Genomic DNA, 288,358 nt, shown 5'->3' with positions numbered 1-288,358 from the left:
CCAAAGAGAATTAGATAATTGCTTAGTATGGGAAAAAACCCATATGCATTTGGTGACAGAAAGTGAAATATCGAGTGGAGAGTGTTGAGAGTAAAGCAGAAAAAAATGAAACTTTTTCCTTTCAGGGATGGTTAAATAAATTATGGTATATCATTTGATAAAATCTTAAGCAGACATTAAAATTCATGTTAAAGTTCTAGTTAATTATTTGTTGAAATATTCACAATATAATTACAATTATATATAGAAAATAAAAATAATTGAGGATGACCTTATAAATTTAATTTTTAAAAGACTAGATAGAACTATACCAACATGATCACAGTAATGATCTCCAAGTGATTTTTCAGTGATTTACATTTTCTCAGGTATATTTTTCTGTGGGTTCTAATTTTTATATAATGAATATGTATTACTTTTTATTTTGAAAAATCTTTAAGTATAAAATAATTAAATGTGGGCCTGCTAGATTCTTTTTGGAGAGAGAGAGATAGAAAAAAGAGAGAGAGAACAGGCATGTGCAAGAGGTGGGGAGGGGCAGAGGAGAGGAAGAGAATCCTAATCCCATTTAAAATTGCACCAAAAAGTAAATAAGTAAATAAAATTGCACCAAAAAGAATGAAATATCTGGGAATTGGTTTAAACAAGGAGGTAAAAGACCTGTACCCAGAAAACTATAAAACACTGATCAAGGAAATGAAGCTGACACAACAAATGGGAAGATATACCATGCTCATGGATTGGACGCATTCATATTGTTAAAATGTCCATACTACTCAAAGCAATCTACAGATTCAATGCAATCTCTATTAAAATGTCAATAGTATTTTCCATAGAACTAGAACAAGCAATCCAAAAATGTATATGGAACCACAAAAGACCCCGGATAACCAAGCCACCTTGAGAAAGAAAACAAAGATGGAGGTACTACAATTCCAGATTTCAAGATATGCTATAAAGCTTTTATAAGCAAAACAGTATGGCACTGGCACACAGACACATAAATCAAGAGAACAGAATAGTGAGCCCAGAAATGAACCCATGTATACATGGTCAATTAATCTATGGCAAAGGAGGCAAGAATATACAACAGGAAAAAGACAATCTCATGATACACAAAAATAAACTTTAAATGGACTGAAGACCTAACTGTGAAGCCTGAAACCATAAAACTCCTAAAAGAAAATACAGGCAGTAATCTCTTGGACATTGGCCTAAGCAACCTATTTATGCATCTGTCTCCTTAGGCAAGGGAAACAAAGGCAAAAATAAACTATTGGGACACACCAAAAAAAAAAGCTTTTGCACAGTGAAGGAAACCATGAACACAACAAAAAGGCAACCTAGTGAATGGGAAAAGATAATTTGCAAATATCAGATATATCCAATAAGGAGTTATTATTCAAAGTATATTTTACAACACCAAAAAAATATTTGTTAAAGATAAGCGGAGCACCTGAGTGGACATTTTTCCAATGAAGACATACAGATGGCCAACAAACACATGAGAAGACACCCAACATCACTAACCATCAGGAAACCGCAAATCAAAACCATAGTAAGATACAACTACACACCAGTCAGAATGGCTACATCAAAAAGACAAAAAGTAACAAGTGTTGGTAAGAATGTGGAGAAAAAGGAACCCTTGTGCACTATCTGTGGGAATGTAAATTGGTGCAATCAGTGTGGAAACAGTATGGAGGCCCTCAAAAAATTAAAAATAGAAACATCATATGATCCGGTAATTTCACTACTGTGTATTTTGCCACGGAAATTGAAAACATTGATTTAAAAAGATATGTGTACCCCGATGTTTATTGCAGCATTAATGTACAATGGCCAAGATAAGGAAGCAACCCAAGTGTCCATTCATAGATGAGTGGATAAAGAAGAGGTAGTATGTGTGTGTATATATATGTATATGTATATATATGAATATTACTCAGCCATAAAAAAGAATGAACTCTTGCCATTTGCAACGACATGTATCAACCTAGAAAGTATTAAACTAGGTGAAATAAAAATAAATAAGACAGAGTAAGACAAATATAGTATGATTTCACTTATATGTGGAATCTAAAAAACAAAACAAGTGAACAAACAAAAAAATAGACACTTAAATACAGAGAAGGAACTGCTGGTTGCCAGAAAGGAAGGGAGTGGGGGGATGGGCATATAGGTGAAGGGAATTAAGAGGTATAAGCTTCTAGTCATAAAGTAAGTAAGGCACTAAGATAAAAAGTACAGCATAAGGGATATAGTCCATAACCTTGTAATAATGTTGTATGGTGACAGATGGTAATTAAACTTATCAAGGTGAACAGTGAGTAATGTACAGAATTGTCCAATCACTATGTTGTGTATCTGAAACTAATATAACATTGCATACTTCAATATGCAATACTTCAATAGTAAATGTTTTCAACTATATAAATCTCAAAAAAGGTAATGAGGATTGACTCTTTGCACAGAGTATCATTTTACTTTAGGAAATCAAGATTTAAGCTTACATAAAAATCCAAGATGAGGGCAGCCCGGGTGGCTCAGCAGTTTAGCGCCGCCTTCAGCCCAGGGCGTGATCCTGGAGAGGGAGGATCGAGTCCCACGTCCGGCTCCCTGCATGGAGCCTGCTTCTCCCTCTGCCTATGTCTCTGCCTCTGTGTGTGTGTGTGTGTGTGTGTGTCTCTATGAATAAATAAATAAATAAATAAATAAATAAGTAAATAAATAAATAAATCTTTTTAAAAAATCCAAGTTGCACTTATTTAGGTCAGAATCTTTTAACCCAGGGTCCATGAACATCTGAGGCTCACAAATGTATTTCGAGTTGCAATTCATGATATTGTATGCAAGATATCAAGTGTATGTGGATATTCCTAAAGAAAGAGTTCACAGTTAAATTAGGTTCCCATTTGGGTCTGTAATTAGGGTGACAACCATTCTGGCTCACCCAGTACTGTTCTTTTTAGCACAGAAAGCCCTGAGTCCTGGGAACTCCTCCATCCCAAAAAACTGGGATATGTGCTCACCCTTTCTTCAATCCAAGAAAGATCAATGAAAAATAATTCAAAAATTTAATTGAAACTCAATTGAAGGTATTGTCGCACGCGTTGGGGGCGACAACCGTCCAGGGATGAGGGCAAGGGAATGAGGAAAGAAAAAAGACATAGACAGAATGGGAGCAGGAGGGACATATGGCCGGATTCAGCCACAATGCCAACTTTATTTGTATTATTCACTCTTTTATAAAGCAGGGTTGTATAACAAGCAGGATATTTTAAGCTTAGTTCTCCAGACATGTCCTTTCACAATAGATAGCAATAGTATGCGCCCTTGAATAGATAGCAATAGTATGCGTCCTTGAGCCACAAGCCTTTAACAACAAGGGTGGGACAGGTGGGCCACGGTTGGAAGAGTCAACAGAGAGCCATTGCTCGATCCATTAACCCCTTCCTGGCACGTGGCCCCCAACAAGGTATAAGTAAAAATTAGAAGATTACCTCTTAAGTCGTAAGATGCTGCTATTTCTTCTTATTTAACCTATGTCTTGAGAATTATTTTCTATATAAACCAAAAACTAATGGTATCTTTCCTAGTGTCTCGGCTAACTGCAATTTGTAAATGATTCTCTCGTTACAGTGAACGTTTACCTTTTGTCATGTGTATTTGGTGGCTGTTGCATTACTAGACTGAGATGTGACCACCCCAGCAAGATGACTCCTCATATCAGTCCAACAGGGAGGACACATGTCACCCCGTAAGAATCCTGATTTGTGGCATGATAGGGAACTCAGGTGGTCTCACTTGGCTTTGGTGTCAGCGAGGGGACTTCCAAATGGTGTGCATTGAACTAATTTCTGCCCTCACTAGAGCAGGCTAGAAGTTAGAACAGCTGCAGGAGAGGCCTCTCCATTTTCCCAACATTCTGTGTGGAGAAGAATGAGGCCTGTACACTCCCGGGAGAAGCCCTATCTCCTAAGGCAAGCTCGAATTATGGTATGTCGTTTGATTTCTATTTTTTAATCCCCTGGCCTTTGGTAAGGACTTGAAAAGCCTGCTTTGTCTCAGTGGTGTCACAGAGCCTCGCAGGAGGACATTTAGGCCACCACTGGTGAGCAGTCCTCGTGCTGGGTGTGGTGGTGGCAGCAAGAATTCATGAGGCTCCAAGGCAAAAAGTGCATCTCAGGGGAACAGAGAGGAAGGAAAAGGGGAAACATCGAGACATATTCAATATACTAATAGAAGATCATAGTTCTATTCCAGCAGACATAACAACCAGATTCCCTTCCCAAAATGTTTACCCTTTTTAGCTCAGATATTATGTTTTAGCTTTTAAGATGTTGTTTTGGGGTTACCTGGGTGGCTCAGTGGTTGAGCATCTGCCTTTGGCTCAGGTTGTAATCCTGGAGTCCTGGGATCGAGTCCCATGTTGGGCGTCCTGCTCAGTGGGGAGCTTGCTTCTCCTTCTGCCCATCCCTGCTCATGCTCTCTCTCTCTCTCTCTCTAAAATAAAACAATAAAATCTAAAAAAAAAAAAAAAAAAAAGATGTCTTGAATTTTACAATTTTATTCTGGTGGATGTGGAAGAGAATTAGTAATTTAAATTAAAATGTAAAGTGAAGACACCAGACTTTGAAACAAAGATTACCAGTCATTAAGTAACTTCTTCATAAACATATGTTGTGTGTATTTGGAAAAGAAAGGAGAGAGAGAGAGAGAGAGAGAGAGAGAGGACCAATTGTAATGCTGCTCATCTATATGGCAGGGTTGGGGTTTGTGTTGTACTGTGGTAGGAGTCAGATTGTAGAAGACAGAAAGACAGATTGACAGCAGGGAAGCATTCCTGATTCCTCTGACGCCTGTGCTGCCAGCGGAGCCCTGTCCCACCTGCACAGCCCTCAGCCCTCGCTTCCTTCGCTCTGACTCCGTGTGGACTCAATACCAGGCCCCATGTCAGGTGACACACCTGTGCAGGGATTGTTGACGCTGCTTGAGACAGATATATTTTCTCATAACTTTAGACATCACCATGAGAAGCGTGGAATTTAAGGAGCCATGGGAACGAAGAAAAGATATGGTGACAAGGAAAGAAGAATGGGGGGCACCTGAGGGGCTCAATAAGTTAGGCATCTGCCTTCGGCTCAGGTCATGATCCTGGCATTCTGAGATGGAGCCCCATGTTTGGCTCAGTGGGGAGTCTGCTTCTCCCTCTCTCCTCCTGCCTGCTGCTCCCCGTGCTTGTGCTCTCTCTCTCTCTCTCTCTGTGTGTGTCAAATAAATAAAATCTTTAAAAGAGAGAGAAAAGAAGAGTGGTTGGCATTAGTGATCATTGATGGTACTGGGATTTATTTCCATCATAGAAATGGCATGACCTTCCACCTTTGTCATCTTTCCCCCATCTTCTCCTTCTGGATCCTGTTTAATTAATTCACAAATTCAATAAAAATTGCATTGAGGAGCACTTACCAAACACTGGGATCCAAAGGTCATGAAGACATGGTCTTTGCTACCACAAATGTTGGTCTAGCTGGGGACAGCCAAGTAAATCATGATTAGTGCTGAGAGGAGGGTACAGAAGCTAGAAGGACCCGAAAACAGCCACTTGAATCAGGATGAAGGCTTAGGGAAGGAATGTGTGTCAGAGAAGATTACCCAGAAAAGACAATGCTTGGGGTGAATTTTGAAGGATGAACAGCAGTTGAGTGGGCAAAAAGTGTGTGGGTGTGAGTGTGGGTGTGTATGTTTGTGGGGGGGGGGTGAGCAGGAGGTGGGGAGTTGGACAGAAGCCACGTAAGCAAACAGCTGAAAAAGAAGGTGAGAGAAAGCTAGATGTGTGCTGGGGTGGGGGGTGCAGGTGGATCATAGGGCTGGGTGGCAGATGTGTGGAGGGGTGGGGAGACCCTGGAAAGCAGGCCAGAGAGGTGAGTGGGGTCAGGCTGCTAGAGCCCTTAGGTAGCAGCTGCAGGAACAGAAACAGGTAAGGAACCACTTTGCACCCCAAGGGCTGTAGAGCACCACAGGAGGACTGTAAGCAGAGGAGGAGCCAAGTCACACTGATGTATGGGGATGTGGCTTGGGTGGCAGGGAAGTCACTGGCCCAGCACAGGGCCAGGCTGGAGGCAGGGTAAAAAGCTGAGAGTTCTTGATGGAATCTGGGTGAGGGCTGACAAGTGGTGTTGTAGACAGGAGGGGACTGGCAGGGCTAAGTAAAAATGTTTAAGGATTTCTCTCCACCCTCTTCACAGAGCCACCTCCAGCCCAACCAGGAGCTCTGGCCCTCTTGGAGTCTGAGAAACACACTCTGCAAACGGAGCGGAGCCAGGTTCCCTAAACCCTTGAGTGTGACTTCAACTCCTGACTGTTTTTGTTGGTTTGCTGCTTTTTTTTTTTTTTTTTTTTTAATGATCAACATTAAATTCAGGTTTCCGACCCTCCCCCTCCACCTCTCCACTAATCTCAAGAGGTTGGTCATCTTTCCTGGCATAAGAGCCAGGAGGACCTAGTCTGAGTTTGTTTGGTTTTTTTAAAAGATTTTATTTATTTATTCATGAGAGACCCAGAGAGAGAGGCAGAGACACAGGCAGAGAGAGAAGCAGACTCCCTGCGGGGAGCCCGATGTGGGACTCGATCCCAGGACCCTGGGGTCACGCCCTGAGCCCAAGGCAGGCGCTCAACTGCTGAGCCCCCCAGGCACCCCACCTGGTCTGAGTTTTGATGCTCTGAGTACCCCCTGGGAGTGTCAGCAGTACGCTGCAAGAGACAGGTCCCAGCCCTTTATGCTGTATATGATTTTGGAAGCTATTTCCTCTTAGCCAGGCCTGGACACAATAGGTAATCCTTACAGATAAATGTCAAAATTTTATTTTATTTTATTTAAGATTTTATTTATTTATTCATGAGAGACAAAGAGAGAGAGAGAGTCAGAGGGAGAAGCAGGGAGAAGCAGGCTCCATGCAGGGAGCCTGACGGAGGACTCGATCCTGGGTCTCCAGGATCAGGCCCTGGGCTGAAGACACTGCTAAACCGCTGAGCCACCCAGGTTGCCTAATACAATCCTTTTTTTTTTTTTTTTTTTTTTTTTAAAAAAGGGTGCCAAGATGTGAGTTTGAAGCTAATGCTGCCTCTTATTGACTGAATTATTTGGGGCAAGTGATTTAACCTCGCTGAGTCTCAGCTGCGTTATCTGTAAAATGGAGATGCCTACCTCCCAGAATTATGAAATTTAAAGGATGAAGCATGTAACTTGGCACAAGTTCTGGTGCACGCTAAGTGTTCCACCTCAATATTAGTTCCCTCTCCCCTTCTGCTATTCTTTTTTCCACTGGCGAGTAAAAAGGAAATCAACTTCAGGATTGTTCCAGTTCCTACTTGTCAGGCATGAAACATCTTAACCACAAGGCACGCGAAGCAGATAACTGCACAGTACAGGCCCGCTGCTTGTACTGGGCCTACAGAGCCCACTAGATAACACGTCATTGAATTGGTAGTAAATATTTGGTGCTTATCTGCTGTGATGATTTGAAAAAAAAAAAAAATTGGTGCTTTTGTTACTGTTTTGCTGCATTTCCAAACAGAGTTAGTGTTATTTTTTTTTTTAAGATTTTATTTATTTATTCATGAGAGACCCAGAGAGAGAGGCAGAGACACAGGCACAGGGAGAAGCAGGCTCCATGCAGGGAGCCCAACGTGGGACTTGATCCTGGGTCCCCAGGATCACATCCTGAGCCAAAGGCGGTGCTAAACCACTGAGCCATCCGGGCTGCCCAAACAGAGTTAGAGTTTTGTATATTTTTCTATTTTATCCTTATGCAAATTGTTTACCAACTCTGCTCTCGGCTTCCCCATCAGAAAAAGAATAAGGATAATACCTGTCCTATCTTTTTGTGTAATGAAAGCATTTCTTGCAAACTGTCAAGCGTTTTCCTCACAGACTAGCTACCTACGTACTGAGCAACATATAGCGAGAATTAGCCACACATGTCAGAGAGACATGGAAGGGAAGAGAAAGGAGAAACTAGCCTTTACCCAAAGCCTCTATTTTACACACATTAATTACACACACACACGTGCACACCCAATCGTGAGAGGTGCTTCACAGGTACTCAGATTTTACAGACAGGGAGACAAATTCAGCAAGCCTCAGCAGCTTCGTCCAGTTGCCAAGACACAACACGAAACCATATCCTGAAATGGAGAAGGACACTCTTCTGTTTTATTGGCTTAGTCATTATTAGCACTGCTGGGGAGTTGAACAATTAATTGTTTTACTAACTTGCACTCTGTTGCTTAGAGAGAAAAGCACAAGGTAATTTTCATCTAGGAAATTTATTTTATTAGTTCTGCTCAAAGGATCTCATTAAAGGATGCTGCATTGAGGGTGCCTGGGCGGCTCAGTCGGTTGAGTGTCTGCCCTCAGTTCAGGTTATGATCCCAGGGTCCTAGAATCGAGTCCTGCAACCTGCTTCCTGAACAGTGGGGAGTCTGCTCCTCTCCCTGTTCCTCTACACCTCCCCCCTACTCGTTTTCTCTCTCTTTTTTTCAAATAAATACAATCTTAAAAAAAAAAGGAAGTTGCATTGATAACTACCACAAATCAGTGAACCCAGAAGAAATTGTGGTATGTGTGTGGTGAGGGGCAGGAAGAGTTAAAGAGATTTCATGATCCCTTAGTTCCATTTGTTTTCAGATTATAAAATATCTGAGCAAACTCCATTGGAAAACAGGTCAATGAATATGCTAAGGGTTGAGTATGATCTCTGGGCAGGCAACATGTGCCTGTGACCGTGTGTAGCCAACACGAATCTCCTGCTGAGATGATGGTCGTGTGCAATTCTTGGACAGGAGAGGCACAGAAGGTAAAGGCTTCTTGTGTCACCGAGAGCTCCCTTGCAGAAATATTCTTATGACCAGTCAGAATGATCTCCCCACTCCACTCCCCAAAAGGAATAAAGATGCAGGCAAAAAATCGGCCAAGAGTGTAAACTAAAAAACTACTCTTTCTGTTAGGTGAACTACAGGAAACTGCAGTTTTGTAGGCCCGAATCAGCCAAATATCATTTTCATTCATTTCAACCAATATGTGCGACATGGTTCCCAAGTCGAGAGAGCTGTTTCTGGGAACTGACTTCTAAAGTGCCCCTTGGTAGTTAGGGTTTTGGTGAGCTAGTGCCTTTAAATTATAGCCATCACTTTTTAAATGGAACTTGGAAATATTTTGACAGATATTTCAAACTCTGCAAAAGAAAAGTAACTTAAGGGCAGGGCAGCCCCGGTGGCCTAGCAGTTTAGCACCGCCTTTGGCCAGGGGTGTGATCCTGAAGACCCGGGATCGAGTCCCATGTGGGGCTCCCTGCATGGAGCCTGCTTCTCCCTCTGCCTGTGTCTCTGCCTCTCTCTCTCTCTCTCTCTCTCTCTCATGAATAAATAAATAAAATCTTAAAAAAAAAAGAAAAGTAACTTAATTACAACTGAATCTGTCTTCCAAGTCCCATGCCTCTTTCATGTCCCCACCTAAAAAAAATGACATGTATAATAGGTAGAGGGGCTCTGCGTCTATTTTGGTGGCCAAATCTGTAATCCTGTATAGGAATATCTTCCTTACTCCAGCTATGGGAGGGAGCATTAACAGAAGGGCTGGAAGCCCTGCAGCCTACTGATCATGTGCAAAGCTTGGGCAAAGCTGCTCACCCTATCTGGACTTCACTTTACATCTACCTAAAACAAAGATAATAACTTGCCTCATGGGGTAATTTGTGAGCATGACAGGAAATGTAATAAAGTGAGAGACCTTTATAATTATGAAGTGTTACAAAATTGTAAACGGTGACTGTATGTCAATAAAGAATAATGCTGGGGAAAAAAAAAAGAATAATGCTGGGATCCCTGGATGGCGCAGTGGTTTGGTGCCTGCCTTTGGTCCAGGGTGCGATCCTGGAGACCCGTAATCGAATCCCACGTCAGGCTCCCGGTGCATGGAGCCTGCTTCTCCCTCTGCCTGTGTCTCTGCCTCTCTCTCTCTCTCTGTGACTATCATAAAAAAAAATAATAATAATGCTGCGGATCACTGAGCATTATATCTCTGGTTCGAAAGAAGCTTAGATTGTTTTCAGTTGCCTTTTGCAGGGTAAGGGGAGAGCCACCTACAAAGAAAGGCTTCTCTTGATCCCCAACACCACCCCAAGGGCGATGAGTCTGTGCTCCTGTTGACCAATGTGGTTGCTGTCACAGGCTATCTCCCAGCTGGGGCCCTGTAAGATTATTCTGTGGGCCTAAATGATGCAAATAGGCTTCACACAGGGATCGGACTGATCGGGTGATTACGAAGTGCGCATTTTAGGATTCCAGTTGAGGGGACAAACAGCTGAAAATCGACTGGTTTCCTAGATTTTACCTATTTGCACATTCGGTGCAGTCTGGCAATGCCACTTGAGCAAGTAGGAAGCAATCTCAGATGATGTGCCTGCGCACAGCCCCAGGCCAAAGACGTGGCCACTGCCTTCTGGGGCCTGCCCCCCTGCACCTGGGCACTAGCCAGGTGACTTACAATGCCGTGGTAGACAGCAGAGAAGACTAGAAAGGCTGCAGGGAAAGGGTGAGGGTTGGGAGAGACCAACCCCAGCAGAGGCAGTTTATCAGGAAGCTTTGTTGAGAAGGAGGAACTAAGTAAAACTGGATGGCTAGGAAGGAAAAATGTTCAGGTAGATGGACTGGTTGATGCAAGAAACCAGGAGTCCAGGTAGCAGTTCCGTGGAAGCTAAAGGGGGAAAGTGACTGGAGAAAGGGAGGAGTGAGAGAGCTCTGAAAGCCAGCCAGGAACTGGGGCTGCGGAGTTTATTCTGCAGGAAGCAGGGAGACACCCTAAAGGCTGCCAGGCGGAAGCAACACAAACCTGGGAGGTCAGCTCTCTAATGCAAGGGCAGGTGGGGAGACTGAGGAACTTTCACTTCGCAGTGACACTGAAGGCCGAAAGGCTGACATCCCTCAAAGGAGACAACGTAACCCAAACTGTAAGTTCTTTGAAGGGAGGAAGGGCCTCAGTCACATTTCCTTTTTTTTTTTTTTTTGAAATATTTATTTATTTATTTATTTATTTATTTATTTATTTATTCATTCATGAGAGACAGAGAGAGAGGCAGAGACACAGGCAGAGGGAGAAGCAGGCTCCATGCAGGGATCCTGATGTGGGAATGGATCCCAGGACCCCAGGATCATGACCTGAACCTGAGCCAGGGGCAGATGCTCAACCACTGAGCCACCCAGGGGCCCACCTTAGTTTCTTTGCTGTCAAGCACTATGCCTGGTGATTAGAAAAGACAGGGAGGAGGGAGGGCAAGAGGAAGAAAATGTGTTGAATGAATGAATTCTCCCAGAGGTAGGAGTGGTGGCGCTTTTAAAAGCTGCTCTCCTGAGTGGGCTGAGGCTGCCCCAGCTGGGAGAAGTCAGACCCAGCCAGGGCCTCCTACCAACCCCAAGAAGGTCCTCTCAAAATACAGGGTGACATGGTGGGATGGGCACTGGGTATTATACTATATGTTGGCAAATTGAATTTAAATAAAATATTGTTTAAAATAAAATCTTTAAAAAACAATAAAAAAAAAATAGGGGTGGGAGAAGACCTGGGTCCTACGGGGAGGTAGGAATGAAGGGGCGAGGAGGAGGCCCGGTTGGCATCCCAGGGAAGCAGGACCAGACCCCCAGACCCCCCAGACCCCCACACCCCCAACCCCTCAGGGCCCCCCAACCCCCACGACCCCCAGCCCCCCAACCCCCCAGGGCTCCCAGGCCCCCAACCCCAGCCCCCCAGGGCTCCCGATCCCCCAGCCCTCCCAGTCCTCCAGCCACCCCAGGGCTCCCAGGCCCCCAGCACCCCCAGGGCTCCCAGCCCCCGAGGCCCCTCCAGACCCCCCAGCTCCCCAGGTCCCCCAAGGGCTCCCAGCCCCCCAGCCCCCTCAGCCCCCCCAGTCCTCCAGCCCCACCCCCCCCCCCGCATCCCCCAGCGCTCCCAGCCCTCCAGCCCCCAGGCCCCTCCAGCCCCCCCAGCTCCCCAGGTCCCCCAAGGGCTCCCAGCCCCCCAGCCCCCTCAGGTCCCCCAGCCCCCCCAGGGGTCCCAGCCCTCCAGCGCCCCCCCCCCCGCATCCCCCAGGGCTCCCAGCCCTCCAGGTCCCCCAGCCCCCCAGCCCCCTCAGGCCCCCCAGCCCCCCAGATCCCCCAGCCCCCAGCCCCCCCAGGCCCCCCCAGCCCCCCAGGCCCCCCAGCCCCCCAGCCCCCCCAGGCCCCCCAGCCCCCCAGGCTCCCCAGCCCCCCAAGCCCCCCCAGCCGGCCCCAGCGCACCCCGCGCCCTGCTCCCGGGTTCCTGCGGCGGCGGGAAGGGGGGCGCGGCCGACAAGGGGCGCCGAGGCTGCGGAGCGCGGCGGTCCGAGCCCCCCCCCGCCCCTGCTCACTCCGGCGGCCGCGGCCTCGCCTCTGTCCCCGCAGCCCCCCTTCGCGGCCCGGGGGAGGCGCGTCCCTCTCGAGCCCCGAGCCCCGGGCGCAGCAGGCCCTCCCCACGGCGCCTCTCCGGGACCCGCGGGGACAGCCGGGGGCACCCACCCCAGCCGCACCCCGGGCGCCGCTGCCACCCCAGGGCCCGAGCTGCCCCCGGAGGCGGGGGGGGGGGGGGGCGGAGTGCGAGCCCGGGCGGCAGGCGCGGGGATCCGTGGCGCAGCGCGGTCGGTGGCCCGGGTTGGAGACTGCGCCCGAGGCCCCTCCCTACGCCCGGAGGCGGGGGTCCCCTGAACCCCAGGAATGGGCCTCGCTGGAGAAGGTAACTGCAAGAAAGGAATGAATCTGAAGGTTGCTCCATTCTTGTTCCTTCTGTATTAGCAGATCATCCCGCTGCGCTCCGGGTGAATCAGAAAACAACCAAGATTCACGGCGTTAGGCGGCAGGTCCTGCTTCCAACACCCTAGAACCTGCCTCCCCGGGCGTTTGCTCAGAACAGCCGCTCCCACAGTTGTACCTGTGCACCCCGCTACGCAGCCTCTCGGGGAAGTTGGAGTCCTCGAGCAGGTCTCCTTACCAGGGCGTTCCACCAGCTTTCCGTGTTCTTTGCATTTCCACATCAACCTTAGAATCAGTTTGTCAATTCCTAGCCACCACCACCCCCGCCCCAAAAGAACTTGCAGAGATTTTGGACAGGGTTGCATTGAATCTATTTTGTCAAATTTGTTCCTAAGTGTTTCATATTTTTGATGCTATTGTAAAAGCAATTTCTCTCTCTCTTTTTTTTTTTTTAAAGATTTTATTTATTTAATTTAGACAGACTCCCAGATTTCCAGACTGAGCTGGAGCAGGACCATGAGATCAGGACCTGAGGGGCGTCGAGAGGCTGTCCTTTAACCAGTGAGCCACCCAGGTGCCCCGTAAGCGTTATTTCTTAATTCAATTTCCCAGTGTTTAATAATAGTATTTAGAAATACAATTGATTTTTTTTAAATTTTTTTTTTTTTAATTTTTACTTATTTATGATAGTCACACAGAGAGAGAGAGAGAGAGAGGCAGAGACACAGGCAGAGGGAGAAGCAGGCTCCATGCCCCGGGAGCCCGACGTGGGATTCGATCCCGGGTCTCCAGGATCGCGCCCTGGGCCAAAGGCAGGCGCCAAACCACTGCGCCACCCAGGGATCCCACAATTGATTTTTTGTACATTGATCTCTTATTCTACTAAATCTTGACATTGGATTTCTAGCTCCCAGAACTGGGAGAGAATAAAGTTTGGCCCTGTTAAACCACACATTTTGTGGAAATTTGTTGCAGCAGCCCTTAGGAAATGAATACAAAGACACTGCAATCCCTAACTGTAATTGTGGATTTGTCTCTTTCTCCTGGCAATTATGTCAAATTTTTGCATCATGTATCTTAGAGCTCTGTTTTTAGATGAATAAACATATAGGATTGCCATGTCCTCTTGAGAAACAACTCCTTTCTCTTTATGAAATGCCCTTCTTCACCCCTAATAACATTGTTAGAGCTTTTTTTTTTAGTTTTTTTTTTTTTTTTTTTTTTTTTAGAGCTTTTTCTATCTTTTTACTTTTAACCTATATGTGTCCTTTGTTTAAAGAGCATTTCTGGTGGCAGGCATGTCTTGCTTTCATATGACAGTCACTGCTTTGACTTCATTATTTTTGTCTAGTATTTTGAGGCTTCACTTGTATGTCTTTTTAAAAGTAAGGGGCTTTTTTTCCCCCTTAGTTTCATATCCTACTGACAGGTTTTTAGTAAAAATCAGATACCCAGCATAGCTACATATGATCTCCCTCTAGTGGCCACGGTGAAGAATATTACGAAACTCAATTCCTCTAGAGCACAGCTTCTCCGTGGCAAACTATGCCTACTGGACAGTTGTGTCAACCTCTTATTAATTTGGCTTTAGTGTTGCCGGCAGCAGTGAATAAACTCCTCATGGTCCCAAGAGATGCCCAGTGCTTAAACAGGCCAAGAAGAAAACTTGGCAATTTTGAAAACTGATAGTATTATAGCCACCCAAAATAATTAATTAATAGCCATTATGATGTTATTAACACCTTAACAAGTAATCAGAAAATATATAATGGTTGACATCGGGTAGTCATGGAAAATAAGGAATGAAAATGATGACTTTCAAAAACAGAAGGCAAATGGAAAGCATAAAATGAAGGGACAGAAATCAACATTTTAAATATATGTAGTAATTCCTTTGTAATTTCCTTTGAGTCTACAACTATTTCCACATAAAATTTAAAACATATCAGTGATCACAATAAGTGGAAATGGATTCAAACTCTCTAGCTAAAAGAATAAAAGCATCAACTTTTTAAAAAAAAGAAAACATAAAATATAGAAGTTTACAGGGAGCATACATAAAACATAGAGAATGGTTAAAAGTAGAAAGTTATAAAAAGATAAATAGGAGAATACAGACCAAGTGATGGTAGGTATTGCTCTGTTTCTTTAGGGGAAAAGACTTTAAGGTGAAAGCATTACTGCAGATTAAGAAGACCACGACTTAAGAATTAAAAGTCAGGGGCACCTGGGTGGCTTAGTGGTTGAGAATCTGCCTTTGGCTCAGGTCGTGATCCGAGGTCCTGGGATCGAGTCCCACATCAGAGTCTGTGTCTCTGCCTCTCTCCGTGTCTCTTGTGAATAAATAAATAAAATCTTTTTAAAAAATAATTAAAAGTTAAAATTACCAAGAAGGCATAACCATTCAAATCATATATTCCTTTAAAATTAAAGCCCTAAAACATGTAAAGGAAAAGTTGACAGAGCTGCAAGTAGAGATTGAGAAACCAACCATTAACGTGGCTACAATTCTATTGCTGCTAGTATAATTACTCCTACTTTATGTGATGAAATTCCAGATTTCATCCTGCTCCACCAAACCTATGCTGGGTTACCTGCGCTCCACTATTGGAAAGAGCTGAGAACTATCACACTAGAAATCGAAGCACGTTATTTCCTATTGATTCAGCAGCATTTACTACTGACTATTATGTTTAAGATATCATGGTATCTTTTATATGCTAAAAGATGAAGTTGCTGTACTTATTTATTTTAGCCATTTAAAAAATGCCTAAGCTCGGGGTTCCTGGGCGGCAGAGTGGGTTAAAGCAATTAAGCATCCATCTCTTGATTTTGGCTCAGGTGGTGCAGCTCCGTGCTGAGGGGGGAGTCTGCTTAGGGTTCTGGCTCCCTCTGGTCTGCCCCCCGCCCCCACCCCTCCACCTCCTGCTCTCTTTCTCTCTCTCTCTCTCTCTCTCTCTCTCCAACAACAACAAAACAAAACAAAACAAAACAAAACAAAACAAAACAAAACAAAACAAAACAAAAAGACAAACCATAAGCTGAAACTTCATAGAGCACTATAGGGAAAATGATAGTTTTCTGTAACTTTACTTATAGCCCTGAAGTCCCTCCCTCCTCCATCTCTCATTGCCAAGTAAGTCTGTGTCTCCTTCTTAAATAAATAAATGTGCTTGATGGAACAAGCAACAGCAAAGAATTTCCAAAATTATGATATGTCTTTGGCATATATATATTTTAAGACTAAGAAATTCTATAGCAAGTACAGATATTGGCCCAGAAACTACTGGGCAAGGCAACTTAATTTCCATTGAGAGACTTCCTTCTGCCACGTGGTGAAGACAATTTGGGTCCCTTTTCTTCTTTCCTTTTGGCAATGGTTTACGTATAAATTCCAGGGATTTCTATAGTACTATGGATGGGAAGGGGCCTATGGTCTGGATCTTCACCTATCCATGCTGGCATCAGCTTGAGGTCCTAACTGTACCCTTCTGGTCTCCATTAAGGTCATTCTGGACATTTGCCTCATTTCCAACCATGAGGCTCCTCAGGTCTGGCTTGTTTTCAGCTAACTTGGTTGTCCTTGGATACAAAATTCTCTTCTGCTGCTCCTACGCCATGCTGGGGGCCTGAGAAGCTAATGGGGGCTCCCCAGGGTCCTTCACACCAGTGGACTAACCTACAGGTACTGGACTTTGTCCTCCTGCTCCCTTATTAGACTGGGGTGGGCTCTGGAAGACTATCTCTGACCTGTGCACTACAACATCACCTAGTCACTGGCCTCTTGGGTTAAGATAGCAAAATATTGTTATCTAACAGTATAGAGGAGCAAAGATGGTCTCACTGGTAACATTTATTAAACATTGATTTTAATAGTTAACAGGGATTATCCTGTTGATGAAATGAAAGCAGAGGAGCCCCTGAATCATAAAAAAGGTGGTGTGGGGTTTTAGTATACAGGTCAGAGACAGATTTACAGCATTCATTGAAGTGTTTTTGAAAATGACTGGTAGGGGCACCTGGGTGGCCCAGTGGTTGACCGTTTTCCTTTGGCTCAGGTCATGATCCCAGGGTCCTGGGATGGATTCCCCCATCAGGCTCCTCACATGGAGCCTGCTTCTCCCTCTGCCTATGTCTTTGCCTCTCTCTTTGTGTCTCTCATAAATAAATAAATAAATAAATAAATAAATAAATAAATAAATAAATTTTTTTAAAAATAAAAATGATTGATGGGGGGGGGGTACCTGGCTGGCTCAGTTGAAAGAGCAGGTGACTTAATCCTGGGTCATGAGTTCAAGCCCCACATTGGGTGTAGAAATTACTTAAATAGAACTTAAAAAAATTTACTGGTAAGTTGTATGACGCACTAAATACTAGCGAAGTCAGTTCAAAAGATACTTAAAAATCAATCAAGTCAACTCCAGGTGATTAATGGCTTCATTCACAGAGAATGCAAGTCAGAGACCAGAAGTGTCAACATGGAAGGTAGATAGTTCAAAAAAAAAAAAAAAAAAAAAAAAGGAAGGTAGATAGTTCTAGTCGGAGGCATTCTTACTACCCATAAAATTAAACTTAATTGTGCAATAAAATACTGAATATGCTTGTTGAAGTCTTGGATAAAGTAAAGAGGAGATGCTAATATTATGAATGACAGAGAAGTTATGAACTCTCTTCAGCAAGAGGGGGTCTACCTGGGTTAATTGGGGGCAGGCTGTAGGGGCTGGAGAGTACCCTGGCTACCCTGCTCCAGCCACCACTGAGCCAATGTCTCCAGGGATCAGAGCCTTTCAGAAGTCTCTCTGACTTTCTTTCTTTCTTTCTCTTTCTTTCTTTCTTTTTCTTTCTTTCTTTCTTTCTTTCTTTCTTTCTTTCTTTCTTTCTTCTTTCTCTTTCTTTCTTTCTTCTTTCTTTCTTTCTTCTTTCTCTTTCTTTCTTTCTTTCTTTCTTTCTTTCTTTCTTTCTTTCTTCTTTCTTCTTTCTTTCTCTCTTCTTTTTTTTCTTTCTATGATTCAGGGGCTCCTTGGCCCCCAGAAATCACAGCCTTTAAATAAGTGACTAAAATCTTTCCAACAAAACTTTGTTTCGTAAGCATGCATAAAATGTTAAAAATACAAACTCTGACTGACATAACACACCTAAAGCCATTCACCTGGGAGTACAACCGGAGCCCCAGTTGGACCCTGTCACACACACTGCACCAGGATAGCCATGTAGACACCAGAAGTAGGTGTGTTCCTACATAAGCGTCTCTAGGATGATAATCTTACCTTCCTGATCTTCCTATCACCAGTACCCTATGAAGTTTTCAGTGTCTAAACTGTGGATCCAATAATACTTGTTGAAAGATGAAAAAGAAAAAAGTGAATGAATGAATGAATGAATGAATGAATTTGGTATTAGTGGTTCAGATAATTTCTGTTTCAGTATGGAAAAGTAGGAGGAAAATGCATACCCAAAGTAGTAGATCACTAAAGGTGAGAAGGGTCTAAAATGAACAATGGGTTTTTTTTTTAAAAGACACATTTTGTAGTTTCATAGTTTTGCCTGGAATTAGCTAAAATAGGAACCAGTAGTTGGAGCATTTTGAAGGAATACTCCTGACTTCTGAAGGTATGTGGTGTGGATGTGCACTTTTCTATATATCATGGCACCTGATTATAAAGAATTTGTTATTAAGGTATTGTTCTTATTAGTAAGCTACTCTGAGCAAGGACTACGGAGAAGAGAAATACTGCATTTATTTTGTTTCACTGTTTTGAAAGCAATGCATCAATGTGAGTGTGTCTATTAAATACCTTTGAATGAAATTCAGAAATTCATATGTGGTCTTGCGTGATCAAAAAATTTATGAAATTTTCAACCACTGGATGGCTCAGGGGTTAAGCATTTGCCTTCAGCTCAGGGCATGATCCCAGGTTCCAGCTTCTCCCTCTGCCTATGTCTCTGCTTCTTTCTCTCTCTCTCTCTCTCTCTCTTTCTCTCTGTGTGTCTCTCATGAAAAAATAAATAAAATCTTGAAAAAAATAAATTTTCAGAATTTATTCCTCTTCACTTAATGATGAAATTTAACCATGTGAACAAATAGTAATGGTATGTTCTAATTAGGAACAGTTTTAGGTCTATACCTATACACGTTATCACCACTTTCAACAAATCCTTAAGTGTTTTTTTTTTTTTTTTTATTTCTTGTGCCTTTTACTCTTTTGCAGATCCCATTTTCTATTCTCAACTTGGTAAGAGATTTAGTTTGTGTAAAAGTTTCTACTAAAAATAAAAAAGATTAGCTCAATACCCTCCTCTCATTTCTAGATAGCCCTCAGCCCCCCCACCCGACCCCCCAGCCTGCAGGATGCGATGCCACATCTGAAAGCAGAGTTTTCTCTCTGGGTTCCCAGATGCCTTGTCCATTCTCATGCTGGCAGGATGCCACTGAGTGCTGGGCACATGTAGACACTGTTCTGCTGAGCGCCATTCTCTCCCCTGCCTGTGTAATTGATACCTGGATCTTGTGATCACAGGCAGCTCATGCTCTGGAGGGCATCTGAGGTCTCTTTTCTGAGAAAGTCCTTGGAGGGAGACGACTATGTATAGATTTCCGTGGAAAACCTCTTGTCAAGGATTCCAGCTATAGGGTGCCCTACGTGACAGGATAATTGGACAGAAGCCAAGGAGAAATACGATATCATCCATTTAGAAAATTTAAAAAAAATTGTGATTAGTAAAATCAAGTGCAACAAAGATGATAACACTTCCTGGATTAATATGTTGATATTTAGTTTAATTTTAATATCTGTTCGAAAATCTGTTAGTGACATTTAACTAATTGGGCAACTTGATAGTAAAAACAAATCCAGACGTTGAAGCAGACAAAACTTCTTGTTTTTTAAAGTAATTATAGAATCACATGTAAGTTATCCTTTTTTTAAAGATCAATGATCAAATAAATGAGTCATGGCATGGTGATTTCATTAATTAAAGCTATTATAAGAACTTAAAAATGACAAACTGGAATTAGTAATCCAAGACAAATAGCAGAGAAAAGAAAATATCTACTTAAGAATTAGAGTTGGGGGGTGTCTGCGTGGCTCGGTAGGTTAAGCATCCAACTCTTGGTTTTGGCTCAGATCATGAGTTTGGGGTGATGAAACTGAGCCCTGCATTGGGCTCAGCACAAAGTCTATTTCAGATTCTCTCTCCCCCTACTCTGGTCCTCCCCCAATTCAAGCATGTGCGGGCACACTCTCTCTCTTAAATAAATAAATAAATAAATAAATAAATAAATAAATAAATAAAAACTAAAAAAAAAAAAAGAATTAGTGTTAGGATACCTGAGAATGGTGTGGTATGAAATTAGATCAAAAGAAGTAGAAGGAAATAGGCTAGTAGGGCAAATGGACCATTATATCTACAAAAGGGATACATTTACATCAGAACATGGAGTATATCATCATATGGATCTGTTCATATGTAAATAAGTTACACTGTTAGAACAATGTAAGAACAGTATCAAAAGAAAAATAACAAAATGACTGTATCCTTTGCTGTGCAAAAGCTTCTTATCTTGATGATAAGATAGTTCATTTTTGCTTTTGTTTCTCTTGCCTCTATGGATGTATGTTGCAAGAAGTTACTGTGGCTGAGTTCAAAAAGGGTGTTGCCTGTGTTCTCCTCTAGGATTTTGATGGAATCTTGTCTCACATTTAGGTCTTTCATCCATTTTGAATTTATCTTTGTGTATGGTGTAAGAGAATGGTCCAGTTTCATTCTTCTGCATGTGGATGTCCAATTTTCCCAGCACCATTTATTGAAGAGACTGTCTTTCTTCCAATGGATAGTCTTTCCTCCTTTATCGAATATTAGTTGACCATAAAGTTCAGAGTCCACTTCTGGGTTCTCTATTCTGTTCCATTGATCTATGTGTCTGTTTTTGTGCCAGTACCACAGTGTTTTGATGACCACAGCTTTGTAGTACAACCTGAAATCTGGCATTGTGATGCCCCCAGCTGTGGTTTTCTTTTTTAAAATTCCCCTGGCTATTCGGGGTCTTTTCTGATTCCACGCAAATCTTAAAATAATTTGTTCTAACTCTCTGAAGAAAGTCCATGGTATTTTGATAGGGATTGCATTGAACGTGTAAATTGCCCTGGGTAACATTGACATTTTCACAATATTAATTCTGCCAATCCTTGAGCATGAAATATTTTTCCATCTCTTTGTGTCTTCCTCAATTTCTTTCAGGAAGACACAAAAACTAAAAAAAAAAAAAAAAAAAAGGAAGACACAAAAACTGTGTGGAGGTTCCTCAAAGAGTTAAAAATAGACCTGCCCTACGACCCAGCAATTGCACTGCTGGGGATTTACCCCATAGATACAGATGCAATGAAACGCCGGGACACCTGCACCCCGATGTTTCTAGCAGCAATGTCCACAATAGCCAAACTGTGGAAGGAGCCTCGGTGTCCATCGAAAGATGATGGATAAAGAAGATGTGGTTTATGTATACAATGGAATATTACTCAGCCATTAGAAACGACAAATACCCACCATTTGCTTCAACGTGGATGGAACTGGAGGCTATTACGCTGAGTGAAATCAGAGTCATCGGAGTCAATCGGAGAACAAACATTATATGGTCCCATTCATTTGGGGAATATAAATAATAGTGAAAGGGAAGAGAAGGGAAGGGAGAAGAAATGGGTAGGAAATATCAGAAAGGGAGACAGAACATGAAGACTCCTAACTCTGGGAAACGAACTAGGGGTGGTGGAAGGGGAGGAGGGCGGGGGGTGGGGATGAATGGGTGACAGGCACTGAGGGGGGCACTTGACGGGATGAGCACTGGGTGTTATTCTGTATGTTGGCAAATTGAACACCAATAAAAAATAAATTTATTATTTAAAAAAAAAGAAATCTTACCCCCCCAAAAAAGAAAAATAACAAAATGAAAGTGCTTAACACCTACTTATTGCTCTAAACATATACAGAATTATAAATACTCTGCTTTCACAGCATAGGTAGTCAAGGAAGATTAAAAATTTATAACAAAAGAAAACCCTGACAAACTAAATTGAATTGCATGAGATACGTGCAGTTTGATAGCAATGAGAGGTGCAAATTAGAATTCATAAAATGGCACAAATAACTAAAATATGCTTTTTTTTTTTAAGGCAGTGTTGGAGGAGGATCTATAGCCCATTTTACTGCTGGTGGGCTGCGTTATTTCTGAAGAGCAACTTCTCAGTGTGTAGCAAGAGCTAAAACATCTTTAAAACATTTAATCTACCCTTTCCACTTTACAAAAGAGAAAAGAGAAGGAAACGTCAAAAAAGGGAAAAATGAAATTTATGCAAAGTATGTAGCAGCATTATTTTTTTGCAGTAGAAGTATGAAACATCTCTAATGCACAAAAGAGAACGGCTTAGGGAACTGCTCAATATTAACAGAATGGAATACAGCGCACAATTATGTGGATTAGGTTAACCCATGGAAATCTATATGTGAAGCTGTAATAAATAAAGCTGAATAAGTGATGCATATGTCCACCGCTAAACTGAGTTTCTTGGGAGACTGAACCATCTTTTATTCATACTGAATCTGCAGGGCCAAACTTTGTTCCTGGTACACAACAAATGCTCAGAGTCCTTGTTCAGTGAAAGCACAAATGGCTTTTCTTTTCTTTCTTTCTTTCTTTTTTTTTTTTTTTTAAAGATTTTATTTATCTACTCATGAGAGACACACAGAGAGAGGCTGAGACACAGAGGGAGAAGCAGGCTCCATGCAGGGAGCCTGACTCTCGGGACTGGATCCAGGGTCCCCAGGATCACACCCTGGGCCGAAGGTGGCGCCAAACCGCTGAGCCACCCAGGCTGCCCACAAATGGCTTTGCTATTCATGCTGAATTCCTGACCTCCTGCCTGCTCTGACCTTGGTAAACTTGCATTTGCTAGCTTTCACACTGCTCACCTAGATTTCTGGACTCTGGCCTGCCCAACCTCAGATAAACGCATACCATTTGTGGTCCTGGCACCCGACTGACTAGTGACCTCTACTCTACTGAAGTCTCCATTCCCAGGGCGGCAGACGGCTGCAGTTCAATCAACACCTAACACGAAGTCTGCATTCATCGGCAGGCTTGTGAATAAGATGCATAAACTGTCAAACGTACAAAATTGGGAAGAAACTTGAGTGAAGGGTTTGGAGTTAAAAACTACTTGCAGTCATTCTAGGGCATGGAACAGCTGTATTTGAAAACCTGCATGACTGTGTGAACTGCCTACAAAAAAAAAAAAGGTAAGGAAAAGCAAAGTTCATAGGAATGCATAAAACAAAAACAAAACCAATGCAGAGTTGCAATCACTTCCCTAAGAGTAGAGAGCATTTGTCACCCCCATGCCCAGTGCCTATTAAAAAGAGGCAAATACAGACAAGGATTTGACCTTCCCTTGCTTGTAATCCCCGTCGCCCAGCTCCTCTGATGGGAAAGCTAACAGCACTGACCCTCCAGAAGCCGCCAGCTGCCAGAGAACATTCTGCCCAGAATATGCCCTGAGATTGCGCGGACGACAGAGTAGCACATGAAGCCCTTAAGGGGTTTGCAAAAGAAGTGTCCTAGGGACACCTGGGTGGCTCAGTGGGTTGAGCTGGTGACTTCAGCTCAGGTGCTAAGCCCGGGGTCCTGGGATGCAGCCTCCATTAGGCTCCCTGCTCAGCCGAGAGCCTGCTTCTCCGTCTCCCTCTGCCACTTTCCTGCTTGCAGGCGTGCTCTCTCTTCCTAAAATTAAAAAAAAAAAATGTGTCCTGTAAGGCCCCTATTGTTAGAGTCCCCTCTGCCCTCGAGCTCCCCCCCTTTCCCGGTTGCACCGAATGCCAGCCACAGAGGTATCTCACGGTAGAATAACGATTGAATGGAGGGAAGAGGAGGGGGTGGGGGTGGGGGGATTCGGCAGGTTGCCAGATGATGACGTAACCACAGCATCCAGTGACGTTAGCATTTATTTTGGAGGATCTTCGTTTGTTTGCGGAGAGCGCACAACTCCGAAGAGGCCCCAGTCAATCCCAGCAGTGAGCGCGGTGAGGGACGCCGTTACACGGAGGGCGATGGGGGAAAAAAAAAAAATCCCCAAACCCAAACGGAACCCCACGCACGGCCTGGGGCGGGCCCGGCGGGCCCGAGGGTGAAGCCAGCCCCGCTCGAGGCGTCGGCCCCGGGTCGGCCCCGGCCTCACCCTGCTTGTGCTATAAATACCGCGGCCCACATGCCGCGGAGACACGGTGTTCCCTCCGCTCGCCCGGACCGATAACACGCATTTGCCCTTTAAACGTCCCAAGGCGCGGGCACAGCCCCCGGCCCACCCCGGCCTCCCGGAAGCGCCCTCGCCCCGGGTGCCCTCTGCCGCGGAGGGGGCGGGGCGGCGACGGGGAAGGGGGCGGGCCCCCGGCCCAGCCAATGCGCGCGGCGCGCGCGGCCCCGGGGCCCCGCCCCCTCTCGCGAGAGGCCGCGCGGGGCATATAAGGAGGGCTGCGGGGCGAGCCGAGCGGCCCCTTCGCGTCGCGCAGGGACGGAGAGCGGGTGGGCGAGCCTGGCCGCGCGGAGGCTGTGTGCGCCCGGCTGTCACCATGAGCGATCACGCCTTGAGCTTCCTGAAGGATTTCCTGGCCGGCGGCGTCGCCGCTGCCGTGTCCAAGACCGCGGTCGCCCCCATCGAGAGGGTGAAACTGCTGCTGCAGGTGAGGGCGGGGCGCGGGCGGCGGGGGCGCGGGCGCGGGCGGCGGGGGCGCGCGGGGGCGCGGGCGGGGCGCGCGGGGGCGACCCGGGCCGCGGCGGCTCCGTGCTGCGGGCCACAGGCCCCGGGCGGCCTGCGCGAGCGGGAAGGTGCCCTCTGCGGAGAGGCAGGTCGAGCGTCAGTAGCGGATTCCTGGTGTCGGGTGGCGCCCTGCGTGCGGGTGTCTATATATGGAAACCCACCCCGAGTGGGGCGCAGCCAGCCAGATCCTGCTCCCGGGACGCCTCCGAGGTCGGCCTCACCTTCCGGCCGTCGGGCCCCCGCGCCCCGCGCCCCCCGCGCCCCGCGCCCCCCTGCCCCGGTGCACCTCCGGAGTCCCGCCGGCCGGGTGTCGCGCGCCGGGCAGTGGCCCACCTGCATTTGCCTCCGCACAGCCTCTAAGATACAGGCGTTATTCCCCCAGTTTGACAGCCGATCAACGCCGGTTTTGAGAGATTAAGACACCGTTCTCGGAATAGAGTCCGACGGTCTTGCCGCGTGTGTCCCCCGCATCTTTAACCCTGCAGTCTGGTCTCTGGTTTATCATCATCATCATCATGGGCGTCCCGTTTTTTCCTCTACTTGCTCCCAAAAGGCAAGGTCCCCTCAGTGAGAAACGGGGCCTCCTCACTTTGGGAGTCAAGATTATCATAAAGGAAAACCCCAACATATTGCTCGCTCACAGCAACAAACCCCCAATAATCAATTACTTGGATAATCTACTTGAACATTTTCAGGCCCTAATACCTAGTGGATTTATTCTCCTCCTCCTGTGAGAGTATCTACTCCGCAGAGATCCTGGTCTCCAGAAATCGCGATCTCCTGCCTGCCCATCGGGTCTGTTAAATCAGAGCAGGTGCTTTAGGACAGGCCTCTCCCAACATTTCTACCTCCCGCTAAGCCCCTAGTGTAGTTCTGGCACCTACGGAAAAGGCAATGCATAAATGCCTCTTTGCAATGCAGTCTTTTCAGTTTATCTTTGGAAGAACCTTTTTTCTCAAGTGCCCTGATAATTGAGGCAAAGTGGAAGGTTTTTTTGGCTTTGTTATCCAAGTAGCCAACATACTTATTCAGATTTAGTTAATATATCTGCTTGATATCCCATATAAATATATATACATTTTTTTTTTTTTTAAGAAAGAAAACGAAGGAGTTGTAGACTGCATTTGCTCCCGTCCTCTTTCGTCCTCTTTCCTTCTCCCTCTGCTGCGGCCATCCTCACCAATTCCTCCCCCCTCCCCCCACAGGTCCAGCATGCCAGCAAACAGATCAGTGCCGAGAAGCAGTACAAAGGGATCATTGATTGTGTGGTGAGAATCCCCAAGGAGCAGGGCTTTCTCTCCTTCTGGAGGGGTAACCTGGCCAACGTGATCCGTTACTTCCCCACCCAAGCTCTCAACTTCGCCTTCAAGGACAAATACAAGCAGATCTTCCTGGGGGGCGTGGACCGGCATAAGCAATTCTGGCGTTACTTTGCCGGTAACCTGGCTTCCGGTGGGGCAGCTGGGGCCACCTCTCTCTGCTTTGTCTACCCGCTGGACTTTGCTAGGACCAGGTTGGCCGCCGACGTGGGCAAGGGTGCCGCCCAGCGTGAGTTCAGTGGTCTGGGTGACTGTCTCACCAAGATCTTCAAGTCTGATGGCCTGAGGGGTCTCTACCAGGGATTCAGCGTCTCTGTCCAGGGCATCATTATCTACAGAGCTGCTTACTTTGGAGTCTATGATACTGCCAAGGGTGAGAGGGGCCTCAGGGGGTGCGGAGTGGGGAGGAGGAAGGTCCCCAGGGGTCTGTAACTCACCAAGGACCTTCTCTTTATTAATCTTGGTTTTGTTCCTAGTCCCTGGGCTAACCTGATGCTTCGGAATGAGGAGGTGGTATGATGTAGATAAATAGCTACAGGGCCCTCCTTGCCCCCTACTGAAATAAGCTCTGGCCTTGAATTACTGAGAGAGGAGGAAGGGGAGCCCCTCCCACCCCCCATTGCCACAGCTCTGGCAAGGACTGAGCTGAACTTGGAGCCACTCCAACAGGCCCTGTGTCCTGGGCACAGCTCTGGCTTCCCTGGATCTAGACAGCAGCGCCCAGCCTTGGTTGGTTGCCTGGTTATTTGTGAGGCACCCACAGGGGGCAGGTCCTTTGGGGGCGGGGGGAGAAGGGCAGGGCCTGGAGTTGCAGGGATGGTAGCCTCTTCGCCATGCCTACTTTAGCTCCCGGCTGAGCTGCTGGGAGAAATCACTTCACAGCCACTTGGCTTCTTGCCTCTGCTCACAGGGATGTTGCCTGACCCCAAGAATGTGCACATTATTGTGAGCTGGATGATTGCCCAAAGCGTGACAGCGGTTGCAGGGCTGGTGTCCTACCCTTTTGACACTGTCCGCCGTAGGATGATGATGCAGTCTGGCCGGAAAGGGGGTAAGCCTGACACCTGCTGATCTCAGATCCCTCTGCCCAAGGAGAACACTGTTCAGCGCTCTTTCTAGTCTTCACTGTTAAAATTATGTGATAAGAACTTAGGAAAGACTTTACGGTCAGCCCCCCAACACTATCAGCTGTTCCTTTAGAGAAAGGAATGTTTCTATCAGAGATAAGAATGTCAAAAATGAGATCTTTAGAGGTGAACTTAATATAGAGGCTGTAGGTCCTTTTCCCCTAGAGTCTAGGTACAGAAATACAGCAAATTAGCTAATTTACTTAAAAATAATTCTTGCTTTTGTTATCTAGCTCTTACTACAAGTGTTAGTGGGAGAGGGTGCTTTTGTTGGGTGACATGGCCCGAAACTGTCTTGGTTTCTGTAGGTTGAAACATGAAATTGCCATTTTTTACCATCAAAAAGTCAAATATTAGTTCTGTATGTTTAAACCTAATAGTTGTATCTCTTTTAACTGTGTTATCTTGGGCAGTATAATTTGAGACTCTGCCCATAAATTTTTTTCTTCTCTAGAAAAAGGGGGACTAACCCAGCTTATTAGTACTTCCGCTCCACCCCATCCCCTCCTGTTTCACAGTTTGACCATGTGTGTGAGAGTTAGCTGGTTAACTGCCCAAGTTCTTCACCTGATCTTGGGTGGAAGGAGTAGGATTGACAAGAGACGCTGCCTGACAGTTATGCAAGGAAGGTTTGTGTCTAGGTGGATCCCACATAGAGGTTGGGCTCAGAGCTCAAGTGACTGATTTTCTAACAGTGTGGAGAGGTCTTTCAGAGGAAAAGCCTCTCCTCCAGAATTACAGAGCCCTTAACCAACATTTGTTTCCACAGCTGATATTATGTACACGGGGACGGTGGACTGCTGGAGGAAGATTGCAAAAGATGAAGGAGCCAAGGCTTTCTTCAAAGGTGCCTGGTCCAATGTGTTGAGAGGCATGGGTGGAGCTTTTGTACTGGTGTTGTATGATGAGATCAAAAAATACGTCTAATGTAGTTAAAACTCAAGATCATTGGTTCCAGATCCATTGTGTGGTTTAATAGACTTTTCCTATGGGAAGTAAAAAGAAAGATCTGGGATAAAACCAGACTGAAAGGAATACCTCAGAAAAAAAAAGCTTCACTGAGTGTTCATTAAACCACAAATGTATTTTGTATTTATTTTACATTTAAATTCCCACGTCAGACATAAAATAACTTATCATACTTGTACAATTAACTGAAGAACTGATAATGAAGATAACCGAATGTGAAATCTCAATAAAGACCACTTAATGCACCATGTTTTTTTGAATTCTTACTGCTATGTGGATTTAAACGTAAGACCAGAAATGCACGTTTTCTAGCAGGACTCATTTATAACTCACTGGCCCAGCTTCTGAATGTCATAGTCTACTTTATATCATAGGAGTACCTACAATGCTTAAAGTCTTGGTTTTCAAACTCTGCAGCGTTTACCCATTTGTTTTTATCTTACCTCATGCCCTGGTGCTGGGGGCTCCAAAGTGGTGGCTTAGATCAATGCTTTCATAATCCCACCTGATCTTATGCACTTTCATGCAATCTTGAGGAACTCTGAGATTCCACTAAAGATTCAGGAGTTTTGTGAGATTAGGAAATGTTTTGTTTTAGTGCCTGTAGAGAATTGATACTTAGAATTTTATGACAAGTGGGCAGTATTCATTGACAATCGGCCAGTAAGCTAGTATTTGGTACCTGTTAGGCTCTGTGGAAGTTACAGACAGACAGGAACCCATTCTGAAAGCTTGCATGTGGTTAGGAGAGAGGACTGAAATGGCCATTATTATATAATGTAATGTCTAATATAATCTTGGTTGAGTAGGACTAGAAGGGGGACATGAAACGTAGGCAGTGGTAGGAGGTAGACCTCAAAGAAAATAGCTAAAGTTAGACACATAGGCATAGAAAGTATCTGCCAGCACTTCTTTTTAGTAACAATTTATCCAAACCTAGAGGCAAAGTCAGTTTGGGATTTAACTCTTCATAAATTAGTAAGAGAAGAGTAATTAGTTTCTAGTTGGAAACTACTTTTGGTCCAGAAGATCAAACAGTTCATGTAGCACAAGCCTGTTACGTGATTTGGAGGAAACCAGTCCCTAGACCCCAGGCAAAGCTTAAAAGGCAGGCACATGTGTGTTACGTTTTTCCTGACGGGTGGTTTGAGGGGCACAGTGCCTCCGTGCCTCCTGTTCTTTATCCTCCTTCCCAAGCTCTTTCACTGACTCACTCTTACCTTCCCAGTAAAAAGATGGGCTGCCTTTGTTTTACCACAATAACCAGAGTTCCCTCTGTCCTGGTGTAGAGGAGGTCTATGCCAATGGAAAAGGTTAAGGCGCTAAAAGTTTCTGCATCCCGCGGCAAGGCCAGGTCCCAAACATGTCCTGTAAGGGGCTTCCTGGATACATCATCCTCATGCTGCTTTCCATCCCCAGGATGATGTGGATGGTCCAAATTCTGTTGCTGGTGGGGAGGAAAGACAAGCAGGGCAGACCAGTAGGGCAGATAATTCCGTGGAGCGGATCTTGAAGGCCAGCAGCCCGGTCAGGGTTTTGAAACCTAAGAGGTGAGGGAGGAGCCATGCAAAGCAGCTGGGAACTGAAAGCATGAATGGACCGTGGGTTCTTCCAGCCCAACCAAGAACCAGAACTGTCTTCCAGTCTTTGACTGGGTCCTCCGTGACTGGAACAGGAAATGGAGACGTCAACACTCATTAAATAGCACACATTATCTGCCTTGTGTGCATGACCCAGAGGTCAGCCTCCCCGCTCTGCTAGGGTTACCTCGACCACACTGGGGAAAGGGCCCCACTGACTCAGCTCCTCGCCACCTACTTCACCAGCAGCTCCGACACCTAAGCCTCTGTCAGGGAGCCGTCATCTGGCCAGGGACATCCTATCTTTACATCCTATCTTTCACGCGGGTGAGAGGCCATACACGTGTGACATCTGCCACAAGGCCTTCCAGAGGCAAGGTCATCTGCAGGATCACAGGCATACCCATTCCAAAGAAGAACCTCTCGAATGTCAGGAGTGTGGGAAAGGATTTTGTCCGTCTAGAACTCTAGCGGTTCACAAAACTTTCCAAATGCAGACATTGAGCCCTATAGCCGGCAGTGTGGCAAAGTGTTCAGGCCAAACTGGGACCTGCGGCAGCACAGCCTGACTCCCTTCTAGAGAAGCCCAGGATGCGTCCTGTGCCGCCCCTGGTTCCCTCCCCAGACGCCGCTCCATGCCTCCCACCCAGGGTCGCACCCCCAACACCTTACTGACCACAGCCTCCCTGCTGCAGCCACACCTGCAGCTCCAGGGAGTTAACTCTTCTTGAGAACTGAGAACTGTAGAAGGACACACAAGTATATCCCTTCACAAAGAGCTTACGTATGCTGATGTAGATACGGTAGATATCTATCTACCTATAGATAGGTAGATATTCACAGCTCATTTTAGAGCTCTACATAATGTCGTGGGTCTTTGTTTTGTTGTTTTTGTATCTTGTTGGATGCACCTTAGGGAAAATGGAAGCCAAATTTATCTTTAAAGAGTATTTTCAAAATAAAACTTTTTGTTTCGAAAAAAAAAAAAAAGCTGTCACATTTGAAGGTCTGGGAAGATGGAAAAAGTTTACATAAAAACAACTGAGGACTGAGCAAGCATTCTGCCCTCAGGAATCTCTTACCAGCCCCCTCTCCTGGAAAGCTCTCTCCCTAAGTGCAGCCCTCCTCTTACCATGTCAATCCCCTACCCCCCCAAAAAAAGTCCTTTTTCATTTTTTATGTGTTTCTCCCTTAAAGCCTCACCTAGAAGTTTCTTCTTTTTTACCCATCTTATTTTATATTTTGAGTCTATGAGGAAAACCACTGAGAATGAGAGGTTAGCCCAGAATGGGAACTGAGGATTAAAACTGGTTTCAACTGTTTGTGTTTAAATCTCAACTATTTCCTTTCTATTTTACTTTGTGTACAATACATGATATGGCTTGTGTGGAGGCAAAATTACAAACATCTACAAAGTGCAAGGCTGTGAAGTAAGGGAAGCTCTCGAGGGCAGTGGTTCTTATTTGTCACTGCCGTGTGCCTGGAGCCCAGAACGGTGCTTAGGACACAGGCAGGGTTTAATGTTTACTGAATCAAGAATAAGTGGGGGAAAAAAACGTTCACTCACAACCCAGAGACAGAACCAGGAGGATATTTGGGGAAAGGCAAGTCCTCTAGTTTGGTGGAATCTTGAACATACAAAGGGTATTGAGTACTGAGGGGACAAGCATGTTGGGGCACAGAATGTAATGGATGAAAATTTTTGGCTGCTTTACATTCAAGTCTTTAAAAAGACAATTTTACAAAATCTATCATGCCATGAATTCCTTCTAGTTTTCTGCTTCTCTTGAATTACCAATTTTTCATCAATCCATGATGAAGTGGACCCTCACTGGCAGATTGCATATTTGCAAACTGGGCTCCTCTTTAAGATTTTATTTCTAACCCCTTTGTATTCATTCTTGAGTATGTGCAGAGTGGTGAAAAAAGTTGCCTGATATACTACCTGAGGTCAAGCAAGGCCAAGCAGGATCTGCCCCCTTGTATCAGCTGTCATACTCTAAAAAAGAGGCCTTCAACTTTTTGTTGGTGGTTTCAGGGTTTACAATGGCACCCCCCCAGCACAGTGCTGAAGTGATGTCTAGGGTGCCTAAATGCAAGAAGGCAAGAAGGTGCCTAAATGCAAGAAGGCAATGATTTCTCCCTACGGAGAAAATATGTGTTAGATAAGCTTCCTTCAAGCATGAGATGCATACAACAACCTATATAAAGAGCTGCTGAAGGGGGGTACCTGGTGGCTCCATGGGTAGAGCATGTGACTCAACCTCAGGGTTGTAAGTTCAGGCCCCATGTTGGCCGTGGAGCCTACTTAGAGAGTCACTGAACTTTTTAAGCAGGGAAATGACATGATCAAATTCCCATTTTAGCACTTTGGCAGCAGTGTGGAGAATGGACTGGGGGCAAGGAGATAAGAGTGGAAACAGCAGTAGCATTAGGACCACTTGAGAACTAAGGGACTTGGAGTGGGGTTAAAAGGGGCAGGAGACCAGGCTTACTCTCAGGCTTCTGTCTTTGGTGTGAAAAGACAAACGGATCACATTAATCACCATCCCCAACCCTGGTAAGGACACAGTGGGGAAGAGAAAATTGGGTGGCTCCACTTGACAGCTGCCCAAACATGTACAGGTTCAAGACGAGCACAACTCATTTGGCAGTTTCATTGTAAGATCTAGGAATTCTCTTCAAAAACAAAGTGTATTTGTGGTTTATAAAGCATTTCCATATTGGCAGACTAGGTAATGCAAACCAATGCTCCCCCTGAAAACAGCTAAGAAAGGGGTTCAAACTATTTAAAAAGAAATCTGCTTGAAGGCACTGGGAAGCTAATAAGGCATGTGAAATTAAGGGGCCAAGGCTACGATTTGGAGGAAGACAACTCTGAGAAGTAAGCCTAGTATTTGAGGGTCAGTTTTCCCCATGAGGTATCTTCAATATGTGGAAAATACAGCTGCACAGCTGAGAAACTAGAAACAGTGTGAAAACCTCTTGGGGAAGACTTGACAACAAAACAGAATCCAGGGCCTTTCAAGGAAGGGGAGCCCTGGTAAACATCCGTGTGTGGACTGGAACCCCAAAGGGCAACCCAAGGGTAACAATAAGAGAGAAGTGGAAATATAGTCCTTGTGGTCACTGATGCCCACTCAATCTGTTTTCATACAATTTGAGACTCCAAGCACCCTCACTGCCTGCTAGAAGCAAAAGTAAATCCTTTCTGGAAGAAAACACTATCCACGGCAGGGGTGAACAAACTCCTTCTCCGAAGGACAAGACGGTAAATATTTTAGGCTTTGTTGGCCAGATGGTCTTTGACACAACACAGCTTTGCCATATTGCAAAAGCAGCCTTGGACAAGAAAAATGAAGGAGGCATGGCTGTTTTTGTAAAACATGTACAAACACTGAAATGCGAATTTCGTACTATAGTCACATGTCACAAATATTTCTTCTGATTTTAAAAAAACCATTTAAAGAGATAAAAGCCACAAAACAGACACTAGCTCACGGGCTGTAAACTCCTAATCTAGAGTTTTAAGTTTTTTCCTGCAATTTTTCATATAAACCAAAACACAATCATAATTTTAAAACATTCTTTTTTTAAGATTTTATTTATTCATAGAGATACACAGAGAGAGAGAGAGAGAGGCAGAGACAGAAGCAGGCTCCATGCAGGGAGCCCGACGTGGGACTCGATCCCAGGTCTCCAGGATCACACCTCAGGCTGCAGGCGGTGCTAAACTGCTGCGCCACAGGGGCTGCCCACTTTAAAACATTCTATTAACAATATATTCTAGGAGCGCCTGGCTGGCTCAGTCAGTTACACATCTAACTCAATTTCAGCTCAGGTCATGATTTTAGGGTTGTGTGATTGAGCCTCCTGTTGGGCTCCACACTGAGCATGATGGAACCTTAAAATTCTCCCTCTCCTTGTCCCCACCTCCACCCATCTCCACCATGCTCGCGGGCATGCTCTCTCTTAAGTATATATATTTTAAAGAGTCCAAAGAGTCCATGGGTTAAAAGTAGAAATCATGGTGGAAACTTGAAAATATTTTGCACTTAATGAAAATAAAAATACCATGCTATTCAAACTGTGGGAAACAGCTAAAGCTATGCTCAGAAGAAATTTACAGCCTTCAATGCATCTACTGGAAAAGGAGAAAGGTTGGGGTCTGGGTGACGGGAGAGCATGCAACTCTCAATCTTGGGGTTGTGAGCTTGAGCCTCACATTGGGCACAGAGTTTACTTTAAAAAAAGCTCAAAATCAGTAAACTGCACATCTATTTCAAGGAATTAGAAAAGTAATGGCAAATTAAGTCCGAAGAATAAAGCTGGAAGCCAGTAATTTAGGTAATGGCATCATTCATGAAAAAGAGACAATCAATAATGCCAAGTAAATGGCCTAACTAAATGTGAAAGACAAAACTTCTGGAAAATAGAATAGAATACCATCATGCACTTTGTAAATGAAAATTTCATAAAATCCAATATTAGGGCAGCCCTGGTGGCTCAGCGATTTAGTGCCGCCTTCAGCCCAGGGCGTGATCCTGGAGACCCAGGATCGAGTCCCATGTTGGGTTACCTGCATGGAGCCTGCTTCTCCCTCTGCCTGTGTCTCTGCCTCTCTCTGTGTGTGTCTCTTGTGAATAAATAAATAAAATCTTAAAAAAAAGTACTATAAGATTGATAAAGTAGACTAGAGTAAAATTAAGCATTTCTGTTCACAGACATCATTTATAGTGAAAAAGCAAGCCAGACTGGGAGAAAATATTTCTAACATAACTCACACTGGGATTGTACTATATCCATAACATGTACATGTTCCCACAAATCAATAAGAAAAGGACAGTCAACCCATAGGAAAATAGGCAAAAAGCTCGCAAAGGCACTTCCACAAAAGATATCCCAATGGCCACTAAACATGAAAAGGTGTTCAATCTCATTATTCATCAGAGGAGTGTGACTAAATCACAAGATAACACGGTACACCCACCCAAATGGTTAACCTGAAACGACCAACACTGTTAATAAGGACATGGAGCAACAGGAACTAGTTAGTACACTTCTGTTGGGAGAGTACTCGTACACTTGTGCTGGAAAACTCTAACTACATGAACTCTATAACCCAACAATTCCATTCCTAAGTACATGCCAACCAAATGCATGTACACGTAATTAAGACACATCTACAGAAAATCTTTATGTTAGCATTACTTGTAATAACCAAAAACCTGGAAACCGCCTCAAAGGCCCATCAACCATAGAATGGATAAATAAATACTGGTATAGTCATACGCTAGAATATTATACAGAAATGAGAGCAAATGAATTACAGCTACATGCAACACTTGAAAGAATGTCAGAAACAAGTATGTTCAGCAAAAGCAAGCAGACACAAATAATTCTATTTGTATGACAATAAAAAACAGGCAAAACTACACAAGGGTATTAGAAGTTTAGATAGTAGTTACCTTTTGGCAGACAAAAAGCGTTATGAGGAGGGAGCCCCCAGGTATCTTGTGAGTCCTGGCAATATTCCAACTCTGGATCTGGTTAGTGGTGACGTAGATGTTTGCTTTGTAACAATATATGAAGTGTACATTTATCTTTGGAAGGCCATTCTCATTTCCCTCTCACATTCCCCAAAATAAATCTTCTCAAGTTAATGGTGGATTTAGGTTTTTCTAGTCAGTATACATAACTACATGCAAAGAAGATATATTTACTTAGTACTAGGTATTTACCTCATGAAATAAAACATTCTCAGAATGAAATAAAGAAAAAAACCCCACAAAGCATACTTTAAACTTGGGAGTTCAGTTATAATTTCCAACACATGAAATAAATGTGATTTTTGGTGAGGACCATCATTGTAATAATATAAATTAGTGGAAGAATTTGGAACCATGGTTTTCAATAGTTTTTTGGGGACTATCTTAATTTTTTTTAATAGCAGATGTGAAACTAGGTTCCTAGAAAAAAAAACCCATGTCTCGTTAAAGTAAACTAATGACATGTTACCTCTTAAGTTTTACTTTGTAAAATAGTAAATAAAACCTTAAAAACATCATCTAGAACAAATAGTGCAACTTACCCGAACTTACAAAGCAAACTTTGAAAGAAACTCAGAATATGAAGACTGTATCATCCCAGAAATATCTCCCAGTGTCTTAAAAAATAGTCACCAGAATTTTAAAATTGAATAAAACTTTCTGCTATGATGTAATCTTATTTGCTATAAGCATCCTTGAAGTTCGAAGTTGGGAGTTCAATATACTACTGCTGGAACTACTCAGTGATTTACTTCAATGGCATCATTATTAAACCCTCATCAAAAAATTTTCTAAACTGATGTTTAGCACAGAGTTTTAAAAAGGGTATTTCTTATCACTCATGATGCATATGAAATGCTCATGTGGACACTTGGAAAAAAAAAAAAAAACATTCCAGGGATCATTCCAGGGATCCCTGGGTGGCGCAGCGGTTTGGCGCCTGCCTTTGGCCCAGGGCGCGATCCTGGAGACCCGGGATCGAATCCCACATCGGGCTCCCGGTGCATGGAGCCTGCTTCTCCCTCTGCCTGTGTCTCTGCCTCTCTCTCTCTCTCTTTGACTATCATAAATAAATAAAAATTAAAAAAAACAACAACAACAACAAAAAACATTCCATGAGGCTTTAAGAGTATCCAACGCACCATCAAAGCAGGTTTACAGAACAAATTAGATGGATATGGTTTGAAGAGATGATGACTAACAATGTAATTATAAGCAAACTCTTTCCCATATAAATGTCATACTTTCAAAGATATAAATAGCTAATACCCTCCTTCCAACTTAATTCAAATTCTTAGGCTTGTGAGGCACATAAAATTATTATTCTAATTTTTAAAATGGGAAAAAGAAAATGCATTTGACAGTTACGGGATAATAAAGGAAAATTCATTTGAGAGATGGGGTATAGTATCAAAACTAAGTTATCTTTAATTCTTTTATTTCTTTCTTCACTATGTCAAGCTAATTCTTCAGGCCTAAAATACGTAACATATTGGGAAATTTAAAAAAAAGATGTGGATTTTTAAGTTTATTACTAATTTTATTCATGGAAATAAAGTAGCCATTACCATTATAAACATTTTTTAGGATGGTATACAATAAGGCATAGCTTAAGATTTTTGGCATTTAAAATAGTAAACATTTAATGAATTTAATTAAAATATAATAAATTCAACTTGTATCTCCAACTTTATATTGTTCATACTTTTCATAGTGTGCAGTATTTGAATCTGAAGATGAGAAGCACACAGCATCACAATGACCTCTATTTAAAGTTGTCTAGATATCCACTTTTTGGACATTGGGGTTAATGGTTTGAAAACAACTGCATTACACTACATTTAAAAGCAGACCAGAAAAATTTTATTTGTAGTAGCCAAGAATGCAGTTTTTTAATGGAGATTGAAAAAAGTAGGGAAAGTGTGAGATAACAGTTATCCCTTAGGAAATAACAGTTCAAAATCCTTCATAAAATCTTACTAAAATGGAGGCAACATTAGTTTAGCATTTGACAGATACGAAAATAATTCTCAATAAGAATCTTGCCTAATAATTTTAGATCTTGGATTAGTATAATTTCTAGTTGCAGACGTAAATCTTCAAAGTATATCCATTAGGTCCAAGTGAACTAAATATATAGTAGTGCTAGATGATCCTTTACCTTTTTAAAGTTCTTGAAAATGAAAACAGTATACTTATGATTCCTTCATAAAAGCATCCCTTAAACCGTAACAACTTCCAAGTACCTTGACTTAATCAGAGAATAGCATATTCAACTCCTATTCTTCTATTTTTACTTATCATATAGAGTAATAATTACAACAGAATTGTAAATTTTGCTTTGAAAAGAGTATTGTTGTTCTTCCCAATGCTTACTTCAAGTTGAATCCCTGCTATCAGCAATACTTAGATGAAACCCCCACCTCCCCCTGGTCAAAGCAGTAAAAACTAAAGGCATTAAATTAGTATCTAAAATCAAAGTATAGCTTTATCTATAAAATTATGTGTTATACACTGACATAGGACAGCAAAGGCTGTATAAAATGTATTAAGAGACTAATGTCATTATGAACATAAAAGGTTCTCAAGTTTTCATACATATATCATATATATATTTCCCTAACTTAAAACTCAATTTTTAAAAACTGGCTCGGGAGTGGGATGGTATCAGGCAGGTGTCCAAATGCCGAGTTTTAAATTCAGCATTATCTTATCTCTTCTTAAAGATAAGCTATATTATACAAACATCAAAAGTGCAGTAAGCTAAAAACACAACCAAACAAAATACCCTTGGGTTTAGTATAACTAATGTTAATAAATAAAGCAGAGCACTAAAAGATCTAAGAACTTGGTCACAAGAACAGAGCATCAAATAACAATGAATGAACATCACAGCATAAAGAAAGCAGCAAAAAAAAAAAAAAAAAAAACCCTCACAGCCAGGCTGTGTTCACATGAGTTTCCTTTAACAGCACTGTTCCCACACTTTACAGGCCCTATCCTAGACAAAAATCTATCAATATCAACTTAAGACCAAGAAATTCTGAACTGATAGTTAGCAAAATGCAGTTTGGTTTACTTCCCAAGGTGGTGAGAAAGGTAAGTTCAGCAAACATGCAATAAAGCTTGAGCTAACCTGGAAAAATAAACAACAAATATTGTGGCTACAGATCAAGAATTCCTATTAAAAAAAGATTCAGCATTTAATATGGAAACTTTCTGATACATTCTAAAGGTACAATGAAAAGGCCGTAATGAACAAGTGATGACTAAGACAACAGAAGCAATCACAACTGAGATAGACTTTGTTGTACGAAATGAGAGCCCAGAGAGCCCAAGTATTTTTCTGCTGACAGAAAAATACTCTAATTTCAGAAGTCAACTCTGACACCCTATTCACCATTACTAATCCCATGAAGATTAATTACTAGGATTTCAAAAATGGGATTGGCAAAAATGGTACTTCCAAGATTCAACCCAAAACCCCAAACCAAACAATAAAATTAGATGACATTTAAAGTAGCCTCAACAAATGTGTAATATTTCTCCCTTTACCATTCATATTTTAGCTTTCTTCCTCAGCCCTTAGTCTTGGGAAGACTAAAGCTGGAATTGGAATTTCTAAAGCTTCAAGACGATTTCTTTCTTATTTATCTTCTTTCTTAATACAGTAAACACTAAACATAACACAACTGTTAACAGTATCACTTAAAACACTGTTCTGACATAAATCAGGATTTGCTTCTTGGCTTTTCAAACTGGTGATGCTATTTTGCTCAACAAATATTTGCTTTTGCTTAAGGTGATCTGGTCCTTGGCCAACCTATTAATAACGTAGTGGACTATAGCTCCAAAGTCTACCTCATTTCTCAGAACCATTAGTGGTATTTTACCTGAATGTGTAAGAATATGAAAGAGGGTCTTCCCAGTTGAACTTTCTAATACTCACAGTCTGAAATGGTCTGGAATGGCTGATCCCATTTTTAAGATCTAACTCAGCACACTTATACAGAGGTAGTACATGCCTTTGGTGAATCACAAGGACTGCCCTAGTACAAGCTTCTTTCAATCTGCTCAACAAATCTAAATCAGTTCCACCAATGAAAACAAATTTCAAGTTTTGTTTCATAATAAGAAAGTGTATGATCAAGTCTTACAATCAAATTATGAGTTATACCACCTAAATTCTAGAGCAAAGTGAAAACAAAGTCAAATTTAGGAGCTATGCTCATGGTTTAAAGCTTATAAAAAAACACATAAAACAAGAATATAGTTAACTTCTTGGGTCCAAAGTGCAGTGATATTATCACAACTGTTTTGTCAGTATAAGAGCTGAGTCCATTTCTATGCTGAGAAAATATACATGTATACTACCATTTCTCTATCAAATACATATATACCTCCCAGAAATACATCCTCATAGGAAACACTGATTTTACATTAAATTGCCTTTTTGAAAACAATTTTGCACTGAATTACAATGAAATTACAACTCGATGTAGATCTTAAATTAGAGATGTTTACACAGAGAATTATAGTAATATACAAGAGCACTTCAATAAGAACTGGATGAACAATGCGTAAAGTAAAAAGGTTTTATAACCAAGCCGTACGAACATTAGGGGGCTTAGGTCTTAGCAACAGGCCACTGGATGTGTCAAAAACTGGTCGCTCACTCTTACAACTGAGACCACTGGTAGCACTGGATGTTCTAGAAGCTCCTCCTGAAAAGATATGAAGAAATAACTTTATTTAAACTAAATACATACATCATCACCTGATAAACGTCCTCTCCTAATTTAAAGTCCAGGATAAAATTTTCTTCCCTATCTCACATGCATTTTTACTAGTCTAATGTAATTCTCAACCAGGAATGCACCTCAGAATTCCTTGTGGAAATTAAAAATATTTTAATAAACATGCCCAGACCCTATAGTAGGGGATTTTGATTCAACAGGTTTGGGATGAGAATAAAGGTTTTAAAAAGCTGTTCAAATGATTCAAGTGAAAAAACAAAAAAGAAAACTCTATAAATTTATAAATTTATTATACATTTATAAATTTATTATACATTTATAAATTTATTCAACAAATAATTTACCACATTCAAAGCATAGTGCTAATAAGTATGAATTACTGGAACAAGACCATATCTTAGCCACTAACTATACCAAGGAAGTGATGCTTGAAGAATGAAATGAATGAATGGAATTACCAGTCACATGAGCATGTAAGACTCACATGAGCACTGGGAAGTTGGGACATTTTAAGTGGCTCCAACTTTCCTCTAATATTGGCTTCTCTTTTTTGTAGTTTAGAATGCACACATGAAGTAACAGCACAGACTTCTGTACATGAGAATGTCTCGCCTTTCTGTGTGTCCCATACCCTAGCACTTAGGGGCCACTGCATATTACATTCTTTGGGATACATCACCAGCTGGGTGTGTGCTGATCAGAGATCAAATGTTAAGAGGGATTATATCTGAGAACTCAACAGATGAATTCCTGTTTTAGTTATCCAGTGAGGAAGACAAAGTACATATAAGGGCTGGAAGATACTACCAATAATCTTAATTGGTTGGGGGAATGTTTCAACAACTTTTAAACAGCATTATCTACTCATTTCTTCCTTTAATAAATGTAATGAAATTCTCTCCATTATTGAAGATACTACTGATATTTTCAATAGTTTTATCTCCTTCTTTCCTAAGCGGCCATTATAAGCTGTAAGTGAAGACTGAAATTAAGTGAACAAGACAAAGCATGCCAATGAAAAATAACAGAATGCATTCCAGAAGTCATCTATTTTAAACTGTCTAAAACACAAACATAAGTACAAAATAATTCTGAATATGCTTACTCAAGGGGCTATACTGGCCAAGAGTTGATCTCACTCTTCTTGAGGACGGTAATGAACTCAGATAACCCATATTGCGATGATAGTCCATTAGCTGTTCAGAGCGTTTCATACCAACTGTTGGTTTCACAGCTTCAAGCCTTTTCAATAAAGCCTTCATTTAAAGACAATCAATTTGAAAGTCAATGTTAGGTAAGTATCAATAAACAATAAGTTATAGTAATAACTTAGTAAAATAGCAGCAGTAAGTTTTTAAAAAGGCAAATACTTTTTAAAAAAATTTATTAATTCCTGTATAGTTAATACAGTGTTCTATTAGTTTCAGGTGTACAATATAGTGATTCATCAATTTTATACGTTATTCATGTGCTCATCGTGATAAATGTACTCTTAATCTCCTCTTCACCTATTTCATTCATCTCCCCACCTCCCTTCTGGTAGCCATCTGTTTTTTTGGTTCTTTTTTTTTTTTTTTTTTTTTTTTTTTAAGATTTTATTTATATATTCAGGAGAGAGAGAGAGAGAGAGAGAGGCAGAGACACAGGCAGAGCAAGAAGCAGGCTCCATGCAAGGAGCCTGATGTGGGACTCGATCCCCGGACTCGAGGATCACTCCCTGAGCCGAAGGCAGGCACCAAACCACTGAGCCACCCAGGGATCCCGCCATCTGTTTTTTTTTTTTTTCTTGTCTTTTTTCCTTTGTTTATTTTCTTTCTTAGATTCCACATATGATTGAAATCATATAGTATTTGTCTTTCTGACTTCACTTAGCAATATACTCTCTAGATCCATCTACATTGTTGCAAATGGCAAGATTTCATTCCTTTTAATGGCTGAATAATATTCCATTATATATACACCACATCTTTTTTATCCATTCAACTAACAGTGGACATTTGGGCTGCTTCTATAGTTTAGTTACTATAAACAATGCTGTGATAAACATAAGAGTGCATACAGATATCCCTCCAAATTAGTGTTAAATAGGCAAATACTTTATATAATATGAAATTTATGAAATAAGGATTTTAAATCACTTTAATACCACATGAAAACATATAAAGTAATTATGATCAAAATCACTTTTCAAATAATGTGACAATAAGGCAAACAATAAACCCATTCTGTTGTCCTGATATGTCAGTCCCCAAGTTTACATACAGAAACTTGGAAATAAGAGAGGTATCAATGCTACCCAAACCACATGAAACATATCATGTTATGTATCAGTTTGTGTGTCTCCTAGGACTGTAACAAGCTAAGCAAAAGCTAAGAGATGATGTCAAGTAGAAATAGCTCTTGCTTATAGACTATCAAAATATGAAGTACTGATTATAGTATAAATCTTAAAATAAATCAACATTTTCAGGATGCCTGGGTGGCTCAGTGGTTGAGCATCTGCCTTTAGCCCAAGGTGTGATCCTGGAGTCCCGGGATAGAGTCCCACATTGGTTCCTTGCATGGGGCCTGCTTCTCTCTGCCTATGTCTCTGCCTCTCTCTCTCTCTGTCTCTCATGAATAAATAGATAGAATCTTAAAGAAAAAAAACAACATTTAAATTGAGTCAATAGTTAAGAACTTCTAGGTAAAATTTAAAAATGACAGTTCAAATATTTTAACACTTGTACTAGAGTGACCAAAAATGTAAGTTATCTGGTCAGAAAGACCTGGATTTAAACCTTGGCTCTGCCAGTGATTAGAGACAACATGACTTGATATGGATATTAACAACGAAATAATCTTCAAGCGTTATTTTTAAGCAGTGAGATAATACATATAGATTGTTCACAGCAGTATCTGGCACACGGTTATTAAATACTGATGCTATCATTAAAACTGTTTTATAAAAAAAAAAAACTGTTTTGTATATTTTCCAGTTGACATGCAATAGAATTACCTTCCTAGCTAATTTATAAATTATATGACAGAGCAATATTTTATATATATTTTTATATTCCTTCCAGCATCTTACATAGTTTATAGTAGACATTAAACAAATATCTCATCAATTGAGAAATGGTAAGAATGGTTACTTATATTCCAATTTGTGGCTTACAAAATCTTAGAACTGCTACTCAAATAAGATTCTAACAATGAATCCCCAAATAGTTTATCCGAATATTTCCTTTCTATTTGAGAAGTATTCTTTTTGGAAAGAAAGCTAACACAGCTTAAATCTTGTCCTCTTTGGAAATAGAAAAGTTAAGGCAAATGAATAAACAATATGTTAATTATTTCTGCAGTGGTCAACAGAGGAGAGGTGCTTTATTGTTTCTGAAGTGATAAAGCAAAGACCCTGAAGGACATTAAAGAGTAACAAGCCTTCTACAGTCAGGGAAAACCAGGACTGTTCTTATTTTTCTACAACTAAAGTCCTACTTAGTTATCATTAGCTTTTCCTCTATGAAAGGAGACACAGACAATAACCAGAGAAGGTGGAAAACCAGACTGAGTGAACTAGAAATGATTTCAAGATCTTAGAGCTAAAGTACTGATTAATGAACACACACACTTGAATCCTTACAATAGAGATGGGATATACTATAAATTTTCATCTTTTTGTGACAACATATCACTCTCCCTTTAAATTGCTTTCTATTTAAGAAGTCTCAAGTTCCTCTTCTGGACTAGCAAAGAACAAAAGATGGAAGGGGGATTTTTTCATTTAATGTTTTTAAGAATGGTCTGAATTGGGCAGCCCTGGTGGCTCAGCGGTTTAGTGCCACCTTGGGCCCAGGGTATGATCCTGGAGACCCAGGATCGAGTCCCATGTCAGGCTCCCTGCATGGAGCCTGCTTCTCCCTCTGCCTGTGTCTCTGTCTCTCTCTCCTGTCTCTCATGAATAAATAAATAAAATCTTAAAAAAAAAAAAAAAGAAAAAAAATTGGTCTGATTCTTCTCAATTTATATATGCATTACTTTTATTTATATTTATTTATAAGGCAGGTGCCAAACCGCTGAGCCACCCAGGGATCCCCCATTACTTTTATTTTAAAAATACTTTAAAAAAATAAAAATATTTTAACAGAGCAACTCCTGAGTGGAAAGATTATGTTCTACTTTATTGTCTACATATTTTTATTTCTCTGAATTTAAAATTGACAAATTACATACATGTAATATGTGTATATGCATATATATTTTCAGAAAGTAAAAAAAAAAATTAAAACGTTAGCTCCATTTGAACTCTAGACTCTAAACAGATTCCTTCAGGAATCTTAAGTCTCTTCCTGATCTTGCTTCAATTACTCTTCACTCTCTTCTTTCACAGCTCAGGAAACTGATGTACATTTAAAATAATTGAAATAATCTCATTTCTTTTAGACAGTAAAGTGAAATATAAACTAACTACCCTCACTGACCTGACCCCCTTGCCTTCTGCGAAGATTATTCTGGTGCTCTTTCATGAAAATAAGATTCATATTATATTGAAGTGAAGATACGGAAGTATGCTTTAACAAGAATATTTCAAAATTCATGAATTAAAGAATGAGTCCTCCTTTTGGAAATTAACAAGTTCTGAGTCTTTATTTTTTTTTTTTTAGTTCTGAGTCTTTATGTAGCAAGCACGCCCTCTATTGGATAAAACTTTTTCTTTATTTCTTATTTATTTCCCTTGTGAATGAGAAGGAAAGGTAATTATTTGCCTCTTGAAACATATAATGAAGATTGTGAACCTTGGGCAGCCCCGGTGGCTCAGTGGTTTAGCGCCACCTTCAGCCGAGGGCCTGGTCCTGGAGACCCAGGATGGAGTCCCACATCAGGCTCCCTGCATGGAGCCTGCTACTCTCTCTGCCTCTCTCTCTCTCTGTATCTATCATGAATAAATAAAATTAAAAAATTTAAAAAAAAAAAAAGATTGTGAACCTTACCAGAAAGAGCACAGCACATTCACTTCTTTACAGTATCTCTGCCCTCCTTTTCTACCTACCAATCATAGAACTATTTCTTTGTCTTGAGTTGTCATCTAAACAGCCCCTGGATAGCTTGTTAGCTATGGTTAGTACTGAAACAGAACTGCTTTAGTCATCATGCCTGTCAGCCATCTGCACTGGTCTCTATCACTAGAGATGGAGTAAATGAAGGAATACAAATCATAAACATTTAAAGGAATGGACCCTGCTTGTACAGCACACCTGACACATAAAAAAATGCTTGTGTGTGTGTACGTGTGTGTGCATGCATGGGTAAGTTTATGAACAGGTCAGTACACATTAAAAGGAGTATCAGGGATGCCTGGGTGGCTCAGCAGTTGAGTATCTGCCTTTGGCTCAGGTCGTGATCCTGGGATCTGGGATCGAATCCCACATCAGGCTACCTGCATGGAGCCTGCTTCTCCCTCTGCCTACATCTCTGCTTCTCTCTGTCTCTCATGAATAAATAAATAAAATCTTAAAAAAAATAAAGAGTATCAGCTCATACAGAGGAACTATTAGAGTTAATGTGGATCTAAATAAGGATTTGGTAGGTTGACCTTCTTAATATGACTACCAGAAAATTATAAATCACACACGTGGGCTCACATTATATTTCTACTGGTCTCAAGTACACCAATTAAGATCTTACTATCAAATGGGAAAAATTATTGCTCACACATACAAACTACTAAGCATGCAAAGTAAAAAGAATAAAACAGTAGTAATTTTCCACTGTTTATTTAAAGAGCTGAAACGTACACCTGATTTGAGGGATGACAGAAGCTGCTAACAGGTTTCATTCTAGTCATATAGGATAGCCACTATATATTAATGGTTTCAACTGTTCAAAAATAAACCCAGTTTCCTCAAAGAGACAAACACTAGAATTACCATATGATCTGCCAATTTCACTCTTAGGTATGCACTCACAGGAACTGAAAGCAGGGACTTGAACAGATACTTAGACATCAGTGTTCACTACAAAATTACTCACAAGTAGCCAAAAGGTGGAAATCACTCAAGTGTCCATCGACAGATGAATGCATGTTCAAAATGTGGTGCATACATATAATGGAATATTATTCAGCCAGAAAAAGGAATGAAGCTCGGATACGGGCTACAACATGAATGAACTGTGAAAACATTATGCTATGTGAAATAAGCCCAACATAAAACAACAAATATTGTTATTATTCCATTTATATGAAACCTAGAATAGGCAAATTCATAGACACAGAAAGCAGAGGTTACTTGAGGGGAAGGGGGGAAAAGAGAGTTATTATTAATAGGTACAGGGTTTCTATATGGGTGATGAAAAGAGTTTTGGAAATACTGATGGTGCTACTGAACTACTTACATCAGTTAAAATAGCAAATTTTACAAGTTTTACAATTTTTATACGTTTTACTATAACTTAAGATTACACCAGAACCCACTGAATTTTATACCTTCCGTGGTTACAGTATGTGTATTAGATCTCAAAAAGCTGTTAAATAACAACAACAAAATAACCCCAAAGCTAGGTTACTTGCATATGCTTCTGCTACCTGCTAGTTGTCTGACCTTGAACAAGACCCTGTGTCCCACTCAGTGTCTCATTTTCTCCTCCATTACAACAATAACTATGTTATCAGGTTGCTATGAGGATTAAATGACCTAAAATTTGTAAACTAGTATATACTATATAATTGCTTATTAAATAAAATAGGCTTCAGAGTCCTGTGGAAGAGTAAAAGTAGACAAGGTAAACCCAAATGTTTATGACATAATTTCAAATTTTCAAAAATCATGAATTTAAAAAAAAACTGCTATAGTCACAACACAGGCAGAGGGAGAAGCAAACTCCATGCAGGAAGCCCGATGTGGGACTCGATCCCAGGTCTCCAGTCTCCAGGATCATGCCCTGGGCCGCAGGCAGCACTAAACCGCTGAGCCACTGGTGCTGCCCACAGGGTCTGATTTTAATCTAAGGCACTACCACCTGTGTTTAAAGTCTTGGCTCAGCCCTTTACTCATGAGCTCTGTGTCCCTGGGCTCATTACCTGTCCCCTTCAGTCTGTTACTCCCTCAGGAAGACAGGGAAGAACAGCACCCATCAGAAAGAAGTAATGTCAGGATTCAATAAGCTAATATTTGGAGATGCTCAGGACAATGGCATTTAGTTTAGAGCCCAGTAAACACCAGCAATTATTCTGAATGCAATTTTATGAAGAAAATGATATACTATGAAGAATAGTTCTTAATGTAAAGATTTTCAACAGTCCATATATATGTGTGTGTATATATATACATATATCCCTTATAAAACTGAAGAGTAGCTTTATGATTTTTAATAATCAATGTCTTTCATACATTCGAGTAGCAGACCAACAAGGATACAATACAGTGAAACAGATTAGCTAGTGACTGAATACCCTACAGAAGATACACATACCCGACCCTTGGCATTTCCTATACTATTGTCTGACTTAACACACCTAGCCAAATAAGAGAGTTTTCAGTGTCTTTATAAAATAGTTTGAGCTCATAGCTCATTATGTATTTATTCCATACCATACATATCTATACTTACTTTTAAATAATTAAATTTGAAAAAATGACTGTATCTGGTTTCCTAGAAGTTGGCCTTACAAATCATTACAGTTCATTTTTTTTGATGACTAAAAAATTTTAGTTACTTACCAAATTTTCTCTTTCAATCCTTTGTTGTTCCCTCTGTCTGTTGAGGGCACTATGATATAACTTAGGGGGATGAACAATAGATCTTCTAGGAATCGTACTTTTGCTTCCTGATTTTTCAGCCTGTCTTGAGAGTTCTTTCAAAAGCCTCTGATTTTCCCTATCAATCTGTCTCACCTCCTCTCTTGTGAAAGAGTAGTTTTTCCTTGGTGCTACTGAAGGCTGATCAAAGTGATGTTTTTGTGGTCCTTTTTTATCTAATTGCAGAAAAGCTAAGAAGAGAACAAGAAAAGGAAAAATGACTAAATAAGAAACACAGCAAAATGATGCTATGTGCTGACACTTAACTCTTAAAAACAGTATTAGTTCATGAAAAGGTATATATGAAATAGTGTTAATGACATCCAGACTACAACTATGTAAAGAGAAAATCAGAGGCAGCTTAGAGTTTTATGTTCTGTCAGCTTCTTTGGGAAAAAAAGCTATATACTAAACAGTGAAAATATTTTAATAACAGATGTAGATGATACAAGTTCTAAAACAGGTATAATTTGTGGAAAATGTCCTTGTCACGTCCATTTTGTTTCCGTGAGGCAGCTTAGTAGTTGGGGAGGTTAGAAACCTCTGGTTGAGTGCATAAATACATTAATTCTTCAATTTAGATAGTTTTTGTTAGTTGGAAGGCATACCTAAAATATAAAACGTCCTCAACAATGACTGATGGAAACAAGGGTTAAAAACTGGCAAAAATAAATCTGGAATATTCTGAAACTTTCAACCTAATCTGAAAATAATTTATGGTCTTAGTATTAACATGAAAACAAATACTTCTACAGTAAAGGTAAAATATTTTATTCCTAATTAAACATAAGCCAAAATGAATACATCATATAAAAATTTAAAAAACAATATTTTGCACATGATTATCAAATGAAATTTCATTAACATGCTTAATTTTTAAAGTTCTGTAATAATTTTTAGTAAGTCACAATTATTACTAACCATTTGCTAAAAGTTTCTATAAATATTAATTAAGCCTGCTCAATGTTTCAGCTTAACTCTGTACTAAAGATGAGTACATAATATCAGATTAACTGACTAGAACATTTGTTTTTGACATATTTTTTAAAGTAACTGTTACTTGTTTTTACTTGAGCATCTTTAATTCTTTTACTTGTTTAGTGTTTTATGCTGTTAAAAGCACAGTGGCATAAGGGGAAGAGACATTTTTAACCACAATTTTAAAATGTAACTGGTGTAGAAAAGTTAAATCATTTGAACAAGGTTTAAAAGACTATCAAAGATAACAGAAACTTAAAAAAAAAAAAAGATTAAAAGAGTTGCTGATAGGAAAAGTGAGGGAATTAATGGCTAGTAATTTGTTGAAAATTATACCAGTTAATGGTGAAACCTGAAGAACACCATTTAGAAAGATAGAGGTGTCCTGTACAAAATTATCTTGCTTCCAAGAAATGCACATTTTATAGACTTTAGTAAAGTTTCTAGATTAAATTTAGTCGCAAATGAAAGCCTTTATTTTTTTTTATTTTTTTTAAATGTCCATTTTTTTCTTTTTTAATTTTTATTTATTTATGATAGTCACACACAGAGAGAGAGAGAGAGAGGCAGAGACACAGGCAGAGGGAGAAGCAGGCTCCATGCACCGGGAGCCCGACATGGGACTCGATCCCGGGTCTCCAGGATCGCGCCCTGGGCCAAAGGCAGGCGCCAAACCGCTGCGCCACCCAGGGATCCCAAATGAAAGCCTTTAAAAGTAAATTTTAAAGGGAATTAAAAACTATTTTCCTAATGGTATTTTTAACAAAGTTTTTATAAGTAAAATAAGGTAACATCAAAGAAATAAAGGAAGTTCAATCTAATTCATTTAAAAAAAATAGGATTCTCCAAATCGAACTCCCAATAGAAAAATATACCATAAAAAAAAAAAAAAAAAAAAAGCTCTCTAACTTTCCATGACGTAAAAAGTATATGGAGGGCTTATATACTGATACCAAACATTGCTTTGCTTTGCTTCTAAAGTATGCTTTAGGGCAGCCTGGGTGGCTCAGCGGTTTAAGCACCTGCCTTCTGCCCAGGGCGAGATCCTAGAGTCTCAAGATGGAGTCTCTCGTCAGACTCCCTGCATGGAGCCTGCTCCTCCCTCTGCCTGTGTCTCTGACTCTCTATCATGAATAAATAGATAAAATCTTAAAAAAAAAAAAAAAAAGTATGCTTTAAGATGAGGCAACCTCAAATACTTGATCTATTATTTTTTTCAATTAAGATTTAAAAAAATTTTTAACTTGAGAAAACTTTCAGGAATACAAACATTTATATAAATACATACGTATACATTTAAATTCACATATTTAAGAAACATTGTTTTTCCTAATTTTCTTTAATGAAACAATTTTGTCCCAATTCTTTACAGTATTTCCGAGTCATGCCCATCATCACTAGAGCCACTTACTGAATCAGTCATCTAACACAAATCATTAGAGGTATCAGCCTTACTTTCACCTAGGCTAGTGAGACAGACAGTATTTTAAACATTTACATGTTATGTTATCACAGGAAATTTTATTCCAGACCATATTATGTCCTTATATTACGTCTCATATAATATTAGTTCTTTTAATAAAATCCATCCTGTAGGCATATTCATGATCCCTGCATATTAAAAAAACAAACAAAAAATCAATGGGATCAGTTATTTTTTAAAGGTTTAAAGAAAAAAATCCAACATTTGTAGTTGAGAGGCTACAATTCAAGGAAGAACAATCAAATTTACTAGATTTCTTTTCCTTCTTTATAAACAACCTATCAGATGAGAAATTCTGTGCCATTGTTCTGGACCCCTTTCTTTGCATCTGGGCAGGTTTGTGACTGTGTGGACGAAAAGGACACAGCCAGAAGTGTGATTTTCTAGGCTGGGCAAAGGAGGAGATGCAGCCGCCCCCCACCGTCCCACCTGGTTTGCTGGAGGACTTGTGCTTGGGGCCCTGAGCCATCCTCTGTATTGGACTAGCTAGAGGCTGCCACGCCGTGAGGAGATCAAACCACATACATGCCACGCCGTGAGGAGATCAAACCACATAAAAGGGCCATGTGTAGTAGGCATTACGATCCTAGTCTTCTGAGTAATCCTAGGTTGCTGCTTTACACATTTAAGTTTTGTATTTTGTTATCAGAGCAATAGTAACTAATACAAAATCTGGTACCAGGAGTTAGGGTACTACTGTAAAAAAATCTAAAATACATGGTACTAGCTTTGAGACCAGGTGGCAGCAGAACTGGAAGGGTCTGGAGGAGACTATTAATATAGAGGATGAAATGGCAGCATTTGAACAAAACTGTTAGCTGTGGTGACAAGTAAAGTGGGAAAAACACCTGCCACCGGTAGATTTGGCTAAATAGATACCCATGCAGAATGCTGAAAGGATCAATGGCTTATTTTATCTATAATAATGAAAGAGGAGAGCAATAAGCTTTAAAAAAAAGGGAACTGATCAGTCAAAATATAGAGAACATAAAAGAACTAGGGCTTACATGGCTCAAAAATATATTACTCCTTCCTAATCTCTCCTTGCAGAAAACCATCCAAACACTCAAAGAGGTATGACTGAGAATGAGGAGGTCCAGCTGCACCTGGACCTGGTTTAGACCCTGGACAGCAAGGTTGGGTGGGGCAGGGCCAGGCTGGCAATGGGATCTTTGGAAAGGGGGACTGTTTTTGCCCCTGAAGGAATGTAAATCAATGCGTGGTCACAGGTTGAAGAGGTTGTGAAACCTATCCATAAACTACGTGACAGTCCTTCCATTAGGATGGAGGATATGTGTCCCTCCTTCTTAAATCTGGGAAGGTTTATTAACTGTTTAAACTAATATACAATGGAAGAAATGATGCTATGTGACTGACATGTCACATTCTGAGGCTAGGTCATAAAAGGTGATGAGGTTTCTACCTTGTTTCCTTGAACACTGTACTTGGAGCCCTGAGCCATCCTGTTAAGAAATGTGGCTAAGGCAGCCATATGTGAAGAAGCCACAACACATGGAGAAGCCACACATGGGCCCTCTGCTCAGCAGTCCTGGTCTTTAAGTCGCAATCCCAGACATCTGACATGTCAATAAACCAGCACTCAGGCGACTCCAGTCCGTGCTGTCAAGTCAGCCCTGTCTGAGTCTCTCCATACTCCAAATGTTGGGGTAATTTGTTTTGGAGGAACAGTAACTGGCATTTCATCACTAAAAAAAATATTGTGTTAACAGACAAAATACCTATGGACCATACATAGGCAGTTAATTTTGGTCTGTTTGATGTAATTATTGATCAGTTTTCTAGTGATTATGGCTTTACCCATTTCATGATCTAGTTCTGTTTTGCTTTTTATCACACATTTCAAATCAATGGCTGTTCAATCATTTTGATAGATTTGGTCAGCTTATTAAAGTAAAACAATTCTTTGTTCCTTTTGTGTTTTTCACATGTTGAATTCTACTTTGATACTTCTATTTTCTCCTTGTTATTACCTGCTTTGCTTATCTTTTTTCACGCCTTTATTTTTGTTCTTCCTATACTATTTAAAATGTCTTTTAAATTGATTTGATTTACATTCTTAAAGATGCTCTGATAATATCTTCTAATAGGTTAAAACCATCTACTTATACTGTTTGACCTCTTTCTACAATTTTCCTTTTTAAAAATTTTTTGTTATTTTTTCCCCATTTTTACTCCTTTAGAAACACTGATGTTATTAAACTTTTTATTTCTAATACACTGCAAATGAAATATTCTAATTCTACTCTCCTAGAAGTTCTTACATTTCTTGGTCTCAGGACCCTTTTTGTACATACCTAAAGATTACTGAGGACCCCAAAGAATGTTTATGTGAGTTACATTTATCAGTATTTACCACATTAGAAATTAAAAGTAAAAAAATTTTAAAGATATTGGGCAGCCCTGGTGGCTCAGCGGTTTAGCGCCGCCTTTGGCCCAGGACATGATCCTGGAGACCCGGGATCAAATCCCACATCAGATTCCCTGCATGGAACCTGCTTCTCCCTCTACCTGGGTCTCTGCCTCTCTCTTTCTCTGTATCTCTCATGAATAAATAAATAAAATCTTTTTAAAAAAAATTTAAAGAGGGATCCCTGGGTGGCGCAGTGGTTTGGCGCTTGCCTTTGGCCCAGGGCGCGATCCTGGAGACCCGGGATCGAATCCCACATCAGGGTCCCAGTGCATGGAGCCTGCTTCTCCCTCTGCCTATGTCTCTGCCTCTCTCTCTCTCTCTCTCTGTGACTATCATAAATAAATAAATAAATAAATTTAAAAAAAAATTTAAAGACATTAATTCGTCTGAAAATAATAGACCGATATGTTAACATCATTTTTTTATTAAAAAAAAAAACCAAAAAATTAGAACAATGGCAGAGTTTAGTACTTTTTCAAGTATTTAATGCCTGGCTTAATAGAAGACTGCTGGATCCTCACATCTGCTTCTGAATTCACTGTAGCGTGCTGTCATTGTAGTGCAGCCTCTGGAAAATCCACTATGCACATGTGACAGGAGAATGTAAGAGGCAAATCATGCCTTAGTTTTATCAGTGAAAATAATGTTGTCTTTGCAGCTCCTCTCTAAAATCACTGAGCTCTATTTCAAGATTATGTTCTTTATCTGTAAGTCTGGTGCCTCTGTTGATTTTAGCTTTTCTCAAAAGTCGAGTAACACTTAGTAGTGAGTTGAGGATATCTGAGATTTCCTACTCACCTAATCGAATCCTGTTTGCTGTAGCCTGCCAGTAAAAGGATAGGATGTGCTGTTAGGAAGGATAGGGTAGGAGCCAATCTCAGGAAGGCAGCCTCTATTTTATGGAGTGGAACAGGGTCCATACCCTCCCCTCGAATTAGGCACTTCGCTTCATGCCCTCCTCCTGTATTGGTGGCGTCAGGTTAGTAGTTAAGTTTAATCACTTTCTTTACTCATCAGTGCTTCCTTAATCTCATTTCTTTCTCTTATATTAGTTTTTCTTCTCAGAATATGTCTCTAATGATGTGTCTATTTCATACAGGATCAAGGTTGTAAGGGGGTACATTTCTAAAATGCATCTATTTTGCCCTCTAGATTCTTCCTAAACTGACCTAATCGTACCTATACAATGAATGAGACATACCTTCAAATCTAGTCATGTCAATTTATTTCTCCAAATATAAGACTCATGACATAACCCAAGTAAAGTTTTGTTTATCCACTACTCCATTTTTAAAACGTCCTCTCTGTTTGCCTATTCAGTGCTTTACAGCCCAAGGCTAAAGCACTAATTCTAACCACATCTTTTCAACATTTATATAGCAAAGGCAGGCTTGGGGTGGGGGTGGGAAGTCCCCCAAATCAGCCATCTTATTGAGCTAAAAGAGGCTACAATAATTAGAAATTCTACTAAACTTTCAAGATCTACTTGAAAGTCGGATATCAGATAAAGTTAAATACCTAATAATGCTAGTTTACACTAATCTTCAGACAATTTTCACAGAAGCCCAGAACTCTGAGTTTAGAATATTCTTTAGCAACCTATATCAGCTGCCTCATCCTACAGATGAAGAAACTGGGGCACAAAAGAGTTACTGTTTGTCTACAGTCACATGGATAGCAACCAGAAGCCAAAAGTCTTCTGATTCCACTTCTTGAATTTTCTTCAACTTACTATGTAAGTAACCAAGTTCAATACTCTGGCCTATAATTGGGATACCTGATTTTACATTCTTTGATTAACCTTTGTTTCAAAGGCTTAATGTTTTATAGTTCAAATTTACAAACTTGTTAACAAGTTATCTTAAACTGATAAATAACATTAACATTGTTAGCTGTACAACCATCCCTCACCATCTGAATTCTGGCCCAATACTTGCTCTAATAACTAAATTTTTTTACTCAAAACAATAAACTGTTCTTAATGTATCTTTGCACTTAATCTGGTAACAGTGTTTAAGCTGAGAGGGTGTAGAGTATGCTGTATTCCTACCTTAGCTGTTTTCTGATAGGATCACATCTCCTGCTTATAATTTTTAAGATGTGTTATGCATTATCACCACTGTCTTCTTCACGTTGTGGAAAAGGTTGTGAAGAGACTAGCTGAGCCAAAGAGGCCTACAACGGCCCATAGAGAAGAAGTTGAAAGTGATAAAGTGTATTGAGAAATGAATGCAAAAAAGGAATGGCTTGGCCAAGCACCCATCTCCCTCTCACCAGGTCCAGTGGTTTAATTTTTGGGGGAAAACAATGAAAACTTACGAAAATATTCTTTGATTTGAAAAACAGTGGGTCAATCAAGCAAGAACAATTTTGAAAAACTAAACAAAGAAATGCTTTATGCAATAAACCAGTAGCTATAATTAGTGTTTAAAATCATTTGCTGTTATAAAGAAACTTTTATGGATTGTTATATTAAGGACTCCAGTAACAGATGAACCAAGTAGCAAAATGCCACCTTTGTTCCTATGCCTTTAAAAGCGCTGAGCAAAACAAAAACAAAAACAAAAACAAAAACAAAAACCAAGCTCTGAGCAGTACTTACAATCAGGTCACTCAGATCAGATCAGGGCTCCCTAGTGTGCAGCAATACGAATAAATTTTCCTTCTATATTTGGCTTGGTTTGTGTTGAAACAGTATTTCAGTGCTTCAATTAGGCTTGGACAAACTGTTTAGGGATTTTTGGATGGGAAAAATATTTAGGCTTTCCATATCCAACTAATTTTCAAAAATGAATTAGGATAATGAGGGATACCTGTATTTATTTTCAAACAAAATAGATATTTAGTGTCTTGAAACTCAACACTATGGTTCTTGAATCAGCATTAGTATCACCACCGGGCTGACTAGAAATGTAGCTCCTAGAGCTCTGGATTTAATGAACTAGAATCTGCATTTTCAGAGGCTAAGCGACTTGTATGCAATTTTTTTTTTTTTTTTGAAAGAGAGGGTAATGGACATAGAGTATCTTAAGCAGGCTCCTTGCTCAGCACAGAGCTAGATGTGGGTGATGACACGACCGAGATCCTGACCTGACCCAAAATTGAGTCTTATGCTTAACAACCAACTGAGCCACCCAGGTGTTCCTATATGCAATGCAGTTTGAGAAACTCTGGCCTAGTAGACAAAGTTGATTGCTCAATTAACATACATTTCTACTTTCTTCCTTCCTATTTCTTAACAAATCTCCCCACTCTCTTTTAAAAACACCTACTTATCTCTTTCCCATGAAGCCCTGTCCTTAAGGGGAAGCTGACCTCCCTTCTCCTGATTTCCACCTCTAACTTCAGGGTGAGTCTGGCCCATAATAATCCTGTTCTTCTTGCACTGAGCATCATACAAGTAGGAATATAACTCAATTCTGGGCAATGAGACATATGGGAGTCAGTTGAGAGTGCTTTTTCAAAGTTTCCTCCATTCTGAGAGAGCCAAGGGAAGAGATGGTTTCCCTTTCTCTGGACATTCTCATGTCTGGATGTGAATACTAAAAATTGCTGCAGCCATCTCCTACTGGCATAAGAATGACGTCAACACCACAGCTGGGGGAACACAGTGGTAGAACCTGGGTCCCTGAGGATATTTTTGAGCCATTGAAGTGGTCAGCCCTCAAGCCTGGTCTACCTCTGGAATTCTTGTTAGGTGAGAAACATTGTTTCATTAGGAATGCATCCAAAATCATCCTAATCCAAAGAGATGATCATTAATAGTCCTAAACAAAAAACTCAGATATCACAAACTATTTTCCATTAGATGGCTTTTTAAAATCTGACAATTCCAAGAGTCAGGTGTTCTCTTCCTAAAAGAAGCTTTTTATTGGATGTGTCCCCTCACACTCTCATTCCTAGGATAGAGTGGCCCTTATAATGGAATCAAAAAGTACTTAAAAAATAAAAAACGGAGGGTGGACCCTTAAATGCAAATTATAATTTAGTCAAATAGTATTAAAAAAACACAAAACTTGCAAGTCTTACGCATTTTCATTAATTTTCTGTATATTTTTCAATATCCATTTGTACTTGCTTTCAACCTAATTTTGAAGAAAAAAATTTTTAAAGATTTTAATTTATTTATTTGAGAGAGAGAGCTCACGTGCACATGTGGGGGTGGGGTGGGTAGGAGCAGAGAAAAGGACAAGCAGACTCCACACTGAGGGCTCCAAATCATTCATAACCTTGAGATGGTACCTGGAACCAAAATCAAGAAGCTAATGCTTAATAAACTGAGCCACCTAGGTGCACCCTTAAAGAAAATCTTATGATATTTAATATGTCAAATGTTAGGCTGCAACTTTTATTTTTTGTTTTTTGTTTTTTATTTTTTAAAGATTTTATTTATTTATTCATGAGACACAGGGGGAGAGAGAGGCAGAGACACAGGCAGAGGGAGAAACAGGCTCTATGCAGGGAGCCCAACGTGGGACTTGATCCTGGGTCGAAGGCGGCGTTAAACCACTGAGCCACCCAGGCTGCCCAGGCTGCTACTTTTAAACACGTATAAATCATATTAGAAATTAAGAACAATGAAGCACTAGAAATAACACAGAAGGAAAAAAGCAAATATATTAAGATGTACATTATTAATATAAAGCATTAGTCTGCACTATCTCATCAGATAAATTTTCATGATTTAATTTCAAATACTTTGCAATTTTATATTACAAATATAATTTTTAAAAACAATTCTGTCAGGGTGTCTGGCTGGCTCTGTTTATAGAGCTGTGACTCTTGATCTCAGGGTTGTGAGTTCAAGTTCCACATTGGGTACAGAGAGATTCCTTTAAAAATTAAAAAAATAAAATTAAATAAATCATTTCTGTCAATTTCAAGGAAAACAACTGACAGTATTTTTGGTGATAATAAAATCTGAGTGTTTTAGTAAAAATTTTAAGTTTTGGTAAACTTGAGTTTGAAAGCTCAAAAGTCTTCTGATGAGACTGGTAATGATATTAACAACTATAATTTCTATATAATGTATTATGAAATACGTCATTTGTAAGCTCAATGGACCAGTATTTTCCAAATAACCTACACATCCTGTTACAAAACCATACAAGAGTAAAAGACACATTCAAAATGTAAGATTAGGGACACCTGGGTGTGCAGCGGTTGAGAATCCACCTTTGGCTCCCGGCATGATCCCGGGGTCTGAGATCGAGTCCCACATCAGGCTCCTGGCAGGTAGCCTGCTTCTCCCTCTGCCTGTGTCTCTACCTCTCTCTCAATCTGTCTCTCTCATGAATAAATAAATAAAATCTTTTAAAAAAATCAGTTATAAAATAAATCAGGTTATAAAATAATAGACTATGAATCAATTAGTCTCAAATTTCACATTGTAACTAACATTTAAGAAACTAATACCTGTGGAATCTTGGTGTGGCATCAAAGAATATCTAAAGTTAACTGAAAAGGGCATAAAATACTCCTCCATTTTCTAAACATATCTGTGTGAGGCCGGTTTTTCTTCATGCACTTTAACCAAAATAACAAATCACAACAGTTGTATGCAGAAGCTGATATAAGAATCCAGCTATCTTCTAGTGCCAGGCATTACCCCGGGATGCCTGGGTGACCCAGTGGTTGAGTGTCTGCCTTCAGCTCAGGGCATGATCCCAAGATCCGGGATCAAGTCCCACATTGGGCTCCTTGCAGGAAGCCTGCTTCTCCCTCTGCCTATGTCTCTGCCATTCTCTCTCTTGAATAAATAAAATCTTAAAAAAAAAAAAAAAAAAAAAAAAGGAAAAACTACCTCTCAGGAGGTGATATATAAACCAAGACTTGAGAAACAGAAGCTGCCTATGAAAAGAAAAAGAGCAGAGCAAATGGAAATGCACGGTCACTGGAGCAAGGTAATAAGAGATTAAAAAAAATGGAGATGCAGGCAATATCCACATGATGTAGAGTAATGGTTTTCATCAACTTTATAGCCTATTAAATTAACTGTACCAATATTCTTGTGCAGCCCAGGCATCAATATTTGTTTTGTATTTAATAATTTAATAGTCTTCCAGGTGACACTAATATACTGCCTTATATGGCATCATTGATTGAGTTTGTTAGACTACAATAAGGAATTTGGTTTTTATTTTTAACATAAGAGTAAACTCACTGAAGAGTTAAGAAGGCAACTAGTAAGGTTGATTTTTTTTTAAAAGATCACTCTGGTTGTTATGAGAAGCAACAAAGGGGCAAGAATAAAAAAACTCAATCCTATAAGTTTTAAGAGACTGAATGGAAGGTTAACAACCAGATGGTGATGGCCAATTCCAAGAACCTGATTTTTCAGACACACTAAACAATCAATGGGTACAATTAGAGCAAAGAAAAAATCTACAATAAGGGGACAAGTGCAAACTCCTCCAAAATATTTTATCCATCTGTGAATCATCTGATTACACAAGGGATTTGTCCTTACTCCTACATTACCATCATATGTAAATTATGTACCTAAAGACTTATTCTTTCAATTGCATTTCATACAAAGAATACTACTTACAGTCTAAAAATGTTATCTTCAACTGCCCTAACCTGCAAACCTAGCATTTACAATTATATTAACTAGTGTAAAGATAAAGTTTCAAGTTGTTTTTATTTCATCTGGAAAAATAGTTTCTTTCTCACTAAATAATAAATTGATATGTCAAAAATAGTAAGTTGATATGGAAATACAGCAATAAAGATTTTTTCTAATTAAAAAAATTATATGACAAGATATGTGATGTTCATGGATTAGAAGATTAATATTCTTAAAATGTCATACCACCCAAAATAATCTATAGATTCAGTGCACTCCCCATCAAAATACCAATGACATTTTTCACAGAGCTGGAACAAAGCATCCTAAAATTTGTATGAAATAACAAAAGGCTCCAAATAGCAAAAACAATATTGAGAAAGAATTTTAAAAATGAGGTATGACACTTCCCCATTTCAAACTATATTACAAAGCTATAGTAATTAAAACAGTATGGACTGGCACAAAAACAGACACACAGATCAAGGGAATAGAACAGAGAGCCCAGAAATAAGCACATACCTACGACAAAGAACACAAGATTATACAATGGGGTAAAGACAGTCTCTTCAATAAATAGTGTTAGAAAAACTGGACAGCTACATGCAAAAAAATGAAACTGGACCATCTCAAACCACATCCAAAAATAAACTCAAAATGGATTAAAGATTTGAATGTAAGATCTGAAACCATAAACTCCTAGAAGAAAACATAGGAATAAGCTCTCTGACATCAGTCTTTGCAATAGTTTTTGGACAAGTCACCTCAGGGAAGGGTAATAAAAGCTAAAATAAACAAATAGGATTATATCAAACTAAGAAGCTTTTGCAGTGGAGAAAATCATCAACAAAATGAAAAGGCAATCTACTGAATGGGAGAAGATATTTGAATCGTACATCTGATAAGGAGTTAATATCCAAAATACATAAAGAACTTATACTCTCAAAAACTAACAAAAAATAACCTGATTAATAAATGGGCAGCGGACCTAAGCAGATCACAATGAAATATTATACCTCATACCTGTCAGAATGGCAAAAATAAAAAAGACAAGAAATAACAAGTGTTGGTGAGGACGTGGAGAAAAAGAATCCCTCATGCAGTGTTGACAGGGATGCAAACTGGTGTAGCCAAAGTAGGAAACAGTAGGAGGTTCCTCAAAAAATTAAAAACAGAAATAGCATATAATAATCTAGTAATTCCACTACTAAGTATTTATCAAAGAAATAAAAAACACGAATTCATGGGGCGCCTGGGTGGCTCAGTCAGTTAAACTTCCAAATCTTGATCTCAGCTCAGGTCTTTTTTTTTTTTTTTTTTTAAAGATTTTATTTATTTATTATTCCCACGGGTAGCCTGATCCTGGACCTGATCCAAGGACCCTGGGATCACAACCTGAGCCAAGGGCAGACACTCAACCACTGAGCCATCCAAGTGCCCCTCAGCTCAGGTCTTGATCTCAGTCAGGGTCATGAGTTCAAGCCCAGCATTGGGCTCCATGCTGGGTGTGGAATCTACTTAAAAACAAACACACACTAATTTGAAAAGATACATGCACCCCTATGTTTACTGATTATTTACAGCAACCCAAGTGCCCATACATAGATGAATAAAGATGTGCCATATATGTACAATGGAATATTACTCGGCCATAAAAACAAATGAGATCTTGTCATTTGCAACAACTTGGATGGACCTAGAGGGTATAATGATAAGAAATAAGTCAGAGAAAGACAAACGTTGTATGGTTTCTAAAATTCCACGTGAGTGAAATCAAAGACAAAAAGAGACCAGTAACAACAAAAAAAGGACTTTTAAATACAGAGAACAAACTGGTGGTTGCCAGAGGGGAGGTGGGTAAGGGGATGAGTGAAATAACTAAATGGGATTAAGAATACTCTTGTCATGAAGAGCACTGAGTACTGTATAGAATTGCTGAATCATGGGCAGCCTGGGTGGCTCAGCGGTTTAGCACCTGCCTTCGGCCCAGGACCTGATCCTGGGGATCCAGGATCGAGTCCCACGTTGGGCTCCCTGTGGGGGGCCTGCTTCTCCCTCTGCCTGTGTCTTTGCCCCCCCCTCTATCTCATGAATAAATAAATAAAATCTTAAAAAAAAGAATTGTTGAATCATTACATTGTACACTTGACACTAGTAACAGTTATTAGTACTTTAATTAAAAACAAAGGCAGAGACCTGAATAGACATTTTTCTGAAGTTGACCAAACAAAGATGACCAACAGGTACATTAAAAGATGCTTAACATAATCCTCAGGGAAACACAAATCAAAACACAAAGAAGTATCACCTCACACCTATCTGAATGGCTAATATCAACAACACAAAAAAACAGCAGGTATTGGTGAGGATATAGAAAAAAAGGGAATCTTCTTATACTGTTGGGAATGTAAATGGTGCAGCCACTACAAAAAACAGAATGAAAGTTCCTCAAAAAATTAAAACCAGGAATGCCATATGATCCAGCAATCTACTTTTGGGTATTTATCCAAAGAAAATGAAAACACCAATTTGAAGAGATACATGCACCCCTATGTTCACTGCAGCATTATTTACCATAACCAAGATATGGAAGCAATCTAAGTATCCATCAACAGATGAATGCATAAAGATGTGGTGTATATATACAATGGAATATTATTCAGTCATCAAAAAGATCTTATCATTTGTGGCAACATGGACCTAGAGGGTATGATGTTAAGTGAAATAAGTAAGATGCAGACAAACATACCATATTTGTCTTTCCCTCATATCTGGAACCTAAAAATCAAAACAAATGAACAAACAAAACAGACTCACAGATACAGGAAACAAACTGCTGTTGACCAGAGCGGGGGGAAGGGTGATGAAATAGGTGTAGGGGATTAAGAGGTACAAAGTTCGAGTTATAAAATAAATTAAGTCACAGGGATGTAATGTACAGCACAAGGAATACAGTCAATATTGTAATAATTTTGTATGGTGACAGATGGTAACTAGCCTTATCATGGGGATCTTTTAATTATATATAAAAGTATCAAATCACTGTTATATATACCTGAAACCAACAGAATACTCTGTCAATTACACTTCAAAAACAACTGTATCTTGAAGAAACTGAGACTTGAATTCTATTATTTCATAGCTTGGTAATTATTTTCAAGTAATCCTCTTTAACCTTTAACTTTCCCTAGAATTTATTCTGAAATTTCATTTGCCAGCATTCTTGCCACTTTCTCTAATATGAAGACAACAGTTCAGGTTATTTTTAACTTTAGTCTGTTGCCTTTCTTAAAGAAGTAAGTAAAATATATCTTATGCCCACATCTCTCATATGTGAAAAACATCTGGCTCTACTTCTCTCATTTATGTTATCTGGTCCCTCTATACTTTATGACTTTATAAGACACTAAAATAAAATTATGGTGAAGTAGTTTCTAGTCCTAGTTAATTAGCTTTTCAATATTATAAGTAACGATATTCCAGATATTTTTAAGGTAAAATAGGGTATCTGGTAAAGTTACTACATCAATTATCTCAAACAATAAAATACAGCTAATAGAAAAATCAATCCAAACTCATAGCATTTGATATTTAAGCTCAATATACCATAAAGTTGAATATTTAAGTTCAAATATATACAGCTTTTAAAAAGAAAAGAAAATTACCTTTCAAAAGATGATTGAGGTCCATTGTGTCATGTAAGGCTTTTTGTGTATATCTGTGGTCTAAATTGGAATCTAACACTGAAGATTTTGAAGTGAGATCAGGCCCATGTTTTTCTTGGCCTTTTCTGGTTGATTTCAAAGATTTTGAATTATTTTTTAAATCCTCAACATTTCCATATACTTCTTGACTCACGTTTTCTTGCCTTTTAACTTTTACTTTTTGATCATTTGATGTTCCCAGTTCAAAAGACTGAACCGGGCTGATGTCTGGAGTTGACAGAGGAGTGACATCTGTCACAGTATCTTCAGATTCCTCAGGGTAGTCACTGACTTTTGGTTTAGTACTTGAAGGCTGTGTTCCTGTCGATTTCATTCCTGTTTTATATTTCTGTTTTGGTGACAAGTGGGTTACACCGGAGAGATGTTTCTTTATTGATGGAGATGAATCAGAAATACAGATATCAGACCCTGCATCTGAACAATCTGTACCTGAACTTGAAGATGAGGAGGACAAAGAGGAAGAGGAGGATGATGAATTACTTTTGGAATACTTTTTACCAATGTTTTTTTTAAAGTTATTAGATGGTTTAGCAGACTTGGATCTGATGTGATTTTTCCCATCATCACTGCTTTCCTCTCCATCTGTATAATAATCATCTTCACCTTCTTTTATAATTTTGGGAATTCTACTTGGAGTGGGCAAGTGTATTTTATGCCCTATTGTAGCATCCCACAATTTTTTTGATCTTGAAGTGGTCAACGATAAAGAATTTCTGGTTCGCGTATTATCATCTTCTATAGGGTGTTCTTCTGGGAGAATTTTCTCCTTTATTTCGTTTTCCTTTCTTTGTATTCCAAATTTCAAGTTTTCATTTTCTTTAGCTTTATCTATTCTCTCTTGTTGCTCATCGTTTTGCTTATCAAAAACTGACTTACTTTCACATTTCTTTGTTTCTTCAAAGTCACTATCAAAGAAGGAATGGTCCACTTCACCTTCTGATATATCTCCAAACCGATCCATGATGGTAAAAATATATCTGAAAAAGAGGCCAGTGTTACCGTCAAACTAAAGAATAATTTTCCAATACTTCTCACTTTATACAGTAATTGCATATCCCAAACTGAGAAGTTTGATTATAGAGAAACATGTAATAATAAATTGTATCAGTGATTTGAAACATACCTAAATAGTTCAGCTCACAAGAGTACTCAAGGCAAGCATACCACAAATGTGTATCTAATTAAACATGCATACACCTGGGTGAACCCTAAGGAAAATCTGCCTTCTATAAGTACAATTAGGATTTAGAATAAGAAGAGATAATGTTAAAACATCCCCAAATCAGTTAAGCCATCCTGAATTTAGAATTTGACCTTTAATACTATTCCCCACAAAGGAAAAAACAACAACAATCAAAAAAACATAATGACTTGGAAGGCAGCTGATTCTATTTCTGGAGGTAAAGAAAAACAAGGGCCTAAGGTATCTTACTGTTACCAGAAGGCACAATATTCAAATATGCTTGATATAGTGGTAATAAAACAAAGGCCCCAATTTAAAGGGGCTTCCACCATACAAGTCAGACAATTTAGTCCTGGAAAACAAAACACACAAAATATACTTAAAAACGAAAAAGTACTTCTGTGGAAAGCTATTAGTCCACAATGATAGTCAAGAGGGCAAATAATATGAGATACGTTAAAGGAATTTCTAATAATATATAGTCAACAATCCAATTATGCACTCAGTACATTCAAATTATGATTAATTCTATTATATCAAACCAAACAATAAAAGATTATGTAATCTGTACTCTAAATCAATCATGATACTCTGGAGCCTTTAATTGATAAAGTGATCCTGCAACCTATAAAAACAAGTACAAACGTGATTTAAAAACCAACCAAACTTATACTATTAACACTAATGCAACAGATTAATAAAATGGATTAGAGATAAGGGTGGTAATACATTTTATTATCACTGGGTAGCTTTTTTTGCCTTTAAAGAATTTAAGAGATTCTGACATATTAAACATAAAAATTTAACTATTCACAATCAACTTTTAAATGCTTAAGGGAGGGCAGCCCAGGTGGCTGGGCGGTTTAGTGCTGCCTTCAGTCCAGGGCGTGATCCTGGAGACCCGGGATCAGGTCCCATGTCAGGCTCCCTGCATGGAGCCTGCTTCTTCCTCTGCCTGTGTCTCTGCCTCTCTTTCTCTGTCTCTCATGAATAAATAAATAAAATCTTTAAAAAACAAAAAAATAAATGCTTAAGGGAATCTGGTTAATGAAATTAGTAAGTTAAGACTAGATTTATTAAAAATGTCTAAGTGCTAAGTTAGACTTCTTTTATTAGATACGTGTATTCCTTGTCAGGTATTCAAGGCATTTAAGAAAATAAAATATGCTAAAATTGTAATTGTGCTGTTAATTACAAATTACATTTGCAAGTCTGCAAATGGTATACAATATTCAGGGAAATTTAAGCTAAGTGAAGATTAATCAAAGAACAAATGGGGGCAGCCCCAGTGGCTTACTGGCTTAGTGCTGCCTTCAGCCCGGGTGTGATCCTGGAGACCCAGGATCTAGTCCCACATCGGGCTCCCTACATGGAGCGTGCTTCTCCCTCTGCCTGTGTCTCTGCCCCTCTCTCTCTCTCTCTCTCTCTCTCATGAATAAATAAATAAAATCTTAAAAAAAAAAAAAAAGAACAAATGGGTTTCAAAATTCAAACACTTTTTTTTAAAGAATGTATTTATTTATTTATTTATTTGACACACACAGAGAGAGGCAGAGACACAGGCAGAGGGAGAAGCAGGCTCCATGCAGGGAGCCCGACGTGGGACTCGATCCTGGGTCTCCAGGATCACGCTCTGGGCTGAAGGCAGGCACTAAACCACTGAGCCACCCGGGCTGGGCTGAAAAAACTTTTTAACAGAAGAATATTATGAGTCTATTAAAATAATTATTTATATCAGGGGTTACCAAACTACTGTGCATGAGCCAAATTTGGCTACCATTTATTCTTATAAATAAAGTTTTACTGGAACATAGCCACAGGTTTAGGTATCGTCACTGACAGCTATTACACTGTAGCTGCAGAATTGAGTAGCTGTGACAGGGATCATACTGCCCACAGAGCCTAAAACATTTAACCACTGACCCTTTACTGAAAAAGTCTGTGGACCCCGATTCAGGTGCTATGTCAGCATGAAAACTGCACAGTACAAAACTGTTATCCATACTGGATTAATAATACAATGTACACATTTAAACAAAAACTATGGGGGAAAAGAGCAAAATTAAGTTGACCTGTTAGAAGAAAACCAATGGTCCCACTGCATTTTTTAATATTTCCATTACTGTTCCATTTCCATTACTGTTATTATAATAGCTTCCTGCAAATAAAGTAAGTGATAACTGGGAGGATGCACAATGGAAAAGAATGAACAGAGTCCGATACACTCAGGCTCAAACTCGGTTCTACCATTTCCCAATTATGTTTCTGGGCACATACACAGGGATGTTCATAACAGCACTACTGTTTGTAACAGCAATGAGTTAGGAAAAAATTCAACACCTAGCAAGAGGAAAATGGATAAGCAAAATGTTGCATAGGCTACATCAAAAAGGATAAGCTGAGATCTACAAAAATGTTTACTGAAAGAGCAGAATTAAGTGAACAATTACATGAAACTTAAAATACAAGCTACTGAATTCCTCATGGGCACAGAGTTAACATAGCATGGACTGGAAGGACACCATTAAACAACTAAGAGGGATCCCTGGGTGGCGCAGCGGTTTGGCGCCTGCCTTTGGCCCAGGGCGCGATCCTGGAGACCCGGGATCGAGTCCCACGTCGGGCTCCCGGCGCATGGAGCCTGCTTCTCCCTCCGCCTGTGTCTCTGCCTCTCTCTCTCTCTCTGTGACTATCATAAATAAATTAAAAAAAAATTAAAAAAAAAAATTTAAACAACTAAGAGTACAAGTCTGTGAGGGGAGAGGAGGAATGAGGCTGAGGAAGCCCACAAGGGGGCAAAAAAGCTGAATATCTAGAGGGCAGAGGCCTGTGATTAGGGGTCATCACAGACTTAAAGTATGACTGAGGGGCACCTGGTTGGCTCAACATGTAGGGCATGTGACTCTTGATCTCAGGGTTGTCGAGTTGGAGCCCCACATTGGACCTAGTTTCTTCAAATTTTAAAAACAAATGGTTTCACGGCATAGCCCAGAGCATAAATTTCCCTAGTCGGTTTAAAAAATAACTCTTTCAGAGATGCCTGGGGGCTCAGCGGTTGAGCATCTGCCTGTGGCTCAGGGCGTGATCCTGGAGTCCCGGGATAGAGTCCCCCATCAGGCTCCCTTCATGGAACCTGCCTCTCCCTCTGCCTATGTCTCCTGCCTCTTTCTGTGTCCCTCATGAATAAATAAAATCTTAAAAACAAAACACCTCTTTCAAAACATCCTAATCACGTTATTAATCACTGCTTCAAAGTAAAGTCCTTAACTAACATCTGGTTTTTTTGAAGTCGCTGCTGTGATATACATACATTGTTGTGATATCTATAATTTATCTGATAGTAAACTGTCAGCAAGACAACAAGATCTCATCATTGGGATTTTTAAAGGAGAATGGGACCTGTTTAGCAGTATGTTTAGCAGAACTGTTTTAGGAACAGGTCTTTGCAAAAAGATGCTCTCAACAGTTAAAATTAGATAGAAACGCTAGTGAATGCCAAATATGCTGGGATTTATCTACTATGTAGCAGTTTTTCTCTAACAAATTAATTTGGAAGAAACCTCACTGGCATCACAAATTAAATAAAAGAGGGGCCCTTAGTAAATTAAAAAGTATTAACCTAGATAGCAAGAATTTGGAACTTTTTTTTTTTATTTTTTTTAAATTTATTTATGATAGACACAGAGACAGAGAGAGAGGCAGAGACACAGGCAGAGGGAGAAGCAGGCTCCATGCTGGGAGCCCGAAACGGGACTTGATCCGGGGACCCCAGGATCACGCCCTGGGCCAAAGGTAGGCGGGAAACCGCTGAGCCACCCAGGGATCCCCAAGAATTCTGAACTTTGAATTAACTTACGACCTTCTCCATCCTAAGCTGTGTCTGTGACCAAAACCCCTTTCCAAAGGGAGCAGTGAATTCCAAAGGTATTTCTGACACGGAGAATAACAACCCTGGAAGTCACTAAACTTGAAATGTTTCCAGCATGACTCATCTTTATTTGGCATATCAAGGCAAATTTTGTGATCCCTGATAACCTTGAATGAGATCTATGTAAAGTTCCCTATGATAGTGCAGGCAAAATAATGCAAGTGAGAGCTAATACCCTTCCCATACCATCACAATTCCCCAACAATCCTCAAAGGAAAAATCTTACACCCTTACATTAGGGTTAAGACCAGCAATTTAATGGCTTGACAAAGTAGTTTATATCAAGTATGCCCCTTATGACTTCAAGCTTTAACAAATTTGTGAATTAAAAAAAAAAAAAAAAAGATGGACAGTTTAAAATAAGAATTCAAAAGGTTCTGGATAAATGGAAAAGCAGCTAACATTCATATAGATTTTATTATGTGCCAAGCACTTTTCTAAGCACTTTTACACTGATCAACTCATTTACTGGTAACAACTTTGAAGTTAGAGACAAAGAAACTGAAGCAGAGGTTAACTATGTTCACGACCACATGGCTAGAAAGCAGTAGTCAGGATTTGAATCCAGTCAGCAAGCAGTCTGATTACCCTATATTGAAACAAGCAGAGGAAGATATGCCAAGAACCTAAATGGGGAGGTATACTGTGAAAAAGCTAAATAATAATACAATAATAGTGCAGACATGGAATGAGGGAAAGTGAGAAGGGAAGGTGCACTGAGGATCCCCACTTAAAAGAAGGTTCACTGAAAAAAGACTCAGGGCTTACCCAGTAGCAAAAGCATGACTTAAAAATCAAAAGATTAAAATGCTCTTAAGTCACACCAGGATAGCAATATGCTGTCTTAAGGTAACATCAGCTTAGTCAAACTACTTCTTGAATGAAGCATTTAGTTCTAGGTGTTATGGTGAAGAGTCTAGAATCTAAGTCATGACCAATGGTTTGCAGAACAAGGGATTCATTTATAGAACAAGAGATTCGAAGCATTCATAGCAAAAGTAATGGCTAAAAAAAAAAAAAAGGGTGTACTCAGATATTCAAAGGATTGTGATAAAAAAAAATTTTTAGAACTGTTATTTGTAGTTCCAGAGGTAGAACTTGCATCAACAGATACAACATATATGAAGGCTGTTCTTAAATTAACATGAGAATTGAACAAAACGGAATGGGGCTACTTTCTCATGAGCCATGAGTCACTAGATAATGTTGGGGCAAAAACTGAATGTCCACTTGCTGGGATGCTAGAGAGGGAGTTCACACATTAGGAGGATAAGATTTCCCAAGCATAACATTTTACAAACTAGGTCTAAATCCCTGTTGGGATTTGACTATTTGTAAACCAAATGATTTCACATCATTTCTTTGAAATCCATTTTTCAGAGTTAATGGTTTTGTGCCTAATTTCACCAACTGGAACTCCTGGGATCTTGCTCATCTTCATATCCCCAGTGCCTAAAGTAGGATCTGACAAATACTAGACACTCAAAGAATGTTTACCTGATGCAGGAGTTTGGAGTTCAGAGACTGAACTCTAGTTCTACTCTTTACGCCATGTAAGCAGAAAAATCACTGCTTTTTCCTGAGCTAGTTTCTTTGACGGCTTCCCACAATTGTCCCCCACCGACCCCCCCACTCCCACCCTCACCAGAATTAGCTATCCCCTTATCTGCATTTACATGGTTTGTGTAGTTCTCAACAGTTGTTAAGGACCCACTTCTCCTGTGGTGCCTAACACCTGGGAGAAGTTTCAGGCATACTATCCAACAGATAGGGTTATTCTAAATATTTATGCACCCCAGTGCTTTAACCCAACTTAGGAAAAAATTATCCAACGATCCCATCCACTAAAGCAACCCTTCTGATAATTATTTCAAAGTCAGTGAGATCCAATTCACACTGGAAAATAAAAACAGGGACTTAATAAGAGTGTAAAGATTCTCTTCACAACCTATGGGGAAAGGGTAAACATTAAGCGGCAGTTCCTTTAAGAACCCTTCTGGGGGCTCAACGAAAACGGGTATTTGTCAAAGCTGCCCCGGCGGCCCTTGGACACTCACCGTTTGGAGAGCTCCGGCACAGCCAGCAACAGAAATACTAACGCTTTTTTATGATACACCGGGGGAAACACACAAATAAGACTCTGGCATTTTTTTTTTTTTATAAACTGTCAGTCCATTACAGTGACACTGCATCACTTCTGTAATCAGGCGCATAATACGGTTCGAACAAGGTAACTGGTTGGGTGCCCGGAAATCTCGGCCCAAAATACATGTTTTCTCAGGAACTTGAGTCAAGGGGTCGGTCCACCACCTCGTCCTGTCCTCGCCCCCTTCCTCGTCCCCATCACCACCCCCAGCTACACACACAGAGTCGAGGGTCCATCCACCACCTCGTCCTGTCCTCTTCCCCATCTCCACACACACACACACACACACACACACACACACACACGAGAGGAGGGTCCGTCCACCACCTCGTCCCGTCCTCATCCCCATCTCCACACACACACACACACACACACACACACACACACACACACCCGAGGTCACGAGTCAAGTCCGCGGACGCGGCGGCGCCACCACCTCCGAACCCCGGCCCGACCCCGGCCGCAGGCCCTGCGGGAACGCATCCCGGGGGTAGGCCGGGCGGGTCCCGCGGCGGCCGGCAGGGGCTGCGGGCGGCCCCACGGCCCGGGACCCCACCCTCGGCCGCGGGCTCCGCCGCCTCCGGGGGTCACACCCGCCCCCACTCCCCGCCGCCCGCGACGCGCTGACGGGGCCTCACAGCGGGCGGAGCCGGGGGCTGGGGTCCCGCCCGCCTCCCTCACCTCCCGCGCGGGCTTCCTCATACCGACCCCGAGTGCCCGCCGCCGCTGGGCTCCGGAGAAGGGGAAACGGATCCCGAAGCAAGGCGAGGGTGGCGGCGGGCGCGGCGCGGGCGGGCCCCGGGGGGTTGCTCGCGCGCCGCTTACCTGGGTGCAGCGGCCGCCGCCGCCGCCTCGCGCGCAGCCCGCAGCGTTCCAGGCGCACGCGCAGGCGCAGGCGCAGGCGCACTCAGTCTCTGCACGCGACTCCCAGCGGCGCCGGGGGCGGGCTTCCGGGGGCGGGGAGAGCGGAGCGGGAGAGCCGGGCGCAGAGGGCGCGGGGGCCTGGCGCGCCGGCTCGGTGCGGCTCCGGGCGGCTCCGCGGGCTCCGCGGGCTCCGCGCGGCGGGCGTCATAGAGCGCGGCGGGGCTGCCGGCGGCCTGGAGAGCCTGCGGCGGGCCGGGGGCGGAAGGCGGAGGCCCGCGACGCCGGGGCGGGTGGGGTCGCGCGGAGAAGCGGGCCCCCGGGCCCTCGGGTGCCCAGGGCACCGTCCGCGCCTTCCTGCGACGGTCCCCGCCGCTAGGGCAGTGACGGGGGCCCGGGACACTGGCGTTCAGTAGCTGGTGATTCCTTCCCCCAAACCACGACAGTAGTGGGCGGGGCGGCTGTGACTGTGGTTCTGTCAGCCAAGATCGGATCCACGAGCCGGTCACACCCTAGTCCTCCGACCCCTGGCGAAGGAGGTGGGTGGTTAAGGCAAGAAAGTGAACGTTAATACTGGAGATGTGATAAGGCTCTGGGCGGGGGGGCGGGGGGGGGCGGCGCCTGGGTGGCTCGGCCGGTTAAGCACCCCCCCCCCCCCCCCCCCCACTCAGGACTTGGTCTCAGATCAGGATCCCAGGGTCATGAGACGGAGCCCCGGGGAGGCTCTGTGCGCCGAGAGTGGAAGCCTCCACGTAGGATTCTCTCTTCCTCCTCCTCCCACTGCCCCTCTCTCACTCTTTCTCTCTCTTTCAAAATAAACCCCCCCAAACCAGGGGGAAAAATGTGACTGTAAGGTGATGGACGTTCGTTAGACTTACTGTGGTGTACATGTTATGTTTACATAGATCATGTACATCCTAAATTTATATGCTGTTATATAGAAATCAATAAAGCTGTAGATTTTTAAATTTTTTTTTTTTTTTATTAAAAAAAGCAAGAGGTCAGAGTGATACAAGACGCCTTGAGCCAAGGACAGCAGGTGCCTTTGAAAGCCGACAAAGGTGAGAAAAGGTATTCTCCCTTGAAGCCTCCAGGAGAAAGGGCAGCCCTGTCCATACCTTAATTTTAGACTTCTGACCTCCAGAACAGAGAATAAGTTTGTGTTGTTTTAAACCACTGAGTTTGTAGTAATCTGTTATAGCAGCAATGGAAAACTAATACAATGCGTACTCAATACAGTTTTTACATGAAAGTACAAAGAAAGATAGGAACTAAGGGTTATCCATATCCTAGGGAGTGTCACTAAGGAATTGACTTTTTTGTTCTTGACAATATATTGTGTACTTTTTGCTTGTAACTAACAGGTACTCAGAATCATTTTGTTCTTTTTGTAGGCTAAAAGGATTTTACTAGATTCTGCTTAACTGCTGGCACCGTTTCCCAGGGATGATTGTCTACTCTGTGGTCAAAAGTTTGTTGTATGGGGACTCCCTGGGTGGCTCAGCAGTTCAGCATCTGCCTTTGGCCCAGGGCATGATCCTGGAGACCCGGGATGGAGTCCCACATCAGGCTCCCTGCATGGAGCCTGCTTCTTCCTCTGCCTGTGTCTCTGCCTCTCTCTCCTCTGGGTCTTTCATGAATAAATAAGTAAAATCTTAAAAAAAAAAAAAAAAAAGTTGGTTATGTGAAGGGTCTCAATAGACATTTCTCCAAAGAATATATGCAAATAGCCAAGAAGTGTATGAAAAGATGCTCAACATTACTAATCATTAGGGAGATGCAAACAAATGAGACCACTTTAAACACCTATTAAGATGGCTATAATAAAAAGACAGAAAATAAAAAAAGATTGGTAAAAATGTGGGGAGATTGGAAACCTTGTGTATTGCTCATGGGAATGTGAAATGGTACTGCTTCTGTGGAAAACTATAGCAGTTCCTCAGATTGAACACAGAACTACCATATGACCCAGCAATTTCACTTCTGGGTATGTACCCAAAAGAATTGAAAGCAAAGTGTCAAACGGGTATTTGTACACTCATGTTACTAGTAGCATTATTTGCCAAAGCCAAAAGATGGAAACAACTCAAATGTCTATCAACAGATGGACAAAGAAAATGTATATTCATACAGGAATATTATTTAGCCATAAACAGGAATGAAGTTCTGATACATCATGCTACAACATGGATGAATCTTGAAAACATTATGCTAAGTGAAAAAAGCCAGACAAAAAAGGACAAATATGAGTTGATAAATAAGAAGTACCTAAAATAGACAAGTCATAGTAACAGAAGCTAAAAGTGTGGTGCCAGACTAGGTCAGCTGGAGGAATATGCAACTTTGATTTCAGGGTTGTGAGTTTGAGCCCCGCCTTGGGTGTAGAGAAGCCTTGAGCTTAAAAGTAAAATCCTTAAAAAAAAAAAAAAAAAAGAACAGGTTACCATGGGCTGGGGGATGGAGAAAAAAGGGGGAGTTCTTGTTTAATGCATACAGAGTTTTGGTATAGGTTGATGAAAACGATCTGGATATGGATATTGGTGATGGATATACACAATGTGAATGTACCTAATGCCACTGAACTGTACACTTAATTTTTCTTAAAGATTTTATTTATTTATTCGTAGAGAGAGAGAGGCAGGCTCCATGCAGGGAGCCCGACATGGGATTCGATCCTGGGTATCCAGGATCACACCCCAGGCTGCAGGTGGCGCTAAACCGCTGCACCACCGGGGCTGCCCTGAACTGTACACTTAAAATGCTTAAAATACTAAATTTTGTGTATGTTTTATGATAAAATAAAATAATCTTATATTTTAAACTTTAATTTTGTTTTTTTCCTGGACTATGAATATGTGAAAATTTGCCTTTTCCCAGACTTTCTTTTCCTGCAGAGAACACATCCTCAGTAGTCTATATTGAATAAATGAATCAATGAACATATGAAATGGATTGTAAATAAGCTTCTTCAGATCAGAGATTTAGAGATTTTATTTGCTTTTTGCCTCTTCATAATTCTAGTCATAGAGGGTCATCAAAAGTGAAAAAAAGCTTTTTCCCAAATTCATTGAATATGGACTCTTTTATCAGAAAAGATGAAAATAATATCCCCTGGGTCCTTTTTAAAAATTGTTTCTCGCTTATCATAAACCTCTTGAAACAGAACGTAGGCTTGACTATTTCTGCAGAGAGCTATTAAAGACCTTTGCATAATAGCTGGAGGTTTTTTCATCTATGCTAAACTATGTTATGAGCAAATGGATTTTTCTTTTAATTTAGGAATTAAGTTTTGAAGGATGAAATCTTGACTGGGTTGAAGTTTATAAAACCAAATTTAAGTGTAGTTAGATTTCATATTTTTTTAAGTACCGAATTGGGGGGGGTGTGTGCTTCAAAATACCTAAATGCTGTTAGTGGAAATTGAGAAAGCAAATGACTTAGACTCACATTTGAATTTCCTGAACTTCCATCAAGCAGGATTGGTAGCTCTCTTCTTGTTACCATTGAGCTTTGTAATACCTTACTAACATATATTACATTGCTTTATGCTTCCCCCACACCCCAGTTAGAATATGAGCTCTTCAAGGACAGAGACCATATATATTTTTTAAAGATAGGTTTATTTGTTTGAGAGAGACAGAAGGGGCAGAGGGAAAGAGAATCTCAAGCAGATCTCGCTGAAGGGGCAGCCTGACGTGGGGCTCATTCCCACACCCCTGAGATCATGACATGAGCTGAAATCACAAGTCAGAGGCTTAACTGACTGAGCCACCCAGGTGCCCCCAGAGACTATATTTTATATTGTTTTCTAACAAAGTACCTAACTAACATTTTTGGACTGAATGAAAGAATGAAGTCACACAATATCTTCCAGAAGATTATATCTATTTAAAAGCTGAATGGATGCTATTATAGTTGTATTAGTTTTGTAAGGACATTATTTGTATAATACAGCAGTTTGTTCTTTGACATTACTTTTAACTATTGTTTTTGAAAGATGGTATCATGGAGGCGGATCCTAGAATTTAGTTCCGCCACCTACTAGCTGTGTGATTTTGAGCAAGTCATTTAACTTCACTGAGACTGTTTCTGGAAATGGGATTGTAATCTGGAAAATGGGATTGTAATACTTACCTTATGTTCTTTATAGCGTTATAATGAGGAACTATGTTTTTAAAAGGATTTCCAGAAATTGAAGTTTCCATTAAATTATGAGATTATTTTTATTACTTTTTTTGGTCAATTCAGTTATTCTAGATATAGTATCATGGAAGACTATCAGATTTATTATTCAAAAGTATTTATTAAGGACCTACTCTGTGCAACCCTGTTCAGGACTCATTAATACTCTATTACTAATTTTTACTTTCCATAGGTATGGTCTCTTTCTTAGAGCGAATAAATGTCAAATGAGAAACATTGGCTTTTTTTTTTTTTAAGATTTTATTTATTCATGAGAGAGAGAGAGAGAGAGAAGCAGGCTCCATGCAGGGAGCCCAACATGGGAATCAATTCCGGGTCCCCAGGATCATGTCCTGGGCCAAAGGCTGCGCTAAACCACTGACCCACCCAGGCTGCCCAAAACACTGGTTTTGGGTAGTATATAAAAGCTCTATATAACACTAAACATGTAATGTTAATCTGAAAATATTCAAGATCCTTTCCTAATTTATGCAAGTACGTTTAATCAGTATTGTGCCCTGCCTACTTTATATTTTACTCTGCTCATAATATATATCGTGAAACAATAGCACATAGAGCAGTTCAAAAAGTTTTTTGGCCCATGTGCATCTTGGAGAAATTAGATAAGAAGTAAACACAATTTATCTTCTTTATAATCTGCTGCCCAATAATAACTGGATATCAAATCTAAGAGAGTATAGAATTTTTTCACTGTTTCATAACTTGAAAATAAAGTTAGATGATACAGCTTTATCACCAAACTCCTTACTGACAAACATAGCTGTGTACTGTCTTCCTTCCCTCATCCTTCCCTAGGTCCTTTTGTTCATTTTATAGATAAATAGGATTAGATCATGAAGAACTATCAATTCTAGGAACAACAAATAGGAACTTGAACATCTTTGCAGTGAGAAGTCATTGGATACCACTGATTTGGGTGAGCTGTCAGATGATCCACAAAAAACTGATTAGTGTACTCTGTCAAAGCAAATTGTGGTAGGTTGTTGAAATAACACAACCAATGAAGTATACCTCCCTCTATTTAAGCCCATTCTAGACTCCTCCCTGTTTAATTACCCCTTGGGCCACATGATTTGCCTTAGCCAGTGGGACATTAGCGAATGTAATGTAAGCAAAAGCGTAGAAAGAACTTGCACATGGCATCCCTGAGACTGTCATGTGAAGAAGGCCAAGCTGACCTTTTGGAGTATGAGTACACAGGGAGCAGAGACAAGCCATCTCAACAGAGACTCCATAGATCAAACAGCCCCAGCCTATGCATCAGGAGACCATAGTTTCATTAGTGACCCCAGGCAAGAAGAGCAAAATTGCCCAACTGACCCCAGTCCAAATTGCTGACCCACAAAAGCATAAGCAAATAAAATGGTTATGACTTGGTGGTAGCTTGTTATGCAACAATAGGTAATTGACACATCATATTTCCAGTATGTCTTCTTTTGGATAATAACCTTTTGGCTAATACTTCACTGGTTTTTTTGTTGTTGATTTTTAAGATTTTATTTATTTGAGAGAGAGCACAAGTAGGGTGGAAGGGCAGAGGCAGAGGGAGAAGCAGACGCCCCACTGAGCAGAGACCCCAATGAGGTTGGATCCCAGGACCCCGAGATCATGACCCCAGCGGAAGGCAGAGGCTCAACCAACTGGGCCATCCAGGCACCCCAATACTTAAGTTTTAAAAGAATAACTAACTGGAATTTAAATAAAAACTTGAAACAAGCAAAAATAAGTATCTGTCAGATAAAAAATCAAATTGCAAGGCTCATTGTATGTAAATCATTCTTCATGAAACAACAATTACAGAAAAGAGAATTAAAAATAATAAAAATCAAGAAAATATCCAAAAAATATTTTACCTCACGTTGTATTTTTTTGTTGTTGAAATAATGACACAGATGATTTCCTCTAGAAAAACAGTATAGTCATAGTAATTTGAAAATACATTTTAATGCTTACTTTTCTTCACCATGCTCCCTGGGAAGCAGAACATAACTCATTTTATTGGACAACAGTGCTGTTAAACTGTTGAAATTCCTCAGGATTGCTACGCAAAGAGAGTTCTGAGACTTTCCTTTTGCTTCCCCCAGTATCCTTTACTTCTGTTTCTCTCATCTACTCACTTCTTCCCTTTCTTCTTTCTATTCCGGGCTGGCCCTATCACCCAGCCTTTTTAAATCAATCTCTTTAGAATTCCTTCATTTCCGTTTACAATTCTTTTCATCTATTAGAGATACAGCTGCTGCTTTATTGGTGTTGGTAGTAATTACTAGTACTTAGCATATTAGCATCCTTTCAGTGAACAGTATCTGTATATTAATGATAGGGTCATGATAGAACAGGAAAATACGTCCTCTGAAAACTATTCGGACCACTTTCCCTTGCGTAGGTGATAACATCTGTACTGATAACAACAATACAGGGACTTGGAGCCCCAGTGATGGTGGCAGCTGTGGACACCCGCTGGCACTAGGCCGACTCTTGGGGCCTTTCCCTAACTAGCAACCGCAGGCTTCGTTACACTTCCACGTCGGTCGGATTCCTTCCCCGAGGCGTCTGGCTGGGGGAAAAAGGAAGGTTATTGCGGGGAAACTGTAGGAAAAGTGAGGATCGGGAAGGGTTTGCCTATTGTACCTAAACAGCAGGTGACAGCAAAGCTGAAATTTGGGGAGCCCTAAGCGCGGGAGGCGGTGGCTCATCCGCGAAGAGCCGAGGGCGAGGATTAAGGGATCACCTGAGCCGGAGAATTACAAACGCTTGACACCTGCGGCAAAATTTTCCACCCAGGGACGGTCCCCCGGGGGCGGGGGGGCGGAGCGCAGGACCCAGCTGCGTCCCGGCGATTGGTGGCGCCCCCTCCCCGTGGGTCCCCGCCCCCGCGGGTGGGCGCCTCCCACCTGCCACTCAGCGGGCCGCCCCCGCCCCGCCCCGCCCCGCCCCGCCCCGCCCCGCCCCGCCCCGCCCCGCCCCGCCCGGGGCTTCCGCGGCTTAAGTCACCGCAGGGTCCGGCCACCTGGGCGCGCCGGGCCGGCCGGCTGCGGGGCGGGCGCCGGGTGGCGGCGCTCGGGGCTCGCTCGGAGGAGCTCGGCGGCGTCTGTTGGAGCCGTTCCTCGGGGGCCGCCGGCGAGGGCATGAGCGTCGGCTGCCCGTGCCTCCGGGGCGGCGGCGGCGGCGGCGGGAGCGGCGAGGGGAGGAGGCGCCGCGCGGAGGCCGCCGTCCAGGGCAGCGCCGGGGGGCAGCAGGGCGGGAGATGTGCGTGTCCTTAGCGGCGCAGCGAGCAGCATGCACCCCGATGCCACCGACAGCAGCGGCGCCGGCCTCCACCGCGCGCCGGCCGCGGCCACTGGCGGCCGCTCCGCCCCGGGCGCCCCGGGCCAGCGGCGGCCGGACCCCCGGGAGGACGCGGCGGCGGCGGCGGCGGCGGGGGCCCCCGGCGGCGGGGGCTGGCGAGTGCCGGGGGCCGTGGCCGCCCTCGCCGCCGTGTGCCTCTCCTGCCTGGGGCCCGGCTGCTGGCTGGCGGCGGGAGGCGCGGGGCCGTGCACCGTCCTGCTCGGGCTCAGCCTGCACCTGGGCTGCGCCGCGGCCGCCTTCCTCCTGGGGACCCTGTTCTCTCTGCTCTGCCGGAGCCGGCGAGCCCCGCCGCCCGACTTCGTCGCCGCCTGGAGTCGGCTGGCCGCCCGCCGCGGGCCGGGGGTGAGTACGGGGCTCCCCGCCGCCTCGCACGCCTGGGGCCTCGGCCCGCCCCGCTTCCGGGGCCCGCCGCCAGCTCTCGGAGCCCGGCTGGCGGCGGCGTGGCCCGTCCTCTCCGCCGCGGCTGCCCGGGAGGAAGGGGCTGCGGTCGGCCGGCCCGGCGGGTGGCTGCGAGCGGTCCCCGGGCGTCCCCGGCGGGGGGGGAGGGGAAGTGGGGGGGGGCGGCGGGCGGGCGGGCTCCGGGCTCCTCCGGGCTTGCGAGGTGCTCGCCGAGATGCACGTTTGGGGGGGGGGCTGTGTGGTTGCTCCCCGGGCGCCCCGGGGGGAGGTGGGGTGGCGGGCGGGCTCCTCCGGGCTTGCGAGGTGCTCGCCGAGATGCACGTTTCGGGGGGCTGCGTGCTTGCTCCCCGGGCACCCCGGGCACCCCCTTGATGGCTGAATAATCCTTGCGGATCGTGGATGTTGCTCCGCAGTCGGCGAGGGGAGCGCTCCCTGCACGCACGCGCTGCGCCCTGTATCGGTCATTGTATTTCTAACCGTTCTCTGGGGGAGGTAACTTCGTGACCTTTTACCTCTTACATGACCTTTTACAGACCTTTACGGGCGGAAACTTGCCCGGAGAGGCTCACTTGGCTGGGCTCAGCCTGCCAGCACCTCTTCCTTCCCCCACGCTGGGTTCGCTGCTTCACCGCACCGTCCTGCCCATCCACCGCGTGGATCAGTAACGCAGCCTCAGCTGGTTTCTGTGATTTAGGAAAGGGATGTCAGAAATCACTTCGGTTTGCAACAGAAGGAAAAAGGAACCCTGCCTGGGGGTGTGGGACAGCAGGGAGGTGGTTAGGGCAGGTAGGAAATGAGAGTATTGTAAATGAGCTCCTCGCTTCCTTAATGCCAAACCGCTACTTGCTCAACACCCCCCCTCCCCCCCAGCTTCCTCTCGTGGCCCTCTAAGTGACACTTGAGTCTTTTGTAGCTTGTGAGCTTGTTTTGTTCGGAGCATGTTATGCTGAGGCTGAGATTAGTTTCTGCCAGTAATTTATTTAACACGGGTTTACTAAGGGAATGGTGATTTATATTTATAAGCCGGTAGGATACAAGGTAGTAATGTCTCTGCACAAGCTAGTTAAGAAATAACATCCTCCACGAACCAGTGACAGATGGATATACACCGTTGTTCCAGTCAATGGGGAATGGGGAAATAAAGTCAAGATTTATTTAAGGAGTACCTTGCTAGGAATGGATTCTTGGCAGAGTCCGCTTTCAACCAAAAGCTGGGTACTAGCTGCTGGGACCCACAGCTCGTGGACGATGGCACTGCTGTTGGCAGGCAAGACGAGCTGCTTTGAAGGGTAGTACTTTAGGGACAGTTACAGAGCTTGCCCCACTGCCTGTGAGAAATAGCCTCCCCAAGGCCGGAACACATGCCCCTTCCTCTTCTGAGACTGCTGCCCAAGTTTAACACCCTGCTGATCAAGAGTTATCTGACCACAGCAGGAGCAAATGTCTCAAGATCTACAGAGAGCTCAGATCAGCAATGAGCTGATGAGCAATGAGCTTTGCCCAGACTGAACACTCTGGGTAAGTCCACACAAATTACTAGTATTTAAAGTTTGTCCATTACATCATACTTATTTTTGCATATATTCAGATGGATAAGCTACTCAAGAGCAGAACAGTTCTGCAGATCTCATCTTGACTTGGCCTCTCAAATTCCCCCTCCGATCAAAACACTTAATTCAAAAACATGTGGATTTGAAATCATAGCCAATACACGGCATAATTTGGCACTCACTGCTTGACTGCATGATATTGTTGTTAAACCGAAATTGCCTAATAAGCACTTTAGGGTAAGGGGACTGGCAGTGGTTTGACTTCATAAAAATATTTGTTAGAGGGACCATTGCCCCCTGGGTTTTGTATTTGCTTATGATATGATCTGCTTACTCTTTTGTAAAAATCATCACACTCTTCACCAAAATTACCCCGTCTTGAGTCTGTTGCTTCTGAATGCAGCCCTGACCTGAGATAATGGCTGGAGGGTTGTAGGTAAGAGAGTCAGTCATCCTCGCTCTGTAAATTAAGATTTCAGTATATTAAGGAATAGGACCTTCTGTTGTCCTAGGTAGTCTAAAAAATTAGTAATGTTCATTTCTTTTAAAAGCCTTTATGTGACAGTCCATTTTATTTCATATCTAGTTTAGCAAGAGTTGGTGGACAGGTGTATTTTTCCTCTTGATTTTTCTTTACAATGTAGAAAATACAGACCCTGATTTTACTAGCTGGCTTATTGATTTATAAATGATGTTCCAATTCTTTTTTTTTTTTTTTTTTAAGATTTTATTTATGAGAGACAGAGAAAGAGAGGCAGAGACATAGGCAGAGGGAGAAGCAGGCTCCCTGCAGGGAGCCTGATGCAGTACTTAATCCCGGGACCCTGGGATCATGACCTGAGCCAAATGTAGCACTCAAGCTCTGAGCCACCCAGGCATCGCTGATATTCCAATTCTTCAGAGTATTGTTAAAAATTACAATTCAGTCAGTATGTGTTTATCAAGTGTTTTATATGAACAAGGTATTATTCTGGAAGCTGGGGTTGAATCAGTGAGACACACAAGAGCCGTACTCTCTGGAGATTATATTCTTATGGGAGATCAGGCGATAAACAAATGAGATATTTTAGATAGTGATAAGTGCTTATGAAACAAAAAATAAGAGTTAAATGATTAAGAGTGCCTAGTAAGTGGGAGTAGGAGGTTTAGATGATGTCAGGGTCAAAACGCTGAATATTATGTTTTGCCTCTGAAGGCCTAGAAGCCTCATGCTGTAGATCACCACCCTATTTCCTGGAAAATACATTTCTCCTATTCACTCCCCCCAGCTTCATTTATACCTCTAGGCAGATAGAACTTGGATTAGCATCCAGAAAGATGGTGCCAGAAGTAGCATATGTAATCCTTCAAATATTCCACTGGAAGATTTCAGGATATAGAAGAAGTGAAGTATAATCTTGAGGAAAGTAGATTATTGGTAGTTTTTTGGAGCTTGGATTCTTATAATAGTCTTAAATGAGAAAATAACATAACGAAAATGTAGTTTCTAAGCTCTATATTGTAATTGAGATGCATATTTTTCATACAAAAGTTTTTTTTAACAGTACTGGTGTTATTTACTCAAGCTTTTAGTTGTGCTGCATTGTTTATTTTACCCTTTCCTCTGCTTGTGCTGTGTTTCTAATTTGTACTTAAGGTGGTTTTTTTTTTTAATGTTCTATTCTTTATGAATGGAAGCATAAGCATGTGGTATAGTATAAAATATGTCAGTTCTGTGGGGGTAGGAGCTGGACCACACAGGTCACCTAACATATGTGGAGGGGGAGGCTGTTTAGTAGTGAACCAAATGGTGCCTCTTGAGATATGGTTACTACTTCACTACAGAAATTTTGATTCAGCACGAAGAAAAGAATCCTCATTGGCTCTTAACACGTTTTGGATTCTTCTAGTGTCAACTAGACTAGTCAGATGCTGAGATCTATCCTTGTAACTGTCCATCCTTCCTCTTTTTGTTTTTTTTTCTTGGTCTCCTTCCATAGAGAAAAAAAAAATGTATATACTGTTAAAAGTAAACAACCTCAAAGAAGCCTACACTAAAAGTGAAAAGGGGTTTTTGCATCTAGGAGTGTTTAAAATGCTTCTGCATGCATCACAGTGTCTTATTGGCTGTAAATTCCATGTGATTAGGACCCATGATTGACACTTTTTGTTATGCCATGTACCTAGCAGAAACTCAAGGAGTGTTTGCAGATGATGATAAATAAGATTGTTCTCTCATGCTTTCCCTCTCTTATTAATCCAGTATTAGTATTTATTGGGCATCTCCTCTGTACAGGGATTTTTATTTGGGTGGGAATTACTATTTTTTTTTAAGATTTTTTTATTTATTTGAGAGAGAGGGAGAGAGCACATGAGCTTAGGCAGGTGAGGGCCTGGGGAAGAGGCAGAGGAAGAAGCAGACTGCCCCCTGAGCAGGGAGCCCAATATGGGACTTGATCCTGGGATCATGACTTGAGCTGAAGGGAGACACTTAACTGATGGAGCCACCCAGGTGCCCTGGGTGGGATTACTAATGATGAAAGTAGTAAAAGTAATTTTCAACTCAAATAGAAATAATACCCAGTGGTATTAATATAAGTGGAAAGCTTTTCTGTAAGGTCAGGGAAGTCTTAACAGTTGATATTTGAGTCCCACTTCAGAAAAACTTGGACTTTATTACAGGCCAGCAGATTGGAGCTGTGATACTCTGGGGCTGCCCTGCCCCTGGAGTAAGAGTTGTTAGTCTAACTTTGCTGAGCAGGCTGTCATAGTAGTACAGTCTTGTGCCAGGCCAGTTAACTTACTTGGTCCAAGAGCCTCAGATTCACTGGCCATGCTTACTTGACCCTAGCACATCATCTAACCAAGGCAACAGAAAGAGAAATACGGCAAAAATGAATCAATAGTTTAGAAAACATATTTTCATTATTAGACCAGCAATACAAAGTACATCTTCATGTAATGGAAAAAAGGAAAATAATTTTCACATTTTGATGGTAGGAAGGTAAGAGAATAGTTTTTCTTTGCCTGTCAGTTATTCATCTAGTCTATGGATTGATTTTTCTCTTTTATGTTGTAACTTATTAGATGTTTCTTGACTTATGGTCCATAAATTCAAAAATAAATCATGATGATCAGAAGTCTGATACAAGAAAAGCTACAAGAGTGAAGTGCTTAGTAGCATATGGGAAACCATAGTCCACTGCTCTATGAAGGATACATTAACAAAAGACTTTTCAAAGTTCAAGCAGATAGGAAAGTTCAAGTGGTTTATCAAATCCAATAAGCAAGCATTTACTGAATATCTGCTACATATCTGCTATTATGATCTTACTAGACCACTTTTTGCCTGGTTAGTGGCTGGGTGCCTGTGCCCAGCACATAGTAGGCCCCAGCACATAGTAGGCTCTCACTAGATCAACTTTGCCTGAGTAAATGGATTATTGTTTGAGACCTGAGACAAGAACAAACTTAAGTCTCCTGCTGATATCTTTTTTTTTTTTTTTTAAGATTTTATTTATTCATGAGAGAGACAGAGAGAAGCAGAGACACAGGCAGAGGGAGAAACAGATTCCATGTTTTAGAGCCTGATGTGGGACTCGATCCAGGGACTTCAGGATCATACCCTGGACCAAAGGCAGGCATTAAACTGCTGAGCCACCCAGGGATCCCTCCTGCTGTCATCTTTAATTGGAATTTTAACCCCAGCATCCTAGAGGAGGGTCAGAGCATTGCAGTAGGTGTCACCAAGAGCTTGGGAAATCGTTCTCTGGAAATGCAGGGCAATGTTCTTAGTGTTGGGGAGGATTCAAAGATGAACAAGAATCTCCCTGTCCATGCCCTCTCAGGCTGAGTAGATGGGAATGATAGAGAAGACTGGATGGGAGGCCAGATGTTTATAGAGACAGTAAAATATTCACACAGCCATCCATGGTGCCAGTTGGCTTGGGTAGGACTTCTAGAATTCCTAAATGAGTTCTTTTATGAATACAAAAGTTCTTTGAGTAAAACAAACTTAATTTAGTTACTTGAGGGGGGAAAAAGAAAGAAACAGGGATTAGGGAGACTATATACAACCTCTTTGTGACTTTCCTTTATTATGCTAATGTGATAAACTAATCCTCAATAATTTGATAATGGTCAATAGCATAATATACTTATTGTCTTCAGAATATTTGTTTGCATTTTAACTAGGATTTAAGTCATGGTGGCTAGTGGGGAAAAAAACGTACTTGAGGAAGATGGCTTTTTGAGAACCCCTTAAATCACAGGATCCTCCCTAGGTCCCTTTGTGGTCTAAAGGTTGTTTTCCTTTAAATTCACACTACTCATAATTTTTAAATATTTTTACATATAATTTTTTATGCAGATTATAAGTTTATATGTTTTTTTTTAAAGCATATAAAGGAGTATACAGTGAAATTCTCTTCCCTATAGGTAATTATCATTGATGGTTTATTTTTCCAGATATGTTATACAAGCAAATACAAATATGTATTCAAAGGGAGAAGTTTTTGATACTTGTAATTTCTTGATATAAAAACAAAGATTACACATAAAGGACAGTTATTTTTTATATCTTCATTATGCAAGACATAATTCCTTAAGTTTAAAAAACACAAGAAATTATGTATGAATGACTTTAAAGTAGTAAGATACATGGTTATACCTGGAACATAAAAAAAAAAGTGCTCATCAAAAACAGGACATGGGAGATCCCTGGGTGGCGCAGCGGTTTGGCGCCTGCCTTTGACCCAGGGCGCGATCCTGGAGACCCGGGATCGAGTCCCACATCAGGCTCCCGGTGCATGGAGCCTGCTTCTCCCTCTGCCTGTGTCTCTGCCTCTCTCTCTCTCTCTGTGACTATCATAAATAAATAAAAAATTAAAAAAAACCAAAAAACAAAAAACAAAAACAGGACATGTATGCTAAGAAATACAGAAAGTGTGATTTGAATTTAGCAGAACTGTCTATAAAGGAAGCAATATTTATTTTCATAATTTGTACAAAAAATAAGCAAACTGCTGACAGAGCACACATACCATTTAGGATTGGAGTTGTCACTGAGTATATGAGATGAATCACAGGAGCTAGGATTGGAGGGTAGTTTGGGCTGCATCGTGAACGTCTTCAGTAGAGAGAAGAGAATTGGATTTTAGTGTGTAGGCTTGGCAGCTACTGACTAAGGAGGAGAAATACCAAGTTAAGTGTAGTGATAAAAAGTGAGAGTTAATGAAGCTGTGTGAATAGAGACAAGAGACAATCAATTCAGGAGTGAGATTTTTCCCTGATGTTTAAATGTCATTAGTTATCATTACAGATAGGTTTAAGAATCTTTTCTGGAGAGTGTTCCAACATTCTCTTTAAACAATAAATTGAGCCCCAAAACAAAGGGTCCTCCTGTTCACAAAATGAAGAGCACAGTTTCCGAGCTTGAATGTTTGTTCTATTTGAGCCCAAATTTTGGTCATTTCCCAGGGGGTTTATTTCTCTCTTAAATCGCAAACTGTTTTGTTTTTGATGTCACCTTTGTAATTGAATGGTACCTTTTTGGAATTATCTTAGGTTTCATTTCCCAACCTTATTTTGGGGGTGGGGAGTACCCACAAGTTCCTGAAAATGTGAGTTCTTGTAGTCAGAATTGTACTAAAAAGGTGACTCAGCAAGTTTGGTGTGGAAGCCTTAGGCTTTAGAAAATGAATATTGCCTGTGGAAGCCTTTAAGTATTAAAATGATAGCATACAAACTAGTGTTTTTTTTTTTTTTTTTTAAAGATTTATTTATTCATGAGAGACAGACAGGCAGAGATACAGGCAGAGGGAGAAGCAAGCTCCTCACAGGGAGCCTGAAGCGGGACTCGATCCTGGATTCCGGGATCATGACCTGAGCCACAGGCAGGCACCCAACCGCTGAGCCACCCAGGCATCCCCAAACTTGTGGTTTAAAAAAAAAAAAAATGTACCTTTGCTTTCAGAAGAAAAAAATTGCAAACTTTGAAACTTACGTTTTAGTTTTCCAAACCAGGGTTGGATAGGTGGGTGGGAATGATAGGAGTGATGATCATCAGCCCTTCTGAAAGGTGCTCCTGGATACCCTGAGCCCAGGACCAGGGCCTGCGTCCAGTTACTCATTTCTACGTCTGTGTTAGTCCTGGGGTGTGTGCTTATATAGTTTCTCCATACACAGTGGAGCTTTCCAGAAAGCCCAGTGGGTTTGGTTGTATTTTGATGGGTTTCCCAGCTCAGGTCCTGCTTTGGGAGAATGCACTTAGGTGTGTTAGAAAGTGTGCTTGCTCTGTCCCTGGGGCTGATCTGTGCTGGTCAGCCACTGCAGGCACTGGCCAGTCCTGGTGCATTTGTCACCCAGCCTGCAGTTTCCACTGTTTGAATAGCCACGAGCCGGATGTGAAGAAAAATGTCTATTATAATTCCAGATAAAATGTTCCTGGGGCCCAGGAGGAAAAAGAATGAATTGTGCATTTTTAGGATAAGAAGCATGAACTTGTTTGGGCCCCTAGGATCTCTTGAATAAGCTTTCAGTTTCAGTGTAGACTACTCTTGGAAAAGTAGGTGCGTTTTTACAAATACTTATTTCTAAAGTAAGCTGCATTTCTGTAGTTTCAACCATGTGTTTGTGTGAGTGACTTTACATTGATGATAGTACCTAAAATTTTATAGGCATTTGCTCCTGTCTGCTCGTGCAGAACCGTGGTCTGCAGTGACCCTCACCGCCCCTCCCCGGTATTTCTGAGTCTGTAGGCAGTGTCTTCTGTATTTGTGAATAAGCTCATTTTATGTTCTTCCATTCCTGGTGCCTGCAAAGCATTTGAGAGTGGCTCTTCTGCCATTGCTGCTGGCAGCGTGTGAAAAGGCACATTTCTTCTTGGCCTACTAGTGTCTCAATCCCCCCCGAAGCTGCATATCCAGGTGTATTTAGTCCTTTTTTCTTTTTTTCTTTTTTTTCCTGAGCAAAACTACATTACGTACTTTATAACATCTGAGGATGTAGGTCTGTTTCTTTCCGATATGCCTTTAAATTTTTTTTCACCTTCCTAGAAGCTGGGGAGCTTATGCCCCTGTTTGCATTTCTTGTGAAGATAGCCCCTTCCCCTTTGTCCACCTGACCAGGAGCAGCCCTGGAGTCCAGCTAGAGCTTTCTCTCTCTCCACTCTGGAACCCATACAAACAAGCCATCTCCCAAAAGACCTCTTTACCCTGTGCACATCAGCTCTTACAAATACCTGAGGGCTGCACGCAGCCTTTGCCAATTTGTTAGATGTGAAATTGACATCTTAACTATTCCAGAAATTTCATTGTGGGTTTTTTTTTCCCTGAGGCAGTTAATATTTTTCCTTCTGATTTTTTTCCCCCCGTTTCACTAAACCTTTCTGAGATTACAATCTCTAGATAAACTCAGGAAGTTGCTTTGTTTACCAGATTTGAATTATGGTTGTTCTTGAAGTCTCTTTATTTTCTCACTCTTAGTCTTATCCTTGAACCTCCTGTCATAACCATCTTTACAGTCAGGATTAGAGATCTATTCCTCCTTTTGGGCCTCAGTCTCATTTATTCAACTGCTTGACTTGACATTTCTACTTGGCATTTGCAGTGGTGCCTGAAATTCAACTAGTCCATCCCTCTTCCGGAACCTCTTCCGTTGTCTTTTATGTCCATGACTAGCACCTCCTAAAGTCCAATGCCACAGCCAGAAGCCTTTGAGTTCCCTGGACATCTCCTTCTCACTCTTCATATGCCATCTATCATCAAGTCCTGCTTTCTTACCTCTTGAGTATCTTCAACCCATCCACTTCTTTCCACCTCTCCTGCTTTGTCCCACCTGCCATCATGTCCCACTTAGATGACCGCAATAGCCTCTAAACTGGTCTGTCTCCTTGTTGGCATTTTAAAATGCAAATATAATCCAGTCTATCTTCAGCAACATGTTTGATTGAAATCCACCAGTAGCTTCCTGTTCTTCCCAGCTCTTCTAGCCTCCTCTGTCTTCACTACTTCATCCTCACGTTCCATCCTTAGTCCTCAAATGGCTGTGTTCCCTCTATCACTGGCGACTTTGTATACTGCTTCTTCTGCCTGGAGCAGCCCACTACTACCTTACCTGGTTAAACTTCTTTCCCCCAGACCTCAGCCATCACTTCTGCAGAGAAGGTCTCTCTATCTCCTGTGTATATTCTCATGGCACCACATACCTTTTCTTTGTTGTACCTACCACAATTGCAATTTTATACTCACTCAGATGATTCCTTATCTTTCTTGATCTCCATAAAGGCAGAAACTCCCTTGTATCTTTAACATTTAGCATAATTTAATAGGTAAGCAGTAAATCTTTCTTGACTGAGTCACTGGGACTTAACAGAGCATTGGCAATAAGATAATGGTTTTGGAACAAGTCATCTGAATTTGAATCATGGCTCTGCCCTAATAACTGTAACTATGGGCAACCAGCTTAAGATTTCTAGACCCCAGTCTTTTCATCTGAGAAATGAGATAATAAATAATTTCAAGGGTTTGTTGGGAATAATGTTATAGTATTTTACAAATACTAGAATTTGTATTTTTTAACTGATTTTTATTTTTAAGATTTTATTCATGAGAGACACCCACAGAGAGAGAGAGAGGCAGAGACACAGGCAGAGGGAGAAGCAGGCTCCATGCAGGGAGCCTAACGTGGGACTCGATCCTGGGTCTCCAGGATCATGCTCTGGGCCAAAGGCGGTGCTAAACCGCTGGGCCACCGGGGCTGCCCTAGAATTTGTATTTTCAAGGTGCCTTGAATATAGGAAGTGTTAAATAGTAGACTTTACACAATTACTTTTGAAAAGAACTTTTTATTATAAAAAGTGCAGATCCCAAAAATCATGCAAAATAAATGTATAGTTGGATGAATGATCATAAAGAGAATATCCCTTGTAACCTCCAAAAACTCCAAAAGCCCCTCTGTATCTCCATCTCCTGTCATCCTGTTTTCTTGCACAAAAGTAACTCTCTTGACTTTATAGGGATCACTTCCTTACATGTCATTGTAGTTTTATCTCAAATGTACATCAGTGAACATTATAGTTTTTTCTTGCTCATTTAAAAAAATTAGTTTCCCCTCTATCCTTTTCTTTCATTTACAATTTATCTGTGAAGAACCTGGTGCATCTGTCCTATGGTATGTCCTATAGTCTGAGTTTTGCTGATTGTTATGAATAACGCAGGGTAGCATGTTCCTGTCCTTTGTATGTCCTGCAAGTTGACAGCTGGATCCAGAGGCTTCATCAAACTTGTGTTCGAAAAAAAAAAAAACCAAACAAACAAACAAACAAAAAACTTGTGTTTGATCTCTATGGCAGACTAGGTGGCAGGGTGACCTTTCATCAGGAGACACATAACCTGTCTTTCTTTTTGTTATATTAGTAGCTGTTGATGCCGGATACCTAGATCCACTAATTTGTAGGGGGTGACAAAATGGTAATGTTTTAATTCTGTCATGGAGCCTGTCTACAGTAGAAGCTACTGGAACCTCTTCTACTTCTGAGCATGGAGGAGCAATTTTCCTGGGTGGCTATCCAAGTCCAAGGGAAGGGTGGTGATCATGTGGCTTAGATTTACGCAATCCGCCAGCCCATTTCCAAATCCCTGGTGACCTATTATCAGAAATATGTGGATGAGGCTTCCAAGAAAATCATTTTCATTTTCATTTCATCCTTTAGTTTTCATTTATTGGTTTGAACACTTTTTTAAAAGAAACCTGTTTCCCTCATCTATTTGGTTACACAGTAGTACATCCACAAAGAAAAGCAAGGTAAATGCTAGATATTTCCCCCCTATTATTAGTTTCTGAAATAATGAGTTGATTCTCCATCATCCTCTGAAGGTCATCAATTTAGTTTTGTGTTTTTAAAAAAAAATTACACACTTTCGGATTTGAACATAAAAGGTAGGTTTCAATCAGTTGTAATTAATCTTTTTTGAAGCTTATATAACTCCATCTTTGGCTAGTGGGAGCTTTTTGAAATTGGTTCCTGAGACCTTTCAATAGGACCCTACCTTTTGATATGACGCTAATTAGTTTTTGAGAGTTTTCTTACTATCTGGTATAAAGGGGTATTTCAGGTTCATCTTGAGCATTTTTTGCTCACACCTAGTCATTTCTCCAAAAAAAGCCCTGATTTCTTTTAGTGGGGAATGGTATTTCAAGAACGCATTCTGGCTCAGCTCTGAGCAGCACAGCCAGACCCAGATCTAGCTGTTGAGACTTCATTTATTTGTTTATAGGGTGACCAATGGACCTGATTTGCTTAGAACTGTCTTGATTTTAGCACTGAAAGTTCTGTGCCCTAGGAGAAAAAAATAAAGCCAAAAAACTCATTCTAGGAGTTAGGGAAGCTCATTGCTATTGGTTTCATCATTTCTTGGCTTTTTCTATGGAAAGATCTTGAAAAATATGTGAGGTTTGTCTTTTGCAGGAAATTCACCCCGTTGTTAGATTTATATATTCTGTATGTCTTGTTAAAGGCAGATAATACTTATTTTGAACAGTGCTTTGTAATTTTTGCTATTTGCTTATCGTAGCCTATATTGGCATTGTTCATGGGTTCAGGGAAATAGTTTCTATGGTCTCCATTTAATTCATTGCACTCCAATCCATGGTTGTGAATACATTTATTGCACTTACTGTATGCAGGTGGATGTATGTATTACCACATTTAATTTTTATACCTATAATGTGAGGTAGGACTGTTAATCTCATTTTGCAAATGGGAAAACAGGTTTAGGGTAGCTGACTAATGTATTCAAGCTATGTAGCAAGTGGAGAAACTGAGTTAAACCCAGGTCTCTCTTACTCTGGAGTCTATACACTTAATTACTTTATTGCTCTTTTAACTATTAAGGATTTGTGTCACCTAATTCAGATTTTTAAAAAAACTTAACTCTTTGGGATGGTTCTAGCATCTGTTTAAGAATAAGTGTCATTTTAGAGGTCTCAAGATGAATAGGATAAAGTCCCAACTTCCCCTTCTATGCTCATGACGATCATTACTAATCAAGTAAGACCCTTTTTTTTTTTTCTGTTGGATCTGGATAAGGTCTCAGAATCCCTTTTAATATAGTATTCCAGACAGCCACTAAATATTTACTAGAGTTGGCACATAATGTGAAACCCATCTGCCATTCTGAGAACTTCTTAGAAGGGGGGTGACTCCTTTGCATTCCCATAGCACATTTCTGTGTCTATTACTGTCATCACTGTACTATATCAGAACGGTCAGTCATACAGTCTTCTCATCTGCTCTGGTAAAAGCCAGTTCTCTAAACTATGATCCATAAATACTTAATTCTGGGAGATGCTTTTAGGTACATTGCAAAAACAAGAGGCAGGATGAGAGGCTTTTTTTGGTTACATAAGTTTGAAAACCTAAGTTCTCAAAGCTCTATGACTTGCATTTATTGTGTTAACCTTCTCAGAAATCCTATCGTAAAGGAATCTGTTAAACTGTTCTTAATCCTGTGTTTTCTACACGTGATGGATCCCTCTATCCCCCTCTTGTTTTTTTTTTTTTTTTAACAATAAAAAGATATATTAAGAAATAATACATAATCTAGAGGCAGGGCAGGCCCCTTATGGGGACTGGCAAGCCTCCAGCACCATTTCTTTTTATTTTTCTGCCCTCCTTTGAGGCATAAACTCTAAGACTAGTGGCCAGATGACTCTTACAGGCTCACGTACCACAGCCATACAAGATGATATCCAGAGGAAGAAAGTCCCTTTTTAGAACAAAGAAAAAATTATTAGAAATGAATCTGGCAATGTTCCTTCACATCTTGTTGGCTGGATTTGGGCAGGTATTCATTCCTAATGAATTGTTGGCAAGGGGGACAGGATTTCTGTGCATGACCTGAGTGGATCCTTTAGGAAGGAAAGAAGTAATAGAGTCAAAACAATGAGCACTTTGCCTCACAGGTCTTCATGACTAGGGCTACCCTCTCTATGTAGCCTTTCTTCCACTCATTCTTTAGTTAAAGACACTTGCTCCTGAATTTACCTTTGTGTGGTGTATGTGTGAGCACCCACATGCCGCTGGGAAAGCCACTGCCCCTATTTCTACGTGTTCACTTCTGTTTTTGTTAAAGGTCCACCTTAATTGCCCTTCCCTTAATTGCTTTCCCTGCCCTTTGGATCTACTCAGTAAACATTTATTGCAGGAAGGAGAGGGAAAAGTCTAGGTTAATTCCAGGGTCTGGCATGGGAGGATGAATGGCTTCAAGGGGCCGTTTGTACAGGTTTGGAGTAGTGGAGGGTAATGCGTTTTTGCCATGTAGATCTTGAGAGGCCCATAGATACGTTGAGTCTGTGGTTGGGTATGCAGGCCTGCAATTCGAGGGAGAGGCCAGGATGAAGCAAGTAGTTTTAGCTACAAGGTTGTTGGTCAAGGTAGCCTGTTTTGGTTGAAACAAGGGAGCCAAAGTGTGGGCGGTAGAGCTGATTACTGAGGTGTGAGAGGAAATATTCTGGGACAGTGAGCAGAAGAGAAAAGCCCAGAGAAGCAGAGAATCAATGGCAAAAAGCATCAGGTGTAACAGAGAAGTCCAGAAGGAAGACCAAGAGGTGTCCACTGGCTTTGGCAACTGAGAGGTCTTTGGAGACTTATGTCAGTGACGTTTGGGGGAGCAAAGGTGGATAGGGCAGAAATGATATTCTTGTGGGTGAAGAGTGAGCAGGAAGTGAGAAAGGAGAGACCGTATGTGGACAGTGCTCTCTATAAGCTTGGTTGGGTAGGAAAGGAGAAGGCAGCATTTATAGGATAGTGTATGTGTGTTTGGGGAATTTTTTGTTGAGTGGAGAGACGTAAACACTTTTCAGGTTAAAGAGGAATCTGGAAAAGTAGAGACGAAGGGCCTGAAAGTCTCAGAGCTAGAGGAGGATGGATAGGATGATGTCCAGGCAGACTGGGACCAGAGCACAGGTGATGGGTAAGAGGGTGACACATGGAGAGGGTAATTTTAAGGGAGGTGGTAAAGGTTTGGGTGGGAAAAAAACCTATTGGAGAAAATAACAGCAAAAACATGCGTTGAGCCCTTACTGTTGTACCAGGCCCAATACTATGTATATTCTCATTCAGCCCTCACTGTGGCCCCATGAGATACTTACTGTCATGGCCATGTTATGGATCAGGAAACCGTTTTTAAAGAGATTACATGACTTGCCGAAGGTGTCAGGTTATGAACCAGGGATCCAGGCTTTCTGTTACTGGAGCCAGCCTCTTAATTTTATGCTACACAGGGGACAGGAAGCCTAGCAAAAATAAGTGGGCATATTGTTTTAGAATTAAGGGCAAGATGTGGGTTGGAGGCCAGGAGAATGTGGTGACATCCATTGGCATGGTTGTGATACTTTTGTAGGAGGACCGCTCAGCTCCTGCGGTGGAGCCAAGGAGCCAGGCGGCAGGACAGGCCAGGGTATGGGATTCCTTGGTGAGAGTTCCTCAAGTGTCAGCTAAGCCAACGAAGGAACTGGGGTCAGGAGGGAGCTTAGAGAAAGGGGAAGAGTCGGAGAGATTGTAAGTGTCCAAAGGGTCATGCCAGAACCTTCCGTGTGGCCACAAGGGAGGGGGAGTGGAGAGGAGGGTCCTGGAGCTGAGAAGTCAAGGTACCGTTGTGGATGTGATGTGCCTGGATGTTTCACTTTGTTCATCTTCCTGTTTCTTGTGACTGAAGGAATTGCCTTCAGAAGCTCTCTGAAATGTTGTCTGAGAAGAAACATACATTATGAAGTCAGAGACAACGGGGGAGCCTAAGGGTGGGGAGAGGGAATTGCTGTCTCTTGATTGTTTTTCCCCCAAGTCCAGCTTTGACAATACCAGTGTCCTTGATGGCATTTGCTTGGAGCTATATTTTGGCGATTTTACCAATTACATGCAATAGAAGTTAAGTATTAATAGAATTGTTGTTTGTTTTTTTTTTTGTTTTTTTTTTAGAGGGATATATTTTAGCCAAGTTAAATTTCCAAGAATGGTTTCATTCAGTGCCTCTACTCCGTGTAGGCCATTCTAGGAATACAAATAATTTTTGAGGGATCCCTGGGTGGCGCAGCGGTTTAGTGCCTGCCTTTGGCCCAGGGCGCGATCCTGGAGACCCGGGATCAAATCCCACGTCGGGCTCCCGGTGCATGGAGCCTCCTTCTCCCTCTGCCTATGTCTCTGCCTCTCTCTCTCTCTCTCTGTGTGACTATCATAAATAAATAAAAATTAAAAAAAAAAAGAAAGAAAATAATTTTTGATTCAAGCAGTGCATTTAAAACTACCTCTTGGGGATCCCTGGGTTGCTCAGTGGTTTAGCACCTGCCTTCGGCTCTGATCCTGGAGTCCCGGGATCAAGTCCCTTGTCAGGCTTCTGCATGGAGCCTGCTTCTCCCTCTGTCTGTGTCTCTGCCTCTCTCTCATGAATAAACATACAAAACCCAAAAAACAACAATTTCTTATTAATTTAACTGATTTTTCTTGTCTCAAAGTGATTAATGGTTTATTAATATTGTGGAAGAAATTCTTTGGAGAAAGAATTCTTTATGAGAATGCAAATTAAATATTATAATATTTAAATTAACTGAGCAAAATTGAAGGTAGGAGTAAATCTTTTGTGATTCTGCCCCCAGTTAATGTAAAGTCATTGCTAAACTCCTACATTAAAATCATTTGAATAGTAAAACATGTCTCAGTTTTTTTTCAGGGGTCATAACTTCTGTTCTCACGATCATTTAGCCTTTCTCAAAGTGTGGTTGAAGGGTCCATAAGTAATTTAGGATTTTTTGTTAAAAATATTGTACTTATTTCAAGGACACACACTTTCTGAATTAAGAATCTTAGGGAATGGGATCTAGAAATCTGCATTTGAGCAAATTCCCCAAGTGAAAACTGAGTTGGTATGTTTTTAAGCAATGGATAGCGGCTTCTGGGTGTCACCAGGAGCAAAGGAAACTCAGAGCTACATCTGGTATTCATATATGTTGGTGTAGCCACATGCACTGGCATGTCCCTCTTCTGAGAGATGGAATGGCTGCTGCACAAAGGCCTGTCTTTAATATTATCTTTCCTTTCAGAAGAAGTTTTATTCTCTGAATTTCAACATTTTAGATAGAAATGGAAGAAATAATTTGTATGATGTAGATCTAGGCTGGGACAGTTAACTTTTTACTCATCCATTAGAAGGGATGTAAAGTCAGCCTCTGAGCAGTTTCCATTTAATTGTGTTTTTAATTTTATACAGCCAGTATTTTTTATGGCAATAATTCATCTCCTACCTTTCAATATCTTGTATATGTGTGTTATCTCGGCTACTCAACATGGAGCTTAGCCTTTTGCTTTAAGGCAACTTTGGAAATAGAGCTCCTACTGAATCAAATTACCAGTGTGGTATTTTTCTAACTAGGTATGTACTAAATATTTAATCATCGGTTTTTATTTAAAAGCTAGTCAACAAATTAATAATGGTATTATGGCATTTCAGGGCAGTAATGGAATATTTAAAAAAACTGATTGCTTTCATTACTAAAGGTCTCTGTGAAAAAAGCAATTCTATGTGACTCATGTATTTGTTGAGTTACATGAAAGCCTTGAAGCAGAGGTAACCACTCTGGCTCCTTTGTCATTTGTACTGAAAGAGAGCTCTGATGAGATGAGAGTAATTCTTGTAATATACTTCAATATGTATGAACTTCAAAATTCTTATGAAATGATCTTCTAGGTTGATTATATGTTCAGTAACTTTTCTTCCATGACCTGGGCTAGAGAGCAAAATGTAGAGAAGATAGATACCAGCCTAGGAAGAATATTAGAATATTAGAATTCCTCAGCACAGCCTTCCTCTTTAAAAACAGTTTCCTGATCTATAAAACGGGGATACCAGTAACTATATCATGGGGTTACTGTGAAGCCTGATGAGGATATACTTAGTATAGGGCCCAGAGAACAACAGTAAGGGCCCAGTAAGTGTTTTTGCTGTTATTTTCTCTAATAGTTTTTCCCTCCATATGTTTTGCCATTTCTCTTATTTGATTATGAACTTGCACCAAGAATAGATTAAGGCCCATGAGCCCAGAGAATGTAATTTTTTTTACCTGTGTCTCTGCAGTACTCAACTAAGTGGCAGCAGACACATAGAATCCTCAGTAAATGTTAGATGATTGAGTGAATGGCTGGAAATGTGATTCATATCATGGAACCCGGTGATTTCCCTCATGAACTCTAAATCACAATGGAAGCCAACGATAAAATGGTTACAGAAATTTTATTACACGAACCTTTTCAGGAATGCACAAAACTAATGTCAGTTTTCAATTACCCTTCCTAAGCCAATTTGCTTTTCCTCATTCTCCTTCCAGCCCTAGTATCTGTTCTACACTTGCCGTTTTAGGCAAACTGTTGTGTGTGTGTGTGTGTGTGTGTGTGTGTACTTTCAAGTGCATGTTAGGATTTCAGTTTCCAAATCTGTATCTGATTTGAAATATGCTTACATTTCTCTTAAAATCAAATGAAGTGTGTTTTCTAAGGATCTTCAGATTTGAGTCCTTGACATTAGAAATGAAACACATTTTTCTTCCCATTAGTCTAATTCTTCCAACTGAGTGGAAAAACAATCCTAAGTATATTAACCTACCTCATAATCTACCTCTGTTCATCAGTTAGAGAAATACTCATTTCTTTCCTGGAAAGCAGATTATTAACCAAGAAATCTGGTTGGGATAGTAGATGTGAAAGCATGAAAAGTAGTAATACTAATGATGTGTACCAGAACTCATAATTATTTTTGGGAGAAGGAAATTAACATAGTAAAAATATTAGACCGTGACTCTTAGAACCATAATAACCTGTATTTGTAAACTGCTTGATGATTGTTAAAGCACTTTCATATGCATTATCCTTCTTGAAATACAGACTAGTCCTTCAATAGAAGTAGAGCAGAAATTATTTAAATTGAAGTGAATCTCAGGTGGATATGTTCACTATAACTCAGCAAGAAAATGGCAAAGAACCAACTACGGCCTCCATTTTCTGGATCTTAATTTAGTGCTCTTGCCACTATAATGTAATGTCATATACTTTTGCCATAGTAGTAATAGGGGGATTGTGCCCCAGCATACAACACACTTGAATTTCATATTTGTTCAGGGAAAAGACCTGATTTTGTATGCCTTCGTTGGATCTAGTCTCAGTTCTATCCTAACTGAAGATCTTTGATTATAGAAATATAGACAGAACCCCTATTCCTACATTTGATGCATGCAGGCAGGATTGGCCTTTGGCCTGACACCATAATATTTTGACAAATGATGTAATAAGCTACAGAAGCTACTGGTAATCTAATCTACCATTCATCTCTTGCCAAGTTCATTTTAGGTAAAATCATGATAGAAATTTACATTTCTGGAGGCCAAGTTGGCTTTACTGCCCAAGTATTCCTCAGGCTGGAGAAGCCCCTGACCTGCTTCTGTCTCTGTGTCTGTTACTCATTTCCCTGTCTGGAAGTGCCCTGCAGCATTGGGCTTTCAAGGTACATTGTTTAGGGTTGGCTGAAGAGGCTGGAAAGGGATATTTCCAGTTTGCCTTTGCATACTTTGTGCTTCAGAACATCCCCTACACCCTCCCACTGTGCCTTGTTGTTTGTTCAGTGATAAAAGGCTCTCCCTGAAGCACAAAATCAGTGTCCAAATCCAATTATATATTTAATAGACACTTAGTATTTTTTTAGAATGTTTTTCGTGGTACTAAGATCAATAGTGTAGAAATGAAAATATTTTTTTCATGTAAAATAGGAAGAAAATGAGGACAAAGTAAGTAAATAAGAGTAGTTACATTGTAGTATGTCATTGAAAACAATATATTCCAAATCTTTTATTTCATCAAAGATGCTCATAATATAATATTGAGTAGGAAAAGCTAGTTGCCGAGCTGTGTGAATACTACGATCCTAATTTCTTTTAAAAAGTATGAGTGAAAAAAGTACCAATAATAATGTGTAATTATTATTGTTACCAGGCACTGTTGTGCTTCATGTGTGTATTAACTCGTTTAATGCTCTCATCAACCCAAAGAGTACTCTTGTTATCTTTATTTTAGAGATGAAGAAATTGAGGTACAGAAAAGTAAGTTGCCCAATGTTACATATGAAGTTTGGGAGTCACCCACTAAGTGAAAATACACCAGCACATCATTAATGATTATCTCTGGATTAATGTTGTTATAGGTTGACTTAATTCTTTATATCTCCAATGCATGTCTCTGCTCTTTATATTATTGGAAATGGCACTTAAAAAAGAAATGAAAGTATGTTTGGGATCTAGAAAAACAGTGAGAACATTTGTAGGTTTGAATTTCAAGGATGCTTTTTTCCCCCCTTATATCTGAAATAGAAATTATACTTTATTAAGAGGGGGAAAAGACACAAATACCACCACTTTCTATCAGTACACTCTCCCTGAATGATAACCTAGGAAGAATATGTGTTTAACAATTTTCTTTTATCAATAAAGAAAATGAGACTTTTTTAGTTAATAATTAAACACAACAAAGCCCAATCCAGGAAACTGGCTTCTGATCAGACCCGGTTTTGTTTGAATACTCAAATCCTTCACTGGTAATAGAGAGTGTAAAGGCACATACACAGTAGAACATCTCCAGGAGATGTACACTTTCCTCCCTGGCAAATAGAGCCTCAAAGGCAAAAATATTTCAAGAACAATATATTTTATTATGTTGTATATTATTTTCTGGTTACTTAGCTTTTCAGCCTTTCTTTCTTGCTTTCATTTCTGCTCTATCTTTCCCTTCAAAAAATAACCAACCAGCCATGCAACCAACCCACTGATTAGCTTCAATTTGTTGAAAGTTGGTAACATTTTTAGTTTTATTAGTGATAATAGCTCTACTTTGGCTCCTAGGTGCCAGGCACTCTGCTAAGTGCTTTCTGTGAGCCAGCGATTACAGAGCAGAGACCCATGGTCCGCATGTGGCTCATGGTTTGGTCGAAACAGTGTAAGCCCACAGTGTTTGGAATAAGATTGAATTACTTGGAGATAAGATCAGAAAATTTTGATTTCCGTTTTTTTTGTGTTGTTGTTGAAAAGAATTGGAATACGTCACAGCACAGCACTGGTAACCCCCTTAATTATATTCCTTACCAGGCTCCTGTTGTCTTTTTTCATTATGGACCTCTGATATTAGTTATGTAATCTTCTGAGGTATTGAAAGCCCACTTAGGGGCACCTGGGTGGCTCAGTGGTTGAGTGTCTGCCTTTGGCTCAGGTCATGATCCAGGGGTCCTGGGATCGAGTCCTGCAAAGGGCTCTCCATGGGGAGCCAACTTCTCCCTCTGCCTGTGTCTCTGCCTCTCTCTCTCTCTCTCTCTCTCTCTCTCTCTTTTTTTTTAAATTGTTTTTTTAAAAATTTATTTATGATAGTCACACAGAGAGAGAGAGAGAGGTAGAGACACAGGCAGAGGGAGAAGGGCTCCGTGCACCAGGAGCCCGACGTGGGATTCGATCCCGGGTCTCCAGGATCGCGCCCTGGGCCAAAGGCAGGCGCCAAACCGCTGCACCACCCAGGGATCCCCTCTCTCTCTATCTCTATCTCTATCTCTGTGTCTCTCATGAATAAATAAATAAAATCTTAAAAAAAAAAAAAGTCTGCTTAAGCAAGAGAGAGAAGTGGCTGGGTCAGAGATCTACCATTAGTAAAAAGCACTGTTGGATGGACATCAGCATCGCTGTTAGGCACAAATTTTATTGTTCATGCCATGATCTTTTGTCAGCATCTTAGCCAAATGAGATGGATTTTTAAGTTTTTTACTCCCTTATCTTCTGAGGAAGGCTCTGTCTGGTACCTGCATTTCTTTGGAAATTTGGAGAAATTACTGCCTCTTGAGGCTGAGGCAGAAAATGGCTTGAAAGGAGCCATGGTTTTGAGAATAACATAGTTTGAGAGTGAGAATATCAGTTATGGGATCCCAGTGGTTGTCAGATGCTGAGAATACTTGGGAAGTCTCAGCCATGTTACTGTTCCATGTGGTTAATGGTATGGTAATGAGCAGGGATCTGTGTTTGTCCTCCTAAGATAAGTCACTATTTCAGGACTTTTAGAAGTAAGAAATTCTACCCATTACTCTTTCTGTGCAACTGTTTTTCTTTTTAAAATAGACCAAAATACATTAATTTTTCCCCCCACTGTATAAACATATACTAAAAAACAAGGAGGGTGGCCCTTGTTTATTTGAGCAGCCCAGGTAGTGGGCATGAAAGCATTTCCGAGTCATGGGCTGGCAAGGCCTGGCCTCATTTGTGCTCCCACGGGAAGCAACACAGTAAGCAGTGTTGTGCTTATAAACAACAGACAGTGAGGTACACGTCTTGGCTGGATTCCAGGTGGTTTCTGGTTGTTTAGTTGCTAATGATGTCAGAGTACCTAGGTCTCTCCACATGCATGCATCCTCTCTGGATGTTGCTTCCTCAGGAGAGGGTGTGTCTTGTAGCTCTGACACAAAGACAATTTGAGTGTATTTTGGCTATAGACCAAAAGCTGATATTCAGAAGTGAACAAAAAGCCAATATGTACTCAACAAAGGGTTTATTGATATGGTATCTGCTCCTTGATGCTTAAAGATTTAGTTACATATACTAGAGAAAAGCTTTCTGGTTTTTCCCTGTCTTTGGAAAACATTTTCAAAATGAGCAATTATGTTGGGACCTCATTTTTCTCTCCATAGAACTCACCAAGTGATTAAAAATGATCTCCAGTTGGTTTTAAACTAAAAATAAGGTATATTTTTTCCCTTTTTTTTTTTTTAACATGACAGGGATACTGGTTAACCAAAAGCTTTTATGAGTTGGTAGTGTCATAGGGATACAGAAGACTTTAATGAGAATTGAGTGGTCAGACTACATTCAAAGTCCTAATTTCTGGATTTAAAATCTTACTGAAGATTTCTAGTACTTACCCTTTGTTACAGTGGGAAATGCATAGATGTTTTAAATTTTCTTTTTCCTAATATTGGCATTTTAGGCAAGTGGCTGTTAGGAAGAGGTAGGCTTTCCTTGAGGAAGAAGGCCTGTGCCAGAGCAGATAGGGCAAGTTAGGATTTGCCTTAATAAGTCTTTTGGGGAACGTCTCTGTCATGTGGAGTTTGTTTTTTCAGACCTATAAATAGAAGGGAAACGAAGACAATTTTGGCTCAACTGTCCTCTGAGCCACAGGAATTTATTCAAATTTTGTGTTTGTTGCAGCTAGCTAGCTTTCTCTCTTCCCCTTCCCTTTCTGTCTTTTATTGGCTTCCTTTCTTTTTTCCACCTTGGGATAAGGATGAGTAAATTCCATCTTTGTGATCTAAAAGAGAGTATATGTGATAGTGTGACTCACTTGTGTAGTAATATAAAGATGAGATTCTGGCTCCATAAATATTAAATACTTAAAGAATTTTCATGCATGGTTCCCCAGTTATTTTGAGTCCATGATGGCTTTTTTGTTTTGTTTTTAAATCTTCTTGTTCCTCTTACTTAGAGATTCTCCATCAGGCTGCAGGATGGCATAGGGATGAAGAAATTTTTTCTTTCCAGTAAGGGGCAGTGACCCCTGGAGGATGGGGTGTGGGGAAATCCAGAATCCCAGATTGGAAAAAATAGATTGAAAAAATAATAGAGCTTTTACCCAAAGAGACAAAGTAGAGAACATTATTCTCATAAGCTTTTTAAATTAAAGAAAGTAAAGGACTTTCTCAGATTACAGTCAGTAGTGACCAACATCTTTATATACGTATTACATCTAAGTATGAAGCAGAGAGAGAAGAGTATGTGGACAGATGGCAGGAAGTAGTAAAGCCATAATTACGGACAAAAGAGAGTAAAGGGAAGAAAGAAAAAAAATTAAGTTTTGGAGGAATTTGTAAAGCTAGACACATAGCACAGAATATGCTTAAATATGTGTGTGCTGCCTCACTCATGTTCATACCTGCTTCTCTCCCAGCTCTTAAAGATCGCTTCTGTTTTAAGAACCTAGATTTAGAAAAAACAAAACCCAGATTTAGGAACGTCTGAAATAAGCTTGGCTTTGGTTTTATCATCCAACTAGTATTATGTACTAAAACTACCACACCTATACTTGGGAAGCCAAAGGTTTGAGAAATTAGGATTAAAATGATTTATTAGAATAGTGCTCTAAAAGTGTTAACTCAAAAACGCTGTCCCAAGAAATGTGTAAGTTCTTAAATATCTGTCTGATGTTTTAAGAATTGCTAGAATATAAAAATTCCTTTTGTTTCCTCATTTTTTCCCACAAACTGAAATAAATTTAAAAATTACAATAAAGTATACTTACATTTAATTTTATAGCAAGCTACTGAGAGACTAAAAAATAGTTTTAAGTGAATATATTTCTTTTGTACAATAATGGCTTCTGTTTATAAAATTATTTAAGGTTTTGTTGTTTTAAATTTCTTGGAGTATTGAATGTTATGTAAATTTGTAGCACAAAACGATTCTTCTTTCATCAGTGTAACACATGCATATTTTTTTTAAGGTTTTTTTTTTTTTTATTATTTCAGAGAGGGAAGGAGGGAGGAAGGGAGAAAGTGAGAGCAGAGGGAGAGGCAGAGCAAGAAGAAGAAAAGCAGCCTCGCCACTGAGCACATAGCCTCATCTCTTGACCTAGACAGCAGGACCTGAGGCAAAACCAGAAGTCAGACACTCACCTGACTGAGCCACCTAGGCCCCCCTCATGAGTGCAACACATACATCTTAAGGCTTTTAAAATAGTGCCACTAAGGAATCTTAAAACTGTGGCTCTTTGTTTTAATAACAACAAAAATGGATGACACTCTTGGCACTTGACCCCAGATAGTGTGAAATTAAGCCAAGGACTAGAAGTTCTCTACTTTCAGGTTGAGTGGCCTAGGGCCATGGTGTTGATTGTAGTCGTGTTGGGGTGGCCTGCCTTGAGAACAAAGTGGTTTCCTCACGCTTGTTTGTTGGTTGAGCTTGATAGTTGCTCTTAGCCACTTGGATCTCCTTGGGATCTTCTTGGTGATGTGGTGATGCTCGTCAAGCACTTGTAATATTTCCCATGCATAGAGAAGTATTTTGCATTTTACTAAACTTTTTTTTAATCCTCCAAAACCAGTAAGTGGTCCTAATCACATATACATGTTTTCGATCACTTTGATATGTGACCAGTTAAAAAAAATTTCCTCTTTAATAAAGTCTTACTAGCCAGATAGTAGGAATTTAATTCTTTACATTGTTACCCCTCTCCCCCTTTTTTGGCTACGTAGTTTCTTTGTACAGTGAAAAATTTTCAAGCTTACATTAAAATCTTATGCCTCTCCCTAGAGGAAACTACTTTTAAAAGTTTGATGTATATGCTCCCAAGCATTTCCCATCATGGAAGACTTTCCATGAAGGTACATGCATTCCTAATTCTTTTTTTTTTTAATAGAATGCTTTACAGATTTGCCAGTCATTCTTGTACAGGGGCCATGCTAATCTTTTCTGTATCATTTCAGCTAATTCATTGTTTTTCATGGCTATATTATTATTCTAAAATATGGCTGTACCATAATTGAATTCTGACTATTGATATTTGGGTTTTTTTCTATTTTTTTGCCCTTAAAGTCAATAGAGCAGTCAGATTCTTTGTATATATAGTTTTTGGTATATGTGCAAGTATTTCCATTTGGTTGGATTCCTAGGAGTAGAATTGCTAAATGAAATTGTAGCTCATAGAAGTAGACATTTCCCCCAAGGATGTATGAAAATGAGCATTTTTCTATGTATCTTTGCCAATATTAGACGTATGCATCTTTTCCCCTGGTTTGGCTGTTTGATGATACCTCATTGCTCTAATTGGTATATATCTCCAACTAAAGTGGAGGTTGCATATTTTTTCATATATTTATTGGTATTTTTTTTTTATCTTTTATGATTGCCCTTTTAGTATCTTTTCTAATGGCTTTTAGTTACTTTTCTGAGGAGCTCTGTATATGTTAAGTAATAGTCCTTTGTTATATATGTTGCAGATATTATCTCCTACTCTATCATTTATATTTCTTGGTATCTTTTGCCAGACAGTTTTCTATTTTATATAGTCATATTTGTTTTTTTTCTTTAAAACTTTTGAATTTGGTGTCTTCTTTTAGGGACGCCTTCTCCATTCCAAGATTATACACAGTTTCTCCCTTATTTCCTTTGAACACTTTTTTTAGTCCAAAAAAATAACTTGCTCTTTATCAATTTGGAATTATTTATGTATTAAATAGGAGGCAGAACTCTAACCTTTTTTTAGACATGAACAAGTTATTCCAACACCATTTATTCAATAGTCAGATTTTCTTATATTCTTAATTCTCATATGTAGATGCATTTGTTTTTGTACTTCTTATCATTCTGTCGATGAGTTTATTCCTATTCTGGCATCATGTTTTGATATCTGGTAGGGAAAGTCCTTCCCTTCTTCTTTTTTGAAAATTTCTTAACCAACCTCAAGCATTTATTTTTCCAGAAGAACTTTATAATCTATTAAGCAAAATCTTAATGCTTATTTAAATGGTATTTCATGCTTTGATTTTGTTTTAATATATGATTTATTCATTCAGTAATCTGTATCTTTTTTTTCTTCCTTTTTTTTTTTAATTTTTTTTTTTTTTTTTACATTTCAGAGTCCTGTGTATGGAAACTCACATGAGTCAGTTCAGTCTAGAAGGGTAGTAATTTCTCATAATATGGACAAAGCTCTGAAAGAAGGTAAGGATTAAATGAGAGCATGTAATTACCATGTAAAACAATTCATTATGTTCTAATGGGAAAATTGTAATCTCTAACAAATTTATATATCCTTCTTGTCTGTGTGTAGCATTAGGAATTTTTACGATGACTGAATAAATACATCTATGTTTTAGTTGAGTAGATGGGATTAAAATATTTAAGTAGAATTTCCAGAATTTTATTTTTTCAATGTTATCATTGAGCAGAAATTTTTAATTTTGATGACATTTAATTTACTAATTGTTTTTACTTTCTGTTCTCTAGATAGGATACTTCTTATTTATCAAGTTCACTGACTGTTTTTCTGTCATTTTAAATCTGTAGTTAAGTGTATCCAGGTAATTTTCTAAGTTCAAAATATTGTATATCTTCTGTCTAGAATTTCTATTTGGCTCTCTGCTGAGATTTCTCCATTTGTCATTTATTATGGCCATCTTTATCTTTAATTTCTTGAACATATTTAATATAGTTGCTTTAAAGTCTCTGTATGCAAAGTCCAAAATCTAGGCCATCTTGGAGTTGGTTTCTCTCCATTGATTTTTCTCTTAAGTATGAGTTATTTTTGTTTGTTTGTTTCTTCTCAGGTCTTCCTGTTTTTGAGTGTATCCTGAACAATGTGGATGCTACTTTCTAGACATTCTAGTTTCTGTTACATTCCTCTGAAAAGTGTTGATTTTTGGTCTAGTATGCAGCTTAATTTTTGACTGTTCACCTTGAGGGTACTTGGTTTTCGAGATAATTTTCAGGCAGGTCTGCTTGGATTTTTGTCCTTAGTCTAAGGTGAATCCTTCAATCCTGGGACATTGGCTTAAGTCATCTGGTTCCCTTACACAATTTCAATGGGAAGTCCATAGTTAACACCTCTAAGTGGACAAGACTCCAGCTCCAGACTCTGGCTCTCCGTGTTGGACAGCAATCAAAGTATCTGCACAGCTCTTTTAGTTTTCTAGCTGTTGTTCTGAACTGGTCTCCTTGCAGTCTTACCTCCATACATGTGTAGGGCAGAGTCAGCAATGGGTTTGAAAGTTTGTAATCCGGGTGTTTTGGCTCCATCTTTTTTTGTATTTCCTGCCTTTATTTTCAGCTGCTTTGGTAGTTCCTAACTCTGTTTTCTGACATCTTAGGTTAAAAAAAGCAACAGATGTTCAGTCTAAGTTTGAACTGCCTTGTGCATCTAGGACTGTTGAGAGCTTCTGGGGAAAGTTAAATAAACATTTATACCAGCAATAGTCCCTTCTATCAAGGGTGGATTTTCTCTAACTTTGCTCTCCAGTGCCTTTAAATAGTTAATTAATATTTTTTTTCTAGAATTCCTAATGGTTTTATGTAGGAAGGTTAGTCTGATATAAGCTACTCCACCATCCCTGGAATTGGAACCCTTTCTTTTAGTTGTGGTAAAATACACATAATGTAAAATTTACTATCTTAACCATTTTTAAGTATATCATTCAGTAGTTTAAGTACATTTATGTTGCTGTGTAAAGTCTTTAGAACTCTTTACATCTTACAAGACTGAAACTCTACCTATTAAGCTACAATACCCTCTCCACTCTTCCCCAGATCCTGGTAATCACCATTCTACTTCCTGTCTCCATGAATTTGACTGTAGGTGCTACATATAGGTTAAGTCCTATAGTATTTGTCCTTCTGTGTTTAGCATATTTACTTAGCATAGTATTCTCAAGGTTAATCCATGTTTACAGGATATGTTAGAGTTTCCTTCCTTTTTAAGGTTGAATAACATTCCATTTTGTGTATAGAACTACATCTAAAAAAATATTTTTATTTTTTTAAGTAATCTCTCCATCCAACATGGGGCTTCAACTTAAGACTGTAATCAAGAGTCCCATGCTCTGACTGAGCCAGCCAGGCCCCCTCATAACCACATTTTCTTTATCCATGCATTCATCAACGGATATCCGGGTTGCTTCCATCTTTTGGCTATAGTGAATGTGTTGCCATGAACATGGGTATCTTTTAATTTTTTAAGACTGTGAAGTTTCTCTGCAATTGAGATAGCATGTTTATCTTCCATAGACCAATTTGTTTCAGAAATTGGGGGGGAAAAAAAAGACAAGAGTTGAGGTCTGGTTGACAAAAACCAAAACAGAACAAAACCAAAAAACCTCCAAGTACGTTATCCTCAGGCTAATACCTGTGCAATATTTTATTTTGAAAGAATAGTATTAGCCAAAGCCTTTGGGTAAGAAGAGCTTTGGTTAATTATACTTTGGTACAATTATTTTTTATTTATTTTTTCCCCTGCTATATTCTTAATGTTTACAATTTCCTCTCCTTTTGTTTTAAGCAAAATGATTTTCAGTGAAGTTGAACATTATATCATCTACCAAAAGAAGAGCTAAAGGCTGCTATAAAGTTGGTTATGAGGGACGCCTGGGTAGCTCAGCAGTAGGGTGTCTGCCTTTTGCTCACGGCATGATCCCACCGTGCTGGAATCAAGTCCCACATCCGGCTCCCTGCATGGAGCCTGCTTTTCTCCCTCTGCCTCTGTCTCTTGCCTCTCTCTTTGTGTCTCTCATGGATGAATGAATAAAATCTTTAAAAGAATATACAAAAAAAAATAAAGTTGGTTATGAGAGTAAACTGTATGCATCTGGCAGTTGTTAAAAACAACAATAAACTAAAACCAAAATTGTCTTCCAAAAAGTTTTGGACATTTTATTTAATGAAGAATTAGAATCTAGAAATACATATTGAGAAAGTTAAGAGGTTGCATAAATATTTAGAAAACTTGTAGTGATTATAATATGCATCTCTGGAGTATTTTAATTTGCATTTCTAAGCCCTGGCACCAGAATATTTAATTGAAATTCTGAATGTTATTAGCTAGCTATGGTAGACTTATGTTGATAAAATTGAGAGTCTCTTGGTATGCTTGCAAAATGTAATAGCAGGTACACTTGTTAAGTAAAGCTGCAGTAACTTGAGTTCAGTTGATATGAAGTACTTATGAACTATTTAATGATTTCCCACTAAAGTTAGTTTGAAGTACATAACATAATTATTCCATTTTACCTTTATGTATTTGTTTTACTCTCTTCAGAATATGAATTTTAAAAATAAATGTATTCAATGAGTTGAGTAAAATACAAGGTGTGTATGTATATGCATGTATAAATGTTTGTGTGTGGATTTTTTTTGTTGTTACTAATGTATTCTTGTGTTTTAGTTCAATATAAATAATGATTTGTCCTAAATCTTTACAGATTGAATTACAAAGAAAAAAGGAGTAATATTTAAAAGTGCAGATCAAAATAATAGTTTGGCTTTCTGTGAAACAGTAAGAATTATTACTATTATTATTTTTTAAAGATTTTATTTATTCATGAGAGACAGAGAGGCAGAGACAGAGAGGGAAGTAGGCTCCCCACTGGGAACCTGATGGGGGTCTCCATCCCAGGACCCCAGGGTCACGATCTGAGCCAAAGGCAAACACTCAACCACTAAGCCACTCTGGTGCCCCAGTAATCAGAATTATTAAAGCTGCACGTTGTGCCTGGCTGGCTCAGTTGGTGGAGCATGTGACTTTTGTGAGGTCAAGCCCCACATTGTATGTAGAGGTTACTTAAAAATTTTCCAAAAAAAAAAAAAATTAGTTACAAATGCTGGAAGTTAAATGGCATACCCAGGGAAGATGATCGAAGTATATTATTGCCGTGCTTTGTTAGCCAATTTCAAATGTAGAAACTGTATTTTAGGGGTTCAGATATAGTATGAATGAACCATGTTTGAGAAGTCAGAACAGGCACCTTTCTATACTACATGCTCTCAAAATTTTTTCCGAGTTATATTCCCAAGAAGACTGACAGGAAATAGGAAAAAAAGACTTTAGAAAATCTTTATGAGAATTAAATCTCAGATATTATAGCCTAGTTTTTTACTAAGCTACCCTGAATTACCTCACTAATGTGGACCAGAGAATATAGTTTAGTAATGAGTACCTGCTATTTGCTCAGGAGAACTTTCAATTTAAATTCTTGAATTGAAAATACAGTTCTTTGTAAGATCTTATACTTTTCAAAGCAGTGAGGATACTGACCTCTGCACTTTGACTTGTAAAATGCTGTCCAAATGTCTTATAAATACTATTACTTCTATTACTTTTTGGGATGTCTTCACAAGTGCAATTAATTTTATATGTACATTTCCAAATGAACATATTTCTGTTACTTTTGATTGGCTTTAAATACTTTTTCTGAATTTCAAGGGTAAACGTGTCTATAAAACAAAGTGTCCAGGTTATACAAAAGGCCATAACTTGAGCAATCATGATAACAGAAGATATTACAAGGTCATTGTCCAAGTATAACAGAGCTTTCAGTTTCTTTGGACCTTGCCCTAGACAAGGTGAACCTGATGTGGTGATCTCTTTTACTAGGTGCTCTGTGGCCATTTCCAGAGGATGTTAGACTGTAAGAATTAGATGGTGACACAAGAAGCAGAGCCTGCACTTGAAAGACTGTGACTCTCCTACCTTCCCCTCACACCTCTAGCCTCTGTTAGGCTCAACCCTTCTAGTTGATGACTCTACCCAGTGGTGTGAAATATGTATACATTTTTTATTGAATAAATGAACACATCAATCAGTGACATACACTAATAACCCCCAATTTCCCCAGAAGTTGGCTTTCCTTCCACACGCAGATAGTAATTACTAATTGTATTTTGCAAACTGTAGAGTGCCATCTATATGAATGATGGAATTATTGTTATCCTTACTACCATTAGGCCAACTCCTGGTTGAATGAGCACTCTTTTCTTTGTTCCAAGGGGCTCAGGTCATGGATGTTTATGACCCAAAGGGCCTTATCTCTTGAGCAGGGAAGAGACTATCTTAAATTGCTCTGGGGTAAAGGTTGAGGTAGAAAAATAGCTCTCATGGGGATCCCTGGGTGGCGCAGCGGTTTGGTGCCTGCCTTTGGCCCCAGGGCGCGATCCTGGAGACCCGGGATCGAGTCCCACGTCGGGCTCCCGGTGCTTGGAGCCTGCTTCTCCCTCTGCCTATGTCTCTGCGCCCCCCCCTTCTCTCTCTTTCTCTCTGTGTGACTATCATAAATAAAAAAATAAAAATAAAAAAAATAAAAATGGCTCTCATGGAACTCTCTCTCACACTATTTCCTTAGTTTGAGTCCTTCTTTGTTCTGAAAATTTATAGATAGGGATTACCTAATATCACATTATCTAGACTAACATAGTAACCTTTTTTTTTTTTTTTTTTTTTTAGGATTTTATTTATTTATTCATGAGAGACACAGAGAGAGAGGCAGAGACACAGGCAGAAGGAGAAGGCGGCTCCACATAGGGATCCCAACATGGGACTTGATCCCGGGTCTCCAGGATCATGCCCTGGGCCGAAGGTGGTGGTAAACCGCTGAACCACCCGGGCTACTCTCATAGTAGCCTTTTAAACTGGTCTTCTCACTTCCAGTTCTTCCCTCCTTTGTGACCCTAAATCCTCTTTTTGCATTAATCTAGAATTAAAGTTCTAAACATGTTCTGTTCTCTGTAATCTTCAGTGATTCCTTTTTACCTGCTTGTTTTCTTTGAGAGCAGTCTAGAAAATAGATGTGATAATAGCACTTGAATTTTAGTTGGCTGCTGTAATGTGTTTAGAAGAAAGTCTTTGCTTGGCAGTGAGGATAAATGTTCTTTCATTTCTCATTGTGGTTTGTTTTATTATTTATGCTTGTTTCTTAGAAGAGATCATAAGATAATTTTATCATGAATTTCTGTGTCTCTTCAAGTTGATCCATTGGGTATATTTTAAATATTTTGTTCATATGTGTACTTGTATATAAATGAGTACATGTAGCCACATAATATATACTTAGAATCAAGGCTTTGTTTCATACTTTTCTTCTCCCTCACCCCCCAACATGGGGCTCAAACTCATGACCGGAGATCAAGAGTCACATGCTTTATGGACTGGGCCAGCCATGTGGCCCTGTTTCATACTTTATATATTTGTTACAATTTAATAATACTTAAAGGTGTACTGATAAGCTATTGACAGATTTGTTAGTCCCAGGTGTATTTTCTGTTACTGAGTTGAGACTTACCAGTATTCATTTTTATCAATTCCTAACTAAAATATAGTATCAGAGGAGTATTTTAGAGCTGTATTAATTAGCATATGCAGTGTGGTTAACAAATGTAATGGGAAATTATGTAGATGAATATTCCCTTACATAAATCCTTTAGCATGCTAAGAAGATTTTAAAGATATTAAGTCTCTTATAATTCATTTTGATTTCCCTCCATAATTTGAAACTAAATTTTAACAAAAGGAAAAATGCTTCTACTTCCCAAAGGTTTTGGGTTGTAGATTTATTTGCTACTAGTTAAAAATTCTGTGGTATGAAAACTTTGCTTAATAAAAGAGTAAGGGAGAAAGAATTGCAAATGAATGATCAGCAGTGCTCTGTTGTAAGGGTGGCTCTTACCAGAAGAAGGATATAAAAGCCTTGCAGACAAGGGTCTGTGGAAGTTATGATTCAGCCCCCATCTCAGGAAGTAATTTTTTTCTATGTCATCCTTGTCCATAGGATATTCAGCTTGTTAAAAGTTTCTTATGATGGAACATTCACTATCTACTGTGAATCTTGAATAGCTTTAATGTTTTTATTCAGTTCCTCCTAATGTTAAACAGAAAAAACAATTTCTTATGATTTCTACCCATTGGTCCTATTATTGCCTTCTAGGGTAATTTTTTAAAGTACAACCATTTGCATAGATTTTTTTTTCTTTCTTTTTTTTTTTTTAAGATTTTGTTTATCTATTCATGAGAGACACAGAGGAGAGAGAGACAGATATATAGGCAGAGGGAGAAGCAGGCTCCCTGTGGGGAGTCTGAAGCGGGACTTGATCCCGGGACCCCAGGATCATGACCTGAGCTGAAGGCAGAAGCTCAACTGCTGAGCCACCCAGGTGCCCCTTGCATATATTTTTTATCATTTAAATATATTTTAAACAAGCTGAATGTGTAATGGACAAGGACGGTTTTTCAGATTTCTCATGTCTTTCATTCATGTGACTTGATTAGTTCAACCTCCATGCAGGACTACTGTGTGCTGAGTCGGAAGAGCCTTTGGCTGGCAGATATACCTATTTGACTTTGAGCAAGTTATTTCACTTATTGGAGCCTCTATTTGTTGAGAGAATATAACTCAATTACTGTGTAAGAACCATTGTCTATTTGTTGCCAACAAGTGAGATTATGGAATTAGCATATTCCTGTTTTTGTCCTCATTTCTAAACATCCAGGTCAGAAACCACTTCTGCTTTCTCCTAAATGGAATAGTCCAATTAGGAATGAGATGTGGCTACTTTTTGTAAAATCTAGAGAATATAACAACCATTTATTTGTTCAAATTAATATCTGGGGCAGCCCCAGTGGCTCAGCGGTTTAGTGCCGCCGTCAGCCCAGGGTGTGATCCTGGAGACGCGGGATTGAGTCCCACATCAGGCTCCCTGCATGGAGCCTGCTTCTCCCTCTGCCTGTGTCTCTGCCTCTCTCTCTTTATGTCTCTCATGCATAAATAAAATCTTAAAAAAAAAAAAGCTTGCAAATTTAAAAAAACAAAAAAACAAATTAATATCTGGAAATGAGCAGAAGATAGCCAAAAGGTTTAGGAGATGATTTACTTGCTGGTTTTGCCTTTTTTTTTTTTTTTCTTTTGGTGTGTGTCTAGTGGATATGTATTCTGCATTACATTCTGGAAGCCTTACATATTAGAATTAAATGCTGCTTTAATGAAAAATGAAAGATTGAGGTAGTATTTTTTTTTTTTTTTTTTTTTTTTTTTGCCTTTTCAATGCCTGCCCCTTAGTCTTTGGCAAGTAATGGTTCTCTACTATAAGGCTTAGCTGTCTTAAGTGTCTTATCCCACTATGGAGTGGAATCACTCTGAAGATTTAGCTAAACCTTTGCACATATGTGTCTGGGAACAAAATTCTTGATACTCTGTTTTTGATCTATGGGATTTAAGATGCCGTTTTTTGAATTATTATAAAGCTACAGTGCAGAAATTATAGAAATGTGGAAAAACATTGGATACACTTTCACACTTGATATTCTGAGGAAAAAAAAAACATCACAGAATATCAGAACAAGAATGGTGCTATCTTTGACTTGTGGGTTTTTGTGCATGTATGGAATCCTCACATAGGATGAATACTAACCCTGGGCTGGAGGTTCCATTTGCCATTCAGTTTGCTAAGAAATATGATCTCCCTCCACCACCTCCCCAACTCCCCCCACCAAACCCATTTAAAATTGATGTGTAGCAGTCAAGGTGAATAAAATGAGCACCAAATCCTAGACTGCAGAATTATTTGAGAATTATGGCTCAGACATTTATGGACCAGGTGTGCAGTAATTCAGGATCCCAAGTTAATTTTGTTCCACAGGATTCCTGGGGACAAGGCAAAGCAAGAGGATAAACTATGATCTGAGACGATATATGATTATATCAAAATTAAGCCAAATCAAGTGGTCTTTGAAGAAGGAAAGAAAAAACCTTGAGAAATAAGAAGTGATTAAAAAATAGTATAAATATCCTTGCGCTGAAACACAGTGATGGAGAGATGAGTGTTTTGTTTTGTTTTCCCCTGGGGGGGAATCACCACTTAAGTCCAGTAACATTTTCATTTTTCAGTGTTTATTTTCTATATGGTTTGAACTGCCCTGAGCAACTTGGTAACTACTATGTATAAGTGGCGATTGAGTAATGTGTCTAGTCCAAATTAAGATGTGCTGAAAGTGTAAAATACATACCAGATTGTGAAGACTTAGCATGGAAAAAGAACTTCAGTAATTGATAGTATTGATTATGTTTTGAAATAATAATATTCTGGATATATTAGTTGAAATAGATTATTAAAATTTAACCTCCTTTTTCCTATTATAAGGTGGCTAGTAGACACTTAAAATCACATATGTGGCTCTCATATTTCTGTTGGATAGCATTGGCCTAGAGCTAAGGGTTTTTTATTTCCAGGGCATAAAATTGATCTAGAATTAAGAAATATTAGAAACCTGCCAAAGAAGGTTGTCAGCCACAGATGATGCGCCTGGTATGATATCTAACTTATGGGATTCTTCCCACATTGATTTGGGGTCTTTTTAAGAGACACAAATCACCTCGTACTTGAACAAGAAAGTTTAATATAAATAATTCTTAACTTGTAAAGGGACTTAACTACTGAGGAATAAAGAGAACTGCAAAAAATCTAGGAAAAGCAGACAGTAGGAGCAATCACTACTCCTGGGGCCAAGGCAGAGCACTGTAAGGAGGGATATGTCTGGGAGAGGGTTCCTTCTTCACCCAGAGCTGAGATTCAGGTCTCACTGGAGAGGGCACATCCATGGCCCATGTGGTAGTGGTGAAGTCTGGGGAGATACCACAGGCTGTGGGAAGCTACTCCCAGAGTACTAGCAGAATTCTCTGGGAAGTTGCCCTTTGAGTGCCATCTGGTGCCCCACATGCTGGTGTCTGCTGCATGTTGCAGAAGCAATCAGAGAAGAGCACACAGGAACCAGGAGAAGTCCCTCTAGCATCCTGTCCCAACAGACCCTAACATGATATGAGTTGGCAAAGAAATGCTAACAGGTCCATCTCCAGTATCATAAAGCAGGGCAAAAAGGGGTGAATTTGGGGGTGAGAGGCAATAAATTAATGATTGGCAGACTCCATAAGTGTGTAGCCACTGTGTAAGATGCTTTTTTTGAGAAATTTTAGATAGTCTGACCCCAGGATAGAATATTTAAAAATCGAGCTGTCCACAAAAATTTAGGACATATGGTCCTCACACTCCCAGAATTTTAGTTGGATGTGAATCTTTTATTTTGAGATATTTTAAGAAATATCATGTCTTGTTTTATTACCTACTTTCTTTATACTTTAAACAGTGAATATTAAATAGGTCATCCGCTTCCAGTAGAAATGCAGTCTTGATATATGCTTGTTCCATCTAAGTTTTACTCATTGCTTTGTTTATTCCTGGTAGTGTTTGACTACAGTTACAGAGATTATGTTCTGTCCTGGTATGGAAATCTCAGCAGAGATGAGGGACAGCTTTACCATCTGCTCTTGGAAGACTTTTGGGAAATTGCCAGACAGCTGCGTCACAGACTGAGCCATGTGGATATAGTTAAAGTCGTCTGCAATGATGTTGTAAGAACTTTACTCACTCATTTCTGTGACCTGAAAGCTGCAAATGCCAGGTAACTGCCCTAACACAAACAACCTCCCCCTCTTCTTTTCCCCCACATTAAAATATTTTTCTTCTATAGAAAGAGGTCAAAGTCAAGATAAAACTCTAGAATTGTCTGCCTCTTGCTGGCAGTTGGCTTGAGATGTAGATATATTGGGGGGGAACAATTATAGTGTTCTGGTAGAGTAGTTTTGTTTTGTTTTGTTTTAAATACCTTAATAGAAAACCCCTTTATTGACTTCTTTAATTATGTGGAAAACTTAATGAAATGAATTTTACTGAGTCAGCACTATTATGAACTTATTTGTAGAATCATGAGTACCTAGAAGTAGAAAACTTAAACATAATGTTTTGTAGTGTGAAGAGTGTCTGTGAACTTACAGCTTTTAGAAAGGTTTAGAATTCATATTTCTTTTCGTGAGTCTTGTGTTGGGAGCTCTGTTACAACACAATCTCCTGAAAATTGACTTTTAGAAGAAACTCAATATTGGAGTTTGTGGGCTATAATTAGGAATGTTTCAATGTGAAAATTGTGAATATTTAGGCTTGTTAGCTCCTTGTACTGTTCCGTTGACAAGATGTATGCCTATGTGGTGACTCTGCCTTTGGAAGGAAGACTTCAAGGCCATAGCTGTGCTTATAACAAATCCTTACTTTCAGAGGTTTGCTGTTTGGGATCTTAATTGTATGTCCTCCTCTGAGTGAATGTGAGAACGCCGAATTACACAGCACTTCTAACCTTTGCGCATAGGAGTTGTCTTACTGAAAGAAAGGAGTGGCCTTCTGTCTGCTTGGAGATGGACTCAGTAGGAAGGGGGCTCCTTATGGTTAACGTAGCCTATTCTCACTAATGCTCTTCTACCTCTCAGAAGAGAGAGGGGGTATCAGAAAAATACAAATGAGGACAAAAATGCATTGGCATCCTTTGGGCAGGTGGTAACTCTCCTTTTCTTCTAAGAAGCCCTGCCGTGGGAGTTTATCATTGAGCATTCCCTGTTCTGCACTGTGCTATTATTGCCCAGTGGGGGCTACTTGCTAAATGGCATTGTGCAGTAGCATTTCCCAGTTCTCCTAGTATTGCCTCTTGCCATGAGTCGTTCTCTCTCCCAGAGTCTGTGTAGCACAGTCTTATGAGATAAAAATTTACAGAGCCATCACGTGGCTGATGTTTTACAGCTTGCTCCCCCCAGTATTTTGCAATTTTTAAAAACTGTGACCCATAATAAGAAATACATTTTATATTGTGACCCAATTCATAAAATAATACCTTATTACCTGTGATAACTGATATTTTTGTGTTAACTTTTTTTTAATTGTGTTTGAGACAAATAAAATTTTATTTTATTCCTTGTGGGTCAGAACCCATGATTTGAAGAAAAAATACTGTGGAGTAGTGGTTTTCAGATTTATTTTGGTTCCAGGGATCCCTCTGTACTCTTAAAAGTTATTGAAAACCTAAAAGCACTTTTATTTTATTTTATTTTATTTTATTTTATTTTATTTTTATTATCTATTTATGATAGTCATATATATACAGAGAGGCAGAGACAAGGCAGAGATAAAGGCAGAGGGAGAAGCTGTCTCCATGTACCGGGAGCCTGACATGGGATTCGATCCCGGGTCTCCAGGATCGCGCCATGGGCCAAAGGCAGGCGCCAAACCGCTGCGCCACCCAGGGATCCCCCTAAAAGCACTTTTAAAGATTATATTTTGAAGTTATCTCTATGCCCAATATGGGGCTCAAACTCATAAACCTGAGATCAAGAGATGGATATTTTTCTGACTGACACAGCCGGGCACCCCCAAAAGCACTTTGTTTATGTGGGTTCCATCTTGTGGGGTGCTGGAGCTTGTACTGGCTCGTGAGCTGGCTGTGCACATATCTTCCCTACTTTGAATCAGTGGTATCACTTTGCTAGCTTGTAATTGGCCATGGTGGGAGTATTTATAGTGTGCAATGGCCAAATGCTATAAATCAGAGCTGTTTTTCCCTTGGGGAGCCAGTTATTAAACATATACCACCCCATTTCTTCTTATACTATGGATATTTACCATGTCGGCTATTAAAACTAAGAGATTTTTTTAAAGTGCACGAATACACATTACATTTCCCATTAGCCAGTAGAGTGATGGTGTCAGCACACATCAGGTAGCCTCTGGAAACTCCACTGTGCTTGTGAGAAGAGGTGTGAAAAAGACAAGTATCATTTTGTATTACATAGGGGTCCCTGGGCCTCCCTTTGAAGACTGCTGTTGGTAGAGAAAGCAACTTCCAGGAAGGGAATATGTGAACTAATAAGGAAAGTGAAAGGATGAGGACTCTAGGGTTATACCCCTGGTCTCTCAAGAGCTCCAACTGCTCCTTTCAAGTGTTCAGCAACTCCTGGGAGCTCCTTCTGGTTTGCTGTGGTATCTGTTGTCTAAAGTACTCCTTACTTTTGCCTGCCAGATACTGTCCAAGACTTGTTTAAACTCAGTGGAAGCTCATTTTAAAATGTTTAAACCATGGTTCAATAAAGGACAGTATTTTTAAAATCCATGTTTTATTCCAGTGAGAAGACTGATGGATTTAGGTTTGGGAGAAAAGCAAGTGGTTAGAGAAATTTAGTATTTTTATGATTATCTAATTTGAACCTGAGCACATATTTTTCATGGAGACATTTACCAGCTTCTGAAATTACTGCTTTTGTGACTAATATAAAGATATTATGGGTGAAGCATCACAATAATAGAAACAGAGAATTGATTCCATTTTAGAAACGTCTTCTCTCTGGGCTTCTAGTTTTCTTATACCAATGGTAGATTTATTTTGCTGATATCTGGGCTATGCCCAGGAGCTCTAGTTGATGATTCTTATTAAAGAAAAAAATCTACCACTGTACTCTGGGATTATAGATATTTGACAAAGTGCCAGTAGGTCACTGGTATTTTGCATAGAGATGATTATGCCCTAGAAGTGAACCCTAGAGAACTAATATCTGATTATGCAATATCTTCTACAAATCACACAATGAGACTGACAGACAATGTGTCTAGGTTTGGTGGCTGCCTCTGCCTTTGCCTGCCCCAGGTAAACAGAGAGCCCGTGTCCTAGAAATCTCCATTGGTGTGCAGATATCTATTGGCTGCAAAATGACTCTGGCAGCCTGGGAAGCACCCAATTGAATTGGCTACTGTCAGACAAGAGAATAATAAATTGCATTAATAAAAGCAACACATACACTGGTTGACTGTTAGGCAATTGTGTGAGGCAGCTTTCCAGTCAGCTCGTGTTTATCCCCAGGCCGACATTCTGTTGCTGCTTTAAACACTCCAGATCATATTTAAGTCTTGCTTCTGCTTCCTGTTCCTTTGTCCCATCTGTCTTGTTCTAGCATGTCTCAGGAAAATCTAAAACTGATTCTTTTTATGCTGTTTAATCAGTATTAAAGTAGCATCTTTAGCATCTTTAATTTCATAGTCGTCTTCTTAAAATCTCTTTGTGTTTGATTTACTAGTCAAGCTCAGGCATGCTGTTTAAAGGGAAAAATAATGTTTTTATTCATGTTGTCCACCTTTATCTCTGAATCCTCTCCCCCCACCCCCCATCTTTGCAGTCTTTGATTTGGAGCAGTGTAGAAAGTCTGGACTTTGAGAGTCAGGTAGACCATGGGAGTTATTTCTACTGTTTATTACCTCTGACTTTGGACTCTTTGCATAACCACTCAGATCTTCAGTGTTTTCATGCATGAAATGCCAATGATGATATCTGCTTCTCGGTGTCAGTGGGAAGATTAAAGATTAAAGTCATGTTGTACATGTGAAATTTACAAGAGGTGAATGTCCTTTCGCTCATAAGGAATGAGGACCCAGATGCAAATAGTAGGAATTGCAGTAAACAAATGACCCATCCACACTGGCAGAAGGAGGATGCTACCTAGACATAGGCACATGGACATCTCCTGACCCAGAAGCAGCCATATGCCTCGAGATCTTTTCTTGGGTTCTGAAGTAATACTTGATGCCCACTAACTAGAAGGCATCCTGGGAATATCCTGTTTGGAGTGAGCAGAGGGATTCCAGGGAAGCATTGGCCTCTCTTTTTTCTTTAGATCGAGCTTGTTTGGCCAGCTATCTGGCCTTTTATGCTCACTCAGAAAAATTTCCCCTAACTCAGTTCTAGGAGGGAGATGAACTTGTAGAAGTCTAACTCCCAAGCTCCTTCTATTATCTGCCTTCCATTGGAACAGAGAAGGGATTGTGTATACAATGAGAGGGATTTTGATAGTATAGAAAAAAGCTTCCTGTTATTTTGGAGCCAACTTACACCAATAATTGTTAACCAAGTACATATTCTAAAGTAAAGCTTTTATCCTTAAAAGCGCTTGATGTGACAAAAGTAGCATCTAGATCTTAAATATTAAAAGATCATCTCAAGCTGGCAGCATAGAATCTAAAATAATTGAAGATGCCATTTTAAGTTTATCTGTTTATTATTTTTTTTAAGTAAACTCTACCACCAGTGGCTTGAACTTATACCCCCAAAATCACAAGTCCCGTGTTCTACTAAGTGAGCCAGCCAGGCGCCTCTGAAAAAAGATGCCATTTTAAAATGTCAGCATATAGCAGTATATATGTAAAGGCTTATTCTTAAAATCTGTTTATTTTGTTGGCTTTGCACATTAGTATTGAATCTTTCTTGCTTGTCGTAGAAGACAAAGAAGAAATCCCTCTTTTTTAGAGTACCTACCCTGGAAACTAATCTTCATTCTCTAGTCCAAAAATAAATTGCAAGAAACACTTCAGAGGTGCTAGTTCTAAGAGGCACCAGTATGCCTTTATTTCATTCCTATGTAATCCCTAGTATGATTCCTCTCACTCTGTGTAGTGTCCTCTTTACCCCCAGTACTGGCCACTAATTACTATAAGAGGTTCATAAATTTTGCTTCTTATCTGGAAGATATTAAAAAAAAAAACTATCTCCCAGTCTTTCTTGAGCTGCTACTATCAAGGTACTGTGGGCAAAGGGGGTATAGAAAGTTCTACTTTCCACTCCTCTTCACTCAGATCCTCCAAATTAATGGCTGTGGGATAAGGATAGGGTCAGTGCTTATAGGAAAGCCTGTGAACATGGTACTTGGGAACCTCCCAGAAGGCAACTTGCCACCAATTTATGTAGCATCAAGTCGTGGACCCTCTCCTCAGTAGAAAACCCATAGAATATTTTTATCCCATAAGTACGTGGTCAGGAAAGCTGACTAGTGACTCTGGTTATGCTTTCTTTGACTTTTTTCTTTTTCTTTTTTTAAATTTTTATTTATGATAGTCACACACAGAGAGAGAGAGAGAGAGGCAGAGACACAGGCAGAGGGAGAAGCAGGCTCCATGCACCGGGAGCCCGACGTGGGATTCGATCCCGGGTCTCCAGGATCGCGCCCTGGGCCAAGGGCAGGCGCTGAACCGCAGAGCCACCCAGGGATCCCTTTTTCTTTTTTTTTAATGAAGTTATAGATCACATTTAAGAAGACATCTGGGAGACTTAAAAAAACACCCAATACTTTGCTGTATTGTTGCTGTGATTTGGGAGTTATGTGTAATTGTTGATGCTACTTGAGGTTTGACATCCTGAAAGGGCACACATTAGCATTTTTCTAAATTAGTCTGTGATTGAGAAAATGATTGGATGCTGATGTTTTTGAGGAGTGGACACACTTATTAAAACATGTATTGTCCGGGGATCCCTGGGTGGCGCAGCGGTTTGGCGCCTGCCTTTGGCCCAGGGCGCGATCCTGGAGACCCGGGATCGAATCCCACGTCGGGCTCCCGGTGCATGGAGCCTGCTTCTCCCTCTGCCTGTGTCTCTGCCTCTCTCCCTCTCTCTCTGTGTGACTATCATAAATAAAGAAAAATTAAAAAAAAAAAAAACATGTATTGTCCATTTGAGATATTTTATAATTAATGATACGTAACCAAATTGTTTCTAGAAATTTCTTTTCTTACTCGTCCTTCTCTTCATTTCTTTTAGACATGAAGAACAACCAAGGCCTTTTGTGTTACATGCATGCTTGAGGAACTCATATGATGAAGTGAGATTCCTACAAATGTGTTCTCGGGTTCTGGTGTTTTGTCTCCTTCCCTCAAAGGATGTCCAGTCTCTCAGCTTACGTATAATGCTTGCAGAAATTCTCACAACAAAAGGTAGACTTTTATAAATGATTCATATTACTAATGTGATGATAATGCAAATAAATGTATACATACTAATGTGATAACACTTGATATACACCTATGCCGACCTTGCATATTGTGGGACATGTGGGAGCTAAGATACTTTCAGATTTTCAAACTTGAAGTGTCACTCAGAGATGGCATTATTTGGCCACCCATGATAAACAAGTTTTTTATGTAACATGTTGTCAAATTCATGATCCATTCTGTTATTTTGACACAGGATAATCCATCCTTATGTTCTTCACAGGGAAACATCCATTTAGGATAGCTTTTGAATTATCCAGGTCAATAACATATACATCAATGAAAGAATATCTGTACTCAAACTCCAGTGTGCATTTACCTAAGATACTTTTAAGATAGAGGATTCAAAAAAATATTAAAAAAAGAGGATTCATTGATAATGCCTATACATAATTTTGTGAACCTGTAATAAATAAAAAGGAACAGTACTGCAATATAATTACTAGAGGAAGTATAATGAGGAGGAAGGTTGGCCAGAATAAGAAAATTGGAAGAAAATATGACCTAAGAAAAATTTCTCTTACCTCAGAATCTCAAATAACATTATATTTGATATGCATTGATTGACTCTCATTTGTTATCTTTGGTCATTAGCAGATACTAACCACAGAGAAAAGGGAATTTTTAAATTTATTTTTGGACTTGACTACCCTGAGATCAATACCTGAGCTGAGATAAAGAGTTGGGACACCTAAACAACTGAGCCATTATTTATTTAGAGTGTATGAGCATATAGTGTGCTAGTGGTGGTGGAGTGGGGAGGAGCAGAGGGAAAAGAAGAGAATCCTCAAGCTGACTGGATGCTGGACTCTATCCCAGGATCCTGAGATCATGACGTGAGCCAAAATCGAGTCCAATACTTAACTGACTGAGCCACTCAGGCACCCCTGAAAAGGGAATTTTTTTTTTTTTGGCAACTTATTTTATTTTAATGAAGATTTGTGGGTTTTTTGTATATATTTTTTTTTTTTTTGGAGTTCGATTTGCCAACATATAGCATAACACCCAGTGCTCATCCCATCAAGTGCCCCCCTCAGTGCCCATCACCCAGTCACCCCATCCCCCTGCCCACCTCCATTTCCACCACCCCTTGTTCATTTCCCAGAGTTAGGAGTCTCTCATGTTCTGTCTCTTACTTTCTCTCCTTTCCCTTTATTCCCTTTCACTATTTTTTATATTCCCCAAATGAATGAGACCATATAATGTTTGTCCCTCTCCGATTGACTTACTTCACTCAGCATAATACCCTCCAGTTCCATCCACGTTGAAGGAAATGGTGGGTATTTGTCGTTTCTAATGGCTGAGTAATATTCCATTGTATACATAGACCACATCTTCTTTATCCATTCATCTTTTGATGGACACTGAGGCTCCTTCCACAGTTTGGCTATTGTGGACCTTGCTGCTATAAACATTGGGGTGCAGGTGTTGAAAAGGGAATTATTTAACGCAAAAGTTAGGATGAATTTGTAGTAGTGTCGTTGACTTTAATAATTTCTCCCCTGAGATCTGCTTTCACCAGTTGGAAGAACGTTCACTTTCATCTTTTGGCAGACCAAACGTATTGAGCCTTATGAAAGAAATAAAAGAAAAAAATCAGTGTGCTTAATTTTGGTATCTTTGTTAGGAACTTGGGTTCCACGTGGCTTTCTTTCATTATTCCTTTAAACTTAACTTGTTAAAACAACCACTCGATCATAGCCATAGTTGCTAGCATACCCAGCACGAGCTGTTTGTACATGCATACATATTTTTGAATATTTGAGTTGTTTCTATTTTCCCCATTTGGGTAGTTTAAAAATGTATCTCAAGTGTGGTTTTAATTCCGTAGAAGAAAAACAATTTCTTCAAAGGACAATACCTTTTTCAGTGGTACTTTCTTTTTCTTCCCACAGTCTTGAAGCCGGTAGTGGAATTACTTAGTAATCCAGATTACATTAACCAGATGCTACTTGCCCAGTTGGAGCGCAGAGAACAGATGAATGAACATCACAAGAGAGCTTACACCTATGCTCCTTCTTATGAAGAGTTCATCAAGCTTATTAACAGCAACTCTGATGTTGAGTTCTTGAAGCAACTAAGGTATTTGATCTTTAATTATAGCATGACAGTAGTTACTAATTATCATCCTCTGCCTAGTTAGGTACAAAAAAAAATGTGGTTGTCAGGGAGGCAGAAATAAAGGAAGTCCATAAATCTTACTATTCAGTGACTACTAAATTTATCCAGCTTCTCCTTTAGCAGGGGAATTAGTTCTTTTTTTTTTTTCTCCAAAGTACCATGTTTTTCAAGTAATTAGGTTATAATAGATTGAAAGCTGTTTACTTAAACCAGTAACTGCTTAGCCACTCAGATGCTTACCTTAAAAAAGCATGAAAAGGAAATGATGTGTTTTTAAAATTATGTAACAGAACATTGCATCAATTTTCATTTTTCTTAGAAAATGCAGGCCCAGGTTTGGGAATCATGGGTTCTTGACTAATTATTTTGAGAAAATACATCCCAGGAGTCTCTTTGATAGGGGATGTCAATCTTCATTATTGTTCTTGAAATGTCTTAGGGGTGAGTGTGTCTGTTTTTGTAGATTTATTTTTTATTTCCACAGTATATGCATATACAGAATGATTTTATAGCAGTGTATAATTTCTGGATTTTCTAGGTTTCTGGGTTTTTTTTAATTTTAATTTATTATATTTTTTATTTATTTTTTTTAGGCTTCTGTTTCTGTAGTTCTTCTGTTTTAGTATCCCCAAGCAATAATACATGGGGAAGAGAGGCAACTCTGATATGTCAGTTTTACTTCTGATAAGTAATTTTGGTAAATTGTAGATGGAAAATAAAATGTTAGCTTAACGGGTCTTTGAATTCTTTGAAGATTTTAGATTTGTCACATTTGCCTCTGAACTAGAGTCAACATTAAGGTGAGTTGTGCTGCGCTAGCTTTTTTTTTTTTTTTTTTTTTTTGCGCTAGCTTTTTAATCAATATATAAGAGGTATGCATTCTAGAGGGTACCATGTTCTTGTAAACTATGTTGTGTATTAATTTAGGTCCTGTAAATGTATAATGATGGCTTCAATTGTATGATTGTGTTTACAGATAATTTAATTCTTAGGGGATATAATCTCTGGAGATTTATTTGTGCTTTTCTTTCCAATGCATAATCTTGAATAAACTATCTTTGGTACTCATTTATTATAGATTTGTAATCATTTTTGTCTGAATCTAAAAATTTGTTTTTGATAGTTGTGACACTTGAGCTGATTAGATAACCTAAGGACCCATGTCCCAGATTTGTTATGTGAGGTGTACAAGTTATAGCCACTCAAAGGTCATCCTCGTCATTACTTCCTTTGAAATTTAAAAGGAGTTTAAAGTGTTATTCCAGGGACACCTGGGTGGCTCAGTGGTTGAACATCTGCCTTTGGCTCAAATCATGATCCTGGGGTCCTGGGATCAAGACCCGCATTGGGCTCCCTGTAGGGAGCCTGCCTCTCCCTCTGCCTGTGTCTCTGCCTCTCTCTATCTCTCATGAATAAATAAATAAAATATTTAAAAAAATAAAGTATCATTCCATAGAAAGTGAAAGAGCTCACAATGACAGAGCACCCCGTTGCCTCCTCTTCCCCTTAAAACTGCCATCACACATCCCAAGTACTGGTTCTAGAGATGCTGTTCAAACCTATACTCCAATATTGCTCTGCCAGGGTACTCTTATACCTGTTGATCCCGGATGTACTGCATGTGGTGTGACCAGAGTAATGTGATATCCACCCTCTGTGGAATTACTGTTTTCTCTTAAGACATGGTTTGTGAACAGATGGTACCTCATGTTGATAAACTGTGGAGGCACTGCATTCCTAGGTACTCTTTCCCTTTTAAGCAGTGTTTCCACAATACAGTCAGAAGTAGACCATTTGGTAACTTTAAGGAAGTTTAAGATAATAATTTACAATCAATAGTGGCAGATACTTAACTGTATCAGTATTCATTCTGTTTTTTTTTTTTTTTTAAGATTTTTATTTACTTATTCGTGAGAGATACAGAGAGAGGCAGAGACATAGGCAGAGGGAGAAGCAGGTTCCCTGTAAGAAGCCCAATTCAGAACTCGATCCCGGGACTCAAGGATCACTACCTGAGCCAAAGGCAGACGCTCAACAACTGAGCCACCCAGGTGTCCCTCATTCTATCTCCAGACTTATGAATGAGTATTCTGTTTTGCATACCAAACAAAGGACCCCAGCACTGCCCACATGTTGACATAGATAATGGTGTAACAAAAAGGTACCAAAAGACTTTTTTCAACATCAGAAGTCATTATTTTGAGAGCTCAACCATTGGTTCTCTAAGCACAGTTCTGTAGTATGAGATGAATGAATCTTGATTAGAATTAATGGTTTATCTTTCTCTCTTTTTTTTTTTAAGTTTTTATTGTTTATTTGACAGAGAACGTACACAAGTAGGGGGAGCTGCAGGCAGAGGGAGGGAGAAGCAGGGCTCCCTTCTGAGCAGGGAGCCCAACTTAGGGCTCCATCCCAGGACCCTGGGATGATGACCTGAGCTGAAGGCAGATGTTTAATCAACTGAGCCACCTACGTGAGCCTCGTTTTCTTTTCCAAAAGGTACTAGTCAAAGGCTCAGGACTATTTGAAATTCTATAATTATCTTAATGTTAGCAGCTCATCATCTAGTAGGTAAAGAAGTAACTCAGTAAGACTTGACCTTTAGAAAACAAAAGCCCCAGGATGATTGGACAACCTGCTTTTGTCACAGTAGGAGCATTTTGGATTGCCTTTACCTGAGTGACTAAAGATTACACTAGGAATTCTGATTTGATATTTTCCCTTTAGAATGTGATGAAACAAAAATGGTATGAGCATTTAAATCTTTCTGTAAGAGTACTTCCTCTTAATGTCATGAATAGGATGGTACTGAAGGATGCCGGGTGTCCTGAGAGGCAGACCCCCTGTTGAGCACGGAGAGAGGCTCAAGGAGCAGGAGAAATGCTGAATTAAAGAGTATTTTTTTTTTAACATTGAGATATGGTTTATAACCCATTAAATCCACCAATTTAAAATGTATGATTCAGTGCTTTTAGTATATTCAGACTGCAACCATTACTTCTAATTCCAGAATATTTTCATCATGTTAAAAAGAAGCCATGTGACCATTAGCAGTCACTCCCCATCGCTTCTCCCTCCAGCCCTTGGCAACCACTAATTTACTTTCTGTCTCTGAGGGTTTGCCTGTTGTGGACATTTCATATAAATGGAATCAAGCAATGTGTGGCCTCTGTGTCTGGCTTCTTATATTCAGAATAATATTTTCAAGGGTCATCCACGTTGTGGTGCATATCCATACTTTCATTTCTTTTTTTTTTTTTTGGCTGAACAATATTGCTTTGTATGAATATACCACATTTTGTTTATTCTTTTGTCAGTCGATGGACAGTTTCGATTGTTTGCATTTTAAAGAATGCCTTTTGAGTATCTTTAGTAGTATTATCAGTGACTTGATAAATCGAGTAAAATAAAATGTTGTGGATTCCTAATCTCTTCCTACCACCATCTCTCTGCGCAGTATATGTGCCACCAATAAGAAGTGATGGAATAGGATGCTTAGGCGGCTCAGTGGTTGAGTGTCTGCCTTTGGCTCAGGGTGTCGGTATATATGGAAGACCCCTTCCTGGTGTCTTATATCCCATCAGTTCTTATTTATTTTTTTTAAGATTTTACTTATTTGTTCATGAGAGGCAGAGATACAGGCAGAGGGAGAAGCAGCTCCCTGTGGGGAGTCAGATGCGGGACTCGGTCCCAGGACCCTGAGATCATGCCCTGAGCCAAAGGCTCAACCACTGAACTACCCAGGCATCCTCCCAAGCATTCCCCCAAATATACTCCTATTCCGTAAATTTCTGTTATCTTTTGTGTTCACCTTACTCTTGGGTTTTGTTTCCAACAAAGTTCATAGAGTCCATGGGGAAGATACTTGGAGGTACTTTGGTAATTAGATGATTAAACTCTTAAAGTGCCCACTCTATTAGAAAGAATACATTGCAGATTTAGTTAAGTTGATGTAATGACTGAGTGCAACCAAAGTGATCTATTTCTCTGATCTTTTTATAAGTTCTTGGTTCTTCATGTAAATCATGGGAATTATGGCGATAACTTCCTTTGGAAGAGCTGCAAATTTCTCTTATAACAAGGAGTGTAAACTTTCTGGAAGCATCATGTGCATTAGGCAACATCAGCTATGGGATCATGGTAATCCTGAAGAATATATAGTCCCCTCAACAGTTTGGCAAAGAACCTTGGGAGCAAATACTGTGGAGGGCATTTTTCTCAATGATAGATATGCACATCCAGACTTAGTTTCTGAATACTCTTGTAAATATTGCATTATCTTGAGGCATCTTCCCCGGATCTATGACTATGAGGCAATTCCTTGGGCTTTGCTGTATGATAAAATTTCAGGCAGTTCTGATGATACGGTACTGGTATATCTTTTATCCTGGGGTGGGGGCAGTGTCCTATTCATTGTATCTCAGGGTAACCTAAGGGCTAACCTTTATTCTCTGCTGCTCGCACTGATTGAACTAGAGAGGCTGCCAGGAGCAACTCTGCAGTGGCAGAGGTTGATTTTTTTTTTTTTTCCTCAAAAAGGTGATGTTGCATAAATTATCTGGTTGCTGGGCTACTTATTGTTTATCTGATAGAAAAATTGCTCTCTATTTAAGGGTCAGGTCTACTTACTATTATTGACAGGCAAAATTGCTTTTTTATCAGACTCCTGTCTAAAGCCAACATCGACGAAGCTTATCAGCTGCCTCACACTAATGGAACTGCTTTTTTCAATCATAGTCTGAACTATTTTGTTTTTCTTGTACAATTAGAGTACTCTGCTTTCTGACTTTATTAGTATTTTAGGTCACTATCTTCAAATTGCTCTTAGTAAGATTTTGAGGGATACGCTGCCTAGGGCAGGGAATGTGTCTTGTTTAAACTAAGCAGTTGATGAAACCATTCACTTTTATTTCATACGTATTTGGGAGCTAGATGCTTATTTTCTAAAGGAAAAAATGTCATTAAACTCTCCTGGGTTTGAATGCATTAAAAACAACCAACCAAACCAAAAAACCCTTGAAGGTCATATTTGTAGTTGATTTTTTCCCCCCCAAGTCAGCATGAGCTGCTTTTACAGTAGGATTAAAGAGCTAGAAGCACTCCCTTCGAGTACACTAAACCAGTGGTTTTTTGACCTTGGCTATTTATTAGAATCACTCAGGCTTTAAAAAAATCACAGCTGGATATTTCACTGTGCTTTGTAGCTACTTCCTTCTTCTTCTTTTCTGGCATCCAAGGTGTCAAAGTGAGAATGTGGCGGCTGGACGGGTATAGCATTTTGAATTTTCCAGCATCTTCCAGTGGAAGCAGTGATCCACCTCAGAAATCTGAAGGTCCTGTTGATACAAGATATTAAAGGACAAGATATTAAAGGATTCCCACCACCGGTCTGGGTGGTGAGATGATGACCACAGTCAAGGAAGGGGAAGCCAGAGGTCAGAGCAAAAGCACATCCGTTGGTGAAACTCAACAATTACAGCCATACTAGAGAAAGCTCTGTGTGTTCCTTTATTTTGAAGATAAAGAGGGAGTTGGAGTAAACATTAAACAGAGGGGAAATGAAAGGCTCTGCCCTTCCGGAACCTCCTAGAAAGGAGCAGACCAATTGTGGCTGGGAACATCCTCTGTTGCCTGTGTTGTGTAATTCAGGTCTGACACAGGGGCTCAGTGTGTTTGTAAAAAGTGCTCTATGAACGTGTTTTGCTCTTCCATGAGAAATAGATTTGCCCAGGCCTCACCCCGCCCCCCCGCCCCAGGAATTTTTATATAACTGGCCTGAAGTGGAACCTGGGCATCAGTGTGTTTTAAAGCCCTCCAGGTGATTATAATACATGCAACTAGAATTGAGAATCTTTTTTAAATGGAACATTCTTGCTATGAATCTGAAGTCTTGGCTAGTTGTCTTATAATTCTTGTACCCTAATTCTTTGAAAACTATCACTGTTTGAGAGAGATAGTAACTATTGAGAAGAATATTGATTAATCCCAACACCTCATTCTTTTACCATGTTTATTGTAATGAATAAAAGGCATTTTATCACTGGTGTTCCTGAGGGATGTCTTTAAGTCAAGGTTTCTCAACCTTAGTAAAAATGGCATTTTGGCCCAGATTATTCTTTGTTGTAGGGGTGGTTCTATTTGTTGTAGAATATTAGCAGCATCACTAGCCTCACCCACTGGATGCCAGTAGTAACCCCATAGTTGTGACAACCAAACATGTCACCCAGACCTTCCAGATGTCCTCTGGAGGACAGAATTGCCCCTGATTAAAAACTATTACTTGAATCCCATGAAAAGATTGGAGATACTTCTATTAGGATGAGATTTAGATAAAGATGTTAGAAAACCCACAGAATAATGATTACTTACCAGAGTACCAAGGGTTTTTTTTCTTTCTTATATGAAAAAAATCTGTAAGAGTCAGTCCAGGACTGGTAAGAGGTCTCTATCATCCCCATGGATCCAGGCTCCTTCCAGCTCACTGCTCTGCCATCCTAGGAATGTTCCAGAGTCCTTATGGTTCAGGATGTAGTCTAGAATGCTATTCATCATATCCTAATCCTAAGCAGAATGAAGGCAAGGAAAGATGTGGCAAAGGGTCATGCATTGGGTGTCTTTTAGAGAAATACCTAGAAGCTACTCATGACATTTCTGCTTATATTTTTTTCTGTCAGATATAATAGGTAGTCTTATTCTGGGAGGCCTTCGGTTCAGTTAAAGATGGTGGATTATATTACGAAGGGAAAAAAACATAGATAAAGAATGGGCACATAGCCATTTTTGCTACAGTACTACATGTCCTATAGTTACGGCAAGGCAAGATAGCACTACTTCCCACACAGACATTGGACAAATACTACTTTCCTGGACTGGACATTTGCTAAAATTAGAGATGCCAAGCAAATGCCCAAGAAGGGGAAGTTCTTTGTTTTTAAGGTACCATTTGTTGAATATCTAATGTTCATTAAGTGTAAGGAAGTGTCCAGTTCATACCATCTGATCATTTTAAGAACTGTGTGAATTAAGTATTACTATTCTCATTGTATAGTTGAGGAAGGTAGAGTGACTTGCCCTGGATCACTTAGCTAATATATAACAGCTGAGATTTGAACCCCTGTCTATCTGACTTAAAATCCCACATATGAAGGTGGGTAACCAGCTAGCCAGGTGGGGAGAAAAGAGCAGTGACACAGGGGCTCAACCATGTGGGATTTCCTGCAAGTGTCAAGAGAAGATTCTACTGTCTGGGAGCCTTTGCAGGCACTAATCCTTGCATAGAGAACAGTACTGCCAGAAGTACCATCATCTGTTAGTGAGATAGGGATAGGCTGCCAGAGAAACAAGCCGTAAATAAAGAACATCAGGGCAGCCTGTCACTGCTGTAATTTCATTTGCTGCCAGTCTCATCTTTATTAGATTTTTCAGTTCTGGATATGTTTATTTCTGACCCTTGTTTAAAGAATGGCATGGAGAATCTAAAAATAGTAGAGAGTAAATTCTAATAATGCATAAAAGATTTAAAATGAAAAAGATTAAGTATTATTTAGCTTGGAGAAATGAAGGAAACCTTTTATCCAGTGTGGCCTGAGATCGATGTGTTTTGTTTTACTAGGATAAAGCAGTAGGGAATGGGTATAATGAATAGGTTAATTTAAGAGGTCGTAATGAACGGTGGAGTGGGTTACTGAGGGAGTTTGCTAAATAGTTTTTCTTCAGATATTAAGGGGATGGATTTCATCTCTAAATTAGCTCAGTACATTTACACATGAAGATTAATACACTAAAAATAATAACATTCCTGGAATCTCATGCCTCTTCGTAGAAGAATTTAAATATTTGGTGTTTTGAACAGTGATTCTAAAGATGCATTGTGAATCATGAGCAGTAAAATTGGGTTGTGTTATAGAGGAACATGAGAAAAGAAATGGAGCATACCTTCGGACAAACTGCTACACCATATTCAAAATCAGTAAGCATGTATAAACTGCGAAGGAAAGGTTAGCGTGGGTAGGCAAGGAGATGAGAAATCATGAAGTGTAAAACAAAGAGAAGCCTGGCAAATTTTTATGAAAAGAATAAATGAATATAAATTTAGTTTAAAAGTGCATTAAAATGCAAGGCTGCTTATGGAAAACGTTCAAAAAGATCTTTCAGTTTTATAAAAAGTAAAAGTACATTGACTTCAGAATTTAATTCCTTCCCTTGGTGTCTGAGAAATAGCAGAGGGCACAGAGGTTAGAGTTCAACATATTGGAGAAAACAAAATATCTACATTTAGGAGGAAAGATAAGTATCGATAGCAATGGAAAATTTGATCTAAGAAGGCAAAATTTTTCGGATAAAGGGGTTTATGATCTCTCTAAAATTAAAGAATTCATGATGCGCTTGTAATTGAAGCACCACTGGTACTGTGGGTAAGATGTATTTGCTTTATGAATGACTATGAGAACCAGCCCAGGATCTGCATGTTCCTAGTTGTTAGCAAATACTGTTGTTGTTATGATCATCAGACCTAGGATTGCAAATAGATATAATTTCATCATGAACATTCATCAGTTAGTTGTGGCCCACTAGAATGCAATGCAGCATTTTATTTGGGGGTTTGAGGACGCCCAATAAATAACAATGTTCCTCTCTTAAGCCTGAGGTCTGAACCACGTTAGGCCTAAGAAATAAGCCAAGGGAAGACCAAAAATTTTGCTCTTATTACAGATAGATGATGGAGAATGCAGTTTATATATGCAAGCAGTGACTCTATAAAACGGAGTCTCAGAATCAGACATTCTTTCCCACCTGGCTTTGTCCCTGATTCTCCCTCTCTCCCCATATTTCTGGCAGGTGCCAAGTCCATGTGCTGGCTGACCTTGGAGGCAGAGAACACATTTTTTTTTTATTTAAGATTTTATTTATTTATTCATGAGAGACAGAGGCAGAGACCTAGGTAGAGGGAAAAGCAGGCTCCCTGCAGGGAGCCTGATGTGGAACTCGATCCCAGGACCCTGGGATTGTGACCTAAGCCGAAGAGAGACGCTCAACCACTGAGCCACCCTGGTGTCCTGTGAGAACACATGTTCTTAAGTGGAGAACAGAAGGGCTGTGCTTCACATGCCAAGTTCCTCCTCCACTGTGGTCAGATTAAAGACCTCTTCTTTCTCTAGGGCATAGAGGAAAGGATGAAAGAGAGCTAGAGAGAGGCCGGGGATGGAGCCTCTTATACTTAGAACGAAACATCAAGAGGAGGTGGTGGGGTGGATGAGTAGTGCTCTTTAAAACAAACAGAAGTTGTGGTGCCTGTGTCCCTACTCAACAGAAAAGAATTTTATGATTCACAAGATCTACAGAAGGAATGGTAGTGAAGAGTGTAGAAGTGGTGTGCTGGCTTTTGCCGGGAGGGGTAAGAAACCCTGACTTGTAGCATTTGCTGGTTTCTGTGGTGTTCATACTAAGCCGCCAGGATGACATCCTTGAACGGGAAGTTGGGAAGAGATTTGCAGTAGCACACTACCATTTTATACCTGGTATCTCCACCATGCTGATAAACAAAAGATGTGAATAACCTTGAACATAGATAATAATGAAATAAAATTATTAGGAAATAATGGGTTTTAAGTACTTTTGCCTTTAAAAAGCACAATTTAATAGCAAGTTTGTATAATTTTAATAATGGTAGGATTTTTTTTTTAAAGATTTTATTTATTTATTCATGAGAGACACAGGCAGAGGGAGGAGCAGGCTCCATGTAGGGAGCCCAACATGGGACTTGATCCCGGGACTCCAGGATCATGCCCTGGGCTGAAGGCAGGCGCTAAACCGCTGAGCCACCCAGGGATCCCCAATAATGGTAGGTTTTAATTCCTGAACAGTTAACAGCCAGCTCTCATAAGCCGACATAAGCCTTGTGAGGGGGCTCTAGTACAGTAGTTAGTGGCTCCACATGCTCTGCCTTTTGATGACCCTGCACTAGACAGAAATGCAATTCTTCTAGAAGTAGATGAGGGTTAACAACATAATGGGGCATCTGGATGGCTCAGTGGTTAAGCATCTGCCTTGGGTTCAGGTCATGATCCTGTGGTCCTGGAATTGAGTCCTGCATCAGGCTTCCCACAGGGAGCCTGCTTTTCTTTCTACCTGTGTCTCTGCTGCTCTCTCTGTTTCTCATGAATAAATAAGTAAAATCTTTAAAAAAGAAAAACAACAGCAACAAAACCCAAAAAACAACATAAGTCACCCTACAGTGACTACTCTAGCATCTAAAGTACACTCTACCCACAGCCCTGGGCTCGAGTCAAGCCTGGATTTCACAGACCTGGCTTGTACTTGGCTCCCCTGCATACAGGTGGTGTGGCCTTGGCGAATCACATAAACTCTGAGCCTCTGTTTTAACTGTAAAATGGAGAAAATAGTTCCTAATTCATAAGGCTATTGAGATAATTAAATGAGATGATGCATCAAAACAGTTCTGAGGACAGACATGCTACGCTCCCAATAAAGAGCTAAAAATATACCGTGAGCAGCGGAAGACAACAGAATTCTCAGATCCTCACTTGAATAGGGTTAGTGGATGAGATGAGGCAACACAATCTCTTACGTCAGAAAAACTTCACTTAAAGTGTATAAGAAAGTCACTGGGACATTTTCAATACAGAACATAAAACCAGGCAACTAAAGATGATATTCAGTAAACATTCTGAATGAAAATGCTTTAGGCGAGAATTGAGAATGGAATATAACAGCATTGGTGGTACATATTGGCCTATAAATAAATAGTTTATGGTGATAATAATAGCTGATATAAAAATATGAGGAACACTAATAAAAATGAGGTGCAGGTAGCAGAGAGGAAAAATTTTGGCTTTCTTGAGGTTAGCTGAAGGACACCAGCTAGCTAGCTAGCTAGTGGTGACATAGCTTTGATTGCTTTTGTAACATGTAATTTCCACGGACTTCTGGGAACTAGAAAATGAATATATGGTAACATGTTATTTTAGGAAAATTTAAAGATATAAACAAGATGGAGAAAATAGAAGACACATGGCAACTGTTAATACTTGGTATTTTCCAGGTTATTTTTTTATATAAATAGCATGATTGTATATGTGAGTGTATGTAAGTTCAGTGTACCTCAGGCTGCTCTGGTCGAGAACTTACTGGTGTGACTCCAATATAGTGTGCAGGTGTGTAAAGATAGAGGCTTCCTCAGCCCTCTAGGTGGTTGGGTAGGACCTGGGATCTGATTACGTGTTCTGTTCAAATATATCATTTGCAATATGTGCCAGAAATGGAAAAGGTTAGGAAGCCTGTGGAATCAGGTGCCTTCTATACACTAGAAAACTGGAACATTGGTCTAAAAGCCATGTTAGTGGACAGAACCTCTGACGACTCTGAGTCCCGACAGAATGATTCCCTGGTTTGTGCTACAGCTCCCTGGCACTTCCTGCTTAATAGCATTAAACACACCCCGTAAGAAGATAGCTCAGAACCTTGTTGTTATCCTCAGTAATACTCAAACATAAAAACTAAAATGAAGGACTTTTTTTGGTCTACAATATTGGTGAAGATCAAAAATTTGACACCCAGGGTTGGCAAGGATGTAGGAAAACAGACAACTTCATGTCCTGCTGGGAGGGGTATGAATTACTGCCTTTCTGTAGCACAGATTTATAATATGGAGAGCAGAGCTCAAAATGTGCCTTCTTTTTGATAGTTATTATTCATAAGAGTTTATTTTAAAGAAATAATCATGAACATGTGAAGATTTCTCCACGAATGTTTCTTGCAATTTTATTTAAAATAGAGACAAAATTGGGGATCCCTGGGTGCCTCAGCGGTTTGGTGCCTGCCTTTGGCCCAGGGCGTGATCCTGGAGTCCTGGGATCGAGTCCCACATCGGGCTCCCTGCATGGAGCCTGCTTCTCCCTCTGCCTGTGTCTCTCTCTTTCTTTGTGTCTATCATGAATAAATACATAAAAATCTTTAAAAATATATATAAAATAGAGACAAGCTTGAAATAATGGAATGGCTAACAATTAGGGTTTAGTGAAAAAAAAGGTGACACATCTGTACAATGGGGTGACACTTAACACTCGTGTTACATCAGAGTGTTTAATAATACTGGAAGATGGTATACATTGAAAAGACTCTAAGGCCTTTTATAGCATAAGTCTAGTCTTATGAAACAACAAAAAAAATTTGTTTGAAGATAAGTCTGGGGATCCCTGGGTGGCTCAGCGGTTTAGCGCCTGCCTTCGGCCCAGGGCATGATCCTGGAGTCCCAGGATCGAATTCCATATCAGACTCCTTGCACAGAGCCTGCTTCTCCCTCTGCCTGTGTCTCTGCTTCCCTCCCTCTATGTCTTTCATGAATAAATAAATAAAAATATTTTTAAAAAGTCTGTAAATACTTACCAAAAGTTAATTGTGATTGACTTTGAATGTCATTCTGTGTGTATTTTCCCATTTTCTTCAAAGAATGTAAGTTACTTTAGAGAAAGTAAAAATGGGTTCAGCCTGAGAAAATCTGCCTAGCCACTTATCAGGTTAGAATAACAGATAGTAAAGCCAGCTACAAAGTTAACAGGAAACTATTTTTTTCTAAGTATACATGGCAGCTTTAAAATGTCATAATGATAGTCTTCTTTGAATGACTACTGCGTTCTTACTCATAAGAAACTTTGCCTTCTAACATCTTAGGTTTTGCTCTTTGAAATTATGTTGTTAAAAGTGACATATCCTATTTCTTGCCTGGAGGGTTTCAATCACTTTGACACAGAGAAGCATCCTCATTTCTAAGTCAGATGTAGAGTTACAGATGACAGTATTCTGGACTAACCATTCCATGTTTATCGTAAGATTGTACTTTCCGGGAAAATGAGACCCTGGATCTATGGGAAATTGACAGTTTACACAGCTCTGCTTTGAACCTGTCACCATGCTGCTTCGTTTAAATTTCACCTACACTCCACTCTTCCCCAGAATCCCATAGAAACTGTCTTTTCCTTTGGAGAGATAACCCATGTTTCTTCATGTTTATTTAAATGAGTCAATAAGCCTGATTTTGTTGGACTTCAGTGACCTTGGTGGCCTTAGATTGATTAGGTTGAGACACTTTTACAATCGGGAGAGAAGTAAGGCTACTTTAAAATTTTGCATATATATTTACAAACACGCATACATATGATCTCATTAAATGCTGCATATCTAAAGGGTCAGCCAACAGCGGTGTTGAGACAAATATGAGTTAATGTTTATTAAACTCTCACTGGGTCAGGCACTATTCCAATTTTGAAGGTGCTATCTCATTTAATCTTCCTGGCAATCCTATGTGGAAAAACACTGTTACTCTTCTTTTTACAAATGAGGACTCTGGAGTTTTAGAAAGCTTAAGTAATTTTTTTCAGGGTGACACAGTAAGTGTTGGAAGCGGGGTTTAAACACAGGCCACTTGGTGTCCGAGCCCACATGCCTAACTACTCTGCTACACTTAGCTGGGAAACAGCTTTAGTGTACCCAGGTGAAATCACCATGACTTTATTTCTTTTCAAATGCTGTAACTAAAGTCCCTCTAAATGAAAACATTACCCCTAACCTAGCACACTGAAGACTGTAGCCACTTTGAAACCATTAGTTTTAATTTTTAAATTTTTTAAAAACCTTTTTTATGTATGTGGTATTCTAATCTGTAATATGTTATTACTAATTTTATTTATTTTTTAGAGAGTGTGTGTGAGTGGAGGAGGGACAGAGGGAGAGGGAGAGAATCTCAAGCACACTCTGTGCTGGATGTGGAGCCTGATGCGATACTTGATATCATGACCATGAGATCATGACCTGAGCCAAAATCAAGAGTCAGGACACTTAACCTACTGAGCCACTCAGGCATCCCTATAATTGCTAATTTTAGTGTAAAACCTATATTAAAACATTTACCATATTATACACTTAAGACTAGGATTTATTCAGCTTTTGACTCTCCTAAGACATTCCAGCATGTGCACACCCAAGGCCAGCTCTAAGATAGTAATTAAAAAAAATTTTTTTTTTGTTTATTCATGAGAGACACAGAGAGAGGCAGAGACATAGGTAGAGGAAAAAGTAGGCTTCCCACAGGAAACTCAATGTGAGACTTGATCCCAGGACCCTGGGATCACACCCGGAGCCGAAGGCAGACGCTAAACCACTGAGCCACCCGGGTACCCCTAAAATAGTAATATTTAAAGAATTTATGTAAGGGGTGTCTAGTGAAATGAGGAGGCTAATATTTGGGGGTGTTTGTATAAATAACTTAGAAGTCAATTCTAACAGAATTCCATATTGTTCTGAACAGTTGATAGTGAAAGGCGATAAATGTATATATTTCTGAGGTGATTATTTTGAAGACTAATTTCATGGCATTTCAGGTGAGTTTGAGATAGTGGGAAGAATTCCAAAGTAAAAACCTGCTCTGAGTTTTTATTAACATAGTTAAGTGTTGAGAACTAAAAAGAGGTGAGGTGGTAACTTGTGCAAGAGACAATTATCTTCATGTGACTTGCCCTGGGATAAGAGCTACTGGCAGTAAGATATTGCCATAGCTGGAAAACAGGCAAATTCTTGTTAGTGGCTTCCTCTTAATATTGGAGTTTACATTATCATTTTGGAAGAACACATGTTATACCTGTGCACTTCAATCCAGAGAATGTTCACAAACATCAGTCCTTCAGGTTCTTGAACCAAACTCAGCACCAGCAATACCATGCACTCCTCTGGATGAAGAAAGCCGAGTGAGTGCTGATTATCCTTGAAGAGCTGGCTTCTGGAGGACTAGCAAGCTTGCTACCAAGGATAACCAGCATTTAGATGTACAGTCAACCTAATGAAAAACATTGGGTTGGGATGCTAATTCCCCATGCCGTCAGAAATCCGCTTATAACTTAAACTCCCCTAAAACTTAATTATTAATGGCCTACTATTGACTGGCAGCTTTACCAATAGCTTCTACAGTTAACATATATTTTGTACGTGATATGTATTATGTACCATATTCTTACAAATGAGCTAAAGAGAAGAAAATATTAAAGTGATAAGGAAAAGAAAACACACTTATGATACTGTATCAAAAAAGATCTCCATACAGTTGGACCCACATAATTCAAACCCATTTTATTCAAAGGTCAGCTGTATGTTGTGAACTTTTACTGAGAATTAAAGTTGCTCATTTCCCACGTTGTCTTTTGGTATCAAGCAAAGTTGAATTTTACAAATTCAATTATCATCTTCAGATGCCTATTCTGTGCAAAGCCCCATGAGGAGGGCTTGCATATGTAAAGATGAATTGGTGTGGGCACCTTAGATTTACTCTGCTGTTGAGGTGTTAGTAGTCCAACATAGGAGACTCATGTGGGTATAAATTTTTTTTTAATTTTTATTTATTTATTTATGATAGTCACAGAGAGAGAGAGAGAGGCAGAGACACAGGCAGAGGGAGAAGCAGGCTCCATGCACCGGGAGCCCGATGGTGGGACTCGATCCCGGGTCTCCAGGATCGCGCCCTGGGCCAAAGGCAGGCGCCAAACCGCTGCGCCACCCAGGGATCCCCTCATGTGGGTATAAATCGCTAAGTATGAAGCAAGAGATTAAGATCAGAAGTGGAGTGCAGATTGCTAAAGAAGTGGGTAGGAGCAAATACTTTATTCTGTAGAAGAGCGGAATCTGAGAACCCTGAGAGAGGAATGCTATGAACTAAGTATTTAGGAGTAAATACTATTTCAGCAGATAAGGAGCAGAGATTGTGTGTAAGAGGGAGAAGAAATAGAGCAGAGGCTGGGGGTCAGCAAAGAGCTGAGTGTGTGTTGGGGTATTGCATGTAGTCTGGTTTGGCAGGAAAATGGTATCCAAGAGGGATATAGAAGGCTGTGAGACTACAAAGATGATCTGGCATTGGCCATGCTTGTATCCTTGGAAGGACCTGAGACAAGATAAACATTAATTCATATTGACTTTTTAGGGTAGCTGGAAAGTGTTTAAGAGCATGAACTTTAGAATCCAGTAGCCGAGGTTATCATTTTGGCTCAAGTACTTAAAAGCAGTGGGACTTTGTATAGATTTCTTAATCCACCTGGATAATTTCTTCTCCTGTAATGTGGGGATAATTACAACACCTATTATGAGGATTAAATGAGAGAAAGTATCTAGACAGTTACCTGGTACTGAGTGAGAGGAATCTGTATAAATGTTAACTGGGTATTTCATAATAATTTTTTGGATTCATTTAAGAAATTTAACCCTTCATTCGAATAGCGTGTTTCTTCAGTACCATTAATGACTCATTTGTTTCAAGATCATGAATCACTAAGAGTATCAAAAGAACAGATTGTTCAGAATATTATTTGTACCTGTTTAGTTTTACAGATGTTCTTGTATATTAAGTTAGCTTCTTGTCTTAGTTCAGGCCATACTACAGGCTGGGTGGCTTAAACAACAGACGTTTATTACTCACAGTTCTGGAGGCTGACAAGTTCAAGACCAAGGAATTGGCTATTGGGTGTATGGTGAGGGCCCACTTCCTGGTTTATAGAAGGCCTCCTTCTTGCTGTAGCCTCACAAAATGGAAAGAGCTCTCTGAGGTCTGTATTTTTAAAGGCAGTCTTATCATTTTAAGGGCACTACCCACAAGGGCTAATCACCTTCCCAAGGTCTCACCTCCAAATATCATCGCATTGGGGATTAGGCTTCAACATTCAGTCCATAGTACTGGAGTGCCTGTTACATGTTTAGTGCCAATCTAGATCCTGTAGGAGAATATAAGACACCATCCCAGTCTTCAAGAGGCTCATGATTTAGTTGGGGACAAAAAAGGTAGCATATCTTTCTATGGACAAAGCCACAAGCTTCTCTTAGGCTCAGGTGTTATTTCTTGGAGAAGTTTAGGCCCTGAAAGGACTGGACGTACCATTTCACAAGTGCACAGCACTCTGTGGAAATGTGACTCTTTAAAACAGCAATATAAAATAGTAGATAAATAGGTACTGTTTTGGAGCAGAAGTAATTTAGGATTTCAGAGAAGAGAAATATTAATGTGAACTAGAAGGAAGAAGTACTATATATAAGACCTCATTAGGTGGACAAGTAGGGAGATTGTTTCCAGAGGGAAACAGCATGAGCAAAAGCCTAGAAAGTGGCTGTAGTTTTGGGAGGGGAGTATAGAAACTGCCCTGGTTGAATGGATAAAAGTAACCCAGGAAACAACAGGTGTTGGCCAAGATGCAGAGAAAGGAAACTCTCTTTTACACTTCTGCAAACTGGTACAGCCACTATAGAAAACAGTATGGAGGTTCCTCAAAAAGTTAAAAATAGAACTACCCTATGACCTAGCAATTGCACTACTGGGTATTTACCCAAAGGATACAAAAATACAGGGACATAAGCCCCTCGATGTTAATAGCATCATTATCTACATTATCTACAATAACCAAAATATGGTAAGAGCCCAAATGTCCATTGACTGATGAGTGGATAAATATATCCATATAACATATACATATATAATGGAATATTACTCAGCCATCAAAAAGAGTGAAATCTTGTCATTCACAACCTGTGGATGGAGCTAGAGGGTATTATGCTAAGCAAAATAAGTCAGAGAAAGACAAATACCATATGATTTCAATTTTATGTGTAATTTATGAAACAAAACAAGTGAACATAGCAGGGGAAGAGAGAGGCAAACCAAGAAAACAGACTCTTAACTATAGAAAATAAACTAATAGCTACTGGAGGGGCAGTGGTTGGGTGGGGATGGTTAAATAGGTGATGGAGATTAAGGAGGGTACCTATTGTGTTAAGCACCAGGTGTTGTATGTAAGTGATTATTCTATACCTGAAATAATGCACTTGATACTAATATTACACTGTATGTTAACTAAGTGGAATTTAAATAAAAACTTAGAGTGGGGGAAAGAAACTGACCTGGTTCAGTCCATGTTTATATGGAGGAGAAAAAGAAGTTGGGTTGGATAAGAGGGATGGTGCCAAGTTGCAGAGTTGACTGCAGGCTGGAATATAGAGTCATTGGTTTGGGGAGGTCACTGGAAGTGTTGAGCAATGGAGAGAGGAGATGACTGTGGTCTTTTAGGAATGTTTTGACAGGCATGCTCCTGGTGGTTTGGGAGGAAGGATTGAAGTCCAGAAGGCAATTAGGCTATCTAGCTAGTGCAGTGGCCCACATGTGAAAAGGTTTGGTGACAAATGGAAGAGTAAGAAAGGAACTTATTTAGAGATTCAAAGGACAAGTCAATAGAGCTTTGAGACTGATATTTACTGTTGGGGAAGATCTCTGAGATAGGATTTTGAGCCTAGAAGAACAGAGGCTGGTGCATAAATGGCGAGGTAAAGAAATCGTATGGTGCGTTGCACAAGGTAGGTTTAGTTTGGACAGGTAGAGATAGGTAGGCAGGCATGGAGGTAGATATATAGAAACAGTTTGGAAAATGTTTTAAGATGACTCCTAGTTCTACCCTTTTAATGTGGTTGCCCTTCATTTTCCTTTGTCTCTATTTTGCACTGTAGCCCTGGTTCCTTTACCTACATATTTACATATCTGAAATCACGAGTGTACATACCATTTTGCATCTTAAAATCTGTCATTAAAATCTATATTTATGTAGTTTTTATAATGATAAATATTATTGACTGTTTCTCCCTTAGTCTTCTGTATCCCCAGTGCTTTCTGAAAGCAGAGACCATTTTAGTGCTGTTCAGTGTCTAGAACATAGGAAATGATTAACAAACATTTCATGAAAGCATATTGATCACATAGATTATTGCTTTTCTTGGTAGAAGTTGCTGTAATAAGCATGTATAAGTTTTTTTGTTGTTGTTTCTATTAAACCTTATGATAAGTTCCTAGGATGGGGATTGCTGCATGAAAAGACATTGTTTATTTGTAGTTCATCCCAATGGCAATGGCAATGACAAGGATGAGTTTGGAGACAGACATGTGCTGCACTTGAATGAAAAGTCAGTACTTTCTGCTCATAGAACTGAATTCCAGGGTTAAATTTAAGACTCAGGGAGAATTAGACTTTGATGGTCCCAGGTTTGTGTATGCTTCTTATAAGCTGTTCCCTCATCCATTCAGTAACGAAAGAAAAAGCACCTAGGAAGCTATTGTTGTCCTTTACCATTATTTGGAGGAATGAAGGCAGTTTCATCAGAAATCTTTATCGATCATATAATGTCGTAGCTAGATTCCCATTTGGAAAACATTGCTGAGGGTGTATTTAGCCATTCTTGATGTATGGAGTCTTCAGGGAGCTATCAGTTGGGATGGCACTTGGCCATGAGAAAAGTTGACTTACAATGTGTTAAACAAAGTTAGGGATTGCTTTTCCTCGTGTAATGAGACATCATAGGGTAGGTAGCCTGGGGCTGTCTCGTGGTTCAGTGATGTCACTGGAGATTTAAACTCCTGTCTACTAATGTCACCATCTTTGCTTGTGGCTTTCATCCTCTTGGCTGCTGTGACTTCATCCTGTTTCATGCAGGAAAATGGAGGAAAGGCAAGGACAAGAGATTGAAAGGGCTTTTCTGTGGAGCCTATCCCTTTAGAATGCTTTCCTGGAATCCACAGCCAGCAATTCTGCTCTTTTCTCATTAGCTAGAACTACAATTGACCCTTGAACAACACAGATCTGAACTGTTGCAGGTTTTTTCGATTGGTACAATACTGTAAATGTATTTTCCTTATGATTTGCTTAACATTTTCTTTTCTCTAGCTTTATTATAAGAATACAGCATATAATACAGTGTATGTGTCTCTCAACTGCTTATGTCATTATTAAGGCTGCTTGTCCACAGTAGGCTATAAGTAGTGAAGTTTTTGAGGAGTCAAAGATATATATGGATTTTCAAGGGCTTGAGGACATGGGCACCTCTAACCCTCACATTTTTCAAGGGTCAAATGTTTATCAGGTTATCCCTAACTGTTAGGGAGAAGGTTAGCATTTTTAGCTGGGTGTGTTGCTTTCCCTGATAAAAATGATTTGGTTTGTGAGGAAGAAAGAGAAGAAGAATGTTGGCAACCAGCAATGTGGCCACAATCTCCAGGTGACATGCTGACAATGCCTTTTCTTTGAGGTGGTGAGAGGGGAGCATTGATATTTTTATCATACAAGTGGATGAATAAAAAGATGTGAATTTGTGAGGAGTCCATGAATAGCTACGACTATGATGAATTTATGTCTGTCCATCTGGGTTTTAGTTGAAAAGCAAAATAATGTATCAAGCCAGCCAAATATGGCATTAAACCTTAGGATGCTACAAAGTTTATGTTTAGCAGAGTATGAATTAATATTGAATAGCTTTATCATGGGCAGACTCTTAGTCAATATAATGAAGGGCTAAGAAACATTCAGGCTAGAGGATTTTGATTAGGGCAATACTTAATAACCATTGTATGGCTCTTAAGAACTTGGGTTTATAAGCCCAGCTCAAAATAGCCATAACTCTAGGATTATACCCAGCACTTAGAATGTACATTTTTATTTTTCCTGACTCAGAGGTGCTGATTAAGACTGGAGTGACAGGTATTAGGGATAATAATCATTTAGCCTTTGAGTTTTCTGGGAAGACTTGGTGACCTTGCCAGCTCCACCTGCCACCTTGTCCATTGCTTTTTTAAAAAAAAAAATTATTGTTCATGACAGAGAGAGAGAGAGAGAGAGAGAGGCAGAGACACAGGCAGAGAGAGAAGCAGGCTCCATGCAGGGAGCCCGACGTGGGACTCGATTCTGGATCTCCAGGATCACGCCCTGGGCTGAAGGTGGCGCTAAACTGCTGAGCCACCTGGGCTGCCCTTGTCCATTGCTTTGATGACACCCACAGCAACTGTCTCATGTCATGAACACCAAAATGACCCAGAGGAGGATAGTTAGAGAAGCTCTCAACACACACAGGCTTGCCAGGAACCATATCAACAGCAGCATCACCAGATTTCAAGAACTTGGGACCATCTTCCAGCTTTTATCCAGAACAATGACCTATCTTCTCCTTCAGCTCAGCAGACTTGGAAGCAACGTGAGCTGGATGACAATCCAGCACAGGTGCATATCCAGCACTGATTTGGCCTGTGTGGTTCAGGATAATCACCTGAGCTGTGAAGGCAGCTGATTCCATTGATAGGTCATTTTTGCTGTCACCTGCCATATAGCCACAATGAACATCTTTGACAGATACGTTCTTGACATGGAAGTCCACATTGTCCCCAGGAAGGACTTCACTCAAAACTTCATGGTGCACTTCAACAGACTTCACTTCAGTTGTAACATTGACTGGAGCAGGGTGACCACCATGCCGCATTTAAGAACACCAGTCTTGACTCTGCCCACAGGGATGGTAACCAATAACACCAATTTTGTAGATGTCCTGGAGAGGCAGACACATGGGCTTATTATTTGGACAAGATGGTGGCAGGATGCAATCCAGAGCTTCAAGAAGCGTGGTTCCACTACAGTTTCATCTTTACAGGTGACTTTCCATCCCTTGAACCAAGACATGTCAGCACTTGGCTCCAGCATGTTGTCACCATTCCAACTAGAAATTGGCACAAATGGTACTGTGTTGGGGTTGTAGCCAGCTTTCTTAATGTAGGTGCTGACTTCCTTAATGATTTCCTCATATCTCTTCTGGCTGTAGGGTGGCTCAGTGGACTCCATTTGGCTAACACCAAAAGTTAGTTGTTTTCACCCAGTGTGTAAGCCAGAAGGGCATGCAGAAGTTAGTTGTTTTCACCCAGTGTGTAAGCCAGAAGGGTCTGCCCATTCTTGGAGATACCTGCCTCAAATTCACCAATACCAGCAGCAACAATCAGGACAGCACAGTCAACCTGAGACATGTCTGGAATCATGTTTTTGATAAAGTCTGTGTGTCCTGGGGGCATCAATGATGGTCACATACTTGCTGGTCTTGAATTTCCACAGGGAGATATCAGTGGTGATACCACATTCATGTTCAGCTTTCAGTTTAGCCAGACCCAGGCATCCTGGAAAGAGCCCTTTCCCATCTCAGTTGCCTCCTTCTCAAATATCTCAATAGTTCTTTTGTCGATCCCACCACATTGTAGATCAGATGACCAGTAGTGGGAGACCAGCCTGAACCTGCATGTTCAGCGATGACCATGTTGATTGAGTCTTTTCCTTTCCCATTTTGGTATAGATTTAGCAGTGGTTTTCACACCTGTGTTCTGGCAGCAAACCCGTTGCAAAAAAAGCTCTACTCCAGTGGTTCTTAACTCTTTCTGTGGATGGACAGAACCATCCAACAGAACTTTCTGTAAGGATGAAAGTGTTCTCTTTGCACTGGTCAGTATGGTCTGTGAAGTGCATCTGGCCACTGAGCACTTCAAATGTGGGTAGTACACCTGAGGATCTAAAATTTTAGGTAGCTACATGTGGCTACCAGGTCACTCTTCCAGGCAGTCCAGATTTAGAAGGTAGAATCAACAGGCTGCAGTTATCATGCAGGGAGAGGAGGGTGGTGGTGGTGGGGGTGGTGAAAGAGGAGGAAGAGTTGAGTGTAACCTTCAAGTTTTCTGTCTTCAGAGAGGGGGCAGGTGGTGATACTTCTGGTACAGGGACAGAGTGGGGGTGAGTTCATGGTTTTACATGAAGGCCTCAGCCCATGGCACAGCACCTGGCCTGTTGGAGGTACTTAATCCATGATAGATGGCTTTAATAATACTTGGGCAGGATTTATAGTTCCTGTGTTTTATTTGATTAGTACAATATGCAATCTAAAAGGTATCACTGAAAATAGTATTTTCTAACTATTCCATCTTTTCTTCTCTCTCTTTCAATATCAGGTATCAAATTGTAGTAGAAATAATCCAAGCAACTACAATTAGCAGTTTTCCCCAGCTGAAGAGGCACAAAGGTAAGAACCGATTTGTTTTCTTCACATACATTCTAGAGATTCTGAGTCTGTCCTCAGTCAGTGTGTTAGCAAGTATGAGCATTCTTCTGGCTTATATTTAAATATTTTCATTTTATTAAACTAATAGTATAACAGCAGCCTTAGAGAAAGTAAACATAAGTTCATGCTAACAAAAACCTTTGTGTTTCTGTGTTTCTTTAAAGTTTATTCATCTGTAGTCATAATTTTTCAAAGACTGAAATCATTGGGTACATAGTGCTGCTGTTTTTAAAGTAAGCATGATTTTACAGTTTTTTTCCTCATTAAAATTTAATTGTAATATTCATTAATATTTCTAACTTGAAACATCTTGATAAAGGACTCCAATTGAATCGATGTTTCATAATCTTCTTAACCTTTCCCTTTAATTAAGATTTGTGTTGTGAATAACTTCTTTCCTCCTTCTACATTAAAAAAAAAAAAGTTCTATTCCCCCCCATTTGTTTCCTTCATTTTTTGTAAAAGATTTTATTTATTTAATTGACAGAAAAAAATAATTGACAGAGAGAGCATGCACATGCACACGTAGAGTGGCAGGGAGGAGAAGCAGGCTCCCCACTGAGCAGGGAGCCCAACAGAAGGCTTGATCCCAGGATCCTGGGATCACAACCTGAGCCAAAGGCAGATGCTTAACCAACTGAGCCACCCAGGCACCCCCATCTGTTACTCTTAAATTAAGACTTTTAACCAGGCATGATAATGAGGAATAATGAAGGTGTGAAGCTGCTCTCAACACCCTCATAGTTGGCCTGGGGCTAGCATATATATCCCCCTCTCATATATGAAGTTGAAGGCCATATCATAGTCTAGATTGCAGGTCTTGCTTCATAGCTGAGAGGCAGTAAACACCCCCTACCCTGTAGACTAGCCTTTCCATGAAAATCTCCAGGCCCATTCAAGTCCCGTCAGAGTGTTAAAAAAAAAGGAAGAGTTGGGCTAGAGCCTCAAAATGTATTCCCAGATTTCTAAATGATGCAAAGGCAAGAGGAAGGTTGGCCTGGGGACTATTCCTTGTGTCTGAATCATTGATTGAGGTAGGAGCTGGGTATAAAGGAGGTGAAGGTACAGACTAGGGAGAGACACTAATTCTTAATCTCTGCCCAGTATGGAAGATTGTACAAATTTGTTCATTAAAAAAATGGTCACTCAACACTGATGAGGTGATGATGATACAGGACTGGACAAAACAAAATCTCTGCATTCATCAAGCCCCTAAATGAGATTGGGAGGCAATCAGACAAAGAGCAAATCAAATAAACATTTTAGATGGTGTTATGTACCCTGAAGAAAAACAAAGCTGTGAGATATGAGGTGTATGGAAGGGACAGCTGGTTCACTGGAGGGGGAGGAAGATTTCCATTCAGATAGGGCCATTGGAGAAGACCTCACCTACGTGGTGACCTGGGAGCAAAGACCTAGGGGCTTGAGGGTGTTCGTGGAAGGACAGGTGTAAAACTCCAGGACAGAAGCACGCGGAGTTTGCTTGAGTTCCCTGTGTGGCTGGAAAGGGGTGAAATGGGGGAGATCAGAGGTGGCACAGGACCCCATTCTGAAGGGCCTTACTGGTACAGCTGGCTGGGACTTTGGCTTTTAGTCAGCATAAGGAAGGAAGTAACTTCAGAGGCTTTTGAGCAAAGGAGGTGTGATCTTATTGATTCCTGCAAGACTGTGGGCTCTGTTTCTCTCCTTTTTTCTTACTCTTCCTGCAGAGAAGATGCTTCATTTTAGACATATTTTAAAGAGGATATTAGAGAATTCTAGTTGCCACCATTATCTTTCCTCAGTGTTCTTCCTTGTTATGTGAGTTTAGTCAGAGATCCCTTTCCTTATTTGTGGTGTATTAGTTCACTAGGGCTGTGATAACAAAGTAGCACAGACTAAATGGCTTAGACAATAGAACTTTATTTTCACACAATTCTGGAGCCTGGAAGTCTGAGATCAAGGTGTCCAAGGTGTTGGCAGGGTTGGTCCCTCCTGAGGACTGTGAGGGAGGGGTCTGTTTCAGCCTCTTTCCTTGGCTTATAGTTGGCCTTCTCTCTATGTCTTCATATTGTCTTCCCTTGGCCCAGGTCTTTATCTAAATCTCCTGTTCTTGCAAGGACACCAGTCATATTGGATGAGGGTCCACACTAATGGCCCCATTTTATTTATTTTTTAATTAAAAGTTTTTTTTAGAGATTTATTTATTTACTTCAGAAAGAGTGCATGCACAAGAGAGAGAGAGAAGCGGAGAGGGAGAGGGAGAGAGCAAGCACAAGCCAGGGGGAGCAACAGAGAGAGAAGGCTCCCGGCTGAGCTGGGAGACCAATGGGGAGCTCGATCTCAGGACCCTGGGATCATGACCCGAGCTGAATGCAGATGCTTACCCACTGAGCCACCCAGGCACCACATAAAGTCTTATTTTATAAGAGCACTTTGATCAAATATAGTTCTTTTTTTTTAATTTAAATTCAATTTGCTAACATATAATTTAATACCCAGTGCTCATCATATACATGCCCTCCTTAAGTTACCCCCCCTCACTCACTTCCCCTTCTGCACCTGTTTGTTTTTTTTTCCCAGAGTTAGGAGTCTCTCATGGTTTTCTTTCTAATTTTTTCCCCACTCAGTTCCCTCCCTTCCCCGTACTCCTCTGCACTATTTCTTATATTGCACATATGAGTGAAACCATATGATAATTGTATTTCTTTGATGGACTTATTTCACTCAGCATAGTACCCTTAAATTCCATCCACATTGATATAAATGGTAGATATTCATCCTTTCTGATGGCTGAGTACTATTCCATTTTATATGTATACCACATCTTTATCCATTCATCTGTTGAAGGACATTGTGGCTCCCTCCACAGTTTGGCTATTGTGGACATTGCTGCTATGAACATTGGGGTGCAGGTGTCCTGTCATTACATTTGGGGTAAATATACCTAGTAGTGCAATTGCTGGGTCATAGGGTAGCTCTGTTTTTAACTTCTTGAGGAACGTCCACACACACTTTTCCAGAGTGGCTGCACCAGCTTGCATTCCTACCCACAGTGTAAGAGGGTTCCTCTTTCTCCACATTCTCACCAATATTTGTTGTTTCTTATTTTGTTAATTTTAGCCATTCTCACCAGTGAAAGTGTATCTCATTGAGGTTTTGATTTGTATTTCCCTGATGACAAATGATGTGGAGCATTTTTTCATGTGTCTGGTGGCCATTTGTATGTTTTCTTTGGAGAAACGTCTTTTCATGTCTTCTGCCTATTTCTTGACTTGATTGTTGTTTTTTGGGTGTTGAGTTTGATGAGTTGTTTATAGATCTTGGATACTAGCCCTTTATCTGACATGCCATTTGCAAATATCTTCTCCCATTCTGTGGGTTGCCTTTTAGTTTTGTTGACTGTTTCCTTTGCTGTGCAGAAGCTTTTTATCTTGATGAAGTCCCGGTAGTTCATTTTTGCTTTTGTTTCCTTTGCCTTTATAGACATGTCTTTCAAGAAGCTGCTGTGGCCAAGTTCAAAAAGGTTGTTGCCTATGTTCTCCCCTAGGGTTTTGATGGATTCCTGTCTCACATTTAGATCTTTCATCCATTTTGAATTTATCTTTGTGTATGGTCTAAGAGAGGTGGTCCAGTTTCATTCTTCTGTGTGTGGCTGTCCAATTTTCCCAACACCCATTTATTGAAGAGATTGTTTTTTTTTTTTTCTATTGGATATTCTTTCCTGCTTTGTTGAAAATTAGTTGACTATAGAGTTGAGAGTTCATTTCTGGATTTTCTATTTTGTTCCATTTATCTGTGTGTCTGTTTTGGTGCTAGTACCATACTGTCTAGATGATCACAGCTTTGTAATAATAGAGCTTGACCTCAGGTTTTGTGATGCCTCTAGCATTGGTTTTCTTTTTCAACGTATCTTTGGCTATTTGGGGTCTTTTCTGGTTCCATAGAAATCTTAGGATTACTTGTTCCAATTCTGCGAAGAAAGTCCATGGTATTTTGATAGGGATTGCACTGAATGTATAAATTGCTCTAGGTAGCATAGACATTTTCACAATATTTGTTCTTCCAATCCATGAACATGAAATATTTTTCCATTTCTTTGTGTGTTCCTACAGTTTCTTTTATGAGTATTCCACTGTTTTCTGAGTACAGATCTTTTCCCTCTTTGGTTAGGTTTATTCCTAGGTATCTTAGAAGTTTTGGTGCAATTGCAAATGGGATCGATTCCTTAAATTCTCTTTCTTTAGTCTCATTGTTAGTGTATAGAAATGCAACTTATTTCTGTGCATTGACTTTATATCCTGTCACATTGCTGAATTGCTGTATGAGTTCTAGCAATTTTGGAATGGAGTCTTTGGGTTCTCCACATGTCATCTGTGAAGAGTGAGAGTTTGACTTCTTTTTTGCCAACTTGTTCTTTTTGTTCTCTGATGGCTGAGGGTGGGACTTCTAGTACTGTGTTGAACAACAGTGGTGAGAGTGGGCATCCCTTTCGTGTTCCTGACCTTAGGGGAAAGGCTGTCTCAGTTTTTCACCATTGAGAATGATACTCACTGTGGGCTTTTCGTAGATGGCTTTTGTGATATTGAGGTATGTTCCCTCTGTCCCTGCACTTTGAGAGTTTTAATTAAGAAAGGATGCTGTATTTTGTCAAATGCTTTCTGTATATCAATTGAGAGGATCATATGGTCCTTGTCTCTTATTAATATGATCTATCATATTAATTGATTTATGAATGTTGAACCACCCTTGCATCCCAGGGATAAATCCCACTTAGTTGTGGTGAATAATTTTTTTAATATACTGTTGGATCCTCTTGGCTAGTAGCATCTTGATGAATATTTTGACATCCATGTTCATCAGGAATATAGGTTTGTAATTCTTTTTGTTGGGGTCTTTGTCTGGTTTTGGGATCAAAGTAATGCTGGCCTCATAGAATGATTTTGGAGGTTTTCATTTCTATCTTGATCAGATGTATTTCTGTTTAAGTTTATTCTAAGTTCTAATTGGATAGTTATGGTTTATCTGGTTTCACGTTAAGCCAGAGAATCTCTTCGTTTCTCAAAGTCTAGGACTCTGCTTCTTGTGTATGCAAAACTAGCCTGAGACAACTTTATAGGCTGAGTTTGGGAGAAGTGATCTCCATACGAGGGACATTTCACGTTGGTCTCAGAGGACAGAATGTATACCGGAGAACTTAGTGGGGAGAACCAACTTTGATATTGCTTCACAAAGCAAACTTTTACACTTATGTACCCGCATGTAGCATATAAATGTGGGGAAGTCAGTGTGACCAAAACAAAGATTTTTATAATTAATTTTTCAGTTTACATTCTGTATATCCCTAGAGTGTTTTGGTAGAATATTTACATTATATTTTTATGGGCTAATTCTACTAAAAAAGAGTGCTCAATATTTTTATAAGTTACTTGAATTATTACATTTTCTAAATCTTAAAAAATTAATTTTTTATTATATAATTAAACATTTTCTTCCTAATTTTATTCAGGTTATGGTAAACGACATGGTTAATGATTCAAGTCTATTTATGTTGGTATTTTTATAATAAAACATTTCAGTGTTTGTGCCACTGGACATATAGCCCTAGCATGATTAGAGAAACCATATAATGCACAAATGAAAGTTGAAATGAAAAATGAAAGTTGATTATATATGAAATATTTTTTTAAAGATTTTATTTATTTATTTTGAGAGAGAGAGAGCATGCGCCCAGGCAGGGGAAGGAGCAGAGAGAGAAAGAAAGAGAGAGAGAGAATTTCAAGCAGACTCAATACTGAGCTCTGAGCCTGACTTGGGCCTCAATCCCACGACCTCAAGATCATGATCAAGCCAAAACCAAGAGCCAGATGCTCAACCTACTGAGCCACCCAGGAGCCCCTATTTATGAAATCTTTAAAAAGTATTTTTGGAATATTCCGACGAGGAGGGTGATGCAATGTCTGGGAATGAGGTATTCCAGTTTGGGACCCAGATAATTGCAGTACAGGGATAGGATTGGTAAGGAACATCATGAAGGAACAATAGCCTACGTGGTGACTGATTGGATATGAGGAAGAATCAGATGATGGGACATTATCATGCTAGTACAACCTGCTGACTTTACACACGAGGAAACAGCTATCTGGAGAAGTTGGAGATCTAACTTTACTCTGCAGCTGTTTCTATACCGTCCCATTGCCTCAGGTTGGTGAGATGTCAGAGGTAGAGGAGAAACAGTACTAGGGCAGCAGTTAGGAGACCTTGTTCAAGTGAGCTTCTGTTGCTAGCTTCCTGATGAAACTTCAACACATCCTTCTATTCCTCTAGGACTTCATTGTTTCCGTCTTTAGATTGAGTGCTCTCAGATGGTCATTCAGGGTTTCTCAGTGAAGACAAAAAAGAGGGAATGTGTATAGTGGACTGGTCTTGGATGTTCTAGATTTGCAGGACAGGAGGATAGAAAAGTGCCTGTTTGGTTGACTTCACTTAGCATCAGTGAGAGAAAGACTAATATCATGATTTCACTCATATGTGGAATTTAAGAAACAAAACAGATGAGCATAGGGGAAGGGAAAAAAAGTAAAATAAGAAGAAACCAGAGAGGGAGACAAACCATGTGACTCTTAACTCTAGGGAACAAATTGAGGGTCACTGGAGGGGAGAGTGGGGAAACGGGGTAACTGGGTGATTGGCATTAAAGGAGGGCATGTGAGCACTGGGTGTTAAATGCAAGGAATGAGTCCTTGACCTCTACCACTGAAGCTAATGATATGTTAATTAATTGATTTTAAGTAAATAAAAAAATAAAAAGTACCCGTTTGACATTTCTAAACCAGGATTCATGCTGTGGAGAAAGAATGCAACCCTGCAGAGAAATATTTGCATGTTACAGTGTGGAGATAATAATCTTCTATTTATGCTGTCTCCAAGTCATGTATATTTGCTGAACTGATGCTATGTTCTCCATTATTGGAGAACAATGTATACCAGTCTGAGGTGACTTCTTCTACTCATAATATCATCTGCTGTCTCACTGTAGGTGGCTTCCATTTTAAATAATTAGGTTGTTAAATTTAAGTGCTCATACTTTTTTATAAAAGAGGAAGATCAAATTTAGCATTCCCCATTGTCCTTACTTTTTCTTTTAATTGAATATTCAGTAACATATATTGAGTCTTACAGAAGTAGTTATTTGTGAGATTTGGGGTTTTGATGTGTGGCTGGCAAATAAAAGGTGACTTTAAAAATTAGTTCTAGATAGCTACTATATCCTTCCTCAAATGGATTTTTTCAAACAAATGTGTGTGTTTATTTTTCTCCCTATAAAAGTCATCAAGGAAAGTTAAGTTTTTATCATTAAAGGCTCCCCCAAACACAAATGTTGAGTTGTTTTTAGAGATCTCTGAATTTTAGGGATAGTGTGATCTAGTGAAAATACTCTTTTTAGGCAAAGAATCAGGGAAAAGTCTCTTTATGTTAAATAGTCTTGCTACAAGCCCCACCTGTCTGCATTGGTTTCCTTAAACCTAGAAAATCAGGCTGTGCTCATTTATCTCAGAGTGACCATGTAGCAGTGCTACCTACCAAGTTGTGTTGTGCGATTATAAGCACTTTCATTTCCAGCACTGCTTCTCTTTATTTCCACATTATTTTTGTGAGTGGGAAACTGAAGAAGTTTTTAAAAAGAATGAACAGATGGAAGATCCTCAGAATATTTTAGGATTCAACCTAGAGATGGGGACTTTATTTATGAATGTAGTGATATATATGTACTATAAATATAGTTTTGTTGTTACATATAAAGATGTTTCTGGCAAGTAGTTTTTTTTTTTTTTTTAAGATTTACTTATTTTAGAGAGAGAGAGCATGAGTTGGGAGGGGCAGAGGGAGCAAGAATCTCAAGCAGATGTCACGCTGAGCATGGAGCCTGACACAGGGCTCCATCTCATGATCCTGAGATCATGACCTGAGCCAAAACCAAGAGTCAGACACCCAATCGACTTGCCACCCAGGTGCACTGTCCCCTTTTTAAAAATTTATTTATTTGAGAGAGAGAGAGGGGGCAGAGGGAGAGAGAGAATCCTGAAGCAGACTCTATTGACCATGAGGCCTGACTCAGATTGATCCCAGGATTCCAAGATCTATGACCTGAGTTGAAATCAAGAGGTGGCTGCTTAACCAACTGAGCCACCAGGTGCCCCAAGTCTTTTTCAGTCAAAGTCATTGACAACTAAGAAATGTTATACAATCGTGAAAATAGTAGATTTAAGAAAAAATGTATATAACAGGTTGGGAGATTTAAGAAAAAAAAGTATAAAACAGGTTGGGAGAAATTACCTAATTGTGTGCCCTCTGAGACCTTAGAGAACAACCAGTTAACTCAGGATGACAGAGGAGGGCCTGGGGATATTCAGGAAAGGTTAAAATAAGGCTTATTGAGGCTTCAGCAAACTGTAGCAAATCCCCATAAAACTCTACATGTGTTTTAGATTCACTGTAGATTAATGTATCATAAATGAGGGAACAAATTACTCTTCCTAACAAGGTAGAAATTTTAATTTGATTTTTGATGGCTTTTTGGAAGTGAGATTTTTATCTTTTCAAGAAATAAGATATCAGATAATTTTTGACATCTTTACAGAATTTCAGTGGTTTATTTTTTTCCTTTTTAAAAAGTTTAAATTCAATTTTTTAAATTGAAATTAAAAAATTTTTTTTTAATTTTTAAAATTCAATTAATATAAAGTATATTATTATTTTCAGAGGTAGAGTTCAGTGATTCATCAGTTGTATGTAACACCCAGTGCTCATTACATCACATAACTTCCTTAATGCCCATCGCCCACTTAACCCATCTCCCCCACACCTCTCCCCTCCAACAACCCTCAGTTTGTTTCCTATGATTAGAACTAAAGTGGTTTAATTGCCGATATGATTCTAGAGGAAATATAGTCCTAGAAAAAAAATCACATTATCAAACTCGTCTCCTTGTCTTACGAGTAAGAAAATTAGGTATAATTAGGGGAAAAGGTCTTAGAGAAAACTTATAAATACTAAACAGTTTGAAACAATTAGTCTTAGAAGGTTTAGTTCTCAAAATTTTCTTGCCTCTGACCTTATTTTATCATTCCTCTTGGCCAAATATATTGATTAAGACCTGAATTTTAACCACTGATAGCCTCAGCTGCTGTTGGTCATGAAATTTGGGAGGTTTAGTCAAATTCATCTAACTAATTTCAGTGAACTTTTTTTCATTCTTCATCTTCTTTGACCATTCTGTTTACTTGACATTGTTGACTATCCTGGCTAATATTCTGGCTCATTCGTGTTTGTTTTTCTGCTTGCTTATTCTTTTCTGTTCAGCCTTTCAATGATGGAGTTCCTCAGATTTTGTTTCTAACTTTCTCATACCTATGTGATCCAATATAAGAGCTATTAATCATATATGGCTATTTAAATTTAAATTAATTAAAGGTAAATAGAAATTTAAAAGTGAGTTCTTCAGTCATACCAGCCACATTTCAGTTGTTCAGCAACCATATGTTCCCACCATATTGGATAGCACAGAATGAACATTTCCATCACCATGGAAAGTTTTTTTTTAGGTAGCGCTGCCTCTGTCCTTTCCCTGGCTAGTTTTCTCTTCCCCTTATCTGTATGCTGATAAGTCTCCAAATTTTTATCTACAGAACCTCTATGCTCTACTTTTTATTTACTGCTGCTTACTTAGTGTTGTGTGTGTGTGTGTGTGTGTGTGTGTGTGTGTGTTTAATATTTTCTTTACTCATGAGAGACACAGAGAGGCACAGACACAGGCAAAGGGAGAAGCAGGCTCCATGCAGGGAGCCCGATGTGGGACTCGATCCCGGGACCCCAGGATCACACCCCGGGCCTAAGGCAGGCACTAAACCACTGAGCCACCTGGGCTGCCCTTACTTAGTATTTTTATTTGAATATCATGAAGGGACCTCCAAGTGAAAATGTCCAAATCATAGTACCACATAACTGATCACACTCTGTTTCTTATCCTGTTGAATAGGATCACCATCCATTCAAATGTCATAAACTAGGAGTCATTTCTGTTCATTCCTTCTACATCATGTACTATATTTAGTCCATTATTGTCACACTGATTGACCTCCTAAATACATCTCAACTCGTTCTCTTTCTCTACATGACCATCTTCTACTACCAGTCTCTTGAACTATGGTATAGCTCCTTCACTGAAGGAGTTCAGTCTACTCCTGCCCCTATAATTTTCTTTTTTTTTTTTTTTTTTAAATAATTTTTTTTTTAAATTTTTTATTTATTTATGATAGTCACAGAGAGAGAGAGAGAGGCAGAGACACAGGCGGAGGGAGAAGCAGGCTCCATGCACCGGGAGCCTGATGTGGGATTCGATCCTGGGTCTCCAGGATCGCGCCCTGGGCCAAAGGCAGGCGCCAAACCGCTGCGCCACCCAGGGATCCCTTTTTTTTTTTTTTTTTTTTTTTACTCCTGCCCCTATAATTTTCATACTGAAGTCACAGTGATTAAAAAATACAGATGTGCAGATGTCATCATGTTGTCTCCATGCTTAAAACCCTTCATTGTCTTCCCATTGTTCTTAGACATGAAACCTACAAGGTCCTGCTTACTCTGGCCCCTGTTTCTGTCTTCAGCTTCATCTCTTGCCATTCTACTCCTTTTTTCCACACTAATATTTCTTTTTCCTCAACTCACTGTGATTCATCCTGCCTCATATTCCTTGCCCATTTTGCTGCTGCTTCTTAGAATGCTAACCTACTCTCAATCTCACTCTGTCTAGGTAATTCCTACTTATCTTTATATTTCATTTCAAATGTCTCTTCTTTTATCACAACCCCACTCACTTCCCCTGATTCTGAGTGGCTGAGAAAGTTCTTGAGTTTTTAGGACCCCTCATATCAGTAGAGGATAAAATACTCTGGAGGAAGTCTTAATCACCAGAAGTAGTCATTCAACACTTTTTTGAGTGCCATTATATGTTAGGTATAGCTGTACAGTGAAAACAAAAACAAAAACAAAAACCTGTCTCTGACCTTAAGGAGATCATAGTCTAACAAGGAGACAGGGAGATACACATACCAAATTCTAATATAGTTTGAAAATGTAGTGAGAGTTGCATGTTTATGATTTAGTAGTGGAACAGATGTGTGGGGCAGTCACCTCTACCCAGAACAGAGATCAAGAAAGACTTTTTCTTAAGAGTAGCAGAGTTGAGTTGGAAAGATTGAATGGCCCTCATTTCCTTCTGGGCTTATCAGGTGGATATGGATAGATGGTACCACATGTCCACAAAGAAGATAGCTGTGGAATGGCCTCCTGTGTATAGCTGTCAGGTGAGACACTGTGCTGGTGCCTGGCATGTAATGAAAAGATAAAGTTTGATAGGAAGACAGGGGCTGGTACTACAGAGACTTATAAGCTATCCTAAGAACTTTGGATTTAATTCTGTAGAGCAGAGGTTTTCAAACTATAGTGTGCATCATGATCACCTGGAGGGCTTGTTACAATGCAGATTCCTGGACCCTGCCCCAAAGTTTCTGATTCTGTAGATCTGGAGTGGGCCCCCTAAGAGTTTGCATTACTTACAGGTTCCCCGGCAATGCTGATGCTACTCATCCAGGAACCACACTTTGAGAGCTACTATTATATATAGTGAAGAGCCATTAATGTATTAGTGTTTGTATTTTAGTAGCCACCTCCTTTGCTTTTTATTTACAATTCGAACAGCCAGAGTAGTTGAGCCATAGTCTATTGAAATAAGCTGACTGCTATGGTCTGAACATTCATGTCTCCCGAAATTCTTACATTGAAATCATAACACCTAAACAGGATGGTATTGAGTGGTGAGGCCTTTGGAAGGTACTTAAGTCATGAGAGTGGAGCTCTCATGAATGGGACTAGTGCTTTTATCAAAGAGGCTCCAGAGAGATCCCTACCTGCATCTAGCATGTAGACATGGCAAAAAGGTGGCCATCTGCACCATGGAAGAGGGCTTTCACCAGAACCTGATCATGCTGGCACCCTAATCTTGAATTTCCAGTCCCCAGGACTATGAGAAACGAATTTCTGTTGTTTATAGCCACCCAGTCTGTGGTAATAGGCATCGGAGTGAACTAAGACACTGGCCAAGAATTCATAGGAATTCTAAGTATTACTGGGACATAGGCTAAATTGTCCCTGTGGTTTGGTGGGAATAAGTCCAGTATTTTAGCTCCCTTTTTAAAACCTTCCTTTCTGTTCTGAATCCTGAAATGTTATTAAGAATAGTTAAGGTGATTCAAGAGAAACATTTATTCAGCTGACTACAAAGGACATGATGTTGATTTGAATCTGCTAGAAACTGCAAAGTATAAATAGTACACCCTGGGGAGTAACATGCTCATAGTATTGATGGGGAAGCTTTGGTCAAGTTGTGCATCTTCTTTAGAGTATAAGTAAGCAGCTTTGGAGTTGAATATATCAAGTAGAAGTGAAGAAGAATTTCAGAAAATATTACATATGTATATGGACACAGTTGCTGATAAGAACCATAATGATTTCCATTAGGAATTATTTTAGTAAAGATAATATGTAGCTTCTTTGTCTGATCTGGTAAAGTTGTCCCTGCCTGAAAGAAGGGAGCTAATCTATAGACTCTAGTGGGCTTCTCAGGGTCCTTCCTTGTGCTTTGATGTGATCTGAGTTTCCAGCATTGCTGTAAACTGATACAAACAGTTCCTAATTTATGAATCACCTAAACTTAGAAAGCACTCCAGCCCATGGCCACAGGGGCCTTTCTAGGGTTTCTCTCTGCCCAGCCCTCCTGCTGTGAGGACTGCAGCTTCTGGCACCTGCTAGCTCTTCTCTGACATCCTACCTGGCTCCCTGGTCCCCATCTGTCCTCTGCCTTGAAGGGACTAAAGGCTCAAGGCACTTCCACTATTCTCTGTATAAGTGCTTAACATTATAGCCAGTCTTCCTCCCACCCCAGTACCCCAAGAAAACTTTAATCATCATACATTCTAACAAACACTTGCACTTACAGAAATGACGGTCTAGTCCAGAGATGTTAAGTAATATGCCTGTTGTAACTAGAACTAGTCAATCACACACAGATCTAGAATTTGAACCCAGGTCTGATTTTTAGTCTTGATCTCTTTGCACTGCACTGCTCATTCACGTGGGTAGATGTTATGAGAAACTCTTGTTCAAAATTTACAAATTATTGGGCCAGATCTACGTTCTAAGTGTGTCTCATGCCTGTTCAGCTTATGGTTCCAGTTTGGGAGCAGGAGTCTCCTGGTAATTTATTGTGTGGATTTAGTTGATATGACATTATTACTTTAAAAATATATTGCAAGAAAAAAAATACATTGCAAGCATGTTGGAGGGCCTTAAACCAGAGGAAGTGCTAAAAGTTTCAGTACTTGAGACATTTAAAGGAAGGAAGAAAAAGTGTGCCATAAGCATACCTGACCAGGCTAAGCAAGGTCAAACTACAAGATATCTGTAGTCTTCTCCATTGTAACATGAGTGCTTCCGCCATTAACTCCTGCTGTGATTTCTGCTTATTCCTCAAGTGTGCTTTCTACTAAAGTGGAGTGACACTTTAGACTCTGAAATTCAGGTGTTTGATGTGGTAAGAAAATTCCATTTTTCCTTTTTGATGAAAGAACATACTGGCCTCCAGTTGAAAAACAAGATAAATAAATATACATATTTTTTAATTCCTGGGCAACTTTTGAGGTGATCTTCAAATAATTTTGAAGAAATGTGTGATAATGGGAATTGCTGTCAGTTTCACGTTGAGAAGTCAAGCACCATTTCTCATTTTGAAACTTGACCACTCCCTAGGTAAATACATACCCCATTCCTTGAACCCTCCTCTCAAGGGGGGTTTATTAAAACTTCTATTTGCACGTACAAGAAAGATTCAAAGGATTGTTAGTCTGTCGCTGTGAAGGCCCAACGTTCTCCAATGAGAAACTCCTTTAATTCCATACCTTGTGGGCTGGGCGGGGGCAAGAGAAGTCCTTTGCATTCTATGGAGGAAAGCCACATGTTGGGGAGTCAGGGGAAGGGGGCACGTGTGCAGCCCATCTCCTTAACTATCACAGAGTTTGTGGGGTGGGAGTGCAGGGCACAGTTTTGCTCCCCTAGGGTGCCAGGGTGTTTGAGGAAGTCCAGAAACCTTATTGGTTGTCCCATCTGGGGGAAGGGATGCTACTGGCATCTAGTGGTAGAGGCCAGGAGCGCTGCTCAGCATCCCCATACCCAGGACAAGCCCCTACAAGAAAAATGTATCCAGCCCAAAATGTCAGTAGTGCTGAGGATGAGAATCCCTGCTCTGTTATCTATTGACTCCCCCAATCAGCCTGCCAAGAGTGCTGCTGTTAGGGGATGTCTTGGGATTTGGTAATGTGCTATGAGAGAAGAAAAAATACTCTGTTGGTGGCATTTTCTAGGACCTGAAAAAGAAAGTGGTGGCATGTTAACCACTTGTGCTATTTCTGGAGTCCTTAGTTTACACTGTAAATAACTTCACCCTCATTTGCCTCATTAGAAGTAGTACCCAACACTTCTCCCTGGCGTTTGTATTTTGCTGCAAGACACCTCACTTGCTTGGGGGAGAACTGTATCATGGGCAGAAGTTTTAAAGCAAAAAGCAGTGCCATGATGTTGTCCCTGGGTCTACTGTAATGACTTTATAGTCAAAAGCGTTCACCCAGAGTCTAATCCGAATTTCTTTTTTCAGCAGAGGAACCCAGTGAACCCATTTTCTTTTGTTCCGATCTCAGTAGAATGTGGACTATCCAGAAGGAAGAACAGTAAATATTTGTAATTAATTGCTTTAGAATATTCTATCACGTTGTGTGTTCATCTTAGCACCAGTTTCAAGAGCCACTGCCATCCAGTGTTTCACCTAGCACTGTTTATCTTCTTGGCCTTCGTTTTTTATAGCTAGGTCAGACCGTTTGTGTGATTAACCAGTTCACCCCAGTTTGTGAACAACACACACTGTTACCTAACGCTCTGCCTAGAAACAGCCATTCGAGTCTGGCCTGAGCTGGGCCACCATGTGTTGTCATGTACCCAGTTGCCCATACTTCTCTTGGCATGAATATTTCCTGACTGAATGGGTTTTTAGGTCACAAAGCATATTCATCTGCACTGCCAGATTTGGAAGGATTTTGGCACAACAGGACATAGGCTGCATGAGTTCCATGTTAGTCACTTAGCACTGAACATGGTATTAGTTTTCTGAGACAAAAATAAACAGAATTGCCTAAGCAACAAGCTGCTGTTGAGTTCGTTAGCAACAAGCTTTGTGATCAGACAATGGCATTGTATTGCCCTTTAACAAACAGAACGTATTCACGTGAGCAGGCGACGACATCCAAGTGGAACACGAGAATATTCTTCTCGGCCCTGCAGCTGGGTTTTAGATGAAGGTTTATTCTCTTTCTTCCTTCTTTTTAGAATTTGCTTCTAGTTTTTGTGCTTTTAGAAAAGGCTTTTACTCTTTCTTGAGAGAAGAACTTGGTTGTTGATCAATGTGTGTCAATTTCTTCCTATATGTATCTCTTTATTTTTAACCCCACATTAAAACTATTACCTAGAAAGAAAAACAAAACTATTACCTAGATTTATTCTATAAAAAGGCAATTCTTTGTTCCCCAAATTGAGAGTATTTTAAATATGCATAAAATTTAGATTTTAAAGCTATGTTTTAAAAATGAAACTTTTTTTTCCCCTGAAAAATTAGCTGTTACAAGCATGTATTTCTTTAGGTACACACACAAAGCACCCCAGTTTGTGAAAGACTAATTTGGGGGCAGATTTACCTTTACCTTCCCTCGAAGGGGACTCTGAAATACTATTTTTCCTCTTGAGATTATCATCATCATTATTATTATTAACATGGAGTTAATGAGCTCTTTGGTCAGGGCCTATCAGCCAAGGATAGGACAAGTTGGAAACTATTATCGAGGTCAAATGGAAGCATCTCTTCAGCACACATAGAGAAAAGTCATCCTCTAACATCTGACTGACCCCCTGGAACATGGCTGTCTGTCTGTTAGCCTGAAGTCTACCTGTTACCCTCTGTGCTAAGTACCAGAAAAAAACGCTTTTGAAAGATAGTGTTTTGTGGTGCTCACCTAAGTTTTTTCAGTTACTCTGTTGAGCCTGCCTAGATGCTGTTTTAAGGCATTTATACAAGTTGACTAAGTGGAACATGAGCTAGGTAAGGATCATCCTAGGGAAGTGGTTGAGTTCTATAAAACATTGTTTAGGCTCCACCTTGAGGGGCCCCTTCTTTCATTATGGGTAGTTCTTACCTAAGCTGAGCACATTCTGACTCACCCCCAGAAGGTGTGATCTACCTGCATAGGTATATTCATATTTATTGGGTGGTCACCTAGGCCCTGGACATTGCCTAAAACAATATTACTGTTTCTGAAGTGAGCTTGCTCTTCTGCTTTCCATAGAGGATTTCCCACTTTAAGGAGAATTGTATGGTCTGTGAAGAGTATCTCAGTAAAGCTGTTATTTAAAAAAAAAAAAAAAAAGAAAGAGCCCATAAGGAAACCCATGTGGCTACTGTGGAGAGTCGGAGGAGATGAAGCTGGAGTATGTAGGGCCTTCTGGCTCCTTAAAAGAGCCTTGCAGTTTGCCAAGAGTGAAATGGGGGTATTGGGGAGAGTTTTAAGCAAAGGAATGATGTGATTGGGTCGATGTGTTAATGGGTTAGCTTTGGCTGCCACACTGACAAAAACCAAAGGGGAGGCAAATGTGAAAGCTGGTGACCAGTTAGGTTGTGCAGTAGAACACACGATATGGTGTTGCTGAAATTCTTTCTTTGGCTTCTCTGTAAACTATACTCTCACATTCACCTTCTACCTCTCCTTCACTGTCTCCTTTGCCAGCTTCTCTTCTTTCTCACCATTAAATGTGGGATTTATTTAGATTTTGTACTGGGACCATTTTATCTCTTCCTGGGTTGTCTCAGCTACTCCTGTGACTTGAGTTACCATCAAGTGCTCAACACTTCTCAACTCCACACCTTGTATCTCTGCTCAGGGAAATGCCCTCCAACTCAGTTTGCCTGTTCTTTTGCTGTGTAACAAACCACCCTAAAAAACTGTCTTAAACAGTCCTTTCTTTTGCACACAAATTGGCAGTTTCAGCAGACAAGAATGACTCTTCTCTGCTTGACTGTGGCTGGACGCTTCACCTTCAAGGTGGTGTTTGCACATGGTGCCAAGTTGGTGCTGAATGTGGACTGAGGTCCCAGTCAGGTCTGTGGTCTGGGAGTACTTTCCGTGTAGATCTCTCCAGTGATTGCTTAGGCCTCCTCAAAGCATGGAGGTCTTGTGGCTAGTAGAGACTTACCAGGTGGCTCAGGGCTCCAAGTCTGTGGCCTTTTACGATTTGGCTTTAGAAGTCATGGCATCACTTCCTCCATTATTACAAACTCACCTGGATTAAAAAAAAAAAAACAAAAAACACATACCCTACTTCTCAGGGGAAGATTGTCAAAAGTGACATTGACAACAAGAGCAGTTGAACCGGGAGATCCTGGGACCACCTTTGGCAAATACCATTTACTATATTGTCCACAGTTGAACTCGAGATCTTTCATAAACCTGCTTCTGTAATAATGTTCCCTGGTTTATAATTGGCCCCGCCACCTCCATGGCTGCTCATGGCAGAAACTTGAGAGCATCTTGGATACTTCTGTTTTCTTTATATTCCTCAGCCATCTATCTTCTCCCCTGTCTGGTCAGTCACAGGGTCCTGTTGGTTCTCTTTATAAGTTACTCTCAGATCCTTCCAGTCTTCTTTCCTGCCATTGCCACGGAGCTGGTTTAGGCCACCATCTGCCTCCTCAGTTACCGCAGTCCTCTTCAACAGGTTTCTTTACTTGCAGTCTTCTGCTTTCCAATTGCTTATTTTATCCTTCCTGTATAATTTTTAAAAATACAAATTCAGGGGTGCCTGGGTGGCTCAGTTAAGTGTCTGCCTTCAGCTCAGGTCATGATCCCGGGGTCCTGGGATCGAGCCCCACGTAGGGCTCCTTGCTGAGGGGGGAGGTAGCTTCTCCCTCTTCCTCCGTCTGCCACTCCCCCTGGTTTGTGTTCTCTCTCTCTCTCTCTCTCTCTCTCTCTCTCTCAAGTAAAAACAAAACCAAACCACAAATCCATTTATGACATGCTGCTTCTTAAAACCCATTAGAAGCTTCTTAGTGCTATTGAGCTAAAGACCCAATGGACTAAAACGGCTTTGTGTCTTCTGGCTCCTACCTTCTCCTCATCCACTTTGGATCACTAGCTCCCCCATTACATCTGCTGCCCTGGCTCTTCCAGGCCCTCCTAAGCTCTCTCCTTCCTGCCTCCAGGCTTTCACTTTCATACTTGTTGCTCTCTCTGTGTGTCACATCCCACTCCTCCTTCATTTCGTTCGAGTGTAATTTGCTCAGGGAAACCTGGGTCAGAAACACTGGTCAAGCTGCTCAAGGGTACCTGTACATTTTCATTATAGCCTGTATTATGTTCATAATTGCTAATACTATCTTTGGATTTCTCCCATGCTAGACTTTAAGTCCCATGAGATTTAACAATTGGTCTTGAGTCCAAATGCCTAGCGCATGCCTGACACACAGTGAGAACTCACTGCATGCTTAGGAATGCCTCTGCATACATGACGTGTACATACGAAGATATTTAAGTACACATATACATATGCACATCGATTGTGAGTATATGTGTGCAGAGGAGGTTTTTTAAAATGTTTTACACCTGAGTAGGATTTTTTAGTGGTTTTTTAGAAATTAATGGTACTTCTGTTTGAGAAGTGTGTTTAGCGTGAATTCTCTTCTTTAGTACCCACTGTTCAGAATGCACCACATTAGACAGTCTCATTCAGAGTTGTTACGTTCCCCTTTTTGTACCTTGTCCTCTGACTGGGTCCTGTCCATCCATCCCACTCAAGGTAAAGAAACTGCTGCAATGAAAGCTGATCTCCTAAGGGCCAGGAATATGAAAAGGTACATTAACCAACTGACTGTGGCAAAGAAGCAGTGTGAGAAGAGAATCCGAATCCTGGGAGGCCCTGCCTATGACCAGCAAGAGGACGGGGCCTTGGATGAGGGAGAAGGGCCTCCAAGCCAGAAGGTAGAACTTTGTGGTTTCTTGTTTTGACCATTTCATGTTCATTATAAACGCTCACGTAATCTCCCATCCATCTTTTAACTTTTTGGTATTTAACATAAGACATATATTCCAGAACAGAGACCCTCATGTTTGCTTTCATGGGTCAAAGAGCTGTATTACTTGGTATCCCTGACTTCTGTGAATGGTAATAGGTAGGATGGATCAGCACAGGGTATATGTACGTGTCCATGTATGTACCCGTGTGTATTTTCCCATCCCACACACCCTGAGGCACACACTTAGTTTACAAGGGCCCAGTCGAGTTATACACTATAAGTTGAATAGAACAAACCACCTATGGAATAGAAGGTATCTTGTAAGGTATTTTACTTAGCTCTCACCACAATTAAATGAAATTTGAATTTCTTGATATTTCCATTTTAAGGTGAAGAAACAAGAGTTGGTGTTACCAACTTGTAAGTTATTTTACTTAGCTCTCACTACAATTCAATGAAATTTGAATTTCTTGATATTTCCATTTTAAGGTGAAGAAACAGAGTTGGTGTTAGTAAATTACCTAAGGCAGGTGGGAAGAGGCAAAACTAGATAAAAACCGAGATCTAGTTGCTTCACAATCTGAGTGCTTTCTTACGAAGCCATAATATGTCAGCGCCTATTTTTACAACAAAACCTTGGACTCTCTGATACTGGGTCCTGAAATCAGGGAGCTTAGGGAAGTGTCCTAGCCCTACCTCAGTACCTGCTCTTATTCTCAAGGATTCAAGTGTGTCTTCCAAGACCCAGTGAATGCGAAGACTGAGGGAAACAGCAGCAGCACTCCCTGAGGAGCTTGTTTGTACCACTTGGGAACAGGACTTCAAGGCAGTTTCCAAACTGCTCTTTTGTAAGATGGCATTTACTTACAACGAGGCTACCAAGAGTATAATTTGACTCTGGCTACAGCCCCTAACCTTACCTATTTGGATGTTTAGTTTCTTGATGTTTTCTCATTCAGTTCCTGGTTTGACTTCAGATGCCTGTGACTTTTCCCTTCCTCCTCATTCTGGTGATGAACTTTGATCTATTTTCTTGTTTGTGGCCCAGTCTCCATGAGAGCCTCTTCAGCATAGTTTATGCTTGACCTTGGACCAACTCTTAACACTAGCCAGAGTTGTTCTTCTGCAAACATCTTGTACAAGTGGCTCAAATGCTGCCCCGAGTAGCTCTTGTTTTATAGAGGGGTCCCCTTGCCACTGGAGATCTGTTTATTTTGCTATTAGATCTGCAATTTTAACTTTGTGGTCCAAAGTGAACATTTTACCTTTTGGTGAATGGTGGAGAATGGATTTTGCAGGCTGTATATTGTCCTCCTTCCTCTTTCTTCTCAGCCTCTGGACTCTTAAATAGCTTTTCAGCCACATTTGTCATAGAAAAAGTTCTCTTCTTGTGTCCCATGTATTCATTCATTCAGTCAACATTTAACGAAGGTCCGTAATCTCTCAGTTACAGTGCAAGGTACTAGAATACAAAAGGAATAAGAGGAGTCTTTGCTCTGAAAGAGTCCCATGTAATTATAAAATAGAAAAGTAAGTGATCCAGTAGAGATGGGAGATAAATACCTGGAAGACACACCCGATGGCTTATTGCCTAGTCAAAAGATGATGTGGTTTTAGATATTATGGTAGAAGAAAATCTTAGGAAACATAAAAGAAGATAATTTTAGAACTCAGTGTGATTTCAGTATGTTATCTGGCAGTATTTACTAGAAGTAGCCTTAATCTGGTTTTTGCTCCATTTCAACTTGTTTCTCCAGATATTTAGGAAAGGAGCAACCCATTGCTGTTCCAACACTTTAACCTCAGAGTAAAATCATTTCCATTAGGCTTCAGGCCAAAAGCCTCAGATAATACTACAGATTTCTAATGTCTATGGTGGTTTGCTAGACTAAAGGTAAGCCTTTGGTTAGTTTGGGGCCATAAATGGGTAGTTTTGCTGTAGCCTAATCATATTTGATCCAGAGGAGTCACCAACAAATTTTACTTCAGAACCTAGTCTTCAAAATTAGTTGAATCCCCCTGATTCAAAGAAAGAGATTGAATAAATAAATAAAAAGAAATAATTATATGTTCTCTATAAGAAACTATATGATGGCACAGATTGGTTGAAAGTGAAAGGAGGGGAAAAGGCATGCTATGTAAACACAAAGCAAAGAAATCTAAAGTAGTTAATATTAACATTAGGTGAAATAGACACCAGAACAAGGAATGTAACCAGGGATGAAAACCATTTCATTATGATAAAGGGGTCAGTTCATGAAGAAGGCATGATAATCCTAAATATGTATGTGATCAAGGAGACCTTTAAGATACGTGAAGCAGAGTGCCTGGGTAGCTCAGTTGGTTAAGCAACTGACTCTTGATTTTAGCTCAGGTCATGATCTCAGGGTCATGAGATGGAGCTCCATGCTGGGTGTGGAGCCTGCTTAAGATTCTCTCTCTCTCTCTCCCTCTCCCTGCATCCCCCTCTTTAACCACCTCCCGCTCACTGTGCTCTCGCTTGCGCGCTCTCTCTCTCTCAAAATAAATAAATAACTAAAATAAATGAAGCAAAAACTGACAGAACTGAAAGGAGAAAAAAAAAGATCCACACTTAAAATTGGAAATGTTAATACCTTTCTCTCAGTAACTGATAGAAGAAATAAAGCAGGATACAGAAGACATGAACAACAGTAACAACCAATGGGAACTAATGGACATTTGTAGACAGTTCCACCTAGCACCAACAGAATACACATTCTTCTCAAGTGTACATTGAACATTCGCCAAGAAAGAGTATATTTCTGGGCAATAAAACAAATTCCAACCAATTTAAAAGGTTTAAACACATATTATGTTCTCTGACCACATGGAATTGGAAAGCAATAATAAAAAGATCTGGAAAATTCTCAAATATTTCAAAGTTAAGCAACATATCTAAATAAGGCTTGAGTCAAGAAATTATAAGAAATTAGAAACTAGTTTGAATGGGCTGAAAATGAAAATACACATTAATTTTTGTGGGATTACAGTTAAAGCAGTACTTAGAAGGAAACACTTTTTTTTTTTTTTTTTAAGATTTACTTTGAGAGAGAGCATGAAAGAGAGCTAGCACGAGCAGGGGAAAGGAGGGGGAAAGACAGAGGATAGGGAGAAGGAGACTCCCCACTGAGTGGGTGACATGGAATCCCTCATGTGGGGCTTGATCCCAGGACCCAGGGATCATGACCTGAGATGAAGGCAAATGCTTAACTGACTGAGCCACCCAGATTCCCTAGAAGGAAACACCTTTTAATGCATTTTTTTTTTTTTTAAAAAAAAGAAAGGTCTAAAATCAGTGATCTTCCTCCTTAAGAACCTACAAATGAAAACTGAAATAACTAGAAAGGCAGAAATAATATAACAAATCAGTGGAGTAGAGAACAGAAAAACAGTAGAGAAAAATCAATGAAAGCAAAAGATAGTTCTTGGAAAAGATTGATTATACACTCTAGTTAGACTGATGAAAAGAAGAGAGAAGGCACAGTTACCATTGTTAGGAATGAGAAAGGGCATCATTGTAGATCCTCTACATTAAAAGGAGAATAAAGAAGTATTGTGAACAATTTGAAGCCAATAAATTTCACAATATAAATAAAATAGAGAAATTCCTTTGGAAATACAAATTACCAGAACTGACTCAAAAAGAAATAGAAAATCTGAGTAGCCTTAGAGGTATTAAAGAAAATGAATTTATCGTTTAAAACCTTCCCACAAAGAAACCTTTAGGCTCAGATTATTTCACTGGTGAAATCTATTAAATATTCAAGACAAGGATAAGATCAGTCTTAACCATATTATTTCAAAAAATGGAAGAGAAGGGTACTCCTCATAGGAAACAAGCATAACTCTGATACTAAACCAGAGAAAACCATTTAGAAAAGTGAAAACTACTCACCAATATTCATCATGAACCTAAACAAAAATTTCCTTAACAGAATATTAGTAAATCACATCTAGCAATCTATAAATAGAAAAATTACTCCAATATGTGTTCTCCTGGCAGTGGGCCTTTCGTATAAAGATCATGTATGTCATTTATCTGCAGTTCCATTGTCAAGGCTTATTGTTTCTTAATCAGCTTTATTAAGGCATAATGACCTATAATACACTGCACATATTTAAAGTATACGATTTGATAGTTTGACTCATGAAACCATCATCACCGTAATCAAGATAGTAATCATATTCATTATCAACAGAAATTTTCTCAGCCCCTTTGTAGTCTCTGTCTTAACACCAGTTGATGCCTACTGGTCCAGTCCTTTAATCCATGTTTAATCTTCTAGTAAGTGACTTTTTAACTATCCTGATTTTTAGCACCTGTCATTGTCTTTTCTTTCTTCTTGCCTGTCTTTCCCTCCCTCCCTCCCTCCCTCCCTTCCTTCCTTCCTTCCTTCCTTCCTTCCTTCCTTCCTTCCTTGTATTTTATTTGTTTACTCATGAGAGACACAGAGGCAGGCTCCCTGTGGGGAGCCAGATGCAGGGCTCAATCCCAGGACCCCAGGATCAGGACTTGAGTGGAAGGCAGAAGCTCAACCACTGAGCCACCCAGGAACACTTTGTCTTTTCTTTCTTTGCCAAAATCTTGGTTCAGACTCTTCTGATGTGTTTTTATTGGCTGTTGTCATTGACAACAGCTATGACAAGTCTCACAATAACCCATAAAGTAGGTGGTACTGTCACCAATCTATAGAAGAAGAAACTGAGGCTCAGAATATTGGAGCCACGATTCCAACCTAGGTATGTCCAGCTCCAAAGCCTGAACTATTTTACCTGCACGTATTGCCTTGCTATTTGGCTTTGCTTTCATCTGGATATGGAAACACAAAATCTGTATTGCTTTTGCACAGTGGTAACCTACTTCTTAAATGGCCCCCAAAATGGAAAGATGGAAGGAAGAATTTAAGAAAAATAATAGAAAAAATAAAGGGAGAAGAGGAAATGAAAATATAAGGGGTGTGAAAACCGATGGCACTAAGTGTCTGACCTCTTCTGTAAAGTCAGGGTTTTTTTAAGTTTTAATTCCAGTTAGTTAACATACAGTGTTGGTTTCAGGTCTACAATATACTGATTCAGTGATTCTACACATCACTGGGTGCTCATCATCTATTTAACACATCCCTACACCTGCCTTCCTTGTGGTAGCCCTTAGTTCTGTGTAATTAAGAGCCTGTGTTTTGGTCTCTCTCTCCTTTTTTGTTTCTTCCCATTGCTCATTTTGTTTCTTAAATTCCACATAGGAGTGAAATCATATGTATTTGTCTTTCTCTGACTTTACTTAGTGTAACACTCTCTAGCACTATCCACATCCTTGCAAATGGTAAAATTTCATTCTTTTTTATGGCTGAATAATATTCCATTACACACGTGTGCGCGCACACACATATTCCTTTATCCATTCATCAGTCGATAGACAGTTGGACTACTTTCATATTTTGACTCTCTTAAGTAATGGCTGCTATAAACATTGGGGTGCATGTACCCCTTTGAATTAGTGTTCTTAAAGTATCCAATAGTGCAATTGCTGGATTCTAAGGTGATTCTGTTTTTAACTTTTTGAGGAACTTCCAAAATGTTTCCACAGTTAACATTCCCAACAACAGTGCAGAAAGATTGCTTTTTTCCCCACATCCTCACCAACACCTGTTGTTTCTTGTATTTTTTATTTTAGCCAATCTGACAGATGTGAGGTGATTTCTCATTGTAGTTTTGATTTGCATTTCCCTGATGATAAGTGATGATAAGTGTCTTTTCATGTGTTTGTTGGCCATCTGGATGTCTTCTTTGGAGAAATGTCTTTTCATGTCTTCTGCCCATTTTTAGTTGCATCATTTGTTTTTTGGGTGTTGAGTTATATAAGCTCTTTATATATTTTAAATACTAACCCTTTATCAGATATGTCATTTGTAAATACCTTCCTCCATTCTGTAGATTGCCTTTTAGTTTTGTTGATGATTTCTTTTGCTGTGCAGAAGCTTTTTATTTTGATGTAGTCCCAGTAGTTTATTTTTTATTCTGTTTCCCTTACTACAGGAGACATATCTAGAAAGAAGTTGCTATAATTGATGTCAATGGAATTATAGCTGGTGTTCTCTTCTAGGATTTTTGTGGTTTTGGGCCTCATATTTAGATCTTTAATCCATTTTGAATTTAATTTAATGCATGGCATAATAAAGTGATCCAGTTCTTTCTTTTGCATGTTGCTGTCCAGTTTTTCCAACACCATTTGTTGAAGACATTAGACTGCCTTTTCCTATTGGATATTCTTTCCTGCTTTGACCATATAGTTGTGGGTTAATTTCTGGGTTTTCTACTTTGTTCCATTGATCATAATCTAACTTGGAGTCCAGAATTTGATGCCTCCAGGTTTGCTTTTCAATTTCAAGATTGTTTTAACTATTTTGAAGTCTTTTGTGACTCTATACAAATTTTAGGATTGTTCTAGTTCTGTAAAAAATGCTGTTGGTATTTTGATAGGGATTGCATTAAATATGTAGATTGCTTTGGGTAGTAGAGACATTTTAACAATATTCTTCCAATCTATGAGCATGAAATGTCTTTCAGTTTCTTTGTGTGATCTTAATTTCTTTCATCACTGTTTTATAATTTTCAGAGTACAGGTCTTTCACCTCTTTGGTTAGATTTGTACCTAGATATCTTACTATTTTTGGTGCAATTGTAAGTGGGATTGTTTTCTTAATTGCTCTTTCTGCTGCTTCATTATTGGTATATAGAAATGCAGCAGATTTCTGCACATTGATTTTGTATCCTGTAACTTAACTGAATTCATTTATCAGTTCCAGCAGTGTTTTGGTGGAGTCTTTTGGGTTTTCTGTGTATAGTATGTCATCTGCAAATAGTGAAGGTTTTACTTCTTCCTTACTGATTTGAACATCTTTTATTTGTTTTTGTTTTCTGATTGCTGTAGATAGAACTTCAAGTATGATGTCAAATTAAAGTGGCGAGAATAAGGGGGATCCCTGGGTGGCGCAGCGGTTTGGCGCCTGCCTTTGGCCCAGGGTGCGATCCTGGAGACCCGGGATCGAGTCCCACGTCAGGAAAAAAAAAAATAAAAATAAAAAAATAAAGTGGCGAGAATGGGTTTCCTTTTCTTGTTCCTGACTTTAGGGAAACTGAGAGCTTTTCCTTATTAAGGATGATGTTAGCTGTGGATTTTTCATATATGGCCTTTATTATGTTGAGATATATTCCTTCTAAATCTACTATGTTGAGGGTTTTTATAACGAATGGTTGTTGTACTTTGTCAAATGCTTTTTCTACATCTACTGAAATTATCATATGGTTTTTATCCTTATTCTATTGAAGTGATGTATCATATTGATTGATTTGTGAGTATCAATTTGTGAGTATCAAACGATTCTTGCAACTCAGGAAGAAATCCCATTTGATCATTTAGTGTTGTTTTTATCTAATTTTGGTGTCAGGATAATGCTGGCCTCATAAAATGAATTTGGAATTTTCCTTCTCTATTTTTTGGAACCCTTTGAAAAGAATAGGTATTAACTCTTCTTTAAATGTTTGGTAGAATTCACCTGTGATGCCATCAGGCCTTGGACTTTGTTTTTGGGGAGCTTTTTCATTACTGATTTAATCTCTTCCCTGGTCATTGGCCTGCTCAAATTTTCTAACTCTTCCTGTTTCGGTTTTGGTAGTTTGTATGTTTCTAGGAATTTATCCAATTCTTCTAGGTTGTCCAATTTGTTGGCATATAGTTTTCATAATATACCCTTGTAATTATTTATATTTCTGTGGTGTTGGTTGTTATTTTTTTTCTCTCATTTGTGATTTTGAGTCCTTTCTCTTTTTTCCTTGTTAAGTCTAGGTAGAAGTTTGTCAATTTCATAGATTTTTTTTTTCCAAAGAAGTAGATCCTGGTTTTATTCAACTGTTCTATTGGTTTTGTTTGTGTTTTATTTGCTTGTTTTAAAATTTTAAAATTTACATTCAATTTGCCAATATATAGTATAACACCCAGTGCTCATCCCATTGAGTGCCCTCCTTAGTGCCCACCACCCAGTTACCCTATCTCCCAACCCACCTCCCCTTCTGCTACCCTTTGTTTCCCAGAGTTGGTTTCTGTATAATTTATTTCTGCTCTAGTCTTTTTTATTTTCTTATTCTGGTTTTAGGTTTAATTTGTTGTTCTTTTTCTAGGTTCTTTAGATGTAAGTTTAGGTTGTTTGAGACTTTTCTTGCTTCTTGAGGTAGGCTTATGTTGCTATATACTTTCCTCTTAGAACTGTTTTTGTTGCATCCCAAAGTTTTGGGCCATTGTGTTTTCATTTTCATTTATTTCCATATATTTTTTAATTCCTTCTTTGATTTCCTGGTTGACTCATTCATTGTTTAGTAGCATGTTATTTAACCTCCATGTAATTTTGATCTTTACAGATTTTTTCTTGTGGTTGATTTCTAGTTTTATAGCATTGTGGCCAGAAAGGATGCATGGTATGACTTTGATCTTTTTTTTAATTTATTGAGACCAATAAATGAGACCAATATATATGATCTGTTCTGGAAGATGTTCCATGTGCTCCTGAAAAGAATGTGTATTCTGGTTTAGGATAAAATGTTCCAAATATATCTATTGAATCCACCGGGTTCAGTGTGTCACTCAAAGCCATTGCTTTCTTGTTGATTTTACAATTGGATGACCTGTTCCTTGATATAAGTAGGGTGTTAAAGTCCCCTACTATTATAGTATTATCATCAGTTCCTTTATGTTTGATATTAACTGTTTATATATTTGAGTGCTCCCCTGTTGGGTGCATTAAATATTTATAATTGTTGTATCTTCTTTTTGGGTTGTCTCCTTTATTTATTATATAGTGTCCTTTCTTGTCTCTTGTTACAATTTTTGTTTTAAAGTCTAGTTTCCCTGTCACTCACCCTTGTCTGTGACCCTGGCTCCCTCCTCATTGCAGCACTGGGATCCATTTCTCCCAAACCACATGTCCACACTTTCTGCCTTCATCAGTGTGGCTTCTTCTCTGTCTTTAGTTGTGGAGTGTGTTCTGACAGTCTTCAAGGCAGTTTCTGGGGCATTTAGGATGATTTGATAGTTATCTAGTTTTGTTTGTGGGACAAGGCAAGCCTGTGGTCCTCCTACTGGGCTGCCATCTTCCAACCCACTGTAAGATCAATTTTCATATCAATTTATATTTGATCTGAGACTCAAAATGCACACCATCAAATATAGCCCAGGACTCTGCACTTGGATATGAAAAGATTCTCTGACTTTTTGTTTCTGCTGGATTTCTTGTAGAGCATCTTTTTAAAATGCATCTTTCCTTTCTGAGTTCCATACTATTTATAGTTTGCTACAAATGCAAAGCAGTAATTTCTTAAGGAGAGGAACTATTTAATTATGGTTAGGAAGCTGTGCTACAGAGTCAGAAAGCCTGGCTTCCAATCCCATATCTACTGGGATTATCTTTGGACAAGTTAGCGTCTTTGTACTCTATTTGTAAAATTGAGTTAATTGTATGTACCTTTTGGGTGGCATCCATTAAATAATGCACATAATGGGATGAGTACACCACTTGGTATATGAGCGCTCAATAAATATATGTTATTACTGGCATAGATTATTATTTTTAGTGATGATATAGATATAAGAAAAATCCAATTGTAATTCTCAAAATCCTAATTCTACATATTGTTATGCTGGAGACAGTCTCATGAGTATATTGGGTATGTTTTGTAACTAGAGAATCCTATCATTCTTGGTAACATGTTGGGTATATTAGGAACACATTTGTTCCTCTAAGACCCTGAGGTACCTTTTTTTTTTTTTTTTCCTGAGGTACTTTTGAGTGCTTTTTCTCTTCCTGGAGAAAAATGAACTAGCTGGGTAAGAAGTAATTCACACAAAAGATAAAACTAAGTTTACAAAATAAGCATCATGGGGATCCCTGGGTGGCGCAGCGGTTTGGCGCCTGCCTTTGGCCCAGGGCGCGATCCTGGAGACCCGGGATCGAGTCCCACGTCGGGCTCCCGGTGCATGGAGCCTGCTTCTCCCTCTGCCTGTGTCTCTGCCTCTCTCTCTATCTCTCTGTGACTATCGTAAATAAATAAAAATTAAAAAAAAAATTAAAAAAAAAAAAACAAAAAACAAAATAAGCATCATGAAACCAGATCCAGTGAGACTGGAAAAGACTGAAACTGCTGTAAATAAAAATCCCTGAAGAGGAATAGAGAATGATCTGCCTTCCAGCCTGAAATGCTTCATGGCCTTTAGCACATGTAGCTTCTACTAGGTCAGTTTTTTGTCTCCTACCATGAGATCATTGATTGTGGTAGCCCTCCCCGCAAAATTACCAGGGGTCTTAGGACAGAAAGAAAAGAGCTGACCCAACAAATAAATTAAGAGCACAGTGTTTGCTGTATGGGATCCCTTAGTGAATGTTAATTGTTGTTACATCATCTATAGTTTTTTAAAAATGATTGTTTTAATAGTGGTCAACCTTGATCTACCCACCCTTCTCTTTGCACTTTCACACAAAAATCTCAGAATTAAAATTAGTTGGGATCCCTGTGGGTGGCTTAGTGGGATCCCTGGGTGGCTTAGTGGTTTAGCTTCTGCCTTCAGCCCAGGATGTGATCCTGGAGACCTGGGATCGAGTCCCACATCAGGCTCCCTGCATGGAGCCTGCTTCTCCCTCTGCCTGTGTCTCTGCCTCTCTCTCTCTCTCTCTCTCTCTCTCTCTCTCTGTGTGTGTGTGTGTGTGTGTGTGTGTGTCTCTCATGAATAAATAAATAAAACATTTAAAAAAATAAAAATAACATAAAGTAAAATTAGTTAATCTCAGGTGAATTAGAATTAATTAATCTCAGATGAGTACATTTGACTCTGAAGTATACTATCTACTCATCCTGTTTACCCAAACCCATACCATTAGTGTAGATGTTACACAGTGAAATGCTCTTCTCTCTTCAAGAGAAGGAAAAAAAAAAAAAAAAAACAAATGGAGCAGAGAATTTGGTTAATCCATCAGTCAAAGTAAGAGATATATCAGATGTTTGATTATACTTGAGATGTATTTGCTGTCATTTATTTATATATATCTGCACTTTTGGAGCTGAACATAGAATATTCATAAGTCAATAAAAATCCAAAGATGGCTAATATTTTAGAAGACATTTTGAACTTGGTTTTGCAGATATGTGAATTTGTATCTAACTTGGAATTCACTTCGATCCAAGGAAAATCATACAGGGAAGAGTTCATTAGATTTCCTTGAATACTCTTTCTGCTCAGCTTCTCCCTATACTAAAAATCAGTAGCTGCCTGAGTGATCTTTATGCTGATCCAAAGTTGATGTGGATTCCTACAAACGTCTGTGGACAATATACAGATAGAACTTGTACTTTAATATACTTTACTGGTAGGGTTTACATAAAGATACATGCTATGATCTTCCAAAGTTAGTTAACTAACTACGAATTGTCTGAAATACTTACGGACTCTACTTGTTAGTGATCCGTAGCATGGGATGACTGTCTCCTTTAATTAGTTACCAGAAGTTGTTAGAAAAATGCCTGCTCCTTTCTGCTTGCAAAACCTATTGAGGACCCACTGTCAGCAAAAGAGTTGAATTTATGTTGATCATATGCACTTGATTATAGAAAGATCTTACCAGTAAAGTTTCCAAAAACTTCCAATTGCCATAATTAAAATTTTTAAAATCTTGAATGATAAGTTCTTCTGTTAATTGCATTTGAATTATACTTACATGTCTTTTTTTTTAATCTAAGAGCTAAGGATATGGGGTTTCAATTCCTTCTGAATTAATTTGAGGCATTTCCCCTAATTAATTGAGTTATGAATAATTATGAAGGTGATCTGCTTTCTTCTACTATGGCAGCCTTTGCTCAAGGTTGTGCCCATTGTGTCTCCAGATACGGTTTTTCTTTTCTTGTAAGCATGCAATATAGTAAACAAAGGAGTAATTTTGATACACTCATACAGTGTAATATTATGAACCAATTAAAATGATATTTACAAAAGATTTTTAAAATGAATATGATACTGTAAACTAAAGAACAAGATATAAAATCAATTTTCCTCAGCTCTATAAAAACAGAATGGAAGACAAAAATGAGGGATCCCTGGGTGGCACAGCGGTTTAGCGCCTGCCTTTGGCCCAGGGCGCGATCCTGGAGACCCAGGATCAAATCCCACGTCGGGCTCCCGGTGCATGGAGTCTGCTTCTCCCCCTGCCTATGTCTCTGCCTCTCTCTCTCTCTCTCTCTCTCTCTCATAAATAAATAAAAATTTTTAAAAAAGGAAGATAAAAATGACTCTAGCCTCCTGGTCTTTTATGCATTTCTCTTTGATTTTTCTATTAGCATCTGTTGCTTTTAGCAGTATATCCCACAGGGCAGGGATTTCTGTCCATTTCATTTCCGAGAAATGTGCCTGAGACAGAGTAGATGCTAAGTAGATCTTTTGCTCAATATGTGGATGAATAATTGAAAATTGGTATTTTTTGAATATGTACATTTTGAATCTTAAACTTTTTCCATTTAATATTTCAGAAGTAGAGAGAAATACCATATTACACTATGATCTTAAAAAGTGAGACTTTTTTCCCTTCCTGAATGTAGAAACTAATCCATTAGAATTTAAAGGAAACTGATAATTAAAATTTGATTTTTAACTTCTTAATTTTTTGTCTTAAATTTCCTTAATAGATTCTTCAGTTTGAAGATATCTTGGCCAGTACTTCCTACCGAGAGCACTTTCGAATATACATGGAAAGGATGGACAAGAGAGCTCTGATTAGTTTTTGGGAGTCTGTGGAGTATTTAAAGAGTGCTAACAAGGTGTAGTATATACAGCATCAAAGGAATTTTAATCACTAGGTGATGAAAACTTGCATGTTAGGCAGTGTATGTGTGTTTCTCAGTGAAACTTTAAGAGAAGTATACATTAAAGGACTATTTAAAACCAAAAATAGGAGATCCCTGGGTGGCTCAGCGGTTTAGGGCCTGCCTTCGGCTCAGGGCATGATTCCTGGAGTCCCAGGATCGAGTCCCACATGGGGCTCCCTTCATGGAGCCTGCTTCTCCCTCTGCCTATGTCTCTGTGCCTCTCTCTCTCTCTCTCTCCCTCTCTCTCTCTCATGAATAAATAAATAAAATCTTAAAAAGTTTACAGTTTCATAATTTTCAACAGTCTCTACTAATATTACCAAGGAAATGGACTAAAGACAGTGAATATTAAAAAAAATAATAATAATAATGGGATTATGTTCCAGCCTGTAATAGTAAATAAAATTAGATTTTATTTTTACAAAAAGATGCTTTTGAATGTGTAGTCAAGGGAAAAAATGACTTATAAATGTACCAAAATATTGAATTTGCCTACAGGCATTAATTTTTTTAATGCATTATAAAAAGGCTTAAATATATCCACATTGCTGTTACAATGAATTGATCTTCTCATCTACACTTTAGTCTCATAACCTTATTATTGTAATATTATCATGTGCAAATTTTATACTACCATTCTTCTTTTATTTCATTTAAAATATGATTGAATTAAAGGGGCACCTGGGTGGCCTAGTCATGTAGTAGCTGGCTTAGGTCTTGATCTTAGGGTCCTGGGATCAAGCCCCATGTGGGGCTCAGCACTCAGTGGAGCGTCTGCTCTGCTCGTGGATTCTCTTTCCCTCTCCCTCTGCCCCACCCCCAGCGCTCTCTTTCTCTCTCTCTCTCTCAAATAAAAAAATAAATACATCTTTTTAAAAATAAATACACAAAATATTGAATTGAGAAACACAAAAGAACATTTTTGGTTATAGATGCCTCTTACAGTGAAAACCCCAACAATAACCATTGTGTTTTGCACTTGGCAAGTTCTCAATTTGTTTAATGTGAATTATATATGTTGATATGTGTCTATAACTATACATAACAATATTTATAACATATATAAGGCATATATTTTGAGAAGCTTATTAAAATAAGCACAAAGAACATTGAGTACATTAAATTATTATGTGCACTTTAGAACTGAACTTTAGAACTTTAAAGTACATCATAAATTACATTGGTTAAGGAATGAAATTCATTCTCATAGTATTTTTAAATCTTCTTAGAAATGCCTTTCTTTGTTAATTTGTAAGCCAGCAATTAACCTCATTTTACCAAATACTGTTTTTTGGCCACTTTATTATATATTTTATTTATTTACTAGACTTGATTCTGAGTGACTTTTGGCTGCTCTCGAGGGAATGTTGCAAGAGCAATCTAAAGAATTTTCCTAAACTACTGAAGACAATTTGAAAGATTTCAGTGGAATAAGAGCATGTAGCTTCGTCAAATGCAACACTAGCTATTTTGACCTACCAACACTGATTTGGATGTAAAATGTTCTGGGATGTTCGGTGAATTCACAGCCTTCATTCATGGAGCTTGTTTGTCTTTTTTTTTCAAAGATGTTATTTACTTACTTTAGAGAAAGAGAGCTGAGCAGCAGGGAGTAGCAGAGATGGAGAAGGAGATAATCTCCAGCAGATTCCACTGGAGTGGCATAGCCATGTGACCCCAGAGATCTCCCCCTAAACCGAAACCCAAGAGTTGGACACTCAACCAACTGAGCCAGCCAGGCGCCTCTGTCTTCATTTTTTGTGGAAGACTTTGTATAACATTCCTAGAGTTAATGAGATGTGTCTAGAGGAAATATAAATATTATGTTAACCAGAAGAGATTTGCATTTGCGAAGGCGGCTGGCTGTGACCTAAGTATAATGTTTAAGACTAAACTGTCTAATATAAGCTTGATTATAATGTAATAAATCATCATTCTGAAAAATTTTTTTCTTGTTTTCTTAAATTACACAATATTGACTTTTTTTTCTGGAGCGAGAAATGGCACAGCCAATTACTTATATTAGATTTTAAAAAGCCAAATCGAATTTAGCTGATATTTGAGCTGTGGAATTCAGATTTACGAGGAGTCCATTGCAAGAAGAGAGCTGTTGTCATTTTTCTCTTTCTGGCATTTAAAAGAAATTACATTTGTTAATTATTCAACTGAAGTGTTCATTTTAAGGAGGCCATGTCTTTTCAGGATCTGACTCTTGACTCTTGATTCTTAACGTGCTACACAAAAGCCAAAGAGCCACACTGGTACTAGTGTACATTCTAAGCGTCTTGCTTCCAGCTTTAAAATGTAGAGAATTCAGAAGCTAATCCTTTTTGTCAGAGATGAGATTTCATGCCTTTTTTGTTCTTCATCTTCCTCTCTTTTCAGAATGAAATTCCGCAATTAGTTGGTGAAATTTACCAGAATTTCTTTGTGGAAAGCAAAGAAATATCTGTGGAAAAATCACTTTACAAAGAAATCCAGCAGTGTCTTGTAGGAAATAAAGGTATTGAAGTGTTCTACAAAATCCAGGGAGATGTTTATGAGACCCTAAAAGATAGGTATTACCCATCATTTATTGTCAGTGACCTGTATGAGAAACTGATGATAAAAGAGGAAGAGAAACATGTCTCACAGCTGATTTCCAGCAAGGATGAACTGGTGAGTCACATTTAATTTTCTCCTCTCTTCTCAGTGGTTAAGCTCAAAAATATAACTAGATGGGCCATTGTATAAGCTGAATTTGGTTTGCTTCTTGATCCGTTAAGTATAGGACTTTAAGTAGAACTTACACGCCTCTTCCCTTGTTCTTGTGGACAACTGCCTACCACCGCCTTGTGTTGAGTCCAAGACCTCACCACCCCCTCTTTACCTGAGACACACCCTGAAAACACAAAGGCAGAAAGTCTGCAGGATGGGACATTTGTGGCTTAGGCCAGGTAAGAGAATCAGTAGGATTTAGAGCAGCATGAGAATAGACAAAGGATGGGGAAGTGAGAGAGGGAGAATGTGGAAGGAGTTACAGAAATATTTTGAAATTGAAAAAAATCAGATATAAGTAAGATGTTCCAAAGAAAACCTTGCTCAACTACACCTGAAGTCTAATTTTCTTAAGTGCACGGTCATTTAATTGGAGAGCCTTAGTTGCGACCTGTCATTTACTATTAATGATTTATATGAGTTTTAAGATTTGTGAAGGTGCAAAGAAAAATGTGTTTTATAGTTTCCCTACTTGGAAAGATTATAATTTATCTTGGATTTTTTTCTGCCCAGTTATATCTCAATCTCTGAGGAATCAAGTGCTTGTTCTTTTTTTTTTTTTTAATTGGAGTTCAATTTGCCAACATATAGCATATCACCCAGTGCTCATCCCTTCAAGTGCCCCCCTCAGTGCCCGTCACCCAGTCACCCCAACCCCCCATCCACCTCCCCTTCCACTAGCCCTTGTTCATTTCCCAGAGTTAGGAGTCTTTCATGTTCTGTCTCCCTCACTGATATTTTCCACTCATTTTCTCTCCTTTCCCCTTTATTCCCTTTCACTATTTTTTATATTCCCCAAATGAATGAGACCATATGTTTGTCCATCTCCAATTGACTTATTTCACTCAGGATAATACGCCACCCCCCCAGTTCCATCCTCAAGTGCTTGTTCTTAATGGTGTTAGAAGTCAGTAACTCTGAAATTCATTCCTTCAGACTTTTTAAAATACTTATTACTTAGTTCTTTACACTTCAGTGTGTAACACCACCAAAGTGGCCCAAAAGTCATTAACTCGTTGCATCTGATTTTTAAGATAGGTCAATTTTTAAACTATTTTTAATTTTTTTTGGTCAGTTTAACTGTGTTATCTCTCTACCTCAAAAATTAAAATGGCTAATTTGCAAATGCTATAGAAGAGGTTATTCAAATTAATTGAAATTGTCAGTACCCAACAGATAAATTGAATAAAGTCTTAAACTGACAGTTAATATGAATGGTAATAGTAAACAAACCTGAAGAATTTTCCAATTTCACCTAGGACTCAAGGGAAATATGTATCATTGACCTTTTGAAAACTCCTACTCTTTGTAACGTAATCCCACTTCTAGAAATTTAAGACCATAACTAAAGGGTAGAAAAGCTTTTGTATAATGGAATTGGTTTTGGTCCTTTTGGGATTCCAAGTCCACAGAATCAACCCAGAACAGGAAGAGCAGTAGTAGGAGCAGTAGGAGTATGCCTCAGTGTACTGTCAACTCCTAGGATACTAGACAGCCAAAAATTATAATTTTGAAGCCTGTAATTAATACCCTCAAAATACGCGGCATCGTAAATTATATGGAAAAAACAGAATACCTGTCTGTGTACACAAGGTGTAGAATTATGTCATGATATGTAAACTCACGGACAAGGATTTAAAAGACCCTACGAAAATAAAAACAGCTTGGTTTTCTAGAATTATTAATACTTCACTTGTTTGGAAAAAAATTATATTGTACTGTTTGTTACAATTAACTAAAAATTGGAGGAAAAAATTCTGGAAGAATGTGCAAGAGTATAAACACAGGAGAAGCCTGTTCTCAGCAGTTCTTTATAGTACCCCGCATAAATCTTTACGCTGTTGGTGATCTCTTCCAGATTTTTCAGTGACACAGTTCTTTATGAATATTGTTGCTTTGAAATACTACCATTTTACTTGTAAAATGATCTGTTGATTTCTAAAATACATCTTCAAGAGAAGGACTGAACAAAGTGTATACTGGAAATACTTTCACTAATGGGAATTTGGAAATTTTATTTTAAAAGGACTTGTGTGAGTTTTCTATAATATTCTTTGGAGCTGGAAAGGAAGCCATAGTACCTCAGCGTCTTTGTCCCAGATTGGGCCCAGAACATTCGAGTTGAGCTGGGCAGAGAATTCAGTTGCCTTCCCTTGTTCTAAGCAGATTCGCTTGGGTACCGTTTGGAAGATAGTGGTATAGAATCCACCTCCCCACCCCACACATCTCCACTTAAAAAGGCTATTAAATGTTTATTTTTTCAGGCTATTAAATATTTATTTTCAGGCTATTAAATGTTTATTTTTTCGCTGCAATCCTGAACACCAGTTACTTTGGTTCCAAATAACTTTGGTTTGTTACTTTGCTGAGGAAAAGCAGTGCTCCTGGGCTTTCTGCCATAGAGCCTTTCCTTAGTGGAATCCAGTACTTGGGGCACAGTGTGGTGTAATGATAGAGAACCTACACGCTAGGTAATGATCGCTGAACAGTCCAACGTTAGAAGATAGTGTGATTCATGTGACTTTGTCCCCCAGGGCCCAGCAGGCGAGACTGGCGAGGAAGCTGTAGATGAAGGCACCAGTCGGATTAATGAACAAGCCAGCTTTGCTGTAAACAAACTACGAGAACTAAATGAGAAACTTGAATATAAAAGGCAAGCTCTAAATTCTATTCAAAATGCACCAAAACCTGACAAGAAGGTAACTCTTTTGCTTTCAAGGTTGTCTTTGAAAGTTTCCATTTTTCTGATTTGATGAAATAGTTTTCAGTTTCTGTTGCAAAGCATCACAATTTCCCTAAAAAGAATTTTAAGCTGTGAGTTCCATTGCTACTTTTTTTTGCTTCTAGTATGGAATGAGAAAAACACTTGTCATTAATCTTCCATCTGGGGTTTTCCCCCAGTCATCAGCAGTGAGTGGTTCTGTGTCTTCTCACCTGCCTCCCTGCAGGCCTTTTGCAGAAAAGGGCAAAGCATTTCTTTTTTTTTTTGCCAGACTCATTTCTGGAAGTAAATTAACTCTGCAAGGACAATCTTTTTAATTTTATTTTTCTTTCAAATACTGTGAATCACAGTTTAGAGAACCTCACAGAATTACGCAAGAAATAAATTGGCTAAAAGCCAACAGAATTGGAAAGTTTAAAAATGTAAACAGAATCTCCCTAACTGGCATTTTGCAAACCCAAGCAGTGGTGTGGCTTTTTGCTTTGTGGTTATGCCTCTTCAGAGTCCAACAGGGAATGTCTCTAATATTGGCACAGCTGATGCTCTTCAGTCTGCCAAACTGAGCTCGTCTGGTAATTTCTGAGTGTGTGTTCAGCAACATAAGTGATGAGTAAATGTATGATGCTGTGCCGGTCACTGTGGGGAATCAGTGATACACAGAGAGCCTGACGTGCCTTTAGGGAGCAAACATGCTGTGGTCAAACCAAAGCCTGCTCACATGGAAATGAAGCAGATAGTTTACAGCCCTGGCTGAGGATGAAATGCAGGACAAGGTTTAGGCTGGGAGGGCTTCCTGTAGGCTTTTTGAGCAAGGAAAGAGTCCTTGTAGCCTGCCTGTTCAGGAGAGTTTTGGGGCAAAGCTTCTGCCCTCAAACCACAGAATTACATATCCTTATGGGTTTTCTCATGAAAGAGATCCAAGGGAATGATGAGCATAGCTTTTTTTTTTTAATAAAATTACTTATTTTTTAAGAAAACTGTGGCAAAATATACATAAAAGTTAACCATTGTAGGTGTAGAGTTCAGTGTCTGTATATTCACACTGTTATGCAGCCGTCACTACCATCCATCTATAGAACTCCTTTCATATGGCAAAACTGAAACCCTGTACCCAGGAAGTAGTATTTCCCATTCCTCCCTCCCCAGCCCCCTAGGAACCACCATTCTACTTTCTATCTCTTATGGCTTTAACTCCTCTGAAATACATCATGAGTGGAGTTATACAGTATTCATTGTTTGTGACTGGCTTTTTTCACTTAGCATAATGTCTTCAAGGTTCATTTGTATACCATGTGTCAAAATTTCCTTCCTTTTTAAGGCTGAGTAATTTTCCATTGTATGTATATACAGCATTGTGTTCATCCATTCATTCGTCAGTGGAAATTTGGTTTGCTTCCACTCTTTAAGTATTGTGAATAATGCTGCCTCAAACATGAGGGTGCAAATAGCTTTTCAAGATGTTGCTTTCAGCTCTTTTGAATATGTACCCAGAAGTGAATTGCTGGGTCATATGGTAATTCTGTTTTTAATTCTTAGAGGAGGGCGCCTGGTGGTGGCTCAGTGGTTGAGCCTCTTGCCTTTGGCTCAGGTCATGATCCTGGGTTCCTGGGATTGAGTCCCACATTGGGCTCCCTATGGGGAGCCTGCTTCTCCCTCTGCCTATGTCTCTGCATCTCTCTCTGAGTCTCTCATGAATAAATAAATTTTTAAAATCTTTAAAAAAACATTCATAGAGGAATCTCCGTACTATTTTCTGTAATGGTGGCACCACTCTAAACCTTCTCACCAATAGTGCATACAGTTTCTAATTTCTGTATGTTTTCACCAGTAATTGTTGTTTTTCACTTTTTTGATAGTAACCATCCTAATGGGTGTATTGTGATATCTCATTGTGGTTTTGATTTGCATTTCACTAGTGATTAGTTATGTTGAGTATCTTTTCATGCGCTTTTTGGCCATTTATATATATTTTTTGGAGAAATGCTATTCAAATCCTTTGCCCATTTTTGAATCAGACTGTTTGGTTCTTAAGTTTTAAGAGTTCTCTATATATTCTGGATGTTAATACCCTATCAGATACATGATTTGCAAATATTTTCTCCAATCCTGTGGGTTGCCTTTGTACTGTGTTGATAGTATTCTTTGCACAAAAGTTTTAAATTTTTATGAAGTCCAATTTTTCTATATTTTGCTGTCTGTGCCTTTGGTGTCATAGCCAAGAAACTTTTCCGCTGTTTTCTTCTAAGAATTTATAGTTTTAGCTCTTACATTTAGGTCTTTTATCCAATTTGAGTTGAATTGTTGTCTAGGATGTTAGGTAAGGGTCCAACTTCATTATTTTGCATGTGGATATCCAGTTTTCTCAGCACTATTTGTTGAAGAGATTGTACTTTTCCCATTGTATGGTGATGGCACCCCTATGAAAAAACCCTTTGACCATATATGCAAAGGTTTATTTCTTGGTTGTCAATTCTGTTCCATTGGTCTACATGTCTGTCTTTATCCGAGTACCATATATTTTCATTAATGTAGCTTTGTAGTAAGTATTGACATCAAGAAGTGTGAGTCCTCCAACTTTGTTCTTTTTCAAGATTGTTTTTGGCTATTCTGTCTCCCTTGAGAGGCCATATATATTTTACAATGGATTTTTCTATTTTTGCAAAAACACACTGGATTTTTTAGAGATTGTGTTCAATCAGTAGGTTGCTTTGTGTAGTACTGACATCTTAGCAATGTTTGTCTTATAATCCATGAATATTTGGAGATCATTCCATACACATATTTCTTCTTTAATTTCTTTCATCAGTGTTTTGTAGTTTTTACTATAGAAGTTTTTCACTTCCTTATTTAATTTCTAAGTATTTTATTATTTTTAGTCTATTGTAAATGAAATTGTTTTCTTAATTTCCTTTTTGGATTGTCCATTGTTAGTGTATAGAAATGCAGCTGACTTTTGCCTGTTGATTTTATATCCTGCTACTTTGCTGAATTGTGTAGCATTTTAAGTGGTTTTATAATTCTCAGGATGTTTTTCCTTTGGCAGATTGTTTTCAAGTTGAAGGAGGAAATAATTCTAATAGAGAAAGAACGTACAGACCTACAGCTACACATGGCAAGAACAGATTGGTGGTGTGAGAACCTTGGGATGTGGAAAGCCTCCATCACCAGTGGAGAGGTAGGCCTGACTGCTTTTCCTCCTCATTTATTTTAAGAGTATGACTTTATAAGAGAAGATTCTTTCCCAGAGAATTAAGGTTGAGGGTAGGACACCTATGTTTGTTCTCATAGACTACATTTAATCTCTTTCCTTCTCCACTGTTTTCACTGTCTCACCCATGACTGTGGACTTGGGGTAGATCTGATCTCACTCCACTTCAGGTTGTCCTTATTCACTGGAATTGTAAGCAACTTTCACAGAGAGACAGTTAATGCCTCTGAATTGCCATTTTATTTTTCCATTGAGGGCTAAAATAAAATGGAAGGCACTACTTGAAATTTGGTGGTGAAAAATTAAAAGTGTACGTGTTTCTGATTGCTCCATTCTCCTGACTTCATTTACAAATCTCCGTTGCTCTAAGATCTTTAATAATGAATATTTTTTCCTTTGAATTAGAAAATATTTTGCTATTCTTTGAGGGAGATGGGTAACAGTTTTCAGAATATACTAGATCTCTTTTGTCTGTAAAAATAATTTCTTTTCAAGGAGAGATGCATATGGGCATTTACGTTGTTAATGTTTACAACTTCTTCATTACCACTTGCCCTACTCTGTGTCCTGTGGAAATCTGGAGATGAAGGTCAGGTCCACACGAATGACAAGATCACGAGTAACATAGTGTTAATGTCATACTATTTTTTAAAATTTAATTACCCAACATATAGTAAATCATTAGTTTCAGATGTAGTTTTCAGTAATTCATCCATTGTATATAACACCCCGTGCTCACATTCACACTCTTACTGTGGTGTGGGGAGGGCTTGGAATTCACAGTCGTAATAAGTTCACCTCTAGATTAGATAGCAGACAAAGCACATTCTCCAAGAGCTCCCATGAAAGCCTCCATATTACGTGAGTGCTGAACCAAGTGCTTCACCATGGCTTTAATACACGGCTATTAAGGTAAGCTGCCAGAGTTTGTTGTGACACCTTGGTCACAAAAAAGATCGTGGACATGGACATGAAGGAGTCCCCCGACTACCAGGGTTCACAAGGCAATCCCACAGGGGAATGTGTAGAAGAGGTGTCTGTCTGCATCATGCCAGATTCTCCTGAGTTCTGATCCTGGCTGACTCCCTTACTAGATGTGTGATCCTAGGATAACCCAGGGACCCTGTGCATGCCCTCACCTCCTGCATCCTCACAGTGGGACAATGGTCCTACCTCACAGGGCTCTGTGCATACTCGGGAGTCTTGTGTATCTCCTTTGCCTTTCTTACTCTTTGTGTTTAATTCGATTTATGATGCTAGTTCAAGCTTAAATTCATATATGCATGCATTTTCTTTTTGCTTCTTTTCTTAATCTGTTTGTGTATAATACTGGTCTCTCCTGAGTTGTGATACTGTGTGTATATGTGTATGTCTTAAGGAATTATAAGGTAGAGGGAAAAAAGTGTTTCAATGTAAAATTTCATGAAAATTGAAATCATGATTTGGGGTTTTTTGTATAGTTTTTTATTGGAGTTCAATTTGCCAACATTATAGCATAACACCCAGTGCTCATCCCATCAAGTGCCCCCCTCAGTGCCCGTCGCCGAGTCACCCCAACCCCCACCCACCTCCCCTTCCACTACCCTTTGTTCGTTTCCCAGAGTTAGAAGTCTCTTGTGTTCTGTCTTCCCCTCTGATATTTCCCACTCATTTTCTCTCCTTTCCCCTTAAATCATAGTTTGTTGACTCCAGAAATTAAATTGGAGAAGGCTTTATCCTTTTCTGAGACAGGTTTTGGCATATCTTACATCTGTTTGCTTGCTGTTAATTTGTTTCTTCAAAGAAAAACACATGATGCTAAGTCGGCTATATTAGTTTTCTTTTGATGTGTAACCAGTTACCACAAATTTCATGGCTTAAAACATACCGACTTATTAGCTCACAGTTCTGTAGGTTGAAAATCCAGCACTACATGCCTGTGTCCTCTACTCATTGTATCATTAGACTGAAGTCAACATACTGGCCAGACTGAGTTCCTGTCTGGAGACTGGGGAAAAATCCAGTTCCAGGCTCATCCAGGTTGTCAGAAGAATTCAGTTCCATGTGTTTCTAGAACCATCTCTGTTCTCTTTTGCTGTCAGTGGAAGCACTGCGGCATCCTTCCACGCACCCCTCTCCTCCTTCATGCTAGCACCACGTGTGGAATCTTTCTCGCACTTTGGGTCTTGGTGACTACCTCTCCTCCTGCTACTAGCTGCTGCCAGCCCGAGGAATCTCTGCTCTTAACGGGCTTGTGTGATTGGGTCAAGCCTTACCCGTGGAATCCCACTGTGTTAAGGTCAGCCATCAAAAAACATAACCTGGGATCCCTGGGTGGCGCAGCGGTTTGGCGCCTGCCTTTGGCTCAGGGCGTGATCCTGGAGACCCGGGATCGAATCCCACATCGGGCTCCCGGTGCATGGAGCCTGCTTCTCCCTCTGCCTGTGTCTCTGCCTCTCTCTCTCTGTGTGTGTGTGACTATCGTAAATAAATAAAAATTAAAAAAAAAAAAAACATAACCTAATTGTGGGAATAGATTCCATCATATTCACCGTCCCAGGGATTATGCAGGACATGTACATTAGGGAGTAGGAAATCTTGGGGGATACTTAAAAATCTTGCCTACCACACATGCTCACCATGCTTTTTGTTGTTGTTTTTGTTTTTTCCAAGGTTACAGAAGAGAACGGTGAGCAAATGCCCTGTTACTTCGTCATGGTAAGCTTACAAGAAGTTGGAGGAGTTGAAACTAAGAACTGGACCGTCCCCAGAAGGCTTAGCGAGTTCCAGAATTTACACAGGAAACTTAGTGAGGTACGAATACTCATAAACACAAGGTGTAGTTACTAAGCAAGAAGATGCTTAAGAGCTCATTTCAATTTTTACATTAAGGAAACTGATTAACCTTTCTCCTTTGCTGTGGATACTGGCAAAATGGCATTTTCAGCTTGACATTTGGAAATTAACTCATAGACCAAACCATTTAGTGTAAATCCTTCAGGATGAAGAATTGTCTGATCTCTGTCGAGCCTCATAAAACTCCAGAGCTGAAAGAGAGCTAGGGATCATCTAGGGCCACTGATTTTTGTTTTTTTGTTTTTGTTTTTTTTAAGATCTTATTTATTTACTCATGAGAGAGAGAGAGAGAGGCAGAGCTACAGGCAGAGGGAGAAGCAGGCTCCAGGCAGGGAGCCCCACATCGATCCCTGGTCTCCAGGATCATGCCCTGGGCTGAAGGCAGCGCTGAACTGCTGGGCCACCGGGGCTGCCCTAGGGCCACTGATTTTTGAAGCTGCCAGTTGTGACTCTTTAGTGGGAAGCGAAATCAATTAATGATGGCAGTGATGGAAAGAACACTGAGTAGGTTGGATTTCAGCACAAAGAAAAAGGCAGTCATGAAGTGTGGTTGAAAGTACAGACTCAGGAGCCAGACTGCTTGAGTTGGGATCCTAGCTGTGCTATTTAGTAGCTGTATGACCTGGGACTTGTCACTGCATCTCTTTCTCTCTCTCCTTCATCAATAAAATACAAATATTGATGGCACCTAAGTCTCTCTCACAGAGTTGGTGAGAATTAAGGGAATAAACGTATTCAAAGCACTCATTGTTTCATAGAACTTCTTAGTTTTATATGTGGGTTATGTTCTATATGTGGAAATGCATATATGCATGAGCGGACTACAACATAGCATGCATTTCCTCTGTGAGTTTTAGTTAAAAATGTCAGCTTCTAATCTAGGTCAGTTGTTTTAAGATGAGAGGAACTGGCCCCAGAGAGTTTGATTGATTTATCACAGGATGTGTTCATAGTGGCCCAACCAGGATTGGAATCCAGGTCATCTTATTTTCCATTCCATCTTTTTATTCTTCCGTCTTTCTCCCGAATAGCGTCTTCTCTAACTCTCCTCCTGCTGGAGATGACAGCCCTCTTCCCCAGCAACTGTGAAAGGCTCTGGTCACTTCTACTTTTGTTTCTGTTTTATTCTCTGGCTCAGAATGAACGGACACTGGTATAATCCTGTGGTCACCTATCAGACTACTGTTCTGCAAATGAAATATGTCTATTTCCTTTAACATTTTCTCCTAAGGGGATTTTTTTAAAAACCCTTTTAATAATAATAATAATAAACCCTTTTAATCACTAACTTATGAATGCTAATAACTTCTTCAAGTGCTTTTAAAAGGATGGTGGCCAAAACTGAGTGTCCTACTATAGTTAACCTCTCAGATGGACTGTGGTCACCCTGGCAGTGTGGAAAGCAAAATACCTATCTTAATAAGAAGACTACATTTTCCCCAAAATGTGTGAGTAAAACTGACCCTGCAGAAAAGTGTGTCATTTGCCCCGTGACAAATCATTGTGAAGCCAAAGTTCAGTATCTGTCCAGTTGCTCATCAAAACAGAAGGAATGAGAAAAGGGAATTTAGAGGAGATTTTGAAAATAAAATGTGGAAAATGGTCTTTGAAAATCCAAAACAAGTAGCCTGACACCTTACAGGGAAAAAAAACTTATAAAATTCCATGTCTGTCCTTTTGTCTCGTTGTCTCATTTTCCTTATCTGTAGCTGATCACTGAGGTTCTTTTCTTACCCTTAGAATTTACTATCGTGTGACTTCATTTTTGTGTGTGAACCCTTCATGTTGACAGCTGGGACAGGAAGCACCTTTTCAGGTCCCTGGTGAATTTTAATCTTCCCTTCTGACTCTCACTGCCTGTTTCATTCTTGAAAATTATACCCCAAATTTGAGCCCTCACTTATCCTTGAGCACATGCCATTGTACTCCTGGTTCTTTAGTGGGCTGTGTGGGAAGGGCTAGTTTTTTCCTTTTCCAGCACCCAAAGCACTTGCATGCACTTATGATGGGTCCCATGCCTTCTCTTGCCATGGCCAACGCGGTGGGACACTATTGTGACCCTTCTGTGCATGGATGATGACAAGGACAGTAGAAACCATGTCAGGCAAAGTCTGTGCTCACTGACTTTTCAATTCCAGTTGATTTTATTAAATGTATTCATACGGCCCTAGTGCCTTCATAAAGGGCCAGTGTTTGGAAATGGAGGCAAAGTCTGGAACATTTGGAACCTGCTGCCCCCTTGGTGTCTGAGGGGCAGACTGGCAAGTCTGCATAAATCGGCATAAAGAACACAGACTTTGTGGTCAGATGGATCTGGGTTTTAATCCTGGCCTTTAATTGTCTCATATGTGAAATAGGAATGATGATCGTTGCCAACTCTTGGAGCTGTCGTTACACGTGCCGTGCTCCTAGTACGATGTCTGGGAGAATGTAGGACTCAGTTCACAAGGTGGCTCTTATTATTAACATATCTTATGATTAATGTACTTCCACCGTGCAGTTTGCCACTGAAAGGCAGTAATAGCACGACAAGCCAAGTGACTCTTTCCATTGTTTTCTTTTGTCAACTTGGATCACTTCTCACGGAGACATTGTAAACAAAGTACAGTCTAGTAGGAAGACCTTCTTCCTGGGAGCCAGGTGTCACGCCGAGAGCGTGGTGCTTCGTGGGGATCACATGGATCCAAGTGTGAGCCTGGCCTCGGGATTGCCCAGCCCAGGCAGTCATGGGCCTAGGGTAGAGCTGTAGCTTTTCTCATCACAGGTCCTGTTCCTCTCGATCCCCTGAGCCTGATTAGAACAGGCAGGTTTTCAAGGTCTTAAACCTCAAAAAAAAAAAAAAAAAAAAAAAAGTGTAGGAGGAAGGTACTTGGTTTGTTTTGATTATAATGGTAAACTTTTATTTATTTATTATTTTTTTTTTTTGGTAAACTTTTTTTTAAAAAAAAGAAACATGAAAATGTGATTCAAGATGTTAACATTTAATGTTTTCTTCCACAGTGTTTCCCTTCTTTAAAAAAAGTCCAGTTGCCTTCTCTTAGCAAGCTGCCTTTCAAATCTATAGATCACAAGTTTATGGAAAAGTCAAAGAATCAATTAAATAAATTTTTACAGGTAAGCAATTGAAAAGTTTTGGATATGAGAGGAAAATTTAGTTATTTGGGGTTAAACTGTCATCATCTTAAGAGCTTGCTTGTTCACTTCCCGTTCTCATACGTCATACCAGGTCCTCACAATATCGTTGTGGTTTGTTTATGATTAAATATACCCTCCCCACACACACAAATATGAAATACGTACAGTACAGCTATCTTGTGTGCAGCTTTATCCTTTTCTCCTGAGCACACCCTGTAACTAGCACCCAGGCCAGGAAACAGTATCATCAGTACCGTCCCGCCACCTTCCCATCATTGCCCCCGGGCCCAGGGGCGGTCACGATCCTGACAACTAGCCACACAGACGGACTAGTGTTTGAACTTCATATAAATGGAATCATGCAGTGTGGACTCCTTTGTGCCTGACCGCCTTCACTCAGCAGCTGCGTTCAGGGGATCCGTCCATAGAGCTTGTTCTGGTTGTAGATGATTTGTCTTCACTACTGTGTAGGTTTGTCACTGTGCGGATACACTACAGTCCATTCATCCCATTGTTGACGAGCGTCTGGACAGTTTCCAGGTGGGGCCATCAGGGGCAGGCTGCTAGAAGCTTCCAGCATTTGTCTTTTGGTGAATATATGCTGTGTGATACTTACAGGTCTGGGTTTCTTAGTTTGTCCAAGTGGTTGTAGCTGGTTTTTCACTGTCACCACAGCGTGGAAGGGTTCCGATTGCTCCCCATGCTCACCTCCACTTCTTTGCTGCCGGTTTCTTAGTCATCCTGGCGGGTCTGTGTGCTTGCTGGTCCTTCCCTGATGGCTTAGGAAGTAGGGCACCAGCCTGGGTTGCGTTGGCCACATGGATGTTTCTCTTTGTGAAATGTTTGCTCAGGTTGAGTCTGCACCTCCGTTCCGTTGCCTGTCTCTTCCACAGTGCTTTGTGGGAGTTCTGCGTGTGATCTGGATGGGAGTCTCGTCAGACCACTTCTGGGGCAAATGTCTTCTCCCTTTCTGTGGATGGCCTTTTCACTCTCATGATTTCTTTTCGTGAACAGACGTTCTCAGTTTTAATTTAGCCCAACATATCAATTTTATCTTTTATGGTTATGCCTTAGTGCTTGATGAGAAATCTTTGCCTGCTCTGAGGCCCTAAAGATATTCTCCTCATTTCCTCTAAATGCTTTATTGTTTGCCTTCAGTCCATTTTAGATAATAAGGCCAAATGTGTATTATCCTTCATAGCAACCACTATTTATTTTTCCTTAGTGGGGCCCTCTGTATTCAGAGTCTAGTTAAGTTACTCAGACCACAGACCCCAAAGCCCTTATGGTTTTTGGAGGCATGGAACTTGGCCTCATGAGACACTTTCTGCCTATGTAGTAGTAGCTAGAAGGCTTGGGATTTTAAATAATGGCTCTTGCCAAATTCTTAGTAAAGGCTTTATTAAAACGTAGTTGTCCAATCAGAAGTGTGGATCTTTGTTAAAGTAGGTATGCTTAGGTCAGAGTTGCTTTGAAAGCATTAGTTTCTTTTTTTCCATGTATTCCTATCTTCCTCTGTCTCTCTCTCTCTCTCTCTCTATATATATATAATATATATCTATAGTTTTATAAATATCTTATATACATTATATATTTATATATGATATTTATTTAAATAAATATAAATATATGAATATTAATATAAATAATATATTATTTATATATAAATATATAGATATACATATTTGTATGTATATATGTTTGTATGTATGTATATATGTATCCTAAAGTTTTTCTAAGGTGCAAATTATTTTATTTCCTGAGGGAAGCTTTTATTTTATGATATCATAAAATATAAATGTGTGTGTATATAATGTTTAATGTAATATAATGTAAATTTCCCTGAGGAAATAAAATAATTTACACCTTACAAAAACTCTGTGAGTTTAATTATGGCAGAACTGGTTTGGAGAATCATCAGTGTTTAAGTGCTCTTACAAGAGCATTTGAAACTGAAATACTCCCATTCTGATGCTGATTCAGAATGTCTAGGAAATAAACCCACTCCAACACAGTACCTGATTAAGTCATTCGGACGAACTGAAGATCTTGTGTGTGAAACAGACGTGTGTTATTCAAAATCCAAGCTTTTTAAGCTTCAAGTGTGTAGCTTGGGAACGCTCTAGTTGACTCTCTCTTTTTTTTTTTTTTTTTTTTTAATTTTTTTTTAATCTTTATTTATGATAGTCACAGAGAGAGAGAGAGAGGCAGAGACACAGCCAGAGGGAGAAGCAGGCTCCATGCACCGGGAGCCCGATGTGGGATTCGATCCCGGGTCTCCAGGATCGCGCCCTGGGCCAAAGGCAGGCGCCAAACCGCTGCGCCACCCAGGGATCCCTCTAGTTGACTCTCTTGTTGCCTTCCAGCCTCTGCTGTTGGGAGGGCCTCCGTTTGTTTGGCCTTCCCTGCTGTGCTGCAGACCCCACGCTCTGTGCCTGCGCTTTCGGGGGTGCAGGGGGGGCGCACACGTGCCCTTATTGGATTGTTGGTGATGGAAGTGGCTTAGCGAGTTCTGCTGCTGTGCCAAGAGAAATTGCACTCTGAGGCCCTGCTGTTAGGTCGTGGGGACCATAGCAAGGCGAACTAAGCCAGATGAAACAGTGGTTTCTAGGGACCTTCTGTCTTTTAATCAAGAGGATTTTAAGTCAGAAAGTAATGTTTTGGACTATTTTTCATTTCCTCAGAGACTGTTTAATAAAGTCCTAACCATCGAATAGATTTAGGTCCTACAGCAGACTGTAGTTTCAAAGTGTTATCCCACCAGCCACAAACAGGAAAAGTAAGGCGCAGAATGTTTACTTAGTCTTTTATTGGGTGCACAGGACCTTCCAGGAAAAGGAATTCCACTGAGTGTATGTTTACTTGCATGTCTATTTATGAAAAATGGTTCCCTGGTGAAGCATACTCATTGCACAGATATTTAATAATCTAGCTCATCATTCCTGGCCATACCACCACTAGGTCTGTCTTCATTCCTGCTGCCACCTTCCCCTGTCCTACTCACAGACGTGCACTCCCCTCCAGTGGTGCCCTGCCCTGCTGCTGGGTATGCGCGTGCTGTGCACTTGGCCTGGAACGCCTTACCCCTGTCCCCATCACCCACTCAGTGGTCATCTGAGATCCTCACTAGAATGGAATAACATCTTGTAAGTATTTGGGGGAAACGAGTTGGGAATGGCTTGCCATCCCCAGAGAGCTTGAAAAGGATAAGACCCCAATTACACCTTGCCCCACCAACATCGGTGAGAATTTAAGTTTTCCTATGTACTTAAATTATTTTCCTTCATAATAGAATACAATTTAGGCCAAAGTCTTATCACCCTTAATGATTTCTTTATTTATGTTGATTTTATTAAGTTTGAGTCTTATCATTGTGATCATTTCGTACTATTTTATGAAATAGTGCTGGAGTATAGATTAGCTAAAGGTAATCAAGTTAGAGAATATCTCATGCCTTCTAATCCATCTGTATATATGACTGAACCCTTGATACTCCTCAAAAGGAATAAAGGCCTATTTATTGGGCTCTGGGGCCAGGGAAGGCAGTAGTGACACCAGCTCCACTTCCCCTGTAACCTTCGCTCCATCTGAGGCAGAGCTCCCCCATTTCCAAACCAGCCTTCCATAGGACAAAGGAAGCTAACAACCAGGGAATGTTGGTCGTCCTCCTCCCCCGTCCCCAGTGTGGCAGAGTGGGATGTTCTCACAGGTGCACGCCTATGCCAGGGAAGGTGGTAGAGTTGATTGGATTTCAACCTTCGCCTGAACAAACGTAATATGACTGTCCTGGACCAAGTCCTCCGAGATTAGATCTTAACCTCTCCTGCCACCCCAGGCTCTGACATCAGAGGTGCTGTGTGCTCCAGTGTCCCTCTCTCCCAAGGGGATTATGTAAATGGGGCACTATTTCCCACTGGTCTTGTTATTCCTAAACCCTGTATCTTTCTTTTTTCTTCAAGTTTTTATTTAAGTTCCAGTAGCTAACGTGCACTGTCCTATTGGTTTCTGGCATACAGTGTAATAACTCAACACTCCCATACGACGCCCAGCGCTCATCACAGCAGGTGCACCCCTTCATCCCTATTCACCTATTCCATCCATCCCCCCACCCCTCCCCTCTGGGAGCCACCAGCTGTCTAGAGCTAAGAGGCAGTTTTTTGGTTTGCCGCTCTCTTTTTATCCCATTGCTTGTTTGTTTTGTTTCTTAAGTTCCACATAGGGGTGAACTCACATTAAACCCTGACTCTTTTAATACTAGACATTTAGACATTCCTGTGGTCACATTGTTAATCTCCCTGTCCTGTCAGTAGCACTTGCTTGTACATAAACTTAATTTATGTTCTTTCCTATCTCCAAAGGCCGGACAAGCACATAAAGAACTTTAGGAAGTTTCTAGTTCAAGGGCTAATAAAAGCAGTTATGTAATTATGTAAACAAGGACTGCTTGGAAGATGGCAGCACAGTGAGAAAAGTCCTGCCTAGCAGACAGTGCCATGTGACAACTCACAGTGCTCTTTTTCAGCTGATGTACAAAGTCTGAACACAGCCATGGGAGGGTGGTTGAGTGGGATCCTTGTCAAATACGTAAACAGTGTCAAATATGTAAGCTGCTCCAACACCTCAGTGGTCCCTGGGTCTGCGAGCTGTGTGCAAAGCGGGAGTTGTTTGTTGCACTGAGCAGTGCAAACCACAGTGAGATCTGTTGTCCACATGGCATCTCCTGCAGGCAGGATGATTAGGGTGCTCCAGCTAACCTGGAGAGGGTTGCTTGCAATTAAGATCATTGGAATTAGTCTGATATGTTCTGTTTCAGGGGCAGAGGGAAATGGTTTGGGGTTCGGCATTATGAAAATAAACCCCCATTACAGTCACTTGCGCCTTGCTTGCCTTTATTGGTGGTGGTTTCCAGCAGCACGCATCTATTCCTCCATAAGAGTAATGGACCCTCTTTCCTCCGCAGAATCTGCTTTCAGATGAAAGACTGTGTCAGAGTGAAGCACTTTATGCCTTTTTGAGCCCTTCTCCTGACTACCTCAAGGTGATTGATGTGCAGGGGAAAAAACCCACTTTTTCATTATCCTCATTTTTGGAAAGACTTCCTCGCGACTTCTTCTCCCATCAAGAGGTGAGCTGTCGGGATGCCTGGGTGGCTCAATCGATTAATTGTCTGCCTTTAATTCTCATGATCCTAGGGTTCTGGGATCGAGTCCCATGTCAGGCTCCCAGCTCAGTGGGGACTCTGCTTCTCCCTCTCTCCACTGCTTAGGTGCCCTATCTCTCGCTATCTCTTGCTCTCTCAAATAAATAAATAAAATCTTAAAAAAAGTGGTGAGCTGTCGAAACATTGTGCCATTTTTGCAGCAGATTTAGGGGAATGTCTTTTTGAAGGTTTTTTGAAGTACCGAATATTTGTTGAAAGCATGCTATTAATGAGGGAAAAGGCAAATATATTCATTGTCAGTTACGATGGCTGTTATGTTTTGGGGACACCCACTTGTGCTCCCTTACAAGCGACTTGCAAGAGTTAAGATACAGAGAAGAGCAATAACAAGGCTGGTAAGTGAAATGTGGCTGGGAAGTTGTAGGGGAGCCCCTGTAAAAGCAGTAGGCCAGCAGTACATGGTGGGGTCACCATGAGAGGCAGCTGGGGGTCGTATTGAAGGTCGGGATAGAGGGACAGTCAGGGGGTCGTTGGACTGGAAAGGAAGGCTTCTGGAGTGGGCTGATGGGATATTCTGAAGCAAGATGAGTTTGGAGTGACATACATGGGTAGAGAAGCGAGTAGATAGAGGGAGAGACTGCAGACATTTGGCGATTCTGTGTTCTGGACCTCAGGCTTCCCTGCAGGGTAAGCTCCTCACTCAAGTTTGGGCCATTGAAGCCCCTTCTTGTGGCTCTTCAGCAAATTGCACAAGACCATCCTGGAAATTGGCGTCTCTTTATGGAGACATTCATTGCCTCCTTGGTGCTGGTTGCTAAAGGCCACTGCCTTTTCATCAGGATTGGTTTAATGAATTTGGACAGAAGGAGCTGATGATGGAAAAGAATGTGCTGCTTCCCTGCCTTCTGAGCCGGGAGAAATCTGTGCACAGTGCAGAGCGCATCTACACAGTGCTCAGGTCTCTGTGTGCAAACCTGCTTCCCTCACCAGCATCTCTCCCGCCTGGGCCCTTTGGCGGCCGTATTTGCAGGGTCTGGCCACACCCGCTTAGCTTGCCCGCATGACCTCTCCATTTATTCCTGAGCCTCTGGGAGTTTACATGTGGCTCAATCAGTCTATGAGATTGGTGTCTGAAGGTGAGTGCAGGGGCCACGTCCAGTGGCTTCCTCTCCCGTTTACCCTCCGTCCACCTGTCGCAGCATCCAATGTTGCCGTGAGGTGACTTCCCAGCTCTCTGTGACTTCTCCGCCCTCTCCTCTGCTCATCTAGTCCCCACAGTGCTGTCATTAGCCCTCTGCTTGGGCCCCAGCTTCAGCTGTTGCCTCTCTGCCCACATCAGAAGGAACCTGCTTGGCCTTGCTTCTGTTTGCTCCTCCGTGACATGAGCCTGGTCCTTGGCGTAGAATGAGTTTTGGATTGAAACTTGCTGATATGCAGATCAGGAAATGAGAGGAGCTGAAATACAGAATACAGGGTCAGAGCTTTAACATAATGACATTACTTTGAAATATACATGTGTTTAAAAAACAGTGAATTTATTTATTTATTTTTAAGGATTTTATTAATTCACAAGAAACAGAGATGTAGGCAGAGGGAGAAGCAGGCTCCCCCTGGGGAGCCTGATGTGGGACTCGATCCCAGGACCCTGGGGTCATGACCTGAGCCAAAGGCAGAGGCTCAACCACTGAGCCACCCAGGTGTCCCTAAAAAATAGGGAATGTAAAATCCAGCACCTTGGTGGCTTAGTTGGTTAAGTGTCCGACTCTTGATTTCAGGTCAGGTCATGATCTCAGGTTCCTGAGGTCGAGCCCTGTGTTGGGCGCTGTGTTCAGTGGAGAGTCTCCTTGAGGATTCTCTCTCTCTCCCTCTCCCTCTCCTCACACACTTATGCACACTGTCCATAGATAAATCTTTTTAAAAAAATTTAAAGGTCTTTTAAAATTCAGTGGCTAGAACACTATTCTGTTACCTACTAATTCACTCCTTATTAATACAATGATAGAGGTTTTTAAAACTTATTTTAGGGATCCCTGGGTGGCGCAGCGGTTTGGCACCTGCCTTTGGCCCAGGGCGCGATCCTGGAGACCCGGGATCGAGTCCCACGTCGGGCTCCCGGTGCATGGAGCCTGCTTCTCCCTCTGCCTGTGTCTCTGCCTCTCTCTCTCTCTCTCTCTCTCTCTCTCTCTGTGACTATCATAAATAAATAAAAAATAAAAAAATAAAAAAAAACTTATTTTAAACCTTGAATAAAGTTTTAACATCAAGCTTTCCCCTGAGGTTAGATACACATTTTGCCCTGCTGTAGAGAATGCACAGATTTCTGCATGTGGGAAAGTTGAAAGAGTTTTTAAGGTTGAAATGTGAGCACACAGTTTGGAATTTACCCTTGAGAGAAAAGAATGGCTCTGCCGACTTTCTTGTGTAAGTGATCTGTTTCCTTTGACCTTCCTGTACCCACAGGAGGAGGCAGAGGAGGACAGTGACCTGTCGGATTATGGTGATGATGTGGATGGGAGGAAAGACTCCTTGGCTGAACCGTGTTTCATGTTGATTGGGGAGATCTTTGAGCTTCGAGGAAGTAAGCTTCTTTGTTATTATTTAATGGTAGTTGCTGTCAAGTGGTTCCACACACCCACTCGTAATATCCCTTTATTCCCGAGTCAGATGTGTATTTATATCCATCCACTCGTCAGCAGGTACTTTTAAGAGCCAACCAGCTACCACAGTAGAATCTGAGGCCACAACCTGAAGACGTGATCATCTCTGTCCTTGTGGAATTTGGGGTCAAAGCTACTCTAGACCATGTTCCTCTGAATACAGATGAACAAATTCATCTTTGAATTTCCTTTGTGTGATTTAGCATAGCCTCATTGCTTTATCACCAAAATGTATAAAAAAATAATTCTGCATAGCCAAGGAAGAAGCCATGATCCTCAAGGTGAGGCTTTGGTGCTGTTAGGGCGCAAAGCACTCTGGCCAGGGACGCAGGCATGCCTCAACCCTGCCCTTCAGCTAACTTTGTTCTCATAGAGGAGTGGTTATCACTGGAAGGGTGAGGGGATTTTGTCCCTCAGGGGACCTTTGGTGATACCTGGAAACATGTTTGGTTGTTACAGCTTGGGGGAGTGGTGCTACTGGCACCTTGTGGGTAGGGGCCAGAGATGCTGCTCAGCTTCCTACCTGTGCAGGTGAGCCTCCCGCAGCAGAGCTGGCCTGTGCAAAAGTTAGCGCCAAGGTTGAGAAGTGTTTCCCTAGTAGTACTTGAGGGGGATGTCCTTAGAAGAAACAAGAGCATGAGGGGGATTAAAATACTCTTGTTAAGGGCAGCCCTGATGGCCCAGCGGTTTACCACCGCCTGCAGCCTGGCGTGTGATCCTGGAGACCCCAGATCGAATCCCACGTCGGGCTCCCTGCATGGAGCTTGCTTCTCCCTCTGCCTGTGTCTCTGCCTCTCTCTCTCTCTGTGTCTGTCATGAATAAGTGAATAAAATCTTAAAAAAAAAAAAAAAACAACTCTTGTTAAGATCCACACAGGTGGGAACCCTGGGTGGCGCAGCGGTTTAGCGCCTGCCTTTGGCCCAGGGCGCGATCCTGGAGACCGGGGATCGAATCCCACGTCGGGCTCCCGGTGCATGGAGCCTGCTTCTCCCTCTGCCTGTGTCTCTGCCTCTCTATCTCTCTCTCTGTGTGACTATCATAAATAAATAAATTAAAAATTAAAAAAAAAAAAAAAAGATCCACACAGGTGCTTCTCCCCCAAAGTGGTACTTGGGTAAGAGGTCAAAGTGTGCTGCTTGGGCAAGTCTCAGAGTCCTGAATAGGAGCCTCTGCCCACACACACGTTCCACAGCCCCCCAACACTCTAAACCAGGAGGCCAGTGTACTCCATGTACCTGGAGCCCCAGACTGGCTAGAGATAGGACAGGTGCCTAAAGGCACCCCTGACGGCCTAGGAAAGGACACACATGAGAGGAGTAAGGGTTAGTAAGGCACAGCCATGCCACCAACCAGGAATGTTGCCCTGGGACTGTTCTATGCTGTGTGTGCTCAAATTAGCATCTTTTTCCATGGGGTGAGGAAGGTAGGCTGGGAATTTTAAGTGCCAGAATTAATTATTTTAGTCATGAATAAGCCACAGCTAAAACAGTCAGCTAACACTTCAGGAGCATATACTTTAGATATCACTCTGTAGGAGAAACAGAGGTACAGGAGACGTAGATGCTTCCTCCAGTGAATTTACAACACAGGGCTTCCAAAAATGTAATTCACGTTAAGCAGTGGACTCACTTCTAAACTACAGGCAGAGATTGATATGTAAGGATGTTCATTTTAGCATAATTTCATTAACGGAAAGTTAGAAGTAAGCTGAGCTTTAGAAATGGGATAGGTAGATTAAGAGCTGTCCGTGATGGACTACCATCCAAATGAAAAAACCATCCCTGTTCCATATTTTAGACACTCTCAGATGTATATGGATGTTTCACTTGGTTCACTGTAGGCTGAAATAGCTCTCCACCCCGACTTTGGGTGAAACCTGGCCCATTGAACCCTGAGGCCTCCCTGTTTCCCACAGAGTTGATAGGAATGAGGAAGCACCACGTTAGCCTTTGGGCACAGGTGCAGTCTTAGCGACGCAGATCGATGGAGAAATGCGGTGGACAGGAGCCGGGCTCAAAGTCTTGTCTTTGCAGCATGGATATCCTCCATCATATGCCTGCTCTTGGAAGCAAATTTGGTTTTGCTAGTGACATTTCAGAGGGGAATAAATAGAACATCACTTATAATGAGATGAGATATACTTGCCATCAGCAAAATCCTAGTGTCGCTGCAGCTGCTCTGTCTCTGAACAAATGAGTCCTTGAAGGAATACCAGGACTATTTCCTGTGTGGCGTGGGGACGGGCAGCCGGGACAGGCTAGGAGGAAAGTGGTAAAGGCCCAGATCCGTGACGGGAAAGAATTTGCACCAAAGACATATATATATATTTTTTGGCTCCTGCTCTATTCAGTGTACAAAAGGGCATAAGATAGCCTTTAAAAATTTTGTACCTGTCACTTGTCCATCAGGCATTCTTCTGAGACCTGCCCCTGTCCTCAGACCCTCTGCTTGTGAGCTGCCTCTCGCCTGCCCTAGAAAGCCAGGGTGAAGCTATCATCCCTGGCAGGCATGCTCCTCTCGGCCTAAATCCCAGCCTAACGAACAAGTCTGCATGCTCTCAGCGTGCTCTGAGGTCCATAAAAAATTAAAGGCACTTTGGAAGCAGAGTTCTGATTCCAGGACTTGTCTCTCACTTGTAAGATGAACGACGCTACTTTAAATGGACACACTTAGATCCATCTAAAAAGTCAGAGATGACTTTAGAATGTTTTAAAGTCCAGTGCCAAGTCCGTGTTAACTGTTGATTTCGCCTGGGTGCTCTCCCTTGTACAGAGGTGCTTGTGAGTTTAGTCCTTTTAGGATTTCCTACTGGGGCAGGAGCCCTGAACTCTTACACCCAAGTCCGAATTTCTCATTTGCTTATGTGTGAGTAGCTAAACATTTCAACAAAGGGATGTGAATTTATCCAGATGGAAAATTTGGTTTAGATTCCAATTTGTAGACCTAAGATATCCTCCTAGTATTCCTTTGCCTTCTTTTGGCTTATATTCATATCCTGTACCTATAAAAATGTGTCTCCGTGTTAGTAATAAAAATTTAGATTTGTAGAACCTTTCACGACACTTACATAAAATATCAACAAGATCCTTAAAGCAGAAAATCACACATTACTCTTGTTCTTGAACAGATGAGGAGGTGAGGCTCAGGGCAGGTGGTCCGTGCCCAGCTGCTCTGTGAGACTGCTTAGGAGAGCACCCGATCCTCATCTCACTCAGGGTGCTGGCTCTTTGCAGGTCACCTTTCTCCCAAAGGCATAAAATATATAAAAATATGCAGTGATCTACAAACTACTATCCAAATGGGAAGACCAACCCACCAATTCATTAATATTTCAAAATATTTGTCAATATTTGACTACAGATGTTTCTCATTCAGAGCAGTGTGTGAGAAAATTGGGTTCGGCAAGCCAGAGAGAAATCTAAAATAGGCATTGCACTGTCTGTTAGCAGAAAACAGACATGTAAGTAGCCTGGGGACGTGTAAAATGAAGTCTTATTTCTACTTGCTAGCTCAGCTGCTGTTCAGGCATTGAAAAGCTATAAAAATGAGGCTTTATCTCATCAGTTGCTGTGTAGAAAGTGAAAGCTTAGGGAGAATTTTTGGACAGAAGTTTGCTAGCCTAGACCCAAATTCTGCAGATACCATAGTCTTGACTTGGTGTCGGAACTCGGAGATTGAGTCAAATGGTATGATTTATGCTTTTTGCAGCTGTAAAAATGCCATAATTGTGATATGCTCTGCTAATTCCTTTCCTCTGATTTCTATTTTAGTGTTTAAATGGGTGAGAAGAACATTAATTGCTCTTGTTCAGGTCACTTTTGGAAGAACTATCAACAAGTAAGTTGCTTGAAATTAGTATTTGAATTCATGCCTTACTCTTCGCCTTTAAAGTCAAATTCCTCTCTCTAGCTGAAGATATTGTATTTTCTCATTTTTGTTTCTGTGGTGATTCTTTTTCTTTTTTTTTTCTGCTGTGATTCTAAGACTGGATAGGAAGACAGGTTTCTGAAAGAATTTCTTTCACAGAATGTGCGGTGAGCTAAATGATCAAAGCTTAAGTTAGCTTCAGCGTTCTGGCTGCAAGGGTCAGAAAATGCTGTTCTGTGGGGGCAGCTGGCTGCCTCCATTGGTGGAACGTGAGACTCTTGATCTCAGGGTTGTGAGTTCGAGCCCCATGTTGGGTGTATAGAGATTACTTAAAAGCATAAATCTGAAAAACAAAGGTGAAAACTGAAAAGTTCTGTAAAGTTCTCTTTGGATCATGATGTCCAGTTTGAATATCTTGGGTATAGTGTTTTTATTTTTAAGGCTTAGACTCTAAACCAAAATGAAAGTAGGATGAGCATCACATGGCAGGTATTTATTTGGAGGGAAAAGCAAATGATGTTTGTTTTTTTTTTCCCAGTTGGGATAAACATTAAAATGGTCATTGCTCTTACTAGTTAATATCCACCCATTGAGATATAGGTGTGTAGCCTGTAACACTGTTGGAAGCCATGTGTATATCCTAAGCTATATCCATTATTCAGATACATAAGAGTTTAACTCCAGTTCTATATCTGGAACTCTTCAAGAGATCAACATTGTGACTTCCTGCACAATAAAAATGTTGAGTCACTTGCTAAAAAGACAAGGGGAAGAAATCACTTTTTTTGTAGAGCAAAATATGTTTCCAGATGAAATGATCAGATGGTCCCAAGTAATCAGATGGTAGTTGTTAAAACCATCATAGTAATCTTGTACTTATGTTTATCATGTAAATCATAAATATGTAAGGAAACATAGTGGAGAACAGGTTGTCTTCTTATTCTTTCACAAATAGAATATATTTTCCTTGTAGTCATAAGGAAAAGTTTCCTTCGATTTCTGAGATTTTTAAAGAATGATATTAGTGGCTTATGTCATTGACTTAGTGTCCTAGGCTTTTGTTTTAATCAGAAACACGGCCTGCATAACTTACCATTTCAGTCTAATGCAAATCCCTTAACTATTATGTAGACAGGCCTTAGATAAAAAAAAAAAAATTCTACAATGGCCCTATATTTCTCATTACTCCAGACTTGCTAATTTATTTTCTTTTTCCGTTTCAGCAAATCATGCATACTTTCCTTGCTCCTACCTGCAATACTGGCTCTCACTTAAAAGATGAGCAGCTGTGGTTTGTGAGCCACGAATACATTTGGCAGTTATTTTTGTGGGGCTTGGAGGAGAAGCATCATGTAGAGGGTTTTCAGGCTGTTCATTTCAATGGGCTTCTTATCAGGTAGACAAATGATGGAGCACCTGGCCCTTTGCTATTTTTGCCTTTAGCAGAGATGACACATCAGAAAATTAAGCAGCAGTACAATATGTGCCTCTTGCCTTGTACCAGCTATAATTTCACATACCAGAATTGATTCAGAAGCTTCCTATGGTTTTGGCTAATTGAGAGTCAGATTTAAATTGATAGAAAAATCCTAGGCGATGGCCTTTGGTAAGAGTCACTTACCTGATTTTAAATTGCAAATTGAAATTTTCTTACTTAATTTCTTCATGTGATTCCAGTGAGTAACTCAAAACAAGACTACAGAAAAAACAAGGTGTCTGCAGTTACTTACATGTAGATTTTTTTAGGCAGGCAGGTTGGTAGTTCTCTCTTAAAGCAGAAGTCCCATTAAATTAATAAAATTATTTGGTCTAGATATGAATTGCCCGGTTTTGGTTTTTTTTTTTTTTTAAGATTTTCATTTATTCATTAGAGTGAGAGAGCGAGAGCATGAGCAGAGGGAAGAGCAGAGGGAGAGGAGACTCTGTGCTAAGGAGGGAGCCTGACATGAGGCTCGATTCCAGGACCCTGAGATCATGACCTGAGCCGAAGGCAGACGCTTAACCCACTGAGCCACCCAGGGGCCCCCGAACTGCTCAGTTCTAAGCAGTATAGGGAAGTATCCTGGGAGACATGTAGTTACAAACAGAATTAACATATTTTTGACCCATGATAGTCTAGACATCAGTTGTAATTGATTCCTGGGCAAAGTACTCAGGCTTGAAACCTCTATTTCAGATAGTTTCTGAAAATCTTCTATTGTCCCTTTACATGGTTGGAAAATCAAATTCTTGAAGGGCTTTTTGACTTACTATTATTCATGAATCGAGTTTGAAATTTCAGGTCTTTCTGGCACCGTCAAGATGATTTTTACCCCCCTTTCCCTTCCCAATCTCACAACTGCTCTTGGGCTCTTTGAACTGTGGGCGTCCTGGAATGGGGTGGACTGTGACTGCTGCCTAATGAGATAGGGTTATGTGGAAGAGCTGGACGACCAGAGGAAAGCCATTTATTTGTAACCTGTGCAAGTCAAATGTCTGCCCAACTTTCATTCCCAGGGAAACGCGGGACACTCTAGATAGCAGCGTATCTTTCCCAAGGCCTCCACTCGAGGGTGGCAGGTAGCACCTTTCTTTCCTCTTGCCTAGTGAGCACGTGAGATGCTTCAGCCTGGGTCACAGCACCCTGCCCAGCGTGCTTGCCACAGCAACCCCAAGAGACAGCTAGTGTAAGAGCCAGCGTCTTCCCCCTAAGACTTCGGGAGCTCAGGGGAGCTTTCCAGACTGCTTTTAACAGTGCAAAAGTGCATTTATGTTTTCCGTCTACATCACTTTATGGAGAAGTCAGTGTGTCACGTACTGTGCACAGAGTAGCTGTAAGCTTCACACACGTGGGTCTCCTCGAGGTTCTTGTCTTTACAGATTGCAGGGTGCTGCCCGGCAGACATATAGAGAGGTCAGTACCAGCGGAAATGTGAGCTCCAGGAATGGATGGATGGTCACCCAGCACCACCAAAATAAAAAATGTCTTTCGGAGCCAGAGTTTAAAAATCCAATTCCTAGTTTATTCATCAGACATTTAGATCAGGCCTGTATCTTAACCCACCCGTTGATAAATGCCTTTTGAGAATAAACAATTCTTAAAAACCTCATCCAAGAAGTTTTTTTCTGTTTTTGTTTTTTGTTTTTTTTGTGTGTGTGTGTGTGTGTTTGTTTTTTTTTTTTCTTTTTTTAAGACAAATCCGGGACACAGTGAGCTGGATTTTCAGTGAGCAAATGTTGGTTTACTACATCAATGTTTTCCGGGATGCTTTTTGGCCAAATGGGAAATTGGCACCACCGACCACAATCAGAAGCAAAGAACGAAGTCAGGAAACAAAACAGAGGGCACAGCAGAAGCTTCTTGAAAACATTCCAGGTGAGGCCTGGCTTCTGGTCCTGAAAAGCACACGGATAAAGAGGGAATGTTAACCCCACTTACCTCTCTTTATTACAGCAAGAAGAATGATCACACTTTTTCATTTCTTTTAAAGCATGTCCTTTGCTAAGAAATTATACTGAGAATCTTAATAAGAACAGTAGTGGTTATAATGCTCTCTTTTAATTAAAAAAATGTTTTAGGACAGATAATAAATTTTGTGCCTTAAAGTCCTGCTAACATATACTGTTTAGAGAGGTTAATTTTTGGTTGGGTAGCTGTGTATTAAGTTTGTAGTTTGTATAAATGCCTTCTGAAAAATTCTAAACTTATTTTCTGTTTACACATTTGAAAAAACTGATTGTTCTTGTGCCTTATGCCCCACCGCCTTTCTTTGTTGCGTATACATCATGTACTGTCTCCTTCACTGAATATGAATGGATTGTGCACTTTATCAGTAACAGCATAGAATGTAAACTTAATTTTTCAGATACGCTTCAGAGCCTTGTTGGACAGCAAAATGCCCGTCACGGTATAATAAAAATATTCAATGCGTTGCAAGAAACAAGAGCCAATAAGCATCTATTATACGTGAGTAATTTAAAGCCAACCAGAGGATCTGTTGTCAATTCAATTTTACATTTCTGTTCACATACAGGGGTGATTTTAACCCTTCACATATTTAATTATTCTTGTAACTCATTCTGAATCCATTTATTTACTCTGATTCACTTTTATCTGTCTGACTGTTCAGTTGTTCAGTTTGGTAAAAGAAAAAGAAAAAGAGTGCCTCTAGTGTGTATGGCTTTCTCGTGCTCTCAGACCAGGTGTCCTTCCTGCCTTGATGCATATAACAGTTTTGCATGACTGCTTAATTTTCTTATTTCAGGAAAGCAGTCTCTTTCCCAGTCAGCTGGTTATAATTAGCAATACTAAATATTGTCAATGGTGTGATGATGGCAGGGAGACCCTGAAACAAATCAATCTGATACTAAATGGAGTTTATATTAGTTCTAATCATTCGAGAATAACTTACTCACAGAGAATCAACTCAGATCTAAAATTAGACTTTTCTCATAGACATCAGTACTTTGAGTCAAGCCTTAGAGGGAAAAAAAAAAAAAAAAAAACAAACACAAGACACCACTTTTTTCTACTTTTTTTCTTCTCTCTTGGTTCAGGTGCTGATGGAACTGCTGCTAATTGAGTTGTGTCCTGAGCTGAGAAGTCATTTAGATCAACTGAAAACTGGTCAAGTTTGAGACTGCACAAATAAACCACCAGAGAAATGTCTGTGTAACAATAGACATGAAATATTTTCCTCTTTTCCACAGAGGGCTTGATTGAGAACCATATTGATTTGTATGTTAGTTACCTCCCTCTAGTTTCGTGTGAAGTGAGCAGAGTTGGGGTGGGGTAGAGCTTAATGCTGTCATAGGCAACAGAAAAACACATTTCTCTTATTGTTTTTATTTTAATAATAATATAAATAAAGTTCAACACACTGATTGAAATACAAATGTTAATATGTGATAAGAACCTAGGAAATATTTTAAATATTTATGAAGACAGTTTTGTTTTAAAATGAAGAACTATGACTATTGTACAGTTAACTCTCCTCACTGAGGACTCCGAACATTCCTGTATTATTTCATGTGTATTGAAGAACATTGTTGTGCAATGCTTTGTGGAAAGTTATTGTGAAAATTTTATTGTCTTTATTTTTACCAAAGATTTCCCATAGTTTGAAGCATTTGAAGCAATAAAATACAAAAAAATGAATCACTAAGCTCTATGATGTTTAAGGTACTTATATCTCAAAAAATGAGGTTGAAACACTTTGAGCAGTTCGAATATTTATCAAATACCTTTTTTTTTTTTTTTTTTTTTTTTTTGTAGAAAGCACCATGCACATAAGTACTTCTGCAAGGAAATACAAAGTTGGCTGCCTTTCTCCAGACACAGAATGAATATGTGAAAAATAGGATTTTTAGGGTGAATGAGAAGAGCCAAATTTGTGCTTGAAATGATGTGTTAGGGAGAGAGAGATAGGAGCCGAACTTTGAAGAATGGGCAGCAGTGGGGGAGACAGGGAATCCGAGGTGGGAATTTACTTCAGGGACGTGGGGGACATGATTTATCATCAAGTCTTGCGGACTTGTCAGGACGTTAGGTGAAATCCAGGGTAAGGTGTTTTGTTATTAATAGCAGGGCCATGAACAAGTCATTTAATCAGTTTTCACCACTATTATGCAGTGATAATAAAACACTTTTCCTTCTGTAACTGCCCACCTACGTGGGAGCATTGAAAGCAAAATGATTAATAGGCAAAAATTCAGTCTGAATTCCATGAAAGAACAATACTGTTTCTATACTAAAGTGGTATTGATTATGGCATTGCTAGGTCCTACCTGCCAAGTTCTTGATATGAAATGTAAGTTCTGAAAGATAAATGATTAAAAATTAGTGAACCAAATTTTATCTTTGGGATTCTTTTCATCACAGCTCTTTGATCCTTTTTTTCAAACCAAGCTGATATTTGACAGTTCAAAAAAAGATTAAAAAAACCTGAAGTTGGCTGTTTATATGAATAAGAATTATCCTTCACAGGGTTGCAGAAAAGACAGATGCAGAAAAGACACATTCAAATAAGAGAAGCAACGTGAGATCACCAAACCCTGGGAACTCCTCATAACATAGTTACTGGTAATGCCCACCTTATGCATAATTAAGCCATAGCTGTTAAAAGTTTATACTGCAAATGAGCAAAATAACCATTTTGAGTCCTCAGTCTTTCCTTAACATAAATTTTAGCTTTTTTTCATAACAGCTATAAGGAATCTTAGAAGTATTGATTTTAAGGTTAATGATCTGAAAACCTCAATTCACTTGAGTTAAAGACTGCATGGCCACTCACAGGGAGGGGGTCTGCTATGGTCTGCAGCAGTCATAGTGTGCAAGGGCTCCCCCGTGCCAGAAGTACCAGCTGTAGGGTAGCTACAGTAAACTGAAATTTTACATTTTATATCGATTCACTGAAGACATTTAAGGGTAGCATATCACCACATATGACACATGTCAAGTTCCTACATTTGGGATGCCTCAGACCTGTGTTTTAATGTTTCAGTTAAAAAAGTGGCCTTGACTTTGGGATGAAAAACAATAGCTAATCTATTAAGTGTGCGGTTAAAGCAAACAAGCACTGCCTTATTACATTTCTATTTTAGGATTCTTAAAGGCTTAAGGGACTGGATTAAGTGAGGAGAAAAGACTGGTTGGGAATTTAGATCTTCACATGGTTGAAGGAATATTACACATGATGGTATTAAGAGAACAAATACGAAGCAAGTTGACTTATATATTGTAGAAAGAGATTTAAGCGAGGTATTACAAAATATTATCGTGGACTTGATATATTGAAACATATTAGTGGGGGAAGATAGAGAGTCTTGAGTAGAGGTTTTAAAAGCAAAGGATTAGTTTTCAGGGATGGTTTAAGTTTATCTGTCTTCAGAGATTTAAGGGAGAAGTATGTGATCCTTTGAGGGTATCACACAGGCCTGAGTCTATGGAAATTGCTTTCTTTTATATAGAGACAAAACAAAGTTCAAGTAACACGGAAAAACCAGAGTGTAAAACAAGTACAAGTAATTTCCTCCCATACGATACTTCTTTAGTGACTGCGTATTAGTTATACTAATATGAGATCTTGGTTAGATCCACTTTCAGAAAGGATGATTGTGATTTATAAAATAAAGTCACATCAGTCTAGTATGTTTACAGAGAAAGCATCATGAAGGTATCTTTACGACATTGTTTTCAGAGTATGTTTCATAGATGCACACCGCTATACCATCTTCTCCATCTGGATCCCGCGGTTTTTATTATCAACTTTTGTCTTCATAGACTTCATTAATATAAGAAAAGCCTGCTGCTAATTTAAATTTTTAGCATATTTAATTGCAGTTCTTATATTGATAGATGATTTGAGACTCATATTTACTTGCTTTGACATACACTTAAGGTTTTTTTAATTCTAAAAAATTAGTCTAAGCACAAAGAAACATCTTACTTAATTATCAGGAATATAGCCATTATTTTACTCATTTAGATCTTTAAGGGAGATGTGGAGAGGCCAGATTCTAAGCAATTTCTTAAACTTTTTTTGAAGTTTATAATAACCAATTATTTATAAGAATCTTTTTTAAGAATACAAGATATCCCGAAAGACTTAGTGCAGTTGTAACTTTAATTTCTTCGGAAGTATAAATGCTACACAAATTTATTTAACATTATTTGAAAGTTTCTTTAAATTTCTTTTTATTTCTTATTAGTTTTGTGAATCTCAAATTAAAATTTTTAAATGACAACAAATTAAAATTAATAATCTATCCAGAATTCACAAAACTAAGGATCAAAGAAATTTAAGGAATTAAACTTTCAAATGGTGGTTTGTTTTTTTTTAAATGTTTGTTGGCATTTATATTTCTGAAGGAATTACAGCTAAGACTGCACTAAGTCTTTTGGATGCTCTATTTAAAGAAAAGAAAAAGGTATTTGCTTTATGGAATGGTTTTCTGTATTTGATGTGACATAGGCCAGTCTGTAGGCCTAAAAGCTGGATCTTCTTTCGGGCCTCTCTTAGCAATTTGATCCTATAGCTGGGTTTTGAGTTGCAAAATTACAGATTTAAGAATGAAGGTAACATGTCATCAGCTTAAAATACCCAGGGTAATGTAACTTGGACTGCAGAATATAACCAAACACAGCTCCTATGAAAATACACACATTCTAAGGTGTTAGGGTTGATGATCTTTGTTGAAATGCGTCATGGTCTAAATCCTTTGACGAATAAGTAAACAGTGAAGTTCCTCTGCCAGTGCAGGGTTCAGACGACAAGCCTTAAAAATCAAAGATAAAGCATCAGTTATTTAAATATATTTTGAATTGTTGTATCTTATCAAAATTTAAGAAAAGTTTTTGGTTTGTTTTTAATAACTACAGTGAATTTCAGGGGAATTTCTTAGTTGAGATACATTTCTATTTTGATTTCTTGGTAAAGGAGGTTCATATTAGTCTATGCAAAAAAGATGACACAAAGAATAACTATGCTGCTGTGACTTGAAAGAGAAAATTTTATCAGTGCCGGGAATAAAGGAAATTTACACACTGATAGCATTCTGTGTTACAAATTATTAAAAATAAGTAACATGGAAAGCATTAACATTTAGCCTCAAGCTTGCTATTATCTTTTTTTTTTTTTAAAGATTTTATTTATTTATTCATGAGAGAGAGAGAGCGAGAGAGAGAGGCAGAGACACAGGCAGAGGGAGAAGCAGGCTCCATGCAGGGAGCCCAACGTGTGACTCGATTCCGGGTCTCCAGGATCACACCCTGGACTGAAGGCGGCGCTAAACCGCTGAGCCACCGGGGCTGCCCAAACTTGCTACTATCTTATATGAATAGCAGCATCTATGATAATCTTACTTTAAAATAACATTTTATTATGATAAAGTAAAAAGCGAGCAGTAATAATGCATGTAAAATGGCCTAGAACATCAAGAATTTGGAAGAGACATCAGAGGTTAGACACAGATCAGATCCAGATCAGATCCAGACACTTGGTCACTGGATACCTGCTTGGTTGCTAAGTCACGTCTTCTAGGAAAAACTTTTCTTTCCTGAGCAGTTGTATTAGAAGATTTTTCTTTACACTAAGCTAAAATTTCCCTCCATATACTTTAGCTTCAGTGAAGAGGTCCTAGGAGAATATACGAAGCTGGTTTCGTGGAGACCCAGAGAGGCAAAGTAGCTGGCAGTCACCTATCCTGTTGGTGGCAGAGCTGAGAGCAGGCCTGGGTCTCCCGACCTTACGACCCTACACACAGTCTCTACACCCCCAGGACCTTACCTTTTTCACACTTAACACCTGCCTTTGGCTATGGTTCTGCTCCCTTCCCAGCTGTTCCTTTTCTGTAGGACAGCCTTTCAGTCTGGTGAAGACCACTGTCCACCCTCTCCTGTCCTTTTTTTCCCTGAATATAATACTCAGTTTCTCTTATCACAGCTCATATGACAGGATTCCAGACCCTTCCCTGGCCTGCTACTCTTGAATTTTCTCCATTTTTAAAAGCATCTTCTGTAAAATACAGTAGTCAAAATTGAGTAATGGGGATCTTATCTTCCACCATGTGGAAAATAGTTTTAAGACTGCAGTCTGTTTGCTCTACTGTTGTATTTGGAATGAATATATACACATTTCAGGATATATTTGGCCCAGATTTTTCTCTGCTTGCATTTATTTAGAAAGGACATGATGGATGGCACAGAACCTGAAACTGACTTGGTTTGGAAATTGGTATAATTCAGAGAGCTTTTCGACTTTTTTTAAAAGTTAAAGACAGGGATCCCTGGGTGGCGCAGCGGTTTGGCGCCTGCCTTTGGCCTGGGGCGCGATCCTGGAGACCCGGGATCAAATCCCACGTCGGGCTCCCGGTGCATGGAGCCTGTCTCTGCCTCTCTCTCTCTCTCTCTGTGACTATCATGAATAAATAAATAAAATCTTAAAAAAAAAAATTAAATAAATAAATAAATAAATAAATAAAAGTTAAAGACAACTATTTTTCTTACTAACAGGATGGTGTAGTGGTAAATATCTCAAACATCAGTTGTTTTTGTGTACTGTGTTCCTATATTTATGTGTTGATGTGGACTTAATGCTCTGGAAATTCTAATCTCAAACAAAATAACTTAGGGTTTCCAAAGTTTCCTGCACTTTGGAGCTCCCCTGAAAAGCTCGTGATTCATTTGTTCTGAAATAAGGTCTGGGCTTTGGAATTTTTAAAAGATCCCCAGGTGATTTTAAGATAGAGAAAAGCTTGGGAACCACTGCTGTACTATAGTCAGATTCAGGCCAAGGATTTAGGAAATGGTTCCTTGTCTTGTTCCCTGCTCCAGCTAAACAACTTGTGCACCCCACGAATTGCTTTATAAATTTTAAGAAGATAATAATTCTAGTTTGGACTTCATGGATGTCATGGACCTAACTAAGGCATATACAGTTTTATCACATTCGTTTTTTAAAAACCGTACTTGCACTTGCACTTATTCATAATGACTCCTCCTGTCCCCAACCCCCTTCTCACTTTTTTAGTTGCTTGATTTTAGACATGAAATCCATTTGGGGTCTAAAGCACATGAATTAAAACATGAAAAGATTTATTTCCACTGATTAACTCAAACTCATGCATACTCCTCTGAAGTGTGGCAGATGTCATACATGACATTTTAAAACACTAGATTTCAAAAAAATAAAAATAAAAATACAACACTAGATTTCATTAAGGTACTAGAATGAGAATAGATTCACACTTCCGGGTGGAAGAAGGCATCAGCATTCTGGCCTTAAGGTCTTGGTGCTGGGCCTGAGGCTGCAGAGTAGCAGGGTGCTGAGACAATAATTTGCATTAAAATGGGACTTTTTATCATCTGAGTTTGTAAGAATCTGGCCAAATTGTCTGCAGATAATCCCTGTGTCTGACAACCCCTCCCACACTGGTGATCTGCACAACAGTTCAGTAGGAAAAAGATGCTAACCCATAAAGATGTTCAAGGCTTAACTAAAAGCTCAGAAATTTTCTATTTGGGTCGATTTATACATGTTCTTAGGCTTACTTACTTTAGAATAGTAGAGTTTAGCTGTTGCTTCATCCTTTGTGACACCCAAGCCAAGCTGAAGGCAGCGGGCATGGTAGAAGGATGCCTTGGCCATGCCCCTGATGATGAATTCCGGGAGACAGTCTGTGACCTGGGCTATCATGGGGATGTCATGAACCTCATCGTAGTCAGCAATCCTGTTGTGATGGTTAATTGTGAAGTTAAAAAGGACATGTTCAGAAATTGTCCTTGTACCCCAGTGATATCCTTTATTTCTCCCCGTTTGAGAACTGAGTTGTTTATTATGTGGTGAAGGGTAAATATAAAGTTAAAAACCAGGGGAAGAGGAACCACCAGAGTGGTTATATCACAGCCTCTCTGATACTACTTATTGGGCTTAACAACCACTGAAAAAGATGTATTTCTTTTTTTTTTTTTAACATTAATATTTTAAACTTAATATCACTTTGCATATTTAAACAATGGGGGGAAGGCATTTTCTATTTCTTTGGGTCATTTATTCAAACATTGGCCTTAAATTTGGACTTTGGTCACATAGGATCAGAAAACATACTGTAACTTACCCATCTATCTTTGTTAAAAATGGGTAAGAAAAAGAAGTCCTCCTTTTTCACCCTGACACAAGTATGGAGAGTTGTGTGAAAATGAAATCTACTCAACCCCGTGTCACCCATGATATTATGGGGAATAGGAATGTGGACGATGATGGAAAGTCTGAAAGATTTTAAGAACGATTTAAAGTCTTGGTGTTAACTTGAAGATTTGGGACTTTGGGGATCATACTTTTAAGTAGCCCACTGCCTAGAAGCCATGATACTGGGGGATAGAGGGTAAAACCAGCTCTTTCATCCTGTGTTGCAGATGGCTGCCTCACCCTGGGCTAGGGAAGAGGGGGACCTGGCAGCTCTGTGAGGCATTATTGGGAGGGAAACATCAGCAGGGCCTTATAGTGTCTCTAGAGGACATCAGGTTTGCTTTTCTTGGTACATTGCTTTTTTAAGTTATGAGCAAATAAATGTAGGAAAGTACATGGGCTCAGAGAAATCTCCATGTTATTTTATGAAATGTTAATGTTGACATCTTTTTTGTTGTTGTTTTTTTTGTTGACGTCTTTTAACCATTATTCTCATTTTACAATCTTTATCAAGCTATCTTGCAATTGTGCAGTGATAGAACTTGTGTCTAAAGAGTCTAGGAAGAAATTAAAACATTTAACAAGCATTTCTGTTATGCTAAACTATGTTAAGTACTTTATATACACCATTTTTATAATTCTGTAGAAGCATTTTCTTCTTTATAAAAAAGGAAATTGATGTCCCAAAAAAGTTAAACTAGATTAAGATTGCTCAGCTGGTATATAGAGCAAATAGCACTGAAATCCTGAAGACCAATGGCATAGAATTATACTATTCAATATGGCAGCTACTAAATACAGATGGCTATTTAAATTAATTAAAATCCAATGAAATGTAACAGTTCGGCCCTCAGAGGCACTAGCCCCATTTCAAGTGCTCAGTAGCCATCTTTTCTAATATTGCGGCAAGTTCTATGAACAGACCTGGGTGCAGAACATCTAGTAGGAGGTGTTGTAAATGCTTCCATGGAGCTTATTTACCTTTTGGAAAATGTAACACACTTAGTAAAAAATTTCATCTTATAGTAGTATTCCACAAGATTCCCTTGAGCATAGACATTTCCACGTTCTGCTGCTTCCCTTAAGCACTCCAGGGCAGCTTCAGTATCCTGGCGGATGCCTTGTCCATAAAAATACATTAGTCCAAGTGCACCCTGGGACTCCAGATTTCCATTGCCACATGCCTCTGAGTGCCAATAAAATGCCTAAGAAAGAACACAATTTCAACTTATTCACCAGGGGAAATTGTAAGGGAATACTGGAAAGAAAGATCTGTAATTAAAAGATGGCACTATTAATTAATGTCTAGGACACTGTTCTAGCACCTTGAGTGTGTCTCAGGTTAGCACTAGTTTCACATACCTAGGAGAGAATGCTAAGGTGAGCCCATCTGTTTTCTACCCACAGTGTAGGTTAGGTCACAGTCTAGACAGTGCAGCTGTCTTAGGATTCAAGAGTTTCACATTTCTCTGGAGGATCAGGAAGGTAGGAAGTAGGAACTAAGTGCCTGCTAGGCTTTGAGACACACCTGCAATGAGGCACAGCAGAGAGAGCAGAGCTGAGGCTGAGGGACAGAGCTCCAGGTGGATCTCAAGAGATGGTGCCCACTGAGATCAGAGGCAACCAAGATAAAAGCTGCAGGTGGTCGTGAGTACATTTGCCCAATATGCAGTACAATGAATATGAATTAGTTCAAAAAATTATTTCCAAGTGGCTGTTCAGTTATCCGAAGAGGGTCTTGGTTGCTATGTGTTTCTTATACGTTTGTCCTTAATGCCTTTTACAGTAGGACTTGGCTCTACATTTCCTTCTCCCCATAGGATTTCTTAGAAAATATTTGTCATTAATGAATAAAGAGATTGTATTTCTGTAAAAACCTTACATGGATTTAATTTTAGCTAGGGGTTTTTGGTGTATTTTACTTCTTAGCATCATTACTTTCTCAGAACAAATTAATTTTAATTTATTCACATGTGAAGGATTTGGGCTATATTTCAGGACTCTCTTAGCTTTCATGGTATTTTGTTTTTATTATTTTGTTTGTGTGACTTTTTATAGCATACGAAATGCTCTCACATCTGTGGACTCCTTTTGTAGAAGGGAGGATGAATAAAGGGTGAAATGAGCTTTGAGATGCTAAAATGTAAACTTTCTTTACATTTTAAAGAACTATAAGAAATCTTTAAACTGAACATTCAGTCTTCACCACCCACCGTTCAAAAAAGAAATAGTGAAATAAATACTAATCTGTATGTGCTAACATTAAAAACAAATAGATCAGTGTTACCTTTTCTAAATCTTTAGGCTCTTTTGTTGAATAATACAATCCTAGGATACTTTGAGCCTTCACACTAGCTTTTGGATTTCCATTGTCTGCAGCAAAAAGCCACAGTCTAAAAGAGAAAGGCAAGGCAAGTTATTCTTTGTGTCAGCATTTGATTTAAAAAAAAAAAAAAACTTGTTCTCAGCTAAAAACTACCTTTCAGCTTCCTCATCTGATCGTTTGACGCCTTTCCCTTCATAATAAGCTCTTCCAAGGTTGTAGGCAGCTGCAAATTGTAAGTGTCTTGCTTTGGGACATGGAGAATCAACAATTTTCTTCATATATTCCACTCCTTTTTCCTTCCACAAAGGAAAAGAACAACAACAACAAAAACCCTAGTTTTTAGTTTTACCCAGACTAAATTCTTTCTCCCAATAATATTGTAGTCTTCACCCTCTGACATGATGTTTGATGTCATGACTCTGTGCCCAGACAGGATGGTTGTGCTTTAGTCTGCAGAGCTGGAAATGATGGAGGGACAGAGGGAGAGAGGAGAGAGAGGACGGGAGGATACATCTCCCAAGTAGACATTTCCAGAGCTCCAGGATATAAGGCATTGCCCTCATTTTATAGCTTCCAGACTTGCTATGTGTTTCAATATGGTTTTTTTTCTCTCCTCCCTCCCACTTTAGATCCTTTATTCTGCATGGGTACAGCTTTTAGAACTTATCAAAATACAAGAATAGCTGTAACCTCTTCCACATTTATAATTAGAGTACACTTGTGAGCCCCAAACACTGTCTTTTCCCTTCAAGCACAGTAAGAGTGCTCAGTGATAATTTACATCCGATATGCTAATCTTCATATGACATCTGCATAGTCACAAGGAGCTCAAAGAAGACACTGCCCCCTCCAAAAAAATCTGTCGACACAAACTTTCAACCATCACTCCAAATAAGAGAACACACGTTTTCTATGCACTACATTCTAGCTTTTATCCTTCACTGCTCTCTCCAAGTTCTGTTGCTGGCTGAATACCTCAGTAATAGCAGATAAAGGTATTTGCCTTCTAGTGAGTCCCAATTCATAAGGATTTATTTTTGTGAATGTGTGACATGGGTTTCTGCCTTTTTCTTCCCAAACCTAATAGTAAGAGGGAGTTTACTGGTAGTCAAGTGATGTGATTGTATAAATCCTTCCACAGATAGCTAAATCTGGAGCAATTTTTTTTGTTTGTTTGTTTTTGTTTGTTTTTTAAGTAGGTTACAAAAAACTCCCCAACTTTCTAGAGATGCTGGAAAACTTATCAGAGCCCAACAAGATGGAGGAGAGATTACTCTTAAAAACTGCAAATGAAAGGGATCCATGAAGTTCAGTGAACACCGGTCTGGATAAACACAAAGTAGCTTTCCTAGGCATACATCATAATCAAACTGCTGAAAGCCAAAGAAATCTTCAAAGCAGCCAGAGAAAAATGACACATTAAATGCAGGAGAACAACCATATGATTAGTACTTCAGAAGAATGAAGTCATACTGTGCATCTTTTCTGACTACAACAGTATGAAACTAGAAAGAACAAAAGAAAAGGGGGGGGAACCACATGGAGGCTAAACAACATGATAATGAACAACCATGAGTGAACAAAGCAAAGAGAAATCAACAAAATACATGGAGACAAATGAAAATGGAAACACAACATTCCCAAATATTGGGAGATAGCAAAGGCAGTTCTAAGAGGGACATATATAACAATAAGGCCTACCTCAGGAAACAATAAAAAGCTCAAACAATCTAACCTTACATCTAAAGGAAACAGAAAAGGAAGAACAAAGTCCAAGGTATGTAGAAGGAAGAAATAATAGATATCAGAGCAGAAATAAATGAGGACTGGAAAAAAAAATGAAACCAAGAACTAGTTCTTTGAAAAGATAAACATATGCTCACAAATTGGACAACCTTAAAGAAATGGATAAATTTTTAGAAGCATACAATCTTCTGAAACTGAATCAAGAAGAAATTAAAAAATGATCAGATTGATGACTAGTAACGAAACAGAATCAATAATAAAAAAACTAACAAAAAAGTCCAGGAACAGATGTCTTCATAGGTAGATTCTACCAAACATTTAAAGAAAAGTTAAAACCTATTTTCCTCAAACTATTCCAAAAAATAGAAGAAGGAAGGTTTCCATATACATTTAATGAAGCCAGCATTAACCTGATGTCAAAACCAAAGACACCACAAAAACAGAAAACTGCAGGCTAATATTCATGATGAACATAGATGCAAAATCCTCAACAAAATATTAGCAAAACAAATCCACCAATACATTAAAAGGATCATTCACCATAATCAAGTGGGACTTATTCCAGGGATGCAAGGATGGTTCAGTATTCACAATCAATCAGCGAGATACACGACATCAGCAAAACAAAGGATACAAACCATATGATCATCTCAATAGATGCAGAAAAAAAAAATCTGATAAAATTCAACATCCATTCATGATAAAAACTCTCAACAAAATATGTTTAGAGAAAGCATACCTCAACACAATAAAGGCCATATATGAAAAACCTACAACTAATATCTTACTGGTAAAAAATCGAGAACTTTTCCCCTAAAATCAGGAACAAGACAAAGATGTCCACTCTTACTACTTTTATTCAACATAATCCTGGAAGTCCTAGCCACAGCAATCAGACAAGAAAAAGAAGTATTCATTCTGATAAATAGGTTAAATGGTGACTGTTTACAGATGACATAATACTTAATGTAGAAAATCCTAAAGACTCCACAAAAAACTACTGGAAGTAGTAAACGAAGTCAGTAAAGTTGAAGGATACAAAATTAATACTCAGAAATCAGTAGTATGTCTACACATTAACAAAAAAGTAGTAGAAAGAAATTAAGAGATTCCATTTACATGGAGCACTGTGTGGTTAAGTGTCTGCTTTCAGCTCAGGTCATGATCTCAAGGTCCTGGGGATAGAGTCCTGTGTCAGGCTCCCTGTTTAGCGGGAAGTTTGCTTTTCTCTCTCCCTCTGCCCCTCTCCCATTCATTCTCTGTTTCTCTCTCTAATAAAATCCTTAAAACAACAACAACAAACCTCCATTTACAGTTGCACCAAACAGAATAAAATACCTAGGAATAAACTTAACCAAAGAGTTGAAAGACCCATACTATGAAAACTATAAAACACTGATGAAGGAAATTGAAGATGACACAAACAAATGGAAAGATATTCCATACTCCTGGATTGGAAGAATTACATTGTTAAAATGTCTATATTACCCAAAGTAATGTACAGATTCAGTATAACCCCTATCAAAATACCAACAGCATTTTTCACAACAGGAGAACAAATATTACTGAAATTAGCTTGGAACCACAAAAGACTCTGAGTAGGCAAAGTAATCTTGGTAAAGAACAGCAAGAGGTATCACAATTCTAGATTTCAAGGTATACTATAAAGCTGTAGTAATAAAAACAGTATAGTACTGGCACAAAAGCAATAGATTACTGGAACAGAAGAGAAAGCCCAGAAGTAAACCCAAAATTATATATAATCATGATATATGTATGACCCAGGAGGCAAAAATATACAATGAGAGGAAGACAGTCTTTTCCAGCATAAATGGTGCTGGAAAAACTGGGCAGCTACATGTAAAAGAATGAAACTGGACCACTTTCTAATACCATACACAAAAATAAACTCAAAAGGGACTAAAGACTTAAATGTGAGACCTGAAACCATAAAATTCCTAAAAAACAGGTAGTGTTTCTCTGACATTGGCCATAGCAACATTTTTCTAGATGTGTCTCCTAAGGCAAGAGAAGCAAAAGCCAAAATAAACTATTGATACTATGTCAAAAGTTTTTTGCAGCACAGTGAAGAAAACCACCACCAAAAGAAAAAGGCCAAAAACTGAGTGGGAGAAGATATTTGCAAATGATATATTTGATAAGCAGTTAATATCCAAAATATATAAATAACTTACCCAACTCCCTCTCACACACAAATAATCCAATTTAAAAATGGGCAGGAGACCTGAATATCCATTTTACCAAAGAACACCTACAGATGGCCAACAGACACATGGAAAGATATTCAACATCCCTTATCATCAGGGAAATGCAAATCAAAACCAATGAGATATCACTTCATACCTGTCAGAATGGCTAAAATAAAAAAGACAAGAAATAACAAGTGTTGGGTGAGATATAGAGAAAATGGAACCCTTGTGCACTGTTGGTGGGAATGCAAACTGGTACAACCACTGCGAAAAACAGTATGGAAGTTCCTCAAAAAATTAAGAAATGAACTACCACATATGATCCAGTAATTCCACTACTGGGTATTTACTCAAAGATAATGAAAATTGATAGATGAATGGATAAGGACGATGTGGTGTATATGTATGCACATGTACCTTAAATTAATATAGCATTATATCTCAATAAAACCGGCTTGGTGGGGGAGGGGGGACAATAGAAGAAGTAGTGACTGGCTTCTCATGGGAATTAATGAAGGCCAGAAGATTTGGGAATAGCATTTTTAAAATGTGGAAAAGAAAAACTCAACCAGCAAAACAATTCATCAAAAATGAAGGCAGATTAAAGACATTTTTAAATGATCAAAATCAGAAAGAATTCATCATCTGCAAATTGTACTGTAAGAAATACCCTTCAAAGGAAATTCTTCAGGTTGAAAGGAAATGAATATGGTGCCAGGTGGCTACTCAAGTTGATAGGAAGGAATGAAGAGTTCCAGAAATGGTAAGTATATAACAAATATAAAAGGATATACATATATATACATGTGTGCATAATTGTTTTCCTCTTAGTTTCTTCAAAAGATATGACTAAAGCAAAAATTACAGCAGTCTTCTATTTGGGGATTTATAATGTAAATTTAAGAAGTATAGTATGACAGCACTAAAGATTGGGGATGGGCAGGTAAATGAAAGCATACTATTCAAGGTTCCTAGATTTCACCTGAAGTAATTCATAAACTCCATGTAAATCATGCTAAGTTAAAAGTGCATATTGTTATTTCTAGGGCAACTATTTAAAAAGGTATATATAACTAGAAAATAAAAGGTAATCAAATTGTTCTACCACCATTTCTCACAGACTTAAAATAGCAATTTTATGATATGCTAAATACCCACATATCTATGTACATCTGTTTCTGGACTCTTGTTCTTTTGATCTTTGCCTTATTCCTGAACAAAAACCACATTGCTTTAAGTACTACAAATGTATATTTGGCTCCTTGCTCTTTCATATGAATTTTTATTTTTATGGTTTTTTTTTAATTTAAAAAAATATTTTGTTTATTTATTTGACAGAGATAGAGAACACAAGCAGGGGGAGTAGCAGGCTGAGGGAGAGGGAGAAGCAGGCTGCCCTCAGACCAGGGAGCTCAACACAAGATACCTGGATCCTGGGATCATGACCTGAGCCGAAGTCAGCTGCTTAACCAACTGAGCCACCCAGGTGCCTTCATGTGGATTTTTAATCAGTTGGCCACATGCCATAAAATATCTTACAGGAAATTTGATTCTGATTGCATGTAATTTATGAATTTATGAAGTTAAATCTGGGGAGTGGTTAGAGGTAAGATGTAGAAAAATAGTGTCTCTGGAAAACAGAAGCCCCGTTGCCTGATGAGCCATAGACCATGAATTTCATAAGGTCAAATCTCCTGCTGTCTGGCACTAAATTACACTCAAATGTTTATTGCCTTATCCTAAAGAAAGTGTTTAAAAACCCTTTTTAGGAGTCTATGAGATAGGGAAAGAAAAGTTAAAACAGGTTAACTTGTCCTCACCACAATTTTGTCTCAGTCAAAATTTAGTGGCTTTACTCATTTTTTTCTCCAAGCACTATTTCCAGTTTCCATTTGTAGCTTCCCCAGATGTTGGGGCTCACGTGTGATTGTTATCTCTGTGGGGTAATAATGACCTTTGAATGCTCCCTGAAGAATACAGTTCAAGTCTACCACACAAAGCATCATGGTTCAACCAGACTCTAAATGAAATTAGTATCAAGAACTTAGCAAAAGTTCTTTTTTCTAAAAGAAAGTGATAAAACTTAAGAGTTGGATCTTTGCCCCTGTATTGTAGGTTATGAGTATGATCAAGCTAACACTGTAATTCTAGGTAAGGGGGTGGCCTGCATAGGCGATCTTTTTCATGCTCCTCCGGCCTCCGTCTGTAATTACATTCAAGCCATTCTATTATGGGGTTGCCATATGCCAGCCCTTGAATCTGCCAATCTTCTTCGTGTTTTAAATTCCCATACTTTCAGTTTATTCTGTATCTGTGACCATACTCATTTCTTTGTTCCTCTTTCCCTCTTTGGTACTCATTTATCTGGCAAATAAACCATTTCTCTGCCTACCTGGCTGCATTCAAGAACACAGCCGTGGTGGCAGGTCCTTCTTTAAATCTGTGATCACAGATTTCAGAGTGAGCGCTCAGCCCTGGCAAACACCACCACCAATTTGTCTCATCAATTCTCCCTCCCACTTGCCTGGTAGAGAAGATACTATTTCAGACATTATCCTTCCTCTTCACGCTTCCACTGCTCGCTGTCCTGGCCCTCATTCTCAGCTCACGGCTTCACCTTTTAAAAATTTTTATTTATGTTTTTATATATATAAAAAAAGAAGTGGTTCATGACTTGTGTGTCATCCTTGTACACAAGAACTATGCTAATTTTCTGTCATTCCAGTTTTAGTATACGTACTGCTGATGTAAGCACATGGCTTCACTTTTATTTCACTGAGAAAAAGAGAAAATCAAAAGAAACAAATCTGTGAATTTACTCGATTCAGCATTTTTTCCCTCTGGAATAGATCTTGTGCATCGACTTACAAATATACTGTGGTATCTCGGATCTGGGGTGGAACCCCCCTCAAGTCTATGATCCCCTCATTGCACATGTATTTGTTCTGCGTTGTGACAAAACTCAGTGCTTAAGTCCACGTCCTCATGTCCATACCATTCCTCAGTCCACCCTGACGTTGGTCCCTTAGCACTCCACCACTGAGAAGGCTTGTCAGAGTCTCCAGTGAGATTCATCTAATGTGCCTAATAGTAAGTGCTCAGTTTTCATGATACTCACTTCAGCAGAATCTGAGACGGTTGATCACTCTCTCTTGAACCAGTTTTATCATCTGACTTCCCCTTTACCACACACTCCTGATCTCCCTCCCTTCTCCCTGGCGGCTCCTCTCTATTCTCCTTTGCTGGCTGTCCTTTCCCTTCTGACCATCTCTGTCTTCACCTTTTCCTCTTCTCTGCATCCACTCATTCAGCAACCATATCCAGTCTGGTGCCCTAACTGCCCCTGCTCAGATAGCCCCCTGCTGAGTTGACCAGTCCTAACTGCATCACTGATCTCCAGACTATTTGACATCTCTGTACAGGCGACTTCAGAGGTAATGTGGAAACAAACATTTAGGTTTTCTTGTTACTTCCAAACCTGCTCCTCCCTTAGTTATCCCTTTGTTGTTAAATGCCAACATCTTTCTTGATTCCTTCCCTTATTTATTATTATGTATTATTCCTACCGCTCTCCTAGTCCACCAGAAGACCTGTATCCTCTTAAAAGTATATCCTGGGATGCCTGGGTGGCTCAGTGGTTGAGTGTCTGCTTTCAGCTCAGGGCATGATCCCGGGGTCCTGGGATTGAGTCTCACATCAGGCTCCCCACAGGGAGCCTGCTTCTCTCTCTGCCCGTATCTCTCATTAATAAATAAATAAAATCTTAAAAAAAGAAAAACATATCCTAAATTTGTCCCCTTTTCTCTATTTCCATGATGGTACTTTAGTTTAAGTGGTTTATCTGAACTGCAGTGGCTTCCCAACTAGCTTACTGCTTCTACTCCTGCCTCCATTCTATCCATTCTCCACACAACAGACAAAATGATTTTTTTAAAAATAGAAATCCTATGAATTTGACTCCCTTTCAGTGTTTTCACACTACATTGATAACATAAGCCAAACTCTCGGCCCTAGTTTACCAAGTCCCCTGTGGTTTGACCCTGTCTCACTGGTGTGACAACATTCCAGTTGTGCCTGCCTTCTTTTTCAGACCTTAACATATTTCCTTTGTCTGGAATGTGATTCCCCAGATCTGTATACAAGAGGGGTTTCTCCCTCTTGTTGCTTGGTTCTTAGTTCAAATATCAGATAAAATGATGATGGAACAATACACGGAGGAAAAGTAGAAACCCAAAATCAAGATATTCAACTTAATGTTAGAGAATGACCAATGACTAGGAAATGGACAGAACTGGGAAAGTTGTTAAGTTGGTATGGATTTCGAAGTTGGTTCTTTGTGCATGGGGCGGAGGAGAGATAATAGCTGGAAAATGAAGTGGGAGATGAAAATGATGCCAGTTTCGCCTTTGCGCGCTGTGGTACATAGCGATGTGGCAGGAGAGCCCTCGACCTACAGAGGGGTGGACGTGGGACAGCTAACTTTCTGATAAGGTAAGGAGGTGAATGAAATAGTCTGAGAAAAGGCTGAGGATTTGCCAGCTGGAATGTTTAGGAGGGAGAGCAGCTGTGAGAACAGGGGAGGAAGCAGAATGCAATACGGAGTCAAGAATGTGTAAGAAAATAAATGACCAGAAAGATATACAATGCGTGTGGTGGCCACAGATGATACAGCTGTGAGGCCTGGTGGGACCAAGTGAAGTCAGGGTTCTGAATGGAATTCTGATATCAAGTTCAGGAACAGTCACAGTGGGTTAGCCTCATGATACCTGGTAGGGACCCCTGTGGGCAGCAATCTGATAGATTCAGGAAACTTGGGACTAGTGTGAGGATTTACAATGGGAATTATTTACCAAGAATTTGAATTTGAATTTGAATTAACCAAGTAAATGTTACTTTATGTCGTCTCTTGGTGGCCAGCTGGCTGGCTGTCCATGGGAACACTCCAAATCATGCCCTTCTATTTACATCCAGCATTGAAGTTTTTGAAAGATGGACAGGATGTCATCAGATTTGGATTTTGGAAAGATAACTTCGGTGGCAGTTTGAATAATGAATTTGGGACAAGGGCAAGAAGTTGGGGATCTGTTTCTGAAATAACCCAGGTAAGGGGTACTGTGAGGCTGAACTGGAAAAGAAGGAGTGGGCATAAAGGACTGGGGACAGATCTGAAAGATATTCAAGAGACGGTAGGAGTAGGTGCAATGGAAAAAAGACTTCCTAGTTTGGGCTTTGGCTACTCCTAAGTTATAAGGAAACACACTTCCTAGTACTGTTTGTTTGTTTTCCTAGTACTGTTTTTTAAAAGTTTTCATTATGAGAAGTTCTGGGGTTTATGAAATGCTTTTTCAATACAGGGTGTCTTTTATTCAAGCTACTAAAGTGGTATATTCATAGATTTCCTTATATTGAATTGTTAAATATCTGGGCTAAATTTTGCTTGGTTATGATACCTCATTCTTCTAATGTATTATTGATTTTGTTTGTAACCATGGCAAATATTTTATCACCTTAACAGCTGCCACCATAATTTTTCTTCGATAGGATCTTTCTCTAGGAAAGTTCTCTGGAAAGGCCAAAGAGATTAGGTGGCAACTGCCTCAAAGAGTATGGTTAAATGGATGCAGAATTGGCATTGAGATTACTGTGCTGGCCCAAGTTTCTATATAGAGAACTTTTAAGTGCCTGGCTGCCTATGTCTATAGAGCATGGGTCATGGGTAGTTGTGCCAAGACTAGTTGGGTTAGTAAACATGTGAAGGGCTGGCTGAGGAAGTCAGGTCCAGGTTCCTGAATCAGGTGTCCTACCATTGCTCCCGCCATCCATCTGCCATTCCTTACCTTACATGCTGTGCTTCCTTCTGAGAGTCAGTACATGGCAGCTGCTCTGTGAAGACTCCCCTGGCCTTGGCTCTGTGCCTAATACTGCATCTGTCCCAGCCCCGGACCCACAACTGCACTCACAGTCATTCTCAAGACTATGCCTTCCTTTTCATGCTCATCTTTGCTTCTCCAGCATCTCAGACTGTTCTGCCTCGTAAATGTTTGTGAAATGAAAGAGTGAGTGAATAAGACAATGAATCAAAATAAACCAGAGCTGGATAAGTCACAAGAGTAGCACACACCTCGGGGACTGTAGAGGAGGTGCTCACACTGCATAAACACCGCTTTTGTGCCCTTTAAGGCAATTCCAAGGATGACGATGACCTCTGTGAGTGGTACCAGGGCACAAAGAAACTCTACTGCCTTAAACAGAATTTGTGTGTGTTTCAAGCAACAGATTTATAAGTTAAGTAGATGTGGACTCAGAGAGACCAGGAGATGCTTACTAAACTATCTAGGGAGAGACAGGCAGTTTGCTGTATAGACCTCAGCATGAGGTTTTGGGGTGAAGACAATAATTTGGAAGTCTTTTAAAAGTACAGGTAATGAGGGGGGCCTGGGTGGTTCAGTCAGTTAAGTGTCTGTCTTCAGCTCAGGTCATGATCTCACGGTCCTGGGATGGAGCCCCATGTTGGACTCTGCTCAGCAGGGAGCCTGCTTCTCCCTCTGCCCCTCCCCTCACTTGTATGTGTACACACTCTCTCTTAAGTAAAGTCTTTTTTAAAAAAGGTATAAGTAGTGTTAGCCATGGGACTGGTTGAGCTTAGAACAAGAGAGAAAGTAAAGGACAGCGGGGACTCAGGTTCTGACATGCTTCAACACTTAGAAGCAGCTAGCAAAGGGCAGGGAGTGGCTGTGAAGAGGTGAACAGGGAAAATTGTATCACAAACACATAGAAGATGGTGCAAAGAGGTATACAAAGCATGGGAGAGAATCTTAGAGGAACATGTTTCAAGAAGGATGTGGTCAATTGTGTTCATTCAATTCATAGGAGGGGCAATGGAGTCATGGATCCCACATGTTACCATGCTTTTAACAGGTTAAACTATAAATAGGTTAAAATAAAACATTTAATGGAAATATTAATTTTTTTAACCATTTACTTATTTCACATGCTATGATTATAAAAAAGTAAAAGTGAAGAATTTCAGGAATTAAAGAACAGTCCTCATTGTTGACTCTATACAACATAAAGTCTGGAAAGAAAACACTGGATACCTTCTACCTGTGTCTTACGTTATTTTACATGTGGTTCAATCTCATTAACAGCTATGTGAGGTTAATGGGTTTTATTTTGTATGCTGCCTCCAGTGGATTGAATTGGTAATGTAACCTTGAAGCTTTGTATTGATTAAAGTTCTGAGGCTATGTCTGGATTCAGCTAGAAAGGGGGCTCTGATCAATTACCCAGGATGGCCATGGCCAGGGGTGTAGGGAAATGGCAGATGTATCTCTAACTTAGGTTCATTTATCCTCATTTTACAAATGAGGAAACTACAGACCAGAAATAATTTCCCAAAGATCATACTTCTTGTAAGTAGTGAAGAGAGGATTTGAAAGCATATAATTTTTCACAAATTTTTAATAGACCATTATGGAGAGAAGAGCTTTGCTAGTGAACAGAGAAACAAACTTCTGAATATCTTTGAAAATTTTTAAAGTAAATTCCTAATTTTTATGATAGTGTATGAAATTTCCCTGTAAAATGAGACCAAAAAGAAAAACTAAAAAATAAAGAAGAGAGAAAACTGTAATACTGCTCTCCAAAACCTCATAGCTTAGTTTATTCTTTTCTTTAACTTTAAACATGCACAAGCAAATGAAGCCTAGAAATATTATTGATACATATTAATTATGTAGGTATTAAAATGATAATAGATTCTATTTATTGACAAGGAGAAAGATATTCAAAATTGTTAGGTGAAAAGGGATATTTAAAAACATGTATGGTATCGTCGTCCTACATTGAAAAAATGTACACACACTCAATATATGTATATAGTGAAGACAAATGACCAGAAAGATGTACAATATATAAAATTATATATATATATATATATAATTTTTTGCCTGGTGTGATACATTGAAGGATATACTGTAGAATAATAACCAGATTCACATTTGATAGTAGAATTTGGTGATCCTATTTTTGCTCATTTTCTAACTTTTCTCCAGGTAGTTTTGGAATAACTTTTAAAAATAAAGGAAAATGTTTTAAAATATAAGTGTTATTGACAGAGGTAGTGAGGAAGGGGCAAAAAGAAATTTTGTTTTTTCACATAAATGTAAAAGTGAATACTGCTATCCTTGAAATGCTAAAAGGGCAGATATTAAAATTAAGCACAGAAATATATTATTAAAATATAAATAATTATATCAAATAATCCACTAACAATGAAATCTTAAACATTGAACGAAACAGCAACTTACAGCATCTATAGGTGTCCCCAGCCCATCGTAATACATTACTCCTAGCTGGTAAGTTGCTTGATGGTCTTTTTCCTTGATTTCTTCAAACTGTTCTAATGCTTCTTCATACCATCCCTAGAAGCTCAGGAAATATTGAGTTATTTTTACTATTACCTTAAAGTAATCCCAAATATTTAACTCCCACCCAAATCTAGCTAAAAGAACCAAATATAACAAAAGACAGCAACTAATTTATGGAATTTGCAAGTATGGCATCGACACCAGTAAACATGCTATAAAATCAATTAAAGAGACCTGGATATGGCACCTGGGGGAAGTGCCCAGGAAAAATTGGGGCAAGACTCTCTTTTGCTTATACTGGTACTTTTGGATATTGCCAAACTTCTCTCAAAATGGCAGCGAGCCCTCTGCTCAATCTGTCTTGCCATGTCCCCCACCACTCCTGGAGTTTAAGAAACTTCAGAGCTGGGACCAGAGAGTCAAGGGAAAATGTGAACATCAGGATATATCCACTATTATTAGATATCCACTATTACTATGGCTCATGTCCTCCAGTACTGCAGTTCTCCAGTTAGGGAGAAGACATGGAAAAACAAATGTGATTCTCTAAAATTATCATTCTCCCATACTTCCTATAGAAACCTACATGTTTTAAGATTCTTTGGCAGTTATCTGATACTGAGGTGTGAGGAACTAATAGGGCTTATATCGTAATCCACCAAGGAAAATGCCTTACACTAAAGAATGAATCATGTGTAATTGTGGAAAGAAAGTGTGTTACTGAATTAGATGGCTATTACTTAGGTAGAGAAGACCAGAGAAAGACAACTTCTGGAAGATACAAAAACAACTGAATTCCTTTTTTCATAAACTATAATTAGTCAACAAATTAATAAAAGTAATAAAAACTGTATTAAAATACTAACAAATACTAATTTTAAAGAACACATTATAATGAGTTAATGACCTAGTTGTTAAGACTCTTTCTCCTTTCTCCAATGTTTGGCTTAGATGGGAGAGAGCTGGAAAAGTGAGAATACTCAATAGGAAGGAAAAGAAAGGAGGCCGTGTTAGTTTTTTATGATTTTCAATGCCATCTACATGCTGGAAAATCTCAAATATATACTTTGAATCCAGACTTCTCCTTTGAGATTTAGACTCTTAACATGTAAGTTTCTACTTTGAAACCTGTCTATGTGGATACTAATGGACGTCAGAAACACAGTGTATATAAAACCTGAACCCTTGATCGCCCTCTCAAAATTCACCCTCCTCACTTCTGTATTTTTCGGTCAATGATGATATTTATTTGTGTCTCCAAAATAAATCCAGGACCTAGCTTCCACTGCTGCCACTCTGGTCAAGACCACTATCCTCTGTTGCCGGGAGTAGTATAATTTCCCCCTAAACTGGTTCCATGCTTGACTTCTAATCTGTTCTCATTAACAGATTCAAAACACTCCAATGTCTTCTGACTACAATTTACACGAAGCTCATCTAGAGTCATACTTTGCCTTGCTGATTACCACGTTGGTCTCAATTCCCAGAGCTCACAGAGCCCCCTCTCATCCCTGAAACAAAACACTGCATTTTCTCACCTCCACCTGGAATGCACTTCCACTTGGCTATTTGCGCTGCTCATTTCCTTTTCTTCAAATTAGTGTCAACCACAGTGTCTTTCCACCCTATTTCTAAATTATTCTCTATCATGGTACCCAGTTAACTGCTCTTATAGTACTCCTCCTTATTTCTTCACCTATTTTCTTCCCCTGGTAGACTGTAAGTTTTATGAAATGGGGACCATTCTGGTTCCCTTGTCACCATATGGTCTTAGTTCAGCATAATAATAGTAAACACCTATAAAGCACTTATTCTGTTAGTAAATACTTTTACAATGAATACAATCTTCACAATAGTTCTAGGAAATGCACATTATTACCCCCCTTTTACAGATGAAAAAAACTGAGACTCCATGAGGTTAAGTATTTGTGCCCAAGGCTACACAGTTTACAAGTAGTAGGAATCATACCCTAATGATACCCAAAGCTAAGATATCTTGCTCTTAACCTATGCTATCCTCATGGTTGACAGGTGCATGATGAGTCCTCAACAAATATTTGTTGCCAGAAGGAATGATGGAGCCATCAGATTTAAGAGTAAGTAGGATATAGGTTAAAAGCTGCCCAAATATTCAGTGAGTGGTCAGGGATTGGGGACACCTGGTGGTCCATTTCACATCACCCCGCAGGGGTCAATGAAGGACTGATGTTATATTATGGAAATTTAAGTGATGGTTTTGCACAGTTCCTCCTACATCTGCTCCTTAGGATGCTTCAGCATAATGTGGAGAAAGAAGGCACTTCCCTCCTACCTCTAGAAAGGAACCTATAAAGCCTCTAAGTACTAGATAAGAAACAGGGTCTTTAGTTATTCATATGAAAAGATTTTGTAAATGATGTTAATTAGTTGGGGCAAAAGTAAAAATTATATTTTTAATTTTTAGTATGAGAATGGATTTTATACTAGAATGACTCCTATAAATGACTTGCATTAGAATGGCTTTTATGGAGGAAGGTCAAATATCTCCTTAACGGTGTACTTAAAGCCACAACCATAACCTATGGTATTTGCCAGAAATCCCTCTGCATAACAACCTAAGGAGCTCTATGGGAAATTTTGCTATGAGGATCCAACAATAGCATTATATGAAATGAAAACAGGAAAAAATAAAATAAAAACAGATAAGGAGGCAAACCATAAGAGACTCTTAACTCTAGGGAACAAACTGAGGGTGGCTATAGGGGAGAGGGGTGGGGGGATGGGGTAATTGGGTGATGGGCATTAAGGAGGGTACATGATGGAGTGAGCACTGGGTGTTATACACAACTGATGAATCACTAAATTCTGCCCCTGAAACGAATAATACAGTAGTTAACAATGTTAACTAAACTGAATTTAAATACATTTTTAAAAAAGAAAACAGGAAATGATACCTCTTCAAAATATAGTTGGCCTCGGAGGAAATATGCCAGAGCATCCCCTCTTCTTATTCTTTCCTTCAAGAGCTGCAATGCCTTATCCACCAAATTTGCATGGCTGTAATGATCTGGTTTTTAAAAGGTAAAGAATTCCATCTTTATCCATACGAAATGAATTTCCTCTCTTGAAGTCATGAATTATATAGAACTCATCTGGCACTGTTTATACTAGTTTTTTTTTTTTTAAGAGTTATTTATTTACTCATGAGAGACACACAGAGAGAGGCAGAGACACAGGCAGAGGGAGAAGCAGGCTCCATGCAGGGAGCCCGATGCAGGACTTGATTCCAGATTCCAGGATCACAACCTGAGCTGAAGGCAGGTGCCCAACTGCTGAGCCACCCAGGTGACCCATTTATACTAGTTTCCTTCCTAGTTCTCATTCATAAAACTGGCCTCCTTAGCTCAAGGGAAAAACATCACAGCACCTAACCCCGTGCCTTGTAAAATCAAGTATGTGTTGATCGGTTTCCAAACTAACCCAATTTACTACTAGGCAGGAGCTCTAGCAATGCTGTGTGTAGTTCTTTAGGCAAAGCTACCTGTGGATGAGTGAAATTCTTAATTTGAGCTTTAATTTGAACTACTCTAACCAAATGAGCTAGTAACCATCCTCAATTTAATATTAGTAGATCTACAGAAACAAAATGGCAGCTTTCAATGACAATTGGAAGTATGGCAATGTTTTCTTTAATAAAAGTGACATCTGGCTTTTCTTTTCCAGAAGGGTGTCCTAAAATCCTAAGAGTAAAACCAGGATTAGAATCTAATTATGAGACTTCTCCACTGATGATTTGGTACCAGATAAGCAGCAATTTCTCAGATTCTTACAGGAAAGCTAAAAAGAACAGTAAAATTAACCACTTCCTTGACAGCAGTGAGACTCCTATGTCTTGTCTTTTTTGCTCTGGTGTACAGAATGGACTTTTAGTGAGAATATTATCAGAATTTGTACCCGTCTTTTCCTTCCTCCATTGGAAGAATTTTGGGTTCTTAGCTCCGTATTGGGATAGAGAGGTATAAAAGGGGTTCTTGGGCAACTTTTCACTGGTCAACTTCATCCTGTTTCCACAATGTGTATCCTGTAAACAAGAATAAAAAACAAGATGGTAAAAATATTTTCATCCAGAAAAGTGCAAAAGGACTCCACTCTCATTTGGCATTCATTATAAAAAGCAACCTCCCCGCATTCGCCTAGGGATAGGGCAGCAAACTACCAGCCCTGGGAGGTGCATATTCTTTCTGGGAAACCAGAGCCTTCCATAGGTACAAGAGGCACAACCATCCTCCATGTCTGTTTCCACGGCGAGGGATTCATGATGAGAGCCCTTTGCAAGTCCTCTCTGGCTGAGAGTTCACAACTGCAGTGCCTTGTGTCACCCACCATGCCTGCCACTAGTAGGAACTGGTGACACTGTCCATAGATAAGAGTTCTGGTGCCCTGGTACTTTGCCTTGCAACTCAAGCTCATGACACTTACTCATTTCAAATTAAAGCATTCGTCTATTTTACCTGGGAATACACTTTATTTTAGCTGTGTTGTTCAGTTTTATCTTCCCATCTGTATTGGATTGCCATGTTAGAAGATGGATCACAGTGGAATGGAAAATCAAAGCCTTCATATAAAATGTAGAGGCCACCTCATTTGGGATGAAGGAGTCCAGGCTGGCCCAGGCTGAGGGTAGTGAGACAGCAAATTCAGTTGTTGCTATGCTTTTTTGTTTATTCCTCGGCATTCTACTGTTACAGCGACTTTAACCAATCAGGAACAAGCTTCCAGTAAAGATTCCTGATTGGTGGTGAGCAGAACAACTCAGGAGACCTTTAGTGTGATTGGAAAGCTGCATTTATACTATTATGTCAAACTATTTTGGACAATAGATTGCTTCCTTAATTAGAATGAAGTGCAGAAAAGGGAGATAATTCAGTATATTAGGGAAAAGAAACCCACTGCAATATCTTTGTCATTTTGGAAGAGGTATTTAATTTTTTAAAAAGTCAATTTCTTGAATTGTAGTGTGGACTGACTATAAGTAATTTGAACTAGAGGATTTCCAAATGTCTGTTGCTAGATATATAAAATTTTTTGATTATGTGATTCCAAAAAACTTTTGTTTATGTTAGGGTAAAAGTCTCCAATGAGCTTTGAGGTGAAGCAATAATAGGTAAATCATTTAGACAAAACCCAATTCAGATAGGATGATATAGATAGCATTGTCAATTTACTGAGAAACTGGTTATAGAAGTTTTTATTTTACTGAAGACATTAACCTGTGTGCTATCATATCCAAGAGGGCTAAGAAAAAACTTGGCATATTCAGGAACAGCATCGGAAATGAAGCAAGTCAAAACACAATACCTCCTTTGAACTCATGTTACTCTCTGTGGTTACAATGCTGCACCTAGTTTTTGTTGTAGCTTGAAAGAAGCATTGGAGAGGGTCTAGAAAACATAAGCAAAGATTGATTGAGCTCTTAAATGCCAGGTATTGTTCTTTGTTCTAAGTGCTCAGGCAGTAGCTCCTCCAAAACTTTATGAAGTAGGAGCTATTATAAGGCCCCTTTAACATATGGGGACACTGAGGGGGTTAAGTAACTTGCCTCAGGTTATAGCGCTAGGATGTGGGACAACTGGGACATCCCAGCACCTCTGCACCTCATCATTATTCTATACTGTTCTCCAAAAATTGAGACTAATATGATTAGCAGGACTTCTGTTAGAGAATAAACCAAAATTTAGTACTTTTTAATTTTAGAAAATGAGATATAATAAGAATTTAGAAAGGAAAGTATGAATTTATTTCTGTCAGATCTTGGGATTAGATATAAAATTATCATTCGAAATGACAACTTGCATAATATACTGGAAATTTAGAAAATTCTCTAATAAAAATTATAGACATTAACTGATGATACAGAACCTGAAAGGAATCCACAATTTTAAAGGGAACTGTGGGTGTAGTGGACGCTGATGGTGCCCTTCCCAGATCCTCTGTATTAGTTAGCACCCAATTTCCAGCTGCTTTGTTAATTAAAAATGCCTCACAGCTGTTCCTTCTTGCCTGGTCCCCCTGCCAAACATGAGTCCCCTGACCCCTGACTCACTCCCTCCTTCTTAGAGGCAGGTCACTGGCATGAGGGCTTGGAAGGCCAGTTCCTATTGAGTGACACAATTTGCCATGAGTCTTGAACATTCTGGCCCATCCTTGCTGGGTACCTCATGAACACAGGCCATGAATGCTTTTTACATGGGCCGTTTCTCAAGGTTGTTTGCAATGAGTTAACCTTTAGGGCTGGGGTAATATCTCCCCATAGATAAAGAATAGGCTTGCTTTTATAAGAAAGGGCTGAATCCTTCCCCCTCTCCCAATTTGTAGTTCTGCTGTCTTGCTGTCTTATAATGCAGCCTACTGAATAAACAGGCATCCATCATGGGCCCTTTGTATGACCTCTGTGGGAAGTAGGGGTTAGCAGCGAACCAGCGTCAGCATCATGCTGACACTCTAGCTATTGCTCTTGCTGTGGGTGATAAGGTCATTGCTCTCTGACCCAAGAGTTTTGTGTGTTAAGCCAACATCCATGAAACAGGCAGGCTTGTCAGTTGTAAGTGGGGTAAATCCTCAGACCCTGCACAGTCCTTGTTACCCCTTTGCCTCAAGGTGAGATGAACTCAGATATGTTCTCCGTGAGGTCAGAATGAGGCCAGTTGCCATCTGAGCCCACATTCCTACTTAGCATTACCTCCTTGCTAGATTGTTCCTTTTTCATTTCCCTTCTCCGGAGAGTACCCCCCTCCCCGGCACATCACCTGAATAAAAATCCCTGGCTCAGACGATGCTTCTAGGAAACCCGACCCTATACAACAGAGATGTACAGAGGAAGAGGTATTTTATTCCTATTTTTCTAAAGTTCTCATAATAAAGGATAACTTCCTTTCTAATGAATGTTAGACACAGTGTACTGTGGATAGTATGTACAGTTACAGTGTGTGAGCTTTTTGATAAAATAATGCGTCATTGGTGAGAGGACTAAAATTAACCTAAGGATGAATAATAGCCTTATTGAAAATGCTGGATGACGGGAGGAGAGCCTCCGTCCTATGACGGGAGGCTTTGACAGTAGGGGAAGTCTACAGAGACTGGAGATGTGAGTTACAGCCACTTCTCTAACAGCGAGCCAAGTCATGCCAGACAGAACTGCAGGCCAGAGCTGCCTTCTGAGGACAAGATGAAGCTCAACGACCATTTCTTTAACAGTCAGGAGAGCTGGAACTCCTCCACGGTTATGCCCTGGCAGGGATTTGAATCAAAGTGGAAATAAAAAGAAATGATAAACGTGAAAAACCAAGGAAAAGAGGCAAGTGTCTATAACAGACTAGATTGTAGTACTACAAGTGAGAAATCATTAAGTAGGGCTAATTATAGTGCCAAAAGACTTAATTTTTAAAAATTTAAAACCTAAAAAATTGAATAGATACAAAATAACTTTTGGATATATGTGTAAAGAATGAAGAAAAACAATACAATTAACATCCATTGCCTGCCATTTAATATTTAAAAATTACATTTCCTTTAAATCTCCTGTAGGCTCATTTTAGACTTCATTCTTCCTCCCACCTTCCACCTGCCTTACCCCAAAACACTCCCTATTCTCCCTTTAAGCTCCTTTTTCATGTTTCTTAGCTATTCATGTTTTTCTCTTCTGTTAAGTATCTGCCTTTGTGTTGTCTTGTGGAGTTGTAGTCGTCCTATGTCAGGCATGTCTCTTATAAATAGGATATATTTAGATTTGTTGATTCTTTTTTATACCCAGGCTGATAATTTTTTATTTTTACTGGTACATTTAGTTCTTTTACATTTATTTTAATAACTATTGAACTGGAATCATTTTGTACTTTCAATCCATCTGCTTTATTCATGCTTCTTTTCCCTTTTATTGCCTGCTGTTGGGTTTATTGAAGTGACTAGGTATTTATTTTGCTTTGGGAATGTTGTACTTCCTGAGTCTTGGGTTGGTGTCTTTTAATAATTCTAAAAAATTCTCAGACATAATGTATTTGTGTTAGTTTCAGTTTCCTAAAGCTGTTTTACAAAGTGCCACAAACTTTGGGGCTCAACAAAAATTTATTCTTCCATAGTTCTGGAGACCAGTCCAGGAGGAATGTGTTGTCAGGGAAATGGTCCCTTTGGTTGTAGGGAAGAAACCATCCCAAATTTCTTTTCTAGCTTCTGGTGCTTGCTGGCACTCTTTGGGGATCCTAGGCTTGTAAGCTGTGTCACTCCAATCTCTGCCTCTTTTTAAAAAGATATTCATTTGAAAGAGAGAGCATGTGCAAGAGAGTGAGTGAGCACAGGAGCAGAGAAAGAGGGAGAAGGAGAAGCAGGGCTTGATCCCAGGACTCCAGGATCATAACCTGAGCCAAAGGCAGATGCTTAACTGACTGAGCCACCCAAGCACTCCTCTGCCTCTGTCTTCACATGGCCTTCTCTATGTTTCTCTTCTGTTCCTGTGTGTCCTCCTATAAAGACACCAGCCACTGGATTTGGGGCCCACCCTAATCCAATATGACCTCAACTTCACTTGATTTTTCCATAAAGATCTTATTTTCAATATTTTAATGAGCTCTGGGTAATCTGAAGATTACCTTCACAGCAATCAGGTTTTAAGACTTTGAATATATCTTTTTAGAGAACACAGTTCAACCCATTATATTCTTCAAATATGGCTTCTGCCCCATTCTCTCTTCTCTTTTTGGCATTCCAGAAATTAGACCTTCCTCCCATGTATCTTATTCTGTTTTTCACATTTTCCATCTGGTTTATTTCTTTTTGCCACATTCTAAGTAATCTCTTCACTCTCTTCCATTTTATTAATCCTTTCTTTAGCCACAACAAGTTTGCTGTTAATATTTAAAACTTTAATATTAAAATTTAAAAACTTTTTATTGAGGTGTAATATATAGAAATGTATATGTAAGTTTACAGTTTGATGTTTTTCACTCAGATCAAGAAAGAGAAAATTAGCAGCACCCCAGAAGCTTCTCTAGCACTCCCTTGTAGTTACTACATAAACATAAATGTAAATACAAATATTCCGTAGGTGATTTTTGCATGCTTTGCACACCATGGAAATGGTAATTTTAGTAGTTGTTAGGCAGAGGATGCCTATGTGACCAGCTTCCAATAAAAACATTGGGTCCTGAGTCTGTAATGGGCTTCCTTACGCAGGAATATTGCACATATGATCCTGCGTTATTTACTGCTGGAGAAAGGAGCACACTTATTTAAATTCTTTTAAAATGGAGGTACAACACTGAAGTTCCTGTCATACTAGATAAACAGTGTTACTGGTACCCATGAAAACAGATTTAAATAAGTGTCCTGGGCAAAAATGCAAATTCATTACTGTTCATTACTGTTGTGTAAGAGTCATTAAAAGAATAGTGTTCGTATATTAACTGGAAGCATAATCTGTACAAATGGAAATTTAGAAAAGAGTTTTATAAATACTACTGAGATCTCAAGAGGCAATACTGAACCAGGCAGTGGACTTATGTTCTTTTTTTCCTTTATTACCCTTCCAGTTAGGTCTATTTGCTTATTTAAAACTAAAGTGCTTTTTTTCCATGCCCTTTCTTTTCATGCCCTGAAATGAGGGGGGAAAAATGTGGGAAAAGACAGGATGTCTTTTACTACCAGATAAGCACTGGGTGGGAGAGCCTAGTAGCTTTTTAATTTTTCTCCAATTTACCATGCCTTCTGTGAGCAAATAAACCAGTCCAGGAGAGATTGATTTGTTAAAAATCTTGGTAATTACCTGGGATTCACATGCCTCACCTGTCTTGTTCCCACTGTGTGGAAACCTTTTTTGGCCAGTTAGGTCTACCAGGGCCTTTCCTGAGGGGATTCACTCAACATCAAAAGGTAAATGAGGGGCCTGTTTTAATGAGCTCTGGGTGTTGTATGTAAGTGATGAATCACTAAATATTAAACTACATGTTAACTAACTAGAATTTAAATAAAAATTTGAAAAAATAGAATGCATTCTATTCAGCCACTCTCTTTATATTCCTTAAATGAAAGAGTTTGGCTAATTAAATAAGAATCTATGTAGAAATTAATAAAGAGTATACAATCATGCCATATACATTTTATCTTAGAACATGTAATGATTAGTAAGAACTTACCAATCTTTTTATCTAGGGTCAGAAGCTATTTCCTCAAAAAGAGATTGAGGTTGAATGTGGGAATTTAGAGTTGTCTTTCATAAACTATAGGCATATGAACTCCATTTTGTTTCTTTCAAATGAAGTAGGAGTTTAAAAATGCCCATGAACAGTTTGAATGTAGAGCTAGTTTTCATCTTTTACTGTTAATTTATCCTTATATACTTGGAAAGCATTTTTGAGACTTGATGATTTTGAAAGCACTGGGTGTTTAGTTTTCTTAGAAATTATAACTCTCACTGCTATTTTACATTGTATAATATTTAATATTATTAGATATTAAAATAATCTTTATAGGTGTGGAAGGAAAATTTAAAGTGATGTAAGGCTAAGTAACTGAGTATTCTAGAAACTGCCTGGTACGACCTCCTGGTGATCAGTGCAATCCATGGGCAGTGGGTTTTGCAGAGCAACTGAAGTATATTTATTGGTCAATCAGAACAAAAAACGAAGACGTAACTGGTTTGGAATACTTTGTGAGATTTTTTTTAAAATTTTTTAAAAAATTTTTTTATTTATTTATTGAGAGACAGAGAGAGAGAGAGAGAGAGGCAGAGACACAGGCAGTGAGAGAAGCAGGTTCCATGCAGGGAGCCCGATGTGGGACTCGATCCTGGGTCTCCAGGATCAGGCCCTGGGCTGAAGGTAGGCGCTAAACCACTGAGCTACCCAGGGATCCCACTTTGTGAGATTTTTTGTTCCTTGTTTGATTAAAACTAGTTTTACAAGGTTTTAGGTATCTTCTGTCATTACTGTATTTGGAAAGACAGTTACTTAAAATTGAAACTAAATATTTGTATGAAAACAAAAACTTAATAGCCCTGGTCTACAGAAAGAAACAGAATACACAATAGGTTAAGTTGCCATAAGTCCTTTTCCTAAAATAAACTTTGTATTTTAGAATAACTTGAGATTTGCAGAAAATTGCAAAGATAGTACAGAGAATTGCCCCACTCAATTTTCACTTGTTTTTTTGCCAAATTTTTCTTTTATTTGAATATAGTTGATCTTATGTTAGTTTCAGGTGTACCACTTAGTGATTCAACTTCAATGTTCCATTGAATGAAAGAGTTGTTTTTCTATGGATTGTAACAGTATCCTCTAAGGACTTTTTTTTTTTTTGCATTAAAGAAGCCAATCTTAGTAGCTTCAAAGCTACCAATGATGGCCAAAATTCTTTAAAATTTAGTTATAAGAATGGGGTATCTGGAGTCAAAGGGTCTGAGTTCCAGCTCCACTTCTTAATAATGGCAGTACCTTAGAGAAGTTATTGAACCTCCCTAAGCCTCAATTTCCTTTCCTGTAACATAGAGATGGAGCAGATAATAATACCTATCTATATTAATCTTGGGGCATAGCAAGTACTCAATGTCAGTTTATCAAAATAAACTGGAGACATCATTTAATATAATTTCTTATTTATAAATCTTTATTTTACATCGCTCCTCTATGTGTATCATATTCTGCATCCAGACTAGATTACACATAGTTTTCTTATTTTTTTTTTCACATAGTTCTCTTAACACTGGAAGGTATTTTATAATCCTTAGCAATACTCTTCCCTTCACCGACTACCTGGCAAACTTCTATACACACTTCAAGACTCAGTTCACATTATCTTTCATTCATTTGGTCAGTCATCATCCAACTTTTTTTTTTTAAACATTCACTCTAAATAGCATCCTCCTTCTGGAGATACATCTACCAGCAAATTAAACATAAATAGAATTAACACTGCTTAGAAGACTGCCCGTTGAATATGCATCTTAGATCATTTTCCTCTTTAGAAAATTTCCCACATGCTACATGTTCAGTAATAACTCCAGCTGCTTGCTCATAAGATAGTATTTCTTCCCCAAATGTAATACTTCTATTTTTGTGCTCCACCAGTTTTGTTGTTTTTAGAAAGCTTTTAGGCCCATTACTAAGAGTAAACCAGATACTTAGCTGAGACATAATTTTTCTGAAACATTTGAGCAACGGACAAGCAGGAAGTGATTAAAGGAGAAAAGCTTTAACAACTACTCGCAAAATTCCCTTTCCTTGTGAAACTTACATATATAACAAGAAGTCAACAGTAATTACCAGACTTAACACCTGCGGCATAGAATCTTGTTTTAAATAAATTTGTAATATGGAGGCAGATTCACTGCACCAATATCCCATTGCACATGTTAACTGCAATATATGCTTAGAATTCTAATAATTTCTCTGATAATACCTTGCATCATTTAAGAATTCCTAAAGATGAATTCTAAAATTCAATTTCATCTGTGCAAACCTGAAAATTTCATTATATGCTTTTTAAAAAACAGTGCTTACCTAACTGATACATAAAAGGGAAATTGGCCATGTGATCATGTGTTCTCACATATCTCTGACATTCTGCAAATACCATAAGTTTTTTGAATGGTTTCAACATAAAAAAAAAAAAAACACCTGAACACAAGCATGATTCTGTGTTTGAACCTAAATACACACACATACACTTATGTTCAGATATGCATACGAATAACAATGTTGAAAACTACCCCTTGTACTTGGGATGATCACTGGGTGTTATATGATGTTGGCAAATTGAAGTAAAAAAAAAAAAAATGAGTGGGAAAAATCTGAGAGGGTGACAAACCATGAGAGACTCCTAACTCTAGGAAAGGAACAAGGGGTAGTGGAAGGGGAGGTGGGCGGGGGGTGGGGGTGACTGGGTGACAGAAACTGAGGGGGGCACTTGGCGGGATGAGCACTGGGTGTTATGCTATATGTTTGCAAATCGAATGCCAATAAAAAATACACATTAAAAAATAAAATAAAAAATAGATAACTAAGAAAAAAAGAAAACTTGTTTTATGGCTTAATACGACATAATCAAGATCCTGTAAGCAAAATTAGAACTAAAGGGCCAGTCACCCAGCTTGTCCCCTAAAAGCATAATAGACACCCTCTCTTTATCAGCCCTGCTCTCAAAGGTACCAGTAGTCAGAAGTAAAGCACTGATGATGTTTAAATAAAGGTTGGAGCTTTTGTTTTTTTTCGGCGGGATTAATCTGAAAAAAGCGTTTAGGCAAGGACAGTGCAGAGGTGATGGATGCCGTGGACGCTGCGGCCTGAAGTGGTCCAGAAGGACTGGCTGGAGCAGGCCAGCCGGGAGCTCCGGGGAGCCACTGCCCCGCCCGCGCTGTGCCCTCCGCGCCCCCCGCCCCGGGACCAGCCCCTTCGGTCACAGACGCCCGCGGCCCGGTCCTCCCCCATGGGGGCTGCTGGGGCCCATAGGTCCCTTCCCAGGCGGCCGAGGGGCGCGCTTCCACCTGTCGCCAGGAGGGGACGCGGTACAACGGTCGGCTCATTTCGCCGGATTTCCCAACAGGGGCCCGGTGTCCCCGAAAGGGCCCGATTTGAAAAATCATATAGTTTTTTGGGGGAGGGCGGGGGTGGTCGGAGCAGCCGCGGGGAGTAAACCCATCACCTCCGTTCACATTAGCCAACCTCCCCGCCCCTCGCCGCCCCACCCGGCAGCCCCCGCTTTGCTCCCTCCAGGCCCAGGGCATCGGGGGCACGGGGGAGGGTGGGGGGGGCGGGGCGGTCCCGGGGTCAAGCCCATCCCCCTCCACCACGTTAGCCCCTCTCCCCTCCCCCCAGCTCCCGCTCTCCAGGCCCAGGGCGTCGGGGACACGGGGGGCGGGGCGGTCCCGGGGTCAAGCCCCTCTCCCCTCCCCCAGCTCCCCCCCCAGCCCAGGGCGTCGGGGACACGGGGGGCGGGGCGGTCCCGGGGTCAAGCCCATCCCCCTCCACTACGTTAGCCCCTCTCCCCTCCCCCAGCTCCCCCCCCAGCCCAGGGCGTCGGGGACATGGGGGGGCGGAGCGGTCCCGGGGTCAAGCCCTTCCTCCTCCACCACGTGAGCCCCTCTCCCCTCCCCCAGCTCCCCCCCCAGCCCAGGGCGTCGGGGGCACGGGGAGCGGAGCGGTCCCGGGGTCAAGCCCATCCCCCTCCACCACGTTAGCCCCTCTCCCCTCCCCCCGTCCCCCAGCTCCCCCCAGCTCCCCCCCTCCAAGCCCAGGGCGGCGGGGACAGGCGAGCGGTGGGGGGCGGGGGGGAGATTTTGAACGTGACGCCAAAGCAGCTCTTCCTTCCTCGGGAGCCGGAGAGCGGGGGGCCCGGCGCCAGCAGCACGCTCGGCGGCTTCCCAAGGCGGCGCTGGCGCGGGGCTCTGGCTTCCTGGTTACGTGCGCGCCCGCGACTCCCGCTTCTCCACAGGGACCAGAGGGCCGGGCCCGCTGCCGTGAGACGTGTCCAGCTCCGCGCGCCTCATGGCCGCCGCCGAACCCCGCCGCCCCGCGGCCTCGGCGGCGCACGCGCACGGGCGCCCCGCGGGGGTCACTCCGGGCCCCGCCCCGCGGTGGGCGGGGCTGCGCCCCCGGCCGGCCAATCAGCGGGCGGCCCTGCGCCGGCCTCCCCCGCCGGCCTCCCCCGCCGGCCGGGCGGCGACACGTGCGGGTGTTTGCGTACGTGCGGCTCCCGCGGGGGCGGGGCGGGGCGGGGCGGGGGCGGCCCGCGGCCCGGGCAATCTAAATTCCCCGGCCCCGGGCGGGCGGCGCATTCGTACCTCCCGGTCCGCGGCGACTGCCCCGCCGCTCTGCGCTGGCCCAGGGCCTCCGGTCCTCTGCGTCAGGCGGAAGATGCAGTTGCTGGACTGCAACCCGGAGGTGAGGCGCGGCCCCTTCCTTCTCGGGAGGTCCGTGTGTCTGTCTGTCGGGGGCAGTAGCGAGGGGACTGGGCGCCGAGCGCGGCCGGGTCAGGTCTCGGCTTAGATCTGGGGCGTGGGGGCGTTCGTGCAGCCGCGGGCGAGGCGGGAGCGGGACCCGGAGCGGGAGCTGGAGCTGCGGTTCTGCCCCCGCAGGTGGATGGCGTGAAGCACCTGCTGGAGGCCGGGGCCTCGGTCAACGCGCCGCCGGACCCCTGCGAGCAGGCGCCTGTCCACCTGGCCGCGGGTGGCGGCCTTGCTTGCTTTCTTCTGTGGCAGCTGCAGAGCGGCGCTGACCTCAACCAGCAGGTAACCAGGTTACGGGCCGTGGCCGCGAGCCCCCCCCTCCACGCACCGCCGCACGGACGGCTGCCGGCGCCCCAGTGCTGCTGCCCTCGTCCTCCATCAGCCCGTGGCCCAGGTGCCCAGACAAATACTCGAGCGAGACGCTTCCGTGGTGTGAGATTTTCTCGTGGCCACGTTAGGGAGGTGGAACAGGAAGCTAATGTTATGATTTGGCTCAATTTACCTAGATGTTTCAATATGCAAGCAGTGTAAAAAAATTGCATATATCTTTTTTTTTTTAAATTTATTTATTCATTCATGAAAGACACAGAGAGAGAGAGAGAGGAGAGAGAGAGAGAGAGAGAGAGAGAGAGAGAGGGAGAGAGGGGCAGTGGCAGGCGGAGACACAGGCAGGCTCCATGCCGGGAGCCTGATGTGGGACCGGATCTCAGGGCTCCGGGATCACGCCCTGGGCCAAAGGCAGGCGCCAAACCGCTGAGCCACCCTGGGATCCCCCATCTTCCGTTTTCTTCTCAGACCTGCCTGGTATGTATGTTGCATTTACAGCCTGTTTCAGCTCGGTCTGGCCACATTGGTTTGGCCACATTTCAGGTGCGCGTTAGGCATCGGCGGCTCCTGGCTGCCACACTGCACAGCGCACACAGGTCTACAGTTTATTTCAAAGGGAGCAGTTGCTACATGACTAGGTTAAAAGGGTCAGTACAGTAATTACTTAAATAACGGTTGTGAGGCAAACTCATAACCATGAGAGCTTTCTGCAGAACTCTACGATCTTATATTGAATTTAAAGTAGAGTGAATTTACTTACTTTTATTTTTTTAAAGATTTTATTTAGGGGATCCCCGGGTGGCGCAGCGGTTTGGCGCCTGCCTTTGGCCCAGGGCGCGATCCTGGAGACCCGGGAGTCCCACGTCGGGCTCCCGGTGCATGGAGCTTGCTTCTCCCTCTGCCTGTGTCTCTGCCTCTCTATCTCTCTGTGACTATCATAAATAAATAAAAATTAAAAAAAAAAGATTTTCTTTAATTATTCATGAGACACACACACACAGAGGCAGACACTTAGGCAGAGGGAGAAGCAGGCTCCCTGCCGGGAGCCCCATGTGGGACTCCATCCCAGGACCCCAGGATCACGCCCTGAGCCGAAGGCAGACGCTCAGCCATTGAGCCACCCAGGCGACCCGTAAAGTAGGGTGAATTTGAATTGTAAACTGTTAAAAAAAACTTAAAAAAAAATTGTAAACTGTTTTACCTTTGTAAAACTCTACTTCACTTTTATTCACTTAAATTTTAATGTATGGAGCTGTGGCTGCATGTGTTTTTATTTATGGAAATTTTGCATTTGACAGAACACAAAGTGGACTTTATTAAAAAAATTGTTTGAAGTAAAAACTTCAGTACAATGTAGTTCTCACTGGCTTACTTAAACAGTCATTAGACTTCCCCTGCCACCTTCCACAGAAATTGTTTTGGGGAGAGGCTAGAATGTACTGTCTTATCTTTAAGGATGTTTTTGGAGAAGCACCACTACACAAGGCAGCAAAAGTTGGAAGTCTGGAATGCCTTAGCCTGCTTGTAGCCAGTGATGCCCAAATTGAGTAAGTATAAAATCAGTGGTTTCAAATTTCACATTTTATTGGATTAAGCTAATCAGACTCCTGAAGCATAATTATGTACTTTTAAAAAAAAATGATGCTTGCCTAATTGACCGTTTAGTTATTTAAATGTTAACTTAGGCTGTTAACAATACCTAATACTATTAAATTTTAGTAAAAAATGGATCCTTAGCAATTGGAGGTGGAGTTCTTTTCATCTGTTTTGACAGTATTACGTCTTAGGTTTGGTTTGGGATAATCCCTTCTATAAAAGTTCATATTGATTTCCTTTGAGTATTACTTATTAGATTGAGCACAGAACACACTTTTATCCATTCAGAAATGGAATGTTCACTGTGCTGAACTCTCTGCTAGCCACTGAGCATGCAATAGGAGGGGATATTGGAATTTCTTGGATTCCTTTACTACTTGTATTCTGAAACCAACATTTGTATGAGTCCAAAGCTCTTTTGTAGAGAGAGATTATTTTTTTTTTTAAAAAAAAAGGCTAACAATTGTCAATTTTTATGTAACTCAATTTTTGTTTTAAATTCAGTTTATGTAATAAGAATGGGCAAACAGCTGAAGATCTTGCGTGGGCATGTGGATTTCTAGAATGTGCCAAGTTTCTTACAACAATTAAATGTATGCAGACTATAAAATCGAGTGACCGATCCGATAGAGATCACTGTGTTCCAGTGCTTAGACAGAAACGAAGTTTTGGAAGTGCAGAAAATACAACTGGAAAAAGGAAATGTTGGTACGTAACTCAGTTGTTTTCTTCCTCCCTCGGGGATTGCTTATTCAGCACAATTAGTTTTTTTCATTTAGATATTGGCACTCTTATTTCAGTGTATCTTTTTATTTTCATGAACACATTTTAATACTGGTTGTAGTAACTACTGCTGATTCTAGAAACAGGAAATCATCCTGCATGATGGAAGGATGGGGAGAAAGCCTTTTTAAAAAAGTTTTTAATGTCACTATGTTTTATCACAGATTCATGTTGGTTCTGAAAAGGTCTGAAGAAAGGCTTTACTCCGTGCAGATCTACTGCTCAGCTCTAAGCTATGGCTTTTGGCTCACCAGGCGTATCTCCCAACTCCTTCTAAGAAGGAGGAAAACTTTCTTCTAAGTGAAGATAACATTTAAGAATACATGTTTTTACATGCTTGTAATATTTTGGTTGTGTGTGCTTTTTGTCTTTTAAGTTATTAAAGAATGTCTAAAGAATAAACTTTTCTTTGTGGAGTATCTACAGCCTTTGAAAAAACTTGTACTTTAAACCATCAGACTACACCCAGGATTTAACTGAAGTTAAACTTAGTCTTTATTAACAAATTTATAATACAACTTTACTACAGTATTTGAGTCTGAGATACTTTAAAAAATATTTGGTCGCTGAGGAAGACATAAATTATAGTAAGCATCTTTGTTCCAAAAGTCTGGGCCTTTCCATCCACACCAGCCCTAGATTTGGGAGAAGGGATAAGAAAACCTTTTACTAAATTACAGGATTACATGATCAAAATCATAACATTTTACAATCCTGTTCTGTCAACTGGATCCCAGAAAAGACTCTTATCTATATAACTCAAAAGATCTGAACTCTATAAAGCACAGAAAAGTAACATACTTGGGTCCATTTCAGATAGAGTTCAAAAAAAAAATGTCAAGTCTATAGTATTTAACCAAAGAAATGATAAAAAAAGAAAAAGCTTCGTTATGGTAACCTTACTCTTGATTCTAAGTTTTATGATTCTGGTAGCCAATGGCAGGTAATAGTTGAATGGGCAATCTGCTTTTGTGATCCATTAAAGGCTGTTCTAGGGATCATGATGTGCATCTCAGCTAGGAGGAAATGTGGCAGGAAGAAATCTACTGGCCTCTTGAATTGCCCTTCACTGTCCTTCCACTTTCCAATCTTTTCCATCCTTTTCCCCAGCAGAGAAAATTACTTTCAAACAAAATCTCACTGTGAATACAAAAGTCTATCAAATTTCCTCTAGGGCCGTCAATTTTCTTAAAGACCCAGCTAATGACTAGTCTGAGTCTTTCTAGAGCGGGGCCCTTGCAAGACTGAATGTTTGTGTCCTTCCAAAATTCATGTTGAAACCTAATGGCTGGTACCCAAGGTGATGGTATGTGGAAGCGGGGCCCTTAGGAGGTGACTAGGTCATGAGTGTGGAGTCCTCATGGATGGGATTAGTGCCTTCATAAAGGAGGCCCCAGAAAAGTCCCCAATCCCTTCCACTTTGTGCAGACACAGTGAAAAAGACTGCTGTCTGTGAACTAGTAAGTGGGGCTCACCAGACCAAATCTGCTGGTGCCTTGGGTTTTCCCACCTCCAGAACTGTGAGGAATAAATTTCTATTGTTTCTAAGCCACCTGGGCTATGGTGTTATAGCAGCCCAGGCTATAAGACACTGCTCTAGATTCTTGAGTCAAGTGAGAGTCAATAGTTCTAGTGATGGCCAGGCCTTGGCTTCATGGTGCCTTATTATGTGCTAACAGGGCAAAGGGTTTTCTAACATTGAAAATTCTTCAGAAATAGAACTAGCAAAGAAGGACAGTACAATCCACAGAGAAAGTAATCCAGGACAATGCCTTATTCTATCCAACTGCTTCAGAAAACACTACCTACACACTTCCATGTACTGCAAAGTTCCTTAAACCAGCCAGAAAGCAGTAATTTTATTATCTATATCACACTTTTAATTAAAATGATTAAGGCTTCCCATTGCCTCTAAGATAAAATCTAAATGCTCCTTTTCTCTGCCTGGCTTACAATTTTAGTTCTTGCCTCTCCCTCCAGCCAAACCTCTTCGACAGCTCTAATCATGTTAAGATTGTTTAGTTCTGGGAACATGTCTGACGTCCTTTCACTGTCTCTAAGAGATCCCCCTACTGCATCAGCCTTGTTGTGAATTCCACCTTAGATAATCATATTTTTTCTTGGGAATACTTTTTTAGATTGCTTTTGTCTTCTACACTAGACTAAGAGCTTCTTAAAGACCTTTGTAATGCCCCTATTACCTTGGACAGTGGATGGCACATAGTAGGTACTTAATGCTGAATAGGTGGATACTTTGCTACCATAAAGAGAATAAATACTGATCTCATTTTCATGTACCAGCCAAAAACATTTCATAGATTTAAAAGTCCAAATGTTTTGAAAGAAAAATGCAGGACACATTTATATCCTGTTAGTATTTATAGTCTTATCGCTGGTAAAATACTAAACTGGCCTATAAAGAGTTCAGCTATACACACCCCAAAGCTCAAACCCCTTATCCTTAGGGCTGTGGTAACCTCATGCAGTTACATTCTTTTCAACTTCTGAAAGTGTCTCACCAATGAATTTCAATGCTAAACCATGTAATTTCCCAAGAATTGTGCTTTTTTTAAAAAAAGGACCTAATTAAATTATAACTTCAAAGTTTAGAGAAAGCTATTTCTTGGTATTAATGATATTGACTTAAGTGACAGCATGAGAAAAATGAAGGGTAGTGGGTAAGAGTATGATATATTCCTTGGTTTGTGGCTGAAAAAGTTGTATGCATTCTTTGTGATTTTAATACATTTGGCAAAGAATATAGAAGTTAAAATTCAAGTTAATTAAGGCTTATACTTGCCTACCATGAGTTTTCACATGTAGAATTAGTTGCCTATAAATTAAGTTACATTTATAACTCCTTTCACTGATATTATTAGTATCAATGAATACTCTTAAATTTGTCTCAAATTCAAATATTTTATAGAATGAGATTAAACTATATGTAAATAAATTAAAAGGTAAGCCTCCATAATATCTAACACACTGCTTAGTTTATTTTTGGCTAAAAATACAATTATAAGGTTATTTAATCCACTCTATTTTAATACATTTGTTTATGCAAAGCTGTAACATCTCCAGAGGAATATATAAACTCTTTGTTCCATTAAGTTTAATAACTAAGAAACTCTTCATAAATCTAACCTAAATTTTGTTCTCTGCAATTCATGTTAGTTCCCTCTTATCCTATCTTTTTTTTTTTGGTTTGTCCTCCCTATCTAGACGGATACTACTCACAGCCCTGGAAATACCTCGAGTGTGGCTCACAGCCCTTGCTTTATAATCTTTCTGTTAATGGCCATTTTGGTCTCCTTTTCTTCCAGGTTCTTTGCCATGCATCTAAATTTGTGTTAAACAGATACTTACCTTTTCCAAAATAACTTGCAGATCTTCAGCGCCTGTGTAATGTGGATCTAAAATCAGAAATTTTATCTGCCCTGTAATCTCATTCCATGCCACTCCGAGTATTGTGTGGGCCAAAACTCCTCCTCCTATAGCAAGGGAAATATGAAATATGAAAGGGCATATATGAAATATGAAAAGGCATATATGAATCTCAGCTTCCTATTCAATTTCAATTTAAAAAGATTATTTTGCCAATTAATTGATCTAACACCTTAAAATAGACTAGCTTATATTACTAAAGACCACAGATAATGTCAAGTATACTCTGAGAAGATATTTTAAAGAATTATATCTTTAAAATCAGAAAAGATTCAATCATATTTGTAATCATAGCAGGTTTATATTCCACTGCCATATCCATGGAATTACCTAAACTGGATTTAGAAAGGGCTATGAGGATCACAGTCACTGTGATGCCTCTCCCAGCATATGGACAATGCTCTGAGTACCTCCAGTGGGACAGCCCACCTCCCTGTTCAGGTCTTTCTGATATTCTGCTAAAATCTGTCTGCCTGCATATTTTATATTCCAGTGTTTGTTTGCCCTCTGTCATCACATCACAGATCAAGTCTTATTCTTTACAAAATCATCAGCGTTTAGATCAATGAATCTGATCCTCTTTACAAATAGAGCCCAGAGAGGTGAAGCAATTTATATAATGTTACATAGCCAGCCAAGTTAGAGACAACACCATGACTTAACTGGCTCAGTTGAGTGGCCTCTTTTCTATACTGCTCTTGACTCTTAAGTATTTCAACAGTTAGCACTTCTCAGCTTTTACTTCTGTTTATTACAATCTTTTTTATAACTTTCCTCCCACCTTGCAAACTGAAAAATAAATATCCAGAGATCAGTAGTAATGGTATAAAAGCTAATTTTAAAATGTTTTAAAATGACTGATATTATGACATTATTTATATTAACAATGAATTTTATATATTCTTCCCTTTACTCAAAGAGCCCAAGATGTCCAAAACACCTTACCGATCATGACCGGAGTTCCTTCAGTCTGGAAATGATTAGCCAGCTCCCGTCCTTGAGAGGCCATTTCACAACCTTGGCTAGAAAGAAATCATTTTCCATCAGATGAACAATTTCTCACACTAATGTCAAATAAGGGGTTTGGGAGCCAGTGTTTTCTACTGTTTTTGGTTTTGTTTTTTGGTTATTGAAAAAAAAAAAACGGTATAAATTTAACTAACATTAAGTAGTAGGGAACTGACTTGAGAAGAACTTAAAACACCATAACCTCTCTAAGTATTTAAGGCCACTAAATGTGCTAGGCCACTAACATTATATAAATTGCTTAGTACCATACAAAATTTTAATGTGCCAAAATGTTCACTCTTTCATCACCATATGCTTCACTACTTAATCTATCATTCATTTGTTAGTTCTGGTTTCCACAGAAAATCCAAACTGCAATTGTGAAATCATATGTTCTTGGACATAATCACATGGACAAAAAAGGATAATGTTACTATATCTATTGAGATTATTATAATAGAAAACTTACTTAAAACATAAGGTCACTAACAAGGAATAAGCTAGCTATTGTCATAGAAATCAATATTATTTAGTTAATATTTGCTCATTTTTTATTTTTATTTTTTTAAGGATGTATTTATTTAGAGAGAGTAAGTGCAGGGGTGGGGAGGAAGAGAGGGAGAGGGAGAGAAAATCTCAAGCAGACTTCACACTGAGTTTGGAGCCTGATGCAGGGCTCAATCCCAGAGCTCTGAGATCACATGTTCATATTTTAATACTAGAATTATGGTTAAACTGTATTGGGAAAAAATGACTATATTACTTTGACACATTATTAGCTTATTGACATCTTAAGAGGAAAAAGAGCAGTCACAGATCAAATTTGATTTTCTTCTTTCAAGACTTTCTAAGGACTTGAGGATAAAAAAAAATTTATTTTCTGTAACTCTAGTCAAAATTTACATATTTCCAAGTTTTCTTCTTCCTGGCTAAAATTAAGCCTACAACCTGCAAGTATATATCACAAAGTTTATTCATCAACTCAAAGTCTTCTAAAAAATAACCAAAAAATTTAGGGTTTAAAAATGAGATTTATAAAGTAATGAGGCAACATGGAGGAGAGGAAGTAAAAACAGCATGGAGGAAGAGAAAGGAGAGAAATATGCAATTTTCCTCTTACTTTAATAAAATGACAAACTTGTTTTGAAAGGATTTCACTAATTTCTTAAAGTATCCTCACCTGACAAACAATATTTTTGAAGTTACACCAATCAGTTGGTTCAGTACCAGCTGTACCTCGATGGATCCAATCCATTGTCGTGATCCAACAAATGTTGCTGGTTTGTCCCCGGCATCAACTAGGGCCTTTGTGTATTTAAAAACACAAAAAGATCCATATACAAGACAGCTATTAAAAACTATAATTAGGATCTCTTCCCTGATTACCAGTATATTTTTTTCCTTCAAAACAGAAATAAGTCTATACCATGAGGTAATAATAATTATTAATAGTATATTAAGGCTAATGAAATGTACAATTGATTATAACTTTAAGTGGCATGTTCTGTACCTGCTGAATTTCTCTATGTGTTGGAATGGATCTCTCTGTGTAGCCTTGGTGTTTGAACCAAGAGCAGATTGTCTGCAGAGATCTGTAAGCACAGCCCCAGCCATTGTCATCTACCCGATCCTGCATATAGTGATGATAGCCATAGATACCCTGGACCATATAAATCTAGATAAAAAGAAGAAATATAGTAACATATTAACTTAGGATAGATACACATATTTTATACACACATCCAAGCCAAGTTTACTGTTCGCAGAGCTAGACAGTTACTTAGTTCCTTACAAAAATGACTTCAGAAAACTACAGTTGAACATTATATTTTCTTGTTTTTTTATTAAATGTTCCAAGTCCTTACCATAGGCTATAAAGCTTGGCAAGTCCTGCCCTCTGGCCTCCTCTCCAGTTTCATCTTGTACCACTTTCCCTGTTGCTTGCTCTGCTTTAGGTTCAGGTATACCAGGGGTAATCTAATGTCAAAGCCTTATAGTTCCCTCTGCCTGGAACACTTTGTTCCCAAATAATTTGCAGCTCTGCCCCTTACTTCACTCAGGTCTCTGCTCAACCTTCTGTGATCACCCAGCCTAAAAATGGCACGCTTACCCCCTCACCACCCATCTCCTGCTCTGGTTGTCATTCTATCCTGCTTTATTTATTTTTCAGAGCACCACTTGACACTTACTACTGTTTAAATCTCTGCTTAACCACACTAATATGTGAGTTTAATAAGAGCAAATACTATCTTATTTATTTCTGGGCCCAAGCTTCTACAGTGGGTCTGGCAAATGGTTAATAGATAATAAACGTTTGTTGAATAAATGATGAAAGAAGGAAGGAATAAAAGAATGAACAAAGGGGCCATATGATGGGATATATGAAGAATATTTCTCCAATTTTGTAAATCTGCCATTGGTTACAGCCCAGGAATGCTATTTAAATATCCTTAAATAGAGGCCAAGGTCATATAACTTCTTTCTTGTAGTATAAAGTTAAGAATATGTTTTTAAAAATTTTTCCCCACAAACTGGTATTATTTTTTAAAAAAATTAGGTAAGAGGAGTAATGAGGCATACTTGTAGTATAAAGTTAAGAATATGTTTTTAAAAATTTTTCCCCACAAACTGGTATTATTTTTTAAAAAAATTAGGTAAGAGGAGGCATGGACAGATACAGAATCCTTACCCAACAATTAGACAATATATTCTCAAGCACACACAGAAAATTTATAACTAGAACATTGTGGTAGGCTGAAAAATGGTCCCCAAATGGTATCTATCTCCTAATCCCTAGAACCTGTGAAGTCTACCTTGTCTGATCAAAAGGCAAAAAACAAACAAAACAAAAAAAGGGTGGGAGGGATTCCTTTGCAAATGTGGTTAAAGATCTTAACATATGGGGAATTTTCCTGGACTATCCAAGGTGGGCCTGAAATGCAACCACAAAGTATCCTTGTGAGGGAGGAGAAAGGGAAATCTGACACAGGAGAAGAGGAGGCCAAGTGACCACAGAGGCTGATGGGAGTGATGCAGCCAAGTAGCACTGGCAGCTACCAGATGCTGGAAGAGGCAAGGGATGGATTCTCCCCAAAGCCTTTGGAGGGAGTGTGGCCCCCCTAACACCTTGGTTTCAGCCTACTGATAGAGATTTCAGACTTGTGGCCTCCATAACTGAGAGAATACATTTTTGTCATTTTAAATACCACATTTTTGGTTTCTATAGCATTCACAGGAAATGCCCATGTCTCAATGAATTTCAGAATCTATATCATAAAAATTGTTTCTGCCAGTGGGCAAAAGAGTCAGAAATTAGTAAAAATACATATACACATACCTACATAAATACACCTACCCTATCTAGAGGAGTTCCAAATACAGTCTGAGAAAAGACATCTATACAATCATCTACTAGAAAGCCATCAAGAGTTATGTTGTTAGAGACTCTACATTTTGCATTGCGTATTCTGTGACTCTAGGACTGCGACAGAGCAAGATTTTTAACCAGGAAGAGGTCTCCCAGGATTTCCTCCCACATAAGCAAAATATATGAAAGGATTTAGTATCATTGACGTCCTGACTAGAGACTCATCTGTCCGCATGTAATGGTAAGTGCCCAGCCTGGGTCTCTCCGTGGGAAGCTGGTCTGTCCACAGCTCTTGCGGATACAGGTGCTGTCCTCAGTGCACTCTGATGGCCAGGACTAGAAGTGAGCCCCTAAGTCCTCTAGGTAGACATGGTATCATATATTCATTTTTTATTCTTAAGATTTCCTTACAAAGCACATAGAGACTCAGCAGATACTGAATAAATGCCATGACGTAACAGACAATTCCTCTTGGGAATGTAAGTTGAGAGGTACAGTGAATCAGGCAGTATGGGGTGGGAATGGAGCTGAAGTGATATGGGCAGTGAGCAGCTTTGAGGGTGGTAAGAAACAGTTGGAAACAATGAGGAAACAGGCTGAGAAAACACAGAGTAAAAGCAGGCCAGTCAGGATCAAAGCATTCCCCTGGAAAGCAGTAGAAATGTCACCAAAGAGTCAGTGGAGACCTGAGACAGGAGGCTGCCAGTTACAGGGCTGCTCTGCTCTAAGAGGCTGGGCTGAGCAAGTATTCCTGTTCTTGAATGCCTAGCAGATCCTTTCTTCCTGTCTAGAGATGCCCTTAAAGAACCCCTCCCCACGCTCCGCCAATCCACTCTTATTTGAGCTTTCATTAGTGAGGATCCACCACTTGCACCTGGGTACTTGCTGCGCAGTAACATGCTTTGGGGAGAAAATGCTCTTCAATTAGTGTGATTTCTCAGGATCAGAATGAAAATAAATGGGGATAAGCCTTTAAATAAATTAGGGAATGGGATTTTAGTAGGAAAAATGTGGTACATACTATCTATTCCCTATCTTTTTAGACTATTGTGAATACTGCTATTTTAGGCAATGATTATTAAAAGAAACTAAATAAATTTTAGTAAATTTTGTTTTAGAGATGACATACATTCTGAATCGATCCTTAAAACTTCCATTGGATACAAACAAAAATACCACTGACATTGACGATCAGTTGACTCCATAAATAATTATTAAACTCACCATACCAGTCTCTATGTTAGGTGGATTGAGATAAGTATGTGGATTTCTAATGTAACCATCTTTGTATGGTTCATCTGGAAAGTGATAGGCATTAGATCTTCTGAAATACGGCCTGTCATGAGGCAGATTGAAGAGGTCATGTAACTCCTAAATGAAATCAGAATCAATAGAAGAGGAAAAAGTTAAATGTTAGATTCCTCGCTCATCAGTAAACAAACTCAAACTAAAGATATATAAAAAAGGTACCTATATATTGGTATAAAAGTTGTCAAACACTTATAATTCACTAAGGTCAAAGAGGGTGAGATTTAAACTAAAGCCAAATGAGAGATATAAATGTTTTTCCACGGATATGGGTAGAAACTGGAAGGGAACACAGAAAAAATGAAAATGCAGTGAGCCTTCAACAATGCAGGGAACAGAAGCACTGACCCCTCACACTGTCGAAAATCTACATTTAGCTTTTGACTCCTCAAAAGATGAATAGCCTAGTGTTGACTGGAAGCCTTCTGATAACAAAAATGTTAATGATTAATACATATTTTGTCGTAATATATATTATATATTGTATTCTTATAATAAAGCAAGCTACAGAAGAAAATGTTATTAAGAAAATTATAAGGAAGGGAAATACATTTACAGTGCTGTACTGTATTTATTGAAAGTAATCTGTGAATGAGTGGACTCTTGCAGTTCAAACCTGTATTATTCAAGGGTTGACTGTAATTTGTCCGAGTGAAAAATAACATGATTTCAAATTAATTATTTATTATAACACAGTCTGTTAAAAGACATTCAGGCTCAAGACTGGTTTTGAAACAGCCTTGTGAATGAGTAAATTATAATTAACAATGACAGAATTGCATGACAGTATTTTGAAAAGTCATGATTAGAGTACTTAGCAAATACAAGTGGTGGGGATTAAATTAGGAGGAGAAATTGGTGGTAGGAAACCAAAAATATGGCATCAAAATTAAAATGCACATACACGTTTGAAACGTGTAAAATTTTCCCAACTATATAAAAACATGACCATTCCTTTGTAAAGCCTGACATTTTCTTTTTCGTATCTCCTAAGTCCTCTCTCAGTTGGAATGGGACCATCTGGTGCCTTTGTAGGTCAATTCCACCAGCACTAACAGACGATGCTGAGGGATACAGTACTCCACCTCCTCCCAGGGACAGATGAGCAAGACGCTCCCATGGAATAATTTGATGGGTGCCAGGCAAGACCATACATCAAAGATATGTACTCCAATACCAGTCATTTCATTAATAAATCTCAGTTCTTAGAAAGTTGACCATTCTTCTTTCAAAATGTCTCTAATAAAACCCAAATAATACTGGGAGGTGGGGGATGAAGTATTATTATAAGTCTGACACAGAATTAGCTATAAATTCTAACTTTCCTTCTTTTTTTAAAAAATATTTTTAAATATTTTTTCAATTTATTTATTTATGATAGTCACAGAGAGAGAGAGAGAGAGAGAGAGAGAGAGAGGCAGAGACACAGGCAGAGGGAGAAGCAGGCTCCATGCACCGGGAGCCCGATGTGGGACTCGATCCCAGGTCTCCAAGATCGCGCCCTGGGCCAAAGGCAGGTGCCAAACCGCTGCACCACCCAGGGATCCCTAACTTTCCTTCTCTAACTGTAATCTTGTCTCTTTCACAAATCTGAAAGTAACAGAAGGGAAAAGGAATTTATTTATAAACACTCAGCAGCAGCTCCAGGCATGTAAGCATCTTTTCATTTCGGTATTTCATTATGGAAAAATTTCACAGAACATATGAACTACACTGAATGTCTGAAATCAAAATGTTACATATGGCTTAACATATTTTTTCATTAATATACTTTTTAAAAAGTTACATATCAACACAAATTAAGTAACATGTAAAAATAGTAGTCTGATTCTACTTTCATATTAAATCACAAAAGAATTTCCATTTATTAGAAATGTTTAATAGAAAATGAATGATGGTCATAGTTTTTCTAAGAATAAATGTATTGGTTTTACCTTTCTATAAGCCTGCAGCTGACCATCTGGAATTCCTGATGGATATGAAATTGTTACAAGATTGTTTTCCCCTGGCAATAGAAAGTGCAGTGGTTCAGGAACCACAATAGATGTTCCTTTCATATGTTTCAAAAGGCACTTTTCCATATCCCTTAGTTGGTTATGAATTGCATCAACTAGAAGTTTACGAACTCTGTGAAGGGAAATATTTGAGTACATTAACAAAAGTTATAGTGGCCATGATAAATGAGAGTGGAGAGTTAAGATAACCCAAATACAGTAAAAAACTTGATTAGACCAAGATTATTAAATTATGCAAAGTTAAGTAAACTGTGTATTTCCTCTGTGTAGCTAAAGAGAAAACCCTATAGATTTGTATACTACTCTACTTCCTCCAAATAAACATTTAATTACTAGATGACTCAGTTTAATAACAAACAAGGAATAAATCATAGTAAAAATAACAATAATTCTGGATATGCCTACATGATCTTTAAAAATGGGCTCTGAATACTCTGCGGAGGAGTGCTTATTTAAATGTGCCAGTATAGTAAATTGAACACCAATAAAAATTAATTAAAAAAAAAATAAAATTAAAAAAAAAAAATAAATGTGCCAGTAGAAGAACAAGACACTTACTTTCCCCATGTTTCTTCTGGAGCAACAGATAGAACTACGTCAACAGGTAAAGTCATACTAACATAGTGGTGTCCTCCACTTTCTCTTTCAATGATGGGGGTTATAGCTCCCAGAGAGGTTGACATTTCCAGCATAAGATCTATATTTACTATTTGATGCTATAAAGATAAACAGTAATAGTCAACTTTTAGCACATTGAACATTAAATATAAAAGGCGAGTAAAAGGACTTTTTAAGGGCTACAGAAAGCTGTATTACAATAAATTGCTTAAAAATACAAATCTTAAAAAAAAAAACTCTTCTCTGCTTCAAAATAATCTGAGGAGAGGCAGAGGGTAAGTGAGGATGAAGTCAAATTGATCATGTGTTGATAAATATACTTTTAAACATTTGTGTGTGTGTGCTGTGAGAGAGAGAGAGCATGTGTGTGTTGATAAACATTAAAACTGGTATAAGTTCACCAGGATTCATGTATTATTCTGCTTTTGTACAGACTTAAAAAAAAATCAAAAACAAGATACAATAACCACAAACCAAAGGAACTTTAGAAAATACATTAGAATTATAAACCCATGGTCTAAAGAAAGAGAACCATAAACATACACTGAACACCATTAGTAGGTTTGATTTTGCTGTGGTACGTAGTAACCACTCAGAAAATACTTTCTATTTTAAACAAATCTGGCAAAACATTGAGAATACTGGAAGCCATGTTTTTCACTGGCAAAAAGTTATGAATTGTGTGAGGGAGAAGTAGAATTGGAAATTTTATTTATTTATTTATTTACTTTTAAACTTTAAAAAAAATTTTTTTATTTATTTTTTATTTTATGATAGTCCCAGAGACAGAGAGAGAGAGAGAGAGAGGCAGAGACATAGGCAGAGGGAGAAGCAGGCTCCATGCACCGGGAGCCCGATGTGGGATTCGATCCCAGGCCTCCGGGATCGCGCCCTGGGCCAAAGGCAGGCGCCAAAGCGCTGCGCCACCCAGGGATCCCTGGAAATATAATTTAGATAAATAAATAGGAATGTATTTTGTGTGTGTGTGTGTGAATATACATATGGTATATATGTATACATGTGCGTGCTCCTGGGAGAAATGGCTGATTCCTGAGCTGGAATATCGATAGTACATGATGTGCCTAGAACATCTTGTGGAAGAAAGTAGGAAGTACTCAAAAATAGCATCAGAAGGACATTGGAGCCAGCTTGAAGAAGCTTTCATTGGCCAAATCTTGGAAAATGTGAGCATCCAAATAACCAGTAAGAGTAACAGATTGTAACTCATTGCATAAAATAGGAACCCATGCTTCCGTGCCTATAATAAATAGGGAACAACAACTCTTCTTTATGGTATAATGTCATCTAATAAATGTAGAAGGAAATGACAGAAAAATCACCACTTTGTAATCATCAGGTTAATGTTGGACTCAGGCAAAAATGATCAGTTGATACTGGAAGTGGTGGGTAAAACTTTGGTGAGGAATAGGAGATACACACACACACACACACACACACACACACACACACACACACACACATATATATATAGCTCAAAGTATCTTACCACGAGATACTTACTACTTACAAGGGAAAAAAATAGTGCCCTCACAGAGAAGGAAACCAGTAGACACCATGTTAAGAGATCAGAGTTAACATGACGACTACTAGGAGCAGACTGATAGCACACACCTCTTTAATATGATGTGCTGAAGAAGACAGGATATTACTTCTTATTCCTACCAATAGAGTACTACCTGAATTAATGATGAGGAAACCTAAAACAAACCCCAACTGAGGAACATCCTACAAGATAACTGACCTGTATTCCTCAAAATGTCAAGCTCCAACTACTGGTAATTATGAAATCATTTGATGTACAGCCCACGTGTTTTTTCGTACATTCCATATTTGTAAATCTAATAGGTCATGTGGATGTCTCATGATGGAAACTGACCTCATGCTTTCCCCATCATCTTTACCAGAGCAAGAAAATGGTCATTCCCCTATCCAGTTCATTTCCAAGTATCATCCATTTTATCCCCTAAATATCTCTTGTATCGCTTCCCTCCTCTTCATGACCATAGCTACTGGCTTAGTTCCATTTCTTCTGAAGAGGCCCCCGCCTGCGTCTTTAACATCATGTCCAGCCTATTTCCCCATAACAGTCTAAAAAAGCACTGTAGTCATATTAACTTCATACAACTTCCTCCTTTGAAGTAGCTCCATTTTTTACCTCCAGGATCTGCCAAGTTTGTGGCATCTGGCAGGTCCTCAATAACTGGTTAAAAAGCAGATCTAAGAACAATGTGAAGAAAAGTAAATTCTGTATTATTTACTCTCTCACCGCATAATGTGTCACTGTCATGTTTCAGGATGATTCCTTTTTATTTATTTTTAAGTAATTTGTAAACATTCTCGAGCTGTGTATTTTTGTGGGAGCAAAGAAAGCATCCCCAAAAAGGTATGTACTGAGATACATATTAATATGGTACAAAAGCTTAGACGAGTACAACAGAGATAGAACCTCTGACTAGTCATTTTCTGGACCTCAATAATCTGATCTGTAAAAAATAAGGGAGCTGCATTAAATAATCGCTCAGTTATCCTCCAATCCAAATTAAAAGATTATATATTTTTAACACCAAGAAGACAGGTGACTTGCTTACCATGTCTGGTACCTTTCTGTCTTTCTTTCTCATAAATTTTCGTTTTGTGTCTTCTTCCTGTTCAAAGCTAAACATTTAATACACAAAGATGTTTATTTTTTTAAAAAGATTTTATTTACTTATTCATGAAAGAGAGGGGGGCAGAGACACAGGCAGAGGGAGAAGCAGGCAGAGGGAGAAGCAGGCTCCATGCAGGAAGCCCAACATGGGACTCGATCCCGGGTTTCCAGGATCACACCCTGGGCTGAAGGCAGCACTAAACCGCTGAGCCATCTGGGCTGCCCGACAAAGATGTTTACAGTAAGAAATGACATTTTGAAAACATTTCTAGCAATTTTCAAACATACTCACTGAATAAAGTGCATTATGCTCTTACAAGGAGAACTATCAGCCAATTCTCCTGGGGTGGTGTTAATATCACTGTTTGGCCATATGTACACTGAACTGTGGCAGATTTTGAACACAAGGGCATTTGAAGAAAGCTTGGTTGACAGGTCACTCAGCACATGTTTTAGTGCTTTCTTGATAAATATTTCTAAATTATAAAAATATAAATAGAAGTTAATATTAAAAATTTTAAACTTTTCAACATGAATGGTTCCAAACACATGAAAGTAGAACATAGTAAAATTGACTCCCAATGAACTAGTCTCTGGATTCAATCATATGAAAAAACCATTTTGCCTTTCTTTTTAAAAAATTGAGATAAAATTCACAGATCACAAAATTCATCCTTTTAACGTATACAATTCAGTTGCTTTTAGCATATTGACAAGATTTTACAATCATGATTATCTAATTTCAGAACAGTCATCAACCCAGAAGAACCTGACACTTATCAGCACTCACTTCCCATTCCTCTGACACTTACCCACAGCAACCACTAATCTACTGTCTGTCTCTATAAATTTGTCTATTCTGGACACTTCCTATAAATGTAATTACACAGTATGTGTCCTTTCACGTCTACCTTTCACTCTGTATAGTACTTTCAAGATTCATTCATATTGTTGCATAAATCAGTGCTTCATTTCTTTTCATGGCTGAATGATATTCCTTTGAATGGATACAACACACTTTGTTTATCCATTTATAAGCTGATACACATGCATTGTTTCTTTGCTTTCTGGTTATCATGAATAATGCTATGAACATTTGTGTGCAAGTTACATTTGTGTGCATATTTGCTTTCAAGTCTCTTAGGTGATCACACCTAAGAGTAGAATTGCTGGGTCACAGGGTAACTCTATGTTTAATCTTTTGAGGAACTGCCAAACTGTTTTCCAAAGGAGCTGTGCCATTTTATATTCACCCCAGCAATGCTTGAGGACACCAATTACTTTCAAAATACCATATAACTTAGAGCAGTAAAACTGTTGAATGAAATTTAAATCTTTTTGGTGTTGTTTTTCTCTTTGGACTACATTCCACTAAGACTGTACAACCAAAGTACTGTATTCTAAAATCACAGTTTTTTTTTTGGGTAATGTGTCATTAACCTGACACTTGTTTGACTTCATTTTCGGGGATTTCCTTTTAATTTACTGCAATTTTTGGAATGTGCAAAACATTTTCATGGCTCAAGAAGATAATATTAAAAGAAGACAATACATATATATTTATTTTAGCTTTATATTTTTGAATCTTAAACCTATTTATTTATTTATTTTTAATTTTTATTTATTTATGATAGTTACACACAGAGAGAGAGAGAGAGGCAGAGACACAGGCAGAGGGAGAAGCAGGCTCCATGCACCGGGAGCCCGACGTGGGATTCGATCCCGGGTCTCCAGGATCATGCCCTGGGCCAAAGGCAGGCGCTAAACCGCTGCGCCACCCAGGGTTCCCTTAAACCTATTTAACCTTGTGGTTAAAATATTTATTTAACTATCACATTGATATCTTGATAAATAAATACCTCAGGGATGTGGTAGAGAAAAGATTACTTATAACAGGTTAGATTTTAAGACATCTTGGTATGTTTTAGAAAGCCAAATTTAAAGATTCTTAGCTGCACTACAAAAGACAAACATAATTCCTGGATTATCTTTTGTATATCCTTGAAGAACCAAGAGGTAAAGTAATCTAAAAAAATTGTGATGTCTTTAAAGTTAAGCTCCTCCTTTCTCTATATTTTCTCATTAATGATTCCCTTCATTGAGTGTTTGAAAGAGTTTAATATTGTAGGAGGAATATAATCAAGTTGGAAGACAAACTCATATAAATTAATTACTTGGTAGAAAGCATTGTAGGCCTTGCTTACATTTGAAATTGCATTATTGTATCTACTAACTACTGGATTAATTATACTTTGCAATAAGGTCATATATAATAAAGTATATCTTCAATTTATATGAAGTTGTGAAATATAAGGCATTAACCACACAAGTAACGTATTACTGAATAACTACACTTTACTGACAAGATAGACCTGAAAATGAGTTTGATTTAGTCTTTGTAAGTTGGTTCTCATCTTGATGGCACATTACAAACACCCAGAAAGCTTAATAATGCCTGGGTCTCTGTCCCAGAGATACACTTTCATTCATCAGGAGTGGGGACTAGAACCAAGACTGAGAACAAGTTATTTAGCATGAAGGGATGAGTCAGAAAGAACATTCTACATTCTTTCCCTTCCTATTTCCATGGGGCCAGGAAATGATGACCAGCTAGTGGAACTGGCACTTTTCATTCCTTATCCTTCTGAACTTCTCTGTGGTTTCTGACACCACTGATCATACTTTTCAGGAGTTATTTTATTTTACAGTGTTAATGACCATCCCTCAGAGATATTCTCTCTTTCTAGGCCTGACCACACTCCCCTAAGTTTCAGATTCAAGTTACCCGATGCCTGCTGGGAATCTGCACTTGATATACTCTGGCATCTCAAATGAAACACCTTTCAAACACAGTTCCTCACCTTCCTCCTCTGATATTCTTTACTTCTGTTTGTGGCCTTAGCCCAAGTCAGAAAGAGGAAGACATCCTAGAGTCTGCTTTATACAAACTCTGCTGATATTTCTCCCATAGAATTCATACATCATTCCAAAACAACATAACTTCCAACAGTGTGGGTTCTGGGGACTCAGAGTTTTGTATAGGTGCAAGTGTGCAATGTACAAATCTGCATGCCTCATTTACATTGTGCTCAGTGTGGATATTTATATATATTCTGACAATTTTCTGCCAGTGGGCAGTAAAGTTTTTTTTAAGAAAGGAGACATCTTTTTCTAATTTGTAGAGAGGAGCCTCACAGGCTAGTGGTGGTGCTGGAACACAGTGCCTAAGTTTAAATCCAATTTCTGGAGCTTACTAACTATGATTTTCATTTATTTATCCTATCTCTCACTCAGTTTCATTTGCAAAATGAAAAAGTTCCCAGTATATTTCATCATCAACGTTAAAATAAAAAAGGAGAGTTTTCTGGTCAGACCTACCATTAGCAGTAGCTAGCTGAAAAGCTAGATCAAGGCCTCCTCTTATTCTGAAGAGTATATCCATAGCCTCTGAAATTACAGAAACAAACAGAATCAAAATTCCTTTGTAAAACAAAATAAATTTATTCTCATACAAATGAGACTCTACCTGAGTTTGGGTTAAGGCATTAGTTAATTCTGATTCTAAAAATTATTTCATGAGTTGATTTTGTTTTATGCAGAAAAATAAAACACCCTAAATTCAAAATCAGGGGTTCTCAATCTTTGTTCCTCATTGAAATCACCCGAGGAGCTTAAAATTACTTACACTTGGGCTGCAAGTGTAAGTATTCTTACATATCCTGCTTTAGGGATTCTGATCAATTGATCTGGGGAGAGTCCAGGCATAGAGATATCTCAAAGTTCCTCTATGCCAGTGATTCTAATGTGAAGAGGCTGAGGACCAAAGATTCTAAACAAATTTTGTTACAATCTTAGCAATGTGTTTAAGAATGACAGGAAAACATCAATGGTAAAGAACTAGTTTTAGAATGGGACAAGAACATTGAATCTAATAGAATGACACCAATGGCCAAGACAATGAGAGGAAACTAATGGTGGGAATATGAACTGTAGAAGTGGTCACAGGGCAATTATGGCCATAAGACTCAGAAGTCTTATATTCACATTCTTGGCTTAGTGATTCTGTATTTAGAAATGGAGTCTGAGGAAATCTGTGAAGCAAACAAAGATCCAGGTCAAAGGATGTTAAACTAAATGTCAGCAACAGGAGATTAGTAAAACAATTATGAATATTATGCATCTATGAAAAACACATATGCTTTAGAAGAATACTTAATGGCAGAGGAAAATGCTTGCAACTTATAAAGGGAAAAAGCCCTTGTAAAATGGAATCTCTTAGTAGTTCTTAATGTGGGTTTATATGTTGAGTTTCAAGTAGTTGATGACATGGCAAATGCCAGGAATCATTTTGTTGAGGGGGAAAGAGAGAGGAAGGGAACATCTAAGAGGTTTCAAGGCTTTATTAGATACTAAAAATAGGTCTCAATCAGGCTGAAGAACCACACTACACAGTAAGAATCCTATTTTGAAATAAGTGAATAAGTACTAACAATTACTGATCTCATAAAATGTAAAATCCCTTGATAAGGGATTGGACTATTTATTAAAAATCCTCAGAACAGGGGCAGCCCGGGTGGCTCAGTGGTTTAGCGCCGCCTTCAGTCCAGGGCATGATCCTGGAGACCTGGGATCAAGTCCCATGTCAGGTTCCCTATGTGGAGCCTGCTTCTCCCTCTGCCTGTGTGTCTGCCTCTCTCTCTGTGTCTCTCAAAAATAAATAAATAAAATCTTAAAAAAAAAATCCTCAGAACATCATGAAGTAGGTACCATTACTATTTTTTCTTTTTTCAATACCCTTGTCACTTTTCTTTTTTTCAGAGAGAGACAGACAGACAGACACTAGAGGGAGGGAAAGAGCAGAGGGAGAGGGAGAGAATCCTAACCAGGCTCCATGCTTGATCTCACAACCCTAAGATCATGACTTGAGCTGAAATCAAGGTTGGATGCTTAACCAACTGAGCCACCCAGGTGCCTCCTGCCACATTTTTTAAAGGATGATTGCTTTTATTTATTCCAGAAATTCTAACCTGTTGAAAGGTCATACCCTTTGCCTCAATCCTATTTCTGTATATTTGTTCTGAGGAAATAATCAAAGTTCCATAAAAAATTAACTTCAGTGTTGTCCACTGTTGTTCATCATAGCAAAAAAAAAAAAAGGAACCACCTAAATAATAGTTAATCAATAAGAAGTTGGTTAAAGAACAATATTACCATACAAATATTAGGCAGCCATTTTAGCAAAAAATAGTTTTTAAAATTTATTTATTCATGAGAGACACAGAGAGAGAGGCAGAGACACAGGCAGAGGGAGAAGCGGACTCCCTCGGGGAGGCGGGTGAGGGACTGGATCCCAGGACCCCGGGATCAGGTCCTGGGCCTAAGGCAGATGCTCATCCAATGAGCTGCCCAGGTTGTCTGGAGCAAAAAAATTTTAATGACCATGAAAAATACTGAAGACGACGACAAAAGTTAAAAAAGACAGGCAGGAGCAAATGTAACTGTGTATGATTTCGCACAATGGAACTGATCACCTTTGTACTCTTCTGTAAAATGACAAAAATCTATTTCACAGAAATGTGAAGATTCCCACAAAAGATCGAAATAAAATTTAAATGTTTTTTTTCCCAAGGTTTTTAATTTATTAATGAGAGACACACATACACACACACACACACACAGAGAGAGAGAGACAGGCAGAGGGAGAAGCAGGCTCCATGCAGGGAGCCCGACATGGGACTCGATCCCGGGTCTCCAGGATCAGGCCCTGGGCCGAAGGCAGGTGCTAAACCGCTGAGCTACCCGGGCTGCCCAAGATCGAAATAAAATTTAAGCTGAGATGTGAAGGGTAAGTAGGTATCAGTATTAACAATTTCAAAGGGAAGACCGCGGGGGGGTGGTGATGGAGAACCTGTTCTACTCAGGGGCACAGACTGGGGGAAGATCTGCTGGAAAGGATGCTAAGGATGCTTCAGACACCCCCCCCCCCGGCCCCCGCAGATCTGATGCGGCAAGGACGGGGATGGCAGGGGCAGAGTCAGTGACCATTGCCGCCCACGCAGTGAACAGAATGCACAGGGGCTGATTATCGCTCAGCTCTTCAGAAGTCTAGAAGAGGAAGAGCCAAGGATGATTTCGAGGGTTTCGGTCTGCACAACACGGTGGAGTCAAGAAAAATGGGGCTCACTGGAGGAAGAGCGGGTGTGTGGGATGAGGGGGGGGGGAGGGAGAGGCGGGAAACAGGGAGTCAGTTTTGAACCTGCTGAGTTTGAAATACATACGAGTTCTCCAAAGTGAAGGTGCAATTAGTGGGAACAGACCTAGAGCTCGCAACACAGCTTTAAAAGCTGGAGATGTGAATTTGGGAGGAAGCGCAGGGTGCAAAGAAAAGCATCCCTGAAGGACACTAGCTCCGCCATAGGGCTTGGAGGGCCCCGGCTGAGCAATTAGGAGGAGAACCGGGCCGACACTTCTTCAAACCGTTGAGGAATCCAACTAGCACCTGGTTCTCGAAGTGCTTTTGAGGAGGAGGAGGCGCGGGCCGCCCGGCTCACCCCCCCCTCCCCGCCCCCCTCCCCGCTAAGCCGGGACATTTAGTCCAGCCTGTTTGGGGCCGACCGAGAGGAAGCCGGCCCAGAGCACCGCGGGACCCGCCAGCGCCAGCTCCTTCCAAGGGCTTGGCCCCACCGCTGCTACGAAAGTCCGAGGGGGAGCGCGGGGGTCGCTGGCGAGCACAGGTACTCACCACGGTGGCTCCGGGGCCGTAACGATGCGGGCGCCGACGTCAGCCCACGGGCTCAGCGCGCCGGCCCGGAAGTGGCGTTCCGAGGGGCGGAGCCTGGGACGGCGGACTACAACTCCCGACATGCCCCGCGGAACGTCGAGGGTCGAATCTTGCCACACCTCCTCGCGGATGGATAACGGGGCGGGGAGCCGAAGCCTTTGTTCGGTAAATTCTATTGGCGGAGTCGTTCGAGTTCCGCTGCCAAGGCTTTTCCGTGCGTGCCTCGCCGCGGCTTGGAACTGTCTCCACGGCCCGGTACCCGAGGCGACGCGCCACGACCGGCACCTGCGGCCGCGGTCAGCGCCCGCTGTGCGCGGGACGTGCGGAGGGCGCTCCGCGGCGAGGTGGCCCCGCGGCGAGGTGGCCTCGCTGTCCCCGCTGCCCCTGTCGCTCCTGCTGCTGCTGCTGCTCCTGCTGCCTGAACCCGGACCCGAGCTCAGACGACCCGGGCTCGCCTGTCGGCCCGGGTCCCCTTCTGAGAGGTGACTTGGTCCCCGGGGCCGCAGGGTGCTGTCCTATCCGATACCCACCCCGAGCCCGTCTCCTTAATGCGAAATCCTTTTCTTGGCAGCTCAGCCAGTTTTCCGCGCCGTCTCCACCGCCGCCGCCCCCTCAGCGCTCTAAGCACAGGCACAGACTTGCCAGCTTGCACTGGCGTTACCTTGAATTGCATACCCGCCTGATGAGATTGTAAGCTCCCCGGGGCCAGGACCCGTGCCCTTTTGAGATAAACATCCTCGCTTCTGTCTGCGAGCTTGACCCCCGAGGAGGGGTTTGCAAAGTGTTTGTAAAATGAACGAACGATTCTGTAGTGTGTTGCTCCAGATGAGCTAAGTGGTGGGAAAATTCAAGGCGGGAACTTCTTTCTTTTCCTCCCCCCGCAGGGGGTGGCTCGCTTTGTTGTGTGCCAGGCGTTGCGCAGACCGTGGAAATACCGTGGTGAGGAAGAACCAGACTCATCCCAGTTCCTGCCTTCGTGGAGCCAGCAGATTATGAGAGGCGGGGGGCGGGGGGCAGCTGTTAATTAAAGGATGCCCACGCATTGCATGTAAACTGAGAACCCATTAGATAAACCATGGCCAGGGCGTGCAAAGAGAAGTACGTGATATGAGGGAGTTAAAGAAGTGGTGAGTGGGCTACACAATCCAAAGGATCGGTGTTAATTGGGGGAACTAAAGTTCAGCACAGTGAAGCACTCGCATGAAGTAAAACAGGTCCTGTGGCTGGAGAGAGCCTGGTTTGAGAACTGAAAGAAGACAAATGGAGCCCAGGTGCCGGGGAGTGTGGTTCCCATGGTGACAAATGTGGGTGCCGGCAGACCTTGTGAGCCATGTAAAGAATTGCAGCCCTTGGAACAGCACAGGAAGCCCTTGTGGTTGGGCAACGGGATGGAGCTTTGAAACAAGCTGCAAATGAAAGTAGTGCATCCCCAGCTAACTAACATTTGCTTTAAAACAGACTCGATCAGAGGAAGAAGTGGAATGGGAAAAAAATGAGAAGATCTTATGCTTTAGTTTTTTTTTTTTTTTTAAGATTTTATTTATTCATGAGAAACACATAGAGAGAGGCAGAGACACAGGCAGAGGGAGAAGCAGGCTTCCTGCAAGGAGCCCGAGGTGGGACTCCATCCCGGGACTCCAGGATCATGCCCTGAGCTGAAGGCAGACGCTCAACCGCTGAGCCACCCAGGCGTCCCTATGCTTTAGTTTAAAGGGAATCTTCACTTGCTCCTTTGATATTACACATTAGCAATGATTGATGCTCAGATGAGCCACAGTTCCAAATAGGCAAGCGTGTTTAGTGTCACTGAAATTCAAGGCAAAAGGTTCTTACCTTGGATTATAAACTGGGGAGCATAAACCAATGTTTGTTTTATTCAATAATGTGTGCCCAGTGCTTGGATCTAGTTGGTACTTAAAAAATACTGTGGGGGTGCTTGAGTGGCTCAATTGGTTAAGCTTCCCAGTCTTGATCTTAGGGTCCTGAGTTCAAGTCCCTCCATTTTATTCCTATAATATATATATAATATTTCATACTGTAGTGATGAAATAGAGGCAGATATTCTTTAGCTCTTTGGTCTTCTTTTCTAGAACATGTTTGTTTGTTTTTTTTTAAAGATTTTATTGGGCAGCCTGAGTGGCTCAGTGGTTTAGTGCCTGCCTTCAGCCCAAGGCGTGATCCTGGAGACCCCGGATCGAGTCCCACATTGGGCTCCCTGCATGGGGCCTGCTTCTCCCTCTGCCTGTGTCTCTGCCTCTCTCTCTTTCTCTCAAATAAATAAATACAATCTTTTAAAAAATAATGTATTTATTTATTTGAGAGAGAGATAGCAAGAGAGAGCAGAGCAGGAGGGGGGTGGGCAGAGAGAGAAGCAAACTTCCCATTGAGTAGAGAGCTTGACCTGGGGCTTGATCCTAGGATCCTGGGATCATGACCTGAGCCAGAGGCAGATGGTTAACGACTCAGCCACTCAGGGGCCCCTCCAGAACATGTCCAACAACAGAAGTAAATAAATAGCTGAATGTTTAATGTGGTATATCAAAAGAAAATTGACAATTGGAGTTTGCCCTTGAACAAATACTCTTAATTCATTGTGGATTATTGTTTTTGTTGTTCTTTATTTTTTATCTTGCCTAGACAATTGTCCTTTCTCGTCCATCCCCTTAGTGAACTAATTTTGCCAGTGACACATCTCTTGTATTCATTTAAACTTGAAAAAACTCAAGAACTATAGGATAATAACAATTTTATGTGTGGTGCATTCTGAAACACTGTTGTAATTTCCAGTAGGAGAGACAATGCAGTATGTTTAGGTCATTTGATCTCAACTGAAAGTGCCCCTCCACCTTATGTAATTATGATGTTTAAATCCACTTTGAACTTCTCAAAAGAAAGATGTTTGTTTACATAGTATTTATTCTGCACTATACAGTAACAATTTTATAATTTACAATAGGTGAATGGCAATGTAATAGATGTCATACACATTCCTTTGTAATTTGTGGACACTTCACCTGGCCCACAAAGTAGATTCTTTCCCCACATAGTTTGGGACCTTTGTTTTATAGTGAATCCTAACTCTGAGGCTGAAAGTAATTTGGACTGAAATTTAATAATCACCTTTTTTCTAAACCTTTTTTTCTGTATTTTTCAATATAAAGTAGGATTTTGATATAAAATAGCCATAAGGAACCTTTTGAAGTTATCAATATAGAGAAAACCATCACAAGAAGCAACCATGCCTGCAGAAGGAGGGAAAACTGACATGGAGAGGATTGGCCTCTTCAGTGAGATGGAATATGTTACTGTTGGTGATAAATACTTGTCATCGTTTAACCGTAAGTACGTCTGGTTTTCTTTACAAAAGCCTAATAGTGGATTTTTTCTATAGAAAATTTTGGATTTAATATTCAGGTTAAGTGATATTTTTTTTAATGCATTGTATTTTAAAATGTTAAGTTTAAAGTTGAAGAAACTTATAAAATTTCAAGAAAGAGAGAACTTTATATGAGCAGGAAGGTACTTTCACTGGGATACCCTACTTTTGTATATTCTCGTCATTGGTAATTTTACTTCTTTCCAAAGGTGCATGGCAATGTTCTCTCAGAATATTTTGTTTTTAGCTGATGGTTTCTCAGATGGGACACTCTGCTACGCAAGCACTGTTTATATTTGCATCCCAAAAGGCCATCCATGATTAATTTCTTGAAAAATGAAATGCTAAGTGATAGCTGAGGGATTTTTAGAAGAGTTATAAATAATAAAGAGCTAAAGTCACTAAACATTTTAAATGTCTCGGTTAAATTTTTGGCTATTCAATGACTCCTTTGTTATAAGAAGAGAGAATACGCTGACATTAAATATCTCCAAGGTATATTTAAGTAAAAAAAAATCGAGGTGCAGAATAGTTACTATATATTATGCTAAGCATCAAAGATGGAAATGGATATATATGAAAATATTCATTGGGACATGTTTAAACATTCTCTGGAAAACAAAATAAATATCATGATTTCCTGTGAGAGAGGAACGGGATGGATGAATGTGGGAGGAATATTTATTGTAAAAACATATTGAATTTGGAATCATGTGAATATATTACCTTTTCAAAACTTTAAGTTCAAAATCAATGATACAAATTTATATTTATTTGTTTATTTTTAAAGATTTTATTTGTTAGAGAGCACAAGCAGGGGGAGTGGCAGGCAAAGGGAGAGGGAGAAACAGGCTCTCCGCTGAGCAGTGAGTCTGACGACTCCCTCCCAGGATCCTGGGATCTTGACCTGAGGTAAAGGCAGATGCTGAACTGACTGAGCTACGCAGGCACCTCACAAATTCATATTCAAATAACTGATTTAAGATTGTTTTACTTCAAAAAAATTTCACATTGCTGGACTTCCCAAATTGAGCTCTCCTAGATCTAAATTATATAAAAGGTTCTAGATACTTATACAACTGGCCTTTTAAAAAATTACTGGGCTGCTAGTATTTTATTGTATAAATATATCACATTTATCTGTTCTCTTGTTGATGGACATTTGAATTGTTACTTGTTTTTGAATATTATGAATGAAACTGCTATGAAAATTCTTGTTCATGACTTTTAGTGAGTATAGACGCTCATGTATGTTGTGTATATATCCAGGAGGAGAATTACCTCAGTTTGAGTATGGAACACCTTTCACTTGGGCCTGAATACACACACCCACGCACATGTACTGATAACTCACACAGTGTTTTTCTAGTATATAGATGGGGAAGCATTGGATTAGATGACTTTCAGGGTCTCTTCCAGCTCTAAAATTCAGAGTCTATAACCAGGACCTAATTATTAAAATGAATTAATGGAAACCTCTTAGGTCTTTTTTTTTTTTTTTTAAGATTTTTATTTATTCATGAGAGAGAGAGAGAGAGAGAGAGAGGCAGAGACACAGGCAGAGGGAGAAGCAGGCTCCATGCAGGGAGCGTGACATGGGACTCGATCCCCGGTCTCCAGGATCAGGCCCTGGGCTGATGGCAGCGCTAAACCACTGAGCCACCCGGGCTGCCCAGGTCTTATTGTCAATGCAGTATGCAACACAGACCTTTCAGTGAATATCTTGAGATAGCATTTTAGAGCTCAAAACTCACGGCTCCAATCACAGTTTGAAACTTTTCTCGGTTATTTTTCATGTTCTTTAATTATTAGTGAGCTCAAATTATGATATTCTTAATTTATTTTTAAAGGACCCTTTAATGAGGCTGCAAGCAAAAATAAACAGATGCTACCTGGGGGATCCAAAGAAATGTCAAATCTCCAGGCAGGTTATTTTGATCCCCATTTTGTAAGGATATTTGAAGGTGAAGGCTATGTAAATCTGAATCAAGTGAGGAGACGGCATATGATGGAAGAAGCCAAAAAAAATCTAGGCAAAGCCTTCCTCCCTAGTAGTGGAGAAAAAAAGCCGTAAGTGTTTGGGGGAAAAGTCGTAAATACATCTTCTGCACCTTTCTCTCCTCTAGCCCAAATTAGGTGTTTTTCTGGGTGACTTAAGTAGGATTCATTTATTAAAATATAAGTTTTAGGATGAACTTGTCTTAGGTGGAGACAGTTATATTGGATGATATAGGTTGATCGGTAGTTTTGATTCTCATCTCATTAAATTTATGATTACGCCATTACTCTCTATTGGTTTATATAATAAAAGCCAACTAGGTAATGCAAATACCTAGTTTGTTTGAAAACCTTGAAAATACTACCTTGGGTCATCATATCTATGCTCTTTACTGTTTTATCTGCTTTGTAAAAACTTTTAAAAAGTATAAATAAAAATTATAAAATTAGAAGCCTTTTTTGGATAAAGAAGATAATTCATCAAGATATATATTTCAAAATCATTGTGAAGATACATGCAGGGAGTTTAACAATATTTAAGTTGTGACAGTTGTCAATGTGAAGGTTCATTTTTTTTTTCTTACCTTTAAACCACTAAACAAAGGAAATCAAATAGTAGGCTACATCATACTATAAAGCTCAGTTATATAATGCTGAGCTTTATATGCACACACTATAATATTGACTCTGTAGAATTTATGATAGATGAGGATTGCCTGAAGGCCAATTTTGTGCTTAATTGTGCTATTTTTTTCTTTTTGAGGTTAGTAAAACTGCTATCTTTTGAATTAATGGAAACTATTATCGTTTTCTAGAGATTATGTAATTTTATGTGGAACATTTAAAATAAGCATTAAAAATTAAAAACAATATCTCATCTGAAGATTTGTGACTTTGGAAAATGGGGAAATTAGATTAGAAACTAAAAAAATGTTTTTTTTTCTTAGTGATATTAGGCAAGTCCATTCCATTGCATATATTTTGTTACCTTTTCAGTGATTTTTTATAAATTGTGATCCAATGTGAATAACACAAAATTTGCTGTATTAATTTGCTTCCTTTTTAAAAAACTGAATTGAAGATGTGGTTTAGGAAGCTACTATGGAACAATAGGTGGTCCAGTGCCATTCTTCAGTGCACAGTCAAAACCCAGAGAAAAATATGAGGCACCTGGAAAGAATTTGTACACAAACCCGGGAAAGAAAGGAACTGGATATGGGTAAGATATTTTTCATACTTTCATATTTGTTTCAAACTTAAAAAAAATAAAATTTAAAATTTCTGAATCCTAAAGTCACCATTACTTAATTTCCTTCCTTAGCTATGCAAATGTTACCATAGGTAAACAGTTTTCACACTCTGCTGATTTCTACGATGCACCCAAACTTAATTTTAAGGTAAAATAATTTATTTTAATTTTCTTCAGTCTTAATTGACCTAGGGAATTCTTCTACTTTGAATAATTTATGTTACATAATTTCAAATTCTCTGATTGACAGAAGGAGAATGAAGAACACCATCGTTTAGTTAAAGGAACACCTTTCAAATTAAATCTTTACCCAAGGGAATATTTTGATACTAATCCTTATTTGTTTGAGAATCCTTTACCACCAATTAAAAAAATAGAGAAGAAAGAATTACTTACACACCCCTTTAAGCCCTCTTCTCCTGGTAAAAAGGTAAGTTAAAAATTTTAAAATTAAAAAATATTAAACATTATAAAGAACTATTGCTTCTTCCTATCAATTCATTTTGTTATCCGTGTAAATAATAAACTTCTGTTTATTATTCACATTCTTATCATTCATATTAAGAATTGTGAGATTTATTTTTAAAAGATTATGAAAAATCACAAAGCCTGGCTAGTGTAGGGAATAACAAAGCTCTTGAAATGAAAGAATGTCACTTCAAGTGTATTTGAATGTACAATGGATTTTCTAAATACCTCTCTAGGTCCTAGGCATAGTTTTTCACAAAACCATGAAAAGCCAGACCATCTTTTAGTTTTTGAAATAGTAGTTAAAATGAACTCTCTCCTACTGTGCTGAAGTTTACAAGTGTGAATAAAAATAAAAATGTTGTTGGAGAAGTCCAAGATGGTAGAGAAGTAGCAGACCTTGGCGTCATTGGTCCCAGGAATTCACCTAGATAGCTTTCAGATCATTCAGAACACCTGTAAACTCAACTGGAGATCTAAGAAAAGAATAGCTGCAACTCTACAATAGAAAAGCAGCCACTTTCTGCAAGATAGGAGGTGTGGAGAAGTGAATCAAGATGACATATGGGAAGATAGATCTTGGGGAAGGGAGCCTCCAGCTGCTGGCACTGAAAATTAATATAGCAGCGGACCACAAAATCAGAACTTACAGAAGTTTGTTCCGGTGAGGGACATTCTGGCCTGAAAGGCACTGAGGTGGCTAAGTGGGGGTGGAATCCTAGGTGGGATAGTGTGGTTTCAGGATCCTTGGGGTCTCAGGAAGACTGGGGGTTACCTGAGTGCAACAGATTTCCCAGACCTTGGACTGGGGAAGCCAGCTGCAATCAATGTGCCCACGAGTGGCCTCTCAGCTCAGGGTTGCCTTAAACCATGAACCACAGCATGATCAGGCAGCTGCTGTCCAAGCAGGGCCCAGCAAGTGGCAGAACCACAGTGAGATCACCACCTCTTCCTCCCCTGGGACGAACTGTGTGAGTATGTGCTGCAGGAGTCTGCAGGGTTTGGAGACTCAAAATGGGTTGTATGCCTGAGATAGAAATGCTCAGTCACAGACTGGGTGAGCACGGATGGAGACCAAGGAGGTGAGAATGATTGCTTTTCCTTGAGGACACATTGAGGAGTGGGCACTGAGCTCTTGGTTCTGGGGCTAGAAATTGGGAGGCTGCCATTTTCTTCTCATCCCCTAAAGAAGTGTGGAAAGCCTTCAGGGAACAAAAACCACACAAAGCAATCCAGAGCAGATTGCGTAGCCTGGCCCCCTGGCAGGGTGGTGTCATTCAGCTGGGGGCAAAGACACCTGAGAACCAGTGCAACAGGCTCCTCCCCGAGAAGACCAGCAAGAACATTGGCTAAGACCAAGTTTACTGATCACAGAGAACTGCAGAATTCCAGTGGTAGGGGAAAATAGTATATAGAATTCATGGTTTTTTTCCCCATGATTCTTTAGTTTTTCAATTTTAAGTTTTTCTTTCCTTTTTCAATGAATTTATTTGATTGGCTTTTTAAAAAATCATTTTAAATCTTCATCTTTATAGTTACATTCTCTCTTTTCAATGTATTTAATTTTATTTTTGTATATATAAATTTTTTTTCTTTACAATTTTGAGGTATATTTTGTTCTAACAAACCAACCAAAATACACTCAGGGTATCGTGTATTCCTCTGTTCTGTTCACCTGTTTATGTTCCTTTTTTCTTTTTTTTTGGTCTTATAATTTTAATTTTTACAGTTATATGCCATCTTTCATTGTATTTAATTTTATTTTTGTATATGTGTAAGTTTTTCTTTCTTTACAATTTTGAGATCTAGATTTCCAACAAACAGGCCAAAATACACACAAGATCAAGTGTATTGCTCTGTTCTGTCGACCTGTCTGGTTATATTCTCTCTCTTTTCAATTTTTTTGGTTTGGTTTTGAGTCTTTTCTGATATGTTTAGTGTATATTTATCTGATGTCGTTGCCATTTTAGCATTTTGTTCTCTACTTCATCTATTCTTCTCTGGACAGATGACAAGACAGAAAAACTCACCTCAAAAAAGAGAGCAAGAGGCAGTACTGATTGCCAGGGACTTAATCAGTATGGACATAAGTAAGATGTTGGAACTAGCATTTAGAATAATGATTATAGGGATCCCTGGGTGGCGCAGCGGTTTGGCGCCTGCCTTTGGCCCAGGGCGCGATCCTGGAGACCCGGGATCGAGTCCCACATCGGGCTCCCGGTGCATGGAGCCTGCTTCTCCGTCTGCCTATGTCTCTGCCTCTCTCTCTCTGTGACTATCATAAATAAATAAAAAAATTTTTAAAAAAAGAAAAAAGAATAATGATTATAAAGAGAACAGCTGGGCTTGATAAAGGCACAGAAGACCCTAGAGAATCCCTTTCTGGAGAAGTAAAAGAACTAAAATCCAATCAGGTTGAAATCAAAAAGACTATTAATAAGATACAATAAAAAAAATGGAGGTTCTAACTGCTAGGATAAATGAGGCAAAACAGAGAGTTAGTGATATAGAAAAAATAATGGAGAATAAAGAAGCTGATTAAAAAAAAACCCAACTACTGGATCATGAGGGTAGAATTCAAGAGATAAGTAATACCATAAGGTGAAATAATATTAGAATAATTGGGATCCCATAGGAAGAGGAAAGAGAGAGGGGTAGAAGGTATAATGAAGCAAATTATAGCAGACAGCTTCCCTAATCTGGAGAAGGAAACAGGGATTCAAGTCCAGGAGGCACAGAGAACCCCCCCTTAAAATAAAAAAATAAGTCAATACCCTGACATATAATAGTGAAACTTGCAAATATCAGAGACAAAGAGAAAATCCTGACAGCAGCTTGGGACAAAAGGTCCTTAACCTACAGGAGTAGAAACATTAGACTAGAAGCAGACCTATCCACAGAGACCTGGCAGGCCAGAAAGGACTGGCATCATATATTCCTGGTGCTAAATGAGAAGAACATGCAGCCAAGAATATTTTATCCAGCTAGGATGTTATTCAAAATAGAAAGAAAGATAATAAGCTTCCAGGACAAATAGAGACTAAAAGAATTTGTAATCACCAAACCAGCCCTGCAAGAAATATTAAAAGGGATCCTTAAATGAAGGGAGAGCCCAAAAGCAACATATACCAGAAAGGAACAGAAACAATAAACAGAAACAGTGACTTCACAGGTAATACAATGGCACTAAATTCATATCTTTTAATAATTACTCAATGTAAATGGACTAACTGCCCCAATCAAAAGACACAGGGTATAAGATTGGTTAGAAAATACAAGACCCATAGATATGCTGTTTGCAAAAGACTCATTTTAGACCCAAAGACACCTTCAGATTAAAAGTGAGGGGGTGGAAAACCATTTATCATGCTAATGGACATCAAAAGAAAGCTGAGGTGGCAATCCTTATATCAGAAAAATTAGATTTTAAACAAAAAATTGTAATAAGAGATGAGGAAAGACACCAAATAACGATAAAAGGGTCTATCCAACAAGAAGATCTGACAAATGTAAATATTTATGCCCCTAACATGGGACCAGCTAATTATGTAAAGAAGTTAATAAGAAAATTAAACACATTTATGATAAAACAATAATAGTAGACTTTAGCACCCCATTTACTGCAATGGGCAGTTCATCTAAGCAGAAGAACAGCAAGAAAACAAGGACTTTGAATGACATACTGGACCTGATGGACTTCATAGATATATTGAGAGCATTCCATTCTAAAGCAACAACACACATTCTTCTCGAGTGCAAATGGAACATTTTCCAGAATGGATTACATACTAGGTCACAAATCAGTTCTCAACTGGTACCAAAGGATTAGGATCATTTTTAGGCCACAGTGCTTTGAAACTTGAATTCAATCACAAGAGGAAATTTGGAAAGAACTCAAATACATGAAGGCTAAAGAGCATCCTACTAAAGAATGAATGGGTCAACCAGAAATTAAAGAAGAATTAAGAAACTTCATGGAAACTAATGAAAATGAAAACACAACTGTTCCACGCTTTTGGGATGTGGCAAAGATGGTCATAAGAGGGAAGTATATAGCAATACAAGCCTTAAGAAACAGAAAGGTCTCAAATACACGGCTAATCTTACACCTAAAGGAGCTGGAGAAAGAACAGCAAGTAAAGCCTAAACTCAGCAGGAGAAGAGAATTAATAAAGATTAGAGCAGAAATCAATGAAATAGAAATCAAAGGAACAGTACAACAGATCAATGAAACTAGGAACTGGTTCTTTCAAAGAATTAATAAGATAGATAACCCCCTGGCCAGACTTATGAAAAAGAAAAGAGAAAGAACCTAAATAAATAAAATCCTGAATGAAAGCTCATAATCAACAACGAAGAATACAAACAATTATAAGAACATATTATAAGCAACTATATGCCAACAAATTAGGCAACCTGGAAAAAATGGATACATTCCTAGAGACATATTAACTATCAAAACTGAAACAGGAAGAAATAAAAAATCAGAACAGATTCATAACCAGCAAGGAAATTGAAGTAGTAATAATAAAATCTCCCAACAAACAAGAGTCCAGGGCCAAATGGCTTCCCAGGGGAATTCTATCAAACATTTAAAGAATTAATACCTATTCTTCTGAAGCTGTTTCAGAAAATAGAAATGGAAGGAAAACTTCCAAACTCTTTCCATGAGGTCAGCATTACTTTGATCCCAAAACCAGACAAAGACTCCATCAAAAAGGAGAATTACAAACCAACATCCCTGACAAACATGGGTGCCAAAATTCTTACCAAGATACTAGCCAATAGGATCCAACAGTACATTTAAAGGATTATTCACCACAACCAAGTGGGATTTATTCCTGGGCTGCAAGAGTGGTTCAACATATGCAAGTGAATCAATGTGATACACTACATTAATAAAGGAAAGGACAAAAACCATATGATCCTCTCAATAGATGCAGAAAAAACATTGACAAAGCACAACATCCTTTCTTGATTAAAACTCTTCACAGTGTAGGGATAGAGGGAACATATTTCAATACAGAAGCTATCTATGAAAAGCCCAACCCTTATGACCTTGGCTATAAATATCATTCTCAATGGAGAAAAACTGAGAGCTTTTCCCAAAGGTCAGGAACATGGGAGGAGGTCCACTATTACCACTGCTGTTCAACATAGTACTAGAAATCCTAGCCTCAGCAATCAGTCAACAAAAGAAAAGGCATCCAAATTAGCAAAGAAGTCAAACTCTCGCTCTTTGCAGATGACATGATATGTGGAAAGCCCAAAGGACTCCCCCCCCAAAGTTGCTAGAACTCATTCAGCAAAGTGGCAAAATCAATGCACAGATGAGTTGCATTTCTATACACTAAACAATGAGACTGACGAAAGAGAAATTAGGGATCCCATGTACAATTGCAACCCAAACCATAAGATACCTAAGAATAACCTGACCAATGAGGCAAAAGATTTGTATTCCAAAACCAGTAGAATGCTCATAAAAAAAATTGAGGAAGACACAAAGAAACGGAAAAACATTTCATGTTCATGGATTAGAAGAACAATTAGAGTTAAAATATCTTTACTACCTGGAGCAATCTAAACATTTAATGCAGCCCCTATCAAAATACCATCAACTTTTTTCACAGAGCTAGAACAAATATCCTAAAATTTGTGTAGAACCAGAAAAGACCCCAAATACCAAAGGTATTTTGAAAAAGGAAACCAAAACTGATGGCATCACAATCCCAGACTTCAAGCTCTATTACAAAGCTGTAATCATCAAGACAGTATGGTACTGGTACAAAAACAGACACACAGATCAATTAAACAGGATAGAGAACCCAGGAATGGTCCCTCAACTCTATGGTCAATTAATATACAACAAAGCAGGAAAGAATATCCAATAAAAAGTCTCTTCAATAAATGGTATTGGGAAAATTGGATAGCCACATGCAGAAGAATGAAACTGGACCATCCTCTTACACCATACACAAAGATAAATTCAAAATGGATGAAAGATCTAAATGTGAGACAGGAATCTGTCAAAATCCTAGAGGAGAACACAAGCAGCAACCTCTGTGACCTTGGCTACAGCAACTTCTGGCTAGAAACATCTCCAAAGGCAAGGGAAACAAAGGCAAAAATGAGCTATTGGGACTTCATCAAGATGAAAAGCCTTTGCACAACAAAGTCGACAAAACCAAAAGACAACCAACAGAATGAGAGAAAATATTTACAAGTGACATATCAGGTAAAGGGCTAGTATCCAAAATGTATAAAGAATTTATCAAATTCAACATCTGAAGAACAAATAATTTAAGAAATGGGCATTCCCGGGTGGCTCAGCGATTTAGCGCCGCCTTCAACCCAGGGCGTGATCCTGGAGACCCGGGTTCCAGTCCTGCGTCAGGCTCCCTGCATGGAGCCTGCTTCTCCCTCTGCCTGTGTCTCTGCCTCTCTCTCTCTCTCTCTCTCTCTCTCTCTCTCTCTCATGAATAAATAAATAAAATCTTTAAAAAAAAAGAAATGGGCATTCCTAGTGATGTTGCAGATTTATCTATTTAATTTATTTTGTAAGGCATCATCTGATGGTTTGTTTATATATTTTTCTATTTTTAATTCATCCATTTTAATGAACATGCTTTTTCTTAAGTTTATTTATTATTTGTTGCTCCTCAAAAGAATCTATGTGTCCTCAATCTGGAAAACTTGAAATATCACAATTATATCTTTGATTTTTATGTGTATTAGTCTCAGATACTGTAAGATATACTTAGTTGGTAAAGCAGCATCAGGGCTTGAGAGGATGGACTCCAGTTTGAAAGAAGTTCTACTGTGGGTAAAATGTTATCAAACAGCATTGCATGCTACAGGGAAATCATTCATGAGAGAAAGACTCAATTGACATGGCAACTTCATTTCTTATTTTAAGAAATTGCCATAGCCACACCAACATTCGGCAGTCATCATTTGTTCAGTAAGCAGCCATTAACATCAAGGCAAGAACTTCCACCAGCAAAAAATATGATTCACTGAAAGCTCAAATGATGTTTAGTATTTTTTTAGCAATAAACTATTTTTAAAGTGTGAACGTTGTTTTTTTAGACACAATGTGATTACATACTTAATAGACTACAGCATAGTATAAATATAACTTTTGTAAGTACTGAGAAACCAAAATATTCATTGGACTTTTTTGTGATACTCACTTTATTGCAATTGTCTGTAACTGAACCCACAATATCTCTGAGGTATGTTTGTATAGACAACTTCCTTTAAATGTAAAACCAGCTCTATAGACAATACACAAATATGTATCAAATTCTTCAAACTCTAATTTTGTTAGAAGCATTTTACCCAACTATGTTGAATTATCTCATTTTTATTTATAGGCAGGTGGAATGAAGGCAGGAACATTTGACCCTTATCCTTCACATTCTGCTGACCCTTATGTGGTTAAGTTGTCAAGCCAGATTTCCGGCAAAGGTGCTAAGATTTTCCATCCACCAAGTGGACCAAAGAGCAGACCAGTTGAAAGCATAATGACTTTGAATGTCAAAAGGTATCAGTATTATGTTACCTTAGCCTATAAACTAAGAAAATTTGTTTTGACTTTCGAACTCTTCAAAATAATATCTCCTATTTGTACATACTTTATTTTTTTTGATTCCATACTTTATTTTTTTTTAAATTTTTAGCTTTATTTATTTTTTTTAATTAATTTTTATTGGTGTTCAATTTACCAACATACAGAAAAACACCCAGTGCTCATCCCGTCAAGTGTCCACCTCAGTGCCCGTCACCCATTCCCCTCCAACACCTGCCCTCCTCCCCTTCCACCACCCCTAGTTCGTTTCCCCGAGTTAGGAGTCTTTATGTTCTGTCTCCCTTCCTGATATTTCCCAACATTTCTTTTCCCTTCCTTTATATTCCCTTTCACTATTATTCATATTCCCCAAATGAATGAGAACATACACTGTTTGTCCTTCTCCAATTGACTTATTTCATTCAGCATAATACCCTCCAGTTCCATCCACGTTGAAGCAAATGGTGGGTATTTGTCGTTTCTAATTGCTGAGTAATATTCCATTGTATACATAAACCACATCTTCTTTATCCATTCATCTTTCGATGGACACCGAGGCTCCATACTTTAAACAATAACAAATACGGGTGTCTTTGGAAACCTCAGCTCCTTCCATATAGAAACTGTCCCTTGTAGAAGTTTTTTTTTTTACCATCTTTTGAAATTTCTAATTAAAAAAGCTTAATTTATATCATATCATTTATTCATAGTTTTTCTTAAAGGTTTTATTCATTTAGTCATGAGAGACACAGAGAGAGAGAGAGGCAGAGGGCAGGCCCCATGCAAGGAGCCCAACATGGGACTCGATCCCGGGACTCCAGGATCACATCCTGGGCTGAAGGCAGGTGCCAAACCGCTGGGTCACCCAGGGATCCCCCCATAATTTTTAAATCAGATCTATAGTACCTTATTATGATTTGTTGAGACTGTTTAGATATTTATAGTTCATTTAGCAGTACATGTTAACATTGTCTATTTATCAAAGGGCTTTTTAAAAAAAATCTTGGTTAAATTATTATCTCCATGAGGGCTCGAGGCTCTCAGTAGTTGTAAGGAATCCTAATGACACTTGAGACTTTTCTCCTTAAGTTTGAAATAATCTTTTATGAAATTGTCCAGGAAATATTTTGGTTAGTTAAAAAAAGCTATTAACATCACTTTATAAAGTATTATAATACTTTGAAGAAAATATTTTATTGAAGTATCTTAAAAGTTCCAATTTTACCCAGGTTTTGAGCATTCTGAAAACAGAAATTCTCAAGAGTTCAGAATATAAATTAGAAAAGGACAGTCCATCATTCCTTTTTTGTGTCTGTGCAAGATCTGAATAAGTGAAAGAATTGATTTGATTACCTTTATGTTCATTGAAAAAGTTTTATTGCTGATAAAGCTAATTTACATCTTTCTAACTTCTGTGTAATCATATAATAGATTAGGTAAAGGACACCAAATTCACTTCTTTTCTTTTATAAAAACATTTCCATACATCTGTATCACTTCTGGGTGGTGATTTTAATGCCAGTCTTATTATTCTATCTCCAAAATAAGACTGCCTATCATTATTCATGTAATTTAACTGTTGTCTCCAGGTATAATATTCTAAGTGGTCTAGTTGGTGGAAGTGGAAAAATATATGTAGTCTTTTTTCATGTCCTTTGATCTTTCTCCTTTGGCAAGCCCCCTATCTATCAGTACTCTGCGCAACTTTATCTATGTAATATAGAACAGAGAGTAGAATTAGAATTTTCTTCACTACATTCACCCTCAAATAGATAGGATTCTTTTTTGGGTCAGGGGAGTGGGCAGATTCAGGTTTTCTCTGTGTCCTTTTCTATCCAGAGAGCAGACCTGAGAAACTGCTATGATATATATGTTTGGAGCAGAGAAAAGAAAAGAAATCTGATTGCTCTTTTGGAAAATCAGAAGTTTATCTTCTGTTTGGTAATTTTGAGTTTATTGATACTTTTAATATTATCACAAATATTATCCTAAAGCAAGTTTTAGCTTCTTTTACCCTAATTTTACTTATTTATTACAATATTTTACTTAAATATTTACTTATTTTAGAGCATGCACATGAGTGGGGAGAGGGGCAGAGAGTGAGGGAGAGAAAATTCCAAGCAGACTGTATGCCAAGTGCAGAACCTGACATAGGGCTTAATCCCAGAACCCTGAGATCATGACCACAGCCAAAATCAAGAGGTCAGATGCTCAAGTGACTGAGCCACCTAAGCACCCCTTACCCTAAGTTAAAAAAAAAATAAACCTTTTGGTTGTATTTAAAATTGGTCCTCAAATCCAATTTTTCCATCTTAAATTATATTTTAAGTGAAGCTTTTTATTTTTTAAAAAAATTTTTTAAGTGAAGCTTTTTAATGTGGTGAGAGAATTTGGTTTTGAATTATTAATTTTTTATTGCAAAACTTTTTTTACAAGAATGTACAGATATATTACCTGTACCTTAAAACTAAATATGCATTTATTTTCCAATTTTAGGGCACTAAATATGAAGAACTACAAGACTGCTTCAGTCCAGTCCTATTAGCATGAGGAAGACAAATAGCTTTCTAGGTCCCATCTACGAACAATTCCATTATCAAATGCGAATTATTTGCAGAAAAACGTAAGATATGGAACAGGTATCTCAAGCATTTAAAATATATATACCCTGCAACTCTAATACTCTTCCTTGTTTTAGTACCATTGCTAATGAATAAATAGTATTTGTTAATAATATATGATTGCTAATCTTTGTTTAGGTCTCTGTTTCTGGGAAAAATAAACTGTTTAAACATTTCATAAAATCCTGAAGTATAGTCTATTGTCGGAAAGCTTACTTCTAATCTGCCAAACCTGTCCAAACCTGCCTTCCCTGAAACATCCCTGTGCCCCGCACCCCACCCTCCCACGCCAGGTCTTAATCTCTTATTCCCAGATTATCTCTTTTTCATTTGCCCTACCACTTAAAAAAATCAGTTCTTAAGAGATTTGATTTAAATACATTACTGTAATTCACAGTGAGGTCTTTTTTATTAACAGTCCCTATTCAATTGAGGGTAGGGGTAGTACTATTTAAAAAGGGAAATTTACAGTATCTATTAATATGATATATTGGGGAAGTTGTTTTTGAACATGGTGATTTCCTTAGTACTTGTCCCTTTGTCATTCTAGGCTTCTCAGAACTGGAAATCAAAGTGTTTAGAGGCTGCAGTACTCTTGATTTG

At 39.7% G+C, this 288,358-nt stretch overlaps 7 protein-coding genes, 1 long non-coding RNA gene and 1 other non-coding gene across 20 annotated transcripts; 5 read left to right on the top strand and 4 right to left on the bottom strand.

Moving 5' to 3' along the window:
- Nucleotides 1-24,314: 24,314 nt before the first annotated feature.
- Nucleotides 24,315-28,289, top strand: SLC25A4 (solute carrier family 25 member 4). Its single transcript, XM_072763770.1, has 4 exons — nucleotides 24,315-24,549; nucleotides 25,832-26,318; nucleotides 26,856-26,996; nucleotides 27,842-28,289. Exons 1-4 carry the CDS (start codon nucleotides 24,439-24,441, stop codon nucleotides 27,997-27,999), a joined length of 897 nt encoding a protein of 298 aa, XP_072619871.1. The 5' UTR covers nucleotides 24,315-24,438; the 3' UTR covers nucleotides 28,000-28,289.
- Nucleotides 28,290-36,689: 8,400 nt separating this feature from the next.
- On the bottom strand, nucleotides 36,690-71,039 carry CFAP97 (cilia and flagella associated protein 97). 3 transcript variants are annotated; one of them, XM_026018264.2, is made up of 5 exons: nucleotides 70,973-71,039; nucleotides 62,831-63,867; nucleotides 47,628-47,896; nucleotides 41,033-41,183; nucleotides 36,690-39,894 (listed from the first exon to the last, which is right to left on the bottom strand). In XM_026018264.2, the coding sequence occupies exons 2-5, from the start codon at nucleotides 63,849-63,851 to the stop codon at nucleotides 39,767-39,769; spliced, it is 1,569 nt and encodes a 522-aa protein (XP_025874049.1). In that variant the 5' UTR covers nucleotides 63,852-63,867; nucleotides 70,973-71,039; the 3' UTR covers nucleotides 36,690-39,766. The 3 variants fall into 3 exon arrangements, with proteins under 3 accessions (XP_025874049.1, XP_025874050.1, XP_072619870.1); XM_026018265.2 differs by having other exon boundaries at nucleotides 70,856-71,038; XM_072763769.1 differs by having other exon boundaries at nucleotides 70,829-71,007.
- Nucleotides 71,040-71,358: 319 nt separating this feature from the next.
- Nucleotides 71,359-72,528, top strand: LOC112934776 (uncharacterized). The gene is made up of 3 exons (XR_003238048.2): nucleotides 71,359-71,547; nucleotides 72,003-72,069; nucleotides 72,403-72,528. It is a non-coding gene; the product is annotated as an uncharacterized lncRNA (long non-coding RNA).
- A 5,823-nt stretch (nucleotides 72,529-78,351) lies between these two features.
- On the top strand, nucleotides 78,352-210,410 carry SNX25 (sorting nexin 25). The gene is made up of 19 exons (XM_072763713.1): nucleotides 78,352-78,898; nucleotides 105,177-105,261; nucleotides 115,312-115,528; nucleotides 121,523-121,695; nucleotides 123,648-123,834; nucleotides 146,708-146,778; nucleotides 165,796-165,977; nucleotides 178,751-178,882; nucleotides 181,316-181,588; nucleotides 184,222-184,386; nucleotides 187,453-187,584; nucleotides 190,270-190,410; nucleotides 193,453-193,566; nucleotides 198,548-198,712; nucleotides 201,209-201,326; nucleotides 205,177-205,243; nucleotides 208,447-208,628; nucleotides 209,119-209,219; nucleotides 209,810-210,410. Exons 1-19 carry the CDS (start codon nucleotides 78,488-78,490, stop codon nucleotides 209,888-209,890), a joined length of 2,997 nt encoding a protein of 998 aa, XP_072619814.1. The 5' UTR covers nucleotides 78,352-78,487; the 3' UTR covers nucleotides 209,891-210,410.
- On the bottom strand, nucleotides 103,953-104,064 carry LOC112934798 (U6 spliceosomal RNA). The gene has a single exon (XR_003238055.1). It is a non-coding gene; the product is annotated as a U6 spliceosomal RNA (small nuclear RNA).
- On the bottom strand, nucleotides 208,254-246,492 carry LRP2BP (LRP2 binding protein). 3 transcript variants are annotated; one of them, XM_072763714.1, is made up of 10 exons: nucleotides 246,394-246,492; nucleotides 235,524-235,650; nucleotides 234,524-234,636; nucleotides 231,531-231,644; nucleotides 219,419-219,561; nucleotides 219,227-219,332; nucleotides 217,921-218,144; nucleotides 216,307-216,481; nucleotides 213,417-213,529; nucleotides 208,254-208,648 (listed from the first exon to the last, which is right to left on the bottom strand). In XM_072763714.1, exons 2-9 carry the CDS (start codon nucleotides 235,627-235,629, stop codon nucleotides 213,464-213,466), a joined length of 1,047 nt encoding a protein of 348 aa, XP_072619815.1. In that variant the 5' UTR covers nucleotides 235,630-235,650; nucleotides 246,394-246,492; the 3' UTR covers nucleotides 208,254-208,648; nucleotides 213,417-213,463. The 3 variants fall into 3 exon arrangements, with proteins under 3 accessions (XP_072619815.1, XP_025874025.1, XP_072619816.1); XM_026018240.2 differs by lacking the exon at nucleotides 246,394-246,492 and adding an exon at nucleotides 236,928-237,361; XM_072763715.1 differs by lacking the exon at nucleotides 246,394-246,492 and adding an exon at nucleotides 236,081-236,268.
- ANKRD37 (ankyrin repeat domain 37) lies at nucleotides 246,286-249,683 on the top strand. The gene is made up of 5 exons (XM_026018252.2): nucleotides 246,286-246,493; nucleotides 246,688-246,840; nucleotides 248,341-248,432; nucleotides 248,986-249,189; nucleotides 249,429-249,683. Coding segments are annotated over exons 1-5 (477 nt in total). The 5' UTR covers nucleotides 246,286-246,466; the 3' UTR covers nucleotides 249,430-249,683.
- Nucleotides 249,684-249,735: 52 nt separating this feature from the next.
- On the bottom strand, nucleotides 249,736-270,527 carry UFSP2 (UFM1 specific peptidase 2). The gene is made up of 12 exons (XM_026018238.2): nucleotides 270,435-270,527; nucleotides 267,071-267,139; nucleotides 263,985-264,168; nucleotides 263,634-263,700; nucleotides 260,965-261,122; nucleotides 260,326-260,518; nucleotides 258,308-258,454; nucleotides 255,227-255,391; nucleotides 254,897-255,021; nucleotides 253,654-253,730; nucleotides 252,631-252,755; nucleotides 249,736-249,899 (listed from the first exon to the last, which is right to left on the bottom strand). Exons 2-12 carry the CDS (start codon nucleotides 267,132-267,134, stop codon nucleotides 249,813-249,815), a joined length of 1,392 nt encoding a protein of 463 aa, XP_025874023.2. The 5' UTR covers nucleotides 267,135-267,139; nucleotides 270,435-270,527; the 3' UTR covers nucleotides 249,736-249,812.
- Nucleotides 270,528-270,571: 44 nt separating this feature from the next.
- CFAP96 (cilia and flagella associated protein 96) lies at nucleotides 270,572-287,938 on the top strand. 8 transcript variants are annotated; one of them, XM_026018251.2, is made up of 8 exons: nucleotides 270,572-272,089; nucleotides 273,638-273,811; nucleotides 275,700-275,919; nucleotides 276,929-277,066; nucleotides 277,169-277,244; nucleotides 277,347-277,526; nucleotides 284,941-285,110; nucleotides 287,631-287,938. In XM_026018251.2, the coding sequence occupies exons 2-8, from the start codon at nucleotides 273,712-273,714 to the stop codon at nucleotides 287,677-287,679; spliced, it is 933 nt and encodes a 310-aa protein (XP_025874036.1). In that variant the 5' UTR covers nucleotides 270,572-272,089; nucleotides 273,638-273,711; the 3' UTR covers nucleotides 287,680-287,938. The 8 variants fall into 8 exon arrangements, with proteins under 8 accessions (XP_025874036.1, XP_025874034.1, XP_025874035.1 ...); XM_026018249.2 differs by having other exon boundaries at nucleotides 270,825-270,955; nucleotides 273,635-273,811; XM_026018250.2 differs by having other exon boundaries at nucleotides 270,831-270,955.
- Nucleotides 287,939-288,358: the final 420 nt, after the last annotated feature.

Source organism: Vulpes vulpes, chromosome 7 (assembly GCF_048418805.1).
Source record: "Vulpes vulpes isolate BD-2025 chromosome 7, VulVul3, whole genome shotgun sequence".
Lineage (NCBI taxonomy): Eukaryota > Metazoa > Chordata > Mammalia > Carnivora > Canidae > Vulpes > Vulpes vulpes.
This window is presented reverse-complemented; position numbering and strand designations above follow the sequence as displayed.

Bases quoted from the DNA above. Each gene is read 5' to 3' on its own strand.
- CFAP97 (XM_026018264.2), bottom strand. From the start codon at position 63,851: ATGGATCGGTTTGGAGATATATCAGAAGGTGAAGTGGACCATTCCTTC. The intron at 47,897-62,830 runs GTAATTTTCTTT...TTCTCTTCTTAG, and splicing joins CCTCAATCATCTTTTGAAAG to CTTTTCTGCAATTAGATAAA. The intron at 41,184-47,627 runs GTAAGTAACTAA...CTTTAAATGAAG, and splicing joins GGATTGAAAGAGAAAATTTG to GCTTTATTGAAAAGGCTTGA.
- UFSP2 (XM_026018238.2), bottom strand. From the start codon at position 267,134: ATGGATATACTCTTCAGAATAAGAGGAGGCCTTGATCTAGCTTTTCAG. The intron at 252,756-253,653 runs GTAAGGTGTTTT...CCCTTGCTATAG, and splicing joins AGGAACTCCGGTCATGATCG to GAGGAGGAGTTTTGGCCCAC. The intron at 249,900-252,630 runs GTAAGTATCTGT...TCCCAAATCTAG, and splicing joins TGCAAGTTATTTTGGAAAAG to GGCTGGTGTGGATGGAAAGG.
- SNX25 (XM_072763713.1), top strand. From the start codon at position 78,488: ATGCACCCCGATGCCACCGACAGCAGCGGCGCCGGCCTCCACCGCGCG. The intron at 123,835-146,707 runs GTATTTGATCTT...TTTCAATATCAG, and splicing joins GAGTTCTTGAAGCAACTAAG to GTATCAAATTGTAGTAGAAA. The intron at 190,411-193,452 runs GTACGAATACTC...TTTCTTCCACAG, and splicing joins TACACAGGAAACTTAGTGAG to TGTTTCCCTTCTTTAAAAAA.
- SLC25A4 (XM_072763770.1), top strand. From the start codon at position 24,439: ATGAGCGATCACGCCTTGAGCTTCCTGAAGGATTTCCTGGCCGGCGGC. The intron at 24,550-25,831 runs GTGAGGGCGGGG...CTCCCCCCACAG, and splicing joins GGGTGAAACTGCTGCTGCAG to GTCCAGCATGCCAGCAAACA. The intron at 26,319-26,855 runs GTGAGAGGGGCC...CTCTGCTCACAG, and splicing joins AGTCTATGATACTGCCAAGG to GGATGTTGCCTGACCCCAAG.
- ANKRD37 (XM_026018252.2), top strand. From the start codon at position 246,467: ATGCAGTTGCTGGACTGCAACCCGGAG. The intron at 246,494-246,687 runs GTGAGGCGCGGC...CTGCCCCCGCAG, and splicing joins TGCTGGACTGCAACCCGGAG to GTGGATGGCGTGAAGCACCT. The intron at 246,841-248,340 runs GTAACCAGGTTA...CTTATCTTTAAG, and splicing joins GCGCTGACCTCAACCAGCAG to GATGTTTTTGGAGAAGCACC.
- CFAP96 (XM_026018251.2), top strand. From the start codon at position 273,712: ATGCCTGCAGAAGGAGGGAAAACTGACATGGAGAGGATTGGCCTCTTC. The intron at 277,245-277,346 runs GTAAAATAATTT...TCTGATTGACAG, and splicing joins CACCCAAACTTAATTTTAAG to AAGGAGAATGAAGAACACCA. The intron at 277,527-284,940 runs GTAAGTTAAAAA...TTTTATTTATAG, and splicing joins CCTCTTCTCCTGGTAAAAAG to GCAGGTGGAATGAAGGCAGG.
- LRP2BP (XM_026018240.2), bottom strand. The intron at 231,645-234,523 runs GTATCATTTCCT...CTGAGCTTCTAG, and splicing joins GCCAACTATATTTTGAAGAG to GGATGGTATGAAGAAGCATT. The intron at 213,530-216,306 runs GTAAGTAAGCCT...TTGATTTTTAAG, and splicing joins CTAAACTCTACTATTCTAAA to GCTTGTCGTCTGAACCCTGC.